The 235483-nt window shown below is 42.0% G+C and overlaps 6 protein-coding genes, 7 long non-coding RNA genes and 1 pseudogene across 36 annotated transcripts; 10 read left to right on the top strand and 4 right to left on the bottom strand.

Annotated features, from left to right (window-relative positions):
* Positions 1-8201: 8201 nt before the first annotated feature.
* LOC128089925 (uncharacterized) lies at positions 8202-9982 on the bottom strand. Of its 2 annotated transcripts, XR_008210720.1 has the most exons (3): positions 9735-9982; positions 9298-9580; positions 8202-8349 (listed from the first exon to the last, which is right to left on the bottom strand). It is a non-coding gene; the product is annotated as an uncharacterized LOC128089925 (long non-coding RNA). The 2 variants fall into 2 exon arrangements; XR_008210719.1 differs by lacking the exon at positions 8202-8349 and having other exon boundaries at positions 8739-9580; positions 9735-9968.
* Positions 9983-9996: 14 nt separating this feature from the next.
* LOC128089931 (uncharacterized) lies at positions 9997-10439 on the top strand. The gene is made up of 2 exons (XR_008210727.1): positions 9997-10231; positions 10262-10439. It is a non-coding gene; the product is annotated as an uncharacterized LOC128089931 (long non-coding RNA).
* Positions 10440-14528: 4089 nt separating this feature from the next.
* On the bottom strand, positions 14529-18699 carry LOC128089926 (uncharacterized). Its single transcript, XR_008210721.1, has 2 exons — positions 18503-18699; positions 14529-14668 (listed from the first exon to the last, which is right to left on the bottom strand). It is a non-coding gene; the product is annotated as an uncharacterized LOC128089926 (long non-coding RNA).
* Positions 18700-18839: 140 nt separating this feature from the next.
* LOC128089928 (uncharacterized) lies at positions 18840-19253 on the top strand. Its single transcript, XR_008210724.1, has 2 exons — positions 18840-19045; positions 19076-19253. It is a non-coding gene; the product is annotated as an uncharacterized LOC128089928 (long non-coding RNA).
* Positions 19254-23661: 4408 nt separating this feature from the next.
* On the top strand, positions 23662-25585 carry LOC128089927 (uncharacterized). 2 transcript variants are annotated; one of them, XR_008210723.1, is made up of 4 exons: positions 23662-23759; positions 24348-24445; positions 24740-24837; positions 25426-25585. It is a non-coding gene; the product is annotated as an uncharacterized LOC128089927 (long non-coding RNA). The 2 variants fall into 2 exon arrangements; XR_008210722.1 differs by lacking the exon at positions 23662-23759 and adding an exon at positions 24162-24249.
* Positions 25586-27464: 1879 nt separating this feature from the next.
* LOC128089930 (uncharacterized) lies at positions 27465-27882 on the top strand. Its single transcript, XR_008210726.1, has 2 exons — positions 27465-27674; positions 27705-27882. It is a non-coding gene; the product is annotated as an uncharacterized LOC128089930 (long non-coding RNA).
* A 5028-nt stretch (positions 27883-32910) lies between these two features.
* LOC128089921 (taste receptor type 2 member 40-like) lies at positions 32911-42250 on the top strand (annotated as a pseudogene).
* Positions 42251-49302: 7052 nt separating this feature from the next.
* LOC128089924 (antigen WC1.1-like) lies at positions 49303-73000 on the top strand (the record flags this gene model as incomplete). Its single annotated transcript, XM_052701808.1, has 16 exons — positions 49303-49580; positions 53899-53972; positions 54121-54275; positions 58986-59300; positions 62483-62791; positions 64452-64766; positions 65484-65795; positions 66245-66562; positions 67305-67619; positions 68687-69001; positions 69742-69804; positions 69890-70204; positions 70399-70434; positions 70820-70957; positions 71767-71868; positions 72648-73000. Coding segments are annotated over exons 3-16 (3276 nt in total), but the record flags the coding sequence as incomplete, so codon positions are not given.
* Positions 73001-76431: 3431 nt separating this feature from the next.
* Positions 76432-86144, top strand: GSTK1 (glutathione S-transferase kappa 1). The gene is made up of 8 exons (XM_052701802.1): positions 76432-76559; positions 76979-77060; positions 77796-77924; positions 80941-81041; positions 81997-82032; positions 83946-84062; positions 84563-84656; positions 85848-86144. The coding sequence occupies exons 1-8, from the start codon at positions 76494-76496 to the stop codon at positions 85895-85897; spliced, it is 675 nt and encodes a 224-aa protein (XP_052557762.1). The 5' UTR covers positions 76432-76493; the 3' UTR covers positions 85898-86144.
* Positions 86145-89795: 3651 nt separating this feature from the next.
* On the bottom strand, positions 89796-92013 carry LOC128089929 (uncharacterized). Its single transcript, XR_008210725.1, has 2 exons — positions 91969-92013; positions 89796-90414 (listed from the first exon to the last, which is right to left on the bottom strand). It is a non-coding gene; the product is annotated as an uncharacterized LOC128089929 (long non-coding RNA).
* A 25-nt stretch (positions 92014-92038) lies between these two features.
* On the bottom strand, positions 92039-145368 carry LOC128089919 (rap1 GTPase-activating protein 1-like). 10 transcript variants are annotated; one of them, XM_052701797.1, is made up of 20 exons: positions 145257-145368; positions 125441-125534; positions 124942-124977; positions 121921-121968; positions 121233-121271; positions 120938-121123; positions 111406-111509; positions 109716-109794; positions 109358-109411; positions 109190-109273; positions 108840-108940; positions 107371-107500; positions 106974-107129; positions 103036-103107; positions 102759-102845; positions 102006-102140; positions 100334-100480; positions 99052-99155; positions 96514-96630; positions 92039-92810 (listed from the first exon to the last, which is right to left on the bottom strand). In XM_052701797.1, exons 3-20 carry the CDS (start codon positions 124957-124959, stop codon positions 92801-92803), a joined length of 1671 nt encoding a protein of 556 aa, XP_052557757.1. In that variant the 5' UTR covers positions 124960-124977; positions 125441-125534; positions 145257-145368; the 3' UTR covers positions 92039-92800. The 10 variants fall into 10 exon arrangements, 9 of the variants coding, with proteins under 9 accessions (XP_052557757.1, XP_052557752.1, XP_052557749.1 ...); XM_052701792.1 differs by lacking the exon at positions 145257-145368 and adding an exon at positions 130870-131005 and having other exon boundaries at positions 92039-93001; XM_052701789.1 differs by lacking the exon at positions 145257-145368 and adding an exon at positions 130870-131005.
* TMEM139 (transmembrane protein 139) lies at positions 138853-143617 on the top strand. 3 transcript variants are annotated; one of them, XM_052701804.1, is made up of 4 exons: positions 138853-138970; positions 139220-139373; positions 140251-140553; positions 141905-143617. In XM_052701804.1, exons 3-4 carry the CDS (start codon positions 140312-140314, stop codon positions 142314-142316), a joined length of 654 nt encoding a protein of 217 aa, XP_052557764.1. In that variant the 5' UTR covers positions 138853-138970; positions 139220-139373; positions 140251-140311; the 3' UTR covers positions 142317-143617. The 3 variants fall into 3 exon arrangements, with proteins under 3 accessions (XP_052557764.1, XP_052557765.1, XP_052557763.1); XM_052701805.1 differs by having other exon boundaries at positions 138966-139063; XM_052701803.1 differs by lacking the exon at positions 138853-138970 and having other exon boundaries at positions 139070-139373.
* Positions 145311-170667, top strand: CASP2 (caspase 2). Of its 2 annotated transcripts, XM_052701800.1 has the most exons (12): positions 145311-145421; positions 145655-145805; positions 154543-154710; positions 157320-157386; positions 158852-158940; positions 160246-160422; positions 163142-163270; positions 163713-163803; positions 167211-167360; positions 167454-167563; positions 168700-168880; positions 170212-170667. In XM_052701800.1, the coding sequence occupies exons 1-11, from the start codon at positions 145372-145374 to the stop codon at positions 168832-168834; spliced, it is 1317 nt and encodes a 438-aa protein (XP_052557760.1). In that variant the 5' UTR covers positions 145311-145371; the 3' UTR covers positions 168835-168880; positions 170212-170667. The 2 variants fall into 2 exon arrangements, with proteins under 2 accessions (XP_052557760.1, XP_052557759.1); XM_052701799.1 differs by having other exon boundaries at positions 168700-170667.
* Positions 170668-170780: 113 nt separating this feature from the next.
* Positions 170781-231461, top strand: CLCN1 (chloride voltage-gated channel 1). 10 transcript variants are annotated; one of them, XM_052701784.1, is made up of 24 exons: positions 170781-173275; positions 179581-179653; positions 200582-200735; positions 201194-201325; positions 202641-202769; positions 202873-203006; positions 204538-204615; positions 205372-205483; positions 209990-210115; positions 212227-212311; positions 214878-214979; positions 216076-216160; positions 216582-216731; positions 220408-220477; positions 221996-222106; positions 222240-222453; positions 223077-223210; positions 223680-223906; positions 224024-224129; positions 225785-225867; positions 226559-226597; positions 227230-227334; positions 229470-229556; positions 230054-231461. In XM_052701784.1, the coding sequence occupies exons 2-24, from the start codon at positions 179582-179584 to the stop codon at positions 230444-230446; spliced, it is 2928 nt and encodes a 975-aa protein (XP_052557744.1). In that variant the 5' UTR covers positions 170781-173275; position 179581; the 3' UTR covers positions 230447-231461. The 10 variants fall into 10 exon arrangements, with proteins under 10 accessions (XP_052557744.1, XP_052557746.1, XP_052557747.1 ...); XM_052701786.1 differs by lacking the exon at positions 179581-179653; XM_052701780.1 differs by lacking the exons at positions 170781-173275; positions 179581-179653 and adding an exon at positions 193893-194295 and having other exon boundaries at positions 222246-222453.
* Positions 231462-235483: the final 4022 nt, after the last annotated feature.

Here is a 235483-nt window from a genome sequence, read left to right as displayed (position 1 = left end):
TCTTGCAGTACCCTACTGTAACAAATAAGTCTTACCAAAATAATAACATCTATATGAAGGCAGAATTTGTCTTCTGTGTTTACATAAATAGAACAAAATAATTGGCATAAATATAGACCTCAAAGTCTTCAGAAAAAGTATCTTCTGTGATCATACAGCACATCACCTAAGACTGCTTTTTCAATGAAAATTTAAACAAGAATATACTATAAAGTTTTGAAGGATTCTAGAGTAACCAAGATGAACATGCTAATTCAAGTTACATCCCGATTCAGGACAGATAACTGATTTCCATATGTACTTACTGTCTACTGTAACACAATGGGCTGGAGTACTAAATATAGGACATTTGTTATTGCTTGAGTATCCATCAGTAATAACTGAAGCTGGGAGTCGTAAATTTAGTGTGGTGTAGCCTTCCTCATCCTCCATCTTAAGCTTGTCACACTTCTTTCCAGCAAGAGTAGTAAACAGGAGATGGGGGACACTGCAGAGAAACAGATAGGGCAGTGGGAATGGTTTACATTTCAGCCTTTCCAGGGAAACCACAGAGGAAGCTGGCTCTGTTCTGATTACTGTGCCATCATAAAAGTATGTTAAGAAGAAAAAAATTCTCTATCAAGGATAGGTAATTTCTTGAACATGAAGGCCTGGAATCTTGGGTCTTGGTTGGAGCCTAGAACAGTTTCACTTGACTACCCAAACATTAGGGTTTTCTACCTCCTTAAATTATGATGTTTTCAAAATAGTTGCTATTTTGCATTAAGCTATGAGAATTATCTATGTAAACCAAAGGGCACGAATACAACACAAGACCTACATTTCAGAGTAATAGGTTGCATTTCCACATACTATTATTAAATAAATGAAAAATGAAAAAAATTTGCAAACTTTCACTTAAATGAATTCTACAAACACAGTCAATGTTATGTCAAGCCATGCTCTTTTAGATACCTCATGCAGTTTTAGACTGTGAACTGATTAGGAAGATCCAGACAGAGGACCATTAAGGGAAAATTCTAACCTCTCTGTATCAGGAAAAATAATAATATTGGATCTAGGAGGCAAGCAACAAGTGGAGAAGATTTGTGAAGATTATCCTGATTTATCAAGAAATGTTGACAGGATTCTCCATGTAGTCTGGCACTAAATTCTGAGTGATTATGATAGATGGCATTTGCTTTTTTATGTTACTATAGGCTCTGATCAGGCTAGCAGGAGGGCTACCAGTAAATCTTTATGTCCTAGGTACCGTTCAGTCAGTGCTGTGGTATGTTTTAGAAGAGCTTCACTCCTCTCTCAACATTGCACAGCAATACGTAGAGCTGAGAAGCTCCTGTCCCTGAAAGCAAGGTTTTCTCTTCTGAGGGATTGGAAACTATGAGATGTGGCAAGATCAGAAGAAAACCTTTAGCAGAAAAGGAGGTGAGGGACAAGAACAAACAAAAGAGAGAAAGAAAGAGCAAGCAAGTAAGTGAGAAAGCAAGCAAGCAAGCAAGAAAGGTTCAAAATGGAAAAGAAGGAAAACTGAGCTGACAGAGTGATGAGGTCAGGAGCTTAGCAGGATTGACATGGTCACTCAACCTGGGTCATGCAAAGATCAAGCAACACTGAGGATCTCTCTGCTGCTGCACTGTACACAGGAGTTGCAGTACAAAAATGACTTATCCTTCCTCACTCTCCATCTCTAACACTTTGCCATACCTTCCTCCAATTCTGATCTCTAGTCCTTAAACACCTTCAAAAACGTTAACAGAATGATTCTCCCGACATGGTGATTCATGTCATGGTGAAACAGTGAGTCAACGGGAGAGCGGGACTCTCTTGGCATGGTCATCCTCCGCTCCTTCAGCTAACAGCTCATTTCCTGGGTATATCTGCACTATCAGAGATGGAACAACCAGCATGGCTTTACCAAGGGCAGGTCCTGCCTGACCAAACTTGTTGCTTTTTATGATGGCATGACTGTGTTGGTGGACAAGGGAAGAGCAACTGATGTCATCTGTCTGCGCTTTAGTAAGGCATTTGACACGATCCTTCCTGAATATACTTCTCTCCAAGTTGGAAAGATATGGATTTGACGGGTGGACTGCATGATGGATGAAGAAGTAGTTATAAGATCATACCCAGAGAGTAGTGGTCAGTGGTTCAATGTTGAGACAGATATCGGTGATGAGTGGTGCCTCTCAAGAGTCAGAACTGGGACCAGTGTTCTTTAACATCTTAATAAATGACACCAGCGGTGAGATGGAATGCACCCTTGGCAAGCTGGCAGATGACACAAAGTTGCCTGGTGCAATCAACATGCCCAAGGGACGAGACGTCATCCAGACAGATCTAGACAGGTGCTAGAAGTGGACCCAGGGTGAACCTGAGAGATTCAACAAATCCAAGCGCACAGTCTTGAACCTGGCTTATGGCAACCCCCGCTACCAGTGCAAGCCGGGTTAGCGGGCAATGTTGGTGGTAGGGGGGAACGGTTGGACCAGATGATCTTAGAGGTCTTTTCCAATCTTTATGATTCTATGATTCTATTTCACTGAGGGAAAGACATGAGCAGAAAGCATATATTTACATAGGCAGTTGTGTAAAGTAGGATTCTGTAGATGCAGAATGATGATGATGATGATGCAGGTGAACTGGATTTTGATGGAATTCCCAAAGTCCACCTTGTTATTTTACTTTCAGAGCCAAAAGTGAATTACTGCTTGGAGATTCAAATGTTGTAAAACTTGTAAGTTAACAAAGATCACCTTTAAATAAGGGAAAGAAGCGCAGGGTTTGAGAATGTTGGAACCCTGGAAAAAAAAATCTGTAATTTAGGTGTGAAAAAGTAGTGGAGCAGCCAGTAGAAGAAGATAGAATTGGCTGAACAATATTATACTTCAGGATTTGATAATATGCTATAAATTAAGAGGGAACTTTAAAAATCATAGAAGTGACTGATAAGGTGAAATTGTATCAATACAACATGCAAAAACCTTTCATTTTTGCCCTGATCATAGAATCATTTGAGTTAGGAGGGATCCTTAAAGATCATCTAGGCCAACTCCCCTGCAGTGAACAGGGACAATGCAGAGCTAAATCAGGTTGCCCAGGGCTTGATCCAGCCTTGCCTGGAAAGTCTCCAGGGAAGGGGCATCAGCCACATCTCTAGGCAACGTGTTCCACTGCCTCAGCACCCTCACTGTCAAAAACTTCTTCCTTATATCCAATCTAATTCTCCCCTCTTTTAGTTCAAAACCATTTCCCCTTGTCCTATCACCACAGGCTTTTCTTAAAGAGTCTGTCTCCTTCTTTCCTACAGATATGCCCTTTAGATACTGAAAGGCCACTATCAGGTCACCTCAGAGCCTTCTCTTCTCCAGGATGAACAGCCACGGCTCTTTCAGCCCATCTTTACAGGGGGTGTTCAATCCCTCGGATCATTTTTGCAGCCCTCCTTTGTCTCTCCTGTTCTGAGGACTCCACATCTGGATGCAAAACTAGAGGTGAGAGCACTGATATTCCTAAAAGGACCCAAAGGAACATGAGATGCCAGAACTGAATACCAATTCTGGGAGGACCAAGTCTCTTATTCAGCAGCCACACACTGCTGGCCAGCAATTACTGACGTGGTTATAACACTGATGCTTGCTTGGGATAGAGTTCTTGCATAGTCAAATTTGAATTATTTAGAGGCAGCTCTCTGGTCTTTTAACATAGCTCTCAGAATACATTTGATGACTTAGATCATCTGTTGCTGTCTGATAGGCTGCAATGTACATCTGTGTCCAAATGTATTTTAAACGTTTTTGCAATATGGATCATCATAATCTCTTCAATGATTTATGCTAAAACGATAACAGGTAGAAAAGTATGTAAAAATATGGGTTAGAATAATGACTATTGTTTTCCTTAATCCTATCTAATTTGCAATTGATTGTAAAAGCTGACATTGATATGACATGGCAACAAGACTTACTCCAAGTTGTCCAAGTCATCTTTTACATCTCATGTCATTGTTAACTTCTGTAAAAGGCTAGCACATGGGATGAAGGGATCTTGGGATCACTGAGTTCTTTCCTTTGCTGCAATACGGAACGGTCTGCACAACAACCTTTCTGCATTCTGTCTCATCTGCTCCTAAAAGCCACTAACAAGAATCACACTCAGTAAATCAGTCTTAAATTGAAGAGAACATTGTAAGAAAGAGATCTTTGAGGTGTTGGATTTGTGTAGGTGAAATGAAGACGAAGAGAAGCCTTGGCTCTGTTGTGTGACTGTTCGTTGAACCATTTCTAGTCTAGCTGTAATATGGAGATAGATACAGAAGTAGAAGAGAAAGTTAGAGAAGGTGATGGGTAAGTGGTATTCGTGCTGTAAGATTTGTGCACCTAGCAGGAAGAAATAAATGAGTTAGTGTAATTTGTCTGGATACTGTTTTTTGAAGCGATGTATTTTCTCTTGGGTATGAAATACTGATTTTAAGAAATCTATATTTTAGCATTATTTTATGTGTAAGCTTGTGTTGTTGTTGTTTAAATGGCTGCTTCTTCAGATGATGAATATCACTGGGTTGTGTGAATAGTATGCTGGTTTTACCACTGATTTGGATTCTTGCCACATTTAGAACTAAGAAAGCTAGGCTGCAATCCCGAGTTTCCGTAATATGTACAGTTGGGCGCTGTTAGTGAAGCTTTAAACTTAATTTTACACAGTTACATAGGTAGGCACTATACAATCCAGGGCACAGAATTCATTCAGCATTAAATCCAAATATTCTGATCTTGGAATCAGGGAGATGTTGATGGAAGCAAACTGTGACTGCCACCTTAATGTTTGTTGAATGTTAAAAAAAGCGTTGGTTTCAAAACCAGTGCTGGAAGTCATTTTTGCCAGGATGAGTCAACATTTTCAAAGTTAGCATGAGATGGTTTCTTAACTTCATAATGACTTGATAACCGAGAGCAGGAAAGAAGTAGCTCATGAGCGAGCAGAGGAGAATGCTTGCTTTTAAACAATGATCTGCTTAATGGATGGTAAACCAACGATGTAAAACATCAAATAAATGAATGTCTATGGACGAAGATACAAAGATGTCTTTTAAAAGTTAAGTGCAAACAACGGTCACCGATGAAAGACAAAACTTTGGAGATAAAACTCTAGTTTTCAAATGGGGGTTTTGGTTGTTTGTTTGTTTGTTGTTTTTTAATCTGTAGAAGTTTTCTCAGGGATCAGCAATATTTTAAAATATTAGTTTATGTCTTGCTATCTTTGTAGAGACTGGCAAACCTCTCATGGTAGCTACTCAAAAGCACTGTAGGAACGGCCCTAAATAATGCCAGGGAAAGGATAAAAAAGATAATGTGAATTCCAGGAAAAGCTTTACAAATGAATGCTTGATGCGAAAGTATTGTGAAGAAGAGGAAAAAGAAGAAAAAGTGGAACAGAACGTGACTTCAGTGTGACTGTAAAAAAATAACAGCAGAAAGTCCAATAAAGTTGTCCACTATGTGAGCAAACCTTAAGTACAATTAAATACATGCTGTAATCAGCTATGTGCAATGCACAGGTAACTTGACATGGGACATTCTTGTAGAGATTTAGCCAGACCAATACACACAGTTTCAGTTTATTCGTAGTACGCTGAGTCTTATGTGATAATTTGTGTTCATTTTACCATGCAGAATTTAGTAAGTGACGTAGCACTTTTTATCTCTGTTTTCCTTTGTGTGCCGCATAGTTTAACCAAAACCACAGCGCCAGGTTGAGTACAGATTTCAGGACAGAGGAACATGATTGTCAAGATAATCTACTCGATATTTTTCTTCTGTTCCAAGCCACTGGCAATACTTTTACTGCTATGAGAATTTGTCTTGTACTTCATTTTCTCTTCACTACACAACTACCAACCTTATTTTTCATCGCTTGCTACAGGTTTTAGAGGTTACGATGTTTTTCTTTTTAATATTCTTTACCTTTGGCTGTATGAGTCTTTTCTTTGGTGGCACTGGTTCCTTGGTTGGACTGTCTTCACATGGTTGTTCCCTTCTGGTTGTGCGGAGTTCTCCACACCTCCTCCTTCTTGTTCCCCAGAGCTTCGTAGCTGTTGGTTAGAGCGACTTCAGGGGCAAGGGGCAGGCTCTTCCTTCTGCTCTGCATAGAGACAAGGGTCCAGTCTGCCTCATGTTGCATGCTTTTGCCATCCGTGTCCTTGGAGTTGGAAGCCTGTTTACCCTCTTCCCCTTGCTGGGACTTACAGATAGAACTGCTGCCTGTGCCACTGCATTTTAGCATGCATCAGTCTTTGTCCAATTGCTCGATCCATCTCAGGATCTGCTGGGGGCTCCATGTCTTCTTTTTCGGTCTTGGCCTGCAGTACCTGCTTCCTTAGCCTTACTTTTGGGGACTGGTGTGAGTCTGGTGTTGCTGCCTTTATTTTTGTGGATCTGCTCAGCTCCCCGATCCCAGGCAGCACCCTGAGCTGCCTTCAGCCTCTGGTGGAGGGAGTTGTGGGTGCTGCAGACCCCTGCTTGTGGTGACGAGGTGAGCAGGATGGGGCCGTGCCTCCCCAGCCCGGAGTTGCTGGGTGCAAGGAGCAAGGCAAAGGGCTGCTGCAACAAAAGCAATGCGTCTTTGCAATGCTTGCTTTGAAGCTTGTTTTGCATCATTTTCTCTTTCTTGCCTATCTCCTGTGGCGGGTTGAGCGAGGGCTGCAGCCGGGATCGACCCAGAGCCGCGAGCTGTTCTGGCAACAAGGAGACCGTGGAGGTGGTGAGTGCTGGGAATGCTGGGGTGCGAGGCCCCCCCACGGTGTGGGGACTGCCTGTCCCCTTACACCTTGGTGCAGGGGTGCCAGCCAGGCATCCCTCTGCAGGTGGCTCACAAGGCTGGGGCTGCAGTGAGGAGTGGAGTGCAGCAAAGTCTTTCCCAGCTCAGCAGCGAGGCGAGCCCTGTCCTTGCATCTCCAGCCTCTGGATGGAGCCCTTTGGATGGGGCTTGTGGCTGAGGATGATGCCAGATAGAAGACAAAAGCACTTCCTGCATCCCTCCTCCTGTTTATGAGGTGATGGGGTGCCCAGAGCCATGCTCACCCCCGAATTTGGGCCCCCACCCTACAGCTTCGTTCTTGTCTTCCAGCGCTGAAGGCAGACGCCTACTGCTCTCCAGGAAAATGGAGTGGCTGCGATGGGAATGGAGAGGAAATGGGAGCAGTGGTGCTGGGGTGACAGCAGCTCTTGCTTCCTATCAGCACTTGGGGTCCCGGTGATGCTTCCTGCTATGGGGCACCTACCTGCTCCTGCGAAGGTAGGGATTGCATGGCAACACAGCATCCTGGGGACAAGTGCATCTTATCTGCCCTCCTCCACCGGCAATGATGGTGCAGTGATGCAGCTGGGTGCTGCTGCCGGCTGTGAGCAAGAAATGGCAGAAGCTGCACAACATTGTGATGTTCTCTATCCTGCTAAACGCAGCGTTGTGGGAGCCAGCATGTGGTAGAACCCCCCAGTGTCCCCATTCCAGATCTCTGTTCCGCGGGGCCCCACTAAGATTTTGAGACCCTGTTCGTCCCGCAGCTCTTGGCTGAGGATGAGGCTTCCCTGCGTGGTGATGCTTAGCTGGGGGCTGCACACTGGAAGTGCATGAAAATTCTAGTGGTTGGGGGGAGACCAGTTGCTCTGTACCTCCTCCAGCTTGCTTTACGGGACGGAAAGAAGAGCGGAAAATGTCAGGTGAGCAAAATTTTTTATTATCCAGGTGTTCCCGCAGATATGCTACCTGCTTTGTGTTCGCCTTGTATTCCTACAAATCCTTCAATAGCAGAAGAAATAGGGAGGATGATGAAAAAGGTGGACCATAATGCAGAGCTTCCTGTGGACAAAAAAAAAAAAAGGATGCGGGCAGAAAGGAGCCCTCGGCCTGGGGAGGGGACCCAGTACCCCTACTGTGCGGATGGAGCTGGGGTGCCCTCGGCCTTAGGAGGGGACCCCGTGCGTGGAGGTGGGATGGGGCTTAGCTCTGAAGTTTTCAAGGGATCCCGATGCGTGCGGGCGAGGCTGGGGTGCCCTCCTGCGGGGGAGGGGACCCCGTGCGTGGAGGTGGGATGGGGCTTAGCTCTGAAGTTTTCAAGAGATCCCCATGCGTGCTGGCGAGGCTGGGGTGCCCTCCTGCTGGGGAGGGGATCCCGTGCGTGGAGGTGGGATGGGGCTTAGCTCTGAAGTTTTCAAGAGATCCCCATGCGTGCTGGCGAGGCTGGGGTGCCCTCCTGCTGGAGAGGGGACCCCGTGCGTGGAGGTGGGATGGGGCTTAGCTCTGAAGTTTTCAAGAGATCCCCATGCGTGTAGGCAAGGCTGGGGTGCCCTCCGGCTGGAGAGCGGACCCCGTGAGTGGAGGTGGGATGGGGCTTAGCTCTGAAGTTTTCAAGAGATCCCCATGCGTGCAGGCAAGGCTGGGGTGCCCTCCTGCTGGGCAGGGGACCCCGTGAGTGGAGGTGGGATGGGGCTTAGCTCTGAAGTTTTCAAGAGATCCCCATGCGTGCAGGCAAGGCTGGGGTGCCCTCTGGTTGGGGAGGGGACCCCGTGTGTGGAGGTGGGATGGGGCTTAGCCCTCGAGTTTTCGAGGGATCCCCTTGTGTGGGGGGGGAGGCTGGGGTCCCTCCACCTGGTGTCAACGGTTTACTGCCTCTTTGGCCCAGTTCTGTGGCCCATGTCATTGTTTTATGACTTTTGGCTATCAGTATTACACACGGTAACATCTTGTAATGCACTGGGGGTTTTATTTGTAATGCTCAGTTCCAAATATTTGTCCGACAGAGGAGAACTACTTTTCCCCAGGTGGCTGTGCGGTCAGCAAGGAGATATAACTGTATGCAAGGTCACCTCATCCTTCTTCTTTCTATGCTCTTCTTCACCTGCATCAGCTCCAAAGCAATTGAAAACAGCAGCAACAATCCGACGTCGAGCAATGTCGTTTAGCAATCAGCAAAATACAATGAGAGAGATAGAGAGTTTGTCAGGTAGGTAGGTCTTGTCACAACGCTGAGGTGTAGGTGCAGTTCAGTTGAGCAGATGGATAACAGCAGACGGCAAATTGCAAATGGAGAAGTGCAGATGGAATAGAGCAGGCAAAGAAGAAAGATCAGGTGACCTTGCACACAGTTATATCTCCTCGCTGACCGCAAAGCCTCCTTGGGAAATGTAGTTCTCCTCCGTCGGACAAATATTCAGAACTGAGCATTAAAAGTCAAACCCCCAGTGCATTACATGATGTTATGGTGTGGAATACTGATAGCCAAAAGTCATAAAACTGTGACACCTGGGGAGGGGACCCCGTGCGTGGGGAACAGCCCCTGGTGAAGGGGTCTCTCCCCTGAGTGCGTGTCTGTGGTACCTGGTGCTTGTCGCATTTTCAGGCGCTCTGGCTGCTCCGTAGCTGAGGTGGTCTCGCTGCTCTTTGGCTGTGTCTCTGCTAGCCTCTTCTTGCCCGCCTGCTGGCTGCGGCCATGTACACCTATCCGAGGCTGAGCTTCTCCCTGCCCTTGTGCTTTGCCTTCAAGATCTCTTGTTTCACAAGCTCTCTCTGTTCAACTCTGTTATATCTAGGTGGGAAGAAATATAATCACCAGTTATTTTCTTGCAACTTCTGTGGTTCTGCATCTTTCTTTCAGCCCACTCCCTCCCATGTTTATTTTCTGTTAGCTGTCGGTTACAATCTTGCCCGTACTGACAAAATTACGGGTTTACCACACTTACTTTTTCAGGAAGCTGTACGTTTGCAGAAGCTGGCACAGCTTTCCATGAAAAAGAGCGCAGGAGGAGGAACGCGGGACGGAGATTAGGCTCGGCCTGCCCGAGCCGCGCCCCAGCGCCGCGTCTTCTGTCGCTCAACGGCCGAAGCAGACGGGCGGCGACGAAAGCTGCCGGTCGCCTTAATGCCGGAGGCAGTGCCGGCACTCGGGAGGACGGCAGAGCCCGGCGCTGCTCGGCTCGAAGCGCTCCCCGCCCGCCCGGCCCGTTTCCCCACCTGGCAGCGCGGCGTCGGCTCGGCTCCGGGTGCGGCACAAAGCCGTGCTTAGCGGCGTCACGGCAAGCAAGCCGCTAGCAACGGCACGCGTTCCAACGGGCTGCCACCCGCACAGCGCCCGCCCCAGCCGCGCGCCGCCCCGGCAACGGCTTCCTGCCCTCCTCCTCGCGCCTCCTCCTCTGTCTCTCCCGCGGCCGCGGCCGGGGCTGCCCGACGGAGCGGGGAGGTGCGGGCCGGGGCGGAGCGGAGCGGGGAGGTGCGGGGCCGCGGCCGTCGGTACCTCCCGGGGCTCCGTCCGCAGCGCCCATCCGGGCTGCGCCCTTCAAAGCGGCGTCCGGGGCGCCGGCCTGCGGGCACGGCACCGCCATCCCCGGCTGTGGCCGGTTTTGTCCTCCCGTGATATTGGTTTAGCAATAAAGCAACTTGGATGATGACTATTCAAATAGCGTCATTATTCCCTTAGGACAAACCGCGGAAGGACTCTTTGTGGGTCGGGGCTGGACGTGGCCGTGTGAGGCTCTTTCCCAGCCCTAATGGTTCTGTGATTCTACCATTCCTTTTGAAGTGCGGGTTTACTCCTTGAAGTACCAAACTGCAGCTACGGAGAGCGCAGTAACGCTTCTCCGTTCAAGGCTGCTCTTCAAGGATGCCTTTCTGGGAGCACTAGAGCTGTCAGGATCCTTGTATTTCTCACGTCCCTAAACTCTGCATCCCTAAACCTCTGCGTGGAGACTGGGGGAGTAAATCCCCTCCTTCCCCTTCCCGCCCACCGTAAGGGCAGAGCAAGTGATATAGCAGTGTATACTTGCCTTTGTACTGGGCTTGATATACTGAACACACCTTCAGCTTTGTTCACTTGAGTCTACTACTAGCAGTCACTAGCAGCCAGCGCCAGCATCCTGGCCCTGTACTGTTCGTGAGAAAAGTGCAGACTTGATCAATTCCGAAACGTTGCGGTTGAGTATTAAACTGGACTTGGCAGAGGTAGGGGAAATGCTCGCTAAGGGTACCATCTAGTGGTAGTAAGAGGCAAAGACTTACAGAGGCAGCGGATTTCGATTGTGTAAAGCAAATGCCAACCCTATCGAGAAGCTGCTCATCAGCTCGCTCCTGTTCAAATAGATGATGCCACTGAGCAGGACTGGGATGAGATCTCATGCGGCCCGGCATGTCCTAGCTGTGTGGGGTGAGGCCACACGAAGGGAATCCTTGGTCCTGCACTTTGGCCGTAACAACCCCAGGCAGCGCTACAGGTCTGGGGCAGAGTGGCTGCCCCGCAAGAGTGTGTAGAGGAAGCAGAGCTGGGGGTATTGGTCCGTGCTGGGCTGAACGTGAGCCAGCAGTGTGCCCAGGTGGCCGTGAAAGCCAATGGCGTCCTGGCTTGTATCAGAAATAGCATTGCCAGCAGGAGCAGGGAAGTGACCATCCCTCTGTTCTGAGCCCTGCTGAGGCTGCAGCTGGAGTACTGTGCTCGCTTTTGGGCCCCCCACTGCAAGAAAGGCATGGAGGCCCTGGAGCGTGTCCAGAGAAGGGCAGCAAAGCTGGTGAGGGGTCTGGAGCACAAGTCTTACGAGGAGCAGCTCAGGAAGCTGGGATTGCGTAGCCTGGCGGGGAGTCAGGGGAGACCCTATCGCACTCTGCACCTGAAGGGAGGCTGAGGTGAGGTGGGGCTTGGCCTCTTCCTACCTAAAAGCCTTTTCAATATCAGCTGGTTTTCTTCCAACAACACATCAAAGATGTTTCCTGATACTTTTGTGCTTGAGTGTTTGCCTTCCCAGCTGCCACAGTCAAATTTGTGGAAATCCTCACAGGGCACTACAGTGTCATACCTAGAATTTGGGAGTCTGGCCAAGAGTGCCAGAAGAAAAAAGAAAAAAAGAGGAAACTTATAGTAAGATTTCTGTTTGATACAAGCTCCATTGCATACAGACTGTTGAACTCCCTGTAAGTTTTTGCTGAGGATGCCATAATATACCCTCTGTCTTTGACATATAAGGCATATAACTACAGAGTCTGAATTAGTCAGCTTCAGCTAACGACCACAGATCATCATAAAATCATAACCAGTTTCAGCTGCGGTATGCAATGCTGATATGCTTTGTAATGACTTAGGAGAGGAGACATCACCTTCTGCATCATTTGTAGTAGCATAAGGAAAAGGCTGAGGCATTTAATGTGGCCGATTTTTCTTGGTTGTCTTTTTTTTGCTGTTTGTTTGTTTGTTAGCTTTTGCGTTTCAGTCTCAGTTTTTCATAACAGTGAGAGGTTTCAGGCTGCTGAGTCCTCTGAATTTGAAGACCATGACCGGCAGAGCAGTGACTTCCCAACTGTGGCCAGAAATTGTGAAGAAACAGTTGTACGAGCTCAGTGTTCATAAGTCTATAGGGCCTGATGTGATTCATCCTAGAGTGCTGAAGGACTTAATAGATGTTAAAGCTGGACCCTTTCCACCTATTTGCCAAAGGTCGTGGGAGGGCACTGCTGGTTTGAACCTAGATAGTGTTACGCTGATCAAGAATAAGGGAGCAGAGAATGCCCGGAAAACAGACCTGCTGGTCTAAGCTCAGGCCCTGGAAAAGTTAAGGATATTACCTGCTATTGGAAGATACTTAAAGAACAAAGCCTTTATCAGGCATAGTCCACAGGAGTTCATGAAGGGAATGTCCTGCCTTAGTAATCTCATCTCCTGTTAGAAGGTCTCTGGCTTAGTGGATGGGGTGCATTAAACACAGCACAGCCAGCTGCGGCTGGCAATTCTTCTGCTTTATTTAGTGCTGGTGCAACCTCATCTTAAATACTGTGTGCAGTTCTGTGCTCCACAATCTAGAGGGAATGTTACGATACTTGCATGGATGCAAAGGAAGGCATCAAAGCTGGTAAAAGTGCTGGAAGGCATGTGGTGTGAGGAGAAGCTGAAGATGGTCTGGCTGGCTGGTAGGGATGAACGGAGGTAACCTTCTTTGTCTCCAAAACTTTCCAAAGGGAAATGGAGAGGGAGGTGCCATTTACTTCTTCCTTGTCACAGATGCAAGGACACAAAGGAACAGCACAGAGGTATGACATGGGAGGTTCAGAATGGATAGCAGGACAAATTTATTTCTAGTGAAGGTGGTTGAAAACAGGAAGGGGCTTCCTAGTGAGGCAGCTCATGTCCCATGACTGTCAGTGTCCAAGGGACATTTGGACAATGCGCTTATAAATGTGCTTTATCTTTTTGTTAGCTCTCCGGCAGTTAAGTGCATGGTCTTCGTAGGAACCTTCCACCTCCTATCCTATCCTATCCTATCCTATCCTATCCTATCCTATCCTATCCTATCCTATCCTATCCTATCCTATCCATGTTCCTCTACTGTACTGTACTGTACTGTACTGTACTCTACTCTACTCTACTCTACTCTACTCTAGGAAAGAACGTAACAGAGCAGAGATCTATCAGAACCACCCAGGGTCAGAAATGCATCAGAGAGACCTCTTTGGGAAGAGACCAGATGACAACATACAACTAGAAAAGGCCTTTGAGGGCTTCCGCAGCATACTTCTTCACCCTGAAGGTGCCATATGAGGCGACCACTATGGTGACAGTGGTTGTAAGCAAATCTGCAGTCAGAGGTCAAATCATAAATCATGCAACCGTGGTGCATGGGCTGCATCCCCCTGCAGGTAGCTCACAGAGTTCCTCTTCCCGCAGGTCTGGAGCTGCAGTGAGCATAGAAGTGCAGCAAAGCCTTTCCCAGCTCAGCAGCAAGGTGAGCCCTGTCCTTGCATCTCCAGCCTCTGTATGGTGCCCTTTGGAAATAGTTTGTGGCTGAGGCTGGGTGCCAGATAGAGGACAAAAGCACTTCTTGCATCCCTCCTCCTGTGTGTGGGGTGACGGGGTGCCTGGTACCACGTTCCTCTCTGAAGCTGGACCCCCACCCTGCAACTTCCTTCTTGTCTTCCAGCACTGAAGGCACACGCCCACTGCTCTCCAGGAAGATGGAGCGGCTGCAGTGGGAATGGAGAGGAACGGGGAGCAGTGGTGCAGGAGTGCTGGGGTGCAAGTAGCACTTCCTAAAGGCAGTTGGGGTCCTGGTGATGCTTCCTGCTGTGGGGCACCACTCAGCTCCTGCGGGGGTAGAGGCTACCTGGGGACACGGCATCCTGGGGGCAGCTACATCTCCTCCACCGGCAGTGCAGGTGCAGTGATGCAGCTGGGTGCTGCTGCAGGTTGTGAGCAAGAAATGGCAGAAGCTGCACAAGTGTGATGTTCTCTGTCCTGCTAAGAGCAGTGTCGGTGGGACCCGGCACGTGGTGGAACCTTCCACTACCCCCATCCCAGTTCGCTGCTCCCCTGGGCCCTGCGCAGCTCTGGAGCCCCTGCTTCTCCCCCAGCTCTTGGCTGAGGCTGAGGCTTCCCAGGGTGGTGCTACTTATCAGCGGGCAGCCCTTTGGGACTGCATGCATTCTCCCATGGGTGGGGGGAGAGCTGCAGTGCCGTCCCCCATCCAGCCTGCTTTCCGGAGTGCAAACAACAGCAGAACATCTACACTGAGAACAACAATTTATTTCCCAGGTGTTCCGGCAGATATGCTGGCAGCATTGGGCACGGATGGTCTTCTCTAAGTTCCTTAAAGACGAGACAACACGGAGGAAGACGAAAACATCTGACCACGACAAATCCATCCTGTTGAGAAAAAATGAAAGGATATGGGGAGAGGAGTGCCCTCCATACCCCATGCATGCAGGTAAGATGGGGCTTAGCCCTGAAGTTTTCAAGGGATCCCCGTGCGTGCAAGCGAGGCTGGGGTGCCCTCCTGCTGGGAAGGGGACCCCGTGCGTGGAGGTGGGATGGGGCTTAGCTCTGAAGTTTTCAAGAGATCCCCATGCGTGCAGGCAAGGCTGGGGTGCCCTCCGGCTGGAGAGGGGACCCCGTGCGTGGAGGTGGGATGGGGCTTAGCTCTGAAGTTTTCAAGAGATCCCCATGCGTGCTGGCGAGGCTGGGGTGCCCTCCTACTGGAGAGGGGACCCCGTGCGTGGAGGTGAGATGGGGCTTAGCTCTGAAGTTTTCAAGAGATCCCCATGCGTGCTGGCGAGGCTGGGGTGCCCTCCTACTGGAGAGGGACCCCGTGCGTGGAGGTGGGATGGGGCTTAGCTCTGAAGTTTTCAAGAGATCCCCATGCGTGCTGGCGAGGCTGGGGTGCTCTCCTACTGGAGAGGGGACCCCGTGCGTGGAGGTGGGATGGGGCTTAGCTCTGAAGTTTTCAAGAGATCCCCATGCGTGCAAGCAAGGCTGCGGTGTCCTCCTGCTGGGGAGGGGACCCCGTGATTGGAGGTGAGATGGGGCTTAGCTCTGAAGTTTTCAAGAGATCCCCATGCGTGCAGGCAAGGCTGGGGTGCCCTCCTGCTGGAGAGGGGACCCCGTGCGTGGAGGTGGGATGGGGCTTAGCTCTGAAGTTTTCAAGAGATCCCCATGCGTGCAAGCAAGGCTGGTGTGCCCTCCTGCTGGAGAGGGGACCCTGTGTGTGGAGGTGGGATGGGGCTTAGCTCTGAAGTTTTCAGGAGATCCCCATGTGTGCAAGCAAGGCTGGGGTGCCCTCCTGCTGGAGAGGGGACCCCGTGCGTGGAGGTGGGATGGGGCTTAGCTCTGAAGTTTTCAAGAGATCCCCATGCGTGCAAGCGAGGCTGGGGTGCCCTCCTGCTGGAGAGGGGACCCCGTGCGTGGAGGTGGGATGGGGCTTAGCTCTGAAGTTTTCAAGAGATCCCCATGCGTGCTGGCGAGGCTGGGGTGCCCTCCTACTGGAGAGGGGACCCCGTGCGTGGAGGTGAGATGGGGCTTAGCTCTGAAGTTTTCAAGAGATCCCCATGCGTGCTGGCGAGGCTGGGGTGCCCTCCTACTGGAGAGGGGACCCCGTGCGTGGAGGTGGGATGGGGCTTAGCTCTGAAGTTTTCAAGAGATCCCCATGCGTGCTGGCGAGGCTGGGGTGCCCTCCTACTGGAGAGGGGACCCCGTGCGTGGAGGTGGGATGGGGCTTAGCTCTGAAGTTTTCAAGAGATCCCCATGCGTGCTGGCGAGGCTGGGGTGCCCTCTGGCTGGGGAGGGGACCCCGTGCGTGGAGGTGGGATGGGGCTTAGCTCTGAAGTTTTCAAGAGATCCCCATGCGTGCAGGCAAGGCTGGGGTGCCCTCCTGCTTGGGAGGGGACCCCGTGCGTGGAGGTGGGATGGGGCTTAGCTCTGAAGTTTTCAAGAGATCCCCATGCGTGCAGGGAAGGCTGGGGTGCCCTCCTACTGGAGAGGGGAACCCGTGCGTGGAGGTGGGATGGGGCTTAGCTCTGAAGTTTTCAAGAGATCCCCATGCGTGCTGGCAAGGCTGGGGTGCCCTCCTACTGGAGAGGGGACCCCGTGCGTGGAGGTGGGATGGGGCTTAGCTCTGAAGTTTTCAAGAGATCCCCATGCGTGCTGGCGAGGCTGGGGTGCCCTCCTACTGGAGAGGGGACCCCGTGCGTGGAGGTGAGATGGGGCTTAGCTCTGAAGTTTTCAAGAGATCCCCATGCGTGCTGGCGAGGCTGGGGTGCTCTCCTACTGGAGAGGGGACCCCGTGCGTGGAGGTGGGATGGGGCTTAGCTCTGAAGTTTTCAAGAGATCCCCATGCGTGCAAGCAAGGCTGCGGTGTCCTCCTGCTGGGGAGGGGACCCCGTGATTGGAGGTGAGATGGGGCTTAGCTCTGAAGTTTTCAAGAGATCCCCATGCGTGCAGGCAAGGCTGGGGTGCCCTCCTGCTTGGAGAGGGGACCCCGTGCGTGGAGGTGGGATGGGGCTTAGCTCTGAAGTTTTCAAGACATCCCCATGCGTGCAAGCAAGGCTGGTGTGCCCTCCTGCTGGAGAGGGGACCCTGTGTGTGGAGGTGGGATGGGGCTTAGCTCTGAAGTTTTCAGGAGATCCCCATGTGTGCAAGCAAGGCTGGGGTGCCCTCCTGCTGGAGAGGGGACCCCGTGCGTGGAGGTGGGATGGGGCTTAGCTCTGAAGTTTTCAAGAGATCCCCATGCGTGCTGGCGAGGCTGGGGTGCCCTCCTGCTGGAGAGGGGACCCCGTGCGTGGAGGTGGGATGGGGCTTAGCTCTGAAGTTTTCAAGAGATCCCCATGCGTGCTGGCGAGGCTGGGGTGCCCTCCTACTGGAGAGGGGACCCCGTGCGTGGAGGTGAGATGGGGCTTAGCTCTGAAGTTTTCAAGAGATCCCCATGCGTGCTGGCGAGTCTGGGGTGCCCTCCTACTGGAGAGAGGACCCCGTGCGTGGAGGTGGGATGGGGCTTAGCTCTGAAGTTTTCAAGAGATCCCCATGCGTGCAGGCAAGGCCGCGGTGTCCTCCTGCTGGGGAGGGGACCCCGTGATTGGAGGTGAGATGGGGCTTAGCTCTGAAGTTTTCAAGAGATCCCCATGCGTGCAGGCAAGGCTGGGGTGCCCTCCTACTGGAGAGGGGAACCCGTGCGTGGAGGTGGGATGGGGCTTAGCTCTGAAGTTTTCAAGAGATCCCCATGCGTGCAGGCAAGGCTGGGGTGCCCTCCTACTGGAGAGGGGACCCCGTGCGTGGAGGTGGGATGGGGCTTAGCTCTGAAGTTTTCAAGAGATCCCCATGCGTGCAGGCAAGGCTGGGGTGCCCTCCTACTGGAGAGGGGACCCCGTGCGTGGAGGTGGGATGGGGCTTAGCTCTGAAGTTTTCAAGAGATCCCCATGCGTGCAGGCAAGGCTGGGGTGCCCTCCTACTGGAGAGGGGACCCCGTGCGTGGAGGTGAGATGGGGCTTAGCTCTGAAGTTTTCAAGAGATCCCCATGCGTGCTGGCGAGGCTGGGGTGCCCTCCTACTGGAGAGGGGACCCCGTGCGTGGAGGTGAGATGGGGCTTAGCTCTGAAGTTTTCAAGAGATCCCCATGCGTGCTGGCGAGGCTGGGGTGCCCTCCTACTGGAGAGGGGACCCCGTGCGTGGAGGTGAGATGGGGCTTAGCTCTGAAGTTTTCAAGAGATCCCCATGCGTGCAGGCAAGGCCGTGGTGTCCTCCTGCTGGGGAGGGGACCCCGTGCGTGGAGGTGGGATGGGGCTTAGCTCTGAAGTTTTCAAGAGATCCCCATGCGTGCAGGGAAGGCTGGGGTGCCCTCCTACTGGAGAGGGGAACCCGTGCGTGGAGGTGGGATGGGGCTTAGCTCTGAAGTTTTCAAGAGATCCCCATGCGTGCAGGCAAGGCTGGGGTGCCCTCCTACTGGAGAGGGGACCCCGTGCGTGGAGGTGGGATGGGGCTTAGCTCTGAAGTTTTCAAGAGATCCCCATGCGTGCTGGCGAGGCTGGGGTGCCCTCCTGCTGGAGAGGGGACCCCGTGCGTGGAGGTGGGATGGGGCTTAGCTCTGAAGTTTTCAAGAGATCCCCATGCGTGCTGGCGAGGCTGGGGTGCCCTCTGGCTGGGGAGGGGACCCCGTGCGTGGGGAACAGCCCCTGGTGAAGGGGTCTCTCCCCTGAGTGCGTGTCTGTGGTACCTGGTGCTTGTCGCATTTTCAGGCGCTCTGGCTGCTCCGTAGCTGAGGTGGTCTCGCTGCTCTTTGGCTGTGTCTCTGCTAGCCTCTTCTTGCCCGCCTGCTGGCTGCGGCCATGTACACCTATCCGAGGCTGAGCTTCTCCCTGCCCTTGTGCTTTGCCTTCAAGATCTCCTGTTTCACAAGCTCTCTCTTTTCAACTCTGTTATATCTAGGTGGGAAGAAATATAATCACAAGTTATTTTCTTGCAACTTCTGTGGTTCTGCATCTTTCTTTCAGCCCACTCCCTCCCATGTTTATTTCCCCACCTTTTCCCCACCTGGCAGCGCGGCGTCGGCTCGGCTCCGGGTGCGGCACAAAGCCGTGCTTAGCGGCGTCACGGCAAGCAAGCCGCTAGCAACGGCACGCGTTCCAACGGGCTGCCACCCGCACAGCGCCCGCCCCAGCCGCGCGCCGCCCCGGCAACGGCTTCCTGCCCTCCTCCTCGCGCCTCCTCCTCTGTCTCTCCCGCGGCCGCGGCCGGGGCTGCCCGACGGAGCGGGGAGGTGCGGGCCGGGGCGGAGCGGAGCGGGGAGGTGCGGGGCCGCGGCCGTCGGTACCTCCCGGGGCTCCGTCCGCAGCGCCCATCCGGGCTGCGCCCTTCAAAGCGGCGTCCGGGGCGCCGGCCTGCGGGCACGGCACCGCCATCCCCGGCTGTGGCCGGTTTTGTCCTCCCGTGATATTGGTTTAGCAATAAAGCAACTTGGATGATGACTATTCAAATAGCGTCATTATTCCCTTAGGACAAACCGCGGAAGGACTCTTTGTGGGTCGGGGCTGGACGTGGCCGTGTGAGGCTCTTTCCCAGCCCTAATGGCTCTGTGATTCTACCATTCCTTTTGAAGTGCGGGTTTACTCCTTGAAGTACCAAACTGCAGCTACGGAGAGCGCAGTAACGCTTCTCCGTTCAAGGCTGCTCTTCAAGGATGCCTTTCTGGGAGCACTAGAGCTGTCAGGATCCTTGTATTTCTCACGTCCCTAAACTCTGCATCCCTAAACCTCTGCGTGGAGACTGGGGGAGTAAATCCCCTCCTTCCCCTTCCCGCCCACCGTAAGGGCAGAGCAAGTGATATAGCAGTGTATACTTGCCTTTGTACTGGGCTTGATATACTGAACACACCTTCAGCTTTGTTCACTTGAGTCTACTACTAGCAGTCACTAGCAGCCAGCGCCAGCATCCTGGCCCTGTACTGTTCGTGAGAAAAGTGCAGACTTGATCAATTCCGAAACGTTGCGGTTGAGTATTAAACTGGACTTGGCAGAGGTAGGGGAAATGCTCGCTAAGGGTACCATCTAGTGGTAGTAAGAGGCAAAGACTTACAGAGGCAGCGGATTTCGATTGTGTAAAGCAAATGCCAACCCTATCGAGAAGCTGCTCATCAGCTCGCTCCTGTTCAAATAGATGATGCCACTGAGCAGGACTGGGATGAGATCTCATGCGGCCCGGCATGTCCTAGCTGTGTGGGGTGAGGCCACACGAAGGGAATCCTTGGTCCTGCACTTTGGCCGTAACAACCCCAGGCAGCGCTACAGGTCTGGGGCAGAGTGGCTGCCCCGCAAGAGTGTGTAGAGGAAGCAGAGCTGGGGGTATTGGTCCGTGCTGGGCTGAACGTGAGCCAGCAGTGTGCCCAGGTGGCCGTGAAAGCCAATGGCGTCCTGGCTTGTATCAGAAATAGCATTGCCAGCAGGAGCAGGGAAGTGACCATCCCTCTGTTCTGAGCCCTGCTGAGGCTGCAGCTGGAGTACTGTGCTCGCTTTTGGGCCCCCCACTGCAAGAAAGGCATGGAGGCCCTGGAGCGTGTCCAGAGAAGGGCAGCAAAGCTGGTGAGGGGTCTGGAGCACAAGTCTTACGAGGAGCAGCTCAGGAAGCTGGGATTGCGTAGCCTGGCGGGGAGTCAGGGGAGACCCTATCGCACTCTGCACCTGAAGGGAGGCTGAGGTGAGGTGGGGCTTGGCCTCTTCCTACCTAAAAGCCTTTTCAATATCAGCTGGTTTTCTTCCAACAACACATCAAAGATGTTTCCTGATACTTTTGTGCTTGAGTGTTTGCCTTCCCAGCTGCCACAGTCAAATTTGTGGAAATCCTCACAGGGCACTACAGTGTCATACCTAGAATTTGGGAGTCTGGCCAAGAGTGCCAGAAGAAAAAAGAAAAAAAGAGGAAACTTATAGTAAGATTTCTGTTTGATACAAGCTCCATTGCATACAGACTGTTGAACTCCCTGTAAGTTTTTGCTGAGGATGCCATAATATACCCTCTGTCTTTGACATATAAGGCATATAACTACAGAGTCTGAATTAGTCAGCTTCAGCTAACGACCACAGATCATCATAAAATCATAACCAGTTTCAGCTGCGGTATGCAATGCTGATATGCTTTGTAATGACTTAGGAGAGGAGACATCACCTTCTGCATCATTTGTAGTAGCATAAGGAAAAGGCTGAGGCATTTAATGTGGCCGATTTTTCTTGGTTGTCTTTTTTTTGCTGTTTGTTTGTTTGTTAGCTTTTGCGTTTCAGTCTCAGTTTTTCATAACAGTGAGAGGTTTCAGGCTGCTGAGTCCTCTGAATTTGAAGACCATGACCGGCAGAGCAGTGACTTCCCAACTGTGGCCAGAAATTGTGAAGAAACAGTTGTACGAGCTCAGTGTTCATAAGTCTATAGGGCCTGATGTGATTCATCCTAGAGTGCTGAAGGACTTAATAGATGTTAAAGCTGGACCCTTTCCACCTATTTGCCAAAGGTCGTGGGAGGGCACTGCTGGTTTGAACCTAGATAGTGTTACGCTGATCAAGAATAAGGGAGCAGAGAATGCCCGGAAAACAGACCTGCTGGTCTAAGCTCAGGCCCTGGAAAAGTTAAGGATATTACCTGCTATTGGAAGATACTTAAAGAACAAAGCCTTTATCAGGCATAGTCCACAGGAGTTCATGAAGGGAATGTCCTGCCTTAGTAATCTCATCTCCTATTAGAAGGTCTCTGGCTTAGTGGATGGGGTGCATTAAACACAGCACAGCCAGCTGCGGCTGGCAATTCTTCTGCTTTATTTAGTGCTGGTGCAACCTCATCTTAAATACTGTGTGCAGTTCTGTGCTCCACAATCTAGAGGGAATGTTACGATACTTGCATGGATGCAAAGGAAGGCATCAAAGCTGGTAAAAGTGCTGGAAGGCATGTGGTGTGAGGAGAAGCTGAAGATGGTCTGGCTGGCTGGTAGGGATGAACGGAGGTAACCTTCTTTGTCTCCAAAACTTTCCAAAGGGAAATGGAGAGGGAGGTGCCATTTACTTCTTCCTTGTCACAGATGCAAGGACACAAAGGAACAGCACAGAGGTATGACATGGGAGGTTCAGAATGGATAGCAGGACAAATTTATTTCTAGTGAAGGTGGTTGAAAACAGGAAGGGGCTTCCTAGTGAGGCAGCTCATGTCCCATGACTGTCAGTGTCCAAGGGACATTTGGACAATGCGCTTATAAATGTGCTTTATCTTTTTGTTAGCTCTCCGGCAGTTAAGTGCATGGTCTTCGTAGGAACCTTCCACCTCCTATCCTATCCTATCCTATCCTATCCTATCCTATCCTATCCTATCCTATCCTATCCTATCCTATCCTATCCTATCCTATCCTATCCTATCCATGTTCCTCTACTGTACTGTACTGTACTGTACTGTACTCTACTCTACTCTACTCTACTCTACTCTAGGAAAGAACGTAACAGAGCAGAGATCTATCAGAACCACCCAGGGTCAGAAATGCATCAGAGAGACCTCTTTGGGAAGAGACCAGATGACAACATACAACTAGAAAAGGCCTTTGAGGGCTTCCGCAGCATACTTCTTCACCCTGAAGGTGCCATATGAGGCGACCACTATGGTGACAGTGGTTGTAAGCAAATCTGCAGTCAGAGGTCAAATCATAAATCATGCAACCGTGGTGCATGGGCTGCATCCCCCTGCAGGTAGCTCACAGAGTTCCTCTTCCCGCAGGTCTGGAGCTGCAGTGAGCATAGAAGTGCAGCAAAGCCTTTCCCAGCTCAGCAGCAAGGTGAGCCCTGTCCTTGCATCTCCAGCCTCTGTATGGTGCCCTTTGGAAATAGTTTGTGGCTGAGGCTGGGTGCCAGATAGAGGACAAAAGCACTTCTTGCATCCCTCCTCCTGTGTGTGGGGTGACAGGGTGCCTGGTACCACGTTCCTCTCTGAAGCTGGACCCCCACCCTGCAACTTCCTTCTTGTCTTCCAGCACTGAAGGCACACGCCCACTGCTCTCCAGGAAGATGGAGCGGCTGCAGTGGGAATGGAGAGGAACGGGGAGCAGTGGTGCAGGAGTGCTGGGGTGCAAGTAGCACTTCCTAAAGGCAGTTGGGGTCGTGGTGATGCTTCCTGCTGTGGGGCACCACTCAGCTCCTGCGGGGGTAGAGGCTACCTGGGGACACGGCATCCTGGGGGCAGCTACATCTCCTCCACCGGCAGTGCAGGTGCAGTGATGCAGCTGGGTGCTGCTGCAGGTTGTGAGCAAGAAATGGCAGAAGCTGCACAAGTGTGATGTTCTCTGTCCTGCTAAGAGCAGTGTCGGTGGGACCCGGCACGTGGTGGAACCTTCCACTACCCCCATCCCAGTTCGCTGCTCCCCTGGGCCCTGCGCAGCTCTGGAGCCCCTGCTTCTCCCCCAGCTCTTGGCTGAGGCTGAGGCTTCCCAGGGTGGTGCTACTTATCAGCGGGCAGCCCTTTGGGACTGCATGCATTCTCCCATGGGTGGGGGGAGAGCTGCAGTGCCGTCCCCCATCCAGCCTGCTTTCCGGAGTGCAAACAACAGCAGAACATCTACACTGAGAACAACAATTTATTTCCCAGGTGTTCCGGCAGATATGCTGGCAGCATTGGGCACGGATGGTCTTCTCTAAGTTCCTTAAAGACGAGACAACACGGAGGAAGACGAAAACGTCTGACCACGACAAATCCATCCTGTTGAGAAAAAATGAAAGGATATGGGGAGAGGAGTGCCCTCCATACCCCATGCATGCAGGTAAGATGGGGCTTAGCCCTGAAGTTTTCAAGGGATCCCCGTGCGTGCAAGCGAGGCTGGGGTGCCCTCCTGCTGGAAAGGGGACCCCGTGCGTGGAGGTGGGATGGGGCTTAGCTCTGAAGTTTTCAAGAGATCCCCATGCGTGCAGGCAAGGCTGGGGTGCCCTCCTGCTGGAGAGGGGACCCCGTGCGTGGAGGTGAGATGGGGCTTAGCTCTGAAGTTTTCAAGAGATCCCCATGCGTGCTGGCGAGGCTGGGGTGCCCTCCTGCTGGAGAGGGGACCCCGTGCGTGGAGGTGAGATGGGGCTTAGCTCTGAAGTTTTCAAGAGATCCCCATGCGTGCTGGCGAGGCTGGGGTGCCCTCCAACTGGAGAGGGGACCCCGTGCGTGGAGGTGGGATGGGGCTTAGCTCTGAAGTTTTCAAGAGATCCCCATGCGTGCAGGCAAGGCTGGGGTGTCCTCCTGCTGGGGAGGGGACCCCGTGATTGGAGGTGAGATGGGGCTTAGCTCTGAAGTTTTCAAGAGATCCCCATGCGTGCTGGCGAGGCTGGGGTGCCCTCCTGCTGGAGAGGGGACCCCGTGCGTGGAGGTGGGATGGGGCTTAGCTCTGAAGTTTTCAAGAGATCCCCATGTGTGCAGGAAAGGCTGGGGTGCCCTCTGGCTGGGGAGGGGACCCCGTGCGTGGAGGTGGGATGGGGCTTAGCTCTGAAGTTTTCAAGAGATCCCCATGCGTGCTGGCGAGGCTGGGGTGCCCTCCTGCTGGGGAGGGGACCCCGTGATTGGAGGTGAGATGGGGCTTAGCTCTGAAGTTTTCAAGAGATCCCCATGCGTGCAGGCAAGGCTGGGGTGCCCTCCTGCTGGAGAGGGGACCCCGTGCGTGGAGGTGGGATGGGGCTTAGCTCTGAAGTTTTCAAGAGATCCCCATGCGTGCAGGCAAGGCTGGGGTGCCCTCCTACTGGAGAGGGGAACCCGTGCGTGGAGGTGGGATGGGGCTTAGCTCTGAAGTTTTCAAGAGATCCCCATGTGTGCAGGAAAGGCTGGGGTGCCCTCTGGCTGGGGAGGGGACCCTGTGCGTGGAGGTGGGATGGGGCTTAGCTCTGAAGTTTTCAAGAGATCCCCATGCATGCAGGCGAGGCTGGGGTGCCCTCCTGCTGGAGAGGGGACCCCGTGCGTGGAGGTGAGATGGGGCTTAGCTCTGAAGTTTTCAAGAGATCCCCATGCGTGCAAGCAAGGCTGGGGTGCCCTCCTGCTGGGGAGGGGACCCCGTGCGTGGAGGTGGGATGGGGCTTAGCTCTGAAGTTTTCAAGAGATCCCCATGCATGCAGGCAAGGCTGGGGTGCCCTCTGGTTGGGGAGGGGACCCCGTGCGTGGAGGTGAGATGGGGCTTAGCTCTGAAGTTTTCAAGAGATCCCCATGCGTGCAAGCAAGGCTGGGGTGCCCTCCTGCTGGAGAGGGGACCCCGTGCGTGGATGTGAGATGGGGCTTAGCTCTGAAGTTTTCAAGAGATCCCCATGCGTGCTGGCGAGGCTGGGGTGCCCTCCTGCTGGAGAGGGGACCCCGTGCGTGGAGGTGAGATGGGGCTTAGCTCTGAAGTTTTCAAGAGATCCCCATGCGTGCTGGCGAGGCTGGGGTGCCCTCCTACTGGAGAGAGGACCCCGTGCGTGGAGGTGGGATGGGGCTTAGCTCTGAAGTTTTCAAGAGATCCCCATGCGTGCTGGCGAGGCTGGGGTGCCCTCCTACTGGAGAGGGGACCCCGTGCGTGGAGGTGGGATGGGGCTTAGCTCTGAAGTTTTCAAGAGATCCCCATGGGTGCAGGCAAGGCTGGGGTGTCCTCCTGCTGGGGAGGGGACCCCGTGATTGGAGGTGAGATGGGGCTTAGCTCTGAAGTTTTCAAGAGATCCCCATGCGTGCAGGCAAGGCTGGGGTGCCCTCCTGCTGGAGAGGGGACCCCGTGCGTGGAGGTGGGATGGGGCTTAGCTCTGAAGTTTTCAAGAGATCCCCATGCGTGCAGGCAAGGCTGGGGTGCCCTCCTACTGGAGAGGGGAACCCGTGCGTGGAGGTGGGATGGGGCTTAGCTCTGAAGTTTTCAAGAGATCCCCATGCGTGCTGGCGAGGCTGGGGTGCCCTCCTACTGGAGAGGGGACCCCGTGCGTGGAGGTGGGATGGGGCTTAGCTCTGAAGTTTTCAAGAGATCCCCATGCGTGCTGGCGAGGCTGGGGTGCCCTCCTGCTGGAGAGGGGACCCCGTGCGTGGAGGTGGGATGGGGCTTAGCTCTGAAGTTTTCAAGAGATCCCCATGCGTGCAGGCAAGGCTGGGGTGCCCTCCTGCTGGAGAGGGGACCCCGTGCGTGGAGGTGGGATGGGGCTTAGCTCTGAAGTTTTCAAGAGATCCCCATGCGTGCAGGCAAGGCTGGGGTGCCCTCTGGTTGGGGAGGGGACCCCGTGCTTGGAGGTGGGATGGGGCTTAGCCCTCGAGTTTTCGAGGGATCCCCTTGTGTGGGGGGGGAGGCTGGGGTCCCTCCACCTGGTGTCAACGGTTTACTGCCTCTTTGGCCCAGTTCTGTGGCCCATGTCATTGTTTTATGACTTTTGGCTATCAGTATTACACACGGTTACATCGTGTAATGCACTGGGGGTTTTATTTGTAATGCTCAGTTCCAAATATTTGTCCGACAGAGGAGAACTACTTTTCCCCAGGTGGCTATGCGGTCAGCAAGGAGATATAACTGTATGCAAGGTCACCTCATCCTTCTTCTTTCTATGCTCTTCTTCACCTGCATCAGCTCCAAAGCAATTGAAAACAGCAGCAACAATCCGATGTCGAGCAATGTCGTTTAGCAATCAGCAAAATACAATGAGAGAGATAGAGAGTTTGTCAGGTAGGTAGGTCTTGTCACAACGCTGAGGTGTAGGTCCAGTTCAGTTGAGCAGATGGATAACAGCAGACGGCAAATTGCAAATGGAGAAGTGCAGATGGAATAGAGCAGGCAAAGAAGAAAGATCAGGTGACCTTGCACACAGTTATATCTCCTCGCTGACCGCAAAGCCTCCTTGGGAAATGTAGTTCTTCTCCGTTGGACAAATATTCAGAACTGAGCATTAAAAGTGAAACCCCCAGTGCATTACATGATGTTATGGTGTGGAATACTGACAGCCAAAAGTCATAAAACTGTGACACCTGGGGAGGGGACCCCGTGCGTGGGGAACAGCCCCTGGTGAAGGGGTCTCTCCCCTGAGTGCGTGTCTGTGGTACCTGGTGCTTGTCGCATTTTCAGGCGCTCTGGCTGCTCCGTAGCTGAGGTGGTCTCGCTGCTCTTTGGCCTGTGTCTCTGCTAGCCTCTTCTTGCCCGCCTGCTGGCTGCGGCCATGTACACCTATCCGAGGCTGAGCTTCTCCCTGCCCTTGTGCTTTGCCTTCAAGATCTCTTGTTTCACAAGCTCTCTCTGTTCAACTCTGTTATATCTAGGTGGGAAGAAATATAATCACCAGTTATTTTCTTGCAACTTCTGTGGTTCTGCATCTTTCTTTCAGCCCACTCCCTCCCATGTTTATTTTCTGTTAGCTGTCGGTTACAATCTTGCCCGTACTGACAAAATTACGGGTTTACCACACTTACTTTTTCAGGAAGCTGTACGTTTGCAGAAGCTGGCACAGCTTTCCATGAAAAAGAGCGCAGGAGGAGGAACGCGGGACGGAGATTAGGCTCGGCCTGCCCGAGCCGCGCCCCAGCGCCGCGTCTTCTGTCGCTCAACGGCCGAAGCAGACGGGCGGCGACGAAAGCTGCCGGTCGCCTTAATGCCGGAGGCAGTGCCGGCACTCGGGAGGACGGCAGAGCCCGGCGCTGCTCGGCTCGAAGCGCTCCCCGCCCGCCCGGCCCGTTTCCCCACCTGGCAGCGCGGCGTCGGCTCGGCTCCGGGTGAAGCAGGCAGCCGTGCTTAGCGGCGTCACGGCAAGCAAGCCGCTGGCAACGGCACGCGTTCCAACGGGCTGCCACCCGCACAGCGCCCGCCCCAGCCGCGCGCCGCCCCGGCAACGGCTTCCTGCCCTCCTCCTCGCGCCTCCTCCTCTGTCTCTCCCGCGGCCGCGGCCGGGGCTGCCCGACGGAGCGGGGAGGTGCGGGCCGGGGCGGAGCGGAGCGGGGAGGTGCGGGGCCGCGGCCGTCGGTACCTCCCGGGGCTCCGTCCGCAGCGCCCATCCGGGCTGCGCCCTTCAAAGCGGCGTCCGGGGCGCCGGCCTGCGGGCACGGCACCGCCATCCCCGGCTGTGGCCGGTTTTGTCCTCCCGTGATATTGGTTTAGCAATAAAGCAACTTGGATGATGACTATTCAAATAGCGTCATTATTCCCTTAGGACAAACCGCGGAAGGACTCTTTGTGGGTCGGGGCTGGACGTGGCCGTGTGAGGCTCTTTCCCAGCCCTAACGGTTCTGTGATTCTACCATTCCTTTTGAAGTGCGGGTTTACTCCTTGAAGTACCAAACTGCAGCTACGGAGAGCGCAGTAACGCTTCTCCGTTCAAGGCTGCTCTTCAAGGATGCCTTTCTGGGAGCACTAGAGCTGTCAGGATCCTTGTATTTCTCACGTCCCTAAACTCTGCATCCCTAAACCTCTGCGTGGAGACTGGGGGAGTAAATCCCCTCCTTCCCCTTCCCGCCCACCGTAAGGGCAGAGCAAGTGATATAGCAGTGTATACTTGCCTTTGTACTGGGCTTGATATACTGAACACACCTTCAGCTTTGTTCACTTGAGTCTACTACTAGCAGTCACTAGCAGCCAGCGCCAGCATCCTGGCCCTGTACTGTTCGTGAGAAAAGTGCAGACCTGATCAATTCCGAAACGTTGCGGTTGAGTATTAAACTGGACTTGGCAGAGGTAGGGGAAATGCTCGCTAAGGGTACCATCTAGTGGTAGTAAGAGGCAAAGACTTACAGAGGCAGCGGATTTCGATTGTGTAAAGCAAATGCCAACCCTATCGAGAAGCTGCTCATCAGCTCGCTCCTGTTCAAATAGATGATGCCACTGAGCAGGACTGGGATGAGATCTCATGCGGCCCGGCATGTCCTAGCTGTGTGGGGTGAGGCCACACGAAGGGAATCCTTGGTCCTGCACTTTGGCCGTAACAACCCCAGGCAGCGCTACAGGTCTGGGGCAGAGTGGCTGCCCCGCAAGAGTGTGTAGAGGAAGCAGAGCTGGGGGTATTGGTCCGTGCTGGGCTGAACGTGAGCCAGCAGTGTGCCCAGGTGGCCGTGAAAGCCAATGGCGTCCTGGCTTGTATCAGAAATAGCATTGCCAGCAGGAGCAGGGAAGTGACCATCCCTCTGTTCTGAGCCCTGCTGAGGCTGCAGCTGGAGTACTGTGCTCGCTTTTGGGCCCCCCACTGCAAGAAAGGCATGGAGGCCCTGGAGCGTGTCCAGAGAAGGGCAGCAAAGCTGGTGAGGGGTCTGGAGCACAAGTCTTACGAGGAGCAGCTCAGGAAGCTGGGATTGCGTAGCCTGGAGGGGAGTCAGGGGAGACCCTATCGCACTCTGCACCTGAAGGGAGGCTGAGGTGAGGTGGGGCTTGGCCTCTTCCTACCTAAAAGCCTTTTCAATATCAGCTGGTTTTCTTCCAACAACACATCAAAGATGTTTCCTGATACTTTTGTGCTTGAGTGTTTGCCTTCCCAGCTGCCACAGTCAAATTTGTGGAAATCCTCACAGGGCACTACAGTGTCATACCTAGAATTTGGGAGTCTGGCCAAGAGTGCCAGAAGAAAAAAGAAAAAAAGAGGAAACTTATAGTAAGATTTCTGTTTGATACAAGCTCCATTGCATACAGACTGTTGAACTCCCTGTAAGTTTTTGCTGAGGATGCCATAATATACCCTCTGTCTCTACTTCACACCAAGGCTGCTTTGCACTTTGCAAGGGAGATTTTGTCAGTCAAAGACAGGCAGTTCGTCCAGGGGTGGTGCCCTCCAGTGATTCCAGCTCGGCAGCCACAGGTTGGATTACTCCGCCTTCTCTCTGTTTTCTCTCAAACAGCACACACTGATTTGACCAGGCGACAAACAAGGAACTACTGGTGATGTTCACACACAAAGCAAAAGGAGGACATGGTACAAAGAAGGTAAGGAGAGGAGGTTAATGCACGCAGGGAGGTGTTCAAGCATGGGAAACAAACGTTTCTTGGCAATGACAGCTTTTAAACAGGACAAAGACTTGCTTGTGGTGTATCTTGCTTTCATTTAAAACCTCCTTCATCCGGAATGCTGTGAACCCAATGGGTGTATGCTCTCACTTAGAGTCAGGGTCTTGTATCGACATCAGATACAACATCAACATCAGCTCTACTATTAAATTAACCACTCACAGATCAAAGCAAGATTTTCATGCTATGGTTTCAAACTGTGGTTTGTTAAAGTGGAAGGAGGTACGCAGAGTGGAAATGGACATGATCTAAGCTAACCACTTTTTCCCTAGTTTCTCTAGTGAACCATTCATGACAGAAGTTGAAGAAAAATGCCTGTCAACCATGCTTGTTTTGGAGTAGGAGATACGTGTACCCACCCATATAAACACAGCCTCAATATTAAGCTATCTGTACACGTCAGCATTTGTGTGGACTGTTCTGCAGGTAGCTTTTTAGTGAATTTGAAAGATAACTGACTATTTCAGGTCTCCACTCACAGCTTCCCCACTGCCCAGGAGAATGTGAGTTTTCTGTATATCAATATAGTGATTGGTATTAGAAAACTAGAACTAGGCTTATTAAATCAAGGATAGACAAGTGGAAGAGAAGCTCTAAATCTCAGATTCAGAGCCAGTTTCCTGGAGCTGACTGCAGATGGAGCAGGGTCATAGAAGCTAGAAGCCAGGATGATGAAATTCAAGAACTTCTTGACAATATAATGCTGCTCTCTCACAAAGCTGGGCCCAGGCTTATCAAATGGCAGTCAGAGGAGGACAAGCGGGGGGATATCTCCCTACTATCACACAAGGAGGAGGCAGAACAGTCTACCTTTTTTACAACTGGTACTTTTTTACGCTTCTTTGTCTTTCTGAAAGTCTTACCCTCACACAGACACTGGGCACAATAATCCATGCAGGCAGAGGGAGGAAGAGATCTTAAAAACAGGGTGGATATGGAGTCAGGGAAAAGGATATTCCACATTATACCTGGAGCACAAGTCATCGTGATGTAGGTGATGAGTAATGCAAAACCAAGGAGAGTACTGAGAAGAAGGGCGCACAGAAGTAGGCTTTTCTCCCGAAGACATCCTTCTTTCTTTGTACCTGTTCCCAGCTCCTGGTCACTGGTCTGTAGAGAGAAAAATGAAATGTGCAGAAAAAAAGGAAGAAAAGACAACTCATTACATTTAGCACTGGCCATATGCTATGCCTTCTCCCTAAGCTACTAGAAACTCACTATTGACTAGTGCCAGAAGGCTAACAGGAGGCCCAGTCCACTCCCATAGGCTTTGCTTCACGCCCTTTGTTTCCCATTCTCTTCCAAATACAGCAGGTTCCACAGTGCTATGAAATCTGCACCTAAGAACCAGCTTGCCATGAGGAGGCATGTCCTTTCCTAGCTTCTGTTGGTTTACGGAATCACCTTGAATACGCCTCCTGAAGAGACCAAAGCCTATTTGGAGCCCATAAAGCCGATTACAGGATGGTCTGGACTAGTGGTTCTTTATTCTGTTAGTGTGATAATTTGAGTGAACCACAGAATTGCAGGAGCTGGAAGGGACCTCCAGAGATCGTCAAGTCCAACCTCCCTGCCAAGCAGGCCCCCTACAACAGGCTGCACAGGAAAGGTGTCCAGGTGGGTCCTGAATGTCTCCAGAGGAGAATCCACAATCCTCCTGGACAGCCTGTTGAGCACTAATTTCAGATATCTCCTCAAGAAATAGCTCCTGCATCCCAATCAAAAAATCAGAGTATTGTTTGTGTTGGAAGGGACCCTTCAAGGTCATCTGGTCCAGATCCCCTGCAATAAACATAGAGGTCTACAGCTAGACCAAGTTGCTCAGCCTGATGTTGAATGTACCCACGGACAAGACATCCCCACATCTTTGGGCAATCAGTTCCTGTGCTTCGCTACACTTAACACCAAAAACTTCTAAACCTCAATATACAATATAAATGTCCCCTCTTTTAGTATGAAACCATTTCCCCTTGCTCTGCCACAACAGAACTGCTGAAGAGTCTGTCCCCTTCTTTCCTATTGCCCCAGTTTAGATACTGAAAGGGCGCTAGCAGATCTCCCGGGAGTCTTCTCTTTTCCAGGCTGAACAGCCCCAGCTCTTTCATCCTGTCCTCATAGGGGAGGTTCTATCCCTAGCATCACATCTGTGGTCCTCCTCTGGAGGCACCTCAACAGATCCATGTCTCTCTTTTAATGAAGTCCCTGTAGGGGAGTTCAAATCATAGGATCATAGAATCCTAGAAACCTAGAATGGCCTGGGTTGAAAGCAAACACAATGAACATCTAGTTTCAACCCCCCTGCTATGTGCAGGGTCACCAACCACCAGACCAGGCTGCCCAGAGCCACATCCAGCCCGGCCTTGAATGCCTCCAGGGATGGGGCTTCCACAGCCTCCCTGGGCAGCCTGATCCAGTGCATCAATGCCCTCTGTGTGAAAAACTTCCCCCTAATATCTAACCTAAATCTCCCCTGCCTCAGTTTAAAACCATTCCCCCTTGTTCTATCACTAGCTACCCTTGAAACAGTCATCGCCCCTCATCTTTATACTCTCCTTACAAATATTGGAAGGCTACAATGAGGTCTCCCTGAAGCCTTCTCTTCTCCAAGCTAAACAAACCCAGCTCTCTCAACCTTTCCTCATAGGAGAGGTGCTCCAGCCCTCTGATCATCTCAGTTCCCTTCCTCTGGACCCGCTCCAAGAGCTCCACGTCCTTCCTGCTCACTGCTTCTATCTATGGGGGATGCTCCAAAAGTAACGCCTCCTCTTGAATTATGTTGTCCCACAATACCAAGAGTGGGGGTTGTTGGTACGGCATTAGAGGCTGAACCTTCGCACCAAGATTCCATTCTGTTTTCTTCCTGTGGTACAGTTGGCAGAAGAGGGGCAGTCTGTCAAATTGGTGTCTGATATGAGAGAGTGTAGGAAGGAAAAGCGTGGAACTGAATTCCTACATGCAGAAAAAATGGCATCCATTGATATTCTTCAACACTTGCTGAACGCTTATGGAGAGCTAAGAGCTGAACATTAACACAGTGATGCAGTCTGTGGTGTGTTTCAGCAGTGCTGACAGCGATGCAAAAGACAAGCCATGCTCTGGATGGCCATGCAGATTTTAATGAGTGTGGTGTGCAGGCTCTTGTTCGTCGCTGGCAAAAACACATTGCTATTGGTGGTGACTATGTTGAAACATCATCTGTAGCTGAGAATATGCTCTACCAAAGGGTGTTATTGTGCTGCTTGTATCTGTTGTCATTTTCATATAAACAAGTAGGAGGCAGTAGTTTCAGAGGGACCTACAAGTTTGGAACAGCTCAGAAAGAAACCAAAGAGAGAAGCACAAATACCGTCTTCAGAAAAAGGTGTATTGGTTCAGTTTTTCCCAGTGCAAGCTGTCATCTGGCTGGGTTCTGAGTGCCCAGGACGGAGCTGTTGAAGAAGGAATCTTCCATCTCCTCAGCTGGAGCTGGCTGATGGTAGGGGAGCTGAGAAGCACTGAAATTAGCTTTGGGAAATGGGGATTTGCACCTTTTAGAACAACGGACATATGAGCGTGTAACTGGCAAGTCCTGTTCGGGAGGAAAACATTTTCCTTAGTTAATTCTCCACGAGAGGGAGCTAGAACTATCTACGTGGAAATGTCAGCAATACAGCCTGCCAAACCTCGCAGGCTCGCCTCACCCTTGAAGCGCTTGCAACATCAGCTGCTGCGGAGAATCCGGTTCTCAGAGCCGCCAGGAACTGCCCTCATCCACTGCAACTGCAAGCAGAAAACAAATTCCCTTCCTCTTTCCCTATATACCTGATATGTTCCGTGCCACGGAATTATTAAAAACGTAAAGAAATTGTCTTATGGTAGTGGGAAGATACAAGTGCCTCATTGCCTTGCTTGAATAATTAGCCAAAAATGCGGTCCCTTGTCTGCATGTCAGAGTATTGCAGAACTGGATCAGGTTGCCCAGAGATGTTATGGAACCTCCTTTTCCAGAGATATTCAAGACCTATCCTGACACATATCTGTGTGACCTGCTGTAGGGAAGCAGTTTTAGCAGAGAAGAGTTGGACTCATTGATCTCTAGGGGTACCTTCCAACCCCTACAGTTCTGTGATTCTGTGTGATTCTGGGATTAGCATGCAAGAATAACCGATTTGTGCTGGGGAAGACAGAAAGTATTAGCAGAATTTCAGCAAAAACCTGTGCATAAATGATGAATGGAATTGAAAAATGAGTGCTGTGATTCAGCACCTGCATCCAAAGATGCTCTTCTTCCATTTTAGTATTTGTGAGGTGTTGATTAAAACTAAGCACGGAAATTACTTGAAAGTACAGCCACACCTTTGAATCATTGGATGACACAGTGTTTAAATAGAGACTGTCAGAAATGATGAACCATATTCAATCACACTACTCTCACAAGCATTATTAGTATTTTAGTGATAACAACTTTTTTATATTAAGAATTAAAATATTTCATCTTCATTTGTATTTCTTGTATGTTTTTTAATGTAAACAAGTAGAATATGTACATATTTACAGTGGTGCAATTATATACTGAGCAGTAAGTTCGCCTATATTGGGAGTTGCATGCTTAGAAACTTTGTACTGACAGGCATGTACAGTGAAAAACATTTGGAGACTGCTGTCCTAGACAACCATGGATGGCATTGCAGTATGTGTAAATCTAACTAGATAAAGAAACACTCTTCAAAAAAATACTTCAAAACTTCTGCTTTGAAATCTGCCCGCATACTCTACTGCACTACTTCCAGAAATCTCTGTGAATTCATTTCTAAAACTCCTTTGTACTCATTCCTTAATGTCCTACCCTACTTGCAAGAGATCCTTCTCAAGCTTTATCACTGCACCAAATCTATTCAATCTAAAGAACACTTAAAATTTTCCTTCTTATATCTGGAAAGTGTTTGAATTCCCTACTTTGAGCAAGTTAGCAGCATTTTTAAAATATGCACATTCCATCCTGGGGCAAGACACAGACTCTATGAACACTTGTGCCATTTCTCACACACAGCATTGGCTGTGCTTGTCCGGATTTCAAATTGCTTAGGAGAATCTGGTATTTTTTTCCTTTGCAGGAGAGCAGAGCAATCCTGACATGAAAAAGTGTGCAAGCTTTTGGTAACTTCTCTGTCTTTACAGACAAGATCCCTCTATCTTCTTCCTCTACTGGATAGCAGTTAGAATCTCTAACAGACAGTTGGAAGATCTAGCCTTATTTTCTTCCAGCCAGGATAAATAATCTATTGACTGTTATGCTCCAACATAGTGAGTATATAAAAAATGGGATCTAGACATGGAAATCTGTGTTTCTCCATCAATTATCTGGCAGAAATGAGAAGTAATCACTGTAATCTATACCTGTTGCATCATTTGGCTTTCGTTTGGCTGGTCCTTACAGGTATGGTTGAGAGGTAAGGTTGAACCTACATCCTTTGTTTTGTTAGGAAAAGTCAAGCAGAAGCCAAGGTCAGAATGTCCTTCCTGCAAGCCTATGGCCCACCATGACAATTCTTACTCAACAGTTGCACATGTGAAGAAAGTAGAATACTGTTAACTTCATGATACTGGGCAAGAGCAATTAGATTAGTCTCCTCAAGCAGTTTCTAGAGACTTCAGGGGCTTGTATACAAAATTTAATTCACTCTATACTTTCTGAAAATGTCTTCCATTTCTTGCATTTTCTGAGACAGAAATGTGGGTTTGTTTTTTTTCCTACCCTTGCATATACGTATGGGGTGCAATCCTGACATGAAAAAGTCTGCAAGCTTTTGGAAACTTCTCTGTCTTTGCATACATAAATTCCGAGGGCTCTGTGAAAACTGACCGTGGATTAAAACTTAAAAACTTAAAAATGCATCGAGCCCTTTAAATTCAAATTCTTTCTCTAATATGAAACGACAGTAAGAGAATCCTTATCATATTTGCATACTTTGAGATAGCAGCTGGCTATTAATCATCAAAAATGTAGAATAAAGTAAATATTTAAGGGCTTAATATGGGAGTTCCTCCTCTGAGATAAGTATGTGACCATGTGATGAGAACATCTAGCTGAGTTTAATATTCCTTAGCATAGCTAGAGCTTTTAGGAGCCTATGAAAAGCTGAGTGAAACTTGTGAGTTCTTAAGAACTGCAATGTCCAGTTTATTTTCTTCTTTTTGTCTAATAATTGCTATAACTGAGTAATGATGGGACTTCTAGGAAATGGGACTATCTTGGCTGTCAGTTCAACTAGTTCATCAGGAGCAAAATATTGTCCTCCTATGAGGTGACTGTGATCTTTCTGGGTTTATCCAGGTTCTTTTCTCAGTTCTGGATGATGCTGGATTTCTTCCTAAGTCTTTTTTGTCAACCTTCCTCTCATAAAGTAAATTTATTTGTAACCTTTATAGTTACAGTTTTTTATATTCCTGAACTCTTCTAGTTTTTGCTTTGCTGCCTGGCTTACTGTCTTCTGCTGAATCAAGGTTGTCAGTTTTACTCAGTCATTCTCATCTGTCTGAAGCCAAGGATGCTGACAGCATCATCTCTATTCTCCTTTGCAACCTCTCTTCCGTTCTCCTGGGATAACTGCAACACACATGGCAACTTCACCACTCCTTTTACCATGACAAACTCTTCAGAAAGGATAGCCACAAGGAAAGCTAAGATTTTGGTTTTGATCCTTTTCTGTAATGTTGGTATAGCTTTGCCTTCAATAATGTTTGTTTTTTCAAGTGTCCTGCTGATTAGATCTCTGTGGAGGCACACCAGACATGCAAAATAATGCAACTGGCTTCAGGGATCCCTGCTTAGGAGCTCTTATTGGTTCCATCAAGACAGTCTTCTTCCTCCTCCTGTATATTACAAATGTGATTGCTTTGATTCTCATTTTATCTGACACTTTCTTGTCTTTGAGCACTGAGGAAGCTGTATGTGTTGTTGTAGTGGCTGCCTGTCCTGCAGGACAATCTATGGTCTTAATCTGGAGCAACCCCAAATTTCGAGAGTTGCTCACCAGCGCTTTGTACCACGTGAGCTGTTGTGTCAGAGCTAGATGCAGCTGAAAGAACAGGGCTAGTCTGCTCTTTCCAATTTAGATCCAAATCAATGAGATCGAAGTCACTGTAGTTACAAAATAATAAAAAGATGTAAGAATAGATTATAGCCCCAAAATTGAATCATGAAGAAGCTGATATGTTACTTTGCTTGAATGTGATTTTTGTGATGAATAATTTTCTAAGTTTCCTCCTTTTTTAAAAAGATGATTGCCTGTGGAATATAGATACTCTATTTCTTGTGTTTTCTTTAGTAATCACCATTGTTTACGTCTGAGCAGAAAAAAACAAGGCTAAGACTCAGACAATAATTAAATCTCATGAAATGGTTTATGTTCAGGCTTACAAATCAGATTGTCGTTATCTTAATAGAACAGATATGCTTAAGCACAAGCATGCTCAAATTTAATGTGGGAATATGAGGCTTGAAAATAGATTCTGGCAAGTACAGGGACCTGCTGAGGAGCCACTTTGGGAAATGCTTTGGAAATTTGGGAGTTGCAGGGGTTTGAAGGGACCTCCAGAGATCATCAGGTCCAACCTCCCTGCCAAGCAGGCTGCACATATAGGAATCTAGGCAGACTCTAACAGTGGAATATTCAAGTTAATTCAGTAAAGAATGACACAAACCTTTCTAGCTTCCTGTGATCATTGAAGTAGTAATCAGCATTTGTGTTCCTCCCAAAAAAGATGCATTAGCAAATTCTCTGAAAGTAGTTCCGTAATTAGAAATAACAGGAAAAAGACTTTTCTTAATATTAAACTTTACTGAAAAATGAATTTAAATGTTAGTATTTCATGTTTTGCTGTGGAGAATTAGTTCCTTGAATTCAGAACCAGTGTGGATTTAAACAAAAATATTTAAATATTCGTTACAAAACTCTTCAAATGTTTATAGAAACTAAGACATCTCCGTAAAGTGTTTCACTTCATGAAAGCGTGTCCTGTAATACTTTCCTACACATGGATTCCTTTGGCTTTAGAAATGAATTGCAATTTCCTTGACAAATCACGTATTTGTGAGTCTGAAACACAGCACATATTCTTTTGCACTAGAACTGGAATTATATGAACATTTTCAGGTGGAGTGAAAATTTGACTTTCATACGTGGCTCGATCTTCTGTTATGATTGACACAGGACTGAGTCCATTCTCTTGTACAGTATCTGGTTGATGTCTCACAGTCAATCTGTTTGAAGAAATGTATGTGTATTTAATTGGAGTTTGCACTGAAATGTGATTTTTTTAAATACTTAAATCCAGACAAGAAATTTTAAAATCCAGGTTAAAAAAAAAAAACATTTTTCTTGTAGTTCATCTTCTCCTTGCAGTATAAACTGGTTTGATCTATCTTCTCTCCCCTGTGTGCTGTCCATTTCCCAGTCTTAGGGAAAGAAATTATGATCTGTCTGAGAACAGGAACAAGCAAGATGTATGAGTTTATTTAACCCAGAATAAAACAGATATTTTGTCCTTCTTCAGGCAGAGTCATCAGTCATGCAGCTACTCAGCAGGATATCCTGAGCAGGCTCTATCACATCAGTTGCCTTTCTTTTCACTTGTCCCCCTAATGAATAAACAATCTAGTCATGTTACTTAGTAAACATGACATTTGACAGGGATTCCTGTGTTGTTTTTCAAACTCTTCCCTCCAAAGCTTTCCTTGCATTGTGTTAAGTAAAAATATTCTCTGTGCAGTAGTATGCATCTTGCAACCTAAGAGGGAAAGTAGATAGAATTACTGGAAGGCAAGTTTCTAGAGGACTACCTTCTAGTCTACTTTCTGGTCTACCTTTCCTTCTATAACTAACGAGGTAACCTAACTGCCACATTAATAACACCGATTTAAAATGTGTTTCATAAACAGTTTACTAAATCCTTCTTGCTGTTTGACGAATGATTAAATAAGATTGAAATGCATTTGTACAAGGGGAAAATATACATTTGCTAGTAGGAACAAAGTAGTTACCCAAGTCAGTGATTCTTTCAAGTCATGAATTTTATCTAATAGTAGGTGCTTTTCTCTCTTATTTAAGGCTGGTTTATAAACTAGAAGTTGTTTTTGTTTCCTTCATCTTGAACTTACCAATTTGCAAGATGAAATAAGTTTGAAATTTGTCTTATCAGATGCTTCTGAAGTGTCCCAACTATTCCATACACGCCTACACTACTTAGCCAGCACTGCCAGCTGTACACAGTAAATAAAATTGGGAAACAAGTTAAGTTCACAGCTCATCCTACTGTAACACTATCTTGATTAGATTATATAAATCATGCAGGGTTGTAGTTATTTTCATTGAAAATTCAAAAAAAAAAAAAAAAATCCAAGATTTTCTGAGAAATTGCTGCAGTGTAGTGTAAAAAAGAATGCTAGCACTTAGAACAAAGTTCCTTTCCATTAGGAAGGCTTTTCTGTATTTCTGTAAGTTGCTGGTTTAATTAGAAATCTTTCTTTTGGCCTAAGGAGCAGAATCACAGAATTGTGTGTGTTGGAAAGGACCTCCAGAGATCATTGAGTTCAATCCCTGCCAAAGCAGGCTCCCTACAGCAGACTGCACATGTAGGCATCCAGGCAGGTCTTGAATATTGCCAGAGAAGGAGACTCCACAACCTCCCTGGGCAGCCTGTTCCAGTGCTCCGTCACCCTCACTATGAAGAAGTTCCTTTGCATATTGGTGCAGAACTTCCTATGCTCCCATTTATGGCCATTTCCCCTTGCCCTATTCCCACAGACCTCTGAAAAGAGGTTGGCCATGTCCCTTTGACTCCCACAGTTTAGATTTTTATGAACATTAATAAGATCCCTTCTCAAATTTCTTTTCTCACAGCAGAACAGACCCAGGTTGCTCAGCCTTTCCTCACAGGGGAGATGCTATACTAAGCTTAGAGAGAAAAAATTTGATTTCAGTTATAGAATCATAGAATTGCTTGATTTGGAATGGACGTCAGGGATCATCAAGCTCCAACCCCTCTGCCACAGGTAGGGCTGCCAACCTCCCCATTTAATACTAGACCAGGCTGCCCAGGGCCCCATCCAACCTGGCCTTGAACACCTCCAGGGATGGGGCATCCACAGCCTCTCTGGGCAGCCTGTTCCAGCACCCCGCTACTCTCTTGGTAAAGAACTTATCTTCAAGTAGTTGCAAAGTTTTGTTTGGAATGAATCTAGATTTCACTATGGGCAGTTCATAATGATGGCATATATGTGTTTGTGAAAGCTTAGGAGCAGTTAACATCAGCTCCTCCAAGAAAGCAGGAAATTTCTGATAAAAGTATCAGTCAAATAATGCAGATTGTTGCAGCATAAACACAGTAAAGGGTACAAGTAATTATAGTATTCATATTGATTTCTAAACCATTTTTTAAGGGGCATAAAAGGAGACCTGTGTAGAAATAAGATCTTTCCCAGTAAAAACATTAAGTTAAACATAACTTGGCTTCCTGCCTGTTTTTGTGTGTGTGTGTGAAAAGTTGCCCTGAAGGTACGTATTTTGTCAAAACCAGTGTCTGCAGAAATCACATCTGTAGGACTTCTAAATTTCAACTTCTGCATTCATACATAGGTGCTCGGATTCAAAGACAGAAGAGGCAGACATCATATTTGATGGTATAGGGGGAGTTAGCTACCAATTCTTTTCCAACATGTTTTGAACAAAGCCTAAGAAGATCACACTGCATAAGGGTAAGGCATGAAGTAACTCACACACTCTAAAGGAAAGAAAGAAAGCTGAGGAAGAAAACAAGCAAGATACATAATAAGTGCAGGACGGAGACAGCAAGAGAGTCAGAGCAAAATAGATTATTGTATGACAGATTATGAGTACAAAAGATGAGAAATCAAAAGGGAAAATGTTAATTGGTGGAGCTTCAGCTTTTTTCAGTGCTCTGTATGATCTCTTCTCATCATCTGAGTATGTGCTTCTTCCCTAGTAATGTCAGAGGTAACTTCACCTTTCAGCTCCTGGACAGACAGGATCATCAAAGTCTTCATTGTCTGGCACTTCCCATGCAGACATAGGAGAATTAGGGCATTTTTATTTGTAGCTCATGTCAATTCTCAGTTGATTGGTTCTGTAATGGCAAAGCTAGGTCATCTTCTGGAAGAGTAGCAGTGAGGGTAACATGTTCATAAATGTCCCAAGCGCTCGAATAACAATATAGCCTTTCTTAGGAAGCTCAAAGGTGAGAGAAGGACATTGAATGATAGAAGAGTTTCAGACACCTTTGGATTTCCCCTGCTCATCTGGAAAAATAAAAAAAAAAAAAGAAAAAAAGAAAAAAAAGATTTAAAGACTGTAATTTTGAGGAAATTAAAGGTATTTCTTTGTTCAGGATTTTTAGCAGAGTAATTTAGTCTTTGAGTCACAACATAAATGAGGCAAAATTGTATATATTCCTGTGCTCATTGAAACACATTGAAACACAAACAATTTTCAACAGTTAAGTGGATGACTTGAAGCCCTACACACACTTTTTAATGTATCCAGTATTTTAATTTATAAGTGAATGAAAGACAATTTTTCAAATTGTTTTGAAAATCCTTTGTACAGTTATCATATAGCTGCATAATTACTTGCTTTTAATAATTTCTTACTGTAACTGCTATTATTAACTTCACCCTATATTTATTTGTCGTTTCAGACACTTAGAAGATAATTTCTTCTGAACAATTTTAATTTTGAAATTTGTGGGGGAAACTTATATAAATGATAAAATAAAAGTTTATGTAAACTGTCATTAGTCCTATAATTTCTTTTGTCAATCACACTATTTCTGCAAGGCAGAATAAGACTAACTCTCACTATTTCCATGGTTATCATGCTGTGAGAAAGACAGATACTAAACAGAGATCTCAAAAGCACTGGAAGAAGCTTGTGATATTTGCTAAGATGCCACATTGTCTTTGCAGTATATTTGTGCTTATAACTTCAGTTCTTCAAGTATCAAAAAAAGTACTCTGTCCTATTTCTTCCTTGAATTCTGGAGGGATTAAATAAAACCTAGATAAAGCAGTTCTTATATTTCCTATGTGTTACGTTTGACCTTCCTGTGCCTACCATAAATCAATAGAATTGAGCAGCTCCAAAGACTAAATCACAATTGCCTTCTTTTCATTCGTATTTAGTAGGAGAGAAATGTGATTGTCTTTCCTTTCCTTTTCTACTATCTTGAGTACTTCTTCATGGAAGACAACCACAATTAAATGTTGTTTTCAGCATGATAATATGCAAAGAAACCATGCTCAGGATTTTCTTAACCTCTGGATATTTACTAACTGTGGAGTGAGTTGATCAAGGAGGAGGTTCTCTCCACTCACTTAGTAGGGATCCTTCATGGTATAATATTAACTGGAAATAACAGAGATCTTGAGCAAGGAGAATGAGTCTTTGTTTCCAGATCCTTTTCTATCCATGGATTATTAGTTTTACATGACACATTTGCTGGACAAGAATCTAGTAGAAATTGGGGGAAAAAAAGCAAAACAAAACCACAGCCTGTGAAATTCTACAAGTACAGATTTAAATTTCTTCCTGGGAATGTGATGTCATATTCATCTTTGAGTTACCCACTCTTGGCCTACATTATTCAACAGAACAATCCTAGGTGTTCTCTGTTCTTATATAGGCTACTGCTTGCCTGTGGGGATCCTATCACCTTGTGTTATCAAGTCAGTTTCTTACAAGAGCTTTGGATATTGATTTTAGATAGCTCTGCTATACCCCAAGGTGTAAGATATTCAGTTCATTATAGGATGTTCAGCTGCCAATTACAGAAAATATATACAGATAAAAACTAACTGGCACAGCTTGCAGTAATTTATTTCCAGTTCTTTCTGGGTGCAAGATGCAATTATACAGAAAGATGATATATTGGTTGACCAATTAAAGGGTTAAATTATACAAATAGGACATGCAAACAGCTGTTCACTGTAGTTTGCATCTTTGAGATTACTGACTGGGCATCTATAATCAAATCAGTCTTCTAATGAGTGAAGAGAGAGAGAAAATAGTATCTTTGAGGATTCCCCAGAGTTTTGGGCTCATTAACTTAAAAGCAGTACTATCATACTGATTTTAATTTGTTTAATGCCTTTTTTACTAATGATACACACACGAAAGGTAGGAAATAAACTAAGAGAATATGTTGAAAAAAAATATATAATTATAATATATATGTAGTATATAACATAAAAATATAATAACCATATAGTTTGCAATGTCTCTCTTTGTGGAAATGGAAGTGATTACTTCCACAAAGACAAATATATACACCAAATTCTGCTTCTTGATGCTTTGTTGTTTTTTTGTTTTGTTTTTTTAACCCGAATTGGACTTCATCAAACTTATTTTGCCTCATAAAGTAGATAGATATATCTCTTTAGGTTATGATTCACATATGGCAACAAATATAACTGAAGTAAAAAAGCTGTTCATTACAGAGATGGAAATGAAAAAAATCAACTGTTGCATCAGTATAAGCTAATAACTACAAAAGAAAAAAAATTGTAAGGGGTCATAAAATATTTTTTAAATCTAGTAAAACATGAATTATAATCCCAAGATATAGTGGAGCCCAAAACTGCACATAATATTCAAGATGAGGCTGCACCAACACTAAACTTAGCAGGAGAATCATCTCTTTTGAGCAGCTGGCTCTGCTGTGTTTAATGCACCCCAAAATGTTGTTTGCCCTCTTGGATACCAGGACATACTGCTGCCTCCTGCTGAGCCTGCTGTCCCCAGCGCCCCCAGGTCCCTGTACTTGTGACTGGCAGTTACATGTACTCGTAATATCTGGTGTTTACCTTTGTTGCATCTCATGCAGTTTCTGATTGCCCAGCTCTCCAATCTGTGTAGATGCCTCTACAAGGCCTTACATCTCTCCTGAAAGTCGACAGTACCTCCCAGCTTACTACCATCTGCAAAGGTGCTGAGGATGCATTCAGTGCCTGCGTCCGAAACTTGTAAAACATTGGTTCTGTTCTTGTGTGTGTGTTAATTGGTTTTATTTCTGTTTTGATTTTTAATATACTTACCTATTTTTGTCAATTAACCCAGGCCACAGAATATTTTAACAACTATTTTTCCTTTTACTCCCAGTGAACTTCTGAGTACCTCCCTTTATCCATATGTGAGTTGTGAAGACAGCTTTACCTCCAACACTACAGGGAGTGATGATTTCACATTTCTACCTCACAGAAGACTGTTACAAGTGAATAGGAACAAGAAAGAATATGTGTTTAACTTGATCCACAGCATGGCCAGCATCAGCAGCCCCATGTTAGTGTCTCTACTGTTCTTCTGCTACACGTTTGGCAAGTCAGAGGCAGGGAGAAATATGTGTATAAACTTTCTGGTAGAATTAAAGACTTGGTCTTAGGACTGTGAATAATTTGTAGGAGATCCACAGCATCCACTTGAAAATTTTGGCACATGATCTGTGCAGCTCACAAAAAAATGGAGGCTTCCACGCATATCAATGTTGTCAACATTTCAACCCTTTCACACAAACAGGAAGGACAGAGAGCGTAATCTCAGAGGAAGATTTCCTTTTATATTACTTTCAAGACTGCTGGCATCTCCAGTAGCAGTTGGTCATGTTAATGTTCTTTCCTGTCCCTTCTTCACATTAAGACAGACATCTGTCTGGACAGCACTTTCAAGAGATTACTTTATGGATTCTTGATTTTCTGCAATGAGTATATCATAACATCTCATAGTTAGCTGCAGTTGCAGTACATATTGGTTTTGTCTGAGATAAAGTTAGATTTCTTCATAGTAGATGATATGGTACTGTGTTTTGGATTTAGGGTGAGAAAAATGTAGGTAACACGGTTTTAGTTCTTATTGAGCAGTGCTTACACTAAGTAAAGAACTTTCAACATCTTGTACTGCTCTCCCAGCAAAGACACTGGAATTCACAAGAAAATGAGAGGGGACAGAACCAAGACAACTGGCTCAAACTTGTCCAAGGAATATTCCATAACATACGGCACCATGCTGGTGTGTTGGCCTAGAGGAGCACCTGCTGCTTAGAAACTAACTGGGCATCAGTCAGTGGATAGTAATCAGTTGCACTGTGCATCACTCAATACATCATTCTGTGTATTTTTACGAGTCTCAGCTTTTCCAGATTTTTTTTTTTTTACCTAATCTGGGGCCTGAAGGGTTGAGATAAGAACAGATCTGATCAGAGCATGTTAAAACAGAACTACTGTATACATCATAGTATTTCAATAGTTGCTGATCACGATGTTCAATATCTATTCTTAGAGTTGTTGTGTTTGTTCTCAGAATTGTGCTTTGTTGCAACTTTCTTGCTATATATGCTCCCTGCTGTGCTGTATATCATCTCTGCAGTCTAGGTTAAATTTATCACTTTGTTATTCTCTGGTTTATGTAACACTTATGTATACTCTGTAACACTGGCTTATGATACGATGAAATTACTGGTCACGAGTCTGATCTGGTATATGTACTTGAAATTGCTGTCATCTCCATACTTTTGGGACCGTCTCTCAGAAATATTAATAATTATGCACTGTAACTTTTCTCCTTGGGGGGGAAGAAGGGGGGGCAATCTATGGGGAAGGTAAGGAGAGTCACTTCTTCACCCTCTCTTTCTCCTTCCCCTTCTCCTTCTCTTCCAAGCTCTTGAGAATTTTGAATATTCTTGTGATGTTCAAACCAGCATGTTGTTATTGCTATGAATGTGTTCTGGGTCTTGTTAAATAACTATTTAAGAATATCCCACAAGGATCCGTCCCGAGGCAGGGAGTGTGGGATTGTATGAACAGCTACCTAGAACAGTAGACATCTCTAGAGTTTTGGAACTTCATTCTTAGCCACAAATCACTGCAGGCTGGCTGGGGTCTGGTCCAGGCCTTCCAAGCCCTGTTCAATACTATTCAGCAGACTCAGGGAAGAGAAAGCCTCTGGATATGATGATAATGCATCAGGTCCTGTGGCTGCTCCAACTCCTGCAACAGGCTCTGCGTCTGAAACAGGGAATGAACTTGTGCTGTTCTCAGTTGCTCTTATACACAAGACAAAACAATGGCTGTGAAAGTCAGCTTGTTTGGTTAGCGAAGAAACTCCTACTGAAAAGGGAAAGGAGGAAGAAGATGCAGAAAACTACAAGCAAGTAAGGATGTAACAAGAACAGGAGGAGGAGAGGAAGAGGTAGATAACATAAAAGAGGCAGTAACCATCTGAGCCCTTAACCCTAGAGTGAGCTACAAGATATATTAAAAGATTTTGGCTTATACTTCAGCATTTCAAAAAAAACCAACTTTGTCAAATCTCCAAATGTTTTTTAAAACACGCTTTTCCTGAGTCAATAATTTCAGACACATATTCTTGATAGAAAATTTCTAACAGCCATTCCTCCAAAAGAATTTGGGCTCACCAGAGAACAGCAGAATATATGAGTTGTTTTTGGAAGTTTTTGAAAAATACATTAATAAGGATTCTCAAAGGCAAATAACTCCAGATAACATCATTTTAGATGTTTGTTTAAGCCATCGTCAGTTTGAGATACATAGATTAATCCTTCTCAAAGCCAAAGCTCAGGTTTAACTTAACCACAAGATACATTTAGTTTCTGTGAAACTCAAAATCTCTCCAGCACAACCTGAGTGAGGAAGAAGGCGGTTTCCTTCCTAACTGCTCATTTTCCTTCAGATGCCTCCAGCTTTACTTCAGTGTTAAGTATTAGCTCATTCTCTTAGAAAATGTCTTTTGTTTAAAGATAACAGTTCAAAGACACGCAGACTGTTAGAGCAAAAATCCAGATTTGTAGCAGCCTGTGTTAACTTAGAACCACAAGATATGTTTTGATGTGTGTTTATCTTTATCATCCACTTTCACAGATGTGTGGGATTGAACTTCTAAAGACCTGAAGGTTTTTATTATTTTGCACAGCCTTCTGAACCAAAGCATCTGTATTCTGATTAAATCCATTTAATAGCAATATAGGACAAATAAATGAGATGTTGGTGTTTTGTTTCTGTTTTTTTGTTTGTTTGTTTGTCTGGTTAGTTAGTTCTTTAACTGTAAGTTTGATTATTTGAAACCTTACCAGAAGCTCTTACTGATAACCCTGCCTGGTAAGGAGAGAATACAGTGGCTTTTCCTGAATGCTACAGAGCAGCAATTGCCACTTTTGGGGCAGCGGCCCATCCACCTGCCTACCTTTCACATGAAGAGGATGCTGATAGAGGTGAATATCAAAGGTGCAGCATTAGCAGCTCCGGGATGACAGCCATTGAAATGCTGCCTGGCTTGTTTGGGTGGAGAATGGGAAATTAGTGACAAGTTGCTATGCTTTGTCAGTTTTAATTGAAAAACTCTATACCTGTGCAGTCAAAAGTGTAGAAAACAGTTCTAGAGGGATCTAGTTCCTGCCATTTGAGGAGAACATTTTGTCATCACGTAGAAGGTATTAAAATAATCAGACAAGAGCTGTTTACCTCCTAGTTATGTTGCAGTAAGCAGTATATATTTCAATTCTAAATTTTCAGGCACAGCAACCAAAACATTGGTATAAATTTCACATAAATATAACACAACTGGGTCCAGAAGTGTTGGAGCTATACGTTAACACTGCAAGCTCAAATCTTGAGATAAGAGAGCATTTTGTGGGACATGTGCTTGCTTAAGGCTCTGCTCAGATGCTTCATTTCTGACATAATAGACCCTGTAGGTGAATTTGCAAGCTGTGCCCCAGTGTGCAAAGGAAGAACAGTAACCAGAAATCAGGAAATCAAAGAAAGGAGAGGTAGGTGCTGAGAGGCAGCATGGAAAAGCCTCCCAAGAATAAGTAAGGCTTGTAGACTAGTAGTCTTATGAATCCACAAGAACAGATAAATTCAGAATATTTGGAGATCAGTCGAGACCACTCAGTACATAATTGTCTTGCCTGGGAGTTTTACATCCTTGGCCACATCCTAGGGTGCCATGGAAAAATAGGTCCTCAAGGGTATTTCTGAGCATCAATTAGAAGCCTCCGAAAAATAGCTCTCTCTTTCTAGGATAAGCTCCCTGCATCTTAGTCTAAACAGGGAAATATTAACGAGTGTCTGTGTGAGAGGCAATAATTGAATATAACATGTGAATAGTTATCTGCTATTATAACAACAACTTGATTTAATGAATAATGGTTCAACTAGTAAAATATGATCTTACAGGCATTCATTACAATATGTTTCACTTCTGGCTCAAGCCAGTATGAGGAAAAAATGTAGTTCTACCAGTGAAACCATCCTCTTCTTTCTTGACTCTTCAGAGTTGACACAAATTTAGCAGTAGCTCTCTATCTGAATCCCATCTGTATCTTGCTTTACTAGTAAATATTCTACAAACACTTTACATTCTCCCTTCACTGTCAAGTATGGCATGAAAATGCTACACAGTTTTTATAGGGAAAGTTATTTTTTTCTCTTTACAGAGAGATGCTCCTGCTCGTGTTAAATTCTGCTATATGTTGATTTTTTTTCCTTATTTTTTTGCAAACTGGAGAACAGTGAGCTCTGCCCATTCCTTAAATTTTGCTCCTCCCAGTAAAGAGAACTGAGTCAGCACCAGATTTTCAGGTGGGGTAACCAAGAAGTAATCCTTAACCAGAAAGTATCCCTAGAGCTGCCAATGGGAGCCCTTAAAGGAAAGAATGGCATTCATTCACATTTTTATTCTTACACGTGTTATGATCATGATAATAGCAGAGCTATTATTTCTCAGCATAACTGGCTCAACTCAGCTCTGTCTGGATTAATTTCATCCAGAGTTTGCTTTCCTCAAAATGAGATAAGTTATCTGATTGTGCCAATAAGAAAACAACGAGAAGTCCCATTAAGTGATCTGTTCACATCTGGTTATTTGCTTTACCATGTGTTTACAGTGAAGGTGCATACCTGGCCACAGAAACTCAGATTATGAGTGTATGAGTGTTGATGATAAATGTTCCTAGTGTGTAACTTGGCAGATGGGATTCAGTATAGAACAATAGTTACAGAGTTAACCTGGCTTCAAGCATGCTGGGGAAGACACATAATGAACTGGCAGCTTTATTTGTCATCGAACTACATCACAGCCAAGAGTGCTGCTCAAGGAGCAGTATATCTTGAAGCATCCTCCTTGGCAGTGTGATGCTTTAACATCAATGGATAGCTAAGCAGAGCTACTGTCTCACTCCCCTTTCTCAAGGAAACAGATGATAAATTTCTCAGAACTGCCTCCTTTCCAAGATGATGGTGTTCCTCAATTTCTTGTTTTATCAATAGGGTCTTCAGAATGTCTCCAGTTGTTAGGATGCCAACAGCAACCCACAAAGATGTCCCTGGTTCCCAGGCCAAGCTTCTAGGCCAAAATCCTAGCTCCTATACCTGGTTTCCAGGGTGGCAGTGAGTTTTTCCTGTAAGTACTTAGCAGCCATTTTATGTCAATATTTTCTCAGTACAGTCAAGCTAGTCCTGTAGTAACTCCCATCAAAAACATTATATAGAGATAAATATGCTATATGCTATATCCAGGTCAAGTGAGGATACATCCTCAAAGTTCTTTGTAAAACATTACTAGGTATTTGTAGTGGAAATGCTAACTCACAGCTTGAAACAATTATCGAGTACCTTGTAGGAAGAAAGAGGAGCTCAGGTGCATGTAATGCATCTGAATGACTGGAAGGGGTGGAGAGCCAGGATCAGGGTCAGCAGGATAAGGGTTGGCAATGAAGAGAAGGGTATCTTGATAGAGACTCCCTGTATACCTGAAGCTTTCTGAAGGTAAGTAGCTTTTTCCCTTTTTCCCTTTTTTTTCTTCCTTACTTCTTTGTATATGGCTGTTGCTTTTGAGGGGACCCTCACTTACTACAGCCTGGGATCTTGCTGCTCTGCTGTCATCGATGCACTTTCAACTGTTACACTTGGTGAATCAGGCAGGCATGATAGCAGCATATGAATTAAGGACATTTTTTTTTCTTAAAAGGAGAGTGTGTTGGCTGGTTGTTGGGACCCCGTAATGCCCCACAGGAGGAACTTCCCAGGTGAAACCCTGGATTCCCAATGGCTGAGTTCTGTATGGATTATTATTATTATTATGCTGCATGGTCTCATAATAAAATCCCCTTTCAAGCTGGCAGGTGGCAGAATTTTTGAATAAATTTGAACAAATATTCTTAAGAACTGAGGAAAGAGGTGTAGTGACATCCTCTATAGCATGTCAGCTACTGCTAGCAATTAATGTATATCATTCCTTTGAGGAAGGATTGAAAGATGAAAATGAGCTTTTAAAATCCCATATCAGGCAGCTGAAAAGTGAAGTTGCACTTCCGAGGTGGTAAGCCACCTCACCTTTGAAGCACTGGAATAGGCTGCCCAATGAGGCTGTGGATGCCCTATCCTTGGAGGTATTCAAGGCCAGGCTGGATGTGACTCTGGACAGCCTGGTCTAGAGGTTGGTGACCCTGCACTTAGCAGGGGGGTTGAAACTAGATGATCATTATAGTCCTTTTCAACACAGGCCATTCCATGATCTTCAAATGGCATTTCCCCTCTAAAATGAAGAACTATATCATTAGAAAGAGAGAAGGACTTAAATCAATGGGATCCTTTGATCATAGTTGAATCTAAAATAAAAGGAAAATGAAGATGACTGAAGTCCAACGAGAGGATCCAGGAACCTCAAATTCTCTAGAAATAAGACCAGTAATAAATCAAAAAACAAAGGAAGTCCAAGACAGACCAGCACGATTGCCACCTCAGGAGTGGCCCCCTGCCCCCGCTGCATTACATGTGACATGCACCCATACAAGGCCGCCGAACTCATGGATATATTACAATGATTTAAACAGAAATCACTAGGGAGCATGCCAGCTTATTTCTTGAGGTTATGGGACTTTGAGGCCGAAAGTGTGACTATTAATGGACCAAAGATTTCTAAACTTGTATCTATCACGTACATCTGGCCCTCAGACAAAGACTGTATGAGATTGTAATGCATAATGATGAAAATAATTCTTTAATTTAATGGATAATGGCTGCATGTAGGATTGTGTGGCCAAATAAAAGCAATATTCCAATAAATACTGTTCTACGGACTTTGACAGAGGGACTTCAAAGTTATATCAGAGAACCAGGAATGAAGGAAGTGACTTAAGATGACAAGTCTGAGAGTCAAGATCTGGTGGAAATTCTCCTCAGTGATGAGGGATCTCATTCTGGAACAAGTGCCTCCCTACCAGAGGCTCACTAATGTCCATAATAAACCCTTTGGTAGCCTCAGAAGCTGTTGTTCAACAAGCTACCCAATTGGTGGCAGATCTAGGAGAAACATAGTGCCTTTGGACCAGGCACAATAACTAGATGTTGGGAGGAGCTGAGGTCCTCCCTGTGACTAAAACTAGGAGACCTGCCCCACAAACTTCTCAACTGGGGCCCACACAGGTGTCCCAAAAAAAGCTGTTTAGTGATTTAATCCAGACTGGGGTTCTATTGGCAAAAATTGGTTGCCAAACCAATCATATCCTCTTTCAGCTATGGAGGCAGCTGGAGGAAAGTTGAAAACTCCAGAACATAGAACTTGGAAGATTTCATAGCCCCTAACAAAAGGAAAAAGCCTTCTCAAGTGACCTGAGCCACCTGAGGAAAAAGAATAGGCAATTTCACAGTTACTTGTGCGACGGGGCATGCCAGCCCCCCTGCACCTACGTTCTCTGATTTGAATTACATACTTCTTGATCCTGGAATGATGTACGGCAAGTGATGGCATTAGGAAACACGAGTGCAGAAACCTTAATTATTTATGGTGATCTAACTAAATTTCGTGAAAACAGGTGATGACTGGTGGGTTCTGAGGACAGACCATCCCTGTAATACAGATATAATTGAAGCTGGGGGTTGGGCATCTCCCAGTCTGGGTGTATATTGTGTCTGTTGCCCCAGTGAAACATGAGCCTATTCACCTGCCAGAGTTGTGCCAGATCACTAATACTAAACATTATAGACGGCTGGGAGGGGGAGGTGGGCAGGTGAGCGGGCAAGAGAAAATCTTAAGAACAGTGCAGGAACTAGAAAAAGTGGGAATCATAAGATCTGCACATAGTTATATGCCCAGTACAGAAGTCAGTACATGGAGAATGACAGTGGATTACAGAGAATAAGGTCAAGGTTGCCCATTCATGCAGCTCTATCTGATATTGCCCCCCGATGGACACATCGAATTGGGAAATAGAAGCCTACTGTTTATCATAGACTTGGCAAATGCATTCTTCAGTACTCCCATTCAGGTCCTGCTGACAAGGGTATGTGCATTCACCAACTTATTGTCAGAACTTAGTGGCGCATGACTTAGCAGAGTGGAATATTCCTAATAACATCAAAATGTACCACTCTATTGATGATCTCATGTTGACGTCTGACTTGCTAGAGGCTTTAGAAAAGGCAGTAGACTCATTGACGTGCCAGTAAAGACAATGGTTGCTCCATCAGAGAAGAGTCCCTTTCAGGAAGAGAAATATTTCATTCCTGAAGATGCCTGGTGTATGAATGGATCCAGCAAGTCTAACCCAAGCAAGTGGAGAACAGTAGCATGCCATGCTTCTACTGAAACCATCTAATTTGAAGAGTGGTATGGTCAGAGTACTCAATGGGCAGAACTGCTAGCCGTGTGGATGATTATAACCAAGGAACCTGGTGATGGTACGCTGAATGTCTGCACAGATATTTGGGCTGTGTAGCAGGGTTCACTCTTTGGACTGCACAGTGGGCTACCCAGGAATGGACTGCTTGTGCCCAACATATCTGGGGTAGAGATATGTGGCTAGACATATGGAATGTGATTAAAAACAGGACCATAAATGTCTACCACATCTCTAGACACCAAACTCTACACTCTCCAGGAAATAATGAAGTCAGCACACTGGCTCAAGTTCTGTGTATGGTGAATCCTCAATCGAAGAACATCACCCACTGGTTACAGGAGAAGCTGCGTAATGCTGAACAAAGAACAATAGGCCTATCCAGGGCCAAGAGCAAACCAGGCATACACTATCAAGGCACTCTCCAAGTTGATGGCCACCTATGGGACACCTCAAGTCATTGAGGGTAACCAAGGTACTCATTTCGCTGTTGCAGTGGTATAGCACCGTGCAGAAGAAAACAACATTGAGTGGTGATTCCACCGGCCATATGATACAACTGGGGCAGGCCTTGTTGAAAATTATAATGGCACTCTTAAGGCTGTCCTGAAGGCAGACTCTCAGGCCATGTGGGAGTGGGTGAAGATACTCTATGAAACACTGTGGGACCCAAATGAAAGGCCTAGAGACAGCGGACTCAGTGCCCTGAAGATGCTACTGACAACATGGGTGTCCCCACTTAGGATCTGAATTATGGGCACTGATAATCAGGTCAGACCCCAAACTTGCAATGAAAATAATCTTCTGAGAACCTAGAACCAGGTACCGATGAAGTAGAAAGACCTTGGAAGATGCAAGTAGGACTAAAATGATGTGAACTATTTGCACGTTGGGGGAGATTATTGGAGGTTGGGAGATGAGTAGTCCCCCTGGTAATAGGTACATGGCCTGCAGACATCACGATCAAGACTCCTGTATTCATCTCTAAGGGGACTTCGATCATGTCCCTGTGGCAAATCAGGAACCCCCTCCTCCCCCCTGCTTTGATACCCACTATGGGTACGCAGTCTCAGATATAGAGCTAAAGGATATGATACAGACAGCTGTGACATGCCCCGGTGCAGAGAAGACAGGAAGTCCTGTAAGTTGTATCCTAAGGAAGATGGTCTTTCAAAAGCTTCTGCCCATACTATCCTCAGGTTTTAACCAAATAAGGAAACCCTGAGCAATCCTCACCACAAAGATAGAGTGTCATTTGTTATTCACAATGCTACCACCAGCAGTAAGACCCTCTTGTTTGGATTTTATAATGAGAGCACAGTTGTTCCCAAGGAGATTGATTAATTGCAAATGTAAGAATTCTCTTTCCCTTTTTCATTCCAAAGTGAGACCAATGTTCTGCACTTCCATATTGCTTTGTCAGTTGAGAAATAACCATTTTACACATTATTCTTCTTGTACCACAGGTTGATGCCAATAGTGAAATGACGATCTCGATGGTGACATTAGAAACGCAGACATTCCGCATATATGGTCACAGGTACAACTTTCAAATTTTATTGGAGGTTTTGGTTCTTTCAGATTTGAGATTATCTGCTGATAATGTCTAAAAAGGTGAACAATATTTCTATTGGTTCCTTCATATAGCTCATGCTAGGATGTGAACCTATATATTTCCTCCTTCGTAGTTATTTCTGACGCAGAGAGACACGCATGCAGAGAGTTTGGTCTATATAGTGCCTAACAAAGAGTTTTTATCCAGCCACGGTAAGGATGGCAATGAAAGGATGTCTTTCAGCTTTAGTGTTGTGGCTCCTTCTCCTCACCATTCAGGTTTCCCTAGGTAAGTACATTAATTTGCATAAGGTACTTGGCTTAGGAAGAGAGTGTGAATTCAGTATAAATTGGTTGTTATTCCATTAGTCTGTGAGGCAAAATGTCAAGAAAGTGTTTAAATACATTTGTACTTAATTCGGACTCCTTGGTGATCCTGGCAGAAAAAAATAAGCCATTTGTAAGAGTTCTATATTTTACTGACATATTAGCCATCTGACATTTTTACAGAGTTCAAGTCCAAGTTGAGTGAACAGTTGAGCTGTAATGGAAGCCTATTGGGTATTTTTTATTACTGTCTTGTTTCCCCCATTGAGCTTTGTGTAGATGGAGTCAATAACTCTAGGTCTTTATTTAAACCAAGTTAAAATGCTGCTGTGTGCAGTGGCGTTTGACTGGGTAGTATCTTCCCTTCCATTGTTCCTGTATGTTTGAATTTTAACACTAGTTATCTCCATGCTGTTGTAGGGCTACGTGTATGTGGTTGAAATGAACTATAAGAACCAGATTTTGGAGTTCATATTTTTGTCTCTATACACATGGAGTTAGTAACATAGCACTATGCCTGACGGTTGCACCCTTGTATGATGAAAATAAGATTTCATGGTTGATATTTTCCTTCATGTAGCAGAGACCTAGTTTTAGAGGCTCCCACCAGTTGTGTGGATGCAAATGGATGGGACGAAGTGGCATGGGACTTTCTGTGTAAAGGAGTGTGAACAGCAATATTACATACTTGTATTTAGACATCTCTGTAGCAGAACTGTACTAAAAAGTAAGTTATCTGCCAACTTTATAATAAGAGGAAGCAGTAAAAGAGTGCCTTACAATGTAGATGGGAGTAGTTTTACATTGACACCCCATTATCAGCACTGACAACCCACGCATCTGCTCTGGCTCTGACCATACTTGCATATTGCATGCTATCACAGCCCCTTGTTTGTCCACAGGGACTTTGGAGAGTGCAGGCAATATCAGAAGCACATCAGAAGTGAGCTGAAATCTTGATAGGCATGCACACACCCTGGGAAAAGGACTGCATGCCTCATTCTTATTCTTGGTCTGCGAGGGGAACCAGGTCTTTAGTGGGAACAAGCCCAAATTTTACACCCTTTTACCCAAGCAGAACCTCATCCTGTAACTAGTACCACTGAATTTAAACTTGGTCCTTGTTAGGATATGCTGTGGAGTGTGAGTGGAGGTAATATGTCTATAGGTAACATAAAAAACATCACAATAGATTGATTTCAACAGATGACAGTTTCAATTAGAGTATATTAAAAATTGCTGGGTATGTTTTGTCTATCTTTGCCTCTGCATTCAGCCCTGCATTCTGTCATGTGCTGAAAATAGTATGTCAGATTCTGCACTTAAATATTCAAGTGCAGAGAAACAGATCAATCAATTGAGGATCTGTTTGTTTTAGTCCTGAATGTGGCTAATAGAAATAGGTTATCTGGTTCCTTTAATAATGAATGATGACTTTAATTTATAAATGTTTTCTTTATTAAATGTTTGTTTTTAAATACATCTCAAGTACAAAGGCGTTTTGTAGCTCTTTGTGCTAAGTATTTGAGAGAATTTTACTCAGGAAATTTGAGAAAAGAAGACAGTTTGTACAAAAATATCTTCAGATGTTGCTACTTGTCATCCACTTGAATAATCTCTTCATGTTTCTGAATCTAAATGACAGACAGGAAATTGTGGGGAAGTGCAGCAGTATTAGCACAGAAGTAAAACCTTTGCCTGTGTACAAGAGCAATTCTGTGTCAGTACTATATTATCTGCCTCTGAACCAGGAGACAATCAGACTACATGCAGATGGAGACAACTGCATTTTAGTCAACTACTGCTGCCTTTGGGCTTGTTCTCATTTGCTGTAGTCAGAGACTTTGCCACCCTACTGTTATCATTCCATTATAGTATTACACAAGGACCCAACATTGGTAACAGATGAGCACAAGTACTGAATGATTTAACTGTCACTGAGCAAACTGCAATTCAAAAAATGTGCCCCAAGACTCTTAGTTCCAGAACAAAATCACCAGAGCTCCTTTTGCTATGAAATATAAAATGCCTCTCAAGTATTTCAGTACTGTGTGTAATTCAAATATACATGTATGTCAAGCAAATAATTGCATGCGTCATTTGAGGTTAGCCTCTATCCCAAGGTCTATCCCAAGGTTTAAGGCTTGTTATCACTGCTTTAATCTCTCATTACTTGATAAAACTGTTCTTAAAAGTTCCTTCTTGTGAAGGCACTGATTATTTATGCTCTGAAAGTAAAGGATGTCAATGCACCTTGCTCTTTGTAGATGGGATGTTTATGGAATTCAAAATCTCTAAGTAGTTTGTTAGCATACTTAGCACTCTTCTGGATAATCCTGGAATTTTTGTTCAAGTCACAAAGCATTGTGGAATATTATTAGACTCCCCTATTTTTTCTTATTCTGCTGAACTTCTTCCGTGATTTATATCTATCCAGTTGCACAACAAGGCAAAAGTATAGCAGCCTTAGGGCACAAACGATGTGTTGTTTCAGTTGCAAACGAAAAAATCATCAGGTTTTTGGTTTAACTATTTTGAAACCTATTCTCATTATTTTACCAAAATAGAAAGCATAGCTGCATATTTTTTTGCTGTTTACAGGACTGTGTTTAGTCAGTGTATCAAAATCTATAAACTTATTTGCTATCACATGAGCTGGCACTGCACTGTGTGCCATGCCCTTGTTTCAGCCCAGATGGGGATATTAGCACACTATGTTTAGTTGACACTGAGGGGCTGGACCAGGCTTCACTGCAAGATGTGCTGAGCTGCATGTGGCCTATGGGCTACAAATTAGATATGCCTGACTTAATTTACTTAATCTACTTGCTGGGTAGCCCAGCTTGATATGCATTAGCAGTCACACACTAACATGCTCTCGTTCGTTCTAGTTGCTGGTATCAAAGACATGGCCTTCTGTGACCCATGGTCCAGCACCAGCTGCTGGTACATCCATACACAGGTGCACAGAATAAAGTAAAAAGAAACAGACAGCGCAGGTCATAGCTGCACAAGTCAGCTGAGAAGCAGCCTATTTGTCCCTTGTGTCCATTTACCCTTCTGTTGTGCTATGCTTTCTCCTTCCCAAGCAATCTTTGGGTGCTTTTCTTTTGTATCTCATACAGTGTCCCATATCCTGGGATAGTCCCAGGAAGTGCCACAGCAGGAGCCTTTTTCTCTGATCAGATTACTAAGGTTTCCCCACCTGCCTTTGTTTCTCTGTGCTCCTTTGCATGGGAAGATGAACTTTCTAACACAAAACCTAACGATCTGAATGTCATCTTCATTGTTTCAATACAACAGTAATTGTTCTTAATGGAATCTGCAGGAGGTATCTTTATTTTTTGTTTCATTGTTTGTTTTCAGTGCCTTTTTTATTTTTTTATTTATTTTATTTTTTATTTTTTTTATTACTGTCTGCTAGGATTCAGAATACTAACTCAATGTTTTTGCCTTTTAGTCAAGCGAATAAATTCTTCCTGTAAGCAAAGAACTTTTTTTTTTTTTTTTAAGGAGAAGCTGCTCCAAAACTCTTACCTTAAAACCTTTGACTTTTTGAGGGGAAAAAACAAAAACAAAAAACAATTCCTGAACAGTTTTTTCTTCTCATGTAATTACATACTAGACTATCTGCCTTTGTTTTCCTGATGTCTTTGTAAAATACAACTCAAATCTATTACCCTGTTTTCTGAGCTCAAGCAGGTTATGGTGTAGCTTCATTTTCTATGAGTTGCTTCTATGTCTCATAATCATTCCTGCATTTGAATGTAATAAAATTCTTCTTGTGTTTTCTTGCTCTTAGGTCCTTTTTCTAGACTTCTGTATAGTAGCTGAAGCTTTTATAGTAGTAGTCCAACATAATAAAGCAAGAAAACCTCATGGGAGCCTTCCCTCTTCTGTCAGACTGTCATCTGCTCTGTACAGACTGTAATATTGTGTGGAACAATTTGTAGAAGAATTGAAATATTAGTGGAATTTTGATATTAGTGGAGAGAAATAGGCCTGGAAACAGAGGATCACAGAGCAGCAGGCACTGGAAGCAGAGAAGAAGAGGATTCTTTGAGGATAATTTTTACATCAAGAGGGGGTGGGGCATGAGGAACAAGATGAATACCCACCTACTTGCCCATCTTCTGCTTATCCTGCTGCATCTCCCAGAACAGATCACCAGCCCGTGACGATATCTGCATGAGACGTCTCTTCTTGGCATGTACCTCTGACCAGGAGGACTGTGTCCATGGCAGGGTATTTTAAAAAAAAAAAAGAGAGAGAGAGAGACTTTGGGGGGCACTTAGTTGCAAATAATAGTTTGTCTGAGAGGAAGAAATTGAGGAAGAACAATAAAAAGAAAGGAGAAACTTCTACTGAAGCCCTTATGAGACACAGGCTATGGGCATTTCTTGGCATTTTCCATCTCTGATAGGTCGGGAGCAGAGACAGCTTGCATGTAATTAGAAATAACTTACATTTTAGCAGTTCAGTTTTCTCAAACTTGTAAATACACACATAGCACCCTGAAAGCAAAACAAACGAGAACTTTATATGGGACTATTTAGAAAGTGATTCTTAAAAATAAGGTTTAGGAGTAATAAGAATCTGATTAATCATCTGCAAAAGATTGTAATGATTAGACTGTCATATTCATAACCCTCTTCTGTCTCTGTTTATGAAGGGGATGATGAATTGAAGCTGATAAATGGAACTAGCCCCTGCTCTGGGAGAGTGGAAGTAAAACATGAGGATCGGTGGGGAACTGTGTGTGATGGTGACTGGAATACAGAAGATGCCGAGGTTGTTTGCCAGCAAGTAGGATGTGGGTCTGCTGTTCAGGCCCTTAACCGAGCTCCTTTTGGAGAAGGATCTGGACCTACATGGTTGTATCGAGTAGAGTGCCGTGGTAATGAATCTGCTCTCTGGAACTGCCCTCATGCAGGCTGGGGTGGCTTTACCTGCCCTCATTATTTTGACGTTGGAGTGATCTGCTCAGGTAAGAAGTTATATAACCTCTAATAATAGAGCAATTCCCACAATACAAAGGAGCTGAGATCAATCTTTGTCCTAAATGGATAAAGTCTAGTAATGTGGTCAGCACAGAGGTAACGCTTCCTCCATGGCCTCTGAACCCAAATAAGTATAACCCAAATAACCATTAAAACTTCTGCTGACCACAAATGTGTGTCTGCTTTGCCTTTGCACAGCAATGATATAGAACAGAAATAGACATAGTAAATTACACAGAACAGAAATAGAAACACCATTTCTTTCTACCATGCCTCTCAACATGAGAGCAATAATCAACTTGCTTTTGGCCAGGAAAGGAAGCTAAAGAGAGGGTGTAGATGGAGAAGCAAGGACATTCTGTATTATGCTATCCAAGCATCCTCCTCCTTTAGATCTTCCTGTAAGCTAAGATAGGAATTTCTGGAATGGCAAAAAAATCCAGTGTATGCTCAGTGTTTTTGCTTGCAATATGTGCTTGGTTTTTCTCCCTGAAGCACTGCAAGAGGTTCTTTCCTCTCTTCAAGACTTCACGTTCATTCTTTTTGACTTTCATAAGGTTTCCTGTCAACTTATTACTTCCTTCTGTGTTCACCAGAATGGCAGCTCTGCCCTTGAGGTTATCTCAGCTCAGTAAAAGTGTACTCCATCAAGCTCTCCAGGATGCTGATGAAGATACAGAACGGAACAGATCTCAGGAAAGACAACAGTGGTAATCCACTTGTTGCCAGCCTCCAGGTTGAGTGCAATTCACTAAGAACTACAATCTGAGCCTGACTGATGAGCTTTTTGCCCATCTAGTAATTCACTCATTGAGACTGTTGCAAGACACAAAAATTGTGCAAGACAGTTTCAAAGACCTTGTTAAATTTGAGGTGAATGGTATGTACTGCTCTTATCCCATCATTCACAAATCAATCCTTTTTTCAGAGAAACCAGTCAGGTCACATAGGCATGGTTTACTCTTGGAAAATCCATGCTGACTCCCCTTGTTCACCTGCTCACCTCTCACTTCACCTGCTTAGAAATATGCTCCTGGAATACTCACCCCATGATTTTCTCTGACCAGCCTGTAGTTTAGTTCTCCAGGTCGTCTTTTCATCCTTTTCTGAAGATGAGTGCAACATCTGCCTTTTTCCTATTGCTAGGGATATAATCTCTACAACCTTTTGAAAATGGCCTCTTTTTAGAGAGAGTGGACTTGAAAGAAAATTGGTCAGTTTAGATAAACCGTATTGCATCCCATGGGTTTATTTAGGTCAAATTCTTTCTCCTGAACTCTGTTTGCTCTGCACTTTTTCTTCTTTCTCACCCCATTTAATATTTGGAAATCCACTATTTCAGGGTGACTAAAGGCTACCAAAGATTTTTGTAACCCCAACCAAGCAAGTTCCTCCTTGCTACCAAATAGATGTCATGTCTGTGTTTCTTAAATATATGCAAGGATGAGGACTCCACCATTTTCCTGGGCAGCCCATTCCAATGGTTCTCCACGCTCTCTGTGAAGAAATTCTTCCTAGTTTTCAGCCTAAACTTCCCCTGCCACAACTTTCGCTCATTCCTTTGTGTCATATCACTAGTCATATGATAAAAGAGACAACTTTTAGTTGTAGAGAGCAATGAGGTCTCCCCTCATCCTCTTTTTCTCCAGACTAAACAATCCTAGTTCCCTTAATTGCTCCTCATAAATCTTCCATTCCCTTCACCAACTTCATTGCTCTTCCTTGCACATGCTTGTGAAAACCAATATCCTTGAAGTGAGGGACTGGAAACTAAACGCATTATGTGCTCAGTAGTTTTGCCAATGACAGCATAAAGATGTGTGATTTGGAGATTTTCTGTTTTTGTTTATAGAAGATTTCACCCAAATCCTCACCTTAATGGGTGGTTTCTAACAAACTCCCACTACAAAATCAGCCTTACCAGCCTCTCCTTTTGATTCAAAGCCACAAACTCTCCCACGCTCTGTGGAGTCACTCTTGATAAACTTGAGATTTCCCTTGACTGCACCGTTGGTGCTCATGTGAACAACATTTTCCATGCACCTGCACAGCTATAAATTCATTGTGGTGATTGTCTGTACTGCATAAAAATAAATCCATTACTATTTCCATATTACATCCGCTGAGAAGAAAAGCATATAAAATAAATATCTCACCCATGAACAGTGGTGGAACTGTTATGATATGAAGTACTTCACTGCTAATAGAGCTGTGGAGCTGAATAAAATGCAAACACCAAAGAAAAAAACAGTGTTTTACCTATAGAACTTCAAAAATGTTATTGAGTGGAGTTAAAAACAAGCAAACAAACAAAAAAAACAAACACCAGGTGAGACACAGACACTGAACTGGCTACATGTAGCCCCATCTGAGTGGAAGCAAGTCTACCACTGCAATGTGCAATGCCACAGAAGAAAAGCAGTGCAATGCTGTTTTCAGGACAGGTCGTTTCTCTCACAAGCTGCTGTGCCTCAGCTGCCACATTCGATCAAAACCGAGATAGGCTTCACTCAGGGTCTGCACAGCTAACTTTCATGTAGTATGCCTTGCCTGAACAAGATCTCCAGAAATATGAAGCTCATGAAGTGATGTGCAAAGGTGTTCAACAAAGCCTATGGGGATCAGCAGTGCTGAACTTGAACTAATAAACCTGTAGACTTCCAGATCACACTATAGAGGTGTTTCGTAGTTGACTCTGCTCTATATTCTTCTGGAAATCCCTTGATATTTGTATAATACAGGTTTTCTTCTTTTTGAGGCACTTCAGTCTTCTATTCCTTTGAATAGTGAAGACTTGAGGACACACACTTGTAAATGCTTATGTGTTCATTTATTTATTTGTGGATTACTGTTGTTCAAACAAGTTGCAAATGTTCAAAATTCCCCTTGTTCTAGGGCTTTCTGAGCACTTGTTCAAGATTCTGTATTTTCATGTACTAAAAACACAAACATTCCCATAAGCTGTTTTTTTCCTCTCATTTTTCTCTTGCCAGCAGCACATACAGATATTGCCACAACAGCTATTTAGAAGTTACTGGTCCTCAGAGACATGCATTCCATGTGTCTTGCCCATGAATGCACGAGAGAAATTAAATTAGACCAGCATAATCAACATTCAATACTGATTTTCTTGTTTTCTCCTTCTTCTCTCCTTCTCCCCACCACACAGGTTTCTCAGGGCTGCATCTGTCTGGTGGGGACACTGCCTGCTCAGGACACCTGAAAATAAAGCAAGAAGAAACTTGGACTACAGTCTGTTACTCATACATTGATTTCAATGCTGCCTCTGTTATATGCAGTGAGCTAAGTTGTGGCCAGGCTGTGGATGTCTTGAGAGGAGCTCACATTAGAGGCAGACATGAATTGATCTGGCAAGAAAAGTTCCACTGTGTGGGGAATGAGACTCACCTTGCACAATGTCCCAGGACGTTGCAGCATAGTAAGGCATGCTCTCATGATGCTTATGTTCTATGTTCAGGTGAGACTTTGGACTGATGGATATAGTTTATATGTATCCCAAGTTTTCTTCCTGGCAGCCCACCACTCTGAGCCTCTGCATATTTCAATGGTTCTAGGCTTCTTCCCTTACTATGCCTGAGAGATTCAAGGAAGGGCCAGGAGTAAAAGAATAAAAGAGAGCAGCCTCACAATCTCCTTCATTCAACTGAGAGTCTGCGTTTAATGCATCCTTTGTGACAGTTTCACTCTGTCACCATGGATGGAGGTCTCAAAAGATCTGTAATTTCTCTTATGTTATTAGAGGTATGAGCTCCGTAGTGTTTGGAATTCCTTCCTTATCTTTCTCATATGCATAAAAGGAGAGGTGACCAGAGCAGATAATCAGGAACATGGCAAAATGCATTTTCTTCTATGCTACTGTGTGTGTTAAACTCTGGTACTTCACTTAATTATAAAACTGGGAGAGGTACAACTACAGACTTATGCAAAATCATAGAGGCATAAGTTACAAATATTTAATGGAAAGAAGTTCATTTCATGCATTTCCCAGCCACAGAATCGTAAAATAGAATCAAAGAACTGTCAAGGTTGGAAAAGATCACTAAGCTCATCTATTTCAACCATCAACCCATCACCACCATGACCACTATATCATGCCACTCAGTGCCACATCTGCCTTTTTCTTGAACAGCCAGGGCAGCCAGTTCCAGTACTTCACCACTCTTCCTGAGATGAAATTTTCTTGATGTCCAATCTGAACTTCCCCTGGCACAGCTCAAGGCCATTACCTCCTGTGCTATCACTAGTTACCTAGGAGAAGCAGCCAACCCCCACCTGATTACAACCACCTTTGAGGCATTTGTAAAGAGCGATATGGTCTCCCTTGAGACTTTTCCAGTCAAAGGGCTGCAGTCAGTTTCAAACCTGCCTTGGCTGTTGTGCTCTGCAGCCCACTGAGGAGCCAGACAGCCTAGTTAAGATGCCTATGACTGAGAGATCTTGGCTCCTGTTCCTGTCCTGCAAGATTCATAGCTCAGAGGTTTCGTTAGAAGGAATATTGAACAAGAATGAGGCAAGGGTAGGCAGTATAACAGTATGAAAAGTCAGAACAACTGCATGGGGATTGCAGTAGGACACTCCACATCATACTTAAATAATTGTGAATCATTACCTGGTGGACATGACCTTTTGTATTTTGTACCTTGAGCTGTTACATACACGAAAGTTGAGAATTGCACTGAACTGGTTACTGATTAATGTGAGAGGACTTGCGACTTGGAGAGAAAATGCAACTAGTAGCTCCTATTCTGTGTTTCCCAAACACACAACGAAAGCAAGACAGGAATTTAAAGATTGTCTCTAAAAATAAATAAATAAATAAATAAATAAATAAATATATATTCTACAAAGTAGCAGCAGCATTTTGGGGGGAGAAGAGAACAAAGCAGAGAAGGAGAGAGGGAAATTCAGGAGTTAAAAGACTTTCAGCGATGTAGTATGGGCTACAGCATGGATGATAAATAATTGTTTCAGAGTTGATTTATGTGCTTCCTGTTCTACCACTCTACCCGGTAGTCTGGGACACAGAAAGGGTTAGTAGACTAGATCTCTCTTACAATTTTCAATGTGATAGCAATAAATGATAATACAAATGCTTAAGTCCTTCATTATTTCTGCAGGCTATGGTGGATACAGGTTGTCAAATGGCAGTACCACATGTACAGGGAGAGTTGAGCTTCTTCATGGAGGCTCATGGGGAACGCTCTGTGACTACTCGTGGAGTTTTCCAGCTGCCAATGACCTCTGCCAGCATCTGGACTGTGGAGTTGCACTGTCAATACCAGATGGACAGTCCTTTGGAAGAGGAAATTGGTCTTTCTGGAACGGTACATTCAGCTGTAAGAAGAATGGCTCATACTCGAGAGACTGTTCTGTGAGTGTTCTAGATCAGAACGAATGCCCTGCTGGAAATGTTGCTCGTGTGATATGCTCAGGTGAGCAATGGAAAAGGCTAAGAGGAGAAATGAAAAATGGCTTCTTTGAGACAGTGTGGACCCAAAAACCAGAGGGTATCTGTACAGCCAATCTCTGTATTTAGCCTGCTGCTACAGGTATTTCCAGGAGCTGAGGCTGCACTTACCACAAGGCTGCTCACTCTCTATGAAACCCTCTTTGTGCCAGGGAAGAGTAAGGGAAGGGCTGCTCCTGAGGAGAGAATGAGCTGGATCCAGATGGTGAGACAATATGAGTGTATCCACCAGGGTATAGTCTGAAGCATCCGAACACAGAGGGCTGAACTGTAGAGAAAAATGAGGAACAGCAGAAGACAGGGCAGTTACACCAACCACACAGTTAAGGCAAGGACTGAAGGCCTGGTTCAGGCTTAATTGAGTCCTTGGACCAATGGCCTGAGTTGAGAGACCCAAATACATCTGGTCAGAGTAGTTTAGGTTCACTCAGAGCCTTGAAGTCTAGTGCCTCAAGTTCAAAAATTGCAGGAGAACAGATTCTGATTTCTAATCATTCTTCTCAGTAAAACAGGGGGACTAAAATCTAGTTATATGTATGGAAATTCTTGTGGCCAGTGGAGTCATTTTTGCTTCTTCTTATTGCTAAGGAAAATTCATTTCCATTTCCAAGCCAGTTTTTAGTTCATGCTCATGAGCAGTTACCAGTATGACATCTTGGTATTCATTTTCTCTTATATTCAGGGTGCCCAGGGGGCAGACTAGCGAATGGCAGCACGTGCTCAGGCAGAGTGGAAATCCGCCATGGCGATACATGGGGAAGACTCTGCCGCTCCCACTGGAATTTGCAGGCTGCTAATGTCCTCTGCTATCAGCTGAACTGTGGCTATGCAAAGTCAATCCAGACAGGAGACAGTTTTGTGGATGGGAATGGACCTGTATGGAGAGATGCTTTTCACTGTGAAGGGACAGAGTCCTGCCTGTGGGATTGTGCTCAAGTGACTTTGGGCAATCCAACTTGTTCAGCCAAAGAAGTAGCCACTGTTGTTTGCTCAGGTAAGTTAGGAATGTTTTCTTTTCAGGTTTTGTAACTTCAGATCAAAGCAATCTTGGTGATCTCACTTTGCCAAGTTGTATATGTCAGCTTATATTTAATTTCCTTCTCCTTCCTTCACTACCCACCCATCATACTTCTGTCCCCACTTTCAGCATAAGAACTTCATTTAGTAGGATTTCACTCTAAAGGAAATCACATTATTTCGATGTGCCTGATTCTAGGAGGATCTAACCTTTTAGCTGGGTATGTCTATCTTGCTTCCTGTTGCAAAATCTTCTGGGCATAGAAGCAATCAAAGCCTTACCACAGGCTATCTCCTTAATCGCTGGTGTGAAATACTCTTTACCATCATATAATTTGGACTTCCATCTCTCCCCTGCATGTTATTTCTACTGTGATAGCAGCAGAAAATTTTATTCATAGCGTTTTCCAAACCTTTTGAGCCCAGGTCTTGCTGAATCACTCAGACTCTCAGATGGTCAGAGCCGCTGCGATGGGCGTGTTGAAATCTCCCTTGATGGCATATGGGGCAGAGTCCTAGATGACGACTGGAACATCAAAGATGCTCATGTGGTATGCAGACAGCTCCAGTGTGGAATAGCAAAGAGAGCCTATTACCTTCCAAGGTCTGAACGAGGCATCGGTCCTGTGGGCTTAAGAAGTGTCCAGTGTGATGGAAATGAGACTCGGCTAGTGCTCTGCAAGACCTCCCATTCTCAGGCGCTGTCAGCAGGAGTTGCTGAAGATGTTGGTGTGATCTGCTCTGGTGAGTCACTGTGTGAAAAGAACAGAATGCTTTCTAGGGTTGTCTCTAGCCAACCTTGTGCTGTGGTCTTACCAGATCTTAAATAGGCATGGATCAGAGCTTGTGAAACTCACCGACTTGTAGACACAAAGAGATAAACGGTAGTCAAAGAAGCAAGTGAAATTCACACATTTCTTTCTTCGTCTGAAATTCTTAAAGAATTTAGCTCACAGAATCAAAAAGAAGTAACAGAATACAGAAGTCATAAAAGCACTAATTTGTCAGTGACTATCTACATTTGAACTGACATCAAAGAACTGAATAGATTTGGTTTTGTGACTCTTCTATATATGTGTAGGCACATGCAGACTTTCTAGATATACGCACAAACAACTATTGCTACCTATCTCTTAATTTTTAACGCATCTGTTGCAGAACCTGTTTCTGATCTAAATGCGTTTAGTTAGAAAACAGCTTCTCAGACTTTCTAAAATAAGGTGATGTCTGCATATACTTACCACAACTAGACTATGCTACCCATTTGCAGTAACCAACAGGAATTACTTATTCACCTGTTGCAGGAGTAATCCTTTGCCTTGATGTGGTTTTAGCATCGCAGGAGTTCTACCTAAGAAATCATAATAAATGAACTGGAATCTAACAAGAACATGATGCCTCAAATGTGCTTTAAATACACGCTCATTAAATTGACCAGTGCATTATCAATATATTCAATATTGTCAGTTGCATTTTCTTCCTGCAGAGAGCCGGCAGATGAGGCTGGTGAATGGAACAAAACGCTGTGCTGGGAGAGTGGAGCTTTATCATGATGGCATCTGGGGCACTATCTGTGATGATAACTGGGATCTATCAGATGCAAATGTTGTTTGCAGACAGCTGGGATGTGGATATGCCATCAAGGCATTAGACTCTGCTTACTATGGAGAAGGCTCAGGGCAAATCTGGCTGGATGATGTGAACTGCACTGGGTCTGAATCCAATATCTGGGCATGCCCCTCTAGGGTATGGGGTCATCACAACTGCCAACACAAAGAGGACGCTGGAGTCCTATGCTCAGGTATGTTGAAAGAATACATTTCATAGCCTGTGAGCTGAAAGAGAACACAAATGGGAAAGATGAGAATTGGTGGAGTCTTGCTTGAACAGCTTGTTATTCTCTCCTGTCTGCAAGCATGGCCCATCATCACAAAGGGTGTACTTATTTGGCATTCACACATGTACACGCAAAAGTGTATGCTGAGGGATTTCGGGGATAAATTGGAGGGTTGCTACACCAAGAGGCTGTGGCTGCACGTTGTGCAGAAGGAGGTCATCAACTGTCAAGTGCCAGACTGTTTACCAGTGGACAGGATCAGCACAAAGGTCACAGACACCACATTAAAGTAGTGTGTTTATCTTTACTTCAGTTTAAAGCACTGAGATAATAAGTGCAATGATATAGCAAGAATAAAACAGAACAAGGCAATGTGCCTAACTGTTACTTCATGAATAATAGCAATAGTCATTAAGAAAGATACATCACCAATTGCCCTAATACTTTACCATCATCCAGATTCGCAGTTGCTGGGGAGCTTCATTTGCAGCAAGAATTTGGAGAGCCTTCCCAACAACAGGGAAGTCCTACACAGTGCATCCCCTCATAACTGAGGCCTCCAATTTCACTATAAGAGGATCCAGCTTTTATATTGTTGAAAAAACACATTTACATGACATTTAGGAGGAAACATCTGGTTTCATTCTCTCTTTGGATTGCACCAAAAGCCTGGAGAGGGCTCAAGAAGGAGCCAAGGAGGTTTGTGTGCTAGTAGGCCACTCTAGGCAAGGGCTGAGGGAGCAATACCCCTCCCGTTGTATGATATCTGCATTTTCCTTACCTCCAGCAAAGTGTGTGACCAGCTGTCATGGGAGCCCCCCAAAAAACTGTATGCCCTGAGATCAGTTGAATGATAAAATACCGGCCACTCCTGTGGATTCTTGGATTGGGACAACAGTCAGAATCACTGAGGAAGTGGCCCCTATTATTTGAAGAGTAATGCTTACTGAATGGTTGGTCTTTGGAAACAAGACGAAGAAATGTGTGTTGAATCACGTCATCTGATTCCATTTTTATACCTTCACTTTCAGAGTTCCTGGCTCTGAGGCTGGTGAACGGCAGTGGCTGTGCTGGACGGCTAGAAGTTTTCTACAATGGGACATGGGGGAGCATTTGCTCCAATCGTATGTCTCAACTCACTGCAGTAACTGTATGCAAACACTTGAACTGTGGAGATGGTGGGGAAATCGAAAGAGATTTCAAATATGGCAGAGGTTCTGGGCCCACATGGCTGGATCACATTGAGTGCGCTGAGCAACACAGCTCCCTGTGGCAATGTCAGTCAGACCCCTGGGATCCTCAGTCATGTGATAACCGAGCAGAAGAGACCCATATTTCTTGCACTGGTAAATACAATTGCATCCACACAGTACCTCCCAAATATACATACATCTGCACATGCATACATGGACAATATGATGCTTACTCACGTTTATCTGTTTCCACTTCATATTATTTTCAGTTTCATGAAATTGGCACAAACATTTTGCCTACATCTCTGCTGAAAATGAGTAAATTAAAATGATATCAGTGTTAAAATCCAAGGGAAACCCCTGATGGGATGCTGCCACTGCTTATCTGTACATCAAAAATGTGTGAAATGCAATTAGTCTGTGAGATTTCAGTTAAGATGAGACTACTCAAGATGACTAGAGACATACATGTATTTCTGTATGTATGTCTGCAAAGCAGTGCTTATATACATACAAATACATATGCATGCATATAACCAAGTGCAAGTGTACGTTAGTTCAGTTCTAAATTATCGTTTCTGGTGCCTGCTTTTAGGACAGTATCTCATATCTGTGGGTTCCCCCTGAAATATAAATAATTTTTAGATAACTCAGATCTCTTGAAAGGCACTTCAAGAGAAAAGAAAACAAAGTCATCAGAGAGTTTAAAGATTTTTTTAATATACAATAATAGCCAAACACTAATAAATGCCAACTACTACATCAACTACTAAATAGGTTACACATTTATTATAGGAAAAATGCACTTGATGATTAATGCTCAGGAAGTTTACACTCCTTCACTCTTTCCAGACAATGATCGAATTATTTAATTCAGTATTTAATTTCTGCAGGAAGAAAAGGAACAACAACTTCTGCCTCCTTTACTGAGTGTCCAAACTCTACAAGTTGCTCAGGTACTTCTACCCCCTTGTTTTTCCTAATTAATCTCTGTGGACCTTACTGCTATTCAGGCAATACAGACGCTTTTTTATTCTGCAGACAAGGACAAGTTACGTGTTGTAGGAGGAGAGGATGCGTGCTCAGGAAGAGTGGAGATTTGGAATCAGGGTTCCTGGGGAACAATCTGTGATGATTCCTGGGATGTGGCAGATGCTAATGTTGTATGCAGGCAACTGGGCTGTGGTTCTGCTGCGTCTGCTCTGAGTGAAGCTGCCTTCGGGGAGGGGACAGGTCCCATCTGGCTGGAGAAGGTCCACTGTAAAGGAACAGAACTGTCACTTTGGGACTGTCCTTCCAAGCCTTTGCTCGGCAAAAACTGTGATCACAAGGAGGATGCTGCCGTGGATTGCTCAGGTTAGTAAAATGGTCCTTTGGTTCATCACACAAACTGGGGAGGGAGCTGAATAGAGGGATATTATGCCATCTGTCCATCCCAGTGATTAGCCTCTTTATAATTCTGACTGAAGGAACCTCACAAACGATATGAACATATTCTTCCTACTTTTCAGTTACCTCTTCCTTAATCTGGACTCACTTTCCTTTTGTAGGTGTGACAGAAACAACAGCACCTTCCACTAAAGCAGGTAAAACATTTCTTCTTGACCCTTTCTTCCTCCCATCAAATTAGGGACTTTCATTGTCACTGATACTGCGAAACAGGTAAATCAGAAATATATCAACCTGCTTTAGCAGGGGGGTTGGACGCAGTGATTCTTGAGGTCCCTTCCAACCCCTCCAGTTCTGTGATTCTGAGATATTCCAGCTCAGTACAAAGCATCTCCCACAGTCTTTTGTAAAGGAGAAATGAGTGGCACTATTTCTAGCTGCTGAATTCTTTCTCACTGAGCAGAAATTATGCAGCAGGTGACCTGCCTCACTCTGCTACCTGAGCACATGAGGAGACTTCAGAGGAGCAGCCTTTGGGCTACTGGGTTCTTCCCTATGTGTTGCCTCTTTGTTTCCATCTAGCTTCACCCCGCCGCTCAGCGACAAACAACATGAGAGCTTCAGCACCTGTCATCCTCTGCATCATCCTGGGGGCCCTTCTCTGCCTGGTTCTTGCCATTCTTGCTGGACAGATCCAAAGAGCCAGGGCACAGCAGAGAGGTGTGTTGGTATAAAATGCTTCCTTGAAACGGCTGGCAAGTTTTTAGCTGTCTGGGGGAGAAGGGGAGATGGGTTGCTGAGGTAAATGACACCTGCTGCTGCACTGAGATTTTCACTCATTCATGTCAACTAGTACATCTGGAAACTGACAGCAGCCAGGACAACTACTGGGAGTCTTGGGCCTGGTCTTCCTCTGTAGGATACTTAAAAGTGAACCGCCTGTATGGAGAGAAACAGAGACAGGGGAACTAGCTTGAGAGTGGAAAGTGAGGTCAATTTGGAGAAACAGTTTTCCAGTGAGAAACAGCAAAAATGCAAGGACGGACAGCCACCTTACTAAAGGTGGCTTTTAGAATATCAAATCAGTACAGCAACTGGAAACCTCATAGCTAGCAGCACATTACATCTCAGACAAATGAGTAGCAATATCTCCAGTTCAGACTGGATCTGCATGAGATCTTTCCCTGAAATGCCACAAACATCTGGAAAGCTTTCAGTCTCTTGAGTAATGAAGGGGCTATTAGAAGATAACACAAAACATAACTTTAAAACAAAGAAACTTAGATATGCACAGAGACGGAATAAATAGAACGGATCTGTTTTCAAATCCAAACTTGCTTCCTCACCCAATATCTAAGGTCTCTTTGTCAAAATAAACTTTTTCTCCACACTTCTTCTTAGCCAGCACTTCTTAGTGACTTTTTGCGTAGTAACCAGATTGTGTAGACCCTGTTAGATCCCTCCATCTTTTCATGACCATGGCCTGAGTATGGACAGAGTCTGTGAATGATCATGCATTTTATGTTCAGGCTCCAGGCTACCCTATGACTCCTTCAGTGAGGTTGTCTATGAGGAGATTGACTACAAACTGATGAAAGAACAGCAAGGGATGTCTGGCCTCTCAGGTATGTGTGTCTTTTTCTCATCAAGAGAAACAAACTAAAGCTAATTTCTTCTGGTGGCCTCAGTATGAAACTGTGAAGCTCACACGTTTACCAGGAAACTTCTGGTTTCTCCCATAATTCTTCTCTCCTACCCTCAGATTTCCAAATCTGCCAAGCCCACACAAGCAGCTCTGAAGTAAACATGCATCTGGCTTTATTCAGCACTTTTTGGTCTTCATTTGCACACTCAAACCTGCTCTGGAAAGCTCTCTTAGAACTGTTTTAGGGCAGCTTCCCCTCATTAGCATCTATGGTCGGTTTCACTGATTTCCCCGCTAAAAACAGTGGAAAATGAGAGACAGGGAAAAAGAACTGCAAATATTTTTCTCCAAAGGTTTGGCCCAAGTTTGTATCCAAACAACCAGAGGTGACAGCACAGGGCAGCTACTTAGCTAGTCTATTTCACTGAAGTTTAACAGAGAGTGGTTAAAGTAATGAAAATACAAGGAAATAGGTGCTTTACAGAGATAGACACAGAGCAATTTGTTACTGTGCAATTATGAAACAAAGTGGGGAAGACTACCTTGACATAAATTTTTCCACTAACTGCATTGTTCCACATATTTGTCCTATTCCTGTTCATCTTCTACATTGTTTTCTGCTTTCTACTTGTTACAACAACATATGACAATTATTCGAGCTGTATCACTGTGACATACTGTAGAGTCCTCAGGAGGAACCTTAGTTTCTTACCACTCATTATTATACTACTGCCGTTATTGCAGGACTTATTTTTGGATCATAAGCTAGTGCTCTCTCTAATGGAAGACCTATCCCTATTACTATTAATACCTATCCTGTTTCAGAAATCCCATCATTGCCTGGAAATAACCTGGAAGGTGGTTATGATGATGTAACAGATGCTCCTGGACCTGAAGATGCTTCTCTTTTTGAGCAGAATAAGCAAGAAATGACTGGGGTCTCAGAAGAATGTGACAGAAACAAGGATTCATGGAAAGGTGAGGCCAGAAGAGCACTGCTGCTAATTTTCATATCCTATAGTTATTGTACCAAACTCAGGGAAAATCATGGTGGAGCATACCTCAAAAGATCACCTAGACTTTATCTAATCACTGTAAGGAAGAAATGCTATCCCATAAAATCACAGAGTCACAGAATGACCTAGGTTGAAAAGGACCATAGTGATCATCTAGTTTCAACCCCCCTGCTATGTGCAGGGTCACCAACCAGCAGACCAGGCTGCCCAGAGCCACATCCAGCCTGGCCTTGAATGCCTCCAGGGATGGGGCATCCACAACCTCCTTGGGCAACCTGTTCCAGTGCATCACCACCCTCTGTGTGAAAAACTTTCTCCTAATATCTAACCTAAACCTCCCGTGCCTCAGTTTAAAACCATTCCCCCTTGTCCTATCACTATCCATCCTTGTAAACAGTCGTTCCCCCTCCTGTTTATACTCTCCTTTCAAATATTGGAAAGCGACAGTGAGGTCTCTCCGGAGCCTTCTCTTCTCCAAGCTAAACAAGCCCAGCTCCCTCAGCCTTTCCTCATAGGAGAGGTGCTCCAGCCCTCTCATTATCTCAGTTCCCCTCTGCCCTGCTGGCTCATGTCCAGCCTCTTGTCCACTAGGACCCCGAAGTCCTTCTGTACAGCGCTGATCTCAAGGAGTTCTTCTCCCAGTCTGTATAAACATCTGGGATTGCCTTGGCCCATGTGCGACACTTTGCACTTAGCCTTGAAGAATGTCATTAGATTCACATCTACCTACACTTCCAGGTAGATGCTTGTTAGACTGGTCTTTCAACTAATTCAGTAGGTGTTCTCACAACTTCTGCAGGTAATCTACAACTATGTTGTTTTTCTCCTTATAAACACTGCAAGCGAGAATAGACTTTATCTGCAGAGATCTAGGAAACTTGATATCCCAGTGTTAGCAGGGAAGCCTTAGAAGGAAGGAGCTGAGAGCAGGGCTCAAGGACCCAGAGATCTCCTCAGGAAAAGCTGAGAGGGAGGGCTAGCAGGGTCATACTTTTCTATGCAGTAACCACCCTCAGTCTATAAGATGAATTATATCCTCCTAGTAGATTTCAAACACCAACAATGGGTCGATCGTTATCCTATGGTAGCCTTGGGAGGATCCAAATTAGGGCATACTCTTGGGAAGGACAAGGCTAGATCTACTACGTTTGTAATGTCAGATAAAGAGCAAAAAATGCTTTTTAAAGTTGAGGTGGTAAAACATGGGATTGGGTTCTTTTGGCACATTGAATAATTGCTTTCATTAAAAATGATTATTGTTAAGTTCATTAAAAATGTTTATTGGGAAAAGTATGCTTGATCCTTGGATATTTTTATATGTGGCAGGAAGTAGAATAAAATAAGCTTTTCTCAAGTCTTTCTGGAGGCAGCAACAGACAGCCCGTGCTGTCAGCTGCACAACCATGTGGATGTAACACATGCAGAATGGGCATTTATCTCAGTGTTCTTCCCTTCATGCTTTCAGACTGGAATCCTAATGTGTCAAGAAACAGAACATCTGGAGCTCAGAGAGATTTATCCCCTGCTCTTCAAGACATAGGGTATGATGACATCGAAGAGCTGGGACAATGAATGAGACCGCTGAGCAGTACTGAGCAGTTCTGTAATACATCACTGTTCCAAAAATGCTAATTGGAACCAGAAAAGCTTGCATTTAGGATTAGTTTTCATAAGTTTGGTTTATTTACAGAGAAGTGTTAACATATGTAGAAGAAATACAAACGTGATCGTTAAGACAGTTTTTCAAACTTCCCTTGACTGCATGGACAATTTTGGTTTTTATTTCTAAATATTTTCATTGTTTTTTTTCTTTTCTATTGAGGCAATTTTTCAACATATGGTATTTTCTTATTAAAAGCTGTTTAAAGATTTTTTCCTGAAAGTATGTTTCTGTCATAGTTTTATGATTTTTGTTATCAGTATACACCACAACATTATGTAGCACACAAGGAGTTAAAGAGTTAATGCTCCAGTTCCATGCTGTTGACCTTAGACACTCTTATGAGATGCTCCCCTTGGATCTTGGTTTCCAATTGCTAGCACCTGCAAGTATATAGTTGATAGTTCCAGGCACCTGGTTCTCAGAAGAGATTTGTATCCCAGATTTTCACTGTTCCATTTCCATTTTCCGTTTAGAGGGAAAGATGAAACTTCCCGTGAGTCACAAAATGCTCCCTTTCTTTTACTTCTCATCTCTGTGGTGTGTGCTCCCTACCCGTCTCACCTTTGGTTTCGGACACTCTCTCATTTAATTTGATTTACTGCCTTCAGTTCCAATTATATCGTATTATATTGCCTTGCATCCTGCTATCACATTTAGTGAATTATTTTTCTCTCTTAGCTCACTGCCGCTGTTTTGTTCTTAGGTTCATCTCCCTATCCTTCCACATTTCCCCTCTCCTGGAGCATTGGTTGGTGGGTTCCTCCACTCCATTAGTCACAGAACTGGGCTGAACCAGCCCTAAACCTTTTACAATTTCTCCCCCAAATTCACAGAACTTCTTTCTGGAGATAACTAGGAATGGAGAATGAACTGCAAGAGAATTATTGATGCTGCGTTTCACCTTTTGGATATTTTATTTGTCGCATACAAAGTGGATTCCTGAATTAATTTTCTATATAGTACTTTGTAAGATGAGAAACTCAATGAGAGGCTGTTCTTGTCCTTAAGATGCAGAACTATATACAAGCAAATTGCAAATGTGACTAGAGAGAGAAACACTGATTCTCTTTTTCTATGCCATAATTGTGTAGTTTCACCCTGGCAGGCAGCTAAGTAAAACACAGCTGCTCACTCACTCTCCTCAGGAGGCATAGGGTAGGAGAATCAAAAAGGTAAAAGTGTGAGAATTCATGGGTTGAGATAAAGGCTGGGGAATTGGTCTATAGATTATTATTCGGGCTAAGGGGGATCTGTGACACAATTGCAGGATGCAGGTGAAGTGCATTTTGGAATTGCACAGAATTTCTTGTGGGATGATTAGGAGCAGGGACAAAAGACTTCCTTTTCAGTCAGCCTACAAGAGCTCCTCTACCCGCTCCCACCGCAAAACAGCCATCGCGGGGCAGGGTCCCATGCCAGCCTTACACCCGACACCCTCTCAGCTGTTCCCCCACCCCATCCCCAGGCTGCAGGCTGCAATGCAAACTGCCCAGGGAGAGCCGCTCAGTGTCCGTACGTACCACCCTCCGTCGGCTCCAACGGGAGAAGCGTGCTTTCGGGAAAACATGCCGGAATGGCTAAGGCAGCTCCCCTCTGTCCTCCTCAGGAGCTTCCTCTCCTCCCACCTCAGCACGGAAAAGGGCACAGGCTCCCTCCCTCCCTCGATTTCCCAAGCCAGGCTTCAAAGGAGAGACAGCAAAGAGCACCTCACAGCTGGGATCCAGCTGTGCGGCAGGAAGTTCCTGGGAAGACGGACGCGACCCACTGACTGCACCTAACGGGCCACACACAGGCTGCCCCGCCACCAGGCCGCACTCACGTGAGCGGAAGAGCGCCCAGGCCCCGTCAGCGCCCGCCTGCCCGAGGGGGGGGGTGGCGCTGGGTAGTAGGGGCGTGTCGACACGGCGCGGCGGGGGACGAGAGCGGGATAACATGGGTCGGGTGGTCGTGGAGCTCTTTTACGATGTGGTGTCTCCTTACTCCTGGCTGGGGTTCGAGGTGAGGGGAGGAAGTTTAGAGGGAGACCGCTCCCGGGGATCCCGCGGTTCACCACGGCCGCTGGCAAAGGGGCCGAGTAGGCACGACCGAGGGCCGGAGTCAGCCGAAGGGCGTCTTGTTTCCCTGCCCCTTAGGGCTTCCCTCGCTGCGACCTGAGCGGCACGGAGCCGGTGCGCTTATCGCAAGATCCCTGCTTCGTTTCCGTTTTGTGCTTGTTTCTGGTTTGCTTTGCTTTGCTTTGCCCATAATGTGTTTGGATTTTTGTTTTTAATCCCGTTTGCCGGGGACCTTTAAGTTTTTTTTTGTGGCGTGTTGAAAACCAGGGGGCGTTTAGGAGGCACGTCCCAGCCGAACGCTTATTTTTGCATGCAGATCTGCAGACATCTCTTGTCAATCTGGCTTGCCTTTCTGTGTTGCAGGTTCTCTGCCGATACCAGCACATATGGAATATTGATTTGCGCTTTCGTCCGGCTTTCCTTGGCGGCATAATGCAGTCAACTGGTAGCTAATGTGGGGAGGTTGGCATTCCTGAGTAGGACAGTTCTGTGGGCGATGGCAGAGCCAGCCTTAAACTCATTTTTGGCACCAATAGCAAAGTAAATACAGGGTCGTGGAGCTCAGCAGTGACCTAGAAATCGGCTGCAAGGAATTTTGTGCTGTTACCGCTGCATACCCCACAAGTGCTGTATGCGGAATGTGTAAATGCCACAAAGTTCCTCAGTCCTAAAATAGAATAGCAGTAATTCTACGTGGAATGATTTTCTGAAAGTTTCAGGTTGAATTAAAACTAGAATAAATCTGTGGAACTCTTATAGTTTGTAACATACGTGAAGGATCAAAGAATATTATAAAATAGCACTTGGGGCCTTATTAGGATTCCCTGAGATTTATAAATCATGAAATTAACAATCCCCTGCCCTTGTTTACCAGTACGTGGTTGTTTACCTTAAAAGTCATCAATCTGAATCAATACAGATGCCTATCAGGAAGTTTTTACCATTGTTTAAAACTGGTTCTGCTAATTTAAACTACCGGTCTTCGTAAAACCAAAATAAATTGTGTTTTAAATCATGGTGTTACATTTGGAAAATCTGCATACATTTTACTATTGCTGTATAAAATTGCTTTTCCTTGGGTATGTGTGTAGGTGAGATCTCATTTGTCATGTTTTGTTTTGTCCAGTGTTTTTATAGCATACTTGAAATCTTCTGCTTAAAATAGAACTTTTTCTGAAAGGTAACAAGCCTCCAGCAATGTTGCCAAAGCGTGCAGAGTACCTGCGGAAGGATATAGTAAGGATGGCAAAATATTACCAGGTGCCTTTAACAGTTCCAGAAAATGTCTTCCAACGTATCCTTGGTAAAAGTAAGTAAGAGATTTAGCTTAGACAACATTTGTCAATCGTTGTTTAAATCCTCCATTACAGTAAAGGTTAAGAAAAAAAGAGAAGCCTCTCATTTGTCTGACTGGATCTTGTGATTATTCTTCAGACAAGATAACGTTGCCAATAGCCTGGCTTAAACTTCTTGCATCCCCCTAGAGATACATGCACCCTCTGTTTCTCGAAAGTGCCTATGTAGCAATGCACATAGCATGGGAAATAATCAGGAAGAACTAGAGGTCTGCGTGCAGTCACACAGACAGAGTGGGACAGCTCCTGTGACTGGAATGCTGTCATGGATGGCTCTGTCCTTTTAAGGAAAGGGAGACTGGTGAGGCAAGGTGGTGAAGTTGCCCTTTGTGTGAGAGAACAAGTAGAATGCGTTGACTTCCAGTTGAGGGGGAATGATGAACAAGAGGAGAGCTTATGGGTAAGAGTCAAGGGGTGGGCTGACATTGGTGACAGTGTTGTGGCTTGATCGGGAGGTGGAAGTGGAAGAGGCCTTCTACAAACAGCTGGAATTAGCCTGGTGATCCTCAGCAATGGTTATCATGGGAGACTTCAGCCATCGGGATGTTTGTTGGATAAGCACCATGGCCAGGCACACAAAGTCCAGGCAGTTCATGCAATGTGTTGATAATAACTTTCTGATGGAGGTAGTGGAGGAGCCAATGAATGGAAGTGTACTGCTTGACCTTGTTTTTACTAAGAAAGAGCTGGTCGGGGATGTGATGTCTGAGGGAAGCTTGGGATCAGTGAATCCCTAAGAGTAAGAAATTGAGGAAAGGTGGCAGGAGGCCTGTGTGGAAGAGCAAGGAACTCATGGATAAATTGAAAGGAAAGAAGTTCTATGAAATGTAGAGAAAGGGCCTGTCTGCCTTGGAAGAATATGGGAATGTTCTCAGGGCCTGTAGGGATGCAACGAGGAAGGCTAAGACCCTCTTGGAATTAAGCCTTGCAAAGGAGGTAAATGATAACAAGAAAAGCATTTTAAGTATGTCAGCAGTGGAAGGAAGACTAGAGAAAATGAGAGTCCCCTTCTAATTGAGGAGGGTGCCTTGGTAACAGGTGATACTGAGAAGGAATTCTGAATGCTTTTGTTGCCTCAGTCTTCATTGCTAAGGTTAGCTCTCAGGAATCCCAGACCATGGAGATAAGAGAGAGAGTTTGAGTAAAGGTGAACTTTCCATTGGCTGAGGTGGATCTGGTCAGAGAACACGTAGCCAGAGTCAACACACACAAATCCATGGGCCCCAATGGGATGCGCCCACTGAGAGAACAGGCAGAGGTGGTTGCTGAATTACTATCATCTTTGAAAGATGCTGGCAAATAGGAGAGGTGCCTAAAGACTGGAGGATAGCCAATGGCACTCCAATGTTTAAAAAGGGCAAGAAAAAGGATCCAGGAAACTACAGGCCAGTCAGCCTCACCTCCATCCCTGGACAGGTGATGGAACAGCTTGTTCTGAATTCCATCTCCAAGCAATTGGAAGAGAAAAAGGTTATCAGAAGTAATCAATATGGATTCACAAAGGGGGTATTGTGCTTGACTAACCTGATAGCCTTCTATGATGTCATCACTGGCTGGGTAGATGGGGGGGAGAGCAGTGAATGTTGTGTGCCTTCAGCAAAGTGTTTGACACTGTCTCCCACAACGTCCTTGTTATAAGACTTAGAAAATGTGGGGTAAATGAGTGAACAGTGAGATGGATTGAAAACTGGGTGACTTGCAGAGCTCAGAGAGTTGTCATCACTGGTGCAGAGTTTAGCTGGAGGCCTGTAACTAGCTGTGTTCCACAGGGGTTGGTTCTATGTTCAGTCTTGTTTGACGTAATCTTCAACAGCCTGTGTCAAGGGATAGAATCCACCCTCAGCAAGTTTGCTGATGATACAAAGCTGGGAATATTGGCTGAAGGCTTTGCTACCATTCAACAAGACCTGGACAGATTGGAGAGAAGAGTAGAGAGGAACATGATGAGGTTTAACAAGAGCAAGTGTAGTCTTGCACTTGGAGAGGAATAACTGCATTGTGCATCAGTTCAGGTTAGATGATAACCTGCTAGAGAGAAGCTCTGCAGAGAAGGACCTGGTAGACAAAAGGTTAGCTATGAGCCAGCAGTGTGCCCTCGTGGCCACGAAGGCCAGTGGTATCCTGGAGTGCATTAGAAAGAGCACGGCCACAGGTTGAGGGAGGTTATCCTCCCCCTCTACTCTGCCCTGGTGAGGCCACATTTAGAGACTACTGTGTCCAGTTCTGGGCTCCCCAGTTCAAAAAAGACAGGGATCTCCTAGAAAGAGTCCAGCAAAGGACCACAAAGATAATTAAGGGCCTGGAGCATCTCCCATGTGAAGAAAGGCTGAGTAACCTGGGCCTGTTCAGCCTGGGGAAAAGACTGAGAAGGTATGTGATAAATGTTTATAAATATCGCAAGGGAGGTGGGAGGCAACTGGTTGAGGCCAGGTTCTTCTCAGTGGTGTGTAGCCATAGGACAAGGAGTAGTACATTCAAGTACTACTTGAACATAGTAAGTTCCATACCAAAATGCAGAAGAAATTCTTTACAGTAGGGGTGATGACAGCAATGGAATAAGTTGCCCAGAAAAGTTGTGGCATCTCCTTCTGTGGAGATATTCAAGACCCTTCTGGATGCCTACCTTTGTGACCTGTTTTATGGTGCCTGCTTTAGCAGGGAGGTTGGACTCGACAATCTCTCAAGGAACCTTCCAACCCCTGTGATTCTCTGAAGATGGATTCTCTGTCTATAGCCTCTCCCTGTATCTGTTAGGAGTATGAAATCTGTGTGTTTTTTAACCATGAAAGGAAGTTCTGAGGAAAAAAACTTCCAAATTAACACTGAAGATACAGTTCAGCAGAAATTTTACTATTTGGAAATAGTTACAAATAAGATTATACTGTATTTAGGTAATACTTCTTAAAACTCTTACCTGTTTGTGACTCTGTGCCATGTTTCAGCATGTTTCTTTGTTTCCACTAATTCCAGACAGTCTTGGAGCCATGCGTTTCATCACAGCCATTGATATGACACAACCAAAGTACTTGGAACCCTTATCTAGAGAGTTCTGGTTACGTTTTTGGTCCCAGGTCAGTATTTATGAAGCCTTGATCCTTTCTGTCAACGTTTCTGACTCACTTCGTTAAATGTGAAACGTGAGCAAAAGAAAGGAAAAGTCTTTCAATTGGAAGTCATGGAAGGAAACGTGAGGTCATCAGTGTTCATCTTGGTTTCAGCTGGGCTAAAGTTAGTTTTCATGATGGTGGCTGATACGATGCCCTGTTTTTGATTTAGGAGAAAAACCAATGTGTTTAAAAAACTGATGTTTTAGCTGTTGCTGAGCAGTGCTGCACAGAGCCAAGGACATTTCAGCTTCTTGTAGGCTCTGCCTGTGAGGAGCTGGGATTGCTCAAAGAGCTGGGAGGGGACAGAACCAGGATTCTGTGATTCTGTATGTAATGATAAAAATGGGGTTTTTGGCTGGAGGGAAGCTGCTGCTCAGGAACTGGGTGGGCAGTATTTGACATATGGTGAGCAATTGAACAGCACATCACTTTTGTGCATGCATGTGTGTATGTGTGTATATACACACATATGTATATATTCACAGTTTTCCCCTTCCTTTTCAGTCCTACTGAAGTGTCTTTGTCTCAACCCACAAGTTTTACCTTTTTCCAGTTCTCTCCCCTATCCCACTGTAGGGGTAGAGGTGAGCCAATGACTGTGTGGAGCTGAGACTTTTGCCAGAGTAAACCACAGCAGTAATTCAGGAGTCACTGCAAGAAAAGAATTCACTTCTAGTTGTCTTAATTTGCTGTTCCTTATTATTTTCAGTATGTATTGAGAGTACTACAGACTAAGAGAATCAGCAGTTTGTGTCAGAACAATCTTTGATTAGGTAACTCAAATGTTTTCCTGAAAAAACTTCTCCAGCGGGGACAACTAATGTTGCTTTATTTCTGTTTTCTTAGGAAACTTCCTTTCAAGTCCAGAACTGAGCTCTTGTTCATGTTAAGCAAACTACTTATTTTCTTCTTTTAACAGCATGAAGATATCAGTCAGGTGGAGAGTATTTTGGCTGTAAGTCTCTTCTTTTTGTTAGTGCTTCTGCATTTCATTTCTGGTTTATTCTTACTGATTACTTGGATCAGTAACAACCATGGAGACAGCTTAGTGTGCCTTTATTATTATAAATTTTTGAAATGACCACTCGGAGATTTTAAAATTTTCTGCTTGAAAAAAGTGGGGGTTTAACTTTCCTAGCTGATCTGTTTCAAATTTTATTTATTTATTTATAATTCTTATACTCAGAATAAAAATCTCCTTTTCTCCTTTTTTTTTTTTTTTTTCCCTAGTTCATATAGCAAAACACCTGGAATGGAAAATGAATTATTATTAATTCAGTTTTCTTAACAGAGGTTAAAGAAATCACTAGTCTCCAGAATGCCCTGAGGTTTTGATATTATGCATGGATGAAATCTTCTTGTGAAATGGCTCACTTTGCCAGGAAAGTTGATGCTCCTTGAAATGATGGAGCGAGGTTTTACTATTAAATTTAGTGCTGTATTGCCATCTTATGTGTTTAGAAATTGCAGTTGTCTTATATAATCTTTTGCAAGTGAGATTTTGTTTATTGCAGTTAAGGCTGTAATGGCATCTAAGTTTATGTGTCCCTATTTAAGGAATCTCCTTTCTATGTTTTTCTATGATTCTATGACTTTATTATTAAGCTACTGGAACATGAAGAAAAAAAGAATTGCCTGTGCCTAAGAGATACAGTCTCTACTATCTGCCATTGCTGTTTGAAACTTGCAGTCCAGCTGTTTCCCCAGTCTACTCGTTGCTTTTTTGTTTCATCTCAACACATCTCTTCACTGGAATTTCAGAAAATGGTGGCATTTTATTTATCTTTCCAAGAGACAAAATTTGAACTCCAAGTAATTGAGCCACTCCTTGGCAGTCTTTGAGTGTATCCATGTTCAGCATGGCAGAGATGTAGGCATCTCCTCGTTTGCTTGTCTGTATTTTTTTTTTCCTGCCCCTACAGCAAATATTAGACCTTCCTCTCTTGTAGAAATAAGCCGTCCAAGGCCGCAATAGGTTGCAATCTTTTTTCATCTGAGTATTTAGAGGAGAATTTCTTCTACACAGTGTTTGAGAAATGGTATGTTGTTTACTTGATACAGTTCCACACGTGCCTGTAGTATTATTTATTTTTTTAAAACCCAGTTCTTAGTTAGCAGCGACTTCTTGTAACTTCCTACAGAACCAATGTAGCCTCAGAATCCTGCCCCAGTCCTCCTGAATGCTCCTCCTCTGAAATGGTGACAATCAGATATTATGTCTGTGTGCAAAGATTGCAGTCTAAATGCTTTGTGTACCATGCTTGCACAGCATTTTGTGTTATTATCAGATTACTCTTGTATATCTCCCACTCAAGTAGAGTTAAAAAGAGTTACTGATCCTCCTGGTATGGGAGGAGGAGAAAGTACAAGAAAATGCGGTTGCTAAGTGAAAGAAAAAGTGACTGTGAGCATTTTCTCTCAGGATTACTTTTACTTCTCTTGAAGGACAGGGGGAAAAAAAAAAAAAAAGCAGGCAGATGTTAGGAAATTAGTGTTCTTTGTGAGATAGTTTTTAAAAACACCATGAGTTACAAGTATCTGAGCTCCTATGTGGCCACACTTGTACTACAAACTGTTTCTGTCTTAGCAAACATTACACTCAGTATTTTCTTTGGGATGCCTGAATAAATACCAGCGTGCTTAGAGCTTCAGGAACTAGAAGTTAACAAATGAGAGTGGATTGGGAATAAAACAAGATGATGAGCAAGAAGGACTTCAAGAATATTTTGTGGTTGTTTTTTTTTTTTTTGTAATAAACTTTTTAAGTAAACTAATGTAATAAACATTGAAGAAAAAAATTAATTAGTCCATAGTAGGAATTAGAATATGTTGTATTAGAGCATGCCTGATTTTATTGTCACTTGTCAGGTAGCAGAAAAGACTGGGCTATCCTCTGAGCTCACCCAGAAGCTACTTGAAATGATTTCATCCCCTGAAGTGAAGAATCGTCTGAAGGACACAACTGAGGAAGCGATAAAATATGGGGTGAGGTGCTTCCAATGCCTTTTGATGTCACAGCTAGGCATTCCTTCCCCATTAAGAACACTGGGAAGCAAGGAACAATGAAGGTGATGGTTAGAAAGCACTATACAGACCATCTCTCTTTTGCTTTTTGAGCATGTACAAGCTAACTCACTGGTAATTTATTGCATTGTCACCTGGGAAGCCCATTCAGCCCATTCAAGTTGATTGACAAGAAAGGGCAGCTACAGGGCCAGAATCAAGAAATACCATCTATCACTACTTTAGATAAAACTGTGGGTTTACCACATTGCTTTTTTTGCTCATTCAGGAGGGGCGTACAGTCTTTGGAGAGCCCTTTACTTTCTGATAGCTCCATTAGACTCATCTTTCAGAATGAAGTTCAAATGAAGAGAAGGCAAGAAAAGTCAACATTTTGGATTTTATTCCTGAACACTGATCATATGCCTACAAAAGTTTCTCTCATTATAACATTCACAATTTAATCTCCATGCTGTCAATAGGCTTTTGGGATGCCTGCTGTTGTGGCACATGTTAATGGGAAACCTCATCTCTTTTTTGGCTCTGATCGTTTGGAGCTGCTAGCTAGCATTATAGGTGAGTGTGTGAAATAGTAAATATGAATGAAATAGTGTTCATGTTCTTCAAATATAAAATAATGTTGAGTATACTTCTCAAGGGATGAAACTGCTGTCTGGAATGGATTTTAGTACATTTAGAGTGACCAAATATGTAGTCCTTTTCCCAGGGAAGAAATAATTTGACTTCTCCAACCTTTCTCATTGGTGTGGTTCAGGGTTTTGTGCACCATGTGCCATTCTTAAATTGCTATTAAATTTGCTTAGATTTCAAAATGTTCGTATTTAACTACTTGATACTGGGCGTTACATCTTGGATAAGATTAAGACTGAGTGACACTGACTTTCTGCTATTCTGACATTTTACCTTAAATCTGTTCCTCCTCAATAAACAACATGCTATCACAGCTCTTAAATCTGTAGTTCACTATTACATAACTACACAATTTTAAACAGAAATCCATTGACTGACCATCCTCTTTGATGGGAATGTACTTATTTTCATTTCTCTTAATAAAATGCAACTTAACTTGGTCACCTGAGTTAGAGGGAATCTGATCTTAGGTTTGGCTGCACTTGGAGAATAGGAAAGCAGTGACTAGGAAGAGTTGTGTGTAATTAGGTCCAATGCATTTGTGGAAAAATGTCAGCAGCAGATCATCATTAATGTAAATTAAATTTCATCATAGACTAAACAGAAGGAAACTTTTGGATGCTTGTTTTCTTTATTTGAATGGGTTTGGATTATTTAAAAATATTCTTTGTGAAAATGAGAGTAAAGAATATGAAGTTTTAAACAGCCATTTTGATCGTTTCTAATCCTAACTGGAATGTTCTTCCCTCTGCACTAGTTTCTACTTCAAATTGTTTCTCTGATTGCCCAGCCTCTTACCCTTCATACTCTTTCCTCTAGCCTCTGAAAAGAAGTAGTCCTTAAAACATTTGGCTTCAGCATAACATTCAGAACCTGCAGAATTTCTTATCTGTAACAGAGGAAATAATTCTTCCATACCACTTCATTTGTAACTATGCAGTAAAGGATGCTGGAAGATGCCTGAAGCATGACATACCAGAGAAATATTTGTATTCCATCATCAGTATTTGCCCTTTGAAGAAAGAGTAGGAATAGACATTCAGCTGCAGAAATGTGACTAGAAAATTATTTATCTGTATTAAATTTGAACTCTTTATGTGCTGATTTGTCTTGCAGGTGAAAAATGGCTGGGACCAGTTCCCTCAGCTCCAAGCCCAAAACTGTGAAGTCTTGGGGAAATATCTAAGAATGAAAAGACAACGCTTATATATATGGTTGATCTTTGGTGATTATGTATCCAATTTTATAGAGAGATGGCTTTCTCTTCCTTAACTGCTAACTCTACAGATCAATTTCATTTCTAGTTAAGAAGTTTGAGATTTACTAATATGAACAATCTGATCTGTTCTTTACAAATACAAATGTATTGCTTTCAAAGATTAATGTTTAACATTAAAGATTTAACTTCTTTCAGCTTAAAACATAATCTTTTTTCCAACATAAAACATAATCTTTTTTCCTTGAAAGTATGAGGATTAAATTATTATGGGACCAGTATCTTGATGTTTAGAGTTCTCATATCTTCCCACTTGTCAAACACACATACAGCCTAAGAGAAGTTGGCCACATTTGCCTTTTAAGTCCAAGATACAAGGATAGAAGAAGCACAGGACAAGGCTTTCATGCTTCCTTTCACCTTGCAGCACAGCGAGTGGTTAGACTAGTGGAAGAGAGAGAGAGAATTCAAGTCCAAAGCAAAATCTGGGAAACTAGTCAAGTATTTAAAAAATAATTGTTCCCTCAACTGGGCAGTATTTATACCTGCACTCCCGTGACTGACACTGGAGGTCACCACACATGCACATTCACAGGCACCAGCTCCAGTCCTTGCGGAGGTTTTTAATTAATGCCAATTTTGCAGTAGCATCCTCGGAAGACAGTGGCGAACATGATGTAAACTCAGTTGGCAACTAAACTCGACTACGCCTTGCTTCCTCAAGAATGGCCTTGTTGCTGACTGTTCAACAGTGATCTAGGATGTGACTATGAGGGACTTGGTGTTATACAGTCTGCAGGGGGGAAGATACGCAAACAATAAGATTAAAATCAAAACACTTAATTTGCCACCCCCTCCTCTGGCTGCAGTCCTTACAATTTGCACATTAAAATTGTTTGAAAACTTGGCCTTACGTTGGCTGAATTGGAATAGCGTATTTGACTTGATTTGTGTGAGGCTTGATTTTTCAATGTTTTCTCACTGCCTCTGATGCATCAGTGAAGGAAGCAGAAGGCCTAGAAGCAGCTGGAATCTCTTTTTGTCTCTTAATGTTAAGGTAAAACATATGCTCAGTCATTGAACAGCGAGTCCTGGAACAAGGCAGCAGAAAAAGAGCAATATCCATGTTCTTATAGCTCTAAGTGTTTGTTTCCCCATCCACAATTTTTCCTTCTTACATCTCTTATGAATCTTCAGGAAATACCATGAAATTGGAGAACTCCTTTTTCCTTTTAACCAGTTCACCCTGGCTCCAGTCTGAAATTTAAGGAAATGGGGAATATAAAAGGCTACATTCACTGAGGAGTCAGAATGACAGAGAAGTTACCATCCACGTGAATGCCATAGGCTTTTATAAGTCCTTTCAAGCCATGTTGGACAGGTTTTTGACCGTCATACCCCTGAAATTTCCTGCTCTTTATCAGTGTTACAAAACTAATTCTGAGGTGCTGGTAAAAATAGAGTGGCTGAGACCTTGTTTTAGGCCAGACCCACATCAGTGACTTGATTCTCAATGCTGTCTCAGAAATGGGTAAAATGCACTTCTGTGGAGGTAATGAGTTCTGGTGAGAAGTTGGGGAAAATGCAATAAATGTCTTGAATTAATTTGATGGTGGAAGCCAGGTCCTCATGAAGCTTTATCTTGTGAAAGAGCTTGACTTAAGAAACAGCCTATGTGGCAGAACTGCTGGTTTCGGAAATGGATCTCATGAAATGGATCTTACAGAGTGTTGTGTACTTCTCTGAAATTATCTTCAAGGCTGCCAGATGCACTTGAAATCAGTAGAGATGAAATGATCAAAGACTGAGGTACTAAAATACCATTTACAAGCTGCTGAGAAGATTAACAAAATCCAAACTCAAGTTTTTCCCTGTATCACTTGTTGCCTGCGGTAACCACTAGTCAGTGATTACATGCTTTGCAGTTATTTCAGTGAGGATGCATATTGTTGCAAATCTGTAAACATACTTTGAGCAAAATTTGCCTGTTTGGGAGCAGAGGTCTGAGGAAGTTCTGCCTCTTGTCTACAGAGACCTAATCATGAGTCCATGGCTCTTGGCAGACACTGTCTGATGACTACCCCAATAAATGCTGGTTAGCAGCTATATTTTTAGTCTAAGCATTCATATCTGGCACAGCAGGCATTTAAGTAGTCTCAGCACTAACTTTGGCTTCTTTACCTGGCTTGCCTTTCTGATCTGCTCTCTATAAATGTTATTCTACGGGGACATCAGTGGCCTAGTACCACTGTGAAGAGCTCAGTTGTTCATCTGATTGCTCTGAGTGCCATGAGGTGGCAGGGCAGCTAACAACTAAGCATCATTTGAACATTACAATGAGAACTTAAACCATTGTGTCTTGCAGCATGCACAGGGGTTTGCATTAAGCACTAATAAGTACTATCAACTATTTGTGAATACCTGGAAGAGTTTTCTTCTCTTAAAGATGATGCCTCTTCTATCTAGCTATATACCGAGTTCCTCAGAGCTTCACACCTTTATCACTTTCAAGATAGCATGATGTTTAGCTGTCAAAATAGAAAGGGTACCAGAAAATGAGACAGAGTATGAGCCTAAAGAGAGACTCTGAAAGATTAAAATCTTAAATTTCTTCAGGAAAAAAAAAAAAAGAAAAAAGAAGAGTTTAGTCTGATTTTTATACAGTACATTAATTGTGGCTGAATAATTATTGGATAACTTACTAAAGGGAAACACTAAAACACTTGGATTCCTCTCCATGCTCCAAGGTGTTTTCTTTGTTTTTAGTTCTGCTTAACTCAGTTCATTCTTTGGTTAGGGATAACTAAAGTTTCTCCATATTGCATAGATGAATGCAAATTATCTGCATTCATTTAAATGTAAATTTGTCTAGGAACATTTGCTTGTTTTGCCGTACTTAGTCTTTTGGCAGTCGGTCTCCTATCAAGACTGGTAGCACACAGATAGGAAACTTCAGTATTTGCAAAAATAAGAATAAATTTATCACCCTCATTTTGCTTCCTAAAATTTCTAATGCAAAGAATTGCTCTTAATCCCATCTTTTCTTCTACCTCAAAAACTGACAGGATTTCTAGAGAATAGAATTTCAAGAACTTTAATTTCACTTTGTCCTACAAAAGTTCAGGCTCAACTTCGCTATCTCCTGTGCCTCACGCAGACGTGTAATCTTTTATTACCTTCTTCCCCTTCACATATTATCATAGACACATTGTAAATGTTGCAAACGATGACATCACCACAACTTCTTACAGCTATCAGCAAATGCACTCAAGACTACACGTCTATAGCCTCTTGGTTGGGCGACTTGATTTCACATAGACTGAAAAATGTCACAGTGTTCATCCACTTTAACTGTGCCTCTTGGCGTAAGTCAGAAGCCCATACATAAACCTACATGTTTGCTTGTGTACCTTTATACAACATATTGAAAAAACAAAATCTCTGCATGGAAGAACAAAGAGTAGATATGACACAGCAAAAAATTACCACTCCTGGACCTTGTACTATCAACTTGGCTTAAGGATCCAGCAAGGTTTTCTGGCAAAAATTGCAGGAGTGAAAATGCTGCACGAGTGAGCAGAAGGGAGAAGGAGAGAGAACCTCAGCCAATGTAATGAAAAGTTTAGAGGGGATCACTGGGATCAATTCCACTGTGCTTTATGTAAGGCACACAGATAGCAGAGGTAACTTGATTTGCAGAATGATTACACTAGGATTTTTTATGGCCTTTGGCTGGATAGGCATATCAATCGTTACAAACAGCACTGCATCATTTCTGTGATATGAAGCTTCAGGATGTTTGCACAGAGACCTCTGGAAGACAGAGAGCAAGAGAACCACAGTTACTCACAAGGCCAAAAGGAAGGTGAATGCTTTTACTTGATGATAGCCAATTGTCATTTACACTTATTTTCTGCTTCTGTTGGTATTTCATGCAACAAGTAGACATGAGCGACACACCTTCCACAGGGAACCAACTCATGCACCTGCTTGGTCTACATGTGGTGTCACAGAGGCAAAAGGAGCAAATAAAGTTCACGTATTTGTGAGGGAGTGTGTGGCCAGATTAGATCCATGTGGCAAATTAGAACCCACTCCCCCATTAGTACCTGGTATAGTTATCCAGTGACAGATATCAGGCCAAAGGGTACGGTACCAAAGGCCAGGATACGCCCCAGTGCAAGTGGAGGTGTTGACTCAAGACAAAAACACAGCTTGTATCCTACCACAGAGGGCAGACCTACCCCTCTTCATACCTGTTAAACATCTGTACTAATCCCCTTGAGTTTGTTAAGTTCACAGGACCACTGGTGGGAGCAACAGCACTCCAGCATGCCTCAGTGTCCATGAGGAAACATCACGACACCCAGTGGTGGCCTGTTGACCTTTCAGGAACAGGTGAGCACAGACCTGAAGCACTACTGGTCCTTGAAGATATGCCTCCTGAAGGAACATCAAGTGTTGGCCCTACAGAACCACGAAAAGACTGTCAACAATCACCTTCAATGTCTTGATACCCAGCATTGCAACAGGTAATTTATGTGTATCGTGATGTACGTCGTACTTTGGATTGCCAAAACAGCAGGAGCTTACCCCCAACTTGCTCAATCGTTGGTTCAAGCTGTAAAGGGGTGGAGTGCAGTGGAATTGCCAGGTCACTGCCTGAACCAATGGTTGAGCACCAGGTGAGAAGGTGTGCTTACCCCGGGAACTCAGGTACAAGCAATGCATCTGAATGACTGGAAGGAGTGGAGACTGGATCCACCCCTCCTCACCCTCATTTAAGGATTAGCAGCTGAGGGAGCAGTATCTCTCTGGATATCTCTTGTGCTCCTCTCCAGCCATCACAGGTCATTGGAAGGGGTGAGCTAATTTTGTTTTGCTATTGTTCCACCGTGCCTGAATCCTATTAGAAGGCACTGTCATCGCCTTTTTTTGCCATACAAAAGGGAAGGGACTACCTATCTGCTATCAGCCTGTCATATTTGATCTTACATGAATTTCCAATCAGTACACAGGAACACTGAAAGCATTTTTTCGTGTCACTGAATTTACAAAACGTTACTGCTATGTTTCTGGATAGTTTTAACACTAGGAATCAGGAAAGCATGTGCACAGAATCACAGAAACACCAAGATTGGAAGAGACCTACAAGATCATCCAGTCCAACCATCCACCTATCACCAATAGTTCTCACTAAACCATGTCCCTCAACACAAAATCCAAACGTTCCTTGAACACCTCCAGGGTCGGTGACTCCACCACATCCCTGGGCAGCCCATTCCAGTGCCTGACCACTCTTTCAGAGAAGGAGTATTTCCTAACAAACATCCAGCTTAAATCTCCCCTGGCACAGCTTGAAGCCATTTGCTCTAGTCCTATCACCAGTTACACGAGAGTAGAGGCCGACCCCCAGCTCCCTACAACCTCCCTTCAAGTAGTTATAGAGAGCAAAATTAACTAGTTATAGAGAGCACATTTTAAGTAGTGTTATTAAATGGTTAATTAAGAAAGTTTAAGGAAGGAGAGAGGAGGTAGAAACTACTTGCCAAAATGTTCATTATTTTTTTCATGTCTCATTAAGTAGCTGTTATGGATAAGCGTCAAGCTCTTGCACAGACAAGTCCTGCTTGGAGACAGGAACGTATTCAAGTCAAGATGCCCATCTTCTATACTCTGTATGTGTACAGTTGCCTGTAGACAAGAGGGCTTCAGTGGCTCCTGTAGATCCATTCCACTAGATTTTTAGCTTCTGTATGGCTGTTATGAAGGGAACATTCAAAGCATTATATATGACAAATTGGATCTATTGATCACAGCTCACTCAAATATTTTGCATTTTAAGGTAGCCTGGAGCATGTTTCTTATCTGCCAGAGCAAGACCTTTAATGTCAGCTTCTCCTAGCTTAGAGTTTGGTAACCACTACTTGTCACTTCCTAGTAGAGAGTAGCTCATGAATCTCACGTGCTTATATGCTGTGAAATGTACCATGTGTGTAACACTTACGGTGAAATACTCACCATAGAGAGAAAGTGCTGAAATATGTTGAGTAACTCAAAAAGATGAAAGAGGCAATAAAGATAAGACAACTTCAATATATTAAATATATTTATTCATTCAGAAATACTGCAAAACACGGCCGGTCTCGACCTACAAGCAGTATTGAAACCTAAAGCCCCAGGCATATTACATGCCAGCATGCAATAGGGAGAACAGTAAAGGCAAGGCCAATACAGGCCAAAGATATTTCCTCATGAGGCTACAAAATATATTTTGGAGGAAATGAAGGCTAACATACTTCTCCCTTGGCAGAGCCAATCAATAAAATGAGCTGGGACCTAAATTTCCACTAAGTATCACCTTCTTAGCACCCTTCCTCAGCAGATTTCTTCATTCTCTTTCTTTGGATTGCATTTCCCAAACTAGGTCATCCATCTCTAGTGCTTACTAGAGACAGAGGTGGAAATGTGTTCTGCTTTTGACTTAATTCTCTTTCTGAATAAGTCTAAGGGAAGAGGAGGTGCTCAAGGTAGCCTCCTTTCCCCCAGCATTTGTAGAGTCTGATTCAGTGACTGCTGATTGGACAGTGGGAAGAGCCTAGAGTCAAAATGCTCCAAAATAATTTCTTCCTTCCTAATTTCGTCCTTCTTCCTCTCCATGATTCCTGCTCCAGGGACTGCCAGTGGAGCATTATGTGGTGTCACTTGGTCTTTCCACAGTCCTTGAGGTCCTCTAAGTTCATGCTCCTCTTAGCCAGTACTCTCATTTCACCCAAAAAGTCTTGCCAGTATCTTCAGTGAGGTAAACAATTAGTAGCATCCGGTCCACTCCTGATTGGCTTGATGTCCCCACTCAGATGTGTCTGAGAAGGGAAAACACATGCACACAAAACCTGTGTAGTTTTCCTAGGATTTGGACATACACAGTACAGTGCTTGATTTTCAGATGAAACTTGGAAAGAGTCCCGATCCTGGGGAGTTTGCTACCTTGTTACTTAGGCTGGGTTCATTCTTTCACCATGTCCTTGGGAGAAAGTATTATTCAGAAGGCTACCTGGACAACAAAGCAGAAAAAACTAAGGATAACTGTCCCTGTATGTTGGAGAATAGACAGGAGTTGTCCAAGTGAACAACGCAGCTTCAAATATTACAGTTTGACTACTGCAGAAGAGTGTTTTAGAAATCAGTAACTGAAAGTAACTATTGGTTTGTCTCTACTGTACAAGAATTTACCTGTTATACATCTGTATGTTTCCATTATATTTATTTTTAAGTTGATTTTGTAGGACATAGATGAAGAGTCCTGATCACTGCAGTCTAGAATCTGCAATGCTTGACAACAGCAACAACATGCTGTACTTTTTGCCATAGATAATGCTATTCCCTAAAAAGAATCAGAAATGTGTTTATGACATAATACCAGGGACGACATTATTAATGTGGTCTGCCTAAAATATTCTAGATCTGGATGGAATTCATTTTGTATTAGAAATATGCCTATAAAGTGATGACGATTTATGGTTTCACAATGAGTAAACAGTAAGCAGATAATTTTCTAGAACTTTAGGGATCTCCAAGACAGATTGCTAGAATCACAGCCCTAACCCATTCCTACAATGTTGTACTAACACTGTCGTGGTGAAAACTGTTTGCTTTACGTGGTGAAATTACATATCCTTAGTTTCCTACTACAGGCATGTTGCTGAAGGTATAACTGCATGTGGGCTGGTCCCTAGCTCTGAAAAACTGGCTAATCACAAACAGTGCAAAACTCCATGCTGCATCATACCTCATATGCAAACTGTGCATGCGATTTCTCATGTCGACAATCAATATTCATGCAAATGTTCTTAATGAAGACCTGCGCAATGTTTGTTCTCTGAAAACAGGTGATATTGACTTGAAACAACTAGCTCACCTCCTCAACTCAAGAACAGAGAATGGGAGTTGGGAAGTGGGGGGAGCCCACAATCAAATGCAGAAGTGAGGAACCAGTGGGTTTTTCTTATTTGTTTGTTTTCCCAGGATATATACATACCTACAGAACAGACCAGCTATAAGGTATTTTCATACCAGGAAAAATTCTTGCTGGTTACACAAGTTTACTTCAGCTGCCCAGTCAGTCCCTCACACGTGTTTAGCCAGGAACTTGAAGTTTGCTAACAAGCTCCCAGAAAGGATGAAGAGGAGGAGGTGGAATTATATGGTAATGTTGGAAGAAGGATGCTGCTGACCAATAAGCAGTTGCATGTCCTGCATTCTCTCTAGCAGTGTCTCTGCTAGCAGTGTCTCTGCTAGCATCTTAAATGTTCTGTATCTTCTAGTTATGCTTTCATTCTCCTCCCTTGAAAAATTTATGACACCTACCTAGCCCAAAAATGACTATGATAGAAACATACTCACCAGAACTCTGCACCTTCACCGTGACAAAATTCTAGACAGCCCTACACCACATAATTGGGTAGATAACTCCTGCAGATAGTCATCAGCCTGTAATTCTTGGGTGAATTGGGGCTAGTTAGAATGAAGGCCCTCCCTTGTCTGACTTGGCACCTAGAGCAACAACCACAGGGGCCTCATTCTAGGGTATACTTCCTGACTTTTTTTAAAGGAGCTCCAATACTGAAAGAGGGATACATCCTGCTACAATGTACTCACTGTCCCTTTCTGCCACACATTTTGTACAAGTTCTCAGGAGTGTGCCAAGCTGTTCCAGAAAGTTAGCTACAGTCTTTGATTTAGAATCACAGAATCATAGAATGATCTGGATTGTAAAGGACCACAATGATCATCTAGTTTCAATCCCCCCCTGCTATTTGCAGGGTCACCAAAAACCAGACCAGACTGCCCAGAGCCACATCCAGCCTGGATTTCACAGAACCCAGAGCATCCTCTGGTGTCTTAGAAATGCAAATGTGTGGTTTCATAGAATCATAGAACAGTTTGGCTTGGAAGGGATCTTAAAGACCATCTAGTTCTGACTGCCTTGCTCTAGATGGGTTTGTCACCCACTAAATCTAGTTGCCCAGAACTCCCTTCCAATCTGGCTTTGGACAATCCCAGAGATGGAGCAGCCACAGTTTCTCTGGTGAACATGTTCCAGTGCCGCCTCGCTCTCTAGAATTTCTTCTAATCTAAATCTATCCTCTTTTAGTTTAAAACCATTACCTCTTGCTGTAACGCTGCACTCCCTGATAAAGACTCCATCCTCATATTTCCTGTAGGTTCCCCTTAAGTAATGGAGGGAAATCTGCAAAGTACTGAGGTATCCTAGATAGGATTCCATCTTAGCATAATACAGCTTATCAACAGCATTTCTGCATTGCTAGGGAAGAGTAATTTTCATTGAATCTTAGAATTGTAGAATCACAAGGTTGGAAAGGACCTACAAAATCATCTAGTCCAACCATCCTCCCATTACCATTGCTACCACAAGCACTAACCCGTATCTTGCAGCTCCTCATCCAGACGCCTCTTGAACACTGCCAGGGACAGCGACTCCACCACCTCCCTGGGCAGCCATTGCAGTGCCTGACCACTCTCTGAGAGAAAAAGTTCTTCCTCATGTCCAACCTAAACCTCCTCTGGTACAACTTGTAGCCATTTCCCCGGGTCCTGCTTGTTGCCTGGGAGAAGAGGCCAAACCCCTCTTCACCCCAACCTCCCTTCAGGAAGTTGTAGAGTGCAATGAGGTCTCCCCTGAGCCTCCTCTTCTCCAGCTCCCTCAGCCACTCCTCATGAGACTTGTGCTCCAGACCCCCCACCAGTTTTGTTGCCCTTCTCTGGGCACACTCCAGGGCCTCAAAGTCTTTCTTGTAGTGAGGGCCCCTAAACCAAACACAGTAGTCAAGTACAGGAGATGATTACCTCCCTGCTCCTGCTGGCCACACTATTTCTAATGCAGGCTAGGATGGCACTGGCCCTCATGGCCACTGGGCACAGTGTTTCTGTAGTACTCTTTAGAAATGTGAAGAACTATGTTGTAGGCTATTCCATGCAATATTTTGCAGAAGAACACTGGGTGCAGAATGGAGTGCTTTCGCAACAAAACATAGATGAAATACAAGAGACCATAACACCTGCTATCACACCTTGTGGGGACTGAAGACAGGCTTGTTCAAGTCAGTTAGGAGCAGCAGTATGAACTCTGCTTAAAAAGGCAGAATTTGAATAAACCCAGCTTCCCAACATACCCTTGTCCAAGTTTCTCATAAAGCTCCATAATCACTTCAGAGCAAACTACAAAGGAAACATATATATGGGTATTTGTAACTGGACAGCTAATGCTTTGTATATACTATTAGATAGAAGTTAACATGATGCTCAAGATACAGCCAAAATCACCTTTAAGCAGCCCAGTCTTTATTTTTAAGAAAGCTGAGCTCCTTGTGTACATGCTCCAAATTTCTGTGTCAGGGCTAGACATTAAATTTTTAAGATGTTGCAATGCCTTATGTGAACAATCTTGCTATAGCATTCAAGAGAGCAAGACATGCACTATTCTTTCTTAAACCAGCACCAAACACAACGAGCATCTTTCAAATATTAAAATCATTTTCAACTCACTTGCTCTTCCTGCTGGGGAACTCTGGGGAGCTGGGACTGGATGAACCATCAGATTTCAGGTCAAGCAAAGTTTCTGGACAGTCTACCATCTTCTGTACCCTCTCTGCAATGTCTCTGCTTAGAAAAAAGAGAAATCAGCTATATCCCAGGGCCAGAGTTCACCATTTTCAGAGTTCACCATTCACACTATTGTAGGCGTTCCTTCCAGGCCACATTACAAAGCTGGATCTCTCACATACACAGGAGGGAAAGCAAATGTATTTGTACTGAAAAGGACATATGCCTTACAAGCTGTTAAGGGCAGTGTATTAGAAATGGTCACGTTTTTGCTCATTTTAAGTTTATGTAATTTATGTAAAAGACTAAATTAATTTCAGTATTTCACTTTAAATTCTTCAGCTTTTTCTTTCACTGCCCACTCCCTCCTCACCCCCGCCTCCCCTCAACACACACAGACATTTCATGAGTCTTGAGAAGATTTAGGTCTCATTAGAGAGCGTTTATACTAATTGCATAAGGGATTTTCTGATTAACTGAAGTTAGCTAATGTCTCTATTTCAGGATAGTTCCAGTATTTTCTTTTTTCTGGTACCTATCAAGACACTTCTGAAGAAAGCTGCCTATGTGAGTAACTTAAAATTGAGGAATGTTACTTCAACAGGAATGGAAAACTCATTTCCCACCTCACGTTTTTGTTACATTTTTTGGTGTTTTCAGCAATGGAGTTTACAGTTCCTCATGTACTCTCTTGGTCAGCTATCTTACATGTACTCTTCACATCACTGTTCATCACGTATTCTTTTGTGCTAACAACTGCTTGTGACACTGAAAATGATTCCAATAAAACAATCTTGAAAATTGAACAACCCTGAAACTTCTATGACACATGAACAAGCAGGATGGACTGGCTTAGCTCAGTCATCCAAGACTGCATTTCATTAAGCTACAACTTCAGAATGAAGTCACACATGACTTGTTGAGTTCACTGCTGCCAGAGAAAGAGCCTGCAAGTAAGTTTAACAAATCAATGGGAGAGACATAACGCAACAGTGACCTTTCTTTATTTTGTTGCAGGCTATGTCCCAGGGCCAGAGAAAGAGCCTGCATTCCAGCCTCTTTTGCTGAGTATAGCTTCTAGCAGTTCTGGCACTCAGACTTTTCCATGAGTTAGTTCAAAGTAGAACCTGGCAGACACTTATCCCAGTTGATTAATGGGCTAAATCAATTCCAGGAAGGGCTCAATAAGTATTCAAGTTATCACAAGGAATTAGATGGGACTTGGTAGCTAAAAGAGATAGTGAAAGAGGGAATGCATGATGCCTGCTTTTCAGTAGCCATGAACTATTAGATCAGACCAATTGCAAGTGAAACTGCATGTCAGGAACCACCTAAAAAGTCTTCCAAAAAAATCCAAAAATAAACTCACAAAATAAGGCTTAGCATTCCTTACATTTAAGTTTACAAATAAGCAAAAGAAAAGCTAAGTAAGCCCAAAGGTTTTCCAATTGCCATCTAGCAAAGAAAAGAAAAAGGAATTTAAGTTTATTCCTTGTAGGAAACTTTTACAAATCTTCAAAGGGGATAGGGAATGATATGGTACATAAAGTAACAGATTGAGACACACAGTTGAAGAATGTTCTAAAGTGCTGAGGAGCTGTGACTACTCCGTTGGCTTAGACTGTTACAGAGAAGATGTCTCAAAAGATTTTTATTTTCCTCAAAGAAAGTTCTATACTATTTCTATTAAAATAATATCATAGGTATCTCATTAAGTTCCAAGATAATAAATTGAAAGAAAGAAAAATGTAATAATTCTTCCTGTTGTAAAATCACTGGTTTCCATATTACAGATGGCTTTTGCCACTTACAATCTTTAAGCTGTTTCCAGAATTTCTTGTAATTGGGAAAACTGAGTATCAGGTGCAGGGCACTCGTATAGCTTTTGAGAACCTGAGCACTCCTTAAAAGTGCTTTGTAACTACAGCTGAGACAATCTTTATGATTTGATGATATATAATCAAATGAATCAGATGAAATATCATCTCTGTTGACCAGTAAAAAAACCACAAATGGTAGAATGGTTATGATTTTATCAAATACACCAAACTGCACTTGGACCCTAAGAATTTGCTCTACCAAATAGTGCTATTGTATTTTTGTATCTCTTGTAGTTCCCATGGAAATTGGAGTCATTTCTTTTTAGAGTGATCTCTGTAATATATTTTGTCTATTTTAACTTCTCAACACGAGAACAAAACCAAACAAGAACAGATTTTTCCCCCAGATCAAAGCCTTGCACCCTCTTACTTAAATACTGATTCTCCCTGTTTCCAAATGTCCTTTTTTCATTCTTGCTTTCTGTTATTCATCCATCTCTATATCAGATGATAATCAGGACTTAGTTCCCATTCCAACCACTTCCAAGTCAGTTCTCATTCCTGACTGTTCCCTTTCTGCGCATATCCATGCCCTTCTATATTCCTTTTCTCACCCTCTCCTGTTTTCTCTCTGCTTATCTTATCTTCCCACAGCTTATACCTCTTCTCCTCCTGTATGTTCTCAATGCCAATGGCACTACTCCGTCGCCCATGGAAACGGCTGGTTCGAGTACGTGATGGGCTCCTACCAGGCAAGGCAAAAGACTAGAAAAAAGGAAAGTGTTACAGGAAGGAAGAAGGGAAATGAGACAGGAAAACTGTGGTGAACCAGAAAGGGAGCTTGCAACACTAATCCAGATTCCCTCTTTCACTTTGCTATGCTATATAGTAGCACAATCCTGCTCCAACAATGCAAGGAACAATACTTTCTGTCCATGAAAGTTTCTGAAGCAAACATTCAAACAAGTGGTAAGGGAGGGACAGAGAGATACAAGATACAGAGCAAGACATACAGCTAGAATACAGAGAAAGAAAAATCAGGAAAGGAGGCAAAAATCATTAAAAGGCAGTGAAAACTAGAAGTTAAAGGGGAGAAGGAAGAAGCAAGCCCAAGTTAATACCATTCTGTGACTTTGCAGTGGTAACACAGAATGCGTATAATTGAGTAAATGGTAACCTTGAAATTCCCACCCTGAAAATTTCTTAGCTAACTCAAAGTTGTTTTTTCTTCATGACTAATGCAGAGACCACAATAAGCTGCACATGCTTTGGCTAACATGACAACATTTCCAATATTAGAAACCTGGATACTTTTCTGGAAACACATCTGTCATAGATTTATAATGCATCCCTATCAAATAAGACAGACTTTGATAGTGTATAGAAATATTCACTCTTTCTCTCATCCCAAACACTATTAACTCTTCTGTTTGTTCCAAATCTGAAAATTCTATCTACAGCAAAGGAGTATTTTGAGTAAACATTGCCCATCTGTTTGTTTTAGAGAAAAAAATAAGTGACTGGTGAAATTGAAAAAATAATGGAAAAATTAGTGTCCTAATGTTTTCAGATCTAGTCATACAGTAGTACAGTACCATTTTGGTGAAAGCACAGTGCAAGCATTTGTTTTTAAAGTTATGACAACCCACAGGATCTAATATAGGACAACAGAGATAACTGTTTGATGCGGAGTCATGTTTTGTTTTCTTCTTCCAGTCTCCATCAATCTTAGCTCTAGTTTACAGATGAACTGGTGCTAGAGATAGGCACAGACAAAAAAGACTGCAACACATGTTTTCACCACTTGTGAAATGGAAAGATACAACAGAAAGAGATTAACAGAAGGGCAGCAGGACAAACTACTAGTGAAAGAGAAACAGTATGTACAGGTGGGTCACAAGGGTATGCCAGATTTCTTTTTACGGTCCACCCTAATACCTTACCGCAGCAATGGCCTTAGGGCCCTCGGCAACACTCTGGCTCAGAGCAAGGCCAGCTGTCATCGGGCGGCTGGGCATGGTGGCTGGCTGCTGCTTTCTCATAGATATCCCCATGGTATCCAGGCTCTGGCTGCGGCCTCTGATCACCCGCTAAACAAAAGGGAGGCAGGGAAACAGACAAGCACAGATACACATACAGACATGCACACAGTAGGGCACTATGAAAGTCACCACAGCAAGGCTAGAAAGCTGGGACAGACCAACACCAGAAAGACAGAAATCCTAACTCCTCAAAGGCAGCATCTTACGTATAACCCTTTTGTTGCTGTTCTGGCTGATTTATGGAATTCACTGCTAGTAAAGAACTCTTCCTCAAATATACTCTCTGCTTTTATTTCATTTTTTATATTGCAGTAGAGATTCCCTCACAGTATCCCAGCTTCCTGAGTAAGACAGCATCATCTAATGCAGTCTTGCCCAGTATAAGCTACAAAACACAAAACTGGAGACTATAAGATCATGCATGAAGGTGAGAACAGCTATTTGAAAATATGCAGCATTTGAAAAAAACATTTTCTGATATTTCTCAGTCTTTTCCAACCCTTTGCAAAGGTTGTTTGTATACAATGATCTGTAAATCATAGTACCTGCTATAAGTCAGAAAAGGACATTTTTGGAATAATTACTTTAAGATGTAGGTGGTTATGAAACTCCTGGTTAGTGGCAAGAGGAGGGTAGATTGACTGTACATATTAATAAAACTCAACAAACCATCCAAGATCTGACCAAAGCTACACATATACTTAGTAGTTACACGTGACTGGCTTAGTTTCACCATCCTTAATAACACCAATCAGCCCACCAGACAAAACAAGGGGAGTTCATCTAAAGAAAAGCTTTCTTACTAAGTCTCTTGTTAAGACAAAGAAATTGGTGACACAGAAATGGGAAAGTGAGAGAAAGGAAAGTGACGCAAGATTTTTCCTATATAAGCAGCTCAAAATTAATTTCTCCTGTTTGTTCAAAAACTTTGCTTCCACTTATTGTCTTGATCCTTGCACTTTTACAAGTAAGTTGTCACCTGATCCTGACTTTTAAAATGAAAGAAATCTAAGCTGAACAACAAGATATTAACTCTGGATTTAGAGGGAAAGTAAAGCATCAGTATTTTTTAAACAATACATGCTAAGTTGTGTTGGAAACTCTTGCGGTGGCTCCTGCTATTCTTTCAGCCATAATGAAAATGAACTGGAAGGAGTCTACTGTGAGAAATTAAAGCTGCTTTCTACTAGTTATTGCAGTTCCTCCTGTAAGCACCTACACCCTTTCCAACAAGTCAAGGAACGAAACCCCGTCTGACACTAGACACCAGCATGACACATAAAGAAAGAGTCTGATGTCCTAGGGACAGTATAGAATTCTATCAAAGACCAAGTTTTAGCTCCACAGAAAGATGTACACGAACTGGAAAAATGTGTATTTTTGAATGATACAATAAAGCACAGTGGAAGATGCTCTAAAGTAACACTGCTACAAGAAAAGTCTTCCTTTCCATTTAATCTGCTGCACAGCTTATTGCTAGGGTCAATATTCCTGATGGAACACAGTGATCCTTAAATAAAAAAGAAAAAAATGGACAACTGATAAGGAACTTCTTCAATCAACCTTGACCCACCTTGAAATTCTCAAAGAAGCCCCCACTGCCATTCTCTGTCTTGTCATCTTCTTCTATGGGCAATCCCATCATACAGCGGCTGCGAAACTGCAGCTCCTCAAAAAGACTCTCCAAGAGGGCACTTCGTGTTCTCTCCTACATCAACATCGGGAATGAAAACACAGCTATAATGGGGAGAGTGTAGAAGGGTGCTGTTACTGCTGTATCTCTTGTCCTCATTTTAAAAACAAAAAATATCATGAAAATTAATTTAAACATTGACTGATTTCAGCTATGTAAATATGGAATTTATAGTTGTAGATAGCCCCTTTAAACTCCTTTTAAATCAAGTCATAACAGACACTAGGTTTTACAGGTGATGAAAATGAGGCATGGGTGGAGGGCAGTTTTTTCTTAGATCACGCAAGCAGCAGATCTTGGAACAGAATTTTGGGACTTTGAACAAAACTCTTAACATGTACCCTGAAATGCAATACTGAGTCTCAACTAATACAGAATTTCCTACAGAAGTATCTGTGCATCATATACAAACTCTTACTTGAGGATTAAACAATGACATTAGAACGTATCTGTTCATACCCTACCATGCCAGTTGTAAAATACAAAGGAAGGATTCACATGGCTAAGAATAGTCACGTTTAAACATCAGAAAATTAGAAATAGAAGACAGTAAAAAATTATCTTGTATTTTCTTAATCTTGCAGCAATACAGTATTATATTTTTTAATGGAAACAAACAGGTAATCGTCCCACCTTTAATTTAGCAAATTTTTCAGCTCGATAGCAGCTGTATTCAGCATTGATGAGCTTGACCAGAAGGAATTCACGAAACTCTGTACTCTACAAAACAAGATGAAAATCCGACTGGAGATGAAGACAGCATTAGGAACATTAGGTGATAAAAGCTCTACCTTACTACTCCTTAGACTTCCAAAGCCATCTAGCCAGACTGACAATACAACAGTGACTGTAAATAAAAGGATGTGTAATATTTTCCCCTGCCATCTAACACTACATCAGAGAAACAAACCTTTCTAAATATGGCTGGATTTGGTAGAGAAGGTCCAAAGAAGGGCACATCATCTCGTGCTGTGACTGAAACCTGAAACAGTACAAGGGAATGAAATCAGTATTAGAAACCATAACACAATTGAGACTATTAGAGATTTCAAACTTCTGTGTTTGCACACATGTACATCGCAATGTATACATCAGAGATACTACTGTATCCTTCCTTCTGAATCATTTACATTTTCCAAAGGTACCTGTCAATTCCTGACCTCAGTGAACGGACTATAGAATTATAGAATTACTCAAGTTGGACCTTTAAGATCATCTAGTTCCAGCCCCCCTGATATAGGCAGGGACTCCTTCCTCTAAACCAAGTTGCTCAGAGCCCCATGCAGCCTGGCCTTGTATGCCTCCAAGGAGGAGGCATCCACAACGACACTGGGCAACATGTTTCAGCATTTCACCACCCTCAGAGTAAATAATTTCTTCCTAATAGCTAGTTTAAATCTACCCTCTTCCAATTTAAAGCCATTTCCTCTCATCTTGAAGCTACCTGCCCTTATAAAAAGTCCCTCCCCAGTTCTCTTTGCAAGCTCCCTTCAGGTACTGGAAGGCCGCTACTGGGTCTCCCCAAAGCCTTCCCTTTTCCAGGCTTCGTGGCCCTCCTCTGGACCCTCTCCAACAGCTCAATGTTCTTCCTGTGTTGGGGCAACAGAACTGGATGCAGTGTTCAAGGTGGGGTCTCACAGGAGCCGAGTAGAGGGAGAGAATCACCTTGCTCAGTCGGATGGTCACACTTCTCTTGATGCAACCCAGTATATGGTTATCCTTCAGGGCTGCAAGTGTACATCGCCAGCTAATGTTGAGTCTTTTATCAGCCTACTTCCCCAAATGCTTCTCCTCAGGGTTTCTCTCAAGCCATTCTCCACCCAGCCTATATTTGGGCTTGGGATTGCTTTAACTCAGATGCAGTATCTTGCATTTGGCCTTGAACTTCACAAAATTGGCATAGGCCCACCTCTGCAGCCTGTCCAGGCCCCTTTGGATAGCACCCCTTCCATCTAGTGTGTCAACTGCATCAATCAGCTTACTGTTTTCTGCACTGTGGGAACTACACTCAATCCCACTGTCCATGTTGCCTCAAAGATGTTAAACAGCACCAGTCCCAGCATCAATTCCTGGAAAAAAAAGGAATACTCATCACCAGTCTCCACTTAAACACCAAGCCATTAATCGCAGGTCTTTGAGTGCAACCATCCAGCCAATTCCTTATCTAGCGAGTCATCCATCCATCAAATCATTTCTTCCCAAATTTGGCAACCAGGATGTCATGTGGAACAGTGTCAAACGCTTTGCACAAGTCAGGTAGATGACATCAGTTGCTCTACCTTTGTTCACTGATGCTGTAACTCCATTACAGAAGGCCTCCAAGTACGTCAGGCATAATTTGCCCTCGGTAAATTCATGTTGGTTGCCACCAATCAATTCATCTTAATTTTCCAACTGCCTTAGTAGGGTCTTCAGGAGGATGTGCTCCATGATCCTGCCAGGTGCAGAGGTGAGAATGACTGGCTGGTAGTTCCCTGGATCTTCTTTTTTTCCCTTCTTGAAAATGGGATTTTTGTTTCTCCTTTTCCAATCAGCAGAAACTTCACCAAGACTGCCACAACCTTTAAAATGCAGCTTGGCAATTTTATCTTCCAATGCTCTTTTACCTCCCAGAAAATCATAAAGCAAAAGCAAAACACCTTGCTAAACCTTACATTTTAAAGTGTTCTTAATAATAAATATATATTAACAATAACCAGTGTATTTAGAGCAGAAAAAAGATGCTTCTATTCAGCCTGCAAGATTTACCTCCACCAGACAAACCAAATGTTAATACTAACTTTTTTTTTTTTTTTAACCAGACTTCTCAGTAGATATATACTGCACACTAAGGGGAATATAAGGGAGTATCCCAGTACAGTGACACTACTTCTCTTAGACACATAATAAGCACACAGAAGCAGTTTCCCAGCAAGAGATAAGTGCATCTATGATTTTTTTTTTTAAAGCATGCTCCTACCTCACATCCCAATGCCAAAAAATCGTAATGCAAGTACATTTTTTCAAATACTGCCACTTTGTTCTTCATAATACTTACCATGTATATGTAGCTATCTCACCAGATACTTCAGTTACTTTTTTCTTCATGTTTGAGATGGAACAAGGAACAGTATTATTCTTTTCCATTTCATACAACAAGGAACAACAGCAGTGCATCTTTACAGCAACTGCCTCAAAATAACACCCCATTGTAAATGTCACAGAGCACCTCACAAAGTTGTGTGAATTTATTGAGACTAGGGAAAGAGGCCCTAAATTTAGCTCAGATTTCTCACACTATTGGCCAGCTGCCCTAGTTACAAGGCCTCCCTCTCCCTCCCAACAGACCAAAATCCTGCTCTGCATTCTTAATCTTCTGTTTGTAAAAACTGATTCAAATAAATATCATCAAAATTCAAATTTAAGCATTAGACACTAGAGCCTCTCAAGGAAGAATTATTTAAAATTCCTTTGGAAAAGCCCTTATATTAAACAGCAGTAGCCCCAGAGTCATGGCTGGGGTTATTTATTTATTTTTTTTTAATGAAATGATACAGGCAACCTTACTACTGTGCCAAAAATAATGCTGTTGCACATAGGCAAAAACAATACTGGGAAGAGAAAGACAAGCTTCCCCAGCTGTTTTCTTAAAAGAAAAAATGCAGTGAATTTATGTGCCCTGTAAGATGAACAGTAAGACAATTAGAACCTCAAGCCCCTGATCATCAGGCAGCTATTTTCTCATGACAGACTCACATGTCCACAACATATAAAACAAAATATTGTTGTTATTCCAACACTATCACTCTTTTTGTGGAAGACGAGATGGAGATCCTGTTACAATTTTGACATTCTTGCCACTCTTGTAGACCTAAAAGGCTTAAGAACTCATTATCACCAAATTAGAATTTTTACATAAAATGAGACACAGCACATCGATTAAAATGTTTCTATAAAGGAAAATCCATCACGGAACGCAAAATAATGTGCCCTGATTTCTCATCATGATTGAAAGTTGAATTTAAAGTCATAGAGATATCCATATACAGACATGCAATAAATTGTTCTGGCAAGAGGCTATGGGTATAGAATCTTTGTTCTAGCAGGGCTCCTGTCAAATAGAGGACCTTAAGATGTAGCACTTCACTTTCAGATGAGCATTGGCTCCAGGATCCACAAAAGTAGATGCAGCTGGTTAGAAGTCCACAGAACAGGCCAGCGAGCTCTACTTGACATACAGTTTCAGGATAAGCAAGCTCTGTGCTATGATCTATTACTAAGCATCACACAAAGTTAGGTAAATGAGCTTTTCTTGATAATGCAAGAAAACCTCTTTCTTTCAATGAAAGAAAAAGATTACCCAAAATGTGATCACTTGCTCTTTGTGCTCTGATATTTTATCTGAAATTTTATCTAATACAAAACTTATCTGAATTTAAATCCCAAGTGCTAAGCTTTATAAATCTATCAGCTACACTAGAAAACACACAAGTACATAGTTTTGCTTTTTTTTTACATTCTATTTGCTAGGTAGAGATAATAAGCATTCCTGGACTCTGTTCAGTAAAACATTTGCGTTCCAGAATCTTGATTATTCTCAGTCTTAGTTCTTAATCAGACCTCTGCAAACCTACAGAATAGAGAATAGTATAGCAGGATTGAGACTCCTAGTCAGAGATCAAAGTGTAGGTAAAGGGGAAGGAGAGCTTTTCACTGAGAATGTTGTTAGCATTTACTGACAAAGCAAGCAAAGCTGTTTGGAGGACACATGGCCAATCTTGTACCTCTCCCAGAAGCCCACAAACAGGTTTTCGCTTCAAGGGTTGAAGTCAATACATCACCACAGAAGAATCTGCTGGCTCCATTTACCTTGTAGAGGGTCTCCCCACAACTGCTGTGAGTGAGCTGAACTACCACGTATGCATGTAGGAAATTAGAAGCAATCATATCAGGCACAAAAGGTGTGCTTTCATCCTGGAAGATGATGGCTACAATGTCGTTCCCAATGTGACGCTTCCGCTGAAGCTGAAGAGTAAAAAGTTAAAAAAACGTGGAGGTGAAAAAGAGTAGAACAATATAATAGGGCCTAAAACACCAGTCTGTTTAGCTTCTCCAGCCCATCTTCTCTAGTAAAAACCCCATCACTACTTTCACCATTTCTCCTGCCATACTTCCCAATATCATGCAGTTCTCCCTAATTAACTCCTCAATAAATACCCCTCCCCTCTTACCCACGCTTGCATTCCTTAGTTCTCCTCACAAATACCTGTTGGGAATCTCCTTCTGCGAAGGGCAGTTTTGTAGACACATGAAACATGATCTCTTTGCCCCGGAAATTTGTATAAACGGATTCAGTGCCTGTTTGACCTCTAATGACATCCAAACCTCCCCGGAACCTGAATAAATCCACACCACACAATAGGTTGGGCAGGACACAGATGAAAAAGTGGAGAGAACAAAGAAGATATCAGTAACGCTAGCTTATGCATCAATAATATCAAAGGTAACTTTAAAGAAATCAGCAGCAGTGTAGTAACTCATCTTCCAAAAACGAATGCAATAATCAAAGCTGCAAAATGTTTCTACCAATGAACAACCTTTCTTGTTAAATCGGTGAAGCTAAACCAGAGATCCTCAAACGATCTACTTGGTTTAGCATTCTTCTGAGGAAACAGAATCCATATTTTAGAACTGCAGAAAGTAGCTGTGGCAGAGCCACAGAATCACAGAATGGCCCAGGTTAGAAGAGATCTCAAGAGTCACGAATTTCCAATCCCCCCTGCCACAAGCAGGGCCACCAGCCTCCCCACTTAATACTAGACCTGGCTGCCCAGGATCTCATCCAACCTGGCCTTGAACACCTCCAGGAACAGGGTACCCATAACCTCTCTGGGCAGCCTGTTCCAGCACCTCGTAGTAAAGAACTTCCCCAACCTAAATCTTCCCTCCTTCCACTTAAAACCATTTCCCCTTGTCCTGCTGTTAGCTACCCTTTCAAAGAGTTGACCCGTGTATAATCAATGAATATTAAGATGTTACAATTACAAAATAAACAAGAGAGTTAGGCAAAACAGATTATAATGATACAATATATTGTTTACAGGCTCCCTTGATGCACTGAAAGTCTGCAATTAGGTCACCCCGCAACCTTCTTTTCTCCCTGTGACTGTTTTAATAAACAAAACAAGCTTGCATTTATACAGTCAAAATAAACATTTTCTTTAATGATCCTGGGTGACGTGTTGAAATACTCCAAGATCTCTAAATGAAAATTTTTAGCTGAGGCCTAAACTCCAACAGATTACCAGCCAGGATGGTTGACAAAAGCATGTTGGGCTTCTCCACCCTCCATCCCAGCACTCCGTATTTAGGACTCAACCCACCACATCTCACTAATACCAAAGATAGCATTACTCCAGGAATGGACCAAAGCTCCCATTTCCTCAAACTGTATGCATTGGTATACAAGCATTTCCAATGTGCTCCTGAACCTGAGGTGCCCTTTGGAGTGGCAGATGCTGCTATCAGCCTTGTCATCCTCTGATGATGACTTACATTCCTTTAGCTTGACCCCAGTATCCCTGATGGAATCTCCCTCTCCCATCAATCCTTGTTTAAAGCCTTCAGTCTGCCCAAGTTACAGGCTAAGAGATATTTCTCCTATCAGAGATCAAATCACTGAACCTTCTGCGTTCCCTAACCCATCCTGACTTTTAAAACATGCTTGTTACACACCCACGGAAATCCTGCAGCTGAATCTTGTCACCAAGGAAATCTAAGAACTCCAGGAAACCCAGACTCTCTTCTGTGTTACTGAAGACTTCTTCTTCAGTTGTCTTCAAAAGGAAAAGAGAAAAGCAAAAACAGTACAAAGATTAGGCAAAAACACAGTTCAATCAGCTTTGAGGACCTGCACAAAGGAAATAAAGTCATTATAAGGCAAGATTGTGTCCTTTCTGTTTAAGAAGTCTCTATTTTCCAGTATACCATACTTTCCACACTGCAGACCTTGTTATTACATTTAATCTAAGAGAACTGACTCTTTCTGTTTTGTCTTGAGGATGGTAGGATCTGAACTACCTTACCTGTCCAGGTTTCTGGTAGATTACCCCAAATTTGAAGTTATTGCTTATAACATGTTCATCAAATGCTACGATAAGCTGTGAAGCCTGTGAAAATGAAAATACAAATTATAAATTGCACTTAATTAGCCAGCTCTTGATGAAAAGGTACATAGAATCAGAAATTTATACCTTGGGATAGAGGACAGGAAAGAAGCGTTCAACATTCACATCTTCACACAGTAGCTGTTGAGAGACAGAGAGGGAAATAAAAGTGTGATTATCATGTGCTCTAGATTGCTGCAAGCAACCAAACATGGACACTCATAATTATCTGACAAGACTCCTTTCAAGAGAAAAAGCTGAGGTAACATTAGAAAAGAAAGAAGAGGAGCTAAATGGAAGAGTGAAAGGAGAAGTGTATGAAAGTAGTAGTGTGAAAAAGTAGAAAAGAGAGAAGTGGCAGGACAGTAACGTGAAAGTAACTAGGATAGAATGAAAAAGAGACCGACTCATGATGTAAGAGTGAGAAGGCAAGCAAGAATCTCACCTTTGCCATCTGGACAGCATTGGGAAATTCATTCAGACAGGAAATGGGGATCAGATCATGTTTGGTACCAGTTCGTGTCCTGAAATAAAAAAAAACCACACATTAAAGTGAATGTTGAAAGAGGCAGGTGCAATACCGGCTCTTTAAATAAACAGTAGCCATCCCTTCAGATTGTTCTTAAAACAGTTAATTCCAGAGGAATCATTTTAACCGTAATGCATAAAATCACTGAAAACAAAGGGGTACTTCCTACTCATCACTTGTTCTGAGAAGCAGAGAAAGACAAAACAGGCAAGCTCAAGAAAGACATGGGCCTGTCAGAGCAAGTCCAAAGGTGTGCCATGAAAACAATCAGAAGGCTGGAGCACCTGTCCTATGAAGACAGGATGAGAGGCTTGGAGTTGTTCAGCCTGGAGAAGAAAAAGCTCCAGAAAAATCACATTGTGACCTTTCAGTACTTAAAGGGGGCATATATGAAGAATATTTAAAGACTCTTCACCAAGGCCTGTAGTGTTACAAGTAATGGCTTCAGACTGAAAGAATCAAGATTTAGATCATACATAAGGAGAAAATTCTTGTGACACTGGCATAGGCTTGCCAGAGAAATTGTGGATGCCTGATCTCTGGAAGTGTTCAAGGCCAGGTTGGACAGGGTTCTGGGCAATCTGATCTTGTGAGAGGTGACCTTGTCAACAGCAGGGGGTTGGAATCAGATGCTCTTTAACATACAAAACCTTCCTTTTTCCATATATATATTAAAAAAGAGGTGTCTTTCTAGGGAAGAAGTAAGATTTGGCTGTCAGAGACCTCTTCCACCAATATAAACAAGTTACTAGGCAAAGGTGCTGCATATAGTAGGATATCTTAACTGAGAAATAAATACCCTTCACCAGTCTTTTCAGTGTAGGAAGGTTTCTAGGTTCAGATAAACATTCCCTGGTTCAGCTCATGAGTATGCTCTCAATTTTTCCCCTAGAAGATTCTTGCTCTGAAGTGTTCTCCACATACAATGGTCACAGTGGCAGTCTTGTAGTTGATTCCTACCCACGTTTTCCCTTGGTACTGAATGAGAGATGACAAGCAGCAATGGTATGTCAGTTTCTTCAAGTAGCATACTGCCTACCAAAAGTGGTCTCAGTCAACAGAGTAGGAAATAGCTTTTGTGCTGCATGCTTCTCATCTACACAAGATCCATCTCTATTCTTCCTCTAGTTTATTCAGCAGCTCTCTGGGCTTTGTTAAAGCCATAAAGGAGGCACACTGGCACATCAGAGGCTGTCCTGGGAAGTTAAGAGATGTCCTAGCTCACCTTCAAGTGGGATTTAGTCTCAAGTACAAAGCCCAAAGATAGGCCTGAGCTAGTCTGCTCTCAACTAGGAAAGGCACATTCCCTCCTTCAAGAGTGCTCACATCTTTAAGTAAACAGAATTAACAGAAGTTTATTTTTGAAGGCGGAACAAATAATTTTCTCAGAAGAACTGTAAGGATGTGCCTGCAAATGCTTCAGCTTTCTGAAGGAAATTACTAGAAGAAAGTCAGAGGAAGGCAAGAAATGAAGGCTCAAAGCTTTCTTTACAAGCTTCTCTAAGAGAGAGACATGAGATTCACACCCACATCTATGCAGAGAAAGTACAAGGTAAGATGAGAGACACATCACAGTAACACATACTACTACAGAAGACACTGTTACCTCAGCAACAAGCGTAGATTTTCCTGTTTCTCAGACTGTTCATACTTCACAGAAAGTATCAAGTAGCCCAAGGACACATCACTGGAATAAAAGTTCTGGTGCTCCTGAAAACAGGAATTCAAAATGCATTATTCCCAACATGCTTTCCAGAAAGTATACCAAAGTTTTTACAACCTGTAAACTCAGGACTGGTTTGTTTTTGATTTAAGTAGCAGTGGCATGCTCGAAGACATGCTAACGCTTGCCTTGCAGCCTCCTTGGTAATCAGTGCATGAGTATAGAAGTTCATCCACTACCAGTAGAGTACTTCTGAGAAGAAGTAGAATGAGAACATCGAACAACAGGTTTTGAATGACTCCAGTTTATTGTAAACAAATTCCTATATTTGATAGATTTTTCCCTGTACCCATTTATACTCTGCATAACACTAAGCATAACTGGATGTAGTTATGGAAATTTTCCATACAAGCAGTAATGGCAGGGTCAACACATCAGATACAACATACCCTATCGTTGTTCTCTATGAGCATGTACAGCTCAGTGAGGACGGAGCCAGAATTCCAGGAAACTACTTTGCAGGTAGAGGATGTTCTAAAACTAACTAACACTAGCATTGCTTCAACTTCAGTGGAGCGTACCTCAAACAGAATGCAATTAAACTTCGTCCCTCTAGCATTGAACTGTAATGCAAACATTTTTACAGGGTCTATACAGAAGTGACTGCAGCCATATATTTCTTCCAGGTATATGGTCATAGGCCTGGTTGTATCAACAGAGGTTAAAATCTACAGACAAGTGAAATGAATGGAAATCTCTAGCACAAATAGAACTCTGTATAGGTGGAATCATCCAGAAATACTTAGATCTTTCTCACCTTCCTAGCAGAGGTTAATAATCATCTATGAATGAAAACCATTCATAGACAGTTCTGGAGTTGGCCACTACACATGGACCAGTCCCTGGCCATGATTAAGCTGTGCATGTCCCTGTTCATTGCAGAGGAGCTGGACTTACTGGCCTTTGAAGATCCCTTCCAACAAAGGATTCTATGATTGTATGACTCTGAAACAAACTCTGATCAAATAAAGAGACTGAATTAACACTTTAACAAATGGTCATAAGTTATTGTGTTTGAGGTGTAAGCAGGACAGAGAGATCAATGAGAATGTCATGCAGGAGATCCAATTATCTTTGGATTTAATCAGAACAGTATCATAATCTTTCCCTGCTAGTGAGAACTTCTGTTGAAAGTGGTAGTAGTAGTACATTCCAATGTTAAGTCTCCAACCCAGAAGGATATGGTGAGATTAAAGTGGTATTTCTAGGCTAGAAGGTAAGGTGAGAGTCCTCCTCAGTAAAGCAAAGTAAGAATAAATAAAACATAATAAAACCAAATAAAGAAATCCCAAACAAAAATCATCTCAGCTACACTACAATGGGCAGAATTATCAGTGCTTCCTTATGCCTCAGGGCCATGGAAATCAGGAGAAATCTCAAATTCAAGTAAAGGAGTCACTGGAAATCTGAGAAGACAGCTAGGTATTGTGCAGTCAGTAATCAGGATTGAAAGATTCAGGAATTGCATCACAGGAAGTATTGTGTAATAACAAACCTGCACACAACACAGAAATTTTACGCGCTGAGACAGTCAGTTAAGTGTCAATTGTACAGTCAGAATTTCCATGATCTGGAAGGTGTTCTATGAAAAGACTACTCTGGACACAACTAATTAATAAGAACTCCATGGGAGCAAACTGTCATTTGATCAAAATCAGTTGCTGTACAGCTGGCTAGTCTGATAGCTCCTTCTTTAGCCTTCTGCCTAGAAAATACAGAAAGTCTGTTCTGTATCTGTTGGATTGCAACCTCTCCAAATACAGCTGTGAGATCTTCTTTTGCTGTGGAAAAAATTAAAACAAATTTTATATTAGTAATAGTACTGACTAGCTGTGAAATAAGAGATAGTGATATACTAGTTATATACTCTGACATCTACATGAATGTATGCATCTTGAAGTAAACAGGCATAAATCAGTTCCATCTTTGAAAAAGGACTAATTAAGACTACAGTTACTCCCCTGATTCTGGATGTAAAAATGAAACTATTGAACTTTTTTGAAGTACCAGAGATACCATTGACCTCAGTTCCTCCTTGACACACACACACACACACACACAACAAAGATTCAAGGAACAAAACAAGAGTATGCTCAAATGACTAAGATGAAGACTAACATCAGGGAAGTCCATAAATCATAGAAGTCAGATGCTAGTGTATGCCCAAGACAAGCTGTTAAGGAAAAGATGGCACAATACTGACAAAAATTCAGGACCAGAAGCCATTAAAAAAAAGAAAATGAACAGAAGTCTGAAGTTAGCTGCAACCAGAAATGAGAATGAGCTGCAAAGACTAGAAAACCAAATTCTTTTTGATGAGAATTCAGGGCCAGACCTCAGCAGGCCTGACATATTAGGATCTCAGTTGCTATGGGAACCAGGCTATTAGCTATTCAGCTGACCATAACCTGACAGAGCTGCACAATGGGGTACAATCTTTTCCACAGTAACAAGCAGTAGCATTAATGAAGGTCTCAAAATAATTGAATTGTTACCAAAGCCATTGTGGATTCCTACCCTGATTTTGAGTGTATGCCTAGGTCAAAAGTATGAACAAAAACTCTAACTTCTTCCTTGTGACTTTTCTTCTTCCATAATTTTCTTTCTCTGTAAAAACACCTAGGCAGCAGATGGCAGAATCAGAGTCCTTCAATCCTTCAACACACAACATTTATTTTTAGCTGTTCCAAAGTTAGAGATGAACTATCAAAATGCTTTATGGATAATACTGAAGACTGTGACTCAATGGTGACAAAATAACCCAAAGCTGAGATGACCTATGTATATTTGTATAGGTAGGTACAAATCTGAGAAGTCACTAAAGCAGTTTCTATAACATTTAAGGCAGTCTGAAAAGAGGTCTGGACTCTGCAAAAGCAATTACTGTCTTCCATAAGTCCAAGGGAAAATAGAAGACACAAAGAAAGTTGGCAGTTTGCCTGAGAAGTTACTGAGTTATTAAGATATCTGCCATGCTCTTGGCCATTTGGGATTCTTTTGGATAAAATAGAATAATTTTGTGTGCTCATTAACAAGAATTGCACGACAGGCGAATAAACAAGAGGAAAGGAAAAGAAGACCTCCCCAAGACCTGGTCTGCTTCATCAGTTCTTCTAACTGCAGGAGTATATGAATCCAGAGAACACTAAAAAACCTTCACGGGATTCAAAATGGGCCTATTAATTTTTCCCTAAGAGAAATGAGAATTTTAAAAAGCTTACTTCAAAAAATTTTGCAACTTCTGGTCATCCAGTAAAATACTGGGATGATTTCATCCCCGAAGAAGGAGGAAAAGCAGCTTTGGTGGCACAAGGATAATGTGATGTGACAAAAAGACAAAAATACCTGAGCCTTCAAACATGTCAACAACAAAAGATAACAAACATATCACAGGGTAAACAAGATCATTATTCCTGTGAGCCCTCTTGCTGGAAGAGTGCAAGGTGTTTGCTGTTTGCCAGTCAAATGACAACAAGAACCTAGAAGATACTGCTATTGTCAACTGCAGAACACAGAACCACTACAGCTGGACAGGTACAAAAATAATACCTTATCAGGTTGTCTCTGTTTAGGCCTTCCCTCCATCTCTACTTGGAGAAATCTGGAAAGAAGAAGATATCTATATCTTGGGCTGATGTCATCTTTTCATGTTAAGAAAACAGTAGTAGGCTGCTAAGTATATGCATTTGCACGCCAGAAGGAAAAGGTCCTGAATAGGAAAAGGCTTGCAGTCTTAGGTAGTCAGAGAACATGCTTACTAAAAAGATAGATTTGCAGTAATGAAACAAAATTACAGAAGCCTGAAATACAAAAGAGACTGTTATAGTTACACCTAGTTACAAAAATGTACTTTGACTGCTTCAATGTATCAAATAGTTTCCACATCTTTTCTCTCTGCTCAGCGAGAATTTCATGCTAACAACTTCATTTCACTAGTAGGGAAGTTAATTTTGAGTAAGTTCCTCAACATAGTTCATAGTACAGCAGTAAGAATACTTTAAATCAGTACAAAGAAAGTACAGTATAATGGAGAAATACCTGACCAGATATGAACACAAGGCAAGAATGATTTTTCACCAGTACTGCCAGTTTGCAGTGCTTGTGAAACTGCACTCTAAGATCCTGATGGGCATTTTCAACATATGCCTCTTCATTATAGTCTTTGAAAACAAGGTAGGCATTTAGTAATTCCCACAGTACTGTGCACAAGGTTTTATACCCTTTTTCCTATCTGCAAAATGAACCTTACCAAATTTCTCATCATATAAAGAGCAGACCAAGAAGCATAGAATTAGAGCTCCGTAATGGCTGGACTGGCATAGCACTTTTTTGTGTGGTTGTTCCACACCATCTGTAGTATATTGGGTCTTTGTTTGTTTGTTTGTTTATTTGGTGTTTTTTTTTTTTAATTCAAAATTTAATTTAAAAAAGTCAGTTTCAGACTTAGCATATGTATACCCATAACATAAACATGCATACAGATTCTTGTTTTATGTTTGTCATAGGGACTTCTCACTGAGATGCACTGAGGATCCCAACTGCTGTCCAGATAATCTCTTGAGATAGCTCTGCCGTCTGCTGGAGGTCCAAATGTGGGACATCAATAAGAGGCTACCAATTCTGATAAAGCCAGAATACTATGATGCAATTACAAAACTATGATCTGCCTGCTATCACGAAAACAAGATGGGGTGAATCACACAACTGGAATAGGATGATCAAAGCCTACAAGCTTTTTGGAAGAGATAGAAAGGGCAGGAGGGGCAAAGGAGTTGCCCTATATGTTAAGAAGTGGATAGACCATGAAGAGCTGTCTCTGAGAAACAGCCACATTCAGCTTGAGAGCATTTAGGTTAAAATTAGGGACCAGACCAATAAAGGACATCTGGTGGTCAGGGTCTACTACATGCTGCCTGATCAAGAGGAGCCTGCTGATGGGGCTTTCTTGCACCATTTACAATGGATTTCGTGCTCATAACCTCTCAGCCTGATGGGGGATTTCAATCACCCAGCTGTCTGCTGGAAAAGCAACACAGCAGGCTGCAAATAATACAGAAGACTCCTGGAGTCTGCTGAGGATAGCTTCATAGTCTGTCCAATACCTGGACCAACAAGAGGTGAAGTGTTATTGGACCTGGTTCTCACCAATACAGAGGAGATAATTAAAGAGGTTCAGATAGGAGGCAATCTGGACTACAGCAACCATGCTGTGGTTGAGTTAGTGATCTCAAGGAACATGGGTCTGGTCAGAAGTAGGGTCAGAATCTTGAGCTTCAGAAGATAAAAATTCCATCTGTTTAAGGAATTGTTGGATGAGATCCTTCGGAAAACTGTCCTTAGGGACATAAGAACAGATAAAAGGGGGGTACTTCTCAAAGGACAGCAGAAGATATGGGAAACTGACATGGCTGAGTAAGGACCTGCTTGGCAAATTAAGGGAAAAGAAGAAAATGTACAGGCAGTAGAAATGGGGATGAATGGCCTGGGAAGAATATAGGGATGCTGTCCAGACATGCAGAGATGGAATCAGGAAAGCCAAGGTGCAGATCAACTGAACTTATTGAGAGATGTGAAAAATAACAGGAGATTCTACATATATATTGGTCAAAGAGAAAGGCAAAGAAGATTGTACTTCCTCTATTAAATGAGAAGGTAGAACTGCCTTCCACAGACATCGAGAAGGCTGAGGTACTCAACAAGTTCTTTGCCTCAGTCTTTACTGCTAGTTTAACTTCCCATAACTCAATGTCTCTTGAGTTACTCGGTCTTCAGGCAGAAGGTGCAGGAGTAAAATCCCTATTGCTATAAGCATAGAGCAAGTTCAAGACCACTGTGAGACTGATTGATGTTGTACAAGTCTATAAGGCCTGACAACATGCATCCCAGGGTTGTAAAGAAACGGAATGATGTAGTTGCCAAGCCATTCTCCATCATATCTGAAAAGTCATGGCCGTTGGGAGAAGTTCCTGGTGGCAGAAGAAAGAGAAATATCACTCCCATTCTAAAGAAAGGGAGCAAGAAAGACCTGGGGAACTACAGGCCTGTCAGTCTCACATCTGTACTTGTGGAGATCATGGAATAGGTCCTCCTGGAAGCTGTGTTAAGGCATATGCATTCAGGACAGCATAAGGACATGTTATCATGCATGATCAGCCTGGTGGCCTTCTATGATGGAGTGACAGTATTGGTGGACAAAGGAAAGGCAACTGATATAATCCACCTGGACTTCTGCCTTTGATATGGTCCTACATCACATCCTTATCTATAAATTGGAAAGAAATGAATTTGAAAGGCGGACTTTTTGATGGATAAAGAATTGGTTGGAAGGTCACAGCCAGATGGTTGTGGTCATTAAACCTATGTCCAAGTGGAGACCAGTGACAAGTTATGTCCCCCAGAGGTCCATCTAGGTACAGGTGCTCTTCAACTTCTTTATCAATGATCTGGATAGTGATATTGAGCACACTCTCAGCAAGTCTGCTTATGGCACCAAGCTGAGTGGTGCAGTGGCTTCTAGAAAGGCTTGGAAAGAGGGCCCATGAGAACCTATTGAGACTGAACAAGACCAAATGTAAGGTGTTGGGTTCGACTTGGGTAAGAGCAATCTCAGATATGCGTACAGGGAGAAGAACTCACTGGGAACAGCCCTGTGGAGAAGGACTTGGATTTCCTTGTGGACAAAAAGTTGTACATGAGCCAGCAGTGTGCACTCAGAGCCCAGAAGGTCAACTGTATCCCAGCCTGCATCAAAAGAGATATGGCCAGCAGGGTGAGGAGTTGATTATCCCACTCTGCTCTACCCGACTGCATTCGGGAGTAGGTCCCCCAGCACAAGATGTGGAGTTGTTGGAGCAGGTCCAGAGGAAGGCCACAAAGATGATCCGAGGACTGCAGCACCTCTCCTATAAAGAAAGGCTGAGAAAACTTTGCTTGTTAATCCTGAGGAAAAGAAGGCCCCAGGAAGATCTCACATTCCAGTACCTGATGGGAGCTTATATACAGGCCGGAGACTGACTTTTTACATGGTCTGATAATGACAGAACAAGGGGGAATGCCTTTAAAGTAAAAGAGGGGATATTTAAATGAAAGATTCAGATGAAATTTTTTACTCAGAGAGTGGTGAGGCGCTGGAGCAGATTGCTCAGAGAACTTGTGGACTCCCCATTTCTGGAGGTGTTCAAGACCAGGTCACGTTTTGATGCATAACTTAAATAAACCCAACATGCCTATGATATAGGTGAAGTTTTCTACCCATGGATAGAGTATTCTGTGATGAGTCTTTTTCCCCTTCTTCTCTGAGACATACTTCCTCACCAGCTTACAAGCCTAATGGGATATAGACACATACTCATGTCAATTAAATCAAAGAACAAAATCTGGGTACTTGAGAAGAATGGAGAGAGGAGTCTTTATTTAGTACTTAATCACTGATGTTTGGGCACTTTGCGAACATATGGAGTTCGACGGAAAGGGAACTCCTTCATATTCACTTCACAGCATAGCTGAGGTTGGCAAAGACTTCTGAGTCTACCTGGTCCAACTCCTACTCAAGCTGATTCACCCAGAGCAGGTTCTTCAGGACCATGTTCAAGTGGCTTTTGAAATTCTCCAAGGAGAAGATTCTACAACATCTCTGAACAACTTGGGTCAGTGCTCTGTCACCCAATATAAAAAGAAGTGATGTTTAGACAGAATTTCTTGTGTTGAAGTTAGAGCCCACTGCCTCATGTCCTGGCATTGGTCACCACTGAAAAAAAAAACACGCTCAGTCCTCTTTGCACCCTCCCTTATACTCCATTATACTGTAAAAGATAAGATTGATTGTTAAGATCCCTCCACGCCTTCTCCAGGCTGAACAGTCTTAGCTTTCTGAGATTTTCCTCACAGGAGATAGGCTCCAGTTCCTTAACCATTTTTGTGGCCCTACATAGGACTCCTTCCAGTATGTCCATTCCTCTCTTATACTGGGAGACCCAGCACTAGACACAGTACTTCATATATGGCCTCATCAGTGATGATTGGAGAGGAAGGGAAACTTCTCTTCACCTGCTGGCAATACTTTGTTTAATGTAGCCCTGGATACCATTAAACTTCTTAACAGCAAGCATTTACACTTGATGGCCACCAGGACCCACTGGTCCTTTTCTGCAGAGCTGCTTTCCATCTAGGTAACTTGTAGTATGTCCTGATGCCAGGGGTTGTACCTTTCCAGGTGCAGGACTCTGCATATCTCTTGGCCTTCATGAGATTCTTGTCAGCTCACCTCTCCAATATGTTGAGATCCCTCTGGATGGCAACATAGCCCACTGGTGAATTCATCACTCTCTCATTTTGTGTCATCTGCATACTTGCTGAGGATACACTCTGCCCCATTCCTACTTAGAAGAAACAATGATGATACAGCACTGCTTAAACAGAGGGATGGACAAGATGACCTCCAGAGGCCCCTTTCAACCTCAGTTTTCTATGATCCTATGATATCAGGTCAGCAGTGAATTCTACAACTGTACTGAAAACCACTTCATCTTTCATTACAGCTGAAATCAGAAACCTTCAAGGAGAACCTTAAATTTATCATGACAGAAAAATAATTACAGTTGGCAAACTGAAGGATTCCAGAACGTCATGGGACATGTCCATTACAGCAGATCTGGACAGAAAGTCTTCAGAAAGGGTGCTTTACTAATAAATGATATTTACAACAGCTTCTAGTTGCATACTATACAAGATCATTCAGGCAAGTCAGACTACTGCAGAACAAGTCCCCAGCAGTGTGCAAAGCTCCTCTTCTCCATTTTAAACTTACTAAGCAGTCACACAGACAGATCACTGAAGAAGATACAATGTGAGTGTACACAGTTGGCTTTCTTATTCCCTTATAAACCGTCTCTCAGAAAAGACCATGGTTTTGTTCCCTTGTCTTGGTAGTTAAAATCATCCTGAAATCCACTCTGGGAACCAATTAGTTCCCTAAAACTGCCAGTACCAATGTCTGGTCATCATCCTCATTTGCTTATCTATTCTGAGAAAAATGGACCACTTCGCTCATTGTCAATGGAATTGTCTCTTAGCACAGAAGTCACCTCTAGAACTCATACCACATACATTTCCAATACTATTTCACATTTTTTCTCTCATCATCTCTACTTTCCATGAGCCTCAGAGGAGCTTCTTAACCAAATGTAAGTATTCTTTGGTACAAATCTTTCACTTCTGTTAACACACAGGAAGATGCACAGGTCACAGGGGGCAGGATCAACTTAACACACTGCTGGCCATGCAGTTGTATGAATTTCATTTACTTAGTTCAAGGGATGTTGAGTGGCAGTTATTTCTAAATCCACCAGGGAAAGCCTGAGATACAGTTCAGTCTTATGTCTGGCAGGTCAAAGAGGGATCTGAAGACTACCCTTACCTTCCCTAGGAAATGCTTGCGGTATAGCTTGGCTGTGGGGTCACTCTCCAGTTTCACCTTAACACTCCAGGGAAAGGGTACATCAGAGAGAGTTGGACTGGAGAGGTTGTGGCTTGTCCCTTCAATCCAGTAGCCCCCAAACTGGGGTAAGATAATGAGAGGATATGGCCACCCTTTCTGTAATACCTGTTTGGAAGGACATGAGGAGAACATGAAAGCTGAAAGGTCAATAGCCAAAAAGGCCAGTAGGCTGAAAATTCAAGGGAAAAATCAGAGAAGAGTAGTACAGACTCACCTCATGGATGCTCGGGTAAGGAATATACTCTTCTTCTGTCTGAAATCAGAAGAGAATGTTAGCAAAAATTAGCAAAAGTGTGGGAGATCTTTTAAATTCTTTTCCTCTCATGATAGCACAAACTGTATCTTTAGCTTCTGCTCTGCCCTAGTCCACCTTTAGAGTTTTATTTTAGAATTTTAAGTTGGACTTTCTTTCCCAGGTCTCAGCATTGTAATATAAAACTTTGAGAACAAAAATCCATAAAAGCTAATTTTAAAGTCAACATGCTTGAGCTAGAACAGAAAAAAAATGAGAGGAAAAGTTTAAGGATAAAAATCTGTTTTTATTGGCCTAAAATTGAGGGAAGCACATCAGCTTTCTTGTAGCATCACAGTCTTCAAGCAGACAATTGAAATAAATGCATTGTGTTTTCATAAATATTATTAAGGGTCTTACAATGAAAAAAATTGAATCAATTATTTTGTCAAAACTAGGATTTTTAATAATATTAAACATTTATTGGAGTAACTTAAATCAGAAAAAGGAAAATACTGTCTTTCACGTACACACTAACACCTCTCACAGCTAATTAAAATGAGTGTTTTTAAGCTCCCTATTCACTTCACACTGAAAATGCAGTTCCAGCCTGGTCAGTAATCATCTGTCATTATCAATAACTTAGGAGGCAACAATGACTGAGCCTGACCTTGAGAGGAGCTGGAAGGGAACATCTTTGTTCATCCAGACGACTCCCCTGGAAACAGAAAGTCATGGACAGTGAATCCTGTGTTTCAGCAAGTTTGTTTCATTTACCCTCTGCATTCTTCTCCATATTCTCAACTTGTATGTTTTTGTTCTTTATAATCTTCTGTTTTAAGCAAATTGGGAAGTTTGGAATAAGCAGGAGGAGTGAAGATGGAACTTGGCCAGGCTATTCCTAATTTGGCATTAAAACTCAAAAGCCTTACAATTCCTTAAAAGCAGAAAGCTGGCAGAAATGAAAATAATTATCCCAAAGGAATTCTGTTATATATTTTTCCAGTCTCTTTAAGCTACTCTACTTCTTATTCAAACAATAAATGAACAAAGATTTATTGATAGAAAAAAGTATTCATAGAATAGTATTTCAGACTTTTTCTCACAGTTTTAGAAGATATCTCCCTTGATGATACCATACCATCAGGCAGAGCAAAAAAGTTCAGAGAAAGTTTAAGAAAAGTAAGAAATTTTTGAGTATTAGGCAAGACTTCGGAAAGTTTATATGCCTTCCTTCCATTCACATAATGGAATAAATCTGTCTCTTGGAGGCAAAAGAGAAAATGAGAATCACTTTCCATGCTTACATCTGATTAGTGCAAAGAGCTTTATGGCACAGTCCTGCTTATCTCCTTTACTTGTTAGGCAACATTAACTGGGCATATGCAACCGGATGCCTAGTTTCTTGCTCTGTCAGTAAATGCCTTTCTTATCGAAGGCTATTTCATTCTCTGCCTTCTCACTATGGCAAGAGTTTGCTCACTTCCAACACACTTCTGCAGCAGAAACACAGTAACAGAAACATCAGTCATGAGAACCCTCAGTGCTGACTAAGCAGAGGTTGAGAACAAAAGAAGTCAAAAAGACATGGGAACCTATGCTGATATTAGTCCAAGTAGGCATAAGTACAGAGAGACAAGATGCATAATTTGCACAGACAGATAGGAAGCCAAAGATCAGGACTGGAGCTTTCTCTGACACAATGTATGTAAGAATTAATAATTAATTACTGACATCAGTATCCTCCAACTCTCATACAGGAATGTGATGCTGTGACTGTATTGTTTTACACCTTCAGTGACAGCTTAATGTAATGGTTAATGGACAGGATAAGCAGCTCCTGACCTTCATTCTGACAATAAGAAGAATCTCATTCATAACAGCCACGTCTATGTGAGCATTTTACAGTGAAACAATCTTATAAATGTATCTGATAGAAATATACAAATCTGAAATAACCTTTCTACTTTACATACAGTAAAAATGTAAGATACTTAAGGGCAAAAGTTTGAGGACAGTGTTCCACTCCTATAAGGTGAAAAGACCTGCCAGCAGAACAATAGTGTTAACACTGAGCAATAGCAGTACTAACATTGAGTATTAATAAGGATCAGGATGCTTTTTTTTCTTTTCCTTTGCTATTTCTGAAAGAAAAAGACATCCATTATACATTAAAACAAACAAACAAAAACAAACAAACAAACAAAAAGCCCACTTAGGTTTAAAAAAGAAAGAAAGAAAAAAAGAAAGAAAAATGACCTGATGAGTTGTGAAATCAAAATGGAATAGGGCTGAAGTAAACTTTACCTTTGTATGGAGGTAGTAATAGCCATTTTGTATTTGGGCAGGTCATGAAAGTGTACACAGAGTACACAAAGTGCAAACAGGTGTTCAGTTAATGTGACCTGGAGTTTTACTTGTCAGTGTACTTGGCTGAGACTTAGGAGAAAGGCTAGGTTCTGAAGTAGGTGTCTCTGGAACAGAATTTTGGGGCAAGAAAAGACTATGTTCTGTCAAAATAAGGTTGAGACATGAGAGACACAGAAGTGCAAGGCAGCCCCAATTTCCTGGAACAAACTGCGGAAAGTATGGGGACAAGCTTTCTGTGCACTGGGGGATTTTTGCATGTGGAAATGGAGTCTGGGAAACTGCAATGTTGCAAGGTCTCTCTTCTTCTGTCAAGAATGCCAAAGATCTGATAACTGCAAAAGGTTTCCTTTTTCAAAGGAGGTCCTAGTGGATGACCAGTATCTCAGCCTGAGGGAAAACATCTTGAGATGCTATAAGTCAGTGTATTAGAGTTTCTGCAGAGAAGAGAAAGAACATGCCAGCACATTCCATGCTAGACTGCCCATAGTTAAAGGAGCTCCTCTTAACAATCACTTCTCTAGAGCAAAGATCCAATGTAGCTCAGGTTGTATAGTGCAAAACCTTATTTTAGTACAAAATAAAAGACAGGAATTATGTATCATCCTACGTGTTACATTAGATCACAGTTAACCATAGTATTATAAAGAAATGTTAACAATCAGATAGAGTATTGGCAGACTGTAAGGATGCTCTGAGAACATATAATCTGAAAAAAAAAAAAAGCTTTAAAAATTCAGTTCTAGATATATAAACTATTATTATTATACTATCACTTCATTTGGCAGAGGAAAGATGTTTTTCCCTTTTGTATTTCATTTCACATTGCAGTGCATACATCTGAATGCACGCTTTTTAATAAAAGAATTAAGCCAGTCTTCCTTGCTTGTGCAAGTTAAAGCTGACCTTGCTTAATGCAGTTATGTTAACACATGTAAATGTCCTACTAATCACCTGTCATTAGCATCTGCTACCCAGCAAAAAGTTTCTTGAAGATTTTGAAGACTGTGCCAGAAATCCCTTCATGCAACTTTGATTTTCTCTCAAAATCATAATTCTGAAAAGAACACTCTTTTATATAGTGTATACAGTGTATATAATGTGTATAGCTCTTCCATCATGCAAGTTCTAGAAATGAACACAGGAAAATAGTTTCGAGACTTCATACAGAAGCTTGGACCTAGAAAACCAGATATTCTTCAAGTCTAAATTGAAGGTTGTTGGGATTGAAATGACAAGAGAAAGAGCAGCAGATGGTTTGGCTAAAAAAAAAAAAAAAAAAAAAAAAAAGTGTCCAAAGTTTGACAGAACAATTTCTCATTACCTGCATTTTTTCAATCATCTCAAACAAGTCCACAGTCTGTGGGGAAAAAAAAAAAAAGGACAACAGGGAAAATAATTTAACACTTGCAAAAGTTAATGTTATCTTCTGTGGTAAAACAGATACTAATCCAGCATCTCTTTCCATGTTTACATACAAACTATTTATTTTCTTACTGAAGACAAGAAGGAATCTTTCTGCATTTACTGATAGCAAGGACAATACAACTCTAAATAGTTTTCAGCTTACATTGCAAAAGTTTGACCTGCAACCTGATAGGACGGGAGTCAGGAATTCATATTTGTGAATGGGTTAAACTACAGGCCTGATACAATATACAGTAAAAAGTGATTAAACAAACAAGCTTAGGATTTTTATACAGAAGTGGACAATTATAGGTGTAACACAAGCACGCACACAAGCTTGCCTTCTGTCATTTCTTCTGCTCAGTAGTCCAATGCACATTCCAACCCTGAGAAAAAGGAATGTAAACTGCCTTTACCTTGTTGGGAGCAGCAAAAGCAAGAGTAGATGGAATGCCTTGGATAGGAGAGTCTATAACATTACTGACACAACACACTCCCTCCTCAGAACTCCTGTGAGAGACAAAAGGCAAAACAAAAACTTCTAACTCTTGTCAAACACAAGATACAAGCACTTGCCAGTGATACTTTCCTTGCCTTCTGCTCTTTTTAGCTTCTTTCCAGACCATTTCTTGTCCAGGAGAAGCTACCATTCCCTGTCAGTTTATTTATAACCTGCAAAGTTCCTGAATAAATCAGCAAAAAAAGGCAAAGTGAAACTAGCACCGATGTGGCTGGAAACAAACCCTAGGTTTCACATGCAATACAGGACCAAAGCACTTTGTAACTCAGTCACAGAAATGTTTGTTATGTAATCATGCGTCATGATCATGAATTGTTATCCCCCAGGTCTTAGATGCATGATCCTTACTACCATTTAGAGATCAGTATCTGGAAGTGGCAAAGACTCTTGCCTTGAAACAAGTGTCCGTATTTCCTACTGTACGTAAGAACTGCTTTATGTGATTACAAAGTTATGCTCTCATTACAGGCTTCAAGTATCTCTATGCTCCTCAATTCTCTGACAATTCACAATGTATTTTGGTAATCCACTTGTGTCATGTAACTTGTATATAGTCTCGATCTTGATTACAGAGTAATGCAAACCTTCCATCCATACTTTTTTCCTAACACTGAAATGAGAGAGCTATGCTATACATCTAAAGATTAAACTATTATGGGAGGAAAGACCGAGAAGTTAGCCTCAACATACCCAAATAAATACAGTAATATTAAATGACAAATGTATTTAAAATTAATATTAATTTCACTATTAATTTCATTTCATTCATAGTATTATTAAATATTAATACTATCTATCCATGTGCTTTATTTATCACTTCTATTCATATAGTTATAGCACACCTAGGAATAACAAAATACACATCCAAGGCAGCATATGTAACATGTTCATTACTTGTTTTGGAAACCTGAAGGCTCTGTTCTGTAATACCTAAAAACTAACAGCTAAATCTGAAAATTTCTAATTTTCAGGAACTAGTCATAACCAGAGAAATCTAACAGTAGATCTTACATGCAAATGGATGCCATGGAGCCTTGCTGGATGCTATAGTGTTTTTCTTTTCCGTGCCACTGTTTTGACTCCTGAATCATTCAGTAAGGAGTAAGTTACATACCTATAACATAAAAATTTGGCAGATTTTGCATGAGGTCAGTGACCTGCTCCTGTTCTCCTGCCATAAATTCACCTCCATATTTTGGGCTGACTAAAGTATTACTCAGAGGAACTGCTCCTTACCATTCAATCCTTGCACAGTTCTAATGTCAAAATGCAGCAGATGCCACGATTACAGGCCTTACCATGCACTTAGAGATACTATCAGTTCTCCAAATATCTCAGGAACGTATGGAGGAACTCTAAAAATCCAGAAGAATGATTTAGAATTGATGCTACCTTTCAAAGAATATCTCAAAACTTCAGGGCTATTGTTACTATCGCTTGAACGTTCAAGTAAATGTTGGACACTGACAATAAATTACTTGCACTGTAGTCTCTAGAACAAAGCCCACGTGTGTAATTACAAAGCAGAAATATCACTGTCAGAGAGCAGAACACCGTTTCTGAAAAATAAGAATAATTCTGCAGGTTGGGAGAGCAAATAATTACACAATATGTACAATGAAATGCATTTTTGCTGAAACTTTAATTTTATGAAAAGGCAGTAAGGGGAAGCAGAGGCTATGGAACAGACTAAAGGCTAGAACACGATTTTATTAGTGACAATAACCAATGTGTTAACTTCAAGGAATTATCTGAACTAAGAGTAGGCCTTCCACTTGGGTCACAGTAACCCCAAGTATCAATACAACCTGAGGATGAAAGGGTAGAGCACAGCTCTACTGAACAAGGTTTTGGGGGTACTAATGGATGGCAAACTGGATACAAGCCAGTAATGTGCACTTGTATCCCAAAAGCCAACCATATCATGGGCTGCATCAAAAAAAGCATGGTCAGCAGATCAAGGGAAGCGATCTGGCCACTCTATATTATGCTGGTGAGACCTCACCTGGCGTGCTGTGTCTAAACATGGAATCCTCAGTATAGAACAGATATGGGCCTATTGGGGCATGTCCAGAGGAAGGCCACAAAAATGATCCAAGGGATGGAACACCTCCCCTACAAGGACAGGCTGAGAGGGATGGGGCTTAAACTAAAAAAGGGGAGATTTAGAAAAAAAAGTTTTTTTACAACAAGGGTAGTAAAGCACTGGAACCAAATACCCAGAGAACTGGTGGATGGATGTCCCATCCCTGGAGACATTCAAGGTCAGGTTGGACGGGGCTCTGAGTCACCTGATCTATCTGTAGACATCCCTGTTCATTGCAGGGGAGTTACACTAGATGACTTTTAAAGGTTCCTTCTAACTCAAATGACTCTACAATTCTATTCCACTGCTAAAGACTCAATTCTGAAATGGTGCAAGAAGAACCTCTGCAGACTTCTAAGCTAGTAACTCCACACACACAACTCTGCTAATGCCCTTTGCTCCTGTCTTGCAGCATCCTCTGCTATTTCAGTCCCAGGATCCCCATACAGATCTATAAAAATAGTTTCTACCTATTATAACTAAGTCAGATCAACAACAAATTCTATGCTATTATTTGTTCTGAAAGAAACAAAAATTGGCTTCAGTGGGTTTAATAAAGCCTTTCATCTATGTGGTAAAGTCTCACCCTGCTTCCTTTCATGAACAGGAGCACCTCGGCCAACCCCTCTCACCTTCCCGGAGCCACAAAAGGACACCAGGCACGAGGGCACCACAGCAGTCGCACACCCGGCTCACAGAGGGGCTCGCTTCGAAGCTGGACTTCCCAGCTCAGATCACGACACACACTTCTCACCTCATCAGCTCCCCTCCTTTTCAGTCAGTCTACAAGAGCTCCTCTAGCCACTCCCACTGCAAAGCAGTCATCGCGGGGCAGGGTCCCATGCCAGCCTTACACCCGACACCCTCTCAGCTGTTCCCCCACCCCGTCCCCAGGCTGCAGGCTGCAATGCAAACTGCCCAGGGAGAGCCGCTCAGTGTCCGTACGTACCCTCCGTCGGCCCCAACGGGAGAAGCATGCTTTCGGGAAAACATGCCGGAATGGCTAAGGCAGCTCCCCTCTGTCCTCCTCAGGAGCTTCCTCTCCTCCCACCTCAGCACGGAAAAGGGCACAGGCTCCCTCCCTCCCTCGATTTCCCAAGCCAGTCTTCAAAGGAGAGACAGCAAAGAGCACCTCACAGCTGGGACGAGGCCCCAGCTGTGGGGCAGGAAGCTCCTGGGAAGATGGACATGGCATAGAGAGATAGAAAAGGAGGAGGAGGCAAGGAGAAAGAGAAGAAAACAGAGGATGGAGTGATGGCTCCTGCCTTTCTTTTGCTGTGGAAAATCAGTATAATCATTCTACCTAGATTCCACCTCTCTAGAGGATCCATATCTCCCTTATAGGACAGCTGAATCCAAGCGGCTGACTCCAGGTTGCTAATGACTGTAAAACACGCAGTATTAAACAGGGACACCTGAAGAATCCCTTATTCAACTCTTCTGCAGGGTAACTTCTATTCACAAGGTTCCTTTTTGTATGCAGTGGAAAAAGTGAGCAACAAGGAAATCCTCCACAACTTCCTATTTGCTTCAAGGGAATACTAAAAGGATACCAACCTCACTACCTTTGGTCTTAGGAGCTGATGTATATCAAATAATACAGAGATTTGACATTATTCTTCGTATGAAATAACTGGATGCTGTCACATGTAAGCAATTCACTCTCTAGCGGAGCTCAAATCTGCGGGTCAGAAACCCCATAAATACAAGAATTTGCATTTACTTGTGGCATGGTTAGATTGCCGCTCCTAATAAAAACTGAGGATGTAAAGATGAGTTCCATGTGTAGGCTACCAGTACTAACTACTGCCCTCCCTAATAGCATAGTCATTAGCAGCAGCAACAGCAAGACTGGATACGCTGAAAGCAAAGTACACAGAGAGGCCCAGGTCTTTCTGACATCCTTCAGAAGCTTAAAACTAACTTTGTTCACACTCTAGGCTCAGCTTTCATTTGACAACCTCACAGGTTTACCTAACCTCCTGTACAACTGCAGTTGTGCACAGAGCCCTCAAAATCCGGAAGCAAATCAGCAAACAGTTATCATATGCTTTAATTGCTGTTCTAAGTAGCATCCTTTAATACTAGCCACATGAATAAATCACTTTCACATGTAAGCGAATCACAAGCCCTCTTACCCCTTTCTGTTCCTCAACTTACAATCAAGCTAACAATTGTTGCTGTTCATGCAGCTGATACAACAGTATCACCGAATATAAGCTTTTAGTTGTATTAAGTAGACTCAGCTCATACTGACAGTTGCATTCTTACATGAATTCTGCATATTTATAGTCTAATAATACATACATTTATCTAATTTGCATGAGTCATTCTGCATTCTATAATTTTGTTGTGGTTTTTTGTTTGTTGTTTTTTTTTGAGAGACTAGCACACAAGCTTCTATTCTTTTAGGTATCCTTGTAGGTATGTTAATACACGTATTTCAATAACCAGCATCTACAGCTCTTGCTACATATTTTCCTCATTTTTATTAACAGACTTTTTTTATAACTGCACTAGCATTTTATGCAGCTCACATAGGAAAAGTCTGGATTAGAACATTGAACCTGATCTCTGCAGTTTTATCAATTATGTGAGTCATTCTAGGAACATTAGAAGCTCCACGGAAGCTACGCAGTACCAGCATATTCTTCAATAGTAAACTCTACAGAGCAGAAACTCTTTTTTTTTTTTTCCCCCTGTATTTATTACTGCAATATTACATTCCGTCATCTCAAGTTCATAGACAGAAACACGTATGTTCTCACACCAGATGTTTCCACAGATGTATGCACACAGCTTCTAAATAGCATACTGGATAGAAACACAGCACCTCCCACAACCCGCTTGAATTCATTATTCTACGCCAAAGGTTGACAGAATGAGAGCAGATTCTCTTTGAGTCTTGACAGACCCTCTTTCATGCCCCTCCATCTCTTCAGTTTATATAATTTCCTACATGCACAACTGCTCTCCTTGTCTCCTCCCTCCCCTTCACCTCTCTCCGCTGCACAATGCGGTACAGCACAATGCCTAAATCTTTAAAAAGCAGACGCTCTCCCTCCTGGGGCTTAAACTGCTTCAAGATCCATCCGTTACACAATGCACAGCAAGCAGCAGAGATCTAAAACTACCCCCCTCCAGCTGTTTCTACACCCATTCCTTCTAGATGCAAAATATATTTAATTGGTATCATATACAAGGAGAGAATAAAAGCAGCTAAGCTGTTCATCCCCTACCTGAGCAAGGTTCTCTCATCCCCAGCTGGCAAGCGGATGGAGACAGGGAACCCAGCTGCTCTCACATAAACTCTCCTTTCCTTGCACTATAAATTATTCACATAGGTTGCAGCATCCTCCCTCTCTCTTCCTCCCTGCCTCCCTCCCTCCCTTGCTTTCTCTTACACCGCCCCCACCTGCAGATGAATGGAGGCTGAGCAGGTCGCTGCTGTCATAGTTGAAATGAGAGATTACTGAAGACAGAACAGGCAGACCTAAGTACAGCTGCTCTCTGAAGCTGAGAGGATTGGTCCTAGAGGAAGGGGCCAAACTGGCATCTGCCTAGGTGGAGCACGGGCAGCTCTGTGAACCCAAATACTGCACCCTGCACTTCTGACACCAGACCCACAGTGATGCCCTGTAAAAATCAGTGAGTTTTTTTTTCACATAGAAAGCTCATTTTTGTGGTTCTCTCAAGAATAACAGTTATTGGGTGTATCAAGTTATAATCAAGTTGAAGTTCTTCATCATCAGTTTCTATCAGAAGTTATCAAATTTATTAATAAGTCAGCAGGTAATTTTTCTTGGCACATATGAGAGATCTCTGAAAATCAGAGAGAGTTATTGGCTTCCAGGAATTCTTGTCCTAAAGATATATCTCAGCTGCTCAACTACAGGATAAGGAGTTTGAAAACAAAATATATGATTCATAAGTCCATATTTTGCCAAAAGTAGTGCATTATATTTTGAATAATCATGTCTAAAAGAAAGGAGTTAGCTCCTGTGCTTTATTATACAACTAACTTCATAAATCAGTTTAATTATCTTAATAAATAATAATTTTCTTTAGACTGGACAAGTTCCTCAAAAGCAGTAACATGTGGATATAAAAAGACAGTATCAGCAAATTGCATGTGGAATTAAGGCAGAAATGAGAAAGGATTGCCAGGATCATGTTAAAACAGGACTGACAGTTTTTTTTACAGCAGAGGCAAATCTGTAGAGTGAGGATAGACTGAAGAGCACAGAAATAAAAATATGGCCCTTGTCTTACTCGGGTCAACAAGTTAAACATTTGCAGCAATGAAATTTAGCTGGACATGAGCCAATGGTATAGACTTGCAGCCCAGAAGACTAATTGTATCTTGGGATGCATCAAAAGAGGCATAGCCAGCAGAGAGAGGGAGGTGATTGTCCCCTTCTGCTTTGTCCTTGTGAGGTCCTGGGTAGACTACTGCATCCAGGTATGCGGTCTACAACACCAGAAACATGTTGGAGCAGGTAGAGGGGAAGGCTACAAAGATGATCAGAGGGCCATAGAACCTCTCCCATGAAGAACAGTTGGGGCAGCTGGGCTTGTTTAGTTTGGAGAAGGCTCCAGGGAGACCTCATTGTGGCATTCCTCTATCTGAAGTGAGCTTATAAACAGGAGACAGACTGGCTTTTTACACGAGAAGATAGTAATAGGACAGAGGAGAATGGTTTAAACTCAAAGAGAGGAGATTTTGATTAGATGTTAGGAGGAAATTTTTCTCTCAGTGGGTGGTGGAACAGTGGAACAGGCTGCCCAGAGAAGCTATGGATGCTCCATCCCCAGAGGCGTTCAATGCCCGGTTGCATGGAGCCCTGAACAGCCTGATCCATGAGTAGCAATCCTGTCCATGGCAGGAGCATTAGAACTAAATGACCTTTAAGGTCCTTTCCAACCCAAGCCATTCTATGATTCTATGAAATGGTATTCATATTTGGAGAATAAGCAGCCTAATCCAAACAGAATGACAGGGCGTATATGTGAACTTCTTGTGCTATGCATGTACCTACAGGTTTCCAAATCATCAGAAGAACTGCTACAAAGATACACTGGATGGGAAATAAGGGAGGTCAGGCCTGGAGGGATGCAGTATGAGCCAGAACCTTCTTTCCCTCCTGGACAGAAAGGCCATCTGACAATTAAGGGTCTTTTTTTTCTTTCAGAATTATGCATAACGCAGCTTTCAGTTTTCACAGCTTACCAGTTTTTCACAGGTAATCTGAACCAGCTGGCAAACATTTCCTAAAAGCCTGAAACCCTGAAGCTTTGAAGGAATTTTTTATTTTCTGACAGGGTAAAACTGGTTAAAGAAGTCAGAAGTACCAGGGTAGAAGGGAATAACCTCTGCCAGGCCCCTCAAGCTGCAGAATCCCTAAAGGCATGACACTGCCAGACCAGAACCCCCATCCCAGACAGGAAACCCCTCCTTTTGGCAGGTTTCTGGAACAAGAGCAGGATGCAGCTGGCCCTTTAAAAGCACGAGTAACTGCTTATTTGTGTGACCAGCACAACCCACTGCAGTGCATGAGCTGGCTGGAAGCAGCTGCAAATTACTGTGCCTTAAAAATATCAGGGAAATGCAACATGGAATATACCTCGAGGTACAGAAGTTCACTTTTAAATGTACTCAGCAGGGGGGAATTTACGTGGTGCTGGATTCTTACGTCAACGCTTGATGCATTATGAAATTATGTGGCTTGGTCACATATTTTTATTCTTTCTTTTTCATTGAGAGAGGCCATACGACAACTTAGTCTTGACATTATTCTCAAGGCATAAAATAAGAGCCACCCTAAGAATATTTGTTATCCGAAGAGACTGCAAGGAACATATGTGCTTAGTCACATCCAAGATGTTTGTCAGAACTAGAAATTTAATTCCAATTAAATCCATTTTGTTTTGTTTCAGTTAGAAACATAGTTTCAGTTAGATCCTACATCTCTTCTTTGACCTACCAGAAGAAAACATGAAAACGTTTTCACAGGATAACAATTCAGCCATACAAACTGCAGTACTGTACAGTATGGTCATGGCACAAACCAGAAATTATGATGTACTCTTGCTAATTCGGCAGCATCCATTAGGAAAGAAAACTCATGTCAGAGCTGGATAAAGCCTGCACTTACCACTAAATAAACTGACAATTCACATCTTGCTGAACCGTGCCAAAATAAAAGCCAATTTCTTTTCAGCTCAGCTGTCTACTCACTTTAATGATGTAACAAAGAAAACCACCTTCCACTGACGTGTGAATGCACATGTGAATCTGAAACGTAACAACCATTTTTTCTAGAGGCAGAAAAAAAAAAGCTTCCAGCTTCCTCTCTCTGAGGTCTGCTGCCTCTATAGCATGGCTGGAGAAAAACATGGTGAAAATTAGTGCTAAAGCAAGTGATGAAACAACCAGTGTTGCCTTTGAATAGAGAATAACTAATGAAGCAAAAGCAAACTTTATTAAAACATATTTTATGAATTTGTTTTCTTTATTATTTCTTTTCTCAACAACTTACTTCTCTGTGAACTTCCTCACTTGATTTGTTACCCTCTGTTCTCTCTTTTGGCTGTATCAGTGCATCTTGCATGTCCATCCAATAAGAAAATTAAAAAAAACCCACTTTTTTGGTTTTACTTGGTTAGCTTTTTGCCTTTTAGCAACTCAGAGCATGTTGGAAAGGCAACCTTATGTACTGGCAACATAAGCAGCAAGAATATAAGACTAGGAGCAGGGAAGCAGACAAAGGCACAAGAACTATACAACTACATTAAGTTTTCTCACTGCATATAATCTCCTTTGGCTTTATGTTTGCAGAAAAGGAAGGCAAACACTGTTTTCTAATAAAGCTGCTCAGCCTGCAGAAGTTTTATTCTCTCTTATTTCCAGCATCACTTACTAAATTCTAGTAAGTCAGTACATGAGAAGGGCCTGGCAGTGTGTCCTGGTGGCCAAGAAGACCAATGAGATCCTGGGGTGCATTAAAAAGATCATAGCCAGCAGGCCAAGGGAGGTGATCCTCCCCCTCTACTCTGGCCTGATCAAGCCTCACGTGGAGTACTGTGTCTGATTCTGGGCTCCCTGGTACAAAAAAGTCAGGGATCTCCTAGAGAGAGTCCAGCAGAGGGCCACAAAGATGATAAAGGGCCTGGAGCATCTCCCCTATGAGGAAAGACTGGGTGACCTGGGTTTGTTCAGCCTTCAGAAAAGAAGACCGAGGATCTTATTAATGTTTATAAATATCTCAAGTGCAAGAGAGAAAGGGACATGGCCAACCTCTTCTCAGTCTGTGGGGATAGGACAAGGGGAAAGAGCCATCAACCAGAGCATAGGAAGTTCTGCACCAATATGCAAAGAAACTTCTTCATAGTGAGGGTGACAGAGCACTGGAACAGGCTGCCCAGAGAGGTTGTGGAGTCTCCTTCGCTGGAGATATTCAACACCTGTCTGGACACCCAACTGTGCAGCCTTCTGTAACCATACAGTAACCATGCTTAGAATGAATTTCACCCTTTGTTTGATAAGAACTGGAATAAGTAGAAAGACAGAAAGAATCTGCCAATTGCCAAGAAACAAATGCTCATTCTGCCAGGAACATTCAAGTATAACTGCAATTGTCAAAATCACACACATTTTTGAACATCCAAGCACAAGTGTGACTTTGTCAGAGTTTTCTTTCCTAATACTCAAGATATCAGCGTGATGAAAAAGATATCCATCATAGGTCATGGCTGTCCCACAGACACATTCTCCTGACATGGAGAAGACTGAGCAGAAAAACTGAAGTCATGCTTCACAAAGGTGACTAAGCAGAACCTGAAGGTCAAAGGAAAAAGTAGACAAGATAGGCAAAGGTGGGTCAGTATCACTTTGTTCCCAGTACTTGCACAGAATCTCAGAAATTGCTTCAGGAAAAAGATACAGACTTGATGATTCAGAGAGATTAATGGCATCTACGTCACAAACCCTTGGGAATAAAACAAGCTTCTCTGCATACCTGCCTGATAAGAGAGGTTACTGCAGGTACTGAGTTAATTAGTAGCAGTCTGAGCAGGAGGTAGAATAGATAGTGAGATGAAACAGGGGAAAGGTGAAAGGTGAAGTGCTTCTTAGAGATGAGTGATGAGCAAAGATCAACAATGAGATACTGGCAGAATGACTGAAGAACAAATTCTGCGGTCTTAACTACAGAAACATGCTGTCTGATCTCCCAGAGCATGCTTAAACAATAGAGAATATAAAGCTTTCTTCAACAAGTATCTCTAAAACACATGAAAGGGAGATTGTTTATGGTGGCAGTATTAAATGTCTTTGTTTACCCTATCTGATTTCTATGCCTTGTTTCATAAACACTGTATAGCAATAGCTCTCAAGACTCTTCCAAGCCAATCTGGCTTCTCTAAATCTTGGCATCACCACAAACTTCTTGTTGGGCTACATGATTGATTTTTCTTTGTTACAGACGCTGAAATACTGTAAGGTATAGCAGTCTGAACTAGACTGATGAGAGAATCAAAATGGCAGATAAACACAGAAATTTCAGAAGTTAATATGAAATGCAAAAGGGCATCAAAAAGAAGCACTGTGTTGCCAGAAATTATAGTTAGTTCATAGAAGTTCATGTTGCATTGTAGAGTTAGATCCACAAAGCAGTCTGTATCACACTGATAGAAATGTTGAACTAATTAACTCACAGATGCATTACACAGCTTTTTTTTTTATAAATGCATAAAATCATTCCTAGAGATTCAGCCTACTATTCCATAAAATTCCATAGGTACAGATACAGAAGTTACCTCTCAAAATAGACTGAAATAATAAAAGTAACAGCTAATGTAATAGAAATACCCACATTTAGCAGGTATTTTAGCATTTTTAGAATTTTTCACAATGGTATTTCATAACTATGCCTATAAATACTTCAAAAAACGGTGCACCAATCAAAATTACTCCAAGTATTTTCAGCAAAAACTATTTATTTTTTACCTATCCACAAATGGAACATTTCCAATCACAAGTAGCTGTCTATTGAATAATGAAGATTTTTTTACCTCCGTAACTTTCTCCTAACTTAGCAAAAAGGTCCTGCCCCAAAGCTGTTTCTACATGCTTCCTCCCAGCAGCAGATCATGCTGAAGGTTGCAGTGCCTGAGTTCTAGGCAGAAGGAAGACTGTAGAAGGATAAGTAATTCAAATTAGGATTCAACGATATTCAGTGTCCACTCTGGAGCTGGAAGTTACCTAAAGGCTTCAATCTGAGCTAACAACCCCTGACATAATTAATAAGCTTTGCTGAGGACAAGGTGAGCCTTAGGTTCTACAGCTTTCTGCAGGGCTTTGATGTCAACTCAGTCAAATAAAGAGCTTCCTTCTACTCCAATGTTTTGGGCTGGGCTGACCAAATGGCACACACTGCAGACCTAGAAGAGATTTCTGCTCTCCTATCCCTCCCTTTCATCACTCCAGCTACGTATTTGCACTTCTTCCCTTGAACGGGGATGTAGAAGTTAGATAGATGATCCTTTGCTTATCAGATTCAGCCCACTAAACTGGCAAATAATATACTCTGGAAAAACATAAACACCTTTTGGAAAGCTTAGACAGCAGAAATGGCTCAGCAAAGGGTCAGCTGAGTGCTACAATACCTGCAAGGAGGACACGCTTTGACAGCCAGCAGGCAAAAGGAGAAAGGGCTACAATTTTCCACAGAAGTTACCTAATAAATAATAAAAATAAATAAATAAATAATGAAAAAAATACGTAGTAACCTAGTTTTATTCAGCTGCCTCATCAAAACACACTTTAACTCATTGCTTTAAAAAGTGGAAATATTTCCTTTAAAAATAATTCTTCTGGCTTTTTTATTAATAGCTCAGCAAGTAGAATGTTTAGCCATTCTTGAGTGTGTTTTAATTTCCTCCTCAACCTGGTAGAATTTAAATCATTTTTCTCCAAGGAACAATTTTACAACTACCACCCTATAAGCTGCCTGGTTAGAAAGAGGTTGTTGTCTGTAATCAGGTATCAGATTCCACCCATTCATGCTTTCTGTACAGAGAAGCTGTGAAAACAATTTTGTCCAATCCTCATAAGCAATTAAGGTGTTCCCACCATTAGGCACACAGAAAAAGTTGTAAGAAACAAACTGTTTTTCCCATTTAGATGATAACCTTGCAAAATGACACGCATACACCAGAAGCCTGACTTCTTCCTCTTCACATGGTTGTTAAGCCTTGCATCTTCCACTGAAATTTTCTCAAAAGTTAAGAATGGGTAACAGAGAGAGCTGAAAATCCTTTATCTGTCAGCTGCCAAAATGCAGATTATAAGAGAAAAGAATATTAGAAACTTAGAAACATAAACAAGTCCAGGCTGGAAGGGAAGATCACTGGCTCAAGCTCCACTGGAAAGCAAGGCCTTGAACTTATTTGAGTCTTCCAGCCAAGATGATTCAACCACTTCCCTGGGCAAGTAACAGCAACATTTAATTGTTCTCACATTGAAAACTTTCTGTCTCACATCCAGCAGACACTCCTCCTCTTCCCTATTGCCTCTTGCCTCTAACATTTATCCTTGTGACGAGTACCAAGTACCGTCATCCTGTCTGCAACTACCTACAAAGCATTGGTAAACGTTGAATAGACACTCCCAACCCGCCCAAGCTTCCTATTTTCTAGGCTATAAAACTCCGTTCTTTAACCTTTCTTAAGCTGATGAGCTCTCCAATGCTCAAATTATCTTCCTGACAGTTCACACCCAATTGTTCAATTTGCCTTTTGAACTGGGAGGACCAACAATGAATATTAATTAATAAGCAATCAGTAGTAGGGCATACTCATATTACAGATAAACCAGTCAGCCCATACAGGTAATTTACCTTTAGTATTTGAAAACTGCCAATGCTTTTCAGACATACAATTGAGGTATAGATGATAATGGACTTCAAGAAGCAATTCAGAACCTGCTGTGATGAGTATTCCTCGTTCCCAGGTATACCTTGGGAGTAAAAAGGATTTTAACCTAGCCCTCTGAGAAGTAATAACCATGATAACCTATACTCTTTTTTTCCATCCATTTGTAAAATCAAAGAGGTCATAAAACAATATCTCACATGCAGCGCCCAATTAGGATATAAAAATGTACAGGTTTACATTTTACAGAACTTGTAAATAGATTTATATATGGGACATGTGACGTGGGTTGGGCCTGCTGTCCTTCCTGCTCTGTGAGGCAGAGATCCAAGATCCTGCTGCTGCATGTAGAGAATGTAGATTTCAGGGCAGAGTTTCTCTCATGAAAGTACAGCAGACCAAACACAGGTAAGCACTCCCCCACTGTTCACTCCGCCCTCTTTTCTAATGAATTTCCTGCTTTTGTGGGACAGACCTGGAAGGGCTGGAAAAGAGTAGAAGGTATGTGATCAGCTAGAAATTGTTTTTGAGCCAGTATCTGGAAAAGCGAGGTTCTATTTTCCTATACTTGTACAATGTTCCTATGATATGTACCTTCCAATACCCACCAGCTTCCAGCTTTTACTTTCAATATAAATCTTCTTCATCTTCCTAAAGGAAAACTCAGAAGGAGGAAGGGAGAGTTTTTATCGCTGTTCTGTCCTAAGCACAGAAGGGGAAGGAGCAGGGACAGAAGAGCTTGCATACATTCCCTTGTGATGAAGAGAGAAGTTAAAACATGACTGCTACAACCTACCAAATCCTCCCTCAGGTAAGTGTGCTCTTAAAGTCGACAGTAGAAAAGGTAGCAAAAAAGTAATCTGTCTATATGCTTATATGTAGGATATATGTTAGTGTAAACACATGCAAGATGACTTATTAATCATAATATTTTTTGAACACTGTACGTTCCTGGCATTCGCTCCACATTGACTGTACAGAGCAACTGCTTTATTTTTCAGAGAAACAGGGTTTGGAACTAAGGACAGGAAGGGCACTGGTGTTTGGGAAGAGTGGTGCAACAAAGCACATCAAAGAAAAGAATTGAAGAGACAGGCTTATACTAAAATGTCTGCATTTTGCAAAAACAGACAGACTGCAGCTACACCTAGAACCTAATGTGATATTATTCTAAAATGCTACACAGAAGTTTATAATGCTACATAGAAAGCAATTTACTGAGGCAGAGCTCCATTAATATGGCTACATTTTTTACCATGATCTGATGTAGTATCTGAATGTTGACTAATGTACTAGAATAAAACTTGTCTATCAACTTTTACGTAAAGTGTGTAGCCTCAAGTTTTCATCCTAGACTTCTGGAATAGGTAACTGTAATTTTTTAGATAAGCCTGCCAGTAAGTGTTGATGGTCTATTTATGCCTTTATGTCTTGCAACTGCAAGTCCAAGCATTCCTATTAATTCAACAAGCATTCTCATAAAATACTCTAGTACATTTACACTGTGTGTATTTATGCATAGATCTCCCAGTCTTAGTATGCATATCTCTAGCTGCATGTTCTCATGATGGACTGAACTTGCGTATATATGGTATTATGGTCATGATACTGATAACACGTTTGCACACTCATGTCTCAAGCTGAAAAAGACTTATGGCTTATTCTTATCTTTTTTTAATCTTCCACAGATGTCTATCCCCTTAACTCCTAATCTGTTCTCAAATATCTGCTACCACCATCCACTATACCATGTGGTTAGAAGCACACTGGAAGAACATCCGTCAAGCCCTGCTGCTTCTTTTCACTGCTGCTCTTCTCATTGGGGTCACCATGCTAGCCATTTCCTCCAACATTAATCCAGTAGGCTACTTCTTCCTGGGAGTAGGTGGAGTGTGCCTGATTGGCTATTTGCTGAGTGTGCTTATTGAGTGTTACCTGAAGCATCGACATGACACAAATGAGATACCTCCAAACAGTCAAAGCCAAGAGGGGTAAGCACTATTTCTTCTCACTTTAACTCTCTCTCCTCAAGCACGGCCATTTTACGTATTGTTTTGCCAGCCTTCCCCTAGGAAGATAAACACAAAAACCGTTCCAAAAGACAAAAGGGTTTTCCTGTATTAATATGGCACAGGTTGCAAGTACCTGTGCCACGTATCTCTTTTATCTTGTCCAATATTATTTTCGTCCCCCTTCACAATGACCTACAAACCATTTCCAAAGTTACGAAGGTTAAAAAACCAGGCTCAGTTTTACCTTCCATTGAGTAATTGAGTTCTGCCAAACAATGAGTCAGACAAGGAAAAAGAAAAAAATGCCAAGGTAATACTGAATCTCAGGTGGATTTAGTTCTCTAAACCTTATCTCTAGAGCAACTGTTCCTTGGTAAACTTTTAAAAAAGAACCTGTAACTGGGTGTGTTTCCAGTCTTAAAAAAAACATTTGACACTAGTAGGCCCAGACTTTGAGAGGCTCTAAATATTTCCAGATCTTTTTGGCTTCTTTTGCAGGTTACTCAGTATGATTAATTTTATTCCAGCTCACCTACTGTGGCTGAAGAGTTTATCTGTATGTTTGCTTCCGTGGCCATATAATCCAGACAATCATTATCCAGCTCCATAAGTTGCTTACAGTTATCAGACACAGGGTATTGTAGGAGTGCAGGAATGTTCTTACACATTTATTTTTAGAAAGCATATGAGAAAGAAACTTTGGCTTTGCCAACTTTAAAACATAGTAGAAGAAAACTGCTACCTACTTATTTAAAAATACGACCTAAAAGATAAGAAGTTTCTAAAGTAGCACTTTTCTCTGCAGACACCTTTCTTCAGACCTTGCTTCAATTAAGTGAAAATACTTATGTTTCTCTTAACTTATTTAAGAACTTATGTTCTTAAAAATTTATGAACACTGAGCTATTGCAACAGAGATTAGATTTAAAAACAAAACAAAACAAAACACAAAACATGGCTCTGTTTTATTCAGATAAATAATTATTAATTAACAATTCTTAGTAATACATTTTAAATAAGTGTATATCAAGATAAGCCTAATATACTGAACTGAACGGTGTTGGGTTTTGTTTTTTTTAATTTTTCTGGTAACAGTGGGAAAATGGTCAAATGAGCCAAATAGACCAGGAGGCAAGACATTAAGCTGGCTGGACAAGTGAGCAAGTGCAATAACAGAATATCACATACATTAATGCCACAGGAGATATCCTGCCCCCGTCCTACCTACCGATTGAAGCATAGTTCCATTTCTATGTTATCCAACTACATGCCTCTGCATTAAAATTAAAATGAATGACCACAGTAACTGACATTCTGCTTCTGTGCACAGGATAAATGCTGCCTATGAAGCACCTACATACGAGGAGGTGATGACTATGTCAGCGCCAGCAATATGGACAATAGCATCCAATCCAGGCTCAGTGCCCTCACCACTGAGCGAACCTCCCCCTTATAACGTCGTTATTGAATCAACAGCCCAAGGAGAGACTGCGGTGGTAATTCCTGGGGTCTCAGTGGCATCAGACACGAGGAGCACCTCTGAGCCAGACAGGAACTCCAGGATACACTTGCAACTGGCTCTGCCCCGAAGCCAGCAGCGCTTTATTTCAGACACCAATGAAATGAAAGGTAATGCAGATAGGTATGAGCCGCTGGAACCACTCACTCCACCACCTGCTTATGAGAGTGCCATCTATGATGAGGTCTTTGAAGACGTTTTCCAGCCCTCCATATTAGATTAATTCCACTTTCTATGAATGCAGGAGCAAACATTCACCTTAATATATTAAGTTTGTCTTTCCATTCTTTGAAGCAAAGCTGAACTAGCACCTAATTCACTAGAACCCTTTTGCACAAAATATAACTCACTGCAATACCACAGTGCCTCATCTTGGCACAAGATAAACAAAGACACAGAAAAGAACATTGTGATATACAGCAGCAACTCAAACTGGTGATGCACCTTTTGTGGGGAAGAAAGTGAATCGTAAAGAAAGACAACCTGCATCAGAAAGGAGAGGAACAGAAGCATTACAAACACCAGCATCACAGAGCATTGTGATCATCAACCACCTTACATCTCTTACTAAGAGACTGAGACTGCAGTTCCACGATTATAAAAGTGTTGGTACAACACACATTTACTTTCTGTGATGTTTTGTTGCCACCGCTCTGCTGCACTCCCACCACTGCTTTAGTTGTGCTGTGACTAAGAAGAGGGTGGCTGTGCTCATTTGAAAGCTAGCACCACTTACTACCTACCACTTCACTGCTAACCAGCTTGAGGTTGAAAAGCTCACAGCAGGAATGGGATTATAATATTACACATGCTGTTCAGAATGTTCTATGTAGTCTCCAGATTGTTGACTGGAGGAAGAAAATAGCATCTTTTTCTCATAGAACATATACATACTCTCTGTCTGGAGCACCAATTTTTACAGCTCTACAGGAGAGTTTATTTATGCTACAGTGCAGGCTCAAACAGACTGCTCAAGATATTTCATAGTCATCATGGCACCCATCAGTGTAAAAAGGTCAACAACTAGAGTTCATTGTAACAACCCTGTGCATGGAGGTTTCTTTCTGGAACCTGGAAAGGACCAGCCTCTGTGTCAAGGCTGTGACTGCAGCAGAGAGCACCTGCAAATAGGAGCCACAAAGCAGAGATGGCCTTCATCAAGACAGCTCTCCTTTTGAGCCAGGTTTGAGCTCTCTCAATTAGCGGTGCTAAACAGTGTTTTTAAATGGGCCAGTTAAACTATTAGGATCTGCAGCGCTGAAGTGGTTTGCAGTATGCAAAGAGACGCTGAGATCTGATGAATGTCAAAGTTTTTCAGAAACAGAGAAAAATGGTCATCCAAATCTCCTTATGATTGAGAATAACCATCATCACAGCATTGTTTCCTATGACTACAACATTTTTCACTCATTTCATAAGCTAAAAGCAAATAAATTATTTCTTATTGCTTGATTCTTTATAGTTGAAAGGAAAAAAAAAGAAGTTGTATGTTGTTTATAAATAAACAGGAATACATCAGAAATATTTATTGGCATTGACACTAATTGTAACAATATTATTAAGCTTGCTCCTGTTTGTTGGTGGATACCCCTGCCCTGCAATTTGTTTAGGGAACAGAGCTGTGTCTCTGAACCAAGGAGATAAGGAAGCTCTGCTGAGTCTCTGTAATGAGGAAATAGGAGATCCTGCTTGGAATTGGTCCCTGAACATGTAACACACTTTTGGGAAACTTCAGCACACATAACACAGCTGAGAAACTTCTGCATATGTACACATCTTGAAATATTTCTGCATATGTAACTCCAGTTACGTATATAAGCTGAAGATCTTTATTGCAACCTATGTATGATAGGAGAATTACCCCCCATGCATCCGACACTACTATTAAAGAATGTCTGCTTTCTAACACTCCACCTTGAATCTTAGAGAGTTCCCTGGTAGACCATCATACGGTATCACCATTACGCTTATTTAATAACAATGGCTTAGAAAAAGAGGAGTTGCAATTCTAAACCTTCAGACAAGTCACTTCATTACGAGCAGAGATGAAGCAGCTATGATACCTATATTGTAACAGTAGTATGAGAGGCAAGTTCGCTGGTAGAGATGTGGTGACTTTTTTATAAAGCCTACCATTTCTTGCATGTTTACTGATGGGTCATCACATAATTGTAGAATGGCCTGGATTGGAAGGGACCTCAAGGATCATGAATCTCCAACCCCACCTCGCGCATGGCCACCAACCTCCCCATTTAATACTAGACCAGGCTGCCCAGGGCCCCATCCAGTCTGGCCTTGAACACCTCCAGGGACAGGGCATCCACAACCTCTCTGGGCAGCCTGTTCCAGCACCATACTGCTCTCATAGTAAAGAATTTCCTCCTGACATCCCACCTACATCTTCCCTCCTTCAACTTAAAACCACTTCCCCTTGTCCTGCTGTTATCTACCTTGTAAAGAGTTGACTCCCCTCCTGTTCATAGGCTCCCTTGAGGTACTGAAGGCTGCAAGGAGGTTCTCTTCTCCAGGTTGAACAAGCCCAGCTCCCTCAGCTTGTCTTTGTAGGGGAGATGCTCCAGACCTCTATTCACCTTTGTGACCTACCTCTCTATTTCTAGGCTTTATTTCTGCCTAAGCTCAGTGTCATTCTTGGCACGGGCAGCATAGTTAAATTCTTGTATTTCTTACCTGTGTGCCTGGTGTCACTGTGTTTGTGGACCATCTCTAACAGCTCCCTGTCTTTCTCGTACTGGGGGCCCCAGACCTGGACACAGTACTCCAGATGGGGCCTCACAGAGAGCAGAGAGGGACAGACACCTCCCACTCCCCGCTGGCCCCCCCTCTTCTGATGGAGCCCAGGATACCATTTGCTTTACAAGCTGCAAGAGCACACTGCTGGCTCACGTTCAATTTTCCATCCACAGCTGTACTACACGGGAATGGAGACTTTCACGGCCTAAACTGAGTGGCCCAGGACTTTCCTCAAACTGCTAGGAGTCAGAAAGAATTTCAGGTGCCCAACACACACAAAAACTTAGCCAGAAGAAAGACCAAAAAAATGCCACCGGTTACAGTCGCTAAGGTTTCGTTTTCTTAATCCATAATGGCGATTAAAGCTTTCCAGCTTCTGTAAAGCTTCCGCGTGTGAAACGGAAAAACCCACCTTCCACCTCTAAAGGCCGAACCGCCCTCTTTCCCCGCCGCCAGGCCGAAGGCGGGAAAGGGCGGGGAGCCATCTCGCTCTGCGCGCCTATCAGTCCCGGAGTTCCACGCTGAGCATGCGCGTAAAGGCGGAAGCCGCAGGGCCGCGGGGAAGACGGTTCGGGAGGTGAGTGAGGGAGCGGCGGCGTTCCGTCCGGCGGTGGTAGCGGAAGAACGCGGTGCTTGGTGCCAGCGGGAACCGGGGGCCAGTTGCCGTGTCCCATGCGGCCTTGGGAATCAACGGTGGAGGGTCTTGTCCGCCTGTTATCCGGCGGTCTCTTTCCCCCCGAGCAGAAAGCTGGGCCGATTAAGGTCGGCTCTTGTCACGGAGTTGGGTTTTGGTCCCCACTCTTTTACCAGGATGCTGGGAGCGTGCGGCATGCAGCGATACCACCAGGAAGCTCTAAAGAAGAACCGGGTGTTGCTGGCGAGAGAGCTGGTTTTGAAAGAGTTGATGGAACACCTGGTAGAGAAGGACATCATCACCATTGAGATGGTGGAAATGATACAGGTATGCCAGTTAAATTCGACTGCACTGTTAGCTTTATTTCTGCCTAAGCTCAGTGTCATTCTTGGCACTGGCAGTATAGTTAAATTCTTGTATTTCTTACCCGTGTGTCAGTGTGTTTGGACATCACATGCGACAGCATGGGTCTTTTTTTGCAGCTTGCAGGAGAACTGGAAGCTGCTTTTGGCCATATGGGTTTTGTCTGATTTAGTAAATTACTGCCTTATATGCTGGCCTGTAGCTGTGACAGGCTGCTTTTTGTGAGCCAGGTGAGTTCTTCTCACTGGGTGATAACTTGTCTCTCTTTTTTCCATTTGTGAAAGCAGAAAAAAAACCCCAAAACAATTTCCCAAAGAATTCTGTGGGAATGTATAAATAAATGTGTTATAAACTAGCTGGCTTTGGCACTGTGCATCTTTCACTTATAGAATTTGTACTTCATGTGTTTTTGTAAGTTGTATGATCTAAGACTATCAAATGACAAATATTTCTCACAAGCTTTTCTTACTTATTCTGAGCAGCACGTACTAGAATCATAGTTGAAAGGGGCCCTCAAGGATTGTGAAGTTCAACCTCTGTGTCCACAGAGGAACACCCAAAATTCAAATCCTGTGTTTGAGTGTCCAAACAATTCTTGAACTCCAGCAACTTGGGACCATACCCCACAGCCCTGGGGAGCCTGTTTCAGGGCCCTACTACCCTCTGGTGAAGAATCTTTTCCTAAACTCCATACTGCTTATCCCTGATGCAGCTCCATGCTGTTCTCTTGGTTCCTGCTGCTGTCACCAAAGAACAAAGATCAGTGCCTGCCCCTCGTCTTCCCTTGTGTGGAGTTGTAGGCTGCCATGAGGCCTCCCCTTGGTCTCCTCTGAAGGCTAAACAAACCAAGGGGACTCAGCCATTCCTCATACATCTTGCCCTCCAGACTCTTCACCATCTTGGCAATCCTCCTTTGGATTCTCTAATACTACTGTGTCCTTCTTGTATTATGGCACGCAGTGCTGCAGGTGAGGCCATGCAGAACAGAGTGGGACAGTCTCTTCCCTTGTCCAGCTGACAGTACTGGGCCTGATGCACCCCAGGATATGTTTGGCCTTCTGGCTGTCAGGGCACAATGCTGACACAGATTCAACTTGCCATCAGGCAGAACTTCCAGATGCTTCTCTGGAGGACTGTGCTCCAGCCTTCCATCCTGCAGTCTGTACGTAAATCTGCAATTGTCTTGTTCCAGTACTGAATCCAGCACTTACTCTTCTTAAACTTCATGTCCAGCTCTTGAGTTTGTCAAGCTCTGTCTGTAAGGCAGAGAGGTAATTGGAAAAAGTTTTGGATTGGCCATAGACTTACTGTTATGCACTGAAAATGGTGCAGGCTGGAGCAATAGGTCTTTATAGAGAAAGCAAACTGTATAAGAAATGACTGAAGGCGTTCACCTTAACGCTAATGTGAGCACTTGATGCACTATTTGTAGTGTAAGATCGAGGGTCTTGTCTGAAAAACAGATTCTAAAAAATAGAATCAGAATTTTTTGGTTGATTCAAGAGCAGATGGCATGAATCTGACAGTAACAAGTTTTTGAAAGGAATGAAAAAATAACTTTTTGATGATTTTTGACCGAGTGTGTGTCAAAAGATAACATGCCAAGTCATGACAGATGCAGGCGTTCTTGTCTTAAGTATCTCCAGTCCCTACTGAAAGAGAGCAAAGATAGTAAGTGTGAAAGTGGAGAGTGATGCAAGAACTAATTAAGTATGAGTGGTAAGTAGAAATATTCAGTTGCTGACCTGGAGGTAGAAGGAGTGGAAAGGGAAAAAAAAAATAGTAAATTTTTCTCAAAGGTAGGTTAATACCAAATACAGTAATCTGTTAGAAAATACCACTGTATCCAACAAATCTTAAACTGAGACTGAGAGGAGGGGAGTCTTCCCTTACAGATTTATCTGAGAAAAAGAAGCTGCAGCAATACTTATTAATGGATAATCCACAAGAAGGAAATCAGAATTAGAATTTCCAATTAGGAAATTATAAAAGTCAGATAAATAGTACACTTTCTAAGCAAATGTGAGAGCTTAGCTGTGAATAGAAGTAGCAACCTGAGCAAGAGAACCAAGTATCTTGAACTACTGTTTCAGGATATGAAGTTGGAAATTACAGTGAAAACAGAAATGTGAAAAGGACATGAGCAATGTATTCACAAGCGAAACCAATAGTACTGTAGAATATGTGTTGTACTAGAAATGTAGAAATGAGGGGAGTGCAGAATATGCTTGCAGAATAATACCAATAGTAATACAATAGATAAAAAGTAACATTCATCAAAATGAAAGATCTTTTAAGTCAATAAGCACGTCTACTTCTGTGAATTTGCAATAGTGTTCTTCTCTCTGGCACAAATGTAAGTAAAGGACTTAAGTACACTCTTAAGTAGACTTCTCTAGTGCTCTTAAGTATCTTTATCAGTCACATAGACAGTGAGATTGAGCGTACCCTCAGTAAGTTTGTTGATGACAGTATGTTGGATGGTGCAGTTGTCACAATAGAAGGAAGGGATGCCATCCAGAGTGGCTTGGACAAGCTTGAAAAGCCCAGACGAACTTAATGAGATTCAACAAGGCCAAGTGCAAGGTGTTGCACTTGAGTCAGGGAGATCTCAGATGTGTACACAGACTTAGGGAAGAATTCATTGAGAGCAGCCCTGCAGCAAAGGACTTAAAAGGATCTAGTGGACAAAAAGTTTGATAAAAGTCAACAGCGTGCATTTGCAGCCCAGAAGGCCAGCTGTACCCTGGACTGCACCAAAAGAGAGATTGTCAGCAGTGGGAGGGAGGTAATTATCTCCTTCTGCTCTACCCTCGTGAGGCCCCATCTGGATTATCACATCCAGATTAGGAGACTTCAACACAACAAAGATGTGGAGCTGTTGGAGTGGGTCCAGAGGAGAGCTAAAGAAATGACCAGACAGGTGGAGAACTTTTTCTATGAAGAAAGGCTGAAGGAGCTGGACTTCTTCAGCTCAGAGAAGAGAAAGCTCTGGGGAGACCTCATTGTGGTCTTCCAGTACTTAAAGGGAGCTTATAAGCAGGAGGGAGACTGACTTTTTACACTGTCTGATAGTGGTAGAACAAAGAGGAATGGCTTTAAACTAAAATAAAGGAGATTTGTGGGTGCTTCATTCCTGGAGGTTTCAAGACCAGGTTGGATGGGACCCTGGGTAGCCTAATTTAGTGGGTGCTAATCCTGCCCATGGCAAGTGGATTCAAATTAGGTAATCTTTAAAGTCCCCTCCAACCCAAGCCATTCTATGATTCTTGAAAACATATTATAATACTGACAATTTTGTAACTTAGTGGAAGTATCAGGAGAGAAATGCCCTTGTGTCTGATGATAGAGCATAGGTTTTCCTGGGTTTGTCTGAAACAGAAGTTGTCTGGTTTCTGTGTATCCCTTTCCAGCCACTCAAAGAATGAAAAAGATCTGCATAAATAATTATGTTTAAATTCAAATAACAATTTCACTAGTCGTGTGTGGGTTTTTATTGAAATTAAATGAAGGAGTAAACAAATTGGTTCTGTAGTAGGGTACATCACTTAAACAGACTTTTGTAATCTAAATGAATTGAAATAAAACAAGGGGCCTGAGGAGATGAAGAAGGCATGGGATTTAGAAGCAAAGGTTGGAAGTGACCTTAAAGACAGTCTAGTTCTAACCCTCTGTAGGGATATCTTCCACTAGACCAGGTTGTTTGAAGCCCTATCCGGCCAGGCTTTGGACACATCCAGGAATGGGGCTGCCACAGTTTCTTTGGGCAGCCAGTTCCAGTGCCTCACTACCCTCAGAGCAAAAAATTTCTTCCTAAGTTATAATCTAAATCTCCATATTTCTGTTTTAAAACCATTGCCTCTTGTCCAAACTCTACTCCCCCTGATAAAGAGTCCTTCCCCACGTTATTCCTGTAGGTCCCCTTTAGGTAGTGGAAGGCCTCCGTAGTTTCCCTAGGGCCTTTTTCAAGCTGAACAAATAGACTCTCAGCTTGTCTTCATAGTAGAGGTGCGCTAGCCCTCTGATCTTTGTGGCTCTCCCCCAGGCCCACACTAACAGGTCCGTGTCTTTCTTATGTTGGGCTCCCCAGAGCTGAACGCAGTATTCCAGGTGGGATCTCATGAGAGTGGAGTAGAGGAGGAGAATCACCTCCCTCAGCCTGCTAGGTACATTTCTTTCAATAAAGCCCAGGGTATGATTAACTATCTGGGTTGCAAACACACATTGCAAGTTTGTATTTGGTTTTTCATCCAGCAGTACACTTAAATCCTTCTTTGCAGGGCAGCTCTCAATCCATCAGCCTGTATTCATGTTCAGGATTGCCTTGGCCCAGATGCAGAACCCTGCGTTTGGTCTTTGTTGAACTTCATGAGGTTTTTGCGGGTTCGCCACTCAAGTCTGTCAAAATCTCTCTAAATGACATCCCTTTCTCTCTAGAGAACCAACTGTACAACTCAGCTTGGTGTCATCCACAGGCTTTCTGTGGGTGCACTCAATCCCACTGTTTTTGTCACCAACAAGGATGTTAAATAGTGCCAGTCCCAATATCATTCCCTGATGAATACAGTCTACCTGTGGGCACTTGAATGTGACTTTCCAACTAATTCCTTGACTACTAAGTGACCTATCAGTTAAATCCATGTCTCTCCAATTTAGAGACAACTCACTCTTGAGTTTGGAGAAGGTAATCCTTAAATATTATCTAGCTTTCTTGAGCCTCTCTTCCCTGAAGGGCCGTATCCTATTATTTTCTACAAAGGAAGTCCTTTAGAGACCAAAATCTTCTCTCCTGAAGTCCAGAGTTTCAAGTTTGCTGTGTAGCCTCCTCACTTTCCTAAGGATCTTGAACTTCAGCATTTCATGGTGATTGCAGCCAAGGCTGCCCTTGAACTTCATGTTCCCCACCTCCTCCTTGTTGGTGAGAACAAGGTCCAGTGTGCACCTGTACTCCTTGGCTCCTCTATCACTTGGAGAAGGAAGTTATCATCAGTGTATCCCAAGAGGATTGCTAATGCCTTGCTATGTTGTCCTTTCAAAAGATATCAGGATGGTGGAAGTCCCTTGTGAGGACTAGGGCTTGTGAATTTGAGACTGCTCCTGTCTGTCTATAGGGGGCACTTGTTCTTCCTGGTCAGGTTGTTTGTACCATCCCCCAACTATGATATCACCTATCCCTGCCTCCCTTTTAATCCTGAGCCATAAACTTTCAGTTGGCTTCTCATCCATCCCAAGGCCAAACCATGCACTGCATCTGGACTCTGACATAGAGAGCAACGCTCCCTCTCATCTTCCCTGCCTGTACTTCCTAAAGAATGTGTCCTTCTATTCTAACACTCCAGCCACAGGAGTGTGAGGTGCTAGACCAGTCCTGAAACTTATTTGTAATAATAAAGAGAAAGATGGGAATGTAGTATGTTTTAGGAAGAGGTGTTTGAGAGACAGATGAAGTGTTCGCATGGAATGTGAAGAGTAAGCAGAGAGTCCATAGTTAAACAATGGAGAAGAATTCATAAACAGGAGCAGCTTTCTTTGATGACCAAAGAAGAGAAATTAAAAAAACTGACAGGAATTTAATTAGTTCATTCTGAAAGATACTAAAGGTGACATGAGGTGTAAACTGCTGTTTTTAAAATTAAATCTGGAATCCTTTAATACCTTCTTGACAGAGCATCAGATGTTCCTCCAGAGCTCCAATATAGACCTTCAAAATTACAGATACGATAGCTAGGGCTTTGTTTTGCTTTTAAACAAGTTGAACACTTTGTACTGTACTATAACTGCAAACTAGAAGATCATGGAGATCATGGGTGGCCAATATTTTGCCTTGGCTGTATTGAGTGAAGAGGAACTGCCTTGGATCATATATAAAAGATATAGTTAATTTATGTAATTAACAAAACTTATTTATTTATTAGTAAAACATTAACAAAGCAACAAAACATAAAATTAGTAGGGTAGTTGACCTTGTTTTTTGTGAAACTAATGCATCAGTGTCTGATCTGATGGCAGTGGTTGCAGTTCCTAGTGAGTTCTCAAGACGTTTATCAGAGATTTTTCTTGAAATTTTACTCTTCGTCCTTGAAAATACTTGTTCACAAATGTGAACAAGTACCCCCTTTTTGTACCCCCAAAAAGCAATGGCATGAATAAGGTATGATTGTGAAGTGAGAGATATTTTTGTCTTGTGAGATAGGGCTAATAAAAATCTTGTTAACAGATATGATCAAATTTTTGAGTTGAATGTCTGATTGCAACTCTATATATTCCATTTGTAAATTCACAGGTAATGTATTTGTGCCAACTGAAAATAGAGTTGCAAGTATATTTTAAAAATAATGATTTTTTTTCTGTAATCTTGGAACCTTTTCCTTTATCAAAATTGAAAGCAGGGCTGCATATTTTTCTCTGTTCACGGTACTATTTGACTCATGTTCCAAACTACATATAATTATTTGCCATAACTTGAGTTAGCACTGCAGTGTGCCCTGGTTCCCATGCCCTGGTTTCAACCCAGTCAGTGGCAGTTGCTGATACTTGGCTGTTGCTGAGCAATGGATGTGCGCCTGGGGCTGGGCTGCTTGGCAGGGAAGAGTCACTGCCATGATGGCACAGGGCAGGTGGCTGCCACAGAATGAACTGATCTAGCCTGCATGCAGCCCACAGCTGCAGTTTGAACATTGCAGTTAGAGATACTTAAAGGCTTTAGGTTGATCACTACACAGTAGTGAAGATATCACTTTGATTAGGATGTTTGTCAAAGGCATAAAGTATTCTGCATATCAGATTCTGCATATATTTTCTAATTCACTAATAAGACCTATACATTGGGATTTTGACAGAAGAGTTGAAATCAGAGTTTATCATGCAAACCTTCATGTTATATAGATTATCAAGTTTGACTGAAAATGCAAAAACGAATGTAGGATGTATTAGAAAATAAAATAGAAGATGTCTATTATATGAAAGCTTTACTTCTAAATGTTTGCTGAGCATTATTTAGCATAACATAAATAACAGCAGTGGAAGTTACCTGTGGGGGTACAGCACTTTGGGTGTTTAAGGAGGGGTTCAGGAAGAAGTCAATTGAAAGCTGACTATTGTACAAACAAACTGCAGAACACAAATGTTATGAAATGTTCTTAACTCTTCAATATAACTTAATATCCAATTCTTGAGGTTAGCTTGCGTTCTTGATATTGATATTGATATTCATGATATATGCCTCAAGATCATAAACTATGAAGACATAAGATGAAGAAGATTAATCATCTTGAGCTTGGCCTAAACTGCTGCAGGTCTGCTAAAAGGAAAAAAACAATAGGCACTTTAGAATATCAGCAGTCAATTTACGTTAATAGGTAAAATAAAATTCATTGGGCTTGCTTCAAAACGTACATGAATGCAACTGGTTATCTTCTGCAGAATGAATAGAGAACTGTTACTAGCGTAGAGGGACAAGTATTTTCATACCTGAAAGGCACAGGAGGGATTAGTGTATGCATTTCTATTAAAATTATATTCAGAAAGGTGTAGTTTCTGTGAGATCTGGAAAGGGCGCTTGCATCATCAGAAGAAATAAGATATTTACAAGAGGAGGCTAAATGAGAATGACATTTTTACTTCAGCAAATCTAGATTTTAGTAACAATTTTATTAAATAAGAAAAATAACAGGAATCTGAAGCCAAGGGACTTTGTTGATAGAAAACTAAATGCTATTAGCCAATCATGAATGAACATAGCTTGAAATTTCAGAATAGGTTCGTAAGCATTGGATCAAAAAGATTTGCATTCTCATTCCAAACAGTGTGATGAGACAAAAGCCAAAGTACTTTTAAGAACAAACAGGATTAATTTTATAAATGGAAACATGATGGTGTGAAAATCTTCTGTAGCAGACTATATACATGTGCAACTTAAGGCTATTTTTCCCTTGTGATTGCTAAAGTAGTGTTAGTAGTTTGTTCTATGCAACTCACCAACCGTTTCATAGAAGAAATCTTGGATTGAAGTGGCAATTCAAAAAAAGTAAAATGAATTCCATGGGTCTTGTAAGACCTATTTTCAGTACCTAATATTTTAGTATGTGATGTTTCAGTTTTCTTAACAGGGAGGGCTTTTACAAGTTAGACTGTTGGTCTGCAAATGTCCTATGCCTGTTTTACAGAAACAAAAATTTGATTTTTAGTTTTTTCCTTTTCTAATATATTGCTAGGCTTCACTGGCATAGATGAAACGCATTATACATACATGGCATCTTTTTGGAATTCACTACAGGAAATAAGTGTTTTCCATGACACTTTCCAAGGACTTTGTGAATTAGTACATGAGACACTTAGTACATTGAGCAGTAGTGAAAATGGATTCTGGACTTTGTGTGTCTGGTGAGAGTAAATGGGTATTATTCAGATAGTAACTGGAAGTAGGAGATTAGAGAGAAGAGAGTGTATTACTGTCTATGGTAATGTGTGAATTGTTGGCTTGCTGTGTAGTAATATACTCTCTCCCTTGAGCTGGTAAGAACAGAAGGGTGGCAGTGAAATCAACTAGAAAAAGCCATTTAAATGTGATCTAACACAGCTAAATATGGTAATGGAACATCTACATGAAGGAAAAAGATTGAGTTGTTCTAAAGCTTATCTGAAAATAAATTGCGTTGGGGTAATACTTAGAGTGTGAATTTTGTTCCTTCTTTATATCTAGGCCAAGTCCGGAAGCTTCAGCCAAAATGTGGAATTCCTTAATTTGTTGCCCAAGAGAGGCCCTGCTGCCTTTTCAGCCTTCTGTGAAGCTCTACAAGAAACCAAACAGCAGCACCTGGCCGAAACAATCTTGAAGACAGAATCCAGCTTGAGACATGGAATTGCAAGGGTATAACGTTTTTTAAAAATAAAACATGGACTGCATTAGGGATTGGGTTTGGGAACATGTTTTTCATACGCTTAGAAAAAGAAATTATTAGAAAGGAAAGGATGGCATTTAGTTGCAAGTTGAAACCTGCAGTAGCCTTAGGGTAAAAGAACAAAATGAATTTGGGATGAAGAGAAGTTTTACAGAGAAGTGGAGAATGCTTAAGGTTGGCAGGGGACCTCTGGAAGTCATCTGGTCCAACCCTTTTCTCAAGCAGGACCATTTTGAACAGGTTTCCCAGAACCATGTCCAGGCTCTTTTTTTTAATTATTTCTAAGGGTGGGGACTCTACAGCCTCTGTGGGCAACCTTTGCCAGCACTCAGTTACCCACACAATTGTGTCCAAGTGTTCAGACAAAGTCTCTCGTGTTCTAATTTGTGTGCATTACCTCTTCTCATGCGTGAGTATTACTGAGTTATTTTTAGATCTATCTGTGGCCGGAACAGGAAGACTGCAGGCCCACTGTCCCAAAAAGGGAGATGGGAGGCAACGATCTTAGGAGGGAAGTTGATTTACTAATTATAATAGTGGAAATACAAGTTAATTGGGATTGAAGCTAATGAACCAAATAAATGAGAGAGAGGGTGTCCAAAACAAAAAGGCCCTACTCTAATGCTGAAAGTGAGATGGCTAGGGAGCACGCATTGCTGAGACAAGCAGAAAAAGGGAGAGTAGTCTCGTGACTTGCAAGCAGTTTTTCCCTCGGGATGGAAAACAGAATCACAGAGTCCTCTGGGGAAATGTAGTTGTTCTTAGAACCAGGAGCCCAGAAAGGAGCTGGAGCATTAACTCGTCAACTCCCAGTGCTCTACATGATGTTATGGTGTGGAATACCACTGACAAAAATTGTAAAACTATGACACTGGGCATCACTGAAAGGAGCGTCTCCCTTCAGTGTTTGTGCTCATTGGTAAGGTCCCCAAGATTTCTGTATTCCAGGCTAAGCAGTCCCACTTTTCTCAGCATTTTCTCGTATGAGAGGTACTCAACTATCTTAGTCATATTTGAAGCCCTTTTTTAGGCTCTTTCCAGGTTGTCATTCCCTTTTACTGGGAAGCCCTTAACTAGATACTGTACTTCAGGTGTACCCTCACTGGATCTAAATAGAAGGGAAGATTCGCCTCATTTGATCTGATCTGCTGGCAAGGCTCATAATGCAGCCTGGGATACCATTTGCTTTCTTTGCCACAAAAGGCACATTGCAGGCACATGTTCAATTTGGTATCTACCAGGGTCCCTAAGACATTCTCTTCAAAGCTGCTTTCCAGACAGTCAGTTCACAGCAAATAAGATTATTCCTCCCCACATGCAGTATTTTGCACTTCTTGTTGAATTCTGTGATGTTTGTGGGCATTCCTACATCTAACACACTGACTTACCATCAAGAATGTAAAAGCTGCAAAAATATGTATTTTTTCTAAAATCTTTTAACTTAGTGTTCTCTGAGTAGAAAGCTACTTAGTATCTGCAGTTGTTAACATTAGATAGAAGGAAGAATTTAATAAAAATTCAGTATTCTCAGTGCACTGTAAAAGATGGGAAGTTTAGTAAACATTTTATACTAAGGAAGAAAGACTAGAATGATATTTTTGACCAGAGTTATTACCATATAAAATGTAGAAATTATTATACTAAAAAAAAAAAAAGAAATCTTGAAAGCAACCAGAAGGAGTTATTGAATGAAACAAGTCTTGACTAAAATTAGGAGGATGTGATACCTCATCCTAGGGTGTCCCAGCAAGGGATTTGAGTGAAGGTAGGGATGAGTAAATGAAGGAAGGAAACTGTCATTAACAGGAATTGCTGTTATCATATCATGAACTCTTTGATTTGGATTTAAGCCATAGTGTCGTGTTTTGCGTCAAATTGTATATAATATATAAAGAATATACGAGGGTTGCTGTAAAAATAATTCCTCCTCTTTTATTATGGTGTCCCACACTGGCAGGGGCTAATGAGGGTATGGCAGTAGAGGCTGAACCTTCCCACCAATATTCCATTGCATTGTTTTTGGCGTGCAACAGATGGAAGCAGAGCGGCAGTATGACAAAATGCTGTATGAAGCATTGAAGAATTGAATTCCTCAATGTGGAAAAAATGGCACCCATTGACATTCATCAGCACTTGCTGAATGTTTATGGAGACCAACAGTAAACGTGAGCACAGTGAGATGATGGGTGGTGCATTTCAGCAACAACACAATCATAGCACTGTAAAACAGTGGGTCAGCTCCACTGGTGCAGAATTTTGGAATCACAGCATGCAAGCTCTTTTTCATCATTGATGAAAGTGCATAGCTAGTGGTGGTGGCTGTGTTGAAAAGTAGTATTTTGTAGTTGAGAGTTTATCGAGAAGTGTTTTTGTGCGCTTTGTATCTTTTCTTGTTTCCATGGAAACAAATAGGAGGCATTACTTTTGGAGTGACCTACGTATTACAGCATGTCATGTATTGTATGTAAATATCTGTGTCACTGTCCATGATACCTACAGCCTTGTTCTATAGAGAAAAAAAATAGGTATCTTTTGCCAGTTTTTTATGGATTTATTGCATGTCTTGTACCTTGAACAGCGTTATGGATCAGATCTTCCACTTCCTCTGAGTGAATCATGTAATTCAAAGAGACCACGCTTGATTGGTGAGTCACACAATACATCATGAGAACTTGATCATCAACTGTCTGGTTGGTTGCCTCTAATTTCCTAATGCTCTGTTATCTCAATTTCAGAAATAAGATTGACACCACTTATCTCATCCTAAGAATACAAACATGAAAATGAACTGACTGTATTATGATCAGCTATAAGAGGCAGAATTAGTCTGGAAAATGACATTTAAGTAGCCTAGTGGAAGAGAAAACCTAGTTAGTTAGCTTTATTTATTCATGTAGGAGCTTTCATTGCTTAAATAGAATGGGTCAGCTGTAAAATTTTAGATATCCAAAGAATTTCTTCTTTGTTTAAGGTGTACAATAGAGTGTAAGTGAACTAGAACTGTGGGAGGATACTGATAATTGGCAGTATTCCAACTTAAATTTTTTTTAACAAATGATTTCAAATACGAGGCATCATCTATGTAATGTCAGCAGAAATGGATAGCTGTATCTTCCACTGAATTCAGCAAATCAACTTTACTTCAGCAGGCATTTGTGATTTAGGTTAGGAGCTGGTTGTTGGAATGAGTCTCCTTGTTAGATTTCACGTTACCTCTGATAACATCTGGACAGTACAAATTTACCTTAACCACAGCTTTGGTGTTGTGCTGCTTAATACTAGGAGCTCTGTCTGATACTAAAGATCAAATGTATAGGTTTGAAATCCTTTTTGATTGTTGGTTTGTTGGCTGTTGTTTTAGGTATGAAGGTTATAGGTTTTTTGGAGAGCGTGTGTTTCTCCAGTTGGGAGAAATGCTCAAAATGCTAAAAAGTATTTCAAAAGAGACCATGAACTTTTTAACTGAACTATTAACTCACTTGCTTCAGGAAAAGGGATTGAGCATCTCTTAATGTTAATTAACTGATTCTCATTCCCCTTGTCTACTGCTGACTGGACATAGGAGTTGTCCAGAGACAGATAAACAACACAAAAAGAGCACTGCACTTTACAGAAGTTAAAACTGTCTAGTTTCATCACTAATGAACCAGTTGAGCATAAAATGAGATCTCCAATTGTATCCAGTGAGAATGGAAATCTTTTATGAAAGGATGAGCACTACTCTATTTGAATGTTTCTAGTAGTAGTTCATCAGCTTAACTGGAGAATGGATGAGATACTGTGCAAAAAGACAGAAAAGCACTGCTCTAATTTTCAATATAAATTCTGTTCCTATACTCAGTAGAACTAAATTTGCTAGTCCTTAGGTTAATCTACAAAAAGGCAGAATATATAATCTGTTGCCAATTAGAAGTATATTGGAAAGGTGTATTTTTCATATTTGTTTTTTCACTGTATATGTGATGTCCTTGATCAAGCAAAATGTTCAGACATATGAGTTGTATAAGACATGAATATGCCTTAGACCACATACTTCTGAATTTGCAAATACAGAGGGTTTATAGCTAGAATTTTTATTATTATTTATATTTTTCTTTTGCACAAAACCAGTGGAACATTCTTTGGACAGTGGAGATGGTCCTTCGATTCCTCCAGTGAAGCACTGCACTCCAGAATTCTATCATGATCACCAGCACTTAGTAAGTTGTTGATAGAGAAAATCTCCTTCAAAGGTGAAATATTTAGATATATCAGCTAATACACGCTACTTACAACTGAGTAAAAACACTTCATTATGGGTACACGTTAGTGTTATGGTGTGTTTATGTGTGACTGCAAGTAACTGTACAATATTAGAACTATTTTTCAGCTCACAGTCACAATCGTGGCTCTTTTAATTTTCTGCTGTATCAGGAAAAGTCTCCTTAGGTGCAGAAATAAGATCAGGATTCTGTGCAGTAGAGAGCAGAAGAACCTGAATTTCTGATCCTTTTATTTATCTTTGGAATTTTGTATAGACAGTCATAATTATTTTTCTGTTTGTTCCATTTGTAAAGTATAGGTTGTGGTGGTGTAGGCTTAAGGAAAACAAATGTGATAGTGCAGACACATTAGTAGGATTATACTACAACTTAATTCTTAATACTTAACTTTTCTGTAACAGGCTCTCTGTTCAATAAAACATTTTTCATGGGCTTTTTTTTTTTTTTTTTTTTTTTTTTTGCAACTGTTGGGGAGACCTAATTTGCCAACATCAGCATGAGTCTGGCTTAATTTCTTTTTATATCTGTGTCTGGTTACACCGTATTTGATATGCTTCTTCAGTATCACATTTCACTTCCAATTCACAGGGATGTTATTACCAATTTATTATTAGTTTCTTTTTGGTAGAGTGGAAGGGGCAAGGTGGTTTTGAAGACACCCTTCTTAAATTAGTTTTTTCCCTATTAACTTTTCTTGTCATCTGCACTACTTTGAAGATCAGTGATTTATTGCTGCCTGCTGCTACAGTTGCACTCACTCACAGGCTGTTTTACATCTCTTCTTGTTCCCAACCACAATTAGGAAACGAGCTAAATTTTGCTTAATGTTTTCCTAGGGCCTTTGGTGAGTATGACCAAAACTTGTTTGGCCCTGTGGGGGTATTTGTGGAAGGCGAAAAGCATTAGCAAGAGCTAACTCACAATTTGAAATGCTTAATCCGTTTTCCTTATAAAACAGGAAATAAGGCAAGCTATTACAACATCTTATTAATATTGTAGGATCATTAGTTGTGGAAGTTTGCACAGAAACAGTTGCCTTTGAGACCTTTTGCAATATAAAAATTTGCTATATTAAAAAAAAAAAACAAAAAAACTTATTTTACCTCTTCTGTTTTTGTGCCTTCTCAAACAAGAAATCCTACATGTCATTAGTAATTAAGTTGGTGTATGGGGACTGGTGTTATACACACAGACTCTATTCTTGCATAGTCTAAATATACCAATTTTAAATCTTCTTCTCAGGCATACAAACTGATATCAGAGCCCCGAGGCTTAGCACTTATTCTCAGCAATATCCATTTCAGCAGTGAAAAGGACTTGGAATATCGTTCAGGTGGAGATGTGGACTGTGCTTCCCTAGAGCTGCTTTTCAAGCATCTTGGATATCAAGTGACTGTCTTTCATGATCAAAGTGCAAAGGTAAGGGAGATACCACTACTACTACTACTTTAGAACCAATATGGCTGAGTTCATAGCTGTGATGCTTTCCAGTGTAAGCATCTGTTAAAATGCTTCAATATCCCAGCCAGACTCCAGTGTTAGTATAAAACTTCTGTAAAGCAGCAGCTGCTGTCTCCTTTGTTAAATCCGTATATACCAACACCAATATTTGCTGTATCCCCCACCATTAACCAATATGGAAGATGCCACAGAATCATACAATCACCAAGGTTGGAAGAGACCTCCAAGATCATCAAGATCATCATCTGTCCGCCTACCACCAATATTTCTCCACTAAACCATGTTCCTTAGTACAATATCTAAACATCTCCAGGTGTGGTGACTCCACCAGCTCCCTGGTCAGCCCATTCCAGTGCCTAACTGCTCTTTCAAGAAGAAATTTTTCCTAATATCCACCCTGAACTTCCCTGGCACAACTTGAGTCCATTGCCTCTTGTTCTATTGCTAGTTTCAGGGGAGAATTTGCCCAATCCTTACTTCACCACAACCTCCTTTCCAGGAGAGAGCTGTAGGGTCTTCCCCAAATGTCCTTCAGAGTAAACAGTCCCAGTTTCCTCAGCTACTCATCAGAAGACTTGTGCTCCAGACCCCTCACCAGCTTCGTTGCTCTTTTCTGGACATGCACTTGGGCCTTGGTGTCTTTCTTGTAGTGAGGGGCCCAAAACTGAACACAGTACAACTGCAGCAGAGCTTCGTACCAGGGAACGATCACTTCCCTGATCCTGCTGGCAGCACTATTTCTGATAAAAGCTAGGATGCCATTGGCTTTCTTAGCTATCTGGCTCGTGCTGCACTGCTGGCTCGTGATTAGCTGAACACTGACCAACACACTCAGGCCCAATTCTCCCACACAGTCTTCCAGCCATTCTGCCCTGGGCCACTGGGGGTTATTATGGCCAAAGTGCAGGATCTAGCACTTAGTCTTGTTGAAGTTCATCCCAATGGCCTCAGCCCAGCTATCCAGCCTGTCCAGATGACTCTGTAGGGCCTTCATATCCCCAGTCAGATCAACACTTCCTCTCAATTAGTGTCATCTGCATCCTTACTGAGGGTGCACTCAATCCCCTCATCTAGGTCATCAATAAAGACATTAGCAGGACAGACTCCAGCACTAACCTCTGAAGAGCACCACTCATGACCAACAAGTCACCAGCTAGATTTAACTCCACCACCTGGCCTGGCCATGCAGTCAGTTCTTCACCCAGCAAAGAGTGTACCTGTCCAAGCCGTGGGTTGCCAGCTTCTCCAGAACAAAACTGTGGGAGACAGCATCAAAAGCTTTGCTGAAATCTAAGTAGATGATGTCAAAAGCCTTTCCCTCACCCACAGGGCAGGTCACAAGATTGTAGAAGGAGATCAGGTTGATCAAGCAGGACCTGCCTTTTGTGAACCCATGCTGTCTGGACCTGATTCTCAAGCAGTCCTGCACATGCCATGTGATCTCATTCAAGATGATCTCTCTGTAACCTTTCCTGGCACCAACGCCAGGTTGAGAGGTCTGTAGTTTCCTGGATCCTCTTTATGACCCTTCTTGTAGAAGGGAGTCACATTGGCAAGCCTCCAATCTCTGGGACCTTTCTGGTTGACCAGGAATGCTGATAGATGATGGAAAGTGGCATGGCAATCTCAACCATCAGCTCCTTCAGCACCTTTGGATGAATCCTATCTGGCCCCATGGGCTTGTGACAGTCCAGGTGGAGTAGCAGGTCTTTAAATGTTTCCACCTGAATTGAGGGGTTTAATACTGCTCCCCATCCCAGACTTCCTGGTCAGGCAATAAAGTTCCCCAAATCTAATCAGTCTGACTTTTAAAGACATGTAAAGAAGGCACTGAGAACCTCAACCTTTTCCTTATGGTCATGTTCACTTCCTCATTCAATAAAGGATGGAGATTGTCCTTTGTCTCCTCTTACTATTAATCTATTTGTTAAAAAAAAAGTTTTTTGTTTTCTTTTACTACGGCCAGGTTGAATTCAAGCTGGGGTTTTGTATTTCTGATTTTCTCCCTATATATTCTAACAGCTTCTTTGTACTCTTCCCTAAGCTGTCTGTCTCTTCTTCCGAAAGAGGTAGACTCTTTTTCTCCTGGAGCCTCAAAAAAAAGTTCCCTGTTCATCCACACTGGCTTCTTCCCCACCAGCTCATCTTAGGGCATGGAAGACAGCCTGCTCCTGCATCTCTTAAGACTTCTTTCTTGAGGAGTGTCAAGCCTTCCTGGGCCGTTTTATCCTTCAGGACTGAATCCCAAAGGACCCTCCCTAGCAGTGCTCTGAGTAGTTCAAAGTCCACCTTCTAGAATTCCAAGGTAGCAGTTTGCTGGCCCCCCTCCTGACTTCACCAAGCAACCATTTTGTGGTTGCTCTGCCCAAGACAGCTCCTTATCTCTACATCTGTCACCAGTCCTTCTTTTTCTGTGAACAGTAGGTATCAGTGCAGCTAAGTCCAAGTGATTCCTGCTAAACAATGTTATACTTAAGATTGAATGATACATGAAAGAGTAAGGATATTTTTTTCTATATTATGGAACAGAAATCTTTTGTCCTGAGTATGTATGTAGGGTTTATTCTGTAATAGGAGAGCCATAGCTTAGGAGAACCTAAGCCATTCAATATTTTTCCCTGGACCCATTTTCCCCATGTAATTCTGGGAAGCGTGAAATAATTCCTCTCTCTTACAGGAAATGGAGAGTGCATTGGAGAGATTTTCTAAGCTGCCAGACCATCAGGATGTGGACTCCTGTATTGTAGCTTTACTTTCCCACGGTGTAGAGGGTGGGGTTTATGGCACTGATGGCAAACTCCTACAGGTATATTTACTCTGTCCTGATGTGTTGTGGGTTACATCTTGGAAAGTGAAAATGGAAAGAGGGAAAAAAACGAGAAGGGAATGGGGAGACTGAGGATTTACTCTTTTTAAACAAAAAGCAAAAGTAAGAGCTTGTCTAAAGAAAATGATAGTGATAGCTATGAGAAGTCTGTAAGATAAGGAATGACATAAATATTTGTTAGATGAGAAGTTGTTACTCCTTTCTCTCTTCACATGCACATATCAGGTAGAGCATGTGAACTCAAACTAACAGGAGCCCAGAGTGGGGAGGTGGGAGAATGTTTGTGATGTAATGAGTTTGGAGATAAAGGAGAAAGAGTAGTGAGGTAATAACCAAAATATGAGGAAGCAAAGGGAGTCTGGGATTGGCTAACAGAGGTCTGCTGTAAAGAATATTTGGATTATTTTTTTTCTTCTCTCAGTTGCAGGAGGCTTTCAGGCTCTTTGATAATGCAAACTGCCCCAATCTCCAGAATAAGCCCAAAATGTTCTTTATTCAGGCCTGCCGGGGAGGTGAGTGCCTAAACACTAGAAGCTGTGATTTGTCATCCCATTAAGGCACATTTTACACACGTACACGCCCTCACATTCAACTTGCTGTCAACTCTCCTCTTTGCTTCTCTCAGGTGTAAGTGGGATCCATATTCACCTCCCTCTGCCCTGCTGCTGCCACTGCATCTGTTGTTCTGTAAGTGTCTTCTGTTCTGCATGAAGTGTGTGCATTGACTTGCAGACCACAGAGCACCTCAGAGACGTAAAGCTTTATATATTCATATATATTATATATGAATTATTATATATGAGTTATTTAATATATGAGTTATATAACTCATATATACTTATGGTGCATCGAATTATAGCACAGCATGAAGCAGTACACTAGTATTCAAGTCTTGCCTGAGTCTGTGTCTCTCCCTTGATCTTGGGTATGTTGTTTCTTCTGGTGTCTCCTGAACTATCAGAGTTAGCTGCTATTTGTTCTTTGTTTTCTTTTTCTTTAATCAGTCTCCTATTTTCAACCTTTTTCACAAGCAACTATCAAACTCATTTAATTCTCATAAATTGTTATTTTTCCAATCTATGTGTTCCTATCATTTTCTTCCTAATTCTGATGTTCATTTTTTCTCCTATTATAACTAAACACTATCTATAACAACCTACCCTTCAGATACACAAATGACCAAATTTCTTCCTTCATATGGACTTTCACAGATAACTGTGAAACTAGGAGTACTCCAAAGACAAGTTGTGTCTTGGATAGCTTTTGGGTTTTTTTCTTTTGTGATAGAGAAGTTCTGTTTTCTAGCATGTATCCTTTTTCCCCTACTTTTCTTTTGTTCCTTACATTTGTTTCCTCTTTTTTTCCCAATTTCAGCTGGTTTATAGTTTGACCTATAACCAAGAGCATGTTTCATTCACCTGTTACCTACTCATGTTTAATCCTAACACAGCAAAAAATGTAAAGTCTACGTAAAGCATTATGGGTGCCACAGATATTTGATCCTTTATGCCTTTGGGAATACTGTAGTATGTGTCTTTACCAGTATGAACTTAATGTGTTTATATTCCTTATGTTATTGAACCTTTAAATATTCTTCAACAAATACAAACGTGCAGACTAGTAACAGCATGAAAATGAGTTTAATAAGCCTGAATTGACTGCTGACCTAATTAGGTAACAAGGTTTATCTGACTGTAATGTTACCATAATGTGTCTGTTCAAGTTAACATCTATGTTTGTCCTCTTCTTTCCGTGACGGTTTCAGGAGGGAAAGAGTGAGAAACTTGCTATGCAGGATGCTGTAGAAGTGGGATATTAAACAGGCAAAAGACTGAGACTTGAACATCTTAAAGGGGAAAAAAAAATCTTCCTTTAACTAAATATGCCTTTTTAATCTGGTTTGTAAAGCTTAATTAGTAGTTAGAACAGAATGCAAGTTATGAATCAACTTGAGTAGTCAATAAAAATGTGTACCTTTTCATACTGGTGTTCAAAGGTTAGCCATTACTACTTTTTAGATATGTATGTATTTAAAAGGCTGTATAAGTGGTGTAGACAACTTTAGGTTAGTAGTCAGTGTCTCTATGTAACCATGCAAGTTAGCTGGAGCCAGCCAAAGTTAAGTGCATAGGTTACTCTTTTTCACTGTTTATGTAATAAGCCTTGTCTTTTCTCTATAATTGACACATTTTAAATTTTTTAAATCTTTAGATGTGAAGAATTTATGTGGTCTACTTCATTTCCAATGGACCTTTGGCATGGGTCTGCTAAAGAATTGAAGTAGTCCACTTAAAGTCAAAGATCAAAAGCCAACAGTGACAGAAAGCAGTGGGAAAAGACAGCTTGTCAGATTTCACCATGACATAAAATGGGGCTTTAAAAGCTATTTAGCATCCGTGTTTAATATAGGAGCTGATTCTGCAAAGAGAAGAACTGCTGTAAATACTGACACATGTGCAGTTAACGGTTATTAAAATTGATTGAGAAAAGAAGGTGTAGGAGCTTCAGGGAAATTCTATTGACTTGGATAGTAGTTATTGATACAAATTAGAGCTTGAATATGCAAAGTAATATCTTGACAAGGTTAATGCTTTACGTTTTTAGTTACATTGTTGACAGGGATTGTGTTTGAAGACAAATACATGAGGAAGACATCCAATTCTGAATCTTTAATCAAAAAAGCTTTGACTCGATATGCTATGACAGTTTGAATAATATACCTTGACTATAAAATTACATGCATCTTATTTGAAGTAACATACAATGTGAAGAGTAGTCTAAAGTTTTAACATGACAGAGAACTGAAAGGGTTTGGAGAAGTGTAATAAAAGGCAAAAGGGGAAAAAGAGTGGTTAAAAATGGAAAAACAATCCATTCCTACCTTTAAGAGAGGAAGAAGGAACATAATGGGAGTGCTCGTTAAATTTTGAACTATAGTATGGAATCATAGGATACATGTGACCTGTTAGACAATCACATTCCTCCCACTGTTGCTTTCATTTCTGAGGAGAAGAAGCTTTCATTTCTGAGGAGAAGAACCCATCTTGTTACCTTATGAACTATCCATCTCCTGTACATAGTTACAGTATGCAACCAATTCTGCTATACCTGTTGAAGGATTAGAAATCCGAGTACATTTCTTAGGCACAACATAGCAACAGACACCTACTGTCATCATAAAAGGAAGGCCACTGAAGTGAATACTTGGGCTTCCTAAAACCAGAATCTTGTCCATGCTGTTAGGAAGTAGAATAGTAAATTTTTATCATATAGTAGAAGAACAGGAGGGCAAAATTATGTAGAAAGCCTGTAAAATAGGTTTATTTTTATTGCAGCATAGCTGGACTGTCAGTGTTACTGCCACTGTTATTAGTGTAGATTACAATGGAAAATCTTTATTGTTTAAACAACAAATTGAGGCTATCTAGAATCATCACGGTACATGCTATTGAATCCTGGAAAGGATGTTAAATATTCTCCAGGTACTAAAATAGATCTCCATGTACTATAGATCTCTCTCTCTAGTGTTTGGAATGAAATTATTTTTTCATTGCATGTACAATGATTTTGGTTGAAGTAAGTGGTATTGTAGTCAGAATTTGGAAAGTGAAGCATTTGGTCACTATTTTCTTGGAGTTAGACCTTAGCAACTAAAACTACAGTTCTCAACCAGCATATAGACTAGCCATCACATTATGCTGAGCACGTTCAGCAATTGCTGGTGTTTGTAGTAGTTTGTGCAGAAGAGCTTTCAGATGAATTTTTTAAAAAGCTATAAAAGCTAACAGCTTATGCAGAAACTGTCATCTTGACAACAGTTGTGGCATTGCTGACTGGAGCACAAAAGTAAGGAAAACAGTAATTCAGGATAATATTTTTTTTTTCTCCCTCTCTTATTTTTTGCTTCACTAATCACCAGACGAGACAGACCGGGGGGTGGATCAAAGAGATGGCAAAGAAAGGTCAGATTCCCCAGGCTGTGAGGAGAGTGATGCAAACAAGGAAGAAAATCTCAAGCTGCGTCTGCCTACGTGCTCCGATATGATCTGTGGATATGCGTGTTTGAAAGGTACTGGAATGAAGCATTAATTCTTAGGGTCTTAAGAGTTTCCGTGTGTCCAACTTCCCCTGGAACTTTATCATGCATACTCTTTCTTCTCAGGCACTGCAGCCATGCGTAACACCAAGCGTGGATCCTGGTATATCGAGGCACTCACCACTGTGTTTGCAGAGGACTCCCGAGACACTCATGTGGCTGACATGTTGGTGAAGGTCAGCTGTAATGCCTTTCCTTTCACACACTTGCCTGGTTTCTGAAGAGCCTTCAATTTCAAGTTGCTAGGTTGAATAGACTCTTTAAGCAAATGTTGTTGCTCTATTCGTAGCAGAATTATTACTTCTTTCCTTGTTTAGATACATAAATAGATATAATTAGTGATAGATAATTATGTACAGTTCCACAGTACATTAAAAGAAGTAAAAAATGTGTCAAAGGTTTATGGGCTGGTTTGGTCCAGTTCCATGACTAGCAGGGCAGAGTGATTTCACAAAATCCACGCCTCTGGAAAAGGAAAATAGGGGACCCCAAAATAGTTAAAAACAGCAGCAATGATCTGAGAAGAAGCAAACTAATTTACTAAATATGGTATCAGAATGCAAGATAATGCACTATATTATAGTATAATTAGAATTGAAGATGATAAATCGAATATCATGAGAGAGAGTGTCCAAAAGGTGGATAGGCCTCACCGTAACACTGAGGTGAGATGCACAGTCTGGTTGGGCAGCAGGGAGGAGAGCCTGGCAAAGAAGAGAGAGGTCAGATGACCTACCAAAGCCTTATATCTGCTCCCCTTGAGCTGAAATGATAGCAACACAGCAAACAGCCTTCTGGGGAATGTAGCTATTCTTGTCTTCTGGGGCAGGTATCTGGAGCATTAACACTTTAACTCGAGGTGTACTACATGATATTATGATGTGCAATACCAATAACCAAAAACCATAAAACCATGACAAAATGCTAGGTTTCTTTGGCTCCTTCCATTGCGTTTGTGTGGGCCATGTTGTGAGTTTAGGAGATTAATCTAACTTGCCAAGCATCACTTTTCTAGTATAGAAATAGTTTATTTTTCCAGGTGGATTCAGCCTGAACTGGCTCAGTATGTAACAGCACAAGCACTTGTACTCACATGAGGGGAAAATTAAGGAAATGAGAGGAGAGTGAAGACTGCAGTGTGCTCACAGTAGCTAGAGCTTCGCATTAGTTTCTTTATTCCTCCTGTAGTTTAGAAAGGCAGTATATTGGTAATTAATTAATAAGATAAACAATAATTTTTGAGTAAGAAAAGCAATGACACTTTGTCTTCTTAACTCTTTGAATCTTTTTACTTTTTTAATCTTACATTTAGGTGAATAGACAAATCAAGCAACGAGAAGGTTATGCCCCAGGCACAGAATTCCACCGCTGCAAGGAAATGTCAGAATACTGTAGTACTCTCTGTCGGGACCTGTACCTATTTCCTGGTTATGTGCCAGGAAAATAACCCTACCAGCTCCACTGGAAGAGAGATACTGCCAAAGCTGAACTGAGTATGGATGTGTACATTTCTGTTCTCACAGGCGTGACAGCAGATGCCAAGCAAGGAGTGCTATTTCATGTTTAGCCAGTCCAGTTCTTGTTGTCTTTTACTAAAATAAAGTGGCAGCTCATCCTAATCTGATTCAATTCAGGGATTAAAATACTAATATCTGATTTATTTCGTATGTATGGATATCGGTGAAAAGAGATCAGCACTATAACTGATAGTGAAAATTGAGAATATCCTTTGGAAAGAGGCGTAAGGACATTTCTTAGAAATGTGAATGTGAAAAGAGAAATAGACTATCTATACAAATTTTGGAAGAGATAAGCCTTTCTGAGAGGCAAATGATTCATAAAATGCTACTTATTTTATGCTCTTATTTTTTTTAACTTCTTCTTGCCCAGTTCTTCATGCATGTCAGATCCTGTGCACAGTGAAGGAGAATCCTGCTCTCTAAAACAGGATATTGTTTTAAGTAGTTGACATTTACAGTCCATCTTGATCACCTGAAGTCTATTTTTGCGCATTTTTTTCTGTAGCCGAGTTATCAAGGGAGCTGCAAGACATCCCAGATTATCAGAAAAACAAATGGAAATTCAGTGTTTCTCGCAGAGATCAATGGCATCATTTAAATGCACCTGAAACAGTTTTGAATCAGGCAATTCTGGATTAGCTCCCCTTAGTCTAGGAGTGAACAACTGTATAGAACATTATTTTTTATATTTGTTTGCTGTAGTATCTGTGTGTCAGAACAGGCACAGTATTCAGACACTTCACCAACTTTTCAAGAGTCTATAAGTTGTACTGTATGACTGAAATCCTGCAACCCTGTAGAAAGGGCTCCTATATCTTCTGTTTAAGGAAAATATTCAAGGCAGTTCTTTATAGACCAAGCATGCTGCTTGGATTATTTTTCACTGTCAGTCTGTTTCTCTTTCATTTAAAAGAGAAGAGTTTCACGTTATTACTCTGATATGTGGTGAGTTTTCTTTCTTTAGCCATGATCACTTAAAGCTGTCTGTTCAGCTAATTTTGTTTGCTAAAGGTCATTTTGACTGATCTATCAGTAATGTTGTGGCATAATCCATCACTTTGTCTGGAAAGTTCACGTGCATTCTCTTCATACTTAGCTCTTCCAAGTTGCAGTTACCCCCGTGTGATGTGGTGCGGGGATATGGGCATTGTTCTCTTCTGTGGTAGCCTAAGTTCTGATATGCTAGATTGTGTATGGGCTATCATCTGTATACTGGAGTTCCTGTCTTCATTCTACAGCAATAAGGCAGCATAGTACTCTTAATGTGTAAGTGCGTTTGTTTTTTTTTTTTATCTTTCTTCCAGGATAGAATTATGAATAGGAAGCACAAAGGGATGTGGAGGGAGGCTGGAAAACTAGGTATGTGCTTTTCTATTGTTCTGCACAGGAAAATTAAGGCTGTGTTTTCTCCAGCTGACAAAGGTGCAACATTAAAATACATCTTGCACTTATCTAACACACAGCATGCGATAAATAAAACAAAAAAACATTCCTGCCAATTGTTGCCTTACTCTGAAGAAACCACTGTTGAGGTTGTTGTACCTCCCTGGAGTACAGATACTTCCTACCCCAGTGCTCCCTCTTTGAAATGGTGCAATATTTTACAGATGTGTAGATTGATGAAGTAGACTGCTCTGAAAGATCAGATTTCAGTAGGATTGCATCAGCTTGCATTACCACTGCCACTTTGGTATTTACTTTTTATATACTTGTATTTTACTGCCTGGAGGTGTCAAAATAAAGAATTCTTGTTTGATTAATCTGTGCAGTATCATCCATTTGGAGGATTATACATCTGTGTAGAAATAGAACTTCTATAAGGAGAATGTTGCATAATTTCTGAAGGTAATAGCTCCCTGAGGCACTTTTGAACTCTTGGGCAGAATTCTGCTGCTTGCTAGCTGGAACTCGTATGGGCTGCTTGTGGGGGGAAGGACCCAGAAAGGAGATGAATGTGGGGGAAGATGAGGGGGATCAGATTGCTACAGGGAAACTATTATGAGAGACCTTGACCTGTTGTGTCCAAGACAGGTTACTACAAGCAGCTGTGCAGCTGGCCCACCTTTAGAAATCAGCAGTGAGATCACTTCTGGGAATTGAGATAATGTACCTGTGTGATGCAGGGTGGAAGCCAGTGAGTGTGTGAGATAAGAAAATAAAAGTTCTGTTCTCATTACTTCCAGAATAAATCCCAGTATTCAGATCCACTAGGAGCTGTTTTTTACTCTCAGCTGTGACATCTCTTTTCATGAAAAAAAGTATACTGGTTTTTCAATAGTACCTAGTGCTGGTACAAGAATTCTAGCAGTGTTCAGTGGAAAACCTATCTGTGCTGAAACTGTTACTAGTAATATAAAAGATGTTTGTATTTTTAGATAAGTAAATTTAAGCTACTGACACAGTTTAATTAATGCCTTTAATAGTGGGATTAGCAAGAAAGTTTTGTGTTGTTCATATTTTGGCTCAAAACCAAAAGAATAAGGTCAAAAATGTTTTTTGTTTTGTTGAAAGAGGAGTGAAAACAGTGAATGGGATATTCACAAGATGTAGTTACAAATCTGATTTACATAACAACCATTTTAATTAGTGGAGCAATTCATTATAGGAATACAGTTGTAGTAACTGTGAAGTGTTTTTGTTTCCATTTGCTCTTATATAAAAAAATGATAGATACTCAAAGAGTCTGACTGTAAAAATAATTATTGATCTCTTCTTCAAAATTAGGATGTACAGAATAGTCTTTTAAAAAAGCATAATTTTCAAAACATCAAAAGATTTGGATGAAAATCTGTAGAACAGCTTGTAAAATAAAATACGTACCAGGTTGAGATTCCTAACATACATTGTCTGTGTTGCAGAGGGCAACAGGCTCATACCCTGAAGACAGGTAAAAAACATTCTCTGTATCATATCACTAAATTACTAAATTGAAATACAAGCAAAAGAAAATATTGTTATGTAATTGATCATCTTCATTACAAAGCAATGATGTCATCAGAGTTTACATACAGAAAGTGTCATTCTTTAAAGGGAAAAGAATGAAATTATAAATCATCAAGTTCCAGGATTAGTCTTGGAGAAGCTAACTTTCACTAGGAACAAGGACTGGATCATACACAATGTTATTTGGCCTACCATTGCTGCTATTGCCAGTTTTACTCAAAGAATTTTTTCTAACATCACAATGAAGTCAGAGTTTTCTTCATCCTGTACCTAGTTTCAATATTATCAGGCCTCATAAAGTGTGAAGTAGAGACAGTAAAGTTCCCTTTTGTCCTTGTGGCTGGTAAGGATTGAAGAAAGCAGTGCAAGGGCTTGCATGCCCTTTCTAGATTCACGATGACATTCAAGAATCCCTCAAATACCAACATGAGATCCCTGTATGTCCAGTACTGCAGCCCAGTATTAGAATTTCCATGAAAAGCTTGACAGATAGCAGAGGTAAAGAAGCAGCAGGTGTCTGTGGAAAGAGCAGCAACCTGTTGTTTTGAGCTTAAGTGGGGAGGTTTTGGCAATTAGGTGGGAGAGGTGGCCTCTGTGAGTGGTAAATTTTAGAATGAAAATGGGGAAGAGAATTTGAATAGTTGAAATGATACTAAGTGCTGGTAATATCAATGAATGACGATTCTTGGAGGTAGGAATACTGGGAGGAAGATGGTTTATATGTGGTGAGATACTGTGGCCCAGAAGTCAGCAACAATGCGTATACTTGAAGTCAAATTGTGTTAAATGTTGAGGACATCATGTAATCATGTAAGGAATAGTCTTCAAAGTACTGCTGGGAGAAGTAGCCTTCTCAGATGATGACTCTTCTCAAAGTTGCCTCCGAAATAAGTTGTAGAATAATTTTGCTCAGGTTGCAGGAAGATTTTTTTTGTCCCTAACTTTGTTCATTTTTTTTTATTTCCATCCTCTTTCTTCCAAAGTCTCTTTCTGTCATTAGCCCCCATTCTTTCTATGGTCCCACTTTAGATCCCTTCTAAATGCAGAGAAGAGTAATACTGCCTGAGAAAGGAAAGGGAAACCTTACCTCCTGTTAATTTACTAAGCTGTCCCAGTGCCAGGGCAGCAGAGGGAGATTAAAGCAGGGAAGCGCCTGCCATTTCCAAGCACAGATTGAACAGGAGGGGTTGGGAGTCTCTGGTTACACTCTCCCTACTCTGTCTTTCCCTCACCAGTAACCTTCTCTCCCAGGGTGCACTGTGGGATTTTAGCTGAAGCCTTGTGTCTGCTTCACTCCATGATTTTGCAGTGGAGAGCAGAAGGGAAGACGTTGCCCTGAACATCCCTTGCTCCACAAAGGTTGTCTCTGGGGATATGACTAGGGAGGCCTCTCCAACAAAAGTATTGCGATACCAACAAACTCTGGTGAGTACAATACCTGCAGAAGGACAGAGCGTTTCCTACATTGTAATTTGTTCTCTTCTGAAGGGGTAAAAGCTTTTCTTGCCTACAAATATCCTTCCCTGCTTGTATTAGGAAAAATTTGTGAAAATTCTGCATGAGCACATGCCCCAGAACTGCCTTCCTCTAAGACAGAATGAGGCCATTTTCTCTTTTTATCATTAAGAAAATGGAAATCATCTTTAATCCCCATGAATGAAAAAATTTTGTCACTGAATTCACTAGATTAGGAAGAATGTGCTAGAAAGAGTCAGGGCTGAGTTTGTAGGGACAACCAATCTGCAGAGCTGCATGGAAAGGCAGTTGCTTGTTGTGAATTGGTTTGCTTTTCTTGGACAGACTTCTCACTACTTTATTACAGCTTTCAGAAGAGATAGAATTCTGCCCTGCTGGATGTTAATGCATGCTACTAGAGTATGCTCTTATTGGCATCTTTTAGGCAAATCTTAGCGAGGTTTTGCACTGCTTTGTTTTAAGGATATTTATTTGGAGATTGTTGCTTCACTTCCTGATCTAAGTATCTCAACTTTGAGAACTAAGATTCATTTAATCACCTCATGATTCCTCAGACTTCTCTGAACAAGCTGAGGAAGAAATTTGTACTGCGTCTAAGAAACCACTTTATCTGATATTTTAAATAAGAATTTGCATCAAATACTGCAGATTGCCTACTGAACAGCATGAGTGGAATCCCAGCCTCTGAAAACATATAGTGGTGGCCTGTTTGTGTCAGAGCATGCAAAGATTTCATAGCCATGTTTGTAGACAAGACTATATAGGAGGTATGGAAAACATGAATATCTTTGAGCTACTACAAAAAAAAACATAAAGGTCTTCTTTGTAGAAGATGTCACAATTGGTTTACTAAGCAAATTGTACAGTTGCTTGTGGGAACAGAAGGTAAAGGCAGAGAGAGTACTTCTCCTGTACATCAACTAATACATGCAAGTGAAGAATTTTATGATCTGTAGAGTGACCCTAAGGCCTTGTATGACTGACTGCTTGACTTCAAATCCTGAGTTACATAATGAATATAAGTTTCTCAGTGACCTACATAGACACAACACAAGTACCCAACCTCATGACCTCTTGCTCAACTGAAAGTGCTTCTTATCAATTGGCAAGTACTGATGTTGCTGAAAGAGTCATTCATTTCAGTGGAAGGTCTGAACTATAAAATATTTCATGTCTGTTGTTCTGCGTTTCTGTAGACCAATCTAAAGTAGCATCCACAGCGTCAGGACTAAGTTACGTTAGTACTAGAACACTGAGACTGTGGGCCTAATGCACAACATAATCTGATTTCATTGGTCTGTTTGCACAGTGTACAATCAATAGGTCAACTGTACAATTAGTAGGTATACAGAGGTTAGGCTTAGTAAGCTTATCATGGTGGAAAAATAATAAAAATAAATGGAAATGCTTACTAGTGCCATAGGCAGTATGTAAAGACAGTAAACTCCACAAGGAGCAATCTCCAGAAAGAGATCCTTCCTCAGTGCCAGTCAGCACTTAAATGGGGTCTAGGAGAGGTGCAGCCAGGCTGCACCCCTTGGGGTAACACAGGTGAATTGCCTTCACCTGTGCTCCTGTGGCTGACTCTGCCTCAGGTGGTCAATCAGGTTCAGGCCATGATCAACAGTTCCCATACACACAGGATAGAATGTTGTAAGATTTCTGGAAGGAGAACAAGTTCTGAGATGAAAAATTGTACTGAGTTGGTTGCTGAGCTGATCAAATTGCATGCAGTACTAAACTGTAAGGAAATGCAACAAAATTGAACAAAAGTGGTAGTAGAAAGAACAAGTTTGTGAAAGATGCAAAAGCTATACTTCTTCTAAAGCTGTAACAAACTCGTGAGTCCTTAGACATTTCACTTTTTTATTTAATTTAGAACTAGACTAGTCAGAGTCAGTGCCAGTTTTCCTGCAGGCTTGCGGGAAGAGATGACTAGCATTAGATCTTCTTAATTTGAAGAGTATAATCCATATAATTTGGTAAAAGGCAAGTCTTCATTGGCAGATTATATACAGGTTATTAAGCAGTTATTCAGGAAAGAAAGCAAGTCAATGTATTCCATGGTCTTCATTTACTCATAAATTTGTTTCAAATATTTGCCAGTGAGAGCATAGATTCTGAACAGGACAGGAATTTGTAGCAAATGGTAGTTGTTTGATCCTTCAAGTGTCTGCATGGTTAAACTCAAAACATTTTGCTCTTTAGTTGAATTCAAGATAGGTATCAAGCAGATAATTACTGGATCTAATCAGGCTTTAGTGATAGGTAGGTGCTGAATCACTAACCTTGACGAAGAATGAAATATTTCTCAAAACAAGAGAAATGAAGATCAGTTATAATGATTTGGTAGCAAGTGAATATGACATTGCAATTCTGGATGAAGGTGTCTCGAATGGATCCCAGATACTTTTGAGATCTGAATGTCTTAGCAATTTATGCCTTAAAATACTAACTTTGGGAACATGCTCCTATCAAGCATCGTCATTATCACTGTTCACTCCATATTGTTAGTCATGTTATTTTTTTCTTACCTAGTGAAGGAAGAATAGCAGAGCGCATAAGGTCAATGCCAAACTAATGCTACAAACTTTTTCATAAATAAAAGTCACTGCTCTCTGGGTACACTGGCATTTAGTCAAAGAAAGGGTAGGTCATTGCCTGGCTTTAAAGACTGCAGGAATGATTGCTGTTTTTCTGTTGTAGAAAATCTACTGCACTGTCACAATCCAGTATTGAAGTTGCTTATAAAGTCTTTGTACCTTGGGAAGAGGTGAGATGGTAGACGAAGCTATTGCTGGTTAGCCTTTGAGGTCACAAATCACCTAAATAAGAGATCTGATGAGTCAGCCGGCCGTTTCTTGCCCTTCAGACCCTTCTGTGGTAAAAGCATCTTGGCTTATTTATATAACATGGCCACTTTATTCAGTTTCTTATATACCAGCTGTCTTTTGTTTCTCTACCATGTTCTTTTTAAGACATTTATTTTCTGTGTCTTTTGTTACCTCTGTCATTTACTCTTTCATGATTCTCTTGTTATCCTCAAATACCTTTCTCTTACTCGTCTTCTGCTGCATCTCCTGTTTGTTTCTCTGATGCTTCTGCTCTCTGTACATGAAGCCAAGTGTTAGGTTTCACAGCTGTGTTTTTTTTCTGTGCCTTCGTCAGGTCACTGCCATCTGTTCCAAAAATATCCCATGTGATTATTCCCCTGTGCTGTCCCAAGGCATGGGGGATCCTTGGCAGTCCCTCCTCCTCTTTTTTTTTTTTTTGAAGTTATTATCGATCATACACAAAGTAATATTAGAAGGACGAGGAGTCTGGACAAATGAGGTCATGAGATTTATGCAGATTCTGCTGTACATACTGCTAATTCTAAAGCTAGAGATGGCAAATGAGGCAGATGAATACAGGTTTATACTCTACAGGGCAAGACATAGGCTCCTGACAATTATATTAGAAAAGGAAAAAAGGAAGTTTTCAGTTACTTGCTGTGTGATTGAAAGTGCAGGCATTTAAGGATCATCTCTTACTGTAATTAGGGAGTAATTTTTGGCTTCTCGTATTCATTCTTGGCAAGGTCTGGGAGGGAGTCACCTCTTGTATACTGGAAGTACTTGTTGCCTTACAGAGTAGCCTCTGCTGAGATTGACAGATGCTATAAATCCATTTGCTGGCTTTCTGTAAGTGAAACTGGTATTTAGTATCTGCTGAAGTTAAGGGCTTGCTTTTTGCTTATCCATTGCTAGTTTCAGAAGCCCTGCAAGTAATCACGTTTCCACTGTGACGTCCCAGGAGGACGGCTAAGAAAGACAAAAATTAAAGTGGGCCTTGTAAAGCCAGCTTTTTCTTAAAATAATGGCTTAATTTTTAAAACTTTACTAAGCTGGAATACACATGGTATTCACTGATTCTGCACAAGTTGGTCTGAGTGTAGATTTACTTCACTACAATGCTAGGCCCTAAAGACAGATCACGAGGCATTGTGAGGATAGCTGCACTATCCAGCCCACTTGAATCTCTCCCACAAACAACAAAGCAGTACTCTGTCTATCACTGCATGGGAGAGGTGTTCATATCTGCCTTAGCTGTTTAAAACATGGGAATAGGAAATTGGCATATATTTTGCTGTGGCTGTAAGCTCTGCTGTGAGATCTAACAGCTACCTGAAGAATTTATATGGCTAGCAGAGCTGGTATTTACAATTCTATTAATAATTTGTTTGTCTGCCAGTATTTCATTTTTATCTCAAAAAAAAAAAAAAAAAAAAAAAAAAAAAAACCACAAAAAAAACCCCATAGATTTAAGATGAGAAGGAGCCTCTTGCAGTATCCAGTCCAACTCCTTAGTCACAGATCTTTCCCTTGTTGAAAGCCATGGCTGTTACCTCTTTTATCTCTTGTGCATTCCCTGTGCTTGTCTCAGTAGAGTCTGGCTTCATCTCCTCTGTACTGTCAGACAGCTTCACCTCTGCTCTTGGGTGAAAAAACACAGCTCCTTCATCCTCTTCTCACAGGCTATGCATTCCTTGCTTATAGTGCTATATAATTTAAGCTTTTCCAAGAGCCGCATAGACCTGCAGCCCAAGAAAAAAATGTCATGAGCTGTCAGGATGCTGACCAGTCTAATCCTTGCCACTGATTTTGTGCTAGCAAAAGTGAAATAACCTGCCTGCGTGTAAATGACATAAGGCATCCCGCATGTATTTGAAATCTAAGTAGGATGGATAGCTGTGTGCTACAAGTTTTTTACATGTTGTTATCTTGATAGCTAATGTTTACATGGTAATTTGGCAGCATAGCAGGTTAAAGTATTCCAGACTAATCTGGGGGGCAAAGGTAAAATCCACTTTCACTAGCATTCCTGATATTTCAGAAAGTTAGGCCTGCTGCTAGCAAAACTGTAAACACTGGTTGGGAGTGGCAGAAACTGGAATACAGAGATTTCTGCCCAAGTTGTACAGCAGGTGGCACACAAGGTATAGTATATGAGAAATAATGCCTTAATATCGCAAAGCAAGTACAAAATCCTTGGCTACAGCTGTGAATCTGTACAAATCACAGCAGACAACTTGCATGATTTGTACAAAAACTGCAGGTAGACAGAATAAACGTGTTAGTGTTAATGTTTGATTTATTGAAGCTGCAAGAAGCTGCTACTGAAGTTTCTACTGTTAGTATTGACAGAACATCTTCCAAATACCTGCATGATGCAACAATAACTCTGTGGTGTTAATGCAGAGAGGACAGGCATAGACTATTCATGTTGAATGCTACCTTATCTGAATCTGCTTACCTAAACTGTTTTCATTTACCACTTAGAAGCTTACCAATCACATAGTGATTAACTATCAAGTAACCTGGGAACCCAAATTTCACTGCTGTGATAGCATATTATCTTTTGTGTTTCATAATGCTGCAGGTGATATAAGTTGAACACAGGAGTGGCAAAGATTTTCCGTAAGCTGTTACTGCAACACGCAGTTCAATCTGTGGACGCTACTAAGGATATTACTAGGTTAACAGATTTGCTTATATTGTTAATACTGAACCATCTATCTGTACAACATTTGTTGCTCCAGCCTGGTGAATTAGTTGATTCTTATGTGCCCTTAAAGGAACCAAGTGTCTGTTGTGATTGAAAGTCATTCATTTCCACAAAATATTTATAAAAGTTTCATTAATATTTGACTGTTATCCATGGGCATTAAGAGTAGATTAGAATACATGGCACCTTCACTGTATTTGTTGCACAGCGCATGTGTGGAACCTGTATCTTTGCAAAGCAAGCAACCACTTGCAGCTTTGAAAATAGGTAAATTACAGGCAGTATGTTCTCTTCTACATTGATAAGGAAGCACTGTTCAAGAATACTGTCTCGTGCTTAAAAACATTACCAGTGATTAAGAACCTTCTTTGTAAACCCTCAGATTTGACCCTCAAGTTGAGACTGAAGTGACACCAATTAGTCTTAACAGTGGCGAGTCACACATATACCATATCTATTCCATAGATACTAAAATCTTTCCACTGGGAAGGTTAAGCAAGAGCTAAGTAAAGTTCTCCTCTTGCCTAAGTATGTGTGTTAATTCTTCCTTTGAGGGTATACATTATAACTGAGATGATCTATTGACTGGCACATGCAGGACATTTTGAATGCTGCTTCCCTGACCCGTGGTGAACTCATTTAGAGCACGACACAGGGAAGTTAACCACATAAAATCATGAATGTTTTTCTATCAATTTACCTTCCAGAATGCTAAGGCCAGACACAGCAGAACTAGTGCAGGAAGGAGAACATGGTTATCCTTTTATGCCACTCACAATTGTAAGTAATCTGTGAAGGTTTCAGCCAGCACTAAAAAAATCTTGAACTACTGTATGTCCTCTCTTTTCAAGACTGCCTCTTCTCTGCCTTCCAAAGGCTGTCAGGACTACTCTTACTCCTGTGACCCCTAAAGAGTTTCTTTTTTTTTCTTTTAACTTATATTATATCTCTAACTTTCTGTATGTACCTTTATGCATACTGATCTTATATCAAAAGGTAAATGACCAGACATTGAAACTGTCTGGAAAAGTGAGAATAAGGGAGACTGGGAAGTTCAAGGTCTTTTGCATTATTGGCTTGTGATTAATCAGGTGCACAGTGTGACAGGCAGCATTTACTGGTTACAGCTCAATTAATGTGGGATATTGCAACCTGACTAATAGCTCTTTACCACAAGCTCATAGTCAATGTCTGCAAGAGTTAGGTATCTTTCACCCTCAATCACTAATCCTGAGCCATCCTTATTGTCATCCTTATTCCATCACTGCTCTAATACTAACTAGTGGGCTATGAAGTTACCCACAGGTGCAACTGTATCAAAGAAAAACCATTCTTGAAGCATAAGTCAGGACAGTTTAAGTTTGTGAGGCACTACCAGCAACTACCTAAAGGACCCATTTGGGTCAGTTTTTGTGTGCTCTGACCCATTCTTCTATCTTGGAAGGATCTTAGGAAACAGAACCCCAAGGGACAGGCAGTTACTGAATTACTCTTTCATTCCAAAGTGCTGGTCCTAGGAAAGAAAGGGCGTTCATATTTGCTCAGTTGGTAGCAAGATTCTCACTGTGTATAACTTGCTTATTATCTCTTGATGTGCTGTTTCCTAAAGCCTTGTGTGTTTATATTCTGTTCAACCACCTAACTTCAAATACCTTAAAAAACCTGACATCATCACAGTAAGTATGTATCGTGATTTTAGTATAATGTGTTCACAAAACACCCTGAGATGCTATACCACATCCTTTCCAAATCCTTTCCCAATGATTTTCTGTCCTCTCACAAAGAGCTTTTATTTCCAACACAACCCCTTTCTGTGAGTATAGCATTCTCTCTTTCTCCCCACTTCTCCAGGTCTGTGTGCTTGGATCTGTTGTAAATGGATTTTGTCTAAAGAGAATTAACAGTTGTTAGCTGATGATATTTTGCTACTGAATCTTTAAAATTGTGGGATTGACACTGCTAATTCCAGAACAGTGTATCATCTGACAGTATGCTTTCCAGACTGAAGTTTCTCATGGTCTTCCCACAGGCACTACAATGTCCATTTTAAAATGGGCAGTAGGCCAGTGAGATGTCAACAGCCCTCACAGAGAATAGATGATTGTCTGGGATGGACAACAACCCAGTGTCTGTGAGATGTGCCAGTGTACAATGCAGATGCTGTCTGAGCAGCAGTGGCTCCACCTGATCTCCTCCATTTGGATGTAAGGTGAAAGATATATTATTGAGTAGTTGTAGATGGTACCAGGTATCAACTCCACCAGGAAGTGATGACTTCCTGCTTTTCTGATGATATCTGCCTCTCATATCTAGTGTAGCTCTTCAGTACAGGGTGGAAGTAAAATTCATAGTTAAGGCCAGACACTCCATAGGACTGATACTGCTGAGGAAGGCCTTCTCATAAAATTGACATTGCAGACCTAGTATCAGAACACAGATGCTAAAGGTGTTAATGCACTTCCAAGAAGATCTGAATGTGCAGCAGCAGCTGATATAGTACACTGATCATGTTCCCCTGCACTCAAGACTATAGGTCAAAAGAGGACAGGATTGTAGTGATCAGTGTGGCAAAATTAGGTATGAAATGTGTGTCCAAGTGGTCTTGCCACAAAGGTCTTGCTTTTATGTCTTCAACATGTTTTCTGGATTCCTTATAATTAGCAGCAACACCTCGTGATCTTTGCACCCTTTATATTGCCTGTGAGCAACAAAGGCACGGGGACAAGCTGATGTTAATCACAATTTCATTTGACATGTGTTATAACCTTATCTCCAGCATGGAACTGGAAACTTATACAATGCCTGCAAAGTTCTTCCTGTTCTATGTAGCATCTCTTGAGATTCAGCTCTGTTCTTGGTTTTGACTCCATGAATATATAACTTTCTTCCAAGTCCTGCTCTTCTATTTCTTCTGGTGACTTCACACTCTCATTCTCTCTCTGTGCAAATGTCATTTTATTTATTATTTATAATGGCAAATACTATTATAATACTAATATAGTACTATATAAAGTATATATATAGTATATACATATATACTATATATGAAGGTGAAGGCAATTCACCTGTGTTAACCGAAGGGGTGCAGCCTGGCTGCACCTCTCTTAGACCCCATTTAAGTACTGACTGGCACTGAGGAAGGATCTCTTTCTGGAGATTGCTCCTTGTGGAGTTTACTGTGAGCCTATGATATGTTTCCATTTATTTTTATTATTTTTCCACCATGATAAGCTTACTAAGCCTAACCTCTGTACGCCTATTAATTGTACAACTGTACACCCATTTATTGTATGACTACTAATTTATATATGTATATATATATAATATACTTTATTATTTTACTGCTTTATTACTGCTTTATCTGAGACACCCATAAAGCAACTAAAGTAGATGATTTTTTTCTGCCCCTGCAGTAATTAAGCTTGGCATGTCAATTACTGAAGATCTCCTGCAGTGCACAGTGCCCAAAGCAAGGAGTGTACCAGCCTTACTGGAGATCTTCCCTCAAAAGGAAGAAAAAACTCTACTCACTTAAGTGAGTAATAGGGTAGATGTCTGTATGGTATGTGTGTACCATGAGACTCAGAAAAAAATTGTAAGTTGCATGGGCCTCTAATGGTCTCTAATCCAAAGCCTTGCTCACAGCAGGGTTCATTCCAACTCTAGATCAGATTGTCCCTGGCCTTGTCCAAGCAAGTTCTGAACATGTCTAGGATGGAAGATTCCCTAGCCCTTCTGGACATGTGTTCCTGAGCTGAATTACCCTCAAGAGAGGGTGGATGTGTATGTGCTTCTTTTTTACACATTCTGACATACCTTTTTTGTCCTGTCCTCTGTTGCGTTCCTCTGAGAAGTCTGACTCTGATGTTTTTTCCAGCCCATCCTATTCAGGTAGAGAGAGACTGCTGTTACATCCCTCCGTACTCCCTACAGCCATTTCTTTTAAAGGCTGAGCAAATACAGCTCCCTCAACTTGTCCACATATGTCAGAATTTCGTATGCTAGAATTGGCCAAGAATCTAAAATACAGAGAGAAAGAAAAACTAATAGAAGCTTGATTTCCATAGAGGTAAAACTTAAAATTAGGTAAGTTTTCCATCCTTTCTGTATACCAAATGGAGGGATAAATGAAAGTTAAAGGCACTTAGGAATTCACTTTTTAGGGCTAGTAGAATAGGAATAGCATAAGATGTCTTAAAATAAGAATTACAATATTCTTTTCAAGTAGGAGAGAAGTAACCTTTAAAGTCAGTACCCTCAAGGAATAATTTTTGTCAGTCTTTCAAGATAGCTGAAAAAGTTATGATGGGCCTACAAGCTCACTGGTCAATTGATGAGTTTTATTGAGAGAGGAGATCTATCTCTAGCCTGACAATTAACCTTTTCCTCTTCAATTCTTGAAAGTATAATGGACTTCAGAAAGGATTGAAAAATTTCTTGAAGTCCACAAATACTTTCACTGATTTTTCCTGACTATGCGCAGTGAGCAATGCATAAGGTCAAGGCTGTGAGCAATGTTATTAAACATACACAGAAGACATCCAAAATTCAGTAATTTCCCATAAACAATCAGAATTCAGCAGCTTCTAGAGCTTATCTCAGTTCTCAAGTTAAAAGAACTATAGAAAAATTCCCAGTTTTCTTCCTCTGCATTTTTGTTTTTATTGGCCTGTTTTCGTTGTGACTCTGCTGACTTTGGACACTGTCCATTTTTTTGTTCTAAGTTTATTATTTTCAAATGACCTGGATAATAAACGTCAGCCCATTGTGTAGAAGACATAGTACTAATTGTAGGAAACTTCCTGCCACTTCTGCTGACTTGTGTTGTTCTAGGCTTGAAATACCAGACTACTTGAAATCCTATCTATACCTGTCTCTTCAATAGCTGCAGGCTATTGCTCTTTCATGCCTTGGAAGTCTTTTGCACCTACTTCCTTGTGACAGTCAAAATTGGTTCTTACTGATACACATACAGCAGCTTCAGTTTAATGAGTTCCACAGGGAAAAGACTTTCTGCAGCCTTCCTGACAAAACGTGGCATTTGCTACATGCAGTTCTTCTTCCCTTTCCCCAACACCTAAAAGTCATAGCAGGGAACTGATTAAAGAGGGAGACAGCCCAGTGTCTCTTATGCTGGCTCTCGCTGTCATCCCTGTAACAGCAGTCAGTGATAACAGGACGGATTATTTCCACAGGGATTTGCTTTGCTATTGTTGGTGATGGATTTATTTTTTGTCTGCCATGAGAACTTCCTACTGCTTGCCTTCATCTTTATCTCACATTACTATTAGGGATTCTTTTACAGGAAATAAGGAAGACAGCAGGAGGCGACAAGACTTGTATGTACAGAAAGGCTAGGTGTACTTGTATGTTTAGGTGCAGTTGGACAGGAGAAGGGAAACAGGAAACTTAGTCAAAATTGTACAAAATGTATTAGCATAAATTTGACTATGTAGGGTACTTAAAAATATTACGTGGTAGTGATAACATGTCTGTGTTATAATTTCCATATTGGCATCATTTATATCTATTGAGACAGGATAGGGCACATGATTAAAGTCAAAACAAATAGTATTTGGCATCCATGAAATTCATGAGCTGTTTATAGCATGTGCTCTAGTAGTACAATTACAGAAGTGAAACTAAAATATAAGCAAGACTGAAGTGTTACTGAGAAAAAGTGATTGTCTGTGATAGTCTATGACAGCCCCTTTCCTCATTTCTAGGTGTGCTCCTGCCACCTTTTTGAACATTCCTGTTCATTAATCAAACGGATCAAAGTGCTGAGCTGCCTGAAAATGACTTTTTGTTGCATCAAGTTTTTAGATCGTTAGCTCCAGTACCTAACAAATCACAGCCATCAGTTTCAACTTGCCTTTTTCTTAAGCCAGTCTCCTAAGCCAGTAGTGTAATCTCTTTTTCAGAGACATTAATAGATTCTAGGATCTCAAAGAAATGCCTTTTCAAGCATTTAAAATTTGAATGAGTATCAGGAAAATGAAATTAATTGGCTTTTTTCCCTTATATACCTCTAATCCTAGCCATCGCCTCCCAGAGTTGTCTGTCCATTCTCAAGGCACTGTCTTCATGGCAAATCCTAGCTCAAACATAGAATGGTTGGTATTAAAGAATAGTTTGGGTTGGAAGAGACTCCAAAGATCATCAAGTTCCAACCCTCCTGCCACAGCTAGGACCATCAACCTCCAGATCTGGTATTTGACCAGGTGCCTCATCCAACCTGATCTTGAACACCTCCAGAGATGGAGCTTCCACAGCCTCTCTGGGCAACCTGTTCCAGCATCTTACCTCTCTCTCTGTGAAAAACTTCCACTGACATCCGACTAAACCTTCTCTTCTTGAGCTTAAAACAATTCCCCCTTGTCCTATCACTGTCTACCCTTGCAAGAAGTTGATTCCCCTCCTTTGTATAATCCCCTCTATGTAATCCTTGTAGCCTTCTCTTCTCCAGGCTGAACGAGCCCAGCTCCCTCCGCCTGTTTTTGCAGGGAAGGTGCTCCAGCCCTCTGATCACCTTTATGGCCGTCCTCTGGACCATCTCTAACAGCTCCCTGTCTTTCTCATTCTGGGGGCCCCAGACCTGGACACAGTACTCCAGATGGGGTCTCAGAAAGGGCAGAGTAGAGGGGGACAGACACCTTCCTGCCCCTGCTGGCCCCCCCTCTTCTGATGGAGCCCAGGATACCATTTGCTTTCCGAGCTGCAAGAGCACACTGCTGGCTCAAAATATATTTCTAACATGTCCTTAAAACCTTACGTTTTTCTAAAAGTAATTTTAGAAAATTTTGCTTTATAAGTCAATCTGCCTCCTAATTTTTTTTTTCTTTAATCTCATCTTTTTTTTTCCTAGTTGGCCATAGTTCATGTAGGCAGGAGTCTTCTCTTGAAATGTGCCAAGTCTTATATAAAATTAACAGCCCAAGCATAGCTTGTGCCAGCCTGGTTCTGTACAGCTCATGATTGCATTTTCTTCATGTTAGTCCTGGTGCTTCTAATCAGTATAATTGTATGACTAACAGATTGAATGTACATATATTAATTTTACTTGTGCAACAGTCAATCTGTAGGAAGGAGGAGAAGAAAAATATAAATCATCTTCAGGGCATGGACTGCCTCTCACCTCTGAAGGATGATTTTTTCTTACAATAAAATGCTAGGGCATGGTGCAGGTGGCTTATTAGGAGATATTCACTATTTGCAATCAGAGCCTGTCATTTAGGTGGAGAGGTAAAGTGCAGTCACCCAGAATCTGTAGATTCTCCATCCTGGAACAATAAAAAGTTCACAAGCTTTTAAGCATCCCTAATGAGTTTTGATCACTAGAGATGACTGCATTTCCTAGATGTTCCTTAGTCTCTTCTGCTAAAAATGCTGCCAAGCTGATTATTTCATCTTGAAACACTACTTCAGTGTTTGTTAATGCAGCGTTTCTTCACAGAAAATAAACAGATCCACTAAACCCACTTTAAACAGTGCATTGAGTGTCTTGTATGTTTTACTGTTTTCAGTTGCTTTTAGGTACCTAATGCAGATGTAAAAAGTCTTCTGCTCCCTATCAACATGCAGCCTAATTTTAATTTTTATTTCTTCTTTTAGAATCATCTTTTTGATTCTTGCATACACACTGTGCATATTTAATTTGTACTCAGTTTATTTTAAGCCAAGACAGTTATATCCTACCCTGCCAATGAAGCACATCTTGCTTTCTTGCTTTGGAGAGCCACTGTAGAGACTTGGTAGAGACTTATGTGGTGCTGCGCATTGGAGAGAATTGAGGGTTGCAATTGAAGAAAGTGAGCTTTAGGGAAGGAGCATTAGACAGCAGCCATGCCTTAGAAGTATAGAACATGCTCCTAAACAAAGGAGTGTCAGCACAAAATTTTAGCAGATCAGAAAGTCACAGTGTTTATCGCGACCAAGATGGACTTAGAAGCAAGAATTTAGAAGATCGCAGTGCATGGGAGAGAATTGCATATAGAATCATATAATACTTACAGTTGGAAGGGACCTTTAAAGGTGCCCTTGTCCAACTCCCCTGCTTTGAGGGAGCTAGATCAGACACAGCTAGGTCAGACTCTCAGAGCCTAGTCCAACCTGAGCTTGAATGTCTCGAGGGACAGGGCTTCCACCATATCCTGGACAACCAGATCCAATGCCTCACCATCCTCACTGTAAAAGACTTTTTCCTTATATCCAGCCTAAATCTCCCCACTTTAAGTTTGAAACCATTTCTATTTATCCTATCACCACAGACTCTGCTAAAGAGTCTGTTCTCTTATATTCATTGCTGTACTGTCTGTCATATGTTTGGAGTTTTCTCTGTGTTAAAAAAATATACAGTAATCTTGTTTTAATCACTGGTGTGAATCTTCAAGTTTTGAACCCTGCTGATTTTGACTGGAGAGCTCACCAAGACATCTAGATATGTTCACTTTAAAGTTCTGAATGAGTTGAGATGTTGGGATCAATTTATAAAACCTAGATTTGCTATCCTCTTTCACCTGTTTTTCTGTATCTTCCTCTTTCCACTGAGTTTGTGAAGGTTCTCTCTACTTGTTCTTTTCACTCCCAGTTCCAAACTGTGATGACACTGCAGTGTAAGATAAGGCAACTCAAATTAACGAGTCATCCATCTTAGGTAGCAACATCAACATATATATGGCTTTGTTTCGAATTATCTGACCCAGCATTCACGCAATGCTCTGTGCTCTGTCACAGTTGTTTCTGGAGCAGGGACCTCGGTCTGCCCCTCTAGAGCTCACACCATATTTCCTAGTTGATAGCATATCACAACGTCATACCATGTCATATCACAGTGTCATCATGTCATACCATGATCTGTTCACGTTTCCTTCCAGGTTCATCTATTACAACTCCTACTTCAACGGCTTCTTCTTTCCTGTTAGTGACTTCATTTTCCTGGAAGAGTTTATCCACTTAAAATTGTGAGGTCTATTTTTCTTCATCCTTCCTTTCTTCTGGTTACCTCATCTTTTCCTTAGTTATCAATTGATGATTCTCAAGATCTGCCCTGTTTCTGTCAGAGGGGTTCTGTTCATCCTAGTTTCAGTCAGTACTTGTCCTCTTGAATATCTTCATATTATGTTATTCCTTTTCAGTGTTAAAAGTCCTTTCTGGGTTTTTTCTTTTTATTTTTCACTGTGAATTCAACCCTTCTTTCAAGTCGTCTTTGTGAGTTCCTGTCATCATCTATCCGTATTCAGCCATACTTACAATGTGTTGCACAGCTTAATTTCAGACTTTTTCTTCTGTTCAAGCCCTACTTTATTGTCTTTTCCTTCCTTTCACTATAAAATCTATCTTTTCTCCATCTCCCTCTCTCTTCCAAACATTTTTCAAAGGATTCTTTCTCTCACAAAGTTCTGACTATATCCTATAGCTCTTTGAAACCTCCAAATGTATCTTGTCTAATGAAATGTGCCATTCAAACACCTTGTTCTCACCTATTAGACATTGTCTTATCTTATGTCCACTGAAACCTTTTCCTGCCTTCTTACAACACTCTCCATGTGTTGCTGCTGCTTTAGGCAAGGTACACTTGTTACTCCTAACTTCATATCCTTTATCTCAACTCCTTACATCTTTCCATACTTTCTTTGTCTATTATGGCCTCTGAGTAGTCCTCCTTTCGTCACCTTTCTCTTCTTCCACCATTAGAACTTCCTTTTTTTTCCTTTCACCTTTACAATTTATTTTGTTTCATAACCTATATTTTATGTTGTGTCCTTGTATGTTGTCTTCCTTTTGGGCCTCTTGGAGTAAGTTGGCTGAAGCACGGAGTATTATTCTTCCTCTATTCATAAATGACTGCTTTTCTATTCTGCATACACAGTTTGGAGTAACAATTTTGCCTCTAAAAAATCATCTTTTCTCAATATGGGGTGCTTGAGGGCTCTAGATCACCATCTCCTATATTTTCTGTGCATGTAGTTTTGGTGGTAGCTGAAAACGTTTCACTACAGAGGAGGCTGCTGTTGGTGAGCCAAGAGATTTGTATACGGTGAGGATGTGAACTACTCCAGATCTGGATAAATTTGCTAGAGAAACAAAAACAGCTCTAGTGTAGAGAGAAGGCTTAGAAACTATTATAACATCTCTACAGGCAGGGCACAGATGACTGTGTCAGCCTTGTCATTGTTGATTAATAGCATGGGGATTTCAGGTGGTAAATCTCCCTGGAATGGGACCATTAGTGAATTGCTGGTCTTCAATCATCCCTTCCTCCATACCATCAGAGCTTTTGCTATAAAAGCTGGGAACTGTATTTCTGCATCCTAAAAAGCATTCAGGAGAAAGGAATAAAGGCAGAGAAACAGGAGGATCTGAGAGAAAACGGGGAAGAAGAGGGAGACCACTAACGGGAGAAGAGACCCATCTTGGGTGGGAGTTCTAAATTATATATATGTATTTTCTTTACTTAGACCCTCTTTCGGTCTGTGAGTGTAGATTTGTCCATGATGAAGGTGTCCTGCTTGAAGGACGTATCACAGAAATGCACTTTGGACTACCTCTAGTGCCTGTAATACCCAAGGAAGAAACTAGTATTTGAGCAGGTTGAATGTTTCCTCTTGTGAGCTGTAGGGCAATCTATGAACTGTCCTACTGAGGGTTTTGAGTCTTTTGTGAGTCCTTAGAACTGGTTTAGAAGTGCCTGGGGAATTGAGAAAAGCCATATCTACAGGCCATCTGTGTTTGTGACTAGCACAGGATCATCCTCTTTCTTTTACATTTTTTGCTATTTCTGTTCTAAGTCTCTGAGTTTGTTGGGAACCTCCCAGACAACAACAATACTGCATGGCTGTGTCCTGCTAGAAAGACAATGCTAGGACTTGGTAGTGGAAATTTGAATTGATGAGCAATAAAGAAAATACATAAAAAGCAACCATGGCAGGAAATTACTGACAGTGTAACAGAGGAAAACTGACAGTTACTGGAGAGCAGCAGCTTAGAAAGATAGTGAGTGCTGTGCTCAGTACTCTGTGCTTTCGGGACTCTGTTGATCTGAAAACATAAGCAAGGTAATGGGTAGAACTGGAGAAGTACCTTTGACAGCTGGATAAAGTAAACAAGCTCTGCTTTGAGTCTGAAGTACGAGCAGAAGATCTCAAAACTAAATACAAGTTCAGTGTAGATGCTTCATGTTAAGAGAGGTAAAGAATGACAAGAAAGAGGCTGTAACCTACAGCTGCTCTGGCTCAGCACTGCTCCTGTCTGGCCACTGGGATCTCTGCCCAGGCTGAGGGAGCCGTCCTTTTCACTTTTTCAGGTTCAGCCAGCAGCAAAGCTGAGGACGTGGTTCAGAGAGACACAGGCAGAGACAGATCACTGCTTGTGAGAGATACAAGCTCACCAGTGCAGGCATTCAAACAGCATTCTCCAGATTCGCAAGCACGTGTGCATTTGTGGATTCTTTGAGTACCTGGCGTAGTTCTTGCATCGGCCCAGCACCCCTGCCCATCTGTCTTGTATCACACACACAGGAGAGAGAGGTATATATCCAGAGGGAGAGTTAAGAGAAGATTTCATGAGAAAAATAAGAATATGTCAGGCTGTGACGTTCATCTACCAGCCCTTTAATACTTTTCTCTACCTGTGCACATTCTTTGTTCCTCCTTTCCCCGAGTACCCCTATGATTTTGCAGAACTCTGCAGTTTCTGCACCTTCCCCATGTTGTCAGTCTTACTGGTTACAAAGTTCATGCTTTCTGGATGTGTTCATCCTTTCTGTGATGTGTTAACCTATTAATTAGTCTGACTGTGAGCTTTGCTTCTTGTGATTGTCTCCCATCTTTGAGGTCCTCCATCAAGTAACACCACTGGCATAAACATTCCTAAATTCTCATATGCTCTCAGAAATTAATGTGACTGATCAGACTCAGTTCCCATCACTTCCTCCCTTTCTTATTATCCATGAAGATGTCAGAGAGCTGGAGCAACTCTCCTATGAAGAAAGCCTGGGCTTGCTTAGCTTGAAGAAAAGATAGCTCCAGGGAGACCTCATTGCTGTTTTCCAGTACCTGAAGAAGCTTATAAACAGCTTGTAAAACTGACTTTTTACACTTTGTGATAGGGATTGGACAAGAAAATGGTTCAAACTAAAATAGAAGAGATTTATATTAGATGTTAGGAAGAAATTCTTCACTCAGAGGGCAGTGAGGCCCTGGCACAGGCTGCCTAGAGAGCTGTGAGTGCCCCATTCCTGGAGGTATTAAAGGCCAGTTGGATAGAGCCCTGGGCAGCCTGAGCTGGTGGATGGCAGATCTGCCCATGGCAGTGGAGTTGGAACTAGATGGTCTGTAAGATCCCTCTGAACTTAAGCCATTCTATGCTTCTACAATTCTTACTATCCCTTCATGCCTAGGTCTTTCCTAGCTACTCTTACAGGAGCAGATAATCTCCTTCAATGTACCCTTACATTTTAAATTTAACAAGATTAGTGAGGCTGTGAGAAAAGATTGTTGGTACCCTGTGAAATAAAGAGGATGTTAATAGTGCCAAGACAGCTGATAAAGTCCTTTCCTCTTAGGTAAATGCGGGGGAGGAATGATTTATAATCAGTGGAATATATTGTTCAGGAGATAAGAAATGAAGTGACATAAAACCAGTATCTTTCTCTACAGATGGCATATATTTTCTCAGTTATTAAAAGGATAGGTTTAATTTCTCTGTCTTTTCCTTGATCGGCAATGTCTAGGTACAGGGATCAGAGGTGGAAAGATTGTTTGATAAGTGGGAATTAGGTAAATTCTAGGTCCTTAGCTGCATGCATGTGCCACCGTGTGTATAATGATTGCTTAGTTTCATCTGAATAGATGTAAACGATGCACTGGATGAGTTGTGTTACACTGTGGAAATTGCAAATAAGGACACAGAGTTTTTGTGGGTTGTCTTCCTCATGAGGGCAGTAAAGGTTTCTTGTCTCACTAACATCTAGAGTCACTTGGTGAATGTTGACCTTGGGATCCACCGTGATGTTCTACTGATGAAGTGACTCAGGTTTGGGGTCTATTTGGAGGTTGAGATGAACTGTTCTTACAAAATATATTTCAGGGTTGTCTTATTTTAGGCTATAGTTATGTAGTGATTTTCCATGGAAATTCCATATTTGATTAGCTGACAGTAGGGCATCCTTCATCTATCTCATTTCTACTCTCGATCATTTCTGATGAGCTATAATTATGCCTTTTGAAAAACAAGAGCTAGAAGAGTGCTTCTTTGGATAGAGGTTCCTTTTAGTTTACTCGAGGGGACATGCTGAATATTATCCTTCAGCAGATGTGACAGTAACTGAAAATCTAATGCTCTATTGCAGTTCTGATGATTACTGGAGCTTTGGCTGGTTAGTCTTTAGGTTTCCTACGTAGGGTATACATCCATATTCTATACACATTTTTGTATTACATACACCAAACTAAATAATATTTTTAATATAAGCTTTAGTGTCTATATAAACTGAATTTTTCTTCCAAAAACATCTCAGTGGGCTAGTAATACTTACTGTCATTATGATGGAAATCTATGAGAGTATCCAAATGTTACTTTCTGCATCCTAGACATTGCTACCTAGAAACTCTTATTCAAGGTGGTTCATTACAAGTCTTACCTACAGGTGGGCCACAGCCTTCCTCTGGGAAATGCTACTGAGCGACAATAAATTTAAAGCTAGCAAGAATATAATGATGACAGATTGCCTGTATGAGCCTGTATGTTCAAAGCTAGCATTGATGTTGCATTTGTAAGTATTCAGAGCTTGCCTAAAATGCCATCAGATATGGACTGTACTGTCTAACAGTATCCATAGGGATATTATTGATATTGGGTATACATATAAACATTGTTAGCTGGAATGATGGAAGAGGTGGAAGTGTGGTCTATGGAGGAAATGGCATATCATCCTCTTGGAGACTTTCTTTGCACCATATTCTGGAGACCATATAGAATGAGAAAAAGCAAAATCTGTGAGAAATGTTTTATGCAGGTCTGCAAATGAATACTGTCAAGACACTAAGGACATTGAGGCTAGTCTTCTGGACCAATCAGATGAGTGTTCTGTCTTCCCCTCTCTCACATCCTGCTCACAGATCTTACTCTAAGAAGTGAAAAGCTGGGAAGCCGTTATCCTGGAGAGATGACGGTGTAAAAGATGAAGAAGAAGCAGTTAATAGCTGCTTTTTAGTTATCATGTTTCATGCATGTGTTTTGTTCTTTCCTGGCAAGCAGTTTCTAGGATTTTAAACTTACAGCTCTTTGTTGTACAATAGCCTTCAGAAGGTATGGTTACAGGAAGGACAGTTACCGATGCTTACTGGCAGTACTGGGAATTGTCTATAACATCACACTGTTAGAACATACTCCTCATTCCTGGTGCTGACTGGGACCCATTCGTTTGGCTGAGGTTAGTTTTGTTTTGTTTGTTTGGGTGGGTTTTTTTGTTTGTTTGTTTTGTCTGGCTCAGAAACAAGTGTTGTTGTGGTGAAGAGAAGGTGTTGAATGGGAACCTGATGGAAGTGAATATCAAGAACAATAAATTTCTGCATACAGTCGTAGTTGAATACTCAGAGCAACTTATTAACATCTTCCAAAAGTGAAAGCCTTCAATATAAGGGCATATAGAAAGACTGAGATTAAGCCCTGCTTAATCTGCTTAGCAGTTTACATGGATGTTGGAGTTCTCCCTCAGGACTTGTATCTTCTCTTGTGGACTATGGACTTAGCAAGAAGATGTGGGAAGATATCTGGATAATTCTCCTGCTTCCTCCTGTCTGTATATTGTGTCTGTATTTCTATCGCTCTTTTTCTTACAGCCTTCTTTTCTCCTCCTCCCAGTCCCCCTTCCCTCTCCTTCAGGAGTTCCCCTTTTGCCCACACCTGATATTTAATCCTGGCAGAGTTAATGCCTTTTGCTGAGATCAGACCTGGCACTGGGGAATCATGTGACAGGTGAAAGTTGCTATAAATATAGTTGAACCCTGCCTTTGGGCAGGAAGAGGAGAAAGTGAGAGAGACACAAGGAGTAGGAAGGGCAGAGAGAAAGGGAGAGCAGAAGAACTTAGAGTGGTCTAATGAGAGAGAGAAAGGAAGGAAGGAAAGAACAGAAGTGCAGAGGCCATTTTCTAGGCCACACCATGAGGTGGTTCTAGGAAAGGACCAGAGCGGCAGCTCTGTTACAACTAAGCGTGAGCAAGAGCAGAGACATGGAAAGCTCAAAGAGTATGACGCAGGAATCCAGATCGAAGTCAGCTTTGTGGGGGGGCACACCGCAGTACGACTACATCAGCTTTGAGAAATGCACCCGCTATGGGATACCGTTGGAGGCGGGACGCGAGGCCAGGGGGACAGGGGACGACCTGCACTACCTGGACAACTCCCTCAGCCACCCACAGGTAGGGTCGGACTACTGGGATGTTTATGGCAGCACAGGTCTCAATGGGGTCACGTACATTCTGGGGGCTCCTGGAATGGTGCAATAGAGCACACGTCCCTGTCTGTACCCAATCCTACCAATTCTCCCTTTTCCTTGTTGACTTCCAAGTAAGGCACTGGCTTTCACAGTCTTGCTTAGAATGCTGTCAGCGTTTCAAGTCATTGGGTATTTCCATCTATTATGACCACAGTGTTAGAATGGTTAGGCTGGCATGAAAATCAATGAAACCATTACTGTATTCGTAATGCAAAGAGAAATTGTATCTGCTTTCAGCTGCGTACTGATTTTTAGGTAGAGCAGGAGAGGAAATAAAAACAAGTAGAACAGTAATGAAGCTAGACAGATATCTGTCTGCATAGCTGAATGGACAGTCAAGCAGAGCTCTGTTCTGACTTTTCCCTGAACAAGAAGAGTAAGTCCACGCTTGTATATGCATGTTGATAGTTTCAGTAGCTCTTCTGAGAGCTGTGAGGAATTTTCTAACCCTTAAACTTGACCTGACTCTCATTCTGGTTCATATGAAACTCAGAAAAGTATTTAGTACAAAGATGTACTCTAATTATGACCTCTTGTTCTATTGCTCTCTGTATCTCTTCTGCCTCTCCTTCTGGGACATCCTTTCACAAGGAGGTTTTACAGCCGTCTTGGTGTCTTATTTCCTGCCAGTCTGCTCAGACTGAGCTGACGTAGAAGGGTTTAGAGCAATGTAAAATTTGGTCAAGTGATGGGAGGGAGAGAGAACGTGTGAATGTGAAGTTCATACAGGGAAGATATGAGTGGAGATTTCTAAAATACCCTTACACATATCCTTGTGCCTGTGACTGGGGAATAGGGGAAGAGATGCATTAATCTCCCTAAGAACTGCATAATTCTGGAGTAGGAAAAGCCACATTTGCAACCAAGATGATCTCTTCCAGTAGATAAATATCCCAATGAGGATTGTGTCTGCCATGTTGCAAAAGACTAGGAAGTCAGTCCCATGGCCATACTCAGAAATTTCTCTTCAGAAGTTGTACAAAACATCTGAGAGATTGCAAATTATTTCTCTACTTAAACTGTCCCAAAACCGCTCCCTGGCTGATTCAGAAGCAACAGTCAGAACCAGGAGGTGTCTGGACAGAGTTAATGCTTTATTTATATTTTCAAGTGAGTAATGTTGAGATTTTGCATTTGGGATGTGACCTGGCCCTCTCATGGGATGCAAGTGGAGCAATGCCTAGGGCTGGAAGGCTGAGGTGGGTTATGGAAATGGAAATGCACATTGTGTTACATGAACCATTAGTCAGGATACAAAAAAAAATATACCAGTTTACAGGTATCCACTCTGCAGACTATTCCCACATGGATGAAACCTCTCTTAGAAGGTGACATAGTTGACACAGTGAGGCAGAAAAACCTATCTCTTGCTGCCTGGCCCTGGGGTGTCTTTGTTTTCATCCCCCACAGGCATGCCAGTCAATGAGTGTAGCCAAAATCCAGCACAAACAAGCAGGACATCAGATGCATTCCCATACAAGTCTTCAGGCAGTAACATCCCCAAGCAAATATGCATTTGTGAATGCAGTTTTCAGTCTTGAAAACAGACAGTCATATTTATAGATCTACTGCAAATATGCCCTAGAAATGCTGTTATGTAAAAATCACATAGTTACATATATAATATGAAGGCATGTTGTTGTAAAACTAGTCTTGCTGTGCATGTGTATTTTGATAGCCATTAATTAACATGGAGATAAATTATAAACATTCATACTATCACACACATCTTGTACAGGCATGCATGTTTATGCTATTGGCATGATAAACAATCTGCTGCAAGTGCTTTCATCTGTTTCCACGCAGAATACTTACCGCTGTGATGTGAAAAAAGCAGGTAGATGTTTTAGTTCTGTTGTGCAATTTCTTGTGCTAGCTGTTCCTTTCTATTTTATATGTAAGTTGGAAGCTATTTCAGACGGAATACATGATTTTACAAGGCAAAAAATTTGATCATTGGCCTGGGATTCTCTAATAATACATAGTTAATATATTAGATAATAGATAATGTAATAAAAATAGATAATAATGTGTACTTAATTTGTGAGAATTGGGATAACTGTATCATAGAATCATAGAATGGTTTAGGTTGGAGAGGACCTTAAAGGTCACCCAGTTCCAACCCCCTGCCACAAGCAGAGTTGCCACCCACCAGACCAAAGCTGCCCAGGGCCTGAGCTGGCCTTGAATGCCATCCTGGGAGGATGAAATGTTCCACTATTTCTCTGGGAAATCTGTTCCACCATAACCTTTCTCTAAATAAAAATTTTCTGCCTACCATCTAACCTAAACCTCCCATCTTTTAGTTTAAAGCCGTTCCCCCTGCTCCTATCACTATCAGTGTAAAAAGTCAGTCCCTGTCTCTCTTGTAAGCTTTTGACTTAGAGACTAGAGATTTTATCTACCATTTAGAATGATATCTTGAAGAGATTTTTGCTCTCCCTTTAAGTTCAGTAATGTCAGCACTTCACAGAAACGCTAGGAAAAAAAATCTCAAGTGATTGTTTCTCACACTGCCCAAATACTTATAGCAGTAGATATATATGAGAAAATAGATTTATAAAATTTATGTTCTTCTGAATTGTGGGTTTCTGTGTTTTTATCTTCCTGCATGAAAAAATAAGAACCTTTCCTCAAGCAGATCAGACTGATGAAGTATTTATATGATACAGCATTTGTGAGGTAGGAAAGGGTATTCATGGCAGAGAGCTGCAGCAGCAGTACACAGATAGGTGCCACAGTAACGCAGTGTAATAATTAATTGGGCAATGCAGTATTACAGAGTAACAGACTCAAAGAGAGACTTGAGAGGGCCTCTGGAGTTCTCTAGCCCAATGCCTTGTTCACAGGATTTATCCAAGTAAGTACTGAGTATCCCCAAGTATGAAGACGCTTAGCCCATCTGGGCACCTGTTCCTATGCTGAATTACCCTCAGGTTTTCTGTCTACACATTTGAACATACTTTTGTTGCAAGTTTTGCCTTTTTTCTCCTGTCCTTCACTGTGCCTTTCTGAGAAGTCTGGCTCTTTTTTCTCTCCAGCCCTCTCACTCCCCACAGGTAGAGAGTACTGCTATTAGATCTCCCCTTTGCCTTTATTTCTTTGGGGACAACTCTTATTTTGGAGCTGATCCCTGTCTGTCACACGTGTCTCATTAGCTCTATGCATAAGCAGTTGAGACTAGACTTTGTACTATGGAAGGTAATTTCAGGAACAGCAGCATGTCTCCAAGGTAGGAGTGGAAGGGATGAGCAGTCTGCAGAGCCCACAGCAGATTCAATGGCCAGGAGCAGCAACGTGCACTGGTGGTGCTGGAGGAAGGGATTTCATGTCTAGAGTTTGTTGTGGAGAACAATTGCAGAATCTGAATGGCATGGGAAATAACTTAGGGTATGGACAGAGAGAGGAGTGAAGATTTAAGTAGATGATCAGCATCAGAATAGCTATCAGAAAAGGCTTGAGGTTGTGAGAACTTTCTTGAAAACTTTTCCTCCATTAAACAACGATGTCCCTCCCACTTCCACATGCAGCATCCTTAACAGTATTTATACATTCATTGGTTTTTACACTGTTATCGTGTTCTCATTCAGAATTTAGCCAAGCTGGACATAATAATACTACTGTTTTCTGTCTCAACTCTTTAAGTGATGATATATTTTAAAATTCTCTTCAGCTTTTGTGTTGCTCAGAAAGAGGTAGTATCAAAAGAATACAACAGTGTAAGCACTACAGTGTTTTGGTTTTAGTTTTACCTGCATTCTAACGGAAAGGATATTGTCTTGCCTAGCATTTTTTCTATGAGGTCATCCTCTGATTTTTTTTTTAATCTTTCTCTGTCTTACTATTACTGAATATAAACTGAAGCAGTGCCAGAGTCCCAGAGAAATAAAGCATGTGTATGAAGCATTATTTAAGTGAGTTGAGACCAATTTGTCCTCCAGGACATCGTTATGTCCTGAGACTAGTTCTTCGTTCTTTCACATCCTGATTTCATAGTTTTCCAGTCAGATACAAACCATGAACTTTTCCATCTGAATAGATGGAGGACTTTAATTTGAACAAGATGGTTGAGAAGGTAGTTCATAATTTGGATTAAGTTCATAGTTTGGATTAAGCTCCATTTGATATAAAACAATTCCTCATGAGCATGTAAAGGCAATGAAAAATTAGCTGAGGTGATATGAAGGTGCATTTATCTAAAATCTGTTGGTGCTTGGCATTGCTGCCTGAAATAGATACAGTGAGAGAAACAGGGATTAATCTGCTATTTGCTATTGGATTTTATATGTGATAATCTATACAAAGTCTGGCAGGTCCTTCATCTTGATGTTTCACCATCCTGTCTATATTATGGAGATCAGAGCATGGCCACTCTTCACTGCTAAGAGTATGTATCAATTAATTTGGCTAGACTCTGGTGATAATAATGGGGTTAGTAATTAAATAAAATATAATTTTCCAATGCAGAGATGGGTGGATGGAAGAATAGGTTTAGATATTCAGGTGGGATCAATTTGTTTCAGAGATAGAATGCAAGTCGTCATAAGAACAGAATGATTTAAAAGCCTACATGCATGTTCTGTGAAAATATGTGAAAATATAGTAGAGATTTTAAAGGGAGCCATTGCACATAGTTCAAGTGTCTTAGGAATACATGCAAATAAACTACTTAGGACTCAGTCACATTTGGCAACTGGAAATACAACTTGCTTTGACACTGAAATGGCTGTTCAGAGAAGCTGGGAAATTTCTGCCCCTGAAGATGACTAGGACTTGCCCATACAATGCTCTGAGCATCCTGATTGGCCTTGGAATTAGCCTAGTGTGAGCTAGGAGAAACTTGGAAAGAGAAATTGGAAGAGACACCCCCCAGAGGTGCTTTCCGGAGTTCAACCTTCTGTGAATCTCCAAATCTATCTGATCTCAAATTCTCTTACAAATAAGTTATTTGCTTTATTGCCATTCTACTGATGATGTTTCAGTTAATGGAAACTGCAAGGGTACAGGAGCAATATCTCCTGCGTCTCTTAGAAAAGAGGAGAAGTAAAGCTGTCAGGTAGAATTGTCTCCTAAGCTCATGGTAGAGCTCCGTATCTCAAATGTCTTTTCATTCTCCAGCTGAAGCATCTGACTTTTTGCTGACTCCCTCTTGCCACTTAAAGTATCTTAGAGAAGTAGGTATTGTGCTAGGAGAAAGCAGGTTCTAGCAGGTGGGAATTGCCAAGATCACAGGCTCAGCATCAGGCAGGCAACTGATGTAAAGTCATAGTTTGTAGGTAGAAGTGAAGGGAAGAGATCTGTTCACAGCTTCTCAAATTCACATCTTCCCCGTATATACCATGAAAAAATGAGGGAGAATAGCTACTTGTGGGGGAACCTGATGGACATAGTCAGGATCCTCCCAGCTTCCTTGAGAACTCCTTTTTGACAAGCTGGCACAACTGACAGTTTTATCACTGATCCATGTGAGCAACATTGTTGGCAAGCTCATGTAGCTGCTTGTGAATTGCATAATATCAAATGTTTTCAAGATTAGTATCTGATAACAAGGGCTGGATTAGGTAATTAAAAAAAAAATCAGATGAATTAGAGATATATGGGGATTTACTAGAATGCTTTGGGTAGATAACGGGAGGTGCTATGTGGTACCTCTGCTATTTGTGAGCTGATGCTTCTTCTTTTCCACTCAAGACACCACCAGTGGCTGCATACCCTATTAAGCATTCCTTGGCAGCAGAGTGAACAGATGCAGGGCATTCCTGCAACCTATTTAGTAGTGTGATACCTCTCTAAATTTTAAGAGTTGTTTTGCAGTGCTGCTGAAGACAGCCCTAAGACTGGCAGCCTCATGTGAACAGTTCTGACCTTCTTTTGTACTTCCAAAAAGCCTGCCCAATCTTTTGCCTTCAGACCTGAGCCTGCTCATTCTGAGGATCTTAAAAAGCAGTTAGCATTCTGTTACCGTAGCTTGTACACCCAAAAGAAGATGCAAAGATTTTAGTGAGATTGGGAAAAGGGAACCAGGAAGGAAAAGGAAAAAAAATAATGAATTGCCTCTGTCTGAGTCTTTGTGTCTGTCTCCTTGCTTGAATACATCTGACTGCACCTCTTACTGTTAGTAAATATGCCTTTTCATTTTTAACAATACTTGTGAAGGAATATTTGCCTTCCATCTTCATTTTGCTCTCTCCTGCTTTCTGCTCCTCCAGCTTTATGGACAATACACAGACCAGATAACTGACTTTGCTGAGAAGGAAGCAGCAAAACTACTGAATACAAAGCAGGCCCAAAAGAACAACGAAAGACCCCTGAAACGTGAGAGTAAAGTAGAGATAAAAGAAGAGCGCTATTCCAAATGCCAAGGTAGGAATCATTTATCCTTGCTTACCCTGTGACCAGATATTGGGTAGAACAGTCAAAGAGATTGGAATTTAAGCAAGACAAAATGACAAGGAGACTTTGACAGGGGAGAAGTAGAGAAGGAATGAGGCACCATCTTGGTTTTAAAAGGTGTTTGCATGCTACGTGTAGGAATAACTGCTCCCAAGTTATTATTTTTTTTTTCCACAACAGATCTCTATAACAGGAGGGAAGTTATTTTTGCTGCTAGTGCACAAGAGGTTAAATTATCTTGTCCCTTCATTTTATTTTGAAACTTCAAAGAATTTTGAAAGACTGCAAGGAAGGGGTGGGTCTCAGACCTTCAACACTTAAGTCCGTAATTCTTTCAAATACATTCTTTTGGTGGTCAGTTCTCAACACAGAGGCACAGATTTCATCTATGTTGTCTCCATTTTTCTGGTTCTCTTTTCTCTCCACAGACTGTGCTAGACGCATCCAGAAATATGTCACCAGGAAACTTGGAGAAGACTGGATTTTCTTGGTTCTGTTGGGTTTGGTCATGGCGTTGGTGAGCTGGGGAATGGATTATGCCAGTGCAAAGAGTCTACAGGGTGGGTCTCATTCAGGTGTTGCAAAAGCATACTGTGAATGTTATAAATATTTTTACAAAGCCCAGTGACCAACATTCCTCTTCCTTTAATATCGTCGATACCTCAGGAAGACTTGCAAACACAGTAGAGAGGTTAACTAAGAAAAGGTTCGTTAAAGGAGTGATAGGGAAATATTTCTAGGTGGGCAGGGAGCAAAGGACATGCATACCATTCAAAGATAAGCCATTATTTTTACTCACTTTCAATCCTTCTCTTGCTTATGTGTAAGGGAGCACTGTGTGACTTCGGCCCTTCCTATTATACAGTGTGCCATCCTCTCCAGATCTGTTGAGCATATGGTGGATGGGGACAGGAAAGGGCTCTTTGATGCCCTCTTGATACAGTTCTCTCTGCCTTTATCCTCATTATTATTCTTCTCAAATTTTATTTATACAGTTCTCTGGTGTTTTCTGCTACATGGAACCATAGTGCTCTTTACTTAAACTTTTTTTTTTTTAACAACGATCTCACAATCACTTGCTTTATGTCACTTCTCTACAGCATTCCTCTGGTTCCCACACCCTTTTCCAGCTTTAAAAATTACAAAATCTTTCAGTGGCCTTGCCTCCCATCCCCATGCACACAAATACATACATCATTGCCAACATGCTGTTAATTGCACTTCAGAAGAAATGATTTATGCAAAATTCTTAGGAGCACACGTGTGTATTTTACTCCATCTCTTTCTGAGATTTTGGCAAGGAATCTCAGCTTGCATGTGTGCCAGAGAACGTCTCAAAAAAGGAACACACTCTGAGTTTGCATGCACAAGGCCCATGTTGTAACAGCTGGCACCTCTCCCTTCATGCTGCTGTTCTAGAAATCAAATTGTAAGCAGGGCTTCTGAGGTAGTTTTTCTGAAGGAACTGTTTTTCATGTGGTTGAAATGGAGGAGAGGACACTAACTTTACTGTCCCTCAGGGCCCATATAACACCCTCCAGCTGCTAAATGAAAAGGTCCTGCACAGAAATTCACCCTTGCAAGTGAAAGTAATACAGCTCTTCCAATGCCACATTACAGCACGGGTATTAATAATGTCTGACAGCAGAGAATCACTTGTATCCATTCCTGCAGAAAGCATATATTACTTGAGATTTTGTACTTTAAATGAAACAAGGTTTTACCCTATTTGTCTTAGAAAATTAGGACTTTTAGATAGCTTTTCTCAGGGAGATTTAGTAGGGGCAGGTGTGGGCTTTTGTTTGTGATTCTTTAAAGTTTACCAAACTGATTGGAGCATCTGTGGTTACTGACAACTTCTTTCTTTGTTTACAGCCTACAAGTGGATGTACAGAGAGCTGCACCCGAATGTTCCTTTGCAGTATCTGGTGTGGGTATCATACCCACTTGTTCTCATACTGTTTGCAGCCGTCTTCTGCCACCTCGTCTCTCCACAGGCTGTTGGTGAGGGTAGAAGGCATGGCAAGATCTGTTTTCGTCTGTCTCTTTTTTCTTATTCTTCTTGCCTTTGGGTTTTCTATATCCTCTGCTCTGTTGTTGTTTTCAGGGTCTGGGATCCCAGAACTCAAGACAATTATGAGGGGAGTGGTCCTCAAGGAATATCTCACTCTCCAAGCATTTGTGGCCAAAGTTGTGGGCCTCACAGCAGGGCTTGGAAGTGGCATGCCTGTAGGGAAAGAGGTAAATATTGCTATGTTCATGTGAAGTAGCAGCCAGGGTCTAGGAAGGAGTTGTCTATGCAAGAGTCTTTAAATGTTTCCTTTTCCTTGACTCCATTCCTCTTGTCAAAGCTCTGTTTTTCCCAGCAGCGCTTATCTTCCACTAAACATTTTCTTCTACTTTGAAAAGCTTGATATACGTAGGTAGCTCTGAAAGTAACACAACCAATTTATTTCTATGGAAACAAAAGCAGCTACAAAGAGCACAATAACACTGTTTGACAGAGCAAATTCTCAGCTACAAAATGTTATTTGTCAACACAGTCATCACCGTTAGCTATGCATTTTCACCAGCGATGAACAAGAGCCTGCATGCCACGCTCGTTAAAAATCTTCATGGACATCCAGAACGTGGCTTGTCTTGCATGTCACTGTCTCCTCTGCTGAAACACCACCCACAGCTTCATTGTGCTCACATCCCATGCTCGGTTTCCATCAACATTCAGCAAACATCAATGATCAATCGGTGCCATTTTTCCCACATGGAAGAATTCAGTTCCACATTTGCGCTTCATACACACATCCATGTCAGATGCCATTTTGTCAGACTGCCCCTCTGTCATACGACAACAAAATTTCATAGAATACTGGTGGGAATCAAAGAATCACAGAGTCATAGGAGTTGTAAGGGTCTTTTGGAGATCATCTAGTCCAAACCCCTTGCTAAAACAAGTTCCCTACAGTAGTTTACACAGAAAACTATCCAGATGAGTTTTTAATATCTCCAGAGAAGAAGGCTCCACAGGGTCCCTGGGCAGCTTGTTCCAGTGCTCTGTAACTCTCAAAGTAAATGGCTTTTCCTCATGTTCATATGGAACTTCCTATGTTCCAGTTTGTGCCCAGTGCCCCTTGTTCTGTTACTGAGCACAGCTGAAAAGTGCCTCGCCATATCCAGCTGACTTGCACTCATTAGATATCAGTAAGTGTTGACGATAAGACTTCGCTCAGTCTTCTCCAGGTTGAACAGTCCTAGATCTCAGCCTCTTGTCATAAGGGAGATGCTCCAGGCCCCTAATAATCTTTATGGCCCTCCACTGCACTCTCTCTAGAAATTCCCTGACCTCAAACTGCGGAGCCCAGAACTGGACACTGAATTCCAAATGTGGCCTCACCAGGGCAGAGTAGACAGGGAGGATCATTTCCCTCAACCTGCTGGCCATGCTCTTAGTACAGTCCAAGACACCATTGGCCTTCTTGGCCACAATGGTACAATGCTGGCTCATAGCCAACCTGTTGTTTACCTGGGCACCCAGGTCCTTCTCTGCAGAGCTCCTCTCCAGTAGATCAGACCCTAACCTGTACTGATCCATGCAATTATTTCTCCCCAGGTGTAGCACTCTGCACTTGTCCTTGTTGAATCTCATTAGGTTTTCTCCCCACCCAACTGGAAGGTTCAACCTCTACTGCCACACCAAGGAATTACTTTTGGAGCTGCCTTTGTAGAAAAAAAAAAAATAGCTCTTTCTAATTTGTTTCCTCCTGTTTTCTTGCAGGGCCCTTTTGTGCATATTGCCAGTATCTGTGCAGCAGTGCTCAGCAAGTTTATGTCAATTTTCTGTGGTGTATACGAGGTAAGGCACGTGTCTCTGGCATTCAGTTCTTCCACATGCTGAACTGTTAAGACACACTGATAGGCTGCACACAGACGGAATATACAGATTGAAGTTCACTATGCTTTTCTAAAGCAGAAAGATACTGGCCAAAGAAAATTGTAGTAGAACACCAGATGTACAACTGAATAACCATGCAGAATCAATTGTGACACAGATACTGGTTAAGAACACGCATTTCACAAGTTCTCTGTCTGACAGTTCCAATTCCTTTGCACTGTGATCAATGTCTGCGTGGGGAAAAAAAACAAAACAAAACAAAACAAAAAGCAAACCTTAAATAGCTGTGGATAAAGATCAATTTGTCTTTAAGGTAGGATGTAGAGCATTACTAATTATAGCCACTGACTCTGCCTCTGGGCTTTTGCTGTTGCAAAACGGCCTCTGCCGGCTGATTGATGTATTGACAAATTGTGGTCGGGAAAAAATAACCCAAAAACAACACAGTCGCTATTAACCACATATATAGCTGTGTGTAGGAACTGCTTTACAAACTCCTAACAGTAGCTGTAATACAACAATAGAGGTGCTGTTTCACTTGATCCTGTATATGCGTAAGGATCAAATCTCGCTACTGTAGGCTGAGTGTACTAAAAACTGTGCTAAAGTGTGTAGAGCCTGTTATTTGTGATAGCAGTGGCTGAATCTACAATTGGCTGTTGCTTTGTTTTGTTCTTCTGGACCCTAACACTTTGGCTTTGCTCCCTCTAACCACAGCATGCCTTTTTCTGGCTGCCCTCTCTGTTCCAGAAAGAGCACAGGCAGCTCGACCTCCTGGTGATGGCTTGCTCAGTTGGAGCTGGATGTTGCTTCGGGGCTCTTCTTGGAGGCAAGTGACTTCCTGTCTGTGACTTTTAATGTAAAACTCCACCTCTTGCTGTGAGACCTCCTGCTCTCAAGCAGGTCCCCCAGAGATGTCTCTCGACTTATTTAGCATCTCGACTTATTTAGTTCTTCCTTTAATTATGTAGCTAGTGGCATTGAAAGAAAGGGAAAGGATAATCTTGGAAAAGCCAAAGGAAAATTGATAGCTTTTGAGTGCAAAATTCTAAAGCAACAACTTCAACTTTTCTAACAATGTATCTCGCTCAGTCTCTTGTTCATTGTTCTCTCTCTCTGGGAGTCCTAAGGTCTATCCAGCAAATCAATAAATATAGAGAAGTTAAAAAAAAAAAAAAGTAATCATCTAATGGCAGGAGATGATGACAAGGATGACCAGGAGAGATGAACAAAGAATCTACTGTATTTATGCCTTCAGTATTGGACTGGAGAACAGAAATACCAGTGTGTAAAATTTTGCATTCCCCATGTAAAAGAAGTGTTGCAGGGCCAGGAAGATGGTTGGGGGGCTGGAATGACGTATGAGGAGAGGTTGAGGGATCTGAGCTTGCTCGGTGTAAAGGAGGAAAAGCTAATGGGAGATGTCTAGCTGGTGCCATCAGCCACCTAGGGGATTTTGGAGGAGATGAAGTCAGGCTGTTTTCAGAGGGGCTCAGTGGAAGAGGCAAGGACACAACTTGTGATAAGGGAAATTGTAATTTTTTATAAGGAAGTTGCTCCCCTTTTCCAAAGGTGGTTCAGTAATTGTACAGATGCTCGGAGAACCTGGAGAATCCCCACCCATAGAAACGTTAAGGACTCACTTGGACAAGATCCTGAGCACCCTGCTTGAGCCTTGGAGGTAGTGCAACTCTGAGCAGGGAACTGGAAAAGGGGATACCTTCCAGGCAAAAACTTGCTGTGAGTCTGTGACAGCATTGTAGTGTAAGAATGAATTGAAAGTTATCATAATTTTTATAGCTCTAGTTGATTTCCTCTTGCAGAATCACACCAAATTGTAGAATTCTGTTCCCTGGACCTAAGTCCAGGTTATAATTTGCAACTATAATTTTTTAAGGTTGTTGCTGGTAAACACCACCCTGTGTATTTAGTGAGGATCCCTCAAAATGTGTTTGAAAAACCAGTTTGCCTTTTACAATCAAAAGATGCCCAGCTCTGCTTTTTCTGAGTGCGCTCTGGTACTCTTTGTTTGTCTGCTTGTTTTAGCCTCTCTGGCTACTCCTAAATTAAATAGCATTGGCACTCACACACTCCGGGGGATGCCATATGCCATGGACTGTTCTCTGTGGGTGGAATGAGTAATACCATGTCATGCTTGATTCTTGCCATCTTTTACTGTTACTTCACTGTTTCAACAGGCTTTTTGCACTTTCAAACAGCTCTACTTAACTCTTGCTATACTGCAGACCATGTAATATGTACCCTTTGTTACAAGCTGTCCTGAAGGGCTATAACATAACCCACACACTGTCCCAGACATTGAATTGAAACTCACTCCCATTCTGGACACAATGACGTTTAAGGCCACATAAGCATTAGTAAGACTCAAAGGTGACCTAAGGCAAATCTGTGAATGTGGAAAGGCTCTTATGGGTCAGAGAATAATCTATGGCTCTTTTTTTTGTTGGGCTGTGCAGCCATAGCCTTGACAAACCTCTTCTTTGAGGCTCTATCGAATACTTTCTCAGGTAAGTAGGAATTCATTGCCTTTGCCCTTGGAATTCTCCCTGGCTGCTCAGAATGCCCATGTACACCCTTTCTCAAAAGTCAGCTCTCATGGAAGTCATAACAGACTGCTTCAGGAACACGTAATAGCAGAAAGTAGCAAATACACAGGTGTTAACCATGTTGTTCTTTATATTAGACACTACCTAGTATTTAGTTAACATGAAACAAAACCCATCTGCTCCATAAGGGTCAACATCATTCTCAGGCATGCCAGGGCCTTCAACTGCTCTTCCAAGTCTTAGAGAGTGGAAGAAGACCCTCTCTCTTTCCATGTTCTCCAAAACTGTCCCAGTGATTGCTTATAAACTTGCAAATTTAGTGATTTAACCAGGAGAGCACAATCCTTTAATAGGTGACCTGTTACCCACTCACTCTCCAGCCGTTGTCCATACCCTGTTCTGGATAAACCTGTGCTTTTTGTATGCAAACTCAGAGAGTGTTTCTCTTCTGAAACATTCTGGGGCATGTGCAACCTGAAATTCCCTACCAAAGTAAAAGAGAGAGTGAAACACACGTGTGTGCTCCATGCTCTGAAGAACCTCTCATGAAACATTCTTTCTGAAGCCACAGAAATATGTGTGTTTCAGTGAAAGATGAATTGCTGCCTTCTCTTCATGTCTTGAATATGCAACTCCAAGTGTATTCCTGTCTTGTACCACATAGAATCTGTCTGAATGTTTTGCAGCCATCCAGAATGTAGATGATGTAAGATTAGTGACAGAGCTGGGTGACAGTATGTGGCCATACCTGCTAATTCTGTCATTCATTGCTTTTTTTCTTTGTTTCTGTTTGTCTCTCTCTGTCTCTTCTACCAGTAGCAGCCATACTATTACACGGATGTCCTGACCGTGGGTTGTGCTGTGGGTGTTGGCTGCTGCTTTGGGACACCACTTGGAGGCAAGTGGCTGTTCTGTTTCCTTTTTCTCAGGTACCTAAATCATCTCCTGCCTAGTCCACTTCTCATTTCTCCATTTCCTGCACCCTATATTTGATCTGTCATATACCTAAAACAAAGAAGCTTGCCTTTAGTGCCACCAATCTCCAACCTCCTCTTACGCAGACTTTCTTTTACGTGTCATCTTTCTGAAGGGCATGAAGTGATGGCTTTTCTGAACAGTTGTTTCCAAACTGAGGGTGTGCACATCTCAGGAGGTCTGCAAAACAATCCACTACATTGTGGGAAGAAAATGCTGGACTGTCTACTTACACTTATTTTCTATCTATAAATAAGAAAGAAATTAAGGTTTGCCAGTGACACTGGCACTGATGCCTTCACTTGGTCCACATGTCACGTGCAGTTTGTGAGGTATTCTGGATGAAGATTGGTTGTCCCATCACACAGACGGTTGATGGTAGAGCCCTCACTTGTTCATCTCCTTTCAGTGTATTGCAAAGTATTTCAGCTTACCCAGCTGAATGGATGACAGTGCAGATGTTTCTATCCTGTCTTCTGGTATTTGCTAGATTCTGTTTCAGTAGTGAAATACATGAAGGAAGGACCTACCAGAGAAGATACATTCTCAACAGTAAATGACTTCTTTCATAAAAGCAATGGTTTATTGAAAAGCAATGCAATTGTAACAACTGATGGTGCAGTGTCATTGCCTGGAAAAGGATTCTTGTGTAATTATACCAGGAGCAGCACTGGCACATGAAAATCATTGGCTGCATGGCTCGGAAGCAAGATATTGCAGCAAAAAAGGGAGAGCCAGAAGTGCACAAAGTGTAACAGGATAACACTGATGCAGTTAATTTCATAAAAACAAAATCTTAAGACAGTAGGATATTTATAATAGTCTGTAGTGAGGTGAGAAATGACCATGGAAATCATCTGTACCACACAGCAGTTCAGAGGTTATCTCATGGCAAAGGACTTAAAAGAATTGTCTAATTTAAAGATGAGTTGAGTATTTTTCTTTTACAGAAAGGTGTTCTGAATTTCCTGATCTTTTCTGTCATGACAAGTGGCTGACAGCAATATGCTACCCAGCAAATGCTTTTAAAAACAGAAGCACATAATCTGTCCCTATGAGGTGAAAGTGCCATTTTAACACTGAGTGAGAAAGTACATGCATTTTCAGAGGGATGCTGTGCTGTGGAGATTTCATGATTTTCTTGCTGAAAACACTATGTGTCATTTATAAAACCTCTCTCATCTGTACACGTGAAAAGCTTGTAAGAGTTTTCTAATCCACTGAAAAACCTTCCAAAGGAAAATTTTCAGTGGGTTTGGAACACACTCGTTAAAGATACAAAAATATATATTTATATATAGATATATATTTTTTTAATTTAGTAAGTGCAGCCAAAGTTATGCTTCTCCCATTTCGGGCTTTGTGAGGGCTCTTTTTCAACTCTGATAGCCATTAAAACTAAATATGGATATAAACTGAACTTACAACTGCAAGTTGTATAACTAATTAAACCATGATTTTCAAAAATAAGAACAAGTACTAGTAATAATATTTTTCGTGAGAACAGTAATTTTTTGTACAATTAATAAAATAAATGGATCATAGAATGTTCCTCGTGTTATCATCTTATTGTTTTTATTTTCGTGTGTGCTTTATAACGTACCCAGTGCACTAGTACAGTATTGCACATCTACAATTTACAAATGTACACAATCAAAAAATATTTTACCAGTGGGGTACACAATCAAAGAAGTTTTGAGATCACTGCTTTAGAAGACTATTTAGAAGTATTTCTTGTCCTTCTGTCACTGCACTTCTGATTTTAACTTTACTCCTTTTCTAACTCTTTTTAGGGGTCCTTTTCAGCATTGAAGTCACTTCCACTTACTTTGCTGTGCGTAATTATTGGAGAGGTTTCTTTGCAGCTACCTTTAGTGCCTTCATTTTCCGAGTCCTTGCTGTTTGGAACAAGGATGCAGGTAAGCTAAAATCATTCCTGTTGTCTTTGTACAAATGTCCTTTTTTTTTTTTTTCTCCATCTTTCTCAAAGCCCTCAACTTTCAGGATGTTTGAGACTTCTGCCATGACACTGAAACATTGAACATCTAACAGCATAGAAGAAAAGAGAAAAGGAAGCATCTTCTATCACTAAATGTGTAACACAACTTATCCCAGTTCTTCAGAATATGACTGAAAAAAGACTGTGTATGAGTACCAATCAAGTAAGAAGTGTCCCGAGGTGGGATTTTTGCCTTTAGTCAGCATAATGTCATGACAGCAAATATAAACATATCCCACCACAAATTGGGTAATACATATTGCAATGTATGCAGTTCACTGGAGGCACCACAGCCTGGTTTGGTCATCTCTTGGCTAGATGCACACGATACAAGCAGTAGTCTAGAAAACTGAGGTGATGAAATGATTAGGAGGCTGTGGAACTGATTGGGTCTGACTGAAGGTCCTGAGGACCGAAACTGCAGCTCTGATAGAAAAAGAAGAAACCAACCAACTAAAAAACAAACAAACAAAAAACAAATAAACAAAAACACCATTTCAACTGAAATGTGTGCAGGCAGAAATAGCATAGACCAGGTGTGTTCAAGAAATCAATTCAGATACTGCCGGAATGAGATTCTAGTTGATACAGAAGGTTGCCATTCATAGGTAAATTTCTTGCTTACAATGCCTTTATCCTTCGTTCTTGCACTTTTATTTATTTTACTGATCTGAGTTCCACGTGGGCTCTTCCCATTCTAAAATTGCTGTAATTTACTCTCTCTTGACATCACAAAATTGGATTTTATTGTGCTAGAACATTATTTGCCTTGAATATTCTTTTTGAGTGTAGAAAGTGATGGCAATTTATGCTCTGAATGTAAAAAGGAACTGCATCTTTGCCTGTGAAACACTGCCTCATATTATGGGTTATTCAACCATCAGATCCGTCACAAAAACACTTGCCTCTCTTCTTTCCAGAGGAAAATAGAAGAAGGCAAATAACAGGAGATAATCCCCAATCCTTCACTTCATCTACTGTAGGCCCCTGCTGATCTCTAAAATCATTTGAAATTAGCTTAATCCTGAAACATCTTATCTAACCTGCCCTTCTTCAAAATCATCCAAGCAGCTTTAATAACCAGGGTGAATGCCTCAGTGACTGTCTGGATTAAAATGTTCCATGATCCAATTGTCTATGAAAAATCCAGGGTTTTTTGTTCATAATTCTGAATTTGCTCTGTTTGTGTTGCCAGAATCCCTTATTAGAGAATCAGAAACTCCTGTTTAGACCAGTAATTCATTATTTTACAGTCTTTCATCATGCCTGCCGTAACTTACCTTTCATGTCTTTTCTTTCTTATTTCCTTCTCTTACAACAGTTACAAGTCTTTTCAGTCATTGCTCATGCAGCAGTTTTTCTCAGATCTCTCTCTGATATCTTCACAATCTCTAGTTTTGTCTGCTCTCAGCAGTTATGCACTTAGTAGGTAAAATAATGTCTTTGCACTAGTTTCCTGTGTGGGTACTATTGTCACTCAGTAACAATGCCTTTTTGTGAGGTAGTTAATGTACTTGAAAGTAGATGGAGCTGCTTCCCTAATGCACACAATTCGTGTCTACCTGTAATGTTTATGTGGAACATCTAAGCTATTGCAAATTCATACAGAGTCCGTCAGCTAACTCTTCTGCAAGCACTTGCCATCTTACTGCAGAAAAGCTTTGAGATAAAATTATCAGAGTTCCAAGCAGGTGATAAATGGATTCCATGGAAAGCATTGCAATAATGCAGTATAATACTGGACGATGGGTGGTAGAAGAAAAAAAGTATGTACAAATCTGGGATTGTAGAAAGTGTATGTGTATATACTCTGAAAACAAACCTATATCATCAGTAGTGGTAGGTTTGCAAGTATTTAAAAATTGAGATTACTAAAATTAAAGCAGCCTGCATATCTGTAACATTGTACATAATATGAAACCATACGACACATATATAACTAATTCCCCTGTCTCTGCTTCCAGCTTTTATGCCATTTAACTTCTTACCTCATTATTCCCTTTCCATTTCTACCTCTTTCTTCTCTCACAGTTACCATCACAGCACTGTTCAGAACTAACTTTCGCATGGATTTCCCCTTTGATCTGCAAGAGCTGCCAGCATTTGCTGTAATAGGGTAAGTCACCAGGAACTTGGTTTCTTGCTCTACAAAAGATATCAAGTCAGTTCTGTTGGTAATTCTTTTGCGAAACAGAATAACTCCTCTTTTAGACATTTTGATTTTGTGTTGGGATTCTTCCTTCAGCAGTGGTAACACAATGGGTAATCTTTCTATTAGAAGATTAGAATCTGCTTGGGAGAGATGGTATGCTCCTTTCTAGCAGAGACAAAGACTTTTTTGTCAGTATGATGGCTCTCTTCATAAGGAGGGCTTTAAGTTAGGAAGGAAAGGGTGTGCAGAAAGTAACCAGAAGCCCTGTGAGGCACTGACAAACAGGGCTGCTGAAGAACAGGCATAGGATAATGTAATTGGGAAGGATCATACTGTCATCAAAATAGGCTTTAAGTGGGCCCAGGCTGTAGTTGCCTTTCTGGGCTGCAGTCACATATTGCCATCTCATGTTGACTCAGTGCCCCTCTAGATGGCATGCCCTCCTTCCAGCGTGTTGATCATACCACATAGCCTGCTGCTGTTGGCAAACACACTGAGCATGTACTTCATCCCACCATCCACATTGCTGACAGAGGTATTAAGTAGTGATGGTCAGTCCCTTAGGAATACCACTTGTCAGTGATCTTCACCTGGACATCCAGCCATTAACCACAATGCGACCATCTAGACAAATTATTAACTACCACGTTCTACCCCAAGGAGAAGGACTTTGGAATGTTGATGAAAAACTCAACATGAGATGGCAATACGTGACTGCAGCCCAGAAAAACAGCTATATCCTGGGCTGCATCAAAAGAAAGCATGACCAGCAAGGCAGGCTGGTGATTCTGCACCTTCACTCCACTTTCATGAAATCCTACCTGGAGTACCACTTTTAACTCTGGGGCTCTCAGCATAAGAAAAACATAGACCAGTTGAAGTAAGTCCAGAGCAGGGCCACAAAGGAGAACAGAGTAATGGAACACATCCTATGAAGTGAGGTTGAGATGTGGGGTTCTTCAGTCTTGAGAAGTCTGGAGATATTAAAGTGGCTGTTCAGTACCTAAGGGAAGCCTATAAGAAAGTGGAATTGGACTTTTTATTAAGAAATGTAGTGATAGAAAAAAGGCTAATAATGGCTTTAAATTAAAAGTGAATAGATATAGATTATATATAAGGAAGAAATTGTTTACTATAAGGATGATGACATGCTGAAATAAGTTGTCCAGAGAAGTCCCATCTCTGGAACTGTTCAGAACCAGGATAGATGGCAACCTCATCTAGTGGAAGGTGTCCCTGCTCATGTTATGAGGGTTGCAACTAGATGATCTTTAAAGTCTCTTCCAGCCCAAATCATTTTGATCCTATAATCCTGACTGAGAGGTAACAGATACCTAATGTTAGATCATCCTTGGTGACGATCCCTCTAATCATGGTATAAAGGCATTCATTAGAACTTTCATGGTCTCCATAGCTTACCTACCACACACATTTCTTTCATGCAAAGTGCAACTCCATTTCCTATCCTTCCTTTCCTGTCTTTGCAAAAGACTGTATGCACTGTGCACTGTGGTCTTCCAGTCATATGATTTTTCCCACCAAGTTTCTGTGATTCCTATGATATCATGGTTCTCAGATTGGAGAACAGGCATAGAGCACCAGTTGCTCCTGTTGCCCCAACTACATGCGTTGGTATGCATGCTCTTGAGATTGTCTGAGGCTTCTTGTCTTTCAAGAGGGCTGGGGATCTCATACTCTGGTTGGTGCACTCATCTGCCCTGTTTCTCTGGAATATGTAGGTGTCACAACTTTGGACACTATCACACCAAGTTTGGTACATTTAATATTTTATATAGATATATAATTTTGCTGGCTCAGAGTTAAACCCCCTACTTTTTACTATTTCCTGTTCTAACCTAATGTCTAAGTTCTGGCAATACTTATTTTTGACAAATTGCTCTTCACCAGACCACACCGAGATGTGCCAGTCCTATTTTTATAGAACCTGATACTGCTCCCATCACCCAAACATTTGAAGAGTTAAAATTAGAGACTGTCAGACAAACACAAGCTCTAATTAGTTTTCAGTGCATCAGTTCTGAGTGGAACTACTTACAAACCCTATATTCAAGCAACTGTAGATGAGATAAAGCTATTATCACGCTGTATCTGTATTGCCTACAGTCATGGTTCATTTCTTCACTGATACACTGTATGTATGCATGTGTATCTGTGCACCTGTGTATCTTTGGAAGTCTTTGTAGGTCAGGGCACAGAAAAGAGAAGGAGGGGACCAGCTAGAGATAAGGTGCAACCCTACTGCATTTTGGAATTGGACATCACATCCTGACATGACATTTTCATCTACAAGCATGAGAAAGTTTAGGAGCAAAATAGCAGTGTGTGACAAAGAGGTCCAAAACCATCTCTCCCTTTTCGCCAAGGAGTCAATGTTTTCAGCTGAGCTGCTGCATGTTGTTAAGTTAAAAGACATCATAATAACTGTAGATGAAAAACGCTTGGGTTTTGGTTGGTGGTTTGTATGCTTTTAATGGTTTGATATGATTTTATTTCATTTCCACTATTTTAGGATATGTTCAGGATTCCTTGGAGCATTTTTTGTTTATCTCAATCGCCAAGTGGTGCTGTGCGTCCGGCGTCTTACAGCTCTAAGCCAGTTTCTCACCAAGTAGTGAGTGTCTTTGAATACTTTGTCAGCAAGTTTTTGATACCCTACTGATAATGGATAGGAACAAATACTTTCTAGAAGCTAGTATAGCTATTTCAATTATAAAATTGTAAAAATGGAAAAAACTGAATTTATATCAGAGAAAGATATCTGCAAATACCAGTATAATATATTCTGAGATGGATTTTTTTCTAGACTGGCTCCAATAGCTTCAAATGGCACCTTGGTTTAGAAGGAATTCTGTAATACTTATTAAGAGGAGAAAGGAAAATATTGATTGGGCAAGAAATGTTCTTAACTAGAAAATCATTGATCATACTTCTGGAGAGGCACTGGGTACTTCTTTCTTAGAACCTATAAAAGAAACAAATGCTTATATTGTAAGAAACAGAAAACAACTGGAATATAACTACATCCTTAACATCTAAAATGTTTTTTAAAATCAAAATGGAGACAAATACGTAAAGAGTGTATCACGGTATTGAAATTGCTGTATATTCAAGAACCAAAAGCTGAAACTGATAGTAATCCAAAGGTGTGAATTGCAGCATGCAAGAGAAATAAAAGATAAAGTAAGATTTAGCAATAAAGGTTTTACTGACAACTTTCCACCCAGAAATGTGGTGGACAGGGATTCAATGGAAAATAAGGCAATATTTTCCCTTAAGTACTAATGCAACTAAGAGTGCATGCGGAAATGTATGGCAAGAAGGAGAACCACCCTAGGACAGGACAAATTGCATGGAGGATGAAGAGCAAGATAAAAATAATTGCGACAACTGGAGGAGAGGCAGGCTTTTGACGCTGGGTCACCTCACAGTTGTAAATACACGTCGCCTCTGTATAGTCAAGACTGTGCAATTTGTACATCCCTCCCCATTATATTACTTCTGATGGAAAAAATGGCTTTGCTGCCTGCTGAACTCTCTATGAATCATGATGGTCAGTGGAGCAGGGCATTAAATAGTCAGTGACACAACTCCAAAGCATGGACACAGATGCAGCAGAGAACTTTCACAGGAATAGCATTTATGTTCCTGAAATGATATTGCTACAAGAATATGAGGTTACATTTTAACAGACTTTTCTTTCTTTTCAGCTTCCTCATATACCCTGGGTTCATAACCTTCTTTATAGCATCCGTGACCTTCCCTCTGGGGTTTGGGCAGTTCATGGCAGGAGAGGTGAGAGTGGGATGTGCATTTTGAAGTATTTCTAATTCTGTAGAGCAATCTCCCTTTCTCCTGTTCCCCCATAACCTTACATCTTGGGAAGGAGAAGAAAGATTTAGGAAGAGTTTGATCTGAAGGACTGTACTGTGAGACGTGATCTCTGATATCCCTTTCACGTAAAACTTGAAAGAGCTCCACTTTCCTAAGCAAGTAATTTAGGAAGATGTGTAAAAGTTATTGTCCTTTTACAAGTTCAGGTAAAATCACACGTCTCTTCCTGAAGATCAAAATATGAATTAAGTCTCATAATCATGAATTGTTTAAGTAAAATTCTCCCCGACTTCCTCGGAACAGAGGCAGAATATTTAATCTGTCTAATGTCATGCTTAATCCCCGTTTGTTGTTTGTTTGGTTTGTTTTCTTTTCTTTATAGTTGATGCCACGGGAAGCCATCAGCTCTCTCTTTGATAACTACACCTGGGCAAAATACACAGGAGACCCTCAGATCCTAGGGAAATCTGCTGCCTGGATCCACCCCAAAGTCAGTGTCTTCATCATCATCCTGCTTTTCTTTCTCATGAAGGTACGAAGTTCAGCTCACTCTAACCCTTTTCCACTCAGAGTGAGTTCTCCTGATCCTGCATTAAAAATGTATCTGCCTATGACAAGTTGCTAGGTATTGAATAAAACACTACTACAGGAATGGGGCCTTATATCTTTTGATGGAATTTTTGCCTATATTGAATACAAGATCAGCAAATTTATTAGGGAAAAATTTTCTGGCCTTAATACATTTTCTCCTTCGGTAGTTAATCTTCATTATGCATCCTGCTGAATGACTTTCAGGAGACACAGTTTAGTGGCTGGTAGTAAAGACTACATCAGAACAAGTCTCTCACGGACTGAGAAAATGAGTATTTGAGTATAAAGCAAATATAAATATAATTTATATTTGGCCTAAACAAAGTCTCATGCTATTTACTTGATATCTAGAAGAAGTAGACGTGATAATGTTCAAAATACAATTACCAAGAAAGGTTTCTGGGAGGCAAGGAGTGTGAAAGTTGCAGAAATGCTTATTTATTTTTTCTTAAGAACAAGAAGAGCTGAAGCCACCTTGAAATACAAGTTGAACATTTCAACAGATCAAAAATAGGCATTAATGATTGACACAGCTGATTCCATCTAAAATAAAACATTTTATCAAATTTTTGACAGGCATCTGAAGGTTATCATTCTGTACTAATTTTGATTACAGTGTACTAAGCAGATAGGATCTCACTGAATGAAAAAAGGAATGGACTGCACAGTGCATCTTTCTTGAGCCCCATCTGTTCTCCTTTAAGACTTGTATTCTCAAAGACTGAATTCATTGGCCTTGTCCCACTAGTTAGGGAATGAGTGTCCAACCTTTTGGCTTCCCTGGGCTGTACTGAGTGAAGAGGAGTAGTCTTGGGCTGTGCACAAAATATGTAATATAGGTAATGTATGTAACTAACAAAACTTATTTTATTTTTAATTGCAACATAGAAGAGAGTAGTAAAACCATAAAACTAGTGGGATATTTGACCTTTGTTTTGTGAAACTAATGCATCAGTCTTGTTCGATGGAACTGGTTGCAGTTCTTACTGAGTTCTCAAGGTGTTCATCAAACATTTTCATGAAATTTTACTCCTCCTTTACTTCATCCTTGAAGAGTTGTTCATGTCATCACTTTCTGGGAGTACATACAGTTGTGAACAAGACATGACAGTGAAATGAGAGACAAGTCTAGTAGAGAGACGTGACCAAATTTTTGAGTTGAATATGTGATTACAACTCTATACATTCCACTTGAAAATTTCCAGGTAATGTATCGGAGTCAACTGAAAACTGAGTCAAAAAAAATACCAAGAAAAATGCATTGGTTTTTTTTCTGCAACCTTGAAAACTATTCTCAAATTCCAAAATTTCAAAATGGAAAGCAAGTCTGCATATTTTTTGCTGTTCACAGGACGGTTCAACCAATGTATCAAATGCATAAAATTATTTGCCATAAATTCAGTTGGCACTGTACTGCACCCTCCCCATGTCCTAGTTTCAGTCCAGACAGTCCCAGTCGCACACCAATGTTTGGTTATTGTTAAGCAGCAGATGTGCATCTGGGGCTGGGTCAAGCTGCTTAGAAGAAAAGAGCCACTGCCATGATGGCACAGGACAAGGGGCAACCACAGGACGGGCTGAGCCAGGCCATGTGTGGGCCATGGGCCCTGGGTTGGAGGTGCCTGGCTTAGAGTTTTCTCAAATCACGACATAACTGCTCCAAGTAGTTCATTTTTTATGCATTGGGATACACACATTAAAAAGTAACTGCAGCTTTGACTCTAGAAGACTTGACCTTATTCTCCAATTCATTATGCTCCTGATTCTTAGTTGTATTTGGTCTGAGTTTGGCAAGATAAAATTTAGGTGGCAGCATTCTACCTATGCAGTTTGGTGGCTTCTGTAGCCATCCAGGAGCCTCTTCATTGAAGTATTCAAATGGCAGATGTGAAGAACAACAGCCAGTATCAAGCTGATGGTCCAAACCATCCTCCCTGCATATTCCTCTGCCATGAGCTGAGATATGCTGTTTTGCTGGTTCTTTGCTACCTTTGTGGAAGGCTTTACATTATAGTCTGTGACATCATAGCCTGTATACTAGTTTCTTTTTCCTTTTATGCCAACCAGCCTATAACTGCAGAAAATTTGTCTTAGATGGATTTCTTCAAATTGACTGTCTAGAGGTTAATACCTCATCTGTCTACAGCTACTGCATTGTATGCATAGGCATCACCTCATCAAGGGTGGACCTTGAACAGGAATGATTTGCCTACTCTGAGGAAAACAAGACATTCTAGTTTAGGAGAAACCTGGAAGTATTGCTCTTTGTGTACTGGACTGTTCTTGCCTTTCTCCTACAGAAGAAACTGCTGCAAGGGAATTGATAGTACATTTCTTTGTACAAGCTCTTGAAATAGCAACATCCTTAGTGGATTCTTCAGCTATGGAAATTTCCTGGCCTTTCGCCTAAGAAAAGACAAACTTACTGGCACTCAAGGTGTTTGTAAGAATAGGCTGTTGCCTCCAGAAGGCTGGACTAAGTCAATATTTGGATTAGCCTCAGCACTACTCAGCAGCCAAGAGGGCAAATCACATTCTGGGGTGCACTAAACATAGCATAGTCAGCTGGCCGAGACAGTTCATTATCCCACTGTATTTAACATTGAATCTTGAATCTTTATTTTTTTATTTAACATTGAATCTTGAAAATTGAATCAAGCCCCACCTTGAATCTTGTGCGTAGTTCTGGGCTCCACAATATAAAAGGGATATTAAGATACTTGCATGTTTACACAGGAGGGCAGCCAAGCTGGTAGCAGGTCTGAAAGGCCTGCTGAAGGGAGGCTGAGAGTACATTCGGGCTGCCCAATCTGAAAAAGGCCAATTGCTCATTGCTCTCTGCAGCTTCCTGATGAGTGGAAGTAGAGGGAGGTGCTGGGCTCTGCTCCTGAGTAACCGTGAGAGAATGTAAGGGAACAGCACAAAGCTGCACCAGCAGAGGATCAGATGGACATCAGGAAAAATGTATTTACTGTGAGGATAGTCGAACACTGGAACAGGCTAGATACAAGCTATAATAAGGGAAACTTAGAGCAGATGGGCTTCAGGAAAAAATTCTCCCTTGAATTTGGCTTCTCAGAAACTTCCCAGAAAAGCTGGGGAATCTCCACCAGTCAAGTTGTTCAAAGTTTATCTGGACTAGGCCCAGAGAAAGCTAATTTAACTTAAGAATTAACTCTTCTGGAAGCAGGAAGTTGAGTGAGAGACCTCTAGAGTTCCCTTTACAGTAAATTTTTTTTGAGGCTATGAAATCCTGATAATCTCATTTTATAAAATTATTACTAATAATAAAAATAAAAAACCTGTTCAGAACAGTGGGAAATCTTACCTTCAGAAGTTCGAGGCAAAGGTGTTCTCATGTTCATTCTCTTGGTGATTTGGCTTCTCTGACAACACAGCAGTCACCCAAAGGTCTTCTGCTTCATTGCTGGTGTGATGCAAGAGTTTCTCTAACTCCCCTTCACACCTCACAGCCCCTTAGCCCTTCACCTCCCAGCTGAACTGCCATATCCATCAGATTATGTCTCCTTATGGATTTACACGTTGGTCAGTAGAGTGGGGCTGTAGGAAATGCTACTGCTACTCGCTAACAACTGCACCCTCTGCCTCTGTTCTAGTTCTGGATGTCTGTCATCGCTACCACGATGCCAATCCCCTGTGGAGGCTTCATGCCTGTTTTTGTTTTAGGTGAGTTCCAATTTTATGTTGCAACATATGGATCTGACAGGTAGAAAGGACAAGAGAAGGTGTGTACGTTCCTGGTAGGCTTCTTCGAGAGGATACAGAGTCTAGTTATCACTTCATGCCTATGACAATCTTGGTCAGCAGTTCTTATACCAGTCTCTTTTGTCCACACTCTTATACCTAAATGCTGAGGACATCTTTTATCATTTTACAAAAGAAAAGCCAAGCTGTGGAAAGACACGCTGAGTCATGGTCTTCTCATTTCTCTGACTCTTCATCTACAGAGAAACTCATACTACAGCTAGCAATAGTTGCTCCTTTCACTCCTGAAGGCCAATGAGAAGTCACAACCTCAAAACTAGTACCTGCAATGCCACTTCTCCGTCAGGGAGTGCGATGGCATATGGGAATTCATTATTTATGAAGTTGTTTACAAGCTCATGAAGTTCAGCATTAATTATCCACAGCCCTGAAATTAAATGAAGTGTGTTGAAGTGTGCTTACAATCTCTGGGTTCTGGAAGGCAACAACTGAACCTGAATCAGTAATATGCCCTTGCAGTAATGAAGGCTAACATCAAACAAAGCTGTATTAGTAAAAGCCCAATCAGCAAGGCAAAGGAACAGGTTATTTTGGAGCAATTGGCATTCTGCAAACAATTCTCAAATACTATTTTGTGTCCATCCACGCAGGAAGTGTGACAAAGTGCACTGAGTCTAGTGAAGGGTCACTGAGATTGTTGGGGAGCAAACAAAACAAACAAGGACAACCTGAGGAAATTGGGCTTGTTCAATCTGCAGAAGAGAAGGTCAAGAGGAGAGCTAACTGTAGGTTTCACCATCTAATGCAGCAAGGTATAAGGAAGATAGAAAGACTCTTCCTGGAGACACCTAGTAAAAAGGAAGCAAAAAGCACATGTTGCAACATGGGAAATTCTGATTGACATGGGGAAAAAATTGTTTCCCTGGTAAAGATTCCCCAAGAGGATGGAGAATCTCCATCACCAGAGACTTCTAAAGCAGGTTTGGTCAAGGCCCTCGGTGACTTGATCTTACTTTGAAATTAGCATGTTGTGATCAGGGCTCAGACCAAAGACTTCCACATGTTCCTTCCCATCCAAACTTTTCTGTAAGCTTAAGACTCTAGTATTTTGGACATTCATAGAGTGAGTGCACGTCAATCCTGAACTGTGATTTGGACTGACGTGACACAAAATATGCTGTCTTTTAAAAGACATTTCTCCCTGCCTGGGAATCACAAATACCACCATGCCTCGTGCATCTGAGTGGAAGAATGAGGGTTCAACTGTATTTACATATCTTAGTACATTTTTTTCCTCTTGGAGTTCAACTTTTGTATTTTGTAACTGAAAGCTATTGTTCAGTCCTGGTGTCATCTTTATGTAAGTGTTGGTTTTGTTTCTGTTAGAAATCACCCCAGTGTTTACCCAGCATAGCTACATAGCATAGACTTTATGCTCTTTAGATGTTAAATTCCATAATTGCTGGTGATGTTTTCCAGGTGCTGCATTTGGACGTCTTATTGGAGAAATCATGGCATCTCTCTTTCCAGATGGGATCCTCTTTGATGGTATTGTTTACAAAATCTTACCTGGAGGGTATGCTGTCATTGGTGAGTCTTCATGTCTTCCTCTTTCTCCACCTAATCCCATCCCCATAACTTTCCTGGCCGACATGATGTTCTGTTTCTATATCACAGTCTTTCTTCTTCTCTCCCAATAACTTTTCCATCCTATCTGGGAAAGGTGCAGCAGCTCTGACAGGAGCAGTGAGCCACACTGTTTCCACTGCGGTGATCTGCTTTGAGCTGACAGGTCAAATTGCCCACATCCTGCCCATGATGGTAGCTGTCATTCTTGCCAACATGGTGGCCCAGAGTCTGCAACCCAGCCTCTATGATAGCATCATCCAGGTGAAGAAGTTGCCCTACCTGCCAGATCTGGGCTGGAATCATATAAGGTACAGCAGTAGAGCAGAGATGGAGGTGGGGAGAATGAGACCATGGGAGAAGAAAAGGTCATGAAAAGCAGACAGTGTTACAAAGAAAATAAAAATGCAGAATAAATCTGGGCTGAGAAGAAAAAGCAACAAGAGAAGAAAAAAGAGGTGGAATAGAAATAAGGTCCATATGCAGAAAGCACAAGTTTGAATCATCTGCAATATTACTGAATTTCTGTAAATATTACCCATTTACTTCAGTTTTGAAGACTTGGACATTTGGATTTTTTTTCTTTTAAAAATGTTTGAAACATTTTATTTGGATACTTTTATACTTTTAAAAAATATAAAATCAGCTATTCTCCTACATGTGTCTCTATATAAAATGTATATATAATATACGTATATATGTATGTATATATAAAACATGTACGTGTATGTGCATGTATAGAAATGTGTTTTTATTGTGGAAGATAGCGGAGTGAAATAGACCTGTAATGAAATCCATGTTGATACTGCTCCAAAGTCCTCCTTAGTTAGTCTTAGAGATGATCAATTAGCAACTCTATAAAGAACACACTGAGGAAATTACCTGCTATACATTTTTAACATTCTAACTCTTCATCTTGTCCGTCTATTCACAGCAAATACAATATCTTTGTTGAAGATATTATGGTCCAAGATGTGAAATTTGTCTCCTCCAACTGTAAATATCGAGACTTGCAAACTCTACTCCAAAGCACCACTGTTAAGACTTTGCCTTTGGTGGACTCACCAGGTAAGCGACTGGTCTTTCCTGAAGGCTGTCTCAACTGAGTCAAAAGAAACTCTCAAATTACACACTTTGAAGAAGGTAGTGTGGTCCAATATATAACATGATTCATACTAAAAACTTTCCACTATGATTAAGTATGAAATAAGATTGTTTCAGCTTTAGCAGACAGGTAAGATGGAGTGTGAGAATTAGATATAGTATGTAAGAGATGTGTGGCAATTTTGACAAAAGGGAGGGATCTTGTATAAGTAAAGAGCCTGTTTCTGTTGTTCTCAGGAGTGCACAGATCAGGGATGGCTAGCTTCTCCCAGCCCCAAAGAATACTAGCAGCAATTAGCAGGGCTAATTTTATAGCTTGTGATAGTGCTGCTTCCAGCATTTCAAAGAATTTAAAAGGAAGAAAGGGCAGTGTGTGGCAAGTGGCATTCAAAACCATGAGGGGACTGAATAGTTTCTCTACTGTGTTATGCAGAGACCATGATCCTTCTGGGGTCTGTAGAGAGATCCGATCTGCAGGCACTCCTCCAGAGACACATCAGCCCAGAACGGCGACGGTGCCTCAACAGACAAATGCAGCAGAAGCTGGCTGAGGCACCTTATGATGGACACAGCAAGGGATCAGGAGCAATGCTGCCAAAGCTGAAGCATGAATCTTTCGTTTATGTTGATGAGGATGATGATACAGATGAGAAGGCAGAGGTGAGGGAGAAGAAAAGAGACTGCATTATAGACTGCTTAAGAAGCAGTAAGACATTTGGAAAGACTGAGAAAGAAATGACATGGGGTGGACCTTATTTTCTCTCCTTTCCGTAACAGCAGCCTCAGCCACCAAGCCCCTCTCCTAGTCACCCAGAGGAGCCCAATGGCCCAACAAATCCTCTTAAACAAACGCCTGAAATTTTGGAGCCACAGCAATTCTCAGGTATGATAACTTCTGGCGTGCCCCAATCACACCTTAGTTAGATTATGGAAGATTTAAAGCTTACTGTATGTAAATGTCTGTGCAAGGTGCAGGCTTCTCAGTTGTGGGGAAGAAATTGTTCTCAGTCAACTTTCTCTGCTTTTCTTGTGCTGGCACTTTGAAAAATGTACCTCACAACAATTACCTGAAATTATCTTCTTTTCGTGATCCTCTAGAGAGCATAGCAAAAGTAGGCCCACTCAGGCAGCTCTCTCTCTGTCAGTATCCTCAATTCCAAGGTTTGCAAAAACGTCTCCTTTGACTTTTGCTGAAGGTTCTGCATGTGAACTTCCCACCACTTGGCACCTTCACCTTGTGAATTATTCTGAGAAGTCTGAGAGCTGAACATATGTACTTATTTTTGGAGTTGCTTGGCCATTTCCAAAGCTGAACAACTCCTCCCTTGGATGCATATCTCTTGATTTCAGCTTATTTAATATGAAGGACGAATACTGACTTACTGTGTTCTCTTTGTGCTGCTCCACCTTCATTAGCTTTGTTCCCACAACTATGTTTGTATCTCGTTTCTGATTCCTATATCATGTATATTTGATACAGGATGGTTTAGTTAGTTTTTGTTTGGTTGCTTTTTTTTCCTTTGTGTGCCTTGAAATACGCAGACAGCGAGTTCACACAGTGGTACAGCCAAATTTTCAGAATTAATACAGAGGATGTGGTTCTGGCTCATGTTTTTAGATACCCAAATATAATATAGCCTATAACGTATCTGGAGCCTTAACACCACTTGTTTATGACTAAACCTTTACAGCATACAAAAATTCACTTTATGCTATGCTACCAGGGCAGTAGAATGGTGGAATAGCAATTCATTTTCCTTACCAAATCAGAAAAACAATTATATCAAAACAAGGATATTGTGTGAGACACTTTAAGTGAAATTAGTGCTGAGTTATCAAGGAGTCACAAAAGAAAATGAAGGAGGGATGACTTCATGAGGCTTTCCCTTCCATAATTTTTACTTTGGCTCACAGCTGCCATAGTTTCTGACCAATCTGAACAGCCTTGCTCACAACAGCACCAAACCCTATACTTTCCCATTTGCTAATTTCTGACTGTCCTGCCTAGAATAATTCTGCAGTTATTCTCACTCCCTCTGTTACACTATTGGCTCAGCCCATGGCCTTTTCACTCCCTCATAACTGTCAAGTCTGGCTAATTGGTATACTTTGATTTGAAGTGATTTTCAAATTTCGTTCCATACTCAGCCTTTAAATCAGATTCTCCTTATGTATTTCAGAAACCCTATAGCAGTTTCTTTCTTGTATCATATTGTTTGCTGTCTAATAGTCTTGCTTCTGTTTTTCTCCTCAGGGACATTGATCTATTAACATCATCTGTGTGGGCTATTTTGTAATGTTTTCTTTCCTTTCCTTAAGGAAAAGATATTGCATGGAAATATTTATCCTGGCATGTCCTAACCATCATCTTACAAACTGACTGCTGAACTGTGGCTGGCTAAACCCTGTCACGTACAGTATAAAATGTCCCTCATATTATTTTCTAGCCTGCCTTGGGCAAGAAGATAACCATAGAGCTTTGTATTTTTGTCACTCATTCATTCTTGTCTCTTATCCACATCTGTTTTCATTCTTCAGACAGTTTCCGGAATTTGAGGCAACTGTTCCAGCAGCTCTTGTGCCCTTACAACCGTCGACCTGAAACACAGAGTGCTGTCCAGGTTAGGGATACAGAAAGCCTAGCAGTAGCCTGGAAAGAGAAGGGATGTGATGGAAATAGAGCCTACTACCCAGAGCCTTTCAGCATCTGGCCAAATGATGGACATACATATGGTCATGAACTCCGACAGTGTCAGTGGGGAACTCCCTCCAAGGAGAAAGGATGTGATTACTGTGAAGGAGTGTACATCTTGCTCATGAGCCATTTGTGCTCAGGTATCAAGGCTACCATCATGATTGAGTCTGGGCATCTTTTTTTCCCAGCAAATGACATCATTTCCACTAGTCTGAAACAAAGTGCAAGTCTAGTTCATTTGGCACTATTTTTGGCTAGCTAAAAATGAAAAAAAGCTTTCGTCTTGTGCTACATTAGATGCCCTTGGGCACCGGGTTGGTGGATATCATACTGAGTCTCTGAGAGATCCACCCACTCTAGGACGGTAATTGGGCCCCATGTGAAAGCATCCAAAGCAGTACCAGATGACCCTGTTTAGGCACCTGACATAGGCCATTTTTTTTGGTAAGGGAAGAAAATTAAGTATAGAGTGCACTTTTCAATGTATGAGTATGAAGAAAATCTAATGACTTAGTAATATATTAACTGAAATAAAAAGGGGACCACAAGGTGTAAGGGGGTTATGCACATCTTTCCTTTCTGTACTCTGTGAAACCGAACAGCGTTTTCTTCTACAGGAGCCAGTGGAAGTCATTGAGACAATGACACCAGAAGAGGTAAGACTGAAAGGGAAGTAAGTCGAGTGAGTGTTTCTTTTGCCCATTCTTTATCATTTGCAGTTCTTCCCGAACTCTTAGAACAGTAATTGCCACATAAAACCATAGATAAACCCATTTTCTTCTTAGATTTGTGTAGGAGGCAAGTCTCACCCATTAAGAGATTTTTTCTGCTAGATGTAATGAGTAAGGCATCGAGTAATCTCATCGAGCTTTGAAATCAGTCCTTCTGTGAGCAGGATGTTAGATCAGAGGCCTTTGCAGGTCTCTTCTCACCTAAAGCTATGGGTCTATGTTGTTCCTTCATTCTTTGCAAAAAGGAACTATTACCTTGTAAAGACAAGTGGAAGATGCACTCAGGAAGGAAAGCTAAGATGTTCACTCCCTCTTTAAGCAGGAAGGAGCAAAACTCTCCCTACCCAGAAAACCTCAGAGATACTGGAATTTATCTCTTCACACAGGGACTTGATACCTTCTAAGAATAAGAAACCTGAAGGAGGTGATATAGTATGCAAGGCAGGTGGATAATAGACATTGGATGGACAAATGATTAATGGGAGAATGGGCACAGTCTGGGTACATAACCAGCAGCACTGCTGATTACTATGAGTGGTTCTCCTTTCTTCTGTTAGATAGATGCTTGGGAACAAGAGGAGCTGGAAAAGGATGTGTGCTTTGAATGCTGCCGCATAGACCCTTCCCCTTTCCAACTGGTGGAGAGAACCTCTCTGCACAAGGTGGGTGCAGACATCTCTCTGAGGCATACTGTTTTTGTCCACCATATCTATCATTAAGTATCGTCTATGATATGTCTTCTCCTTTTCTTCACCTACTCACATTGTCTTCATCCAATTTTAATTAACACCAGCAATTTTCACGTCCACATACAGGAGTAATTTTTTTCTCTATTTTTCTGCATGTATTTCCAGTCTCCTGGAAAAAGAAAGGCTAGAGGTTAAGAAGTTTAAGTTCTGTTGTTAAATAACTTTTGGACACACGTAGAACTTTCCAGCCATTGCATCAACAGAAGCACTATATGCAGTGCTGCCTGCGGGCATTACCTGGAGATACACACTGCTTTGTTGATGCACAGCACTGGAATGACTACTCCTGGATTCCTCAAGGTGTTTCTGTCAGCGTGCAGAGTATTTCTTACTGTGTGAGAAAAGCTGTTTCAAACTAGTCTACCTCATAAGGTTGGTCTTAACTGATCTGAAGCACAAGGAAAGAAGAAACTAGATCATACTGGTGACCAGTAAGTGATAGGACTCAAGGAAATAGCATGAATTTGTATCAGAGGAGGTTCAGATTAGATATTAGGAAGAGTTTCTTCAACAAGAGAGTGATTGGACTCGGAAACAGGCTACCACAGTAGTGACCACGGCCCCAAGCTGCCTGAGCTCAAGGAGCAATTGGACAGTGCTCTCAACCTTCAAACATAGGGTTTGAATGTTGGCTGGTACCAGGTAGAGACAGCAGTTGGATTCAGTTATCCTTGTTGGTACCTTCTAACTTGGAATATTCTACGACATGACTTCCAGAGTTAATATAGAATGACTGAGGCAAAAAGCAATCATTATATAGCTATATCAGGAGAAACAGAGGATTGGAGTTTCGTTAAATGGAAAGGAAAATTGGCCTACTGAAGCAAAAGCACACAGTGCAAGTTTTTAATCATTATTTATTTAATGTGAAATGTCAGTATATGCCTTGCACAAAATTAATTACCATTATCAAAGTGGTAAGATCTAAGCCTTTAGCAAAATAAAAAGAGGCTGACATACTTAAGATGGTGTTTTCTAAAGGACTGGCTGAAGGAATCTGAAACCCACTAGTATCTGAGATTACAGAGGTTACAAGATGTGATACCTGGAGATTTCCAATGAAGAACATTTCATATATCTCTTTCTTTGTCAGAGAAACTCTGAAGTAACAGACAAAAGTCAACCTAAATGCACAAGAAAAAAAAACAGGAATAAGTAACCAAACTGAGGTATGCACGGTCAGAGCTAAGTGTGAGAATACTGACAAGAATATCACAGATTGTGATCATATTGTACTTAAGCAGTTTGCTTCTCTTTTGCATGAGAGTAAAATGTCTTCTGCATGAAGACTGACATTTTCCTTAGTTTACAATCAATTCCGCATGTCATATGATGCTAAAGATAAATACCAGCTCAGAAAGAACTACTTTGTGTAAGTCCACAGCCATAGCTCAGCTTAAAGAAATTAAAGGTAAAAAATATTCCACAGATAAGCACTGAAAATGCTTAGTTTCAGAAAACCTGATCTTTAAAGAATAGTAAAATAATGTAGTATATGTAGGCTGGAGAAGACTGATAGCAGTGTAATACCTATCTTTTTCAGAATACTTTCTAAGAGAAAGGTATTAACTCTTTTCTTTTGTTGCCACTGCATTGGATAAACAGCACCAAGATTAGACAAGAAAAGAACAGGAAAAAAAAAAAACCAACTTCTGGTGATAAGGAAAGTACTGGAACAAATAACCTAAGAAAGTTCTGACTATGCATATTACTACGATAGTTTTATTTCCAGCATGAAATGAAAAGGGATCTGTGTAAGTCCTTAAATGCACAGGGAGTTGTATATGAATCTCTTTCCAGATGGAGGATGGAAGTGATTTTGAGAATGTGCTCTGCATTATCAACACACTCCTATCTACAGAGGGGCAATAGAAGGACCAGAGATTAACATTTGCTAGCTACAAAAGGGGAATGGAAGCAGTAGTTTCTCACTTTGGTTACGAGGCTTGTATGCCTTTGGCATTCCTGCTTCTAAATCCTAAATCCACCAGGTATCACCTTACCAGTTTTCAAGGCCCCTGAATTTTTTTGTGTGTTTTTCCTCTTAGACGCATACGTTGTTTTCACTACTGGGCCTCAGCCATGCCTATGTAACCAGTATGGGAAAGCTGAAGGGAGTGCTGGCTTTGGAAGAGGTAGGTACAGATAATCTCAACTCCTAATCAAATGCAAATGTCTTGTGCATCATTGCAAAACACTCACAGGTTGGAGATCCAGCTCAGAGTATATATAACTGTGCTTGCTCTGTTTTCAATCCAGTGTTGAATTCTGACTCATCACTCTGAGAGCTATGTAGAGGCAAGGATTGGGTGACTGTATTTCAGAGAAAGCAGCAGATGTTATTTACAGGCACGTTAGACTGTTTGTCCTTTTCCTGAAAGCAGACCTCTTAACCGAGCAGCTATTATTGCCTCAGTAGTGCAGGATTTGTTATTTACCGTGGACTAATTACAATACCTGTATGAAAGATGATCTCAGGCCCCATCGCTTATACAATGATGTGACTCTATCTGTGAGTCCTTTACCCCGGAGAGCCGATGAACTTTTGGGTAGGGCTGAGTCAGGGTAGGGCTTTTGGGTAGGGCTGCTTCCTTTCATCAGTTTTTTCTCTGAACTCTTTCTCTTCTAATAGCTTCAAAAGGCAATAGAGGGCTCCACACGCTCCGGAGTTCGCCTCCGCCCTCCACTTGCCAGTTTCCGTGACACAAACAGGACTTCAATCAGCGGTGAAAAGGTCAGCCAGGGTGCTCAGGTGTGGAGCCAGCAGGACAGCGGCGTGGTGGCAGCGCAGCAAGCAGCAGACTTGGGGACAAAAAGCACACTGCCTCTGCACTCACACTCTCCACAGCCCTCTCACTTACACGATGAAGGGGAAGGCCTGTGCTCCAATTATGCCACCGATACCGAGTTGGAAGAGATGGAGCTGACAGGACCAGTTAATGAAAACATCTCAGACATCTTGAAGGACATCAGCCTACACACCACTGACCTGGATGAAGATGAGGATGAAGATGTCCCGTTATAGGTGGTGTGAGGGCATAGACCATCGTGTTGAGCCAGTCTTGCGTATGCTCCTCACAGCTTTTGGATGCTCTTTGCAAACCCCATAGAGAATTGATTCAGTTGGGGGAAGGAACATAGGACTTAACCTTTTTTTCTTCTGCTTTATATACAAATATCAGTTGGGTTATTGAGCTGTGTACAGGAGTCAGATGTAGTCTGCAAGGTGACTGAGGGCAGGCTCATAATGTTAAAGGCCTCTGCTTTCACTTGTGGTGAGCAAGTGTCTACATAACATGTCAGAAAGGATCATAAGAGGGCATGAATATTACTGGACATAATCAGGATGCCCTCGGTCAATCCTCCATATAGAAAGTGGAGGGGTTGCAAATCTTCTCCACTGGTGTCATCCTTATAGTCACACCTGACATGCAGGCACCAGTGCAAACCTGACCTCCAGCCAAGAAGTGTACTGCTGCTTCTGTCTGCAGTCCTGTCTGTGTTGCTCCTTTTGGCTAGCTCTTAACTTGCACCCCCCAAAACATTCCCATCTAGAACATTTTTCCTCTTTCTTAATTTTTACTCTGGGATCTTCCTGGGTGGAATTGCAGTTAGATGTTTCTCCACTGACCTTTAGCAGAGCCATACCCTAAAATCAGGTGAAAGGAAGGAAAATACTTGGTCTACATTTCATGTCTTGAATTCAGCCAGGGCTCAAAGAGAAGCACTGAAAGTGAGGAAAGCCTCTGTCCTCCCATCTCTAGAATTTTTAAACAGAATGTGAAAACCCTAAATGGGGGCATCCTCTGTTGGAGGGAGAGGAGTAAAACACCATGTACGCGCCTGAACAACTGTCAACTGTGTCTCTCAAAACCACTGTTGGAATTTTTACAAAGTTATAGTCTTAAAATACAAGAACTTAAAATTAAAAAAAAAAAAAAATTAAAAAAATGGAGTACCAAGAAATACAGGAGAGGGAATCATTTTCTATGCTTTGGAAACAGGTTCATCAATAAAACTCCTGCTATTTTTCCTGATAATTCTGCTCTATTTATTTTCCACATATTTCTGCATGTCATAGATCAGAGAATTCTAGCTCCCACTTTCCCCTGTGTCTCCAGTGACTAGAAGTAGAGACTACAGCCCTTGTCTACAGCATCCCTCTATTCCAGATGTAGATCTGAAGGAGATCTTGATCTGTATCTTGCAAAGAGATGTCTCATAACTTCATGTCATGGGTGCAAAACCATAGTATCCAAGGGTAAGATGTTGCTTTAACTCACTGTCCTTGTGGGGTTTTCTCAGTAAACATGCAGAATTCGATTTGGCCTATTCTGCAGCTTTTCTCTAACATTCTATTTCTCTTTCCATCATACTTTCAGTGTGTCAAAACACTTAGATGTGATCCCAAGTAGGCTACTGGATGTGTTTTCACTTATCAGCAACACAGAAAAAATTCAGGCTCTGAGAATATATTCTTGGGAATATTCTCCTGGATTTTGAGCCACATCCCTTTCCTTGATATTTATAAAGCAGTATCTGACTTAGAATGACCAGTTTCACCTCAATGGATGGTCTTCCATAAACTGTCTCAAAAGTAAGTAGAAAAGACAGTTACCTCGAACCTAGTCTCCCTAGGAAAATTCCCTTCTGGCCTTAATTCCAAGGACTGACCTTGTACTAATTCACTCTTCTGATACTCGTGGATGGAGAAGTCTGGTAGAGTGAAATCTCTTAGAGTCTCTTGGAGAGGGAGAGATTTGCTTTTGTTCTCTGAAGAGCTCAATAGCCTACTCTGTATTCTTTTACATGATCCCTCAGTTTGTGCTACCTAGGGACAGCCTTTCTTTGTCTGAAGTGATCTTCAAAGATCACTCCTTTGAGGGCCACCCTGTCCTTGAGAGAAGCCAGTTGCATTGTGAAGGCAAGTCTTTAACTCACACCTACCTCCACCTGAGGTTTGGGGCATATTTCTGACAGCCAAGCATTAGAAAACAGCCTGTAGTTGCTACTTTTGTGCCACCTTCCCCTGTTTGCAAAGAAGAGATAATACAACCGCTATTTTTCCCAGGTAACTGTGATACACCTTGGTATAAGCAGAGAGAAATAACATTCCTTTTAAATATCCATAAATGCACAGTGAGTAGTAATATTCTGAGACCAATTATGACCTGAAGGTCCATGTATCCTCAGGAAGGACAAGTTGCTCCGATTCAGCCCTTTCCAGCAAGTACAGATTTGGTTCTACCACATTTTGCTTAGTGAAACTACTGCACTGAGATAAGATGGAGAAATTTAGAGGCTGGAGTCAGTGCATCTCTGCTGCTTCTAGAATACAGATACATGTTCTGCTCCCCCACTTCTCCTGTAGTGTATTAGAAGAACATGGATTTGACTGGATGGGAGAGCAGATGGAACCTAAATCAAAGTCAGAGAGTGCATGAGTCACGACAGACAGGTTGTGAGCTGGGGGAGATGAAGCTGGAACAAAAAACGATGCACATGGAAGGGCTTGGGAAGCTCACAGTAAGAAACAAGCTAACCTGAAAAGTTTCATGAGATTTGTTACATGAGGGTACAAGGGCATATACAGGCATGCCTGCACAAACACACACATGTATCTCTCTTCCTGTTACTCTTAGCTGTCTCAGAGTAACTTTGATGAACTGGACTGTTCTCTGTGGGGAAGCAGTAAGCAGTAAGATGCATGTTTTTACTGCTGCTTTTGGAGACATCGCTCAAGATCCATTCCAGATATGACCTCACCCTTCGAGCAGAAGTGGTATTCATCTGTGTCCCTTTCTGAGAAAAATTATGCCTACATGAATATGGACTGGGAGCCAGGAGGAAACAAAAAAACATACTGCAAAGATGACCTGTGATGTCTGACGATGTTTCCTCTTCCATTTTTCCTATAATAGAATCTTCACTGAGTTGATGCTAAGTATTTTAGCAGGTGTGAGATGTCCAGTTAGCTGACACTGAACTGTTGTCAAGAAAATTCTACATCTGCTCTTGGTCAATCCCAGCACAATCCTCCAAAGTTTAAACTTGAAACTTCTCTCCTACATTCAAAGCATCATTGATCAGTCACTATACCTGTATCTCTCATCCTGTCAAAGTTTGACAGAACACACAGAAATAGTTTTTCTCCCAGATGAAACTGTCCCAAAAATTTGTTTCATCAATGAGACCCTCCTCTTCATAGAAAAAAAATCAAATCTCAAAAATCCAAGTTCAAGCAAGCCTTGAGAAACAAGAAGTTCTGAAGCTGTTTTGAACAACAGAAACTTGCTTTTCTCCTAGATAACCTGTGCAGTTGCTTAGAATTACTTATTTTGGGCAAAGTTTTGTGTCACACCAAGCTTGCCATTATCACTCAAAGTGCTGATACAGTGTTCATCTTGTTCAGCATTTTCAACTCCAAGCACATGCTGAACTACATTTGGTACCCAACATATAAGGAAATACTCTGAAAAGAACATGATCAGAGCAGACATTTTTAGGAAATCACCACCAAACACACACATACAAAAAGCCACTAAAAATTACCCTTTTGCCTCGTATTCTCAAGAAATGGAAACCAACTCTCATCTAATTGCCAGCTTACTGTTTTTCAGTTAATGAGTGCATGAACTTATTTATGAAATTCTTATCTACCAAAACTTGGAAGTCTTCCTTTTATGTGGCATTTAAATTTGAAAACAGAAGTCCTGTTTTTAAAGTCATACGTAAGTTAAAAATAAAGAAGGCAAGACTAATATGACAATGGATAAGGCTTTGGATAGTTATGACAAGGATAAGGTGCTTTGTCATGACTTAGATGAAGGAGAAATCACATATTGACAGATTAGTGGACAACCAAAAAAATATTCTTGAAAAAGAACCATGTAATTTTTTTTGGTTGACACATTATTTCAGAATTAAAAAAAAAAAAATCTAGTTTGTTAATCCACAGACAGGAAGAGAGAGAGACAGACAGAATTAAGAGTGCTTAAAAAATAACTCTGCATAAATACACACACACATACAGGTGATGCAAGCACTGTACAGAAGTGTTTTGTACATGTTTTGTGGCCAGACAGTACAAGCCAGGACAATAACTAGCTGAGGAAGGAAAGATCATTACTTGCCAAATTAGTCCAATCTTAGTAAAGGTATAATTAAAATCATATGTTAAATATACTGTAACAACTAACACTGAGTTGTTCATGGCTGCATAAACAAGGATCTGGGCACAACTCTCTTAACAACTAAGCACTGGATTAATTAATTAATATTAATAATTTATATTTCTGCATAAAAGCCATGACTGAATATTAGAGAAAAAGACTTCTTATTTTAAGCCACATGATGCAAAATTTTAAGTTTTTATTTATGGAAAGCAAGCTTAAACTTGGCCTGGCTATAACTGCAGGTTTTCTTTGTGTCCCCTTCTCATAGTGGACAGTCAAACAGTCAACAAGTACAAAGACACACATACACACACACACACACACACACACACACACAGATATCACAGAATCACAAAATTGTATGAGTTGGAAGGGACCTCTGGGGATCATCAAGTCCAACCTTTCCGCTAAAGCAGGTTTCCAGAGTATGTTGCATAGGAAAGTGTCCAGGCAGGCGCTGAATATCTCCAGAGAAGGAGATTCCACAACCTCTATGGGCAGCCTGATTCAGTGCTCTATTACGCTCAAAGTAAAGAAGGCCTTCCTCATATTTGTATGGAACTCCCTGTGTTGTAGTTTTTGCCCATTGCCCTTGTCCTGTCACTTAACAGCACTGAAAAGAGCCCAGGCCAATGAGATCCTGATCTTTAGGTATTTATAAGCAGTAATGAAATCCCTTCAGTCTTCTCCACGCTGAAGAGTCCCACGTCTCCTAGCCTTTCTTCATATGGGAGATGTTCCAGCCATCTTTGTGATCATCTGCTGGACTCTGTTCAGTAGTTCCTTATTTTTATTGAACTGAGGAGCCCAGAACTGGACACAGCACTCCAGATGTGGCCTCACCAGGGCACAGTAGAGGGGGACAATAACCTCCCTCAACCTGCTGG

This window comes from Tympanuchus pallidicinctus, unplaced genomic scaffold (assembly GCF_026119805.1).
Source record: "Tympanuchus pallidicinctus isolate F22 unplaced genomic scaffold, pur_lepc_1.0 scaffold40, whole genome shotgun sequence".
Taxonomy (NCBI): Eukaryota; Metazoa; Chordata; class Aves; order Galliformes; family Phasianidae; genus Tympanuchus; species Tympanuchus pallidicinctus.
This window is presented reverse-complemented; position numbering and strand designations above follow the sequence as displayed.

Excerpts from the sequence above, each read along its gene's own strand:
- CLCN1 (XM_052701778.1), top strand. The coding sequence starts at position 194,107 with ATGGAAAGCTCAAAGAGTATGACGCAGGAATCCAGATCGAAGTCAGCT. Across the intron at positions 224,130-225,784 it reads GGAGCCACAGCAATTCTCAG|ACAGTTTCCGGAATTTGAGG; the intron begins GTATGATAACTT and ends TTCATTCTTCAG. Across the intron at positions 226,598-227,229 it reads AGACAATGACACCAGAAGAG|ATAGATGCTTGGGAACAAGA; the intron begins GTAAGACTGAAA and ends TTCTTCTGTTAG.
- GSTK1 (XM_052701802.1), top strand. The coding sequence starts at position 76,494 with ATGGGTCGGGTGGTCGTGGAGCTCTTTTACGATGTGGTGTCTCCTTAC. Across the intron at positions 81,042-81,996 it reads GGTTACGTTTTTGGTCCCAG|CATGAAGATATCAGTCAGGT; the intron begins GTCAGTATTTAT and ends TTCTTTTAACAG. Across the intron at positions 84,063-84,562 it reads AGGAAGCGATAAAATATGGG|GCTTTTGGGATGCCTGCTGT; the intron begins GTGAGGTGCTTC and ends TGCTGTCAATAG.
- LOC128089919 (XM_052701797.1), bottom strand. Across the intron at positions 109,274-109,357 it reads TTCCTGTCCTCTATCCCAAG|GCTTCACAGCTTATCGTAGC; the intron begins GTATAAATTTCT and ends TCATTTTCACAG. Across the intron at positions 108,941-109,189 it reads TCTACCAGAAACCTGGACAG|ACAACTGAAGAAGAAGTCTT; the intron begins GTAAGGTAGTTC and ends TTCCTTTTGAAG.
- TMEM139 (XM_052701804.1), top strand. The coding sequence starts at position 140,312 with ATGTGGTTAGAAGCACACTGGAAGAACATCCGTCAAGCCCTGCTGCTT. Across the intron at positions 140,554-141,904 it reads AACAGTCAAAGCCAAGAGGG|GATAAATGCTGCCTATGAAG; the intron begins GTAAGCACTATT and ends TTCTGTGCACAG.
- CASP2 (XM_052701800.1), top strand. The coding sequence starts at position 145,372 with ATGCGCGTAAAGGCGGAAGCCGCAGGGCCGCGGGGAAGACGGTTCGGG. Across the intron at positions 154,711-157,319 it reads TGAGACATGGAATTGCAAGG|CGTTATGGATCAGATCTTCC; the intron begins GTATAACGTTTT and ends TACCTTGAACAG. Across the intron at positions 158,941-160,245 it reads ATCATGATCACCAGCACTTA|GCATACAAACTGATATCAGA; the intron begins GTAAGTTGTTGA and ends TCTTCTTCTCAG.